Raw genomic sequence first — 288,358 nt, forward strand, 5'->3', positions numbered from 1 at the left:
GACTCCATTTACTCTTCCTTCGTCTTCCATCATGGTTGTGAGGCCTCCCCAGCCATGTGGAATTGTGAGTCAATTAAACCTCTTTCCTTTATAAGTTACCCAGTCTTGGGTACATCTTTATTAGCAGCAAGAGAACAGACTAATACACATTCTATCTTCCAAACGCTTAGATAAGCAACAGCAGTCTCCTCTTGATTTATTCATTTAACTCACATACAAATTTCTAAATCTCACTGCTTTATGCCCAGAACTTGAGTTTTAAAAAGTAATAACATTTTACTTATTCTTTAGAGTAAGTTCTTTCTTAAGTCCCCCAATTTTTCTCCACAGAGAGATCAAAACCAGCCTTGTTTAACAAAGGTAAGAGGTTTTGGGAAGGCTTTTCGATGGAGAGGTTGGCTCATTTCTCAAGTGGGGGCCTCCCAGAACAGTTGGGACATGAGCCCTGAGTCACCTGTGGCAGAGCACAGAAGGAAGAGGAGCTACCTAACTTGTATGTAAGAAGGCAGCTATGTTGTTGTTGTTGTTGTTATGGAGTTTCACTCTTGTCGCCCAGGCTGCAGTGCAATGTTGTGACCTCGGCTCACTGCAACCTCCACCTCCTGAGTTCAAGCAGTTCTCCTGCCTTAGCCTTCTGAGTAGCTGGGATTACAGGCACCCACCACCATGCCTGGCTACTTTTTTGTATTTTTAGTAGAGATGGGGTTTCACCATATTGACCAGGCTGGTCTTGAACTCCTGACCTCAGGTCATCCATCCACCTTGGCCTCCCAAAGTGCTGGGATTACAGGCGTGAGCCATGGCGCCCAGCTTTTTTCTTTTTAAAACACTATTTAAAGGTCAAGTGAACCTGTGGGAGCCACAGACACAAGGAGAATTTTCGCTCACTCAGAGGTTCTTCATTATGCATATCCATTGGGCGCTTGGGAGAAGAACTGGAGGCAGGGCCAGGGACCAGAAACAACATCCCTTGATAAGCAGGCCAGCTGCAGGTAAGGCATGAAACATCATCCAGAACCTCTTCCCTAAGGAAAAAGAAAAGTCACTTGTGGAAGTGCAGCTAACCCTGTTACCCCCAGGTAAAAAATGAAGACTCAGGTGGCCTGGGAATAAAACAAAAACAGACAAGCAAACAAAAACTAACCCTAGAGGAAGGGGAAAGAAATCGCCGGGGAGCAGATTATTAGATGTCTTCCACTGTTGGGAGTGGGGCAGGATCCAAGAGAAAGGCTCATCCTAACAACAGAATGTACAGGGCATGCCTAAAACCAGCCTAGTGGCACCAGGTAACAAGCAATCGCAATCGAATGAGAGAAACAGGGAGGGGGCAAGGAGAGAGCCTCTCAGATGTTCAAGTGCACAGGGAAGGCAAGAGGCATGGGTGGCATAGAGACATTGAGGAAGACTTTCAGGCAGCCAGCCCTCATCAAAGGTAATGCCAGAGGAATCTGAAGCTGGTGTTGTACTAAAGATAGCCACAGCAACAATATAAGCCAAATCCCGCCTGGGTTTCATTTGGACTTTCTACAACTGAGGGTTCATGTCAGTCCTCAATTCTTAAAAATATTGTGGCCTTTCTTCATTTGAATTCTAAACCTCTGATTGTTCTCTATGCTGCATTCTGGGTAATTTCTTGAAATGTGTCTTCCATTTTAGATATCCTTTCAGCTGGTTCTAATCTTCTGCTTAGTCTACTCAATGAGTTTTTAAGTTACAAATACACTTTTTTTAAAAATAGAAGTTCTATTTAATCTTTAAATCTGCCCTGTCATTTTATATTCTCTTCTCTTTGCTCACGTGTTTGGCACCTTTTATACCTTTAAACATATTAAATATACTCACTTTGTATACTGCATCTGATAAATCCAATGTCTGAAATCCTGTGGGTCTGATTCTCCAACCTGTTTGTTTCTGCTCTCAACCACAATGCTGTTTCTTTTATGCTTTTTCAGTGAACTCTTGTTTGATTTAATTCTGTGTGGAATAGGTCCCTGGTGATGGCGCATTCTTCTGTAAAGAATTTGTGTTTGTTTTAGCCAGATGATAGGAGGGCACCAATCTAATATCACCTAAAAATAAAATTTCAACTTGTACTTTTTTGAATTAAATAGGCAAAAGGAATTTTTATGAAAATCAGAAAATCCCCAAAAGGCTAAATTTAAGTGAAAAAACTCTCTGGGAATATGATTTTTTTTCTCTCTCTATCTATGGTTAAGTTTAAGTTAATGGTTTTCCTTGTTGACCTTCTTTGTGGTGGTGGTTATTGTTTTTGTTTTAATGAAAGGATTTTCCAAAGTATAAATGACTCTTTATCCTTTCTGACTTTGTTTACCCTCCCTAATTTGAATGGGCTCCTATAACAGGGTTAGTCACCAAGGCCACCAGAAATTAATCGATTTCTCCAGGATGGCCAGTGGTTTTGGATTCCTACTTTCACTTCATTTTCGCAAGTTGAAATCACTTATAAAAAATAAAGGAGCAAAGTGTCCTAGTAGTGTCTATTAGTTTCATCCTGGATTTGAATCCCAGGTCTGCTATTTTAGTTACTGTGCAATCTTGGGCAATCTATTTGCTTTTCTGAACTTGTTTGGTCACTTGTAAAACACGAATAATAATATTTATCCACATATCTGGCTCTCATGAAGACTCAAGATAATGAATATAAATTGCTTAGAACAAAGAAGAAACCTTGCCTGGCACTTAATCAGAGGCAGCTGTTACAAGTTATTAGTAGACTCTCTTGGCATAAATGTCCTGAAATCTTTAAAAACAAAATTGGTCATTTTCCATACAGGCCTTCTGCCCACTCAACCCAGAGTGGTAGTAACAGAGAAGAGACCTGGTTTGGAGGCAACTGGGCTGTTATAGTATGAGTGAATGTGGTGGTCAATGGGATCTCTGTTTCCCCATCTTCTGTTGTGTTGTTTGTGTCCCAATCAGGAACGATCCAGTGGCATAAATGACATATCTCAAATGTACAGGTGAAAAAATAAATAAATTGGATGGGGAAGATGTCAACTGAGAGTTGACTTCTATTATTAAGTGCTGTTGTACAGAATCTTGAAGAGTAATGAGGAATTAGCTCAGTGGTATTTGGGCAGGTTCTCCATCTGCTAGGGTGATGGCCTTAATGATTACATCCATAGCATCCAAAGGGTAAATCTAATTCACATGTTCCTGATCCACTTACACTAATGTAATTTCAACTTGGCCTGATAGACACCAACTGATATACAGACTGTCCTCTCTCCTTTTGGTTAATTTGGCCAGATGAAAATTAATGAGAACTTAATGTTCATTTGAAAATAATTAGGTCTATTGAATTTTACATGTGGCAAACCATCTTTATTTTTAAAGGATTTTAAGAGTTTGTCGACTGATGGTTATGTGACTACGGTCACTTTGGACTTTTTCATTTATTGTGTCCTGTATCAATCATTTAAAAGTCTTTCAAAGAAATAATATATTATGGCAGCATCATTTACTGAAGGCTCTCCTATATCTTATAGAATTTTTGTCTCTAAGACTTGGAAAGAATCCATGGTTTGTATTCCTTCTCATCTCTTGAAGGATGTTTATATCAAATTGAATTTATTTTGTTAGCAATTTTATCCCTTCCAATGTTCATTCAGCCTTCGACAAATATTATTGAACCCTACAATGAGTTCAGTTGGTTGGGTTCCCTGGGAAACAGATTGCGAATTATAGACTTGCTTGCAGGTTTATTGAGAAGGGCTGGTGGGTACAACATCTGCGAGTGAGGGAAATTGGACTTGGCAGAAGAAGTTAAACTGTGCTGCAGTTTTGACGAAGGCCTCATCTGGCCCTTCAGAGAGTTCTGGACCTGGGGATAGCCTTTCAGAGTTGTCCTGAGTTGAGGCAAGGGGCCTAGGCCTTTGTACCACTCTATTGACCAGTCACTGGGTTGCAACTGAAGAAGGAACAAAACATTGGGCAAAGAACTTTCTTTCACCAAGGGCAATTCCTAGGAAGGCAATCAGCTGTGAACCATTGGCAGCTGATGCTCCCAGCAGCTGGGGGAAAGCATGCCTCCATCCTGAAGGCAGGACCCGAGAAATGCACTGCAGCCTCTCCTAGCCCAGGGATACACCATTGAGCAAAATCTAACACAGTTTTCTGTTTCATGGAGCTTACAGTCTAGTGGATAGTCACAGTGAAAAAAAAAAAAGTTGTAAAATTATATATTGGCTATGGGTGATTGGGTTGCTGAAATCTGCTCCTGTAGACTATCCCTAGGGAGCTCAATGTTTCACAGCTATCAGGTATATTTTGTAAAGCTTCTGTGAGAATGTATAAGACAGGCAGGAGACTCAGATTATTTCCATTCTACAGAGAGGAAAACTAAGGCACTGCACAGGCAGAGACTTCCCTAAGCCATATTCCAATGCAAGGGTGGAAATGATAAAAACAGTTACAGGTTGTCAAGAATCCTCTCACTCTTAGGCCTCCTGTAAACATTACCAGATGATTTTCCATGTTGACTTTCTTTGTGGAGGTGTTTTTGGTCTTCTTTGTTATTTTGTTTTTTCTTTTAATATAGTTTATTCTTTTTCGGAGGATGAATAGCTCTTTAGGGTTCTGGCTTCATTTACTCTCCTTAATTTGAGTGGGCTCCTACAGGTAATACCTATCTGAAAGGTAAAGATGAACAAACTGAGATGCAGATGACCTTAATTGCCTATGGTCACAGCCATTAAATGACACAGTTTGGGACGAGCCTATCTGGTCTTTCCTTACCCTTTCATTACCCCATGCCCAGGCATTCTGATACATGGCCTGGAAGCTCGCATAGTGAAGTGAGGAGATAAAGTGGATTTCTGTGTTTCTCTATCTTCTATTGTGCATTCTGTGTCCCCATCAGAAACAGCATTGGCTTTCAAACAATTTGCAAGTAAATTCTCTGGATTTTAGAGAATAGTACATGGGACACAGTCAAAGATGAATTTAACCTCAGGGGAAGGCTGCTACAAAACCAGATGTCCTAGCTTACCAAATATAATGAAGTTGCACTAGGAAGTGGACAAGAGAGGGAAAAGTTTAGGAGCCCTTCTCTGGCTTAGCAGAATGAATGGTGCAAGGATCCAGCCCTCAGCTGGAAAGAAGAGCCTCTCATGGGAAGTGGGCACTGATATCTCGTGTTTGAGCATACCGCAGGGGAGATCATGAGGGAGGGGCTGTAAAGTAGTATAGAATAGGGGAAAGCATTAACTTCACAGCCAGTCAGACTGGTTATAAAGCTCAGTCTTGACATTCTGTAGGGTTTGCCTTGGGTACATCACTTCACCTCGCTGAGCCACAGCTTCCCAGTATGTAAAGCAGGGATATTCTGATCATCTTCACAGCAATATGGTGACAATTAAATAAGAATGTATGTTAAAATGCCAATAGCAGAGCAGGCACTGGGTAATTAGTAGCTCTACCTCTTAGCAAGGTATGAGCTTCCACTTTTGGTCTTCTTGCTGTAAAGAGGCTGGAACTCAGAAAATGTTCAGAAAACCAGTCTGCTTCCCTGGGGGTGAGTTGTGACCCAGGGCAGCCACAGCTGACACAAGCCAGACTTTTCCTTTATTGCTCTACAGAAAGGAACAGGGACATGGTTCTGGTTCACTGGCTGGGGACCGGCAGTTTCCACCAGGATAGCTTAGAAGAATGAGGCAGTGAGTACAGGAACTGCTAGAAGCGAGATTACCTCCCCAGTGCCATTTCCCTGGGGAGCCCTATGCCTCTCAGAAAGCTGTAACAAGCAAGAAGGTTTTGTAGAGTCCCATAGGTCCTGGGAAGGGGTGGGAGAGAAACAGCCTACTTCTCAAGGTCACTTGCAGGCTGTATGTCACCCACACCTATGAGCAGAGTGTGAAGGCAGCACCACCCTCTGAGATCACCTCCTTGTATTTTGCCTGATGAGCAGCAGGCTCTCGTGGGCAGAGATTTAGAAGAGTGGGAACTTCATATTCCGGAACAAATGGAGCCTACCTGGCACTGGGGCCTCGGCATTTATTATTCTTTGGGATCCTTTAGCTCTACTTTAATTTTCAATTAATATGGTGAACTGTTTTTCACTTGTCAGCAACCTTGACTAGGTGCCCTCTCTCTGCAGAGCACAAGCTGCATAGCACAGGGCTTGAGAGCTCTGACTTCAGTTCACATGATGAGGAATAGAAATCTGCTCCACTGCTTACTAATTGTATGACCTTTAACTCCTAGAATTTCAATCAGTAAAATGGGAATAACGTTAATACACACCAGATGCAAATGAGCGAAGGCACCGTGAGTTGCTATTCTAATTCCTTACACCTGTTCGATGTTCAATTAATGTCACTAATACAACGCAGTGGTTCTGTTAAGCAGTCAGTCCTTTGGTAGTAAGAGTTGTATGATCAACCTGGCCACAAGGAAAAGCAAAGGAAATATAGTAGAATGAAATGCACAGATTCCATGACTTAGAAGAAATATGGGATGAAGAATTTTGAAAAATGACCTTAAAGGCATTTATTCAGGACAGATGGTCATACTGTTTCTGATAAAAGTCAGTCTGCTCTAAGGGGGCCTCAGCTTTAGAACTGCATTTTAATGAGAAGGATTCTTAACTTAGTTATCATATGGCATAGGGGTGTTGGTGATAATTTCATTCATTCCACAAATATTTTTACTGCCTACCATGTGCAAAAGTTTTCAAAATAAAATAACTGACACATTCAGAGTAGTGTGGTACATATAATTTCTTGTCAACCGGATTGGAATTATTCGGAGTAAAACTGAAGAAGGCCAATTTAGCCTTTGTATTTTCTGCTTGCTCTTCTAGCATTCTCCTGCTCCAGGTACCTCCAGCCTCCTCCCACCTCCCACCACATCCCATCTCAGCTCATGTCCTTAGTTGTTTTCTAGGCTCTCCCCTCTTCTCGATGCAATCAAATCCTATCTTTCCTTGCCCATCGTGTCTTTGGTTTCCTCAATGCCCCAGATTCAGGTATATGTGTGAAATTGAACTGGGAGACCATATTTTATATTATATTCATGAGTTACCATCTCATTCAAGTGTTACACATTCCAGAAATATTTACTCCAGAAAGAGAGGTAGCTGGGGACTCAACACCTTGGCTCAAGGAACTGAATCTAATAGGATTTCAGTCTCTACAACAGGAAGATGAGAGGCATACAAATCTTTCTGCTTCCTCCTACTCTGACATTTTCCAAAAAAATGGGAAGAAGTAAAAGATCGTGCAGTGAGGACAGCGTGCCAGATACCGAACTGGACTTGGGAACTACATAAATAAATAAGACAGTCTAAGTAAATTTTTAAGTTAAAAAAAAGTAGGCAATTTGGAGAGCACTAAGATACCCAATACTTTTCAGTCCAAATGGAGATTTTAGCCATGTTATGATTGTGACATGATCTTGCCATTATCTGCGTATGTCGCAATTGCCTATGTTTGCTGCCTTTCACTTCCCACCTGACATGTCTCCTGTTTGACCTGTTGGAGCAATTTTTAAAATGCTCCAGTTCATTAAATAGATTTTTAAAAGGGAATCTATGACTGTATCAACACAGTGCTTCTGTTAAGTCATCAATGCTTTAGTTTGTTTTTCTAACATTCTGAAACAGTGGTCACATGGAGGTGGTGGAGGGGGTGTTTCTTAAGCCAAATTAGGCCAATGAGATTTCATTAGTAAATATTAGTTCTTACCAAAATGTGATAATTTTGTGTATATTCACAGTTGGAGCCAAATATTTTTTCCTGGGGAAATATCTTTGAAATCATAGTGCAAGTAGAAAGTTTAATTCATTAGGAAAATTCAGTTTTATTTAAAAATATACAAAAGGAACCCAAGGCTTATAATTTAGTCATTCGATTAAAACTTTATAGTACTATATGGATTAAAAGTCGGAAGATATCAGATCTTTCATTTTTAACTTGATATTCTCTGGAATATTGAATTTTAAATTGTTATATTTGAAGGAAAAGCAGTGCCCTTGTGTTTTACATCCTCTTGGTATTCATTCTTAGTATTCAAACTATCCAAAACACTATGCAACAATCCTTTAGAACACAGACCTGCACTCCGTGGATAAATTCAAGGTGTCCATAAAGTTTCTGAAAAGAAATGTTGAAAGTCAAATGTATGTACTTTCTTCTGGAAAGAAGGTTCACAGTTTTCATCAGATTCTCCAAGTTATCTATGATCTCCAAAATGTTAAGCCCAATTGTCTTGGAGATGAGCTAACCAGTCATCTCATTGTACCAATTGGGAAACTGCCCACCTGCTCCCAAACTTATATGGCTAAGCAACTTGCCTGACATCCTCCATGAGCGCAGCAGATCCTGGGCATGAACAGAAATCTGTGGACTTCCAGGAACATAAGAATTAGAACCATTCCCACCAACACCAATATCCCCTGGACCTTTCAGGCAAACAATAGATACTAAATTTAGTTTTTGAAAATATTCTTGGCTCGGCATGGTAGTTCACGCCTGTAATCCCAGCACTTTGGGAGACCAAGGCAGGTGGATCACGAAGTCAGGGGTTCAAGACCAGCCTGGTCAAGATGGTGAAACCCCATCTCTATTAAAAATACAAAAATTAGCCAGGCGTGGTGGTGGGCACCTATAATCCCAGCTACTCGGGAGATTGAGGCAGAGAATTGCTTGAACCCGAGAGGCAGAGTTTGCAGTGAGCCGAGATAGCGTCACTGCACTCCAGCCTGTGTGACAGCAAGACTCTTGGAAAAAAAAAAATCTTTTCACTTTAACTTATAAATTACCCTTTAACATTGAGGAGGAGCTGGGATTGTATCAGTGAGACACTGTATTTCTTAGGTTTGCCATCACCCAATTTGGCACTGATTTAGGACAGGGGCTGCATATGTGTTTGAATAAACACTCCCTCCCTCGTTGTCTCCCATACTTCATCCTGCATACAAACTTGATGCCTATAGCAAGGGTTTGGTCTCCTTTGATTAAGCCCTGGAGTTGAGGGCGGGGGGTGTTATCCGCTTTTGTTTCATGGAAAAGTACTCCCATATCTAGCCCCGATTCCTGAAACCTCATACCACAGTTCTCTTCCCAGGACTTTCAGGTGTGAGGGGTTTGCACAACAATGTCTTGGACAATAACAGAGAAGATAAAATTTCACAGATAAGGAGGAAGTGGTGTGCGTGGAAACTTGCAGTGGTTTAATTTCCATCCCCTTCTCCCCATGCCCAGTCTCTCAGTGGGATGCTTGTCTGCACGTATAACTATGAATTACAGAGCTCCCATAAAAATGTGAGTAATCACCCAGTTAATATTTACATACACAACATGTAAACTCCTTTGTCTTTAGCTGGGTGACAGTAAATAATGTTGAATCTGAAAGGTAAAAATCATCTGTCAGCAGCTGAGTGATCTTGATTCCTTTTTGTGGAAAACTTGGGAAAAATTGCCCAATTCATCCGTACATCAGTGCTTCTCAAGCAACTTGCTTAATATTAATAACTCTAGTAATTGATTCACACTTTTCTTTCTGGCACATAAATATTTTTCTCAATTATTTCCATCTCTTTTTCTCACTCGCAATCAATTTCCTGACCATCCATGTTAGAGTGACTGTTAAACATGGTTTACTTCTTGCTAGTTTTATTGTTGTTTAGGGGACATGATAACTGTCTTCCTAGTTATCACCTTAGTAGAAAAGCTTTCTGTTTTAATTTGTCATTTCAGTTCAGTTCAACAATGTCTTCTGAGCCTTTACTATGTAACCCCCACTGATTGTGAGGACCTTATCACTGAAACAGTCTTTGTCCTTAAGGAGCACATGAGCTTGTATAGATGTTTTATATATGCTACTAATTTTTACACATGGCAATATGATAATTTCATGTTGAAAAGAAATGCACTACAGACAGTGTGTTATGGCAGCACAGGGAGCAATTACAGAAAAAGCTTCAGACAGGAGGATGCTACTGAGTTGAGCTCTTATTGCCTAGCAGAGTTAATAGGCATCCTTTATTGACTGCTTGCTACCAAGCATTGTGCTCAGTCTTTCACATGCATTTTCTTATGTTATACAAGAATCCTGTGAGGCAGACAATGTTATTATTCCTACTTTACAGTTGGGCGAACACAGGCTTTGAGTTCAAATAACTTTAACTGCCAAAGGAGTTCTTGCTGACTCCACAGTCTCTCCCCTCGCCACTCCACCACACACCTACTCATTTGAGTAGATTTTTTAAACAGACAGAAGATGGAAAGCATTCCAGGCTGCACTTCTATGTTTACTGAATGAGGAGGGAATGTGGAGTCTGGTGGCAGGATTGTGGCAGGCTAGAAAAATAGCCTTGGAATGATTCTCAACTACCAAGAGGTTACTATGTGCCAAGCAGTGCCTGAATACTTCACAGACATGATTATCATTTAATCCTTATAATAATCTTGAGAACTGGATATTATTATCTCAATTTTTACAATTGTGGAGACTCAGAGAGTTTAACTGTACTTGCTTGAGACATCAAAGAATATTGAAGAGCAGGGATTTGATCTGTAGTCTGGCTAGGATCTTTAGGACCTCTCTAATCCATTACAGGGAAAGGAGCTTTCACAACCCTGATCAAGAACTTCCTGTCTTTAACTATTACTATACCTTCACTTCCTTTCTTTCTTAAGCCCAGGACCAGAAAGCAAATTAAAAATTCAATGCAATTCCCATCAAAATACCAAATACCATCATTCTTCACAGAACTTGAAAAAACAATCCTAAAATTCATATAGAACCAAAAAAGTACCTTCATAGCTGAAGCAACACTAACCAAAAACAGCAAATCTAGAGGCATCACATTACCCAACTTCAAACTATACTAGCAAAGACTATAGTCACCAAAACAGCATGGTACTGGTATAAAAACAGGCACACAGAATAGTGGAACAAAATAGAGAACGAGCAATAAAGCCAAATACTTACACCCAACTAGTATTTGACAAAGCAAACAAAAACATAAAGTGGGGAAAGGACACCCTATTCAACAACTGGTGCTGGGATAATTGGCAAGCCATATGTAGAGGAATGAAACTGGAGTCTCATGTCTCATCTTATACAAATATCAACTCAAGGTGGATCAAAGACTTACATCTAAGACCTGAAACCATAAAAATTCTAGAAGATAACAGTGGAAAAACCTTCTAGACAGTGACTTAGGCAAAAACTTCATGACTAAGAACCCAAAAGCAAATGCAACAAAAACAAAAATAAATAAATGGGACCTAATTAAGGAAATTAAAGAAAAAGCTTCTGTGCAGCAAAAGAAATAATCAGGAGAGTACACAGACAACCCACAGAGTGGGAGAAAAATTTTTGCAATCTATGCATCTGACAGAGGACTAATATCCAGAATCTAAAAAGAACTCAAACAAATCAGCAAGAAAAAAAATAGTAATCCATGTCCCCTAAGGACATGAATAGATAATTCTCAAAAGAGGATATATAAATGGCCAAGAAACATGAAAAACATGCTCAACATCACTAATGATCAGGGAAATGCAAGTGAAAACCACAATGCAATACCACCTTACTCCTCCAAGAATGGACATAATAAAAAAATTTAAAAAAAATAACTGTTGGCATGAGTATGGTGACAAAGGAACACTTTTACACTGCTGGTGGGCATGTAAACTAGTACAACCACTATGGAAAACAGTGTGAAGATTCCTTAAAGAACTAAAAATAGAGCTACCATTTGATCCAGCAATCCCACTACTGGGTATCACCCAGAGGAAAATAATTCATTACATGAAAAAGACACTTGCACACACATAGTTACAGCAGCACAATTTGCATTTGCAAAAAGTATGGAATCAGCCCAAATGCCCATCAGTCAATTAGTGGATAAAGAAAATGTGATACATATATATATACACACACACACACACACACACACACACACACACACACCATGGAATACCTCTCAGACATAAAAAGGAATGAAATAATGACATTTGCCGCAATCTAGATGGAGTTGGAGACCATTATTCTAAGTGAAGTAACTCAGGAATGGAAAACCAAACATCATATTTTCTCATTTATAAGTGAAAGCTAAGCTATGAGGAAGCAAAGGCATAAGAATGATACAACGGCCAGCCTGGCCAACATAGTGAAACCCCGTCTCTACTAAAAATACAAAAATTAGCCAGGTGTGGTGGCACGAACCTGTTGTCCAAGCTGCTCAGGAGGCTGAGGCAGGAGAATTGCTTGAACCTGGGATGCAGAGGTTACAGTGAACCAAGATCATGCCACTGCACTCCAACCTCGGCAACAGAGAAAGTCTCCAGCTCAAAAACAAAAAACAAAACAAACAAACAAACAAAAAACAAAAACAAACAAACAAACAAAAACTTTGGAGCTTTGGGGAGTCGAGGGAAGGGTGGGAGGGAGGTGAGGGATAAAAGACTACACACTGAATACAGCGTACACTGATTTGGTGATGGGTGTTGTGTGCACCAAAATCTCAGAAATCACCACTTAAAAAACATATCCATGTAACAAAACACCACCTCTTTTCCAAAAACTATAAAAATAATAAATAAATAAATAAAATAAAAATCTGGACACTGGCCAAAACAAAACAAATAATAATAATAACAATAAAAGATTTCTAGATCCCTGCCATCAAATTGCTTTCCTATTGTCAGCTGGAATATTAGCAGCTGGAGGGTAAACCGGCAATAAGGAAGAAGTGGGAGTAGACTAATTCTCACCATGACCCTTCAAGATGAGTAGTCTTTTCTACATTTCCACATTGTGCAAACAAAGGAACTCATACAAAGAAAGTGAATAACCTTAGCTAAAAATCAGATAGTAATTTAGAGGCAGAAGTGATTAATATATCATTGGATAATATTTATGGAGCTTACCAATATATAAGACACACTATATTCATATATTTACCCAAACAGCTATTTTCCAAAGCTATTTTTCTAGAGTTCCAGTCAAAATTTGTAGATGAGTCTCCTTCCTTACAGTTTCAATTTGGGGTTTTCTATTCCTTAAGAAGTTTTTGGAGCTTTGTATTGGGCTTGCCATAAATGGCAACAAATACTCCTTTGCCATTCTTTCATGAAATATCCTTGGAGCAACCCCATCAGAGGCTACTTTCACAGATCTGCATTATCTCTACCAAGGATGTAGAGGAGATTCCCATGATTCCAGGGCCCTGGGGAAATTGTGAGATGTACTTCCTTCTCCATCCCAGAAAAGTGAAATAGAGTGTTTCTCCGCTGGCCATAGGATAAATGCCCAAATATCTGTTGGGCGCTTAATTGCACTAGTAATTGATGGAGAAGCACTCCATAACACTCAGATGCACTCAGAAGAACCAACTGACAGTCATGCATGTCAAAGTGCTGCTTAGAGGTGAAGTGCTGTCACTAAACTATGTGGATGTCCTAATGCTGCTCAGGGTTTAAAATTCTGTAATAGCAACAGTGAATATTTATTGAGCATCTATAATGGGCTAGATACTCTGCTAGAAATGGGATTTAACAGTGAATAATATAACGTTTCCACCACCAGAGATCTTAAAATCTATTAAGTTGGTGCAAAAGTAATTGTGGTTTTTGTCATTACTTTCAACAGCAAAAACCGCAATGACTTTTTCACCAACCTAATAGAAAAAGCTTCTAGATTTGCATATGTTGAATCAGCCTTGCATCCCAGGGATGAAGCCCACTTGATCATGGTGGATAAGCCTTTTGATGTGCTGCTGAATTCAGTTTGCCAGTATTTTATTGAGGATTTTTGCATCGATGTTCATCAGGGATATTGGTCTAAAATTCTCTTTTTTTGTTGTGTCTCTGCCAGGCTTTGGTATCAGGATGATGCTGGCCTCATAAAATGAGTTTAGGAAGGATTCCCTCTTTTTCTGTTGATTGGAATAGTTTCAGAAGGAATGGTACCAGCTCCTCCTTGTACCTCTGGTACAATTTGGCTGTAAATCCATCTGGTCCTGGACTTTTTTTGATTGGTAGGCTATTGATTATTGCCTCAGTTTCAGAGCCTATTATTGGTCTATTCAGGGATTCAACTTCTTCCTGCTTTAGTCTTGGGAGGGTGTATGTGTCGAGGAATTTATCCATTTCTTCTAGATTTTCTAGTTTATTCGCGTAGAGGTGTTTATAGTATTCTCTGATGGTAGTTTGTATTTCTGTGGGATCGGTGGTGATATCCCCTTTATCATTTTTTCTTGTGGCTATTTGATTCTTCTCTCTTTTCTTCTTTATTAGTCCTGCTAGCGGTCTATCAATTTTGTTGATCTTTTCAAAAAACCAGCTCCTGGGCCGGGCGCGGTGGCTCACGCCTGTAATCCCAGCACTTTGGGAGGCCGAGGCGGGCGGATCACGAGGTCAGGAGATCGAGACCATCCTGGCTAACATGGTGAAACCCCGTCTCTACTAAAAATACAAAAAATTAGCCGGGCGTGGTAGCAGGCGCCTGTAGTCCCAGCTACTCGGGAGGCTGAGGCAGGAGAATGGCGTGAACCCGGGAGGCGGAGCTTGCAGTGAGCCGAGATCGCGCCACTGCACTCCAGCCTGGGCGACAGAGCGAGACTCCGTCTCAAAAAAAAAAAAAAAAAAAACCAGCTCCTGGATTCATTTATTTTTTGAAGGGTTTTTTGTGTCTCTATTTCCTTCAGTTCTGCTCTGATCTTAGTTATTTCTTGCCTTCTGCTAGCTTTTGAATGTGTATGCTCTTGCTTCTCTAGTTCTTTTAATTGTGATGTTAGGGGGTCAATTTTAGATCTTTCCTGCTTTCTCTTGTGAGCATTTAGTGCCATAAAGCATATAAACAGAACCAAAGACAAAAACCATATGATTATCTCAATAGATGCAGACAAGGTCTTTGACAAAATTCAACAACACTTCATGCTAAAAACTCTCAATAAATTAGGTATTGATGGGACGTATCTCAAAATAATAAGAGCTATCTGTGACAAACCCACAGCCAATATCATACTGAATGGGCAAAAACTGGAAGCATTCCCTTTGAAAACTGGCGCAAGACAGGGATGCCCTCTCTCACCACTCCTATTCAACATAGTGTTGGAAGTTCTGGCCAAGGCAATCAGGCAGGAGAAGGAAATAAAGCGTATTCAATTAGGAAAAGAGGAAGTCAAATTGTCCCCGTTTGTAGATGACATGATTGTATATCTAGAAAACCCCATCGTCTCAGCCCCAAATCTCCTTAAGCTGATAGGCAACTTCAGCGAAGTCTCAGGACACAAAATCAGTGGGCAAAAATCACAAGCATTCTTACACACCAATAACAGACAAACAGAGAGCCAAATCATGAGTGAACTCACATTCACAATTGCTTCAAAGAGAATAAAATACCTAGGAATCCAACTTACAAGGGATGTGAAGGACCTCTTCAAGGAGAACTACAAAGCACTGCTCAATGAAATAAAAGAGGATACAAACAAATGGAAGAACATTCCATGCTCATGGGTAGGAAGAATCAATATCATGAAAATGGCCATACTGCCCAAGGTAATTTATAGATTCAATGCCATCCCCATCAAGCTACCAATGACTTTCTTCACAGAATTGGAAAAAACTACTTTAAAGTTCATATGGAACCAAAAAAGAGCCCGCATTGCCAAGTCAATCCTAAGCCAAAAGAACAAAGCCAGAGGCATCACGCTACCTGACTTCAAACTATGCTACAAGGCTACAGTAACCAAAACAGCATGGTACTGGTACCAAAACAGAGATATAGACCAATCGAACAGAACAGAGCCCTCAGAAATAATGCTGCATATCTACAACTATCTGATCTTTGACAAACCTGACAAAAACAAGCAATGGGGAAAGGATTCCCTATTTAATAAATGGTGCTGGCAAAACTGGCTAGCCATATGTAGAAAGCTGAAACTGGATCCCTTCCTTACACCTTATACAAAAATTAATTCAAGATGGATTAAAGACTTAAACAGTAGACCTAAAACCATAAAAACCCTAGAAGAAAACCTAGGCAGTACCATTCAGGACATAGGCATGGGCAAGGACTTCATGTCTAAAACACCAAAAGCAATGGCAACAAAAGCCAAAATTGACAAATGGGATCTAATTAAACTAAAGAGCTTCTGCACAGCAAAAGAAACTACCATCAGAGTGAACAGGCAACCTACAGAATGGGAGAAAATTTTTGCAATCTACTCATCTGACAAAGGGCTAATATCCAGAATCTACAATGAACTCAAATTTACAAGAAAAAAAACAAAAAACCCCATCAAAAAGTGGGTGAAGGATATGAACAGACACTTCTCAAAAGAAGACATCTATGCAGCCAAAAGGCACATGAAAAAATGCTCATCATCACTGGCCATCAGAGAAATGCAAATCAAAAACACAATGAGATACCATTTCACACCAGTTAGAATGGCGATCATTAAAAAGTCAGGAAACAACAGGTGCTGGAGAGGATGTGGAGAAATAGGAACACTTTTACACTGTTGGTGGGACTGTAAACTAGTTCAACCATTGTGGAAGTCAGTGTGGCGATTCCTCAGGGATCTAGAACTAGAAATACTATTTGACCCAGCCATCCCATTACTGGGTATATACCCAAAGGATTATAAATCATGCTGCTATAAAGACACATTCACACGTATGTTTATGGCGGCACTATTCACAATAGCAAAGACTCGGAACCAACCCAAATGTCCAACAATGATAGACTGGATTAAGAAAATGTGGCACATATACACCATGGAGTACTATGCAGCCATAAAAAATGATGAGTTCATGTCCTTTGTAGGGATGTAGATGAAGCTGGAAACCATCATTCTCAGCAAACTATTGCAATGACAAAAAACCAAACACCGCATCTTCTCACTCATAGGTGGGAATTGAACAATGAGAACACATGGATGCAGAAAGGGGAACATCACACACTGGGGCCTGTTGTGGGGTGGGGGGAGGGGGGAGGTATAGCATTTGGAGATATACCTAATGTTAAATGACGAGTTACTGGTTTCAGCACACCGACATGGCACATGTATACATAAGTAACTAACCTGCACGTTGTGCACATGTACCCTAAAACTTAAAGAAAAAAAAAAGAAAAAGCTTCTAGAAAGCAAACAGTTAAGCACAGTAAAGTTTGGGAAGTGGTATAACACTCGAAACAGGAATGCCAGGAGGGGCACTGTGCAGCTGGGAGGGCCGTACGCGGCTTCCCAGGGGAGGTGCACCGAAGCTGAAGTCTGCAGGGTGAATTGGGGTGAGTCTGGTGAATGGAGAAGAGGACACAGAGTGTTCCATGCCATGTGAAGACCAGACAAAGGCCAGGAAGTAAGAATGATCATGGTGTTTTCAGGTACCTAGATGTAATTCATGTGACTGAATCATACCGTTCCTGGGAAGAAGCAGGGGCAGACTGTGAGAGGACAGCTCCTTTTCTTTCTCAGTAACTGATTCTGTCCCGTAACTAATAATTTAATAGTGATGTTGAGGTTTCAGAGACAGAGGTATTATCAATGCTAAAAAAAAGTATTCATCTTTTCAAGAACATATTTTAAATATAGAATCCGTGAATGTTAGAGTTGGAAAAGGCCTCTTATCTAACCCAATCCCTTGGTTTAACAAATGTGGAGACTGAAGCTCAGAGAGGTTTGATGACTTATCCAAGGTCCCCAGCAAGTTTTAATAAATGCTTTTGCTTGAATCAGTGCATAGACGTATTACATTCCTGGATGGGAAGAATGTGTATTGTCAAAAGAGTGCTTTTTTAGATCCAGGTATAGGATTCACATAACTCTAATTACAGTGGCAAAAGGATTATTTATAAACAATTCACCCAATCATTCCAGGAATCAGTGACACTTAAGTTTTCAAGTCATTCAGGGTAACTGTCTATTTCACAGTGCATTCTAAGCAGAAAGTAGAATGGAATAGAGATCAGCCATTTCCCCACATACACAAGGTACTTTCATAGGTTATAACTCACTTCTCATGAGTAAGAGTACATTTTAAGAACACACTTTCTGAGGAAATATTCTTGTCCTTAATACTGTTCATCAGTCTGACTGGTGGCCAGCAAGCTAACGTAAAGGTAAGCCTTTGACACCACAATGAAAGGAAACCTGCAAAGGCAACTGTCAGTTATCCCTGACTCAGAGCCTTCCATTCCAGCCCATGAAAACACTTCCTATGTTTTTCTTCTTCCTTCCAACTTCAATGATAATTAATGCTCCTATAATATCTTTTATCCAGGGAGCTCTAAGGGATTGACTAGCATTACAGTGTTGGTTCCTCTCTGATTAGCCATGGGAAAATGTCAGTTCTTGTTGTTCAGGAAAATTACTGCCCTTTCCAATTTAGGGCACTACACACCTTCTAAATCATCATTCTTAGGCCAGTGGAGGGAAGTGCCTATGTCAGAGGGGAGGCTGAAAGCTAAACATGGGAGGGACTTTGTCAGGGACCTAGCATATTGCTCAGATGGCAGTGTTTCAGGAGGCTCTGACTCTGGGACGATCGGTGCTATGGCAGTGCTGCGTGTTCCAGGAGCCTCACCCACCAGGCTGCTGTCTCTGGCGTGCTGCAGAGTACTTTAAGTATCATGATTTGAAATCATGAGCTGCCTATAAGCCACCTTTTGATGTTTCATGAATCTATTTCAGTTGCTAATGGTTGTGTGTGCGTGTGTTTACACATGTGTGTGTTTAGCTCCTAACTAACAAGACAGTAAGGAGACAAAAATTGTAGAGTCTGGGACACCTCCATTCAGAACTATGCAATATCACTTGTAGGGTGTCCAAGTAGTTAGAGACAATGATTGCTTCGATGGGAAAATTAGCATTTTATACTCTACTCTTTTAGGACTCATCCAGCATTGTAATAAGGGTCTAGCTTTAGAGCTAGACTCAGACTGCCTCACACTATAGGGAAAGATGAGATGGTGAATTTTAAAGTCAGAATTCTTGGGTACAAATCCCAGGTGCTCCACTATTTGGCAGTGTGACCTTGGCAATTAATTAACCTTTTCTTATCAAACAGTTTTCTCATGTCTAAATGTGTATAATCCTGTCTCAAAAGATAGTTGTGGGATTAATTGTGATAATGAATATAAAGAGCTTAGCATGGTGTCAGCACATCCCGTGCAGATGGTGGCTCTTATGTCATAGAGTGGTTGCTGCTGCTGCACTTGCTTACTGAGTTAAGCCAGGTACTTCTTTGCCTTTGTAAAAAGGAATGAATTTTTTTTCCTCTGTTTTCTCAGGATTTTTTTTTTAACTTATAAACTGAGACCTGGAAAAAAAAATATTTACTCTCTCAGGCCCTTTTCCACCTAATAATCCTTCCCCTAATATGTTGCTTTTGCATTTCTTTTTCTTCTGCTGATCTCATTAAAAGAAGATATTATATGATTATCAGATTGTTTCTAGAGGATTAGGGTTTGATGAAGAATTCTCATTAACATTTGGTATCAGAATGAAAACCTCCATAAGCCAGATAACAGTGCATATCATTTACCATTTATTAGGTGCCTGACACCTTTCAAGTGTTTTACATATGTTGATTTATTTAATTTCTCACAATTGTATGAGGTAGAAACTGCTAATTTTTCCATTTTTCAGAGGGAAAAACAGAGGCACAGAAACACTAATTAATTTGCTGAGGTTATGCCACCTCGTCTTCCCGGGGTCTACTAAATGTTGGAGTCTGTGGCGAGTACTAAATGTGAAGGAAGCTGTATTTGGGATCTGCAAATCCCAGTGAAGATGAGGTGAGGAAAGAGGGGATGTGTGAGGTGATATTCAGCAGATGTGGCCCCTGGGCACCTGGACTTCTCTAGAATGTTTGCAAGGAGAAAGTGTGCCTCAGAGCAGACTGTGGAAGGAAGAAAGGAAGGAGAGATGTTTCTTCACACATTTCCCTCCGTCTCTCATTCCCCTTCGCTTGAGATTCCCTCCTCTCCTCCCCAAGAGCTCCCTGCCCCTCACTGCCAGGGTTTGTCATGCAGTCCCTCAGCTTAGCAGCTGCTCAGGAAGCAGACACTGATGTTCCATCCAAGTTAAAATGTGGAGGGACAACCTGGTGCAAGTGGCGTCTGTCAGAGAGAAAAGGAAGGTGGTTTAGAGAAGCTGAGAAGGCCTGCCACGATTGCGTGGTATTCACTCAGGTGTAACTAGAAGGATGACTGTATCACCCCAATGATGGAACCCCCTTGAGCCCAGATGATTTAATTTCCTAGAGATACCATCACAAATACCACCAATCTGATGGTTTAAAATAAGAGAAATTTACTCTTACCATTCTGGAGGCCAGAAGTCAAAACTCAAGATGTCATCAAGACCATATTCCTTCCAAAGGCTCTAAGCAAGAATCCTTCCTTGACTCATCCTAGCTCCTGGTGGCTCCCAGCAATCCTTTGAGCCCCTTGGCTTGTAGATGCATCTCTCCAATCTCTGCCTCCATCTTGGTATCATCCCTTCCTCTGTGTCCCTCTATGTCCTCTCATCTTATAAGGACACCAGTCATTGGCCCATAGCCTCCCTCTAACTGCAGTATGACTTCATCTTGAGTTTTTAACTAATTACATCTGCAAAGATCTTTGCTCCAAACAAAGTCACATTCTCAGTTTTGGGATAGGCAGACATTTTGGGAGGACACTATGTAACCCACTACACCAGGTCTTAGATTATGTGCTGTTGGCTGTGGTAAAATAAACTGAGCCAGTACGCCCTTACCTGAGAGAGAACAAGGACCATTTAGTGCCTTTGTAAGGCATCAGGTCAAAATTCTTAAAATCAGAATATCTCAGGAAGTATTGATCATTGATAAAGTTACTTGATAGCTACTAAGGATTGTGGGTTATAATGCATTTTCTTTGGGATGGTCAACTGAGATGAGCTGTCTGATCTAGCCATACTGTTACAAAAAATATTACCTTGATGCAGAAGCCATCTAAGTAGGAATGGACACATCTATACACACACACACACACACACACACACACATAGGTAAATAGAGAGAAAAAGGGAGAATAAGTTTTACACGACACTACTTATGATACTATTATATTCATATAGCTGAAAAAAAACAAATTTCTTTGCATTTTGTGCATTTGGAGACTTTTCTTTTAGTTGAAGCTATGGGTTATTTTGGTATACAAAACATGACACTTTTTGCAGTTTTTCCTCTTCGTTTTTTGAATTACATTTTTTTCTCTAAAGCCATCTCATTTTGGATATTGCCACGTGATGTGCTTTTCATTATTATTTTTTCTGTAATATTACTACCCAGAAGGTCACATTATTTCAAGTCTTGCTTCAGTGACTCCTGAAAGCATTTTTTAGGATAAAGGGTACAAATTGAGAAAAGAGGAGCGGAGAGTGCCTTTACTTCATTGATGTGGGTCTATTTCAACTCATCTGTGCAAGACAACACTGATTCAATATCCGCAATCAATACACCAGGCCGAGTTGGGCTCTATGGACACAGTGGTGAATGCAAGGGCGTCTTTCCTGCTTTCAGACGGCTTGTCTGGCTTACCAAACAGCAGCTGCTCAGATATACTGGGGTCATCTGTCAATCAATGAAAAGTCAGAAAAACTGTACTTTCTTTTTTGTTGTTTTTGTTTTTAAGAGACTGGGTCTTGCTCTGTCACCTAGATTGGAATGCAGTGGTGCAATCATAGCTCACTGCAGCCTTGCACTCTTGCACTCTTGGGCCCAAGATATCCTCCTCCATCAGCCTCCCAAGTAGCTAGGACAAAAGCCATGCACCATGCCCAGCTAATTTTTTTTTTTTTTTTTTTTTTTGCAGACGGAGTCTCGCTCTGTTACCCAGACTGGAGTACAGCGGCCCAATCTTGGCTCACTGCAAGCTCCACCTCCCAGGTTCACGCCATTTTCCTGCCTCAGCCTCCTGAGTAGCTGGGACTACAGCCATCTGCCACCATGCCTGGCTAATTTTTTATGTTTTTAGTAGAGACGGGGTTTCACCGTGTTAGCCAGGATGGTCTCGATCTCCTGACCTCATGATCTGCCCGCCTTGGCCTCCCAAAGTGCTGGGATTACAGGTGTGAGCCACCACGCTCGGCCGCCCAGCTAATTTTTAATAAAAATTTTGTAGAGACAGGATCTTGCTCTGTTATCCAGTCTCCTGTTGAACTCCTGACCTCAAGAGATACTCCTGCCTCAGTCTCCCAAAGTGCTGGAACTACAAACATAAGCCACCATGCCTGGCCAAAAACTGTACTTTCTGAGCTACTTCCTGATCTAAATTTCATATCTTGGGAGGCATCGGATAAACAGAATTCACCTCTTGATCCTTAAGGTAGATCCTTATGAGGTCAAAAGACTGCATGTGACCTCACAGGTCATTTGGTCCAGTCTCCTGATTTCAGTGAACAGACATATGACAAATATTTATTGAATGTCTGCAATGCAGCAGACACAGTACTAATACCCTGAAGAAACAACCGTATGTAAAATCAGGCACAGGACTGGCCCTCTTGGAACTTATAGTCTAGTATGGGGAATCAGATGTTATCAAATAATTATACAAATACATAGAAAATTGTGATTGGAATAAGGGCTCTGAGGGGGTTTATGCAGTCCTGTGAGAGTGTGGGGAATTTTCTGATCTGATACAACCCTGAGAGGTTCTTCATTTTGAGAGCACAAGCTTTGTTTTATAACAGGCTTCAAAACAGATCTTCTCTACCAGCTGGGTAACCCTGGGCAATTTTCTCCCTAAGCATCATCACCCTCACTTGTAAAATCGAGAGGATGTGTCTTTCAAAGAGTATGGAGATGACATTCAATATAATGGATATAAAAGTTTGTACCACAGTTAGACCTACTGATGTAAGCATGCAGGTTGGCAAGATCTCACTTTCCTTTGCTCAGGAAGATCTCCAGGCCCAGGGACAACATGGCCTAGTGGGAAGCCTGACACACACATAAGGACAAATCAGAGGGATTCCCAGTTGATTTTCAGGAGAAGGTTTACCTTTGACTTCCTGAAGGGAAATGGTTACAGAGGTGTTTGGATGGAATGATATTAGAGTTAAGGGTAGAAAAATGGTGGAAGTGGTGCTGGCTTTGCATTGAAGAGGGAAGCACATGGATGCTTCCCAACATCACACAGCTGGGGAGGACTTTCTTCTCCCCATGAGCACCTAAGGACCACAAGAAACTGGAGACAGATGCCCAGTGCTGGAGACAGTCACATTGTTTCAGGATCTTCCTTGGATCAAATCCAGACAGTTGTTCTTTATATCAGTCAGTTCCTGGCAGGAAACAGGTCCATATTCAACAGTAGTGACTGGAGAGAATTAATGAAATAACTATGTACAGAGATGTGAGCAGGGTTAATTGTGAACATCCCAGGGCCAGCTACAGCTATAAACCACGGTAAGACCACCCCTGTAGTCTTAAAGCTGCAGGGTGAGGGAGTGAGGTTGCTGGAACCTAGCAGAAGCATTTACCTTGGAAAGGGGGCCAGCCAGCAAAAGCTAAGGCTGCATGGAGAGAAACCTGGCCACTGCCAACCAGGCCTTGGTGGCAGGGAGCCAGGGGAATTCATATTTTGACCCCTCTCCTGATCCTTCCATATTCTGCTGGTGCCTCTCATTGGCCAAGCCCAAGCAGGAACCAGAGGGCAAGAGAGCACCTTAAGGTGGCACATAAAGCCTCCTAGAACACAGTGCAGGAAAGAGAAAGATCTGAAAAGTAAATAGGGAATATTCAGTACATCCCCTTGCAAAATGACATCTGATTGTTTTTTGTACCAGCAGTACCAGGCTCTGTTCCAAGCACGGTACATTTACATGTATTGTCTCATTTAGTTTTCATGATAAATTAAAGTATGTGCATTTCTATTTGAGTGCATGTGCACGTGCATATACTCTGCAGAGCTTTAGCAACACAGCAAAGATGCCATAGCCCCGTTGGTGTCTTTTTCGGCTAAGCCAACCCACTGTTGTAGAGAGTTGAATTATTTTGGTAGTTGTTAATATTGCAGCATTTTAAAAAGCTGGGGTAGAAAATAGTACTCATTAGTGTGCAGCGTGCTCAGCTCCAGGCTGTTGACAGGCATGAGAAGAAGGCTGAGCTGCTGCCTTTCCTGCAGTTCTCAGTTCTGCTCTGTCACTGCCTGTGTGGGCGGTGTATGACAGGAGGCAAGTGGTGGGCTCCCTGAAAGCAGGATTAGGGTGCAAAGCCCTCAGCAGAGCCCACAGGCCACAGAGCCAGGGGAGTATTTCTACTGTAACCAACGACAGGGTAGTTGGCAGAGGAGCCCTGCCTGGTTCTGCCTCATACTTTGGAAGCTTACAAAATCATAAACATCCTTATGCACCTTAGCCTGTGGTTTTACACTTCGGGATGCATAAAAGTCATGTGGGAAAGCTCGTTAAAAAGGCAGATTCCGCCTGGGCGCAGTGGCTCATGCCTGTAATCCCAGCACTTTGGGAGGCCAAGGCGGGCAGATCATGAGGTCAAGAGATGAAGACCATCCTGGCCAACATGGTGAAACCTCATCTCTACTAAAAATGCAAAAATTAGCTGGGAACGGTGGCGCGCCTGGAGTCCCAGCTACTCGGGAGGCTGAGGCAGGAGAATTGCCTGAACTGGGAGGTGGAGGTTGCAGTGAGCCGAGATCACGCCACTGCACTCCAGCCTGGTGACAGAGCAAGACTCCCTCTAAAAAAAAAAAATGGCAGCTTCCAGGGCCCCACCTCCAGGATTCCACCGAAGCAAGGCTGTCAAAAACTCAGGAATCTTCCTCTAACATGCCTCCATGGCTGTGATGCAGGTGGTCTGTGGACCTCACATGTATCAATACTTTGGGGTGGGTGTGTGTTTTTAGAGCTGGGAGAGACAGTATGCTTCTTAGGTGACCAAGTCCATTATCTGAAGTTGATGTACCATGATTGGACAATGCTGAAAAGAGGTGCCAATCTGTAGCTTCAGGAATGGGAGCAAGAATGTGTGAATCTTGGTTAAAGAGCAAGCCGAGCTTGATCAGAGGAAGCAGCACACAGAAAACACACTGGAGGACGGCACCAGCAGAGATGTCCTGTATGGGAGGATGTTATTTTCAGGGAGGCTGCTCCTCCTGCTAAAGCCCTGCCCCCACCACCTGCCTTCAGGATGGTAGGAGGGAAAGGCTTGGACAAACTGTGTGAACTGGCAAAGTGCTCTAGAATTGGCCGCCTTGCTTCCCTAAAGGATGTGTCACCAAATCCCTCAATGCCGTGTCCTCCAAGAGAACAGGCAGGTCTCAAACTAGGGAACATTGGCTTATGCCCAAGCCCTGTCACCCAATATTTCTGTAACTTTGGCCATCACTGTACCTCTCAAAGCCTCTATTTCCAAACTGATAAAATGGAAATAAGAAAGCCAACTTTACTACCATCACCAATGCAAAGATGAACTGAGATCTGTTAAATCCCTGCACGTGGAAAAGAATAAATATTTATTGAGTGCTGGATTGTGCGGTTTATATACATTGTGCAAAATGCTACACAAATGAAAGGGGCTGTTATTTATTTTATAAACCTTAGGTTTACACACTTAAAAACCCAATTTCAAATTAGAAAATTTGGCTTAAAATGACATCACTTAAGTACTTTCTGATTAAATTGTTTTCTTTCTTTGCCCCCGTTTGTATCCAAATCTCTCCAATGAACCTCCTCCCGCGCTTTTTTTTAACCATGGTCTCTAGCAGGTCATGAGCTCAGAGGTTGTAACCAGTATCCTGATCTCTGTTCCTCCACTTATGAGCATATAATATATTTACTAAAGCAATATTTCCAGCACCTACACATACATCTCTGTGCTTCATTCATCCTCACAGACCCCAGAACACTAATTAGGCACTTGGGCCCTGAAGCTTCCTTCTGTGAGTGTCTCAGAGCTAACTTGGCTTAGCACCACCCCATCCCCATCCCCATCCCTACTCTCACCCCAAGACACAGTCCTGGTTCCCAAGCTCACAAGTTCCCAAGCTTCTTCTCCACCACGATAGCTCCTCCATCTGCCTACTGTTCCCAAGCCTCCTGAATTCTCTACCCTCACTCTGCCTTTAGTGCTCAGCCCTGTTATCCTGACACCTCTCCCTGCAAACTCACTCTCAGGAACCTCTGCGATTGACATTCATCCACATATTAATGGAACTCCAGAGAGTGGTGAAGCCATATTCCCCCAGCTTTACTCATTCCCAAACCCCTCCAGTCATCATCTGCACAAGAACACTCTTCTGCCCTGCGGAGTCCTGGGGCTGTTCATTACACTAATATGCATGATTGTTCCCTCAACTCCAGCTTCTAGTGTTACCCTGAGGTCAGACTAACAATGTACATTTGTTTCAAGCTTTACACTTGACAAAGTCTTTGCAAGACCACTATTTGATATGACTGTCACAATAATCTCGTGGTAAGTGGCTGGTGTTGTGATTATCCTCCATTTTACAGATGATAAAACAAAGGTTGTGGGTTTTGTCTGATTCAGTGGTTCTCAACCAGAGATGATTTTTCCCTCCAGGAGACATTTAGCAATGTCTGGAACATTTTTGATTGTCACAGTGGTGGAAGAGAAGATGCTACTGGCATCTAGTGGATAGAGGCCAGGGATGCTGTCCAACATCCTATAATACACAGGGCAGCCAGCCTCCACAACAAAAAACTATCTGACCCAAATCAGAAGGTCATTTTGATTACTTGCAGAACCAGAACTTTAACTTAGATATTTGGATTTTAGGAGTCTCTGCTCTTCTCACAACCATCTGCCACTGCTCTGAGGCCCTGCTGTGACCATTTGGCACTTGGGGTAGTATAGTTACTAACAAATTCAAGTCACCTTTCTGTACTAGCTGTGAAAATTGGGGTGAGCTACCAGTGATCTCTGAACCTAATTTTCTTAGAACTGCTGGAAGGTCAATTGGTCTATCATATGTAAAGCACATAGTACAGTATTTAGCACACAGTAGGTGCACCTTATTCTACTCCTCCCAATCTTCTCTATTTCCTCAACTTGGATTGTCACTCTTTCTCCTGCTGCTTCCAGTATGAGCATTTTTAACCTTATTGGTGGCCCTCAAGGCTAACCCCAAATGATATGACAGTGGGTTCCACAATTGATCTTAAAAAGCAATGGGTCATGCAAGGGTGGCAAGTTTACTGAAGGTGAGGACAGCCTGGGTGTACTGAGGCTATTGAATGCCTCTCTCAGCTAAACCGTGAAACTGGCACAGACTCATTTTGGAGGAAAGCCACGGATGGCTCAGCATACACTTGCTGGGAAGTTTGTGATAGTACTCTGGCCACCTAGAGCTGCAGCCAAGTCCTGATTATACACAGGAGTTAAAAGGGAAAAAAGACAGCAGGCAAAATGGAATCCTCCAATAACTCACAGTCAATATTTTGGGTTAAGCATCCATTCATCTGGGGCTACCAGCTTCACCCAGGCACTAGCATGAGCCTTGCCTTCTCCTGTCTGAGCAGCCCTCCTCGGGGCCAGCACGTCACATCTGGAATTCTCCAGTGGATCAGGTCTGCTCCAGGGTGACGTCTGTAAGACTACATCATTCCCTCCCAATATATAATAGCAGCTACCCCAATCCAGAAAGTGTAAAAGTAACTTAGGAATGAGTTGATTCTAGGGCCATTCTAGGGGCTCTCAATTAAAATTGGGCAAAGTATTATATTCAGAATCTCTCAAAAAGGGATTATATGTTTGAGAAAGCTGCCAGACAAGAGTGGATCCAGGTCACAAAAAGTGTCACCAGAGTGGCTATGAGTTCCTACAACTTTCAGAAGAACCCAGACTTAATAAGCATTGGTGAGGATGTGGAGAAGAAATTGGAGCTCTCATACACTGCTGGTAAGAATGTAAGATGGCACGATTGCTTTGGAAAACAGTTTGGCAGGTCATTAAAAGATTAAACAAAAATTACCGTATAACCCAGCAATTCCACTCCTGAGTATATACCTGAGAGAAATGAAAACATATGTCCACACATATACTTCTACATACATGTTTGTAGCAACACTGTTCATAATAGCCAAAAAGTGGAAACAACTCAAATGTCCATCAACTTATAAATGGATAAATAATATATGGTAGATGTATACTGTAGAGTATTATCTGGCATTATAAAGAAATGAACTAGTGATACATGCTGCAAAATGGATGAACCTTATGAACCACTAACATAAAACATGCTAAGTGAAAGAACCTATTCATGAAAGACCACATATTGAATGATTCTATTCATATGAAATATCCAGAACAGACAAATCCATAGAGACACAAAGTAGATTGATTGTTGCCTAGGGCTAAAGGATGAAGGGAAATGGAGAGCGACTACTGATGTGTTCAGGGTTTCTTGTTGGGTGGTTAAAATATTCTAAAATTGCTTGTGGTGGTGGTTGCATAAACTCTGTCAACATACTAATTTAAGGGATATATTGAATTATATACCTTAAGTGGTGAATTGTATGGTATGTTAATTATATCTCAATACAGCTGAAGAAGGAGGAGGATAAGGAGAGAGAAAAGAAGAATAAGAGAAAGAAGAAAAAGAAGAATGGAGGCTTTTGAATGCTCTTTGTCAGAATCTCCAAAATATCTCAAGTCCTTTATCTACTAGGAGGTAAGATAGCCCAGTGGTGAATTGTGTGGGCGCCAGAATCAAAATTAGTGAACTGAGTTATATAGGCTTCAGTATCACTACATAACTTCTTGAGAAGTGACACCTGGAATTTGGGTAGAGTGTTCGGCATTATCTGCTATACAGTAATTCTCACTTTAGTCAGTATCAGGTTACCTAAAGGGCTTGTTCAAACACACATTGCTGGGCTCTACTCCTACAGTGTCTGATTCAGTAGGTCTGAGAGGGGCCGGAGGATTTGCATTTCTAACAAGTTCCCAGGTGATGCTGATGCTGCTGGTTTTAGAGCAACACCCCAAAAACTACTTATTGAACATTTAGTTCTTTAAAGTCCCCAGGGTCTATTGAGTAGACTTTTCAAATAACAGCAGAAATGCGTAGCGCAAATTAGTTATATGTGTATGTTAATATACATACTTCATAAGTGCATTATTTGACAATTATTCCTAAATGTTATAATTAGTAACTGTAACTTTGATGAAATGATGGAAGGAATTGCAGAATGGGAATCAGAAGACATGGGGTCATATCCTTCCAGTTCTAGAAATTTGGCCCAAAATGTTCTCTCACCACAGTTTCCCCATCTGTGAGAAACTAATTCCAATAATGCCTCACTAACATATAAAGTTATGAGGAAGATAACATAGTAACCTAGTTGAAAACACATGGTCAACTGTAAATGCATTAATCTTATGTTCTCAATGTCTGCGTATGGAAATCATTCTCTATGCGGCCACCAGAATCTCTCTCAAAGGCATCAGCACTTTCTGGAATCTCCTGAGACACTGGATGAGTTAGGTTGCTTTCAGCTTTAAGTAACAGAAATCTATATTCAAACTGGACCATAGCATGAAGATATTTATTTTTGCACATTACAGGGAATCCAGCTGAGGTAGTTCTAGCTGTAGTTGAAAGAAATCTGCAGAGAATGGAGATCAGGCAGAGGCCCTGGAAATTGTTGGAAAACAAATGTATAATAAAGATGAGTGTTTATGATAATCTGCTTTGTCTCTTACAGCTCTTTAAGGTTTAAAATAGCTCATATCATGTCCAGAATGCAAGATACAACTCATGAGCATCAGGATGATAAACTGAAAAAATAAAAAAAAGAAAACCCTCTAGCATAGAGGTTCTCAACCCTGGCTTCTGGTGAGAAGCCTATAGGGAGGGTTTCAAAGGACGTCATTGTCGGGACCCTGCTCAGAAGCTTCTGATCTGATTGGTCCAGAAATTGCTTAGACTCTGGAGGTTTCCAAAAGCTTTCCAGGTAATCCTTAAATGCTGATAAGGTTGAGAATGATTGCTTCAGCATATCGTGAATCAGAGAGATCATTCTGAGCTAGGAAGAATTCCGATGCCAGCACTGGGCAGTTACTTACGGATGGAAGTGGTGGGAGAAGATGGCACTAAAAACAAAACTAAGCCTCACATAGCTGTTCAGCCCAGAGCCTCTCCCCCTAGCTTCAGTAACCATGATCATCAGAGAAAACTGCATGCCCAGCACACACACACACACACACACACACACAGAGTTACTTGTTGCTTTATTCTCATGTATGACTGTCTTTCCCTTTCAAGACTATCTTGGTGTTTGATCTAGACTGAATACCATCTGGTAAATGTGCCATAGGCTAGGCAGACGGTGAGATTAATAGTGTGATTTTTCTCTGGCTCCACATTCCTTTAGGAAAGTGACTCTTAGCAATTGATGTGAATAAGAATCACCTGGAAATTTTTTTTTTAAATATAAATACCTGAGCACCCCTTGTGAGGTTATGATTTAGCAGGCCTGGAGAAGAGCCAGAGTCTACATTTTAACAAACTTCACAGAGGCTGTAGATAGAATTGGTCTATGATCACAATTCTAAGAAACTTTAAGAACAACACTGACGAGAAATGGGAAATACTATGTGCTTAAGAGATGCCCAAAGGTTTCAAAAAATTTGAAAAGCCAAATCATCAACGGATGCATGGAATGGGTAATGAGCACATGAAAAGATGCTCAAAATCATGGATCATTAGAGAAATGAAAATCACAACCACACTGAAATATCACTACAAACCTATTTGAATAGCTAAATTTTTTTTAATGGCAATTTTCTGGTAGTGGTGGGCAATGGTATCACCACTTCGGAAATCAGCTAGGTAGTTTCTTGCTTTCTTTTTTTTTTTTTTTTTTTTTGAGATGGAGTCTCGCTCTGTAGCCCAGGCTGGAGTGCAGTGGCACAATCTCGGCTCACTGTAAGCTCCGCTTCCCGGGTTCATGCCATTCTCCTGTCTCAGCCTCCCGAGTAGCTGGGACTACAGGCGCCCGCCACTAAGCCCGGCTAATTTTTTGTATTTTTAGTAGAGACGGGGTTTCACCGTGTTAGCCAGGATGGTCTCGATCTCCTGACCTCGTGATCCACCCGCCTTGGCCTCCCAAAGTGCTGGGATTACAAGCATGAGCCACCACACCCGGCCTCAGTAGTTTCTTTTAAAGTTAAACATACATTACCTTGTGAACCAGCAATCTCACTCCTAGGTATTGACCCAAATGAAATAAAAATTTGTTCACACAAAAACCTATACATAGATGTTTATATCAACTTTATAATTACATTTATGTAATCATTATATAAAATATAATGAATATAAAATTCATTACATAAAAAGTAATGAATTTTCAAAAACTGGAAACAACCCAAATGTCTTTCAACTAGTAAATGTATAAACAATCTGTGGTACATCCATGCTATGGAATATTACTCAACAATAACAAGAAACAAAATACTAACACGTACAATGAGATGTTGAATTTTAAAATGGATGAATCTTAAAAGCATTATGCTAAGTGAAAGATGGACATGAAAGGCTACGTGTGGTATGATTCCGTTTACTTGACATTCTGGAAAAGGCAAAACTATAGAGACAGAAAGTAAATCAGTGGTTACCAAGGGCTGGGTGTTTGGGAAGATTTGACTGCAAAGGGATATAAGGGGATGTTTTGGATTGATGGAACTGTTCTAAGTCTTCATTAGGGTGCTGGCTATATTACTGTACATTATGTATTTTAAAAGGTGAATTAATTATATGTAAATTATAACTCAATGAAAAGAAAATTCAATGTGAGGGCAAAAATACTGAAGGATAAATAGGGGGTTTATTTAGATTAAACCCATTACATTTTTGAGAGCAGAGCACACTTTCTAGACTTGACTGGGTCCAATTTCAGCAGCATGGTAGAATGCTTAAGTGTAGAAATCATATCCAACTTATCTCCCCATGGGCCCATAGTACTTCCTTATGCAACTTATGAGTTCTCAGAGTAGCCCTGCAAACTGGTATACCCACGCTTATACTCAAGGGTTAAAAAGTGTTGGATTGACAACTTAAAAAAAAAACAGGCATTCAGGCTTACAGAAATCTTAGATGGCTCTGTTACTTCAGTCTATGATTTCGGTATTTTGAAATCACTGTCTGGGTATTTGTGTGGCCCGGAAGGCTAGTTTGGAGAACAAATACAGGGGTTTGCTAGTAGCGGGTAGGGTAGGACAGAAAGGGGTGAGGTGCTGAAAGGTGAGGGACAAATATGCTAGTAATCAGTGTTTTTCAAGTGAATATTTCTACAGGGTGGAGCAGCAGTTGGCTTTTATAATCTACATACAAAGTTGTTCTTTCTCCAGGAAGCTTCTTAGACTTACATGCTGCTGGTATATTCCTAGAATTCCACCTTAAAACAAGCTGAATGTCCTTATGGCTGACATCTCAGCATGGAAAAGTTTTGCTTAAGCAATGACACACTGCAGTTGGATCCTTCTCACCCACATCTGGAAGCCACATGTCAGCGGCAGCTATATAAAACGGTCAGACCAGCAATCTTAGAGTGACATTGTTTGCCAAAATCCCAGGCAGCATGGACCTCAGTCTTCTCTGGGTACTTCTGCCCCTAGTCACCATGGCCTGGGGCCAGTATGGCGATTATGGATACCCATACCAGCAGTATCATGACTACAGCGATGATGGGTGGGTGAATTTGAACCGGCAAGGCTTCAGCTACCAGTGTCCCCAGGGGCAGGTGATAGTGGCCGTGAGGAGCATCTTCAGCAAGAAGGAAGGTTCTGACAGACAATGGAACTACGCCTGCATGCCCACACCACAGAGCCTCGGGGAACCCACGGAGTGCTGGTGGGAGGAGATCAACAGGGCTGGCATGGAATGGTAAGGGCCAGTCCCTGCACTGCACTGGGGCTGGGAACATCTCTGCATATCCCTCCTCCTGGGGGCTGCTAGACTCTCAAGGAATATCAGTAACCAAAGCCTGGGCAAATCCCACCCCAAACCTCACCACTGCATGCTCTGGGTGGAGCAGGGCTGCTGCTGAGCAGATTACATGACAGGACAAAAACCTGGGATGGGGAGTGTCTGTGGGAGACAGACTCCTCTGTGGCTCTGTTCCTTCCAGAAGCTGTTCTACCTACTCTCAGTTTGGGCCAGGGGCTGGTGTAGGTCGGCGAGAAGCTTGCTTACCAGACTACCAAAAGATATGTACAGAAACTGAAAGTAAGAAACTTTATAGAAATTAAAACTTGCTATGCCATCGGAATGGCATTTTTCTTTTTTACAAATTTATTTTTACCATTTTACAAAAGTACTGGCCCACAGTAGTTTGGGAACAAGAAAAATAAACAATTGATCTCTCAGCACGGAGGGTTTGAGAACTATTGATTTAGAGCAAGTGAATGGAAAAGAGGGGACAAGGACATTTAGGCAAAAGAAAGTGGAATTAAATAGCTGTCTACTGCCTTGATTAAATGTGCTCTCTCAATTATGAGTACTGAGGTCCTTCTCTCTGCCTGAATTTAAAGTGGGTTTTATTGCTGGAAAATAGTTTACTAAAGGGTTTTGGAGAGAGGTGCTGTCTTCCCCTGACTGCATTCTGCCCTAAGCAGTGGCATGGAATTTTTTCGAGCTTGTACTTTTTTGTGGGGTGTGATTATCTCAGCTGGGTCTCAGCCCAGGTGCTTGGTCAGGAGCTCATCCTAGTAGGCACTGACTGCTAGGCTGATTATTTACAACAGCCTAGATGGAGCCAGCACTCTAGGAGGCTTGGAGGAGAGAACGGAGGAGGCAGTCCAGGGAGGAGGAAGCCCACCTGGAGGGCTGCTGCATGTGCTATCTGTAGAGCAACCCAGATGCGTGGCAACAAGTACTTAGTGTAGTGGGGATTGGAGGGGTCAAGCACAAAATCTGGCCAGGTGTGGTGGCTCACGCCTGTAATCCCAAACACTTTGGGAGGCTGGGGAGGGAGGATCACTTGAGATCAAGAGTTCGAGACCAGCCTAGGGAACACAGCCAGACCCTATCTCTACAGAAAAAAAAAAAAAATTAGCCCGGTGTAGTTGCATGCAGCCTGTGGTCCCAGCTACTCAGGAGGCTAAGGTAGGAGGATCACTTGAGCCCAGGGAGTCGAGGCTGCAGTGAGCCATGCTCGCACCACTGTATTCCCTCCTGGGTGGCAGAGCAAGACTCTGTCTCAAAAAAAAAAAAAAAAAAAGAAAAGAAAATAGAAAAAAGAAAAAGCATAGAACCCTGGGGGACACAACCAGTAGAGAGGTGATGATGGGAAATCCAAGAGGAAGAAACACCGATGGGTGGGGGAGTCAGGAAAGAGTGCGGGCCTTTAAGTAATAACAACAGCTACCATTTATTGAGTGCTTACCCTGAGCAGACTCCATGCTAAGTGCTTTATGTGGATCATCTCGTGTAATGCTCAAAACAAGGGTATATGCCATTTATAGGTAGACAAATTGCAGTCTAGAGATCCAGTATTTCCTCGGCTAGAAAGCTGGGGTTTGGATCCACAGAGTCTTTGCTTCAAAGAGCTTGTGCTTTGCCACAGTGATGGGCTCCTGAGAGGCTGCTGCCTCCACCCAGCGTGGGCTCCCACCCGACAGCTGACTCTGTCAGCAGAGCCAGTGCCACCGGACCAGACTCAGGGCAGTTCTTCCTCCTGGAGAGGGTGGGGACCTGCAAGACCACAGCAGAAGCCCAGCCCCAGAGGGATGATCCCTACTTGGTTACCAGGACTGTGGAGGGGCTCAGCCGGACTGTAGAAAGGGTGGGGAGAGGACTCACACAGGCAGCAGCAGGTGAGGGTGCCGGAGCTGTGGAGGCTGCTTGGACAGCCTTTGTGGGCCATTCTCATCCACCCCCACGGCCTCTGGTGAGCAGATTTAGTTATTCAAAACCCCTTCTGACAGATGCTGATTCAGAGACCAGGCTCACCTTGATTGTTGTCTCCATGACTCCTCACAGCCAGGCCCACTGCCTAATGTGGAGCATGGCAATGACCTAATTACAACTGTCCCTCCACTCCTCACCTCTCAGGAGCACCATCACATGGGTGCGACTCCTTTCTAACAGGCCTTTTTAGTGCCACAGTCAAGCAGCACTCAGCCATAGTTCCCCAAGCCGTAGAGGAAGAGCCCTAGGCTCTGAATCAGGAGGCCTGGGTCTGGATCCTGGTTCTAATGACTTGTGGTGTGACCTTGGCCCAGACGCTCAGCCCTCCAGTCTCCCGCCTCATTTGGAAAGTGAGCAGTCAGGCTGCATGATCTCTGAAGGCTCCACAGAACTGTGGCTCACCCCTGAAAACACTCTTGGCTTTTTCTTGCATTCTGTTGATCTTTGTGTTCATCCCTGCTAGAGAGAGAAGCCAAATGATGTTTAGTTTTAAACTTGCCAACTATGACTGGTTTGTCATGAACTCCCAAACTATTTGAAGAAAAGCAAAAGAGGAAGAAGGTGAAATAACATGATTTTATTTGGCCCATGGGAGTCAAGGGAAAAGCTGACAGGCGAGACACCTCTTCCACCTCCTCTTTCTCGGCATTTTTGGGTGTGCAGTGTCTAGTAATTTTGGTTTCCTTTCCTCCTTCCACCCTCTGTTGTCTCCTTCTCCCCCTCTACTAATCACAGGGTTGAAAACTCACAAACATGCAAAACAACTTCTTTACAATAAGATCCAGCTGCCCCAGGACTGACACGAATTACCCTGGAAGCACTTTTAAAAATGATTATGCCTTTGAGTTCAGCCTCCAGTCTCAGTGAAAAATCTGTAAGGAAAGCAATTGCTTATGGGCTGGGGAGCAATTACATCTTACGTTGGCTACAGGCTTAGTCTGTTCTCAGGGAACAGTTGTTGATGGTTTTGTGCAGGTGGGCTGCCTTGTATAACCAAATTAGCTTTCAGGTTTATTTTAAAAGAGGGGAGGAGTCTCGAATATAGGCTTGACAATAGCACATAGGATCTGCTAAAAAGAAAATCTTTCTAATCAAAGTGCCATCTTTAAAAGGTGTTGCCATCATAGCTGAGTGGTCTGTGGTGCTGCCATTGATCACAGTTTCTCTGTTGAAAACCACCTCTTCAAGTGTCGGCTTCTGAAGTTTGGATGATGGTCTCTGGCACTAACAACTGCCAGGAGGCCTTACCTGGGTCCCCATGAGTGGTATTTCACCATCCCAGGGCATGCCTAGGTTGTTCTCAGGGAATCTGCTCTAACTTGGGTCAGCACGGGCTGTAGGGCACTGGGTCCTGTGTGGAATAAGATGAAGGTGAAATTTTCTAGTGAGATTGAGCTACTGTGTAGCGGAAGGAGCCCTGGGCTTGGATGCAGGAAACCTGGATTCACAGCTCCTGCTTGTATCTGTGACATTTGGTATCTCATTCTGGCAAAAAAGAAAGAGAAGAAAGGAAGAAAGAAGAAAGAAAGAGAGAGAGAGAAGGAAGGGAGGGAGGGAGGAAGGAAGAATTGAAGGAAGGAAGGAAAGAAGGAAGGAAGGGAAAGAGAAAGGAAAGGAAAGGAAAGGAAGAAAAAGGAAGGTGTGACTCCCACCTCACAAGCTGCTACTTGTGTTACTGTGATACTTGTAGGACAAAGTATAAGAAAACTATAAAGCAAATTGAAGTCTAAAACAAATGCCTAGCACATCATGGGCAGGTAGTAAAAGTTTAGTGAATCTGAAATTGATGTGGCTGATGTTGGGCAAGCCAGCTTTCCACGGAGTCTGAGTTCAGAGGAAAAGTGTTCCATTTATTGGCATCTACTTTTTACCCTGGGCTTCAAAGAATCTCAAGGAGAAGTTTTGGAGTGGCAGTTTGTGTTAGAGCTGAGTTTATGAATTCAATGACAAGCCACAGACTGGAGAAGAAGAGAAAGGAATCTATGCAACAGGGCTATGGCAGCATCGAGGTGCATTTGAAGGTGGATAGGTTGGGTGGGAACTCCATTTTCCATGGTAGGACTATTTCCCTAATCTAAGCAAGATCAAGCCTCAGTGTAGTGCAGGGCAGTCATCCTGAGTCATGGTTCTGAGTATTGAGTACTCACAGGGCCCACTTCCTCGGGGATGCTTTCCAAGACCACCTCCTCTCCCCACACATCTGGCTGTCTCCACTCCCTCAGCCTGCTTTGTTTCCTACAATGCCCTTGTCACTACCTGATTGGCATTTGTTTCTTGTTTTGTCTCCCTCACTAAAATATAAGCTTCATGAACACAGGGGCTTTGTCTCATTCACCACTGTATCCCCAGTGCCTAGACGAGTGCTGGTACATAACAGGCCCTCAATACATATGCAGTGAAAGACCAAATCAGCAGTCCAAACCCCAGCCAGTGTCCCCACGGCCCTCCGCAAGGAGGCCTGCAGGTTTTCCCACAGGGAAACCATTTTGCTTATGTCTTTGATTCTCAATATTCCAGTGTCTATAGTAGGCGTTCCAACTGTATTGTTCACATCTCATTTTGATTTATTGCATTTACCAACATGCAGGATGGTGTTTCAAGATTTCTTAAGGATCTCTAAAACATGCACAGAGGATGGCTGACACACTTTGCTGCCGCAGAATGAAGTTTTTATCAGGTTTTCATTCTCTCAATAATCTTAAGGTCTCGATCAATTTCAAAAATTGAAAGTCAACTCTTTATTTCAAAAGCCATAAGGACTAAATGCTGCACAGTAACCTATCCTGGTTTGACATTTGTGGAAGAACTGATGAAATCAGTTTGGTGTTATACCAGGGTTAATTTCTTAGCATTTCTTAGCATTCCTAGACACTCTAGAGTTATGAAAATTAACATTAGAGGAACCTGGGTGAAGAGTATACATGAATTTTGTGTGCTGTCTTTACAAGCATTCTGTAAATCTGAAATTACTTCAAAATAAAATTTAAAAAAATAAATATAAGGATGCGGCACAAACATAGTACAACAGAATCGTGGAATCCCAGCACTGGAGGGGGTCTTCGGCACAATCTAGAGCAACCTCCTTACCTCACAGAATAGGAATAAAGGCCATGAGACTGAAGCAATTAAAAACTGAATAAAAACATTGCTGTCAGGTTAGGAACTGTCATCCTCTTTTTACAAAAGTAGATATAAATATTAGTAGAAGGGGAGAGATGGGTCATGGAGCAATTCTGTTTGGAATTAGGAGAGAAATCCATAACTTTACATAAGTATAGGTTCTATGGCCCTAACCCTGATCTACATGGTGATTTATGATTTATAGAGTATTCTTCATTTATATGTTCATTTGTTTATTCATTCACTACCAAATGCTTATTAGCACAAACTTTCCCAGGCCCCAGGAAGATGGAGATGAATAACATACAGTCTATGCCCATGAGTTATTCAAAAGCTAATATTGTTTGATCTTCACAACAGTATTGGAATCCAGGTGTTTCACACATGAGGAGGTTGCCCTTGCATGGCTAGCAGATGGCAGAGGGAGGACCTGAGCCAGCCAGCCTGATTCCACAGTGCTGTAGGTGATATGAAATGCTGATGTTATTTTTGTTCCCGGATAAAGCCATAGTGAGTGCTGACCTAAAAAAGATATCAAATCCACGTAAGGATGACTTCTGAGGGCAAGAAGGCTGAGTGTGGGAGAGTAGGGTTATGACAGATCTAGGATTCTTGCCAACTTTCCATCTAGGTCACTCTCCTAAGTGCTAGGAATCAATTGTCTGGGGGAACTTGAGCTCTGCAAAAATGGTTGTTGGCTGCTCTTGTAAGGATGGCAAAAGCTCCCTCCTCCCAGGAGGGGATTTGCTTCTGTCAGGGAACCTGCAGGACACAATCTTCTCAATCAATAAGAGATGTCTGCAGAGTTAAGATATCGTGTGTGTGTGTGTGTGTGTGTGTGTGTGTGTGTGTGTGTGTGTGTGTGTTTCTTTGAGGTATCTTGAAGTATTGAAAAGTTAATGAAGTTTAGGGTCAGAACAATTCTCAAAATGCAACCCCACTGACCCCACTACTACCTTTACTCAAGTCATCTCAACTCCGAAATACTCAGCTTTCACAACTAAAACACACCTCCCTAGAACTGTTGTTGTGAGAATTAAATAAGATAATATATGTACATTAACGTGTGTCCTTAGGGGAATTACTTACCTTCTCTAAACCTGAGTTTCCTTATACGTAAAATGGTGATCGTGGTGAGAAGCTCATTATTTGAACCCATTTTATAGGATTGTTTTGATAATTAAAATAATTAATGCACGCATAGTGCTAAGCACAATGCCTGCACATTGCAAGTCCTTGATAAAGGTTATTTATTATTACTTTATCATGACTACTCTGTGGAAACTGAGACTCATGGAGACAAGTATCACACAGTTGGTAAATTACAAAGCTGGAGTTGAAAACCAAATTGCTAGATTACAGAGCCTCTGAAATATATCATTTTGCTTTTGGAACATATAATTTAATCACAATCTATAAATATTATGTGTACATTATGAGTGTCTTGAATATTTATTACATTTTAATAGACACGGAGATAGCATTAGATCTCTTGGTTAAAAATATTATAATTGATATTCATAAACTCATGTCAAATTTACTGTGATGCTAACGTAGCTCATGCAATCCCTGTGTGACCTGGAATTGCTCTCAGGACATAAATGCATCTCACAAGATAATCTAGATCTTCTCAGAGGCCTTAGGGGAAGCCTCTCCTGCCTGTATTTTTCCAAAAAAAACTGAGGAATTTGTATTTTTGGAGGCATTCTCACACTGTCCTGTGCTAGGTCTTTCTATCCAGAGATGCTGTTCTGCAGGTCATTTCTGCTTCACTGTTAAAACCTTGTAGACAGACTAGCAGACTTAAAACCTGGACATGGAGAAGACAGCAGAACTCTTACCCAGATGCAGGCAGGAAGAGAGCAGAATGTGTGCAACTTAACACTATTTAAAGAGACTGTTCATATCCCCACCATGGTGGCAGGAGGATGAGCAGTAAACGGTGCAGTGTTCAAAAACTTTGCATTGTAGCCCCATGAGGCTACTCAGTGACAGTATGTGTTAGGTGAAATGTGTAATGGTGATATCAACATGTCACAAGGAAGGAAAGTTAGTATGATTTGGAATTGTCAAGAAAGGAAGGATCTTTGAAGGAGGAGAGGCTTGGTATTGTCTTTTGTGCTCTGATATGTGCTTTCTGAGGCTCCTCTCAGTGTCTAATTGGAGAAGTTCAATCCTGACAATTTCTAATGTAGGCTCCAATATTTACTGAAAGTGATGTTTCGCGACTAGGATGTAGCCTGTCTTTCTATCAGATTACAGGTACTTTTATCATCATGGTAGTAATAACTATGACTTCCCCTGCCTTTCAATTATATACATTGTGCCAGGTTCTACGCTACACTTGATACATAGCATCTCTTTAGTTTTTGTGTAATACTGTCAGGTTAAGAACTGTCATCCTAGTTTTACAGAAGTAGGTATAAATATCAGCAGAAGGGGAGAGATGGGTCGTGGAACAATTCTGTTTGGAATTAGCAGAGAAATCCAGAACTTTGAAGGCTTCTTTTACTGGGCAAACTTGCCCCCAACTGTGTTTGTCTCTGTCCCTTGTCACTTCACTGCTCCACCGTCCCCAACCACTCTCCTATTTCTCTGCTCCTCTGTCTTAGGTACCAGTCTACTTATTTCCAGTATCTGTATTATCATAGTGTCTGCTTATCAGTTACAGTGTCTGGTAATTCTGCCTGTCCAATGTCATAGTGTTTACTTATCAGTACCAGTCTTCTGAAGAGATTCCAGACCAAGTGCAGCATCAGGTATAGAGTAAGTTCTAATGAATATTTGTCAAAAGACTTAATGAACATTCTAAAATTCTGTGGGCCTTTTTATAAATGCCTGATAGCAACTCAAAGAATTATTCTGGGGAGAATAGAATTAACAAAAATCAAAGCTTTACTCTAAAAGAAAGAAACTCTTTTGGTACTATTTAAGACCTCATCCACCTTTGGGGCGGGGAAGAAATTTGGGAGTGTTAAGGATGCTGTGCCACATGGAGTGAGCCACTTGTCTAGATCATGGGCAAAACTTCTCATAGTCCATCTCTGCAGTGGGGTTGGAAACTGGCTAACAGCCCTTGAAACACCTGTGTGTCTGTGAAGCTGGGAAGAAAAAGACCAGCACAACCAGCCCATCTATTATCTATTTAATGAAATTTTGAGAGTTCTTGACCAAGATGGTGCTGCTTCCTTTTACCTTGTTCCTCACTTGACTCAACCCCACACCACACCACCTAAAGTCCAAACTTCTTAGCAAGTCCAACTTCTAAAATTGTATAGAGGGGTTCACCAACAAAACCAGACACTCACACACCTTGCAAATGCTCTGTAATTCTGCCTGTCCAATAGCTTTGGACTTGGTAAAGAATGCAGACAACAAGAAGAAGTCCTGTCCAGCACACCAATCAGAGCTGTGGGACCATCTCGAAGAGATTTATTGTATTCCTTGAGAGCTCATGAACATGAGCTTTGACCTCAAATGAATCTGAGTTTGGGTCCTGGCTCTTCCAGTTACTATCTTGGCCAAGAGTTTTGTAGGCATTATCACTGACTCCACACAGTGCCTTAGGTGAGGCTCCACAAAGCATGTAAAGGTCAGGGCTAGGACTAGAACTCATGTCTGCTGATTCCTCAACAAGGGCTCTTTCCCCTGCACCCCACTGCTTTTATGTTTTACTATTGCAGATACAGGAGAAAGTCTTCCGTTTTAGCTTTCAGGGTGATGGCCCTGAGATAAATCATTTTCAGAAAGTCCACTTTCTCAGAATAGGTTCACAAATGTGTTTTCAGAGGAGGAGTAATTACCTTGTGACTTTCCTTCTAGAAAGCTTCCAGTTTCAGGTGGAGCAGGGCTAACAATACTCCAGTTTCTGAAACTGAAATTGAACCTCAGCCTTCAAAGAGGTGGTAAGAAAAAGAAAGTATGTCTTCTCAGATGGGAAGGAGAGTCTTGTAAGTAAGGTACCAGTGCCCTCCTGCTCTAAGGAAATAGTCTTATTTCCTTAGAGCTGCGGTCATGTCATACAATTCACCAGGATATTAGCCATCGTATTGGTGACTGTTAGGAACTCCTCACTCACATCCATGAAGGGGCCTGAAACTCCCTCCAAGTAGTTTCCCTCCAAGCGGAATAGAGCATTGAGCCACTGCCCTGTTCTCCAGGCCATTCAGGAGCAACAACCAGGTGCTGTGAAGTGAGTCAGAGCATTAGTCATTTGACCGCTACCCATCTCTTTTTAAATTGCGTTTGAGTAACTTTAGCAATGCAATCCCTGCCAGTTCCCCCAGTCCTGTTCCATTTAGAAGTTGCCTCTCTTCTCACCTAGCTCTGTGTTTGTAATCCTGCAGCTATGGCCAGTGTTTAGGTGAGTCTTGTTAAATAAGGAGCTTTGTTAAAAGTGAAAATGAGAGGAATGGAGGAGAGGAATGCCCAAAGCTATATTTATTTTGCCCCCTCATCATGGAGCTGCAGGGAGAGAATGGAAGCAAGAAAAGGGATTGCTCACCCAAGATCCATGTAAACTACTTGGAGAGAGTTTCAGGGCCCTTAATGGAATTGAGTGATGAGCTCTTAAAAGTCAATTCTGCCTCCAATAATGGGACATAGTCGGGTCACTCATTCGGTCCCTCTTTCTTCTATTAAACATTTGCTGGACAACAATGTCAGACACTGCATGGAATACTACTTCCTGAGAGTGGTAAGGCATACTAAAGTACCTGTGCTCCAAAGTGGGTGGCTAAGACATCCAACCTCATTGAGCTTTGTTTTAGGGAAACAGCAGCTCAGGGAGGGCCTATGAATCCTCCAGTGTTTCACTAATTAGAGACAGGGGAGCCAAGGGACAGCTTTTACAAAGTAGACTCATAATTACTGTGTAGACTAAACATAAGTATAATGACACTAATAAGCAATTTATTAATCCCAGGAATTTTACATGCGTTGTCTTATTTGGTCTTCACGAAAACTTTAATACATATGTGCTGTTATTATGTCCATTTTACAGATGGGGAAACTGAGGCTATTAGAGGGCACGAAGCCCGCCCAGATGACACAGCTAAGAACAGTGGAGCCATCCAGCAGCATAGCCAATGCTCTTAGCCACTCTACTATCTGCTCCCCACAGTGTGAAAAGGTACCCCCACAAAGATCCGGCTCTGGAAGGAATGCTTTCACATACCAAACTCCTGAACAGGCTGACTCTACCAAAACGTGAAGGCAATCAAACCAAAGCCGGAGGAGGAGGGTTATGTTTGTTTATCTAACTTTCACTATATGTTCTCAGGCTCTGAGTCTGTAGGGTCCAAATAATCTTCACAGGGCAGAGTTATCTGAGGTGGTGTGTGAGAAAGTGACACACACTTCCCGTACAGGCACTGGGGCCAGCAGCCTGGCCAACAGCTGGCGGGGAATTTGTGGAACTTGGATTGCCTTCAGAACTGGTACTCCATGAAACAGTTCGGCTTATCTTCCTACATTTATTTTTACTTAGGGGAACTTACCCCCATGGGAGCTCTGTCCCCTATAGGGGTCTGAGTACAGAAGACAAGCCAAAACAATGGAACAACAACTCCGTGGAAACCACAGCCCAGCTCAGTTCTGAAAGGGCTTTGTTTTAGAGGAAGGCAGCATTTTAGTGATGGTAGGAGAACAGGTCACAGAGAGCACTAGCTTATGGCAACCTTCTCTTTTTGGACACATATGAGTTTTGCTTATGATTCTTAGAGCTTCATATTGAAATTACCTCTCACCTACTTTACTAAGAATTAGGATAGAATAGAACACCCTGGTAGATCAGCCCCTAAAGCTACCTTTCCACCATATCATGAGCCTAGTCCATTCCACTCATATAGCTTGCTGAAGTATGCCAGGCATTTACAAAGTGATTAGTATACTCCTGATGAGATGCGAGCAATGGTAGAATGAAGAAGGCTACATCAGTCATATGCAGAAAACTGAAACTGGACCCCTTCCTTACACCTTATACAAAAATTAACTCAAGATTAATTAAAGACTTAAAGGTAAAACCCAAAACCATAAAAATCCCAGAAGAAAACCTAGACAACACCATTCAGGACACAGGCATGGACAAAGACTTCATAATAAAAAACACCAAAAGCAATTGCAACAAAAGCTAAAATTGACAAATGGGATCTAATTGAACTAAAGAGCATCTGCATACCAAAAGGAACTATGATCAGAGTGAACAGGCAGCCTACTGAATGGGAGAATATTTTTGCAAACTACCCATCTGACAAAGGTCTAACATCCAGAATCTACAAGGAAATTAAACAAATTTACAAGAAAAGAAGAAACAATCCCATCAAAAAGTGGGCAAAGTATATGACCAGACACTTCTCAAAAGAAGACATTTATGTGGCCAACAAACATATGAAAAAAAGCTCAACCTCACTGATCATTAGAGAAATGCAAATCAAAACCACAATAAGATACCATCTCACGCCAGTCAAAATGGTGTTTATTAAAAAGCCAAGAACCAACAGATGCTGGCGAGGCTGTGGAGAAATAGGAATTCTTTTACATTGCTGGTCGGAATGTAAATTAGTTCAACCATTGTAGAAGGCAATGTGGTGATTCCTCAAGGATCTAGAACAAGAAATACCATTTGACCCAACAATCCCATTAATGGGTATATACCCAAAGGACTATAAATTATTCTACTGTAAAGACACATGCACAGGTATGTTTACTGCAGCACTATTTGCAATAACAAAGACATGGAACCAACCCAAATGCCCATCCGTGATAGACTGGATAAAGCAAATGTGGTACATATACACCATGGAATACTATGCAGCCACAAAAACAAATGAGATCATGTCCTTTGCAGGGACATGGATGAAGCTAGAAGCCATCATCCTCAGCAAACTAACACAGGAACAGAAAACCAAACAGTGAATGCTCTCACTCATAAGTGGAAGTTGAACAATGAGAACACATTGACACAGGGAGGGGAACAACACACACTGGGACCAGTCAGGGGGTAGAGTGTGAGGAGAGGGAGAGCATTGACAAATAGCTAATGCATGCGGGCCTTAAAACCTAGATGACAGGTTGATAGGTGCAGCATACCACAATGGCACACATATACCTATGTAATAAACCTGTACATTCTGCACTTGTATCCCGGAACTTAAAGTAAAATAAAAGAAAATTGTAAAACCTAGATACATATATAATAAACTACACAGTTGCACATACCAAAAAAAAAGGCTAGATCATCAAAGAGCCATAGGTCTCAATTTACACCTTAACCTGCCTTACTGAGCCCCTATAGCTGAGTTTTCTAGTCTGCCAGAACTTCTTACAAGTCCTGGGAACAGGGAATTCAAGCTAATTTACATGGTTGACCGAATACCGAGCCCATCTCTCAATTCTTCTCACAACATAATAGCAAAGTGATTGATACAGAACAGTAGTAGAGTATGAGATGTTTAATAAATGAATGAATAAATAAATAAATAAATGCATATTTGAATTACATACATTAGGTGAATAAATGAATAACAAGTAATAATAAATTTAAAAGGACAGATGATTTCTGACGACAGACAAGTAATATATTTAATATCTAATTTTGTTAGATCTGCAAGTTCATTTTCAGCAATGGAAAAGAATAAATGAAATCCAGTTGTTGATAATGTTACAATTTGTGTGTCAACAAGGCCTCTCTCACCAGTCAGCACACGGTACTTATTTTATGCATTATATTTTCTGGAAACTTATCTTCCCATAAAATACAAGGTTGCATTCCAGCAGCTGTCTGGCCATGCACATAGACAACTGCCTGCTCTGGCTCTGCCCACTCATAAGAGGGGATAGACCAATGGCTGGGATGGTGGGAAATGCAAAGAAGGAGAGGTAGCTGAAGAACTATTTTGGAAGGGTTTGAGAAAGAGCTCATTCTATAAAGTGGAAATCCACTGGATTTCATCAAAGGGCCATGGCTCACCATACCCATCTGGGCTTTGCATGCTGTGTGGGGGCAGAACAAATGATCATCCTTGTGCTCAATTTCCAGGGCTCTGCTGTTAAGCAGAAGAAATGTTTATTTGAAATTCGTCAATACATTGTGCTTCTCTTTGTCTTCTTTTTATTTTAAATTCCAGTAAAATGAATTATAATATCCTTTATTTTAAATGACACGAATAATACAATCTTGAATTTGTAAAATTCTAGATGTAAAATTCTAGATCCTGGATAAGTAGCAAGAACAGTGGAAATGCCCTGACTGTGTAGAGCTTATGGTCTTGTGGGTGGTGGAAAGATTCCTGGATAAGTAGCAAGAACAGTGGAAATCCACTGTGGTCAGGTAGAAAATAGTGTTCTCATCATCACAGCAAAAAGTGGGAAGCCTGAAGACGCCATAGGAATTGGGCCCAGGAATGGGAGAAAATCATACTAGAGATGGAACAAAGGAAGAAATGATTGTACTATTCTAAGTCAATGTTTAGTTCAAAAGGTGCTTTGAAGACCAGCAGCAGCACAGGTAGAATGAAAGAGCAAAAATTATTTCTTGTCTGTGGACTGGAGTGGAGCGGTTATATATTTGAAGAATTAGGACTAAGCAGCTAGGACAGGAAAGGGATCTTTAGAGGGGGTTTGAGGCATTCAGTTGGCCTGTTGCAACTCTGTAAGGACTGCCTCCACAGCCAGGATTCTTGGTGGCCACCAGGAATAGAATTCTGAGAAAAACATGCCATGGCTGTGTAGAGCTTATGGTCTTGTGGGTGGTAGAAAGATTCCTGGATAAGTAGCAAGAATCTGGGTTGTGGTCCCAGCTTTCCTACTGGGCTGCCCTGGGCACATTCACCATGCCCATCTGGGCTTTGCATGCTGTGCAGGGGCAGAACGAATGATCATCCTTGTGCTCAATTTCCAGGGCTCTTCTCTTAGGCAGAAGAAATGTTTATTTGAAATTCATCAATACGTTGTGCTTCTCTTTGTCTTCTTTTTATTTTAAATTCCAGTAAAGTGAATTATAATATCTTTTATTTTAAATGGCATGAATAATACAATCTCGAATTTGTAAAATTCTAGATGTAAAATTCTAGATCCACCCATTTATGCAGGCTTCCATCTAACAATATATATTGAAAGAGGTATGACAGGGGCAGTGTTCCCTAAATTTTGTCCAGTTAGAAAATTCTGAGTCACTTAAATTTTAATGGAGGGGCTGTATTATTTCTACAAATATAATAAAGACTATTATTTGCATAAAATGGAATAAATTGTTAGGAATCTAGGTCAGAGAAAGAGTGTGTAACTGTGGCAGTGGGGTCTTGGGAAGGGGTCTGTGTATGTGTCACTGTTCTTAGGTTCCTGGGGTTGTCTTCTCTTCAGGTACCAGACGTGCTCCAACAATGGGCTGGTGGCAGGATTCCAGAGCCGCTACTTCGAGTCAGTGCTGGATCGAGAGTGGCAGTTTTACTGTTGTCGCTACAGCAAGAGGTGCCCATATTCCTGCTGGTGAGTCTGGCAGCCGACCAAACCCTCATGACTCCTGGGGTGGGAGAGGAACCTAGGAAGTGCTCTGGCCCCTGTTTCTAGCTTCAGGTAAGCTTGAGGTTCACACACAAGCCTGGAAGGCAGCGCTGGCATATAGACAAGAATGAATGAATGACTTAGGAGGATGTTCCTGCCAAGAGGGATCTTTTGGGTTATCCAACCCCCCACATCCTTCTTTTGGCAGAAAAGGAAACAGAACCATAGAGCCGGCAGTGACTGGCCCAAAGTCACCCACCTACTCTGTGGGAATGCCAAGTCTTAAGCTTAGGCCTACTGACTCCCATCCCAGTGCTGTTCTCCTTCTCCCCAACTTCTGGTAACTTCTCATCATATCCAAGGCTGCAGGGCCTATTTGGGAACCTAGTTTCCTGCAGTCTTTCTCTGGGAGAAACCAATCCTCTCATGGGTCAGAGTCTAGTACATAGTTATAGACAAAAAAAATAAAAAATTTAAAAATTTAAAAATTTTAAAAAAAGATTGTGCTGTTTTCTGGATCCATGTGGAATTCCAGCCTCTGATATTTTGTTTCTTTCCCTATCCCTGGGCTGATGCCGAATATCTCCTGACCTAGCCTTCCAATTGACTAGGAGAATGTGTATATTGTCATTTGCCCTGATGACTTACACTGGGTGTTGATAACACAACTGGCCCAGGTCTTTTTTATCTGAAAACGAGCCAGGCATTTCTGCCTTGGGCAAGGGGATCCAGAAGTGTCAACATGTGAAGGTTGGCTCCCTCAAGTGATTGATCTCTCTACAGTTTGATGCTTGCAAGGACAGCTTCACAGGTCATGCTTATTCTCTGCAATCAGACAGCTTACTCCCCAGATGCCCAGTGGCACACCGTATCTCTAGGGATACAAAGCCCCAAAAGCTTAACGTTTTTCTTTTTAAAGTAAGGACCGATAGTAAATTCAGAGCTCAAAGTCACCTGTCACTGTATGATGGAGCAGAAACCTCCTCTAGTTCTTCAAAACCGCTTCCATAAAGCAGCTTTTACTCCTCTACAGTGGGTGAACAGGCCTGGCAAAGGATTATGATGCCACTGGGATAGGTCCTGAACCAAAGACCTAAAGATCTCTTGCAGTGGAGGAGGTAGAAGGAGCACCAGTTTGGGCAAAAAGAAACTTGAGTTTCAGTCTCTGTGCTGGCCTTTCCTCACTTCCCTCCATTCTTTCCCCTTTCCCCTTCTCCCCTCCCTCTCATAACTCTGCAGGCTCAAGCACATCACCTAAAATGATGACCACCTTTTTTGAGTCTCCAAGATCTTTAAGACTCTGATGAAAACTATAGACCTTGTCTTCAGGGGGGAAAATGCACTTAGCATGTTAATACAATAGTTTGCAGAGAATTTCGGGAGTCCTTAAACTCCCTGAAGGCCATTCATGAACACACTGCCAAGAACCCCTGGATCATAAGTTGAAATTCCAAGGACTAGAAGATCTTTCAGGTTGTGTTGAACCCTAAAAATGTCTTAATTCCAAAGGCACTTTTGGAAAAGATGATCCAGATGCCAGAACTGTTTTGAGAGGATGAAGGAAGTTCCAAAGACGAGTGTGCCCCAATGAAAGGGGAGAGTAGGTAGGAGCTTGGCCTCCACAAATCTCTCATTCCTGGTCTATTAACAGAATGGCACTTCCCACAAGGAAACCAGCCTCCCTTTGTTGCAAGGCATTAAAAGCCAGTTAAAATGTATGTAAATTACCTGAAAGAGCAAGCAAAACCTAATACTCAGTCAGTAAATTTATTTACTACATTAGTTTAACTTTCCCTGAATCAGACTCCAAAGGAACACATCAGGGCTGGGGTATGCTGGGTGGCCAAGAGGAGTGGGTTCAGGAGCAGGGGAAAGAGTGAGGAGGTGAGGAGGCAGCCCTGCACGGGCTGCACTGGGGAGGAAGGGGAACATGGACAGCCTAGGGGCAGCTGGAGGCCTGGATGTGGATGGCTCTGTCTCTCTGCCCTTCGTAGATGCCTCTGTCACAGCACTTTCTGCATTTTACCACCTGTGTACAGTTGCTCCTCTCTACCTGGACTTCCAGTGTCTGGAGGATATGGGGCCACTCACTGATCTTTGTATTTTCAATGCCCAGTATAGTGCTTGGAACATAGTGTCTTCTTAACAACTGTTGAACAAATATCCACATTAATAATTGTGGAGGGTGTATATAATGTGAAGTGGCCCAGAAAATATAATTCTCTTACATAAAATTTTTTGTTCTCTCCCCCATCCCTCCACTTCTGCCCAGAATATAAGCTCTACACAAGCAGAGATCTTTGTGCTGACATATGCCAAGCCCTATAAATAATGCCAGGCACATAGCATTTGTTTGGATGAACAAATCAGCCTACTTTTTGTTATGAGCATTAAATAAGATAATATATTTCTGGCCTTGCCACTGTCTATGATCACACAGAGCTGACCTGTCTTGAAACAGAGTCCCCTTCACCCTCCCAGATGCAGGAGAGACCCAGCCTCCTCACCAACTAACAGGACATTCAAAGGCAAACTCTGCCGAGGAACAACCTAGCAGGTGTCAGGTCATTGCAGGAAGCAGAACTTGAGAGCGGGGTTGGTTATGCAGAGGAACAAGACATGTGACCAGTTGGACAGTCTGTTGTTAGATGTACTAACTCATTCTTCCCCAGGCAGAGAGGAGTAAGCTGAGGCAGCAACATTCCTCATCACAGCAAGTCTCGAGCTCTCTGCAGAGATGAGTGGGAGAGCCTGCTGTGTCTGTGGCCATGCCATCATGGCTGGCTGGCCCCTGCCCAAACAGAACAACAACAGGTAGTGGGCTTGGGCCTCAAGGCTTTGGGTGACCAGGCAGGCAAGGAGCTAAGGCTCACTGGTTTTAGAAAATTTGTCAAGGCCGGGCGTGGTGGCTCCCACTTGTAATCCCAGCACTTTGGGAGGCCGAGGTGGGCAGATCACAAGGTCAGGAGATCGAGACCATGCTGGCTAACACGATGAAACCCCGTTCTCTACTAAAAATCCAAAAAAAAAAAAAAAAAAATTTAGCCGGGCTTGGTGGCAGGCACCTGCAGTCCCAGCTACTCAGGAGGCTGAGGCAGGAGAATGGCATGAACCCAGGAGGCGGAGCTCGCAGTGAGCCGAGATCGCGCCACTGCACTCCAGCCTGGGCAACAGAGCAAGACTCTGACTCAAAAAAAAAGAAGAAGAAAAAAAAAAAGCAAAGTTGTCAAACAGAAGAAATAGGGGGTGGATGAAGGTAAGTGTGAGAGAAAGGGGTAAACATCTAAATTTTCCTGGAATTCCCATATTCCATGGATCTGTGGGATCTGTGTTAACACTCTGAGCATTCCTTCTTGAAGCTTATCCTGTCTGTTTATTTGAATGCTGAGACCTGAAAAAGACAGGTCTTTGTGTTTCCAGTTCCACTGTTGTTTTAATGATGCCCCAGATTTCCAGTGGTCACCTGGAGACTTGTTCCAGGATACTTCTGCTTCCCCAAGAATGCTAGGTATAGTTCCTCTCACATACTTTAGAAATGACTTCTCAAGCTCCCTTAGATGCAATTCACCAGCTAAGATGCTAAAAATGTAATGATCATATAGACATATATGTAGCAACAAAGTCTCAATGTTAAAGATTGATAGATAAAGATAAGCAATTTTGAGTTGCCAGAGATATTCATGTCTCTGCTGACAAAGTTTACCCAAAGCCTTGATCTGCAGTGACTTTGCCACTCTGCACCCACCCCAACCCCCACACCCTTCACCCTTCCTTACCCCATCCTACCATCCAGACATGTTGCTGTTGGTCTGTGGAGCCAAAAGGTGGGGAAAGTACAGAGAATTAATCCAAAAGGCATGACAAGTCAACTTTGAAACAAGTCCCACTAAGGTGTGGTTCCACCTGGCTGGTTCTATTACTGAAGGCATGGTGTCAGAGCTGAGAGCTATCACGGTCACCAAATAAAATGGTGTTTTTTCAAAGAAAACACTGGAGAAGCAGCAGAACAAGATTCAAGTGTGCACCATGGTACACAGTGTATGACTCACTATCCCGCTGCTGTGTCTAGACATTTTAGTGGCATCTTTAAATTGCCTGAGTCATGATGTTGTATTATATGTCTTTCTAAATGCCTCCAGGGCATAAATTAGGTCTTATTTTTTCAACATCTCCAGGATATTACCCAGCACAAAATAGACTCTTAATAAATGTGTCAGATGAATAACTGAATGTTGCAAGCCCCTAGGAACAGTAACAATGGTGAAACCTGACATTGATGTGATGATGTTTTATAGTTGACAAAGACTTCTTTCATGTACATTATTTTATTTGATCCTTTTAACAGCCTTACAGAGTGAAGTGAGAACTCTTTTTCCTGCACCTTCCCACAGTGAAATGCTGATAACCCTCTTATCTGAAACCTTCCCTTACATGACTTTAATTAGCTTGAATTACCTCCCGGGGAACTGGACCCATGTGGGTGGGAACGACATTTTTCCCCTTCCCTCTTTGAAAGGCATTCTTCAGCACGCAGCCTGACACTGTATGAACTAGCTAAGTGAGTATCTAGCGCCTGCGTTTGTGAGCACTTAGGGATTCAGAAATATCATCACTCTGGGCTGGAAAAAACAAATCATCCAACCAACTCCCAAATGAGTATGGGATTTATTTGTTTGGTGGGAACCAAGGTGCTGCTCTCATTTCAGTTTGTGCGGTTTCTCTTTGGATATTACAGCCTCACTGGACTCTGGCAAGAAAGCAAATTCCTGATAGATGTGGACATGCCATTAGGAAATGGTCTCCACTGGATTGGATGAATACGTGAATTTTATAGATATTTATTTAGATACGAAAATTCTAATTCTTAGTCTAGTGGTCTGCAAACCACAAACACATGTCACTGAAGTTGTCACAACCCTTTAGACATTGTTTGTCATAATCTCTCTTCTCCAAACAGCTCAGCAGCTGCAGGCTGCACACCAGACTGTCTACTGTCCAGGCGGAGACTCTGTGTCCCAGGATCTGATGGTTGTGAATCATTTTCTTTTCCAAATGGCTCTTCTCCAGACCCATGGCCTTTCATTAGGTTCATTGGATAATATCTTTTGACCGTAAAATAATGCATCCATTTAGATAACCTTTACTTTTCTCTTCAACCCTGATATTCTGTCTCTCAGACTTTGCATTCTCCACTGCCTACTTCCCCACTCTCTGTGTGCAAGTCATAAGCCAGAGAGTGCTTTTTTAAATTCCTGTATAGCTCTAGTTAACAACATCAGTTGATTAGAACATTCTTATCTCTCCCACCCAAAAGCACCCAGTCAAAGCTAATCTTTAATTCCTAGCCTCTTTGTTCAGATGTTAATACAAGATAGGGAGTGTTTGCATGTTCACTCCTGTAATGCTGTTTTAGGGACATGAACAATCTCACAGGCCTCTGCATTGCTGTGCCTGTCATATGCCACCTGTGCCCAGACAGCCTCCTGCAATTCAGCTCCCAGAGGCCTGGTAAGAAGAGCAGCTTCCATTAGGTATATCCCCTAATGTTAGTTAACAGGTGCAGAACACCAACATGGCACATGTATACATATGTAACAAACCTGCACATTGTGCACATGTACCCTAGAACTTAAAGTAAAATAAAAAAATAAAAATGAAGAGCAGCTTCCATACTGGTCCTCTGTGCAAGCTGGAAGCTATTACTATAGAGATGGACATACTTAAGTTTTGAGGAAATTGGACTAGACGTCACAATTTAAAGGAACTTATATTGGGTTTAGATGCTCTGTGCCCTACTAAAACCATTGCCTTCCATTGCATGATGTACATAGCACTCATTGTGCAGACAGCAGCCTCTCTGAACTTGAGCAAAATCTATCATCCCTTTCATCTGCTGGAATGGTTTCCATAATTACTGTGCCATATTGAAAATGTAGACATGTACAATTGGCACTCCATATCTGGGGTTCCCTATCCAAGAATTCAACCAACTTTGAATCAAAAATATTCAGAAAAAAACAATAAAAATAAAAATAACAATACAACAATAAAAAATGATACAAATACAAAACCATATAGTATAATAACTACTCACATAGCATTTGCATTATCTTAGGTATTATACGTAACCTAGAGGTGACTTAAAGTAAACAGGAGGATATTCATAGGTTATGTGCAAATGCTACACCATTTTAGATCAAGGACTTGAGTTTCTGAAAATTTTGGTATCCATGGGGGTCCTGGAATCAATCCCCTGCAGATGCCACTGATGACTGTTGTATTAGTCCGTTCTCACACTGCTAATAAAGACATACCCGAGACTGGGTAACTTAACAAAGGAAACAGTTTAATTGACTCACAGTTCCACAGGGCTGGGGAGGCCTCAGGAAACTTACAACCATGGCAGAAGGAGAAGCAAACATGCCCTTCACATGATGGCAGGAAAAAATGCCAAGCAAAAGGGGGAAAAGCCCCTTACAAAACCATCAGATCTCGTGAGAACTCACTCACGATCATGAGAACAGCATGAGAGTGACTGTCCTCTTGATTAAATTACTTCCCACTGGGTCCCTTCCATGACATGTGGGGATTATGGAAACCACAATTCAAGGTGACATTTGGTTAGAGACACAGAGCCAAACCATATCGACTGTATTTGGTGCCTGCATTATAGGTGATACCTCTCTCCTTATGTTCAAACTTCAAAAGCAGAAATATCATAGATGTGTCTGGCTAAGTATTGGTTAACCCAAGGCCAGCTACTTGGAACAAAGTAAACCTCTCAGTTACAAACCAAATCTGACGCTTTATTCTATCTAGTCTGCTTCCCTCTACTATAATAGATTCTAGAGGCAATCATTCTTACTTCTATTTATTAATTCATTTAAGCAGTCAATGAATGTGAATGGATATGAAATAATAACAATTCATAAGCTTTGGGTGAGACCCTACTAATGATAATGATGATAATAATAATATTTATTTATTGACACTTACCACGTGTTCCTGTGTTACTGCATTTAATCCTCACACACAAAAATTATGATACTATCATACAGATGAGGGAACTGAGCTATAGAAGTTGTGGCTCCCTTCAAAGTTCCAAACTTGACTCAATCAGTCTATCTGCCTCCAAATCCCATGCTCTTTGCATAGTACTGAGCTGTCTCTAGATGAGGAATAAGACTTCTGCAGGTGAAATATTACATAATAGCACAGTAGGCATCTGGTAGAAAACAGAGAATAAAACTATTTTAATTGGAGGGGAGCTGTTGAAGGTCAAGTAGCCCCCACTGACATGCAGACCCAGGGTGACCACCACATAATGTGGCTAATGAAAATCAACACGAGTCAAAGTGAATGTGCTTACTGACTAGCCCTGGGCTTGGACAGTGAGTTAGAAACTCAGTTCCAAGAGAGCAATTTGGAAAGTGTTCAGGGACTTTCCTCTACTCATTTAAGCTACAGATATCCCTGGAACTGTTATTCCCTCGTGTTGTGATACATGTCTGAAATGTTTGAAATGTAAAGTCCCAAAATGCCATAAAAGGACAGACATGGACATTTGTTTTTATTTCACACACCTCAGAGCCCCTGGGTTCAGATTTTCTGTGCAGAGAAGGGCACTTGGGTGACTACCAGAGGTCCCGCTTGGCCAATCCCCAGCTCTTGTGGGAAGAAGCCTGGGGATTGTTCTCTGTGGCTGTTTTCCTTTACACATAACTCCATTTGGGGCTTATTTTTTCTGTCTTTACAAAACTAATTCAAAGGGGGTCTGATGTAGCTCCTAATAAAGACAAACTAAATTAATCTGAAATATGTTCATTCCGTATAGCTTACTTGGAAAAGCATTATGCAAGAGGATTGATCATGAACAGACTGGCTTTATTTAACAAACTTCTCAATGATTTGACTGTCAGAAAGGGACATCTTTTTAGCTGAATATATAAAACGTAAGCCAACCTCAACACACCAAATCCGCAAATGTTGAGTTTCTCCTCCAAACCCACCTCTGAACCAGATCATAAAAGCATATTTGATTCCATGCACCAGTGATCCCTCAAAGAGCTCACTATATTGGCCATCATGATGTTATACAGTATTCTATTATCTTGCTAAATATATAGTGCTGATGTATTAGTCCATTTTCATGTTGCTGATAAAGACATACCCGAGACTGGGCAATTTACAAAAGAAAGAGGTTTAATGGAGAACTCACAGTTCCACGTGGCTGAGGAAGCCTCACAATCATGGTGGAAGGCAAGGAGGAGCAAGCCACATCTTATGTGGATGGCAGCAGGCAGAAAGAGAGCTTGTGCAGGGAAACTCTCATTTTTAAAACCATCAGCTCTCATGTGACTTATTCACTAGTATGAGAACAACACAGGAAAGACCTGCCCCAAGGTTCAATTACCTCCCGCTGGATCCCTCTCACAACATCTGAGAATTCAAAATGAGATTTGGGTGAGACACAGCCAAACTGTATCAGCTGACATGTCACAGGACATTAGAATGGGATATTTAAAGTAAGATGCTAATTGAGTGGTGGAGAAATAGAAGAAAAACAGAATTCAACATTGAATGACCAACAGAAGCTTCTCTAAAATGTTGTTTGAGCATGAGCTGGGCTATAAAAGATCATTTGGAAGACATTCTAATTTTATTCTTATTTTTTAAAAAGCTGAAGTATGGCTTCCTCAGGTACCCATTCTGATCTGTTCATATGTAAATGCTGGGGGTTTTTTTCCAGTTTTTATGGTAGGGAGTCTGTGGAGTGTGCTTTTCTGGTGTCCCCACAAAGTGGGCCAAGGTTGGGGATATGATGTTTCCTGACCATGAGATGAAGCTGTATCTGTTCATGTGCACATCAATTGGAGGGAAAGTCCTGAAAGAGGAGCTTCCAGGTGACACCAAGTAATCCAGTTGTCCTAATTTCCCCAAGTGAAACAACTGTAACAAACACATCTCAGTGCTATGAAGTTTGACTTTCATAGAAGAAAAGTGTCTAGCTCCGAATAAGGTATCGTAGAGGTGGGTTTTCACAAAACCTTATGCTGAGTCACTTTATGTCAAGGAATAGATTGAAAATCTTTACTTTAACTATTAAAAACCTAATAAGTTCTCAACCAAACCTCTGACAATGAATAAAATTGGCCACTGTATATAACTAGATTGTATCTCTATTTCCCTTTCTAAAATGGATGTGAGAGCATATACCTGGACTCAGCTCTGCAATATGTCTGTTCTTGTGGCAACGGAGCCGAGACATCTATCAGCAGCAGCTCAGTCTATGATATTGTATCACAGCAAACATTCATTGAGTCCAGTTGGATCTGTTAATAATTTTAGAGCTTCAAGAATCTTAGATGAGAAAAATCCTATATCAATCTTAAAATTGTCTTCAGTTCGAACTGATTTCCCTCAGCTCATAAGTAAGATATTATTAATTTTTTTCCCATCAGCTTCAGCTGACACAAGAGTTGTGCAAGTGGCTTTATGTTATCAAGTTTTTTCTTAGCTTTGGAACAACTCTCTGTCTTTCATCTTGACAGCAGAAAAAGTGCTGTGAAGTGAGAAACTGTACCACAAGAGTCATTCATCTGAAAGTGCGCATGCACACACACACACACACACCACACACACACACCAGTAGTTTTGCTTTTTTTTGTTGTTGTTGCTGTTGTTGTTTGAGACGGAGTCTCGCTCTGTCGCCCAGGCTGGAGTGCAGTGGCGCGATCTCAGCTCACTGCAAGTTCCACCTCCCGGGTTCACGCCACTCTCCTGCACACCAGTAGTTTTTATTAAAAATTAAGTAATAGCTAAAATTGAATAAATCTATTCAAACTCTTTACTTTAGGGGAAAGGAGAAAATAAGGCTTCCCATAGAAATGTTTGAAAACTAGACTCATTTCAATAAAGGCATCTTCCTGACCTGCGCTCTTCTTCATCTTGCCAAGCTGAAGGTTTCTTTGATTGTTTTAATTGGTCTAGGAATGTATGGCAATGCTCAGTATGAAGTGTGTTTTTCCAAAAAACTGCTTAAAGTGACCTAGTAATTCACAAGGAATTCACAAGGAAGCTGCAACCACACCGAACTCTTCCCCGACCTACACTCGCAAAGCCCAGTGTCACAGCTTAGGAAACCCTGATCATTCTGCTTCCTTGTAGCCTCTTTTAATTTCCTGAAAAGTCCCTATGCCCTGTCTCAGTGTCTAGTTCTGAACGTTTAAATTCTTTTTTCTCTCTAAGGAGCTATTACTGGGCTTTCACTTATTAGGACACTTTGTGCGCGTGTGTGTGTGTGCGCGTGCGCATGCAGTGTCATCAAGCGCTAAATGCAGCCACATATATCTGGTTTGAAAATACAGAACACAGCATCCTGGGCCACATTGACTCAATAGTTCTTCCTATGGATGGTGTTTGGGAAGTTCACTTTCTACCAGTGATTTGGGTCATTTCTCCCTTGGTATTTTTATTTCATAAAGTAGGAGAGATTTCCATCGATATCCAACCTCCTTCCCTATCCTCCTTTACCCAGGTTTCTCTAGGACAGTCTAAACTCAATCCCATGGTGTTATAACAAAAACAAGACAAAATAACAACAACCAAAAGTCAAGCAAAACAAAACCTGTCTGGGACCAAGAAGAAAAAGTACCAATGGTCATGCACCTCACCTTCTCTAGGACATTCGAGAAATTCACTGGACATCAGTACCTCACGGAGAGGCTTCTCAGACAAACTGTCCAGTTAGACAGGGGGCTTACATCTGGTCACTACCAAAAATGAAGCAACAGAGAATCCTAATTAAAGAAAGCATTAAATAACATTTTCCTTCTTTGAAGCTTAAAACTTCTTGATGTTTTTAAAGGTAAGCTTTTCTTTCCCACTTTATTCTGTGATATTTATCCAAGTATCTGAAGACAGATCAGAGTGGTCAGTAAAAACTTTAAAAATAAAAATCTAGCCTCATAATTTCCAAATACTTTTGGCAATTGGATTTAGCTTAATGCAGTGTTGCTGTATGTAGATTCTGCCTTAGCAAAAAAAAAGAAAAAAAACACAACTTGGTAATTAATTTTTACACATTTTATCCAGAGATGCTTCAAAAGTTTTAGAAAATATTTTTTGTTCCCTGAAGTAAGGAAAACACACACCCCCCCCCCCACCCCCATGCAACCTCTTATTCTAATTTGCATTATTCATGTTCTCAACAAACCTCTCTTTCCTTGGGTTAACTTTAATACAGTCCTTGTTAGAATTCTCATGGATCATAAATCAGTGGGATCCAAGTAAGGCCCTATTAGTTCTACTTATAAGACATTTACCATGCTGGGCGCAGTGGCTCATGCATGTAATCCCAGCACTTTGGGAGGCTGAGGCGGGTGGATCACTTAAGGTCAGGAGTTCCAGACCAGCCTGGCCAACATGGTGAAACCCTGTCCCTATTAAAAATACAAAAATTAGCTGGGTGTGGTGGCACACACCTGTAATCCCAGCTACTTGGGACACTGAGGCAGGAGAATCACTTGAACCCAGGAGGCGGAAGTTGCAGTGAGCGGAGATTGCACCAGTGTGCAACAGCCTGGGTGACAGAGTGAGACTTGGTCTCAAAAAAAAAAAAAGACATTTACCTGAAAGATAAAGTCCTGCTTCTGGATCTCCTTAGAAGCACAAAATAAGTTTCTGGATTTGCAGGGCCTTATTTCCCTTCATGAACACATTAAGCAAAAACACAGGTACCTCACTTTGGGTTGGACTTGGCATCCTGATAGAGCATAATTACGTCTTAGGAAAAGTCAAATCAGAGAACAAGGGTTAGTGAATAATGGGTAAAAAAGGAATGATTATGAACCAAGAGAATGAGCTAACCATTGATCTTGCTCCATCTGTGCACTGAGATCCTCCTAGGAGCCCTTACAGTTTAGAAATCAATCTTTTCATGATTTAATGACAATCTTGGAGAAAGATCACCATCAGTCTGCGGAGGAGAAAATCTTTCTAGCATTAATAAACAGTGATCTGGTAAACCCAAATCAGATGAAATTATTGACACTCACAAACTAGTTATTTTCCAAGCTGCCCTGGGGTGTGGATAAAGACTTTGGAGGAACTATTTCATGGTAAAAGGACTGTTTGGGACCTGAAGGTTCCAGTGGCAAAGCCCTTATGAGAACTGGGGGATTCTAGACTTTATTCCAGGATGGACAACCATGGACCTACTCATATGAAGGCTCAGGATTTACTCAATATTGGAAGAGAAGGAAAGGAAAGGAGGAAGAGGAAGAAGAAACAAAATAGTTCTTAGTGACTCAACACCTACCATGTACTAGTATAGCACACTCATCACTCATTTTTATTAGTTCCAATGACACACCTATAAGGTAGACTTTATTCTTCTACAGATCAGAAAACAGATTCATTGACTTTCCCCAGGCCATATATTTATTCAGCTAATATTTATTATGTATGTGTTTTAGGTGCTGGATGAACAATGGTGGACAAGGCAAAAACTCTACCTTTGGGGAGCTTACATTTTAATTAAATAATTTTTGAACACTTTGTTGACTATAACTCACAATAAGAAACATTAAACTATCACAATATATACATCTTATAAACAAACACACATATATATTTGAAACAAAATGTTTACATACATAGACTCGTCCTTACTGCATGTGATGCATGCTTTGATATTTTCTTTTCTATTTTATGTCTCTTTTAAAGCCAATTAAATTGATTCTGTTATCAACTAATGAATCATAATCTAAAATTTGAAAACATTGTCTTAGTTGACTTGAATAGAATAGGAATAGTATTGATATTAATCAATATCAAGAATTCCAAAGTTATTTTGATAATTCCAAAGCCTGGGGAGGTATCTTCATCTTTTTCAGTGTACAGTTTAATGGCCTAGAAAAGGAAGATGAGAAGTGGGAGGAGAGCTGTCTGTTTCTTCACAGCCTGGAGTTGTTTGGTGGATGTCATTTAACTTCAGTCTGGATTTGCCAGGATGCTCAAACTCCATCTCTTCTTCATAGTGTGTCTTCTGTTTGCTCCCAGCAATAATAATGTGTTTCATTTTCCTCTAACCTTTGTTCTTCCTGCATAGGCTAACAACAGAATATCCAGGTCACTATGGTGAGGAAATGGACATGATTTCCTACAATTATGATTACTATATCCGAGGAGCAACAACCACTTTCTCTGCAGTGGAAAGGTGAGAAAGACAGCCCCTTCCCAATGGGCTAGGGTTAAAGGAGTTGGGACTAACTCCCTGCAAGGATTTTACCTGCAGGAATTTATAAACACACACACACACACACACACACACACACACGTAGAATACAAGTGCAAATTTCTTACATGCACATATATTTCTGCAGGAACTTTGACCTGAGGTTTTACTTATCTTAGTTTCCTACCTGGTCAAGGATTAACTGCAGTTTTGGCTGGAAAATGGGAGGCAGTGGGAAGTGAGCTGTTCTCATGAGCTCACCTCATGGAGCTGCTCACCTTGCAAGTGAGGGTGGATTCCAGCCTGCTCAAGAGCAGAGAGTCCTAAACTTGGTATCCCTTGATGGTCTAAGCTTTTCCCCTCACTCAATCTCAAAGAGCACTTTTCCTCATGAAACACCAAGAGGAGAAGGCAAATATGCTTAGAGGAGTGCCCATTGTCAAAATGGACCCCCTTCCACCCCGTGCCTCTATATCATCCCCACTTTGGGTTTTAGGAAAGAAGAGAGAAGAGAAAGAAAAGGGATTGGAGATAAGAAACACACAGAACCTACTGTCTTAGTCTGGGCTGCTATACCACATTACCTTAGACTGGGTAACTTACGAACAATAGAAATTTATTTTCACAGTTCTGGAAGCTGGAAAGTCCAAGATCAAGGTGCCAGCAGGTTCAGTGTCTGGTGAGGGGTTGCTCGCTGCTTCAGAGATGTTGCTTTATTACTGTGTCCTCACGCATGGTGGAAAGGGCAAGCCAGCTCCCTTCAACTTATTTTATATGGGCACTAATCCCATTCATGAGAGCAGAGCCCTCATGGCTTAATCACCCCCCTAAAGGCTCCTCCTCCTAATACTATCACATTGAGTATTAGGTTCCAATATATAAATTTTAAGGGGACACCAACATTCAGACCATAGCATCTACCAACCATATTTAGAAATGAAAGGAGTTAACAATCCCTCAGTAAACCTGCAAAAATTAATGAAAGAAGAGAATTTAAATGGCCTAAAGATAAAAACAGCACTAACACTTTTTTCATCACCTTTCTCTCACAATCAACTCCTTAATCCTATCTCAAATACATCAAAACGGTAAGAAGAAAACAAGAATTGTACTCCCTATTAATATAGAGAAATGTGTGGGTAAATTCAGTTGTTAATGATTGGTTTGGCCTACTTTTAGTCAGCTGATAATCACTTTACACAGAAATGAATTCCTGAAAAGTTACCAATAAATATTTTGCAAACCAAATAACACTTACATTAACTCATTAGATAGTATGCTATGATGAATTTGAGTGTGACACATCTTTGGTGTGTGTCTGTGTTTTCAAACAGAATTACATCTTAAATAAAGTGAACTTATTTAATATGACCTAGAATTTCTTTTTTTTTTTTTTTTTAAAGACATTAAGTAGCTCTGGAAAGGCACAATATATGTTGCGGGCTGATCAGCAAAAACCTTTATGTTTACCCATAGGCAAACCACTCAGTTTGCACACATTACTTATTTTTACTTTAGATACACTTTAAACTAGCTTAGTTACCAATTTTCTAGAAGCAGCAAATTAGAAAGGGAACCGAGTATATACTACTTAGAATGAAACTCATTCCACCAATGAGAATAAATAGCTGGATGACATGATAACAAATATGCTTAAGAAAAATAAAGAAAATGAAAGGCTCAAGAACTCAAAGAGCATGGGTTGTCATTTAGCAGGGCCATGCTCCCCAAAGTGCAAAACGAAATAACAGGGGTGCTCAATGCTCCAAATGATGACTTCAGCTCAACAAGAAAATTAGTTCTATGTTCCCTGTTTAAGAAAGCAGGAATTAATACAGTAAAGGAAGAGTGCCATCCAAGATTAGTATGAAATAAATATATCTGAGTAGTTAAAATGCTCAATTCAGTTTTCAGTAAATTCACTTTTTAGTAAATTTTTCGGTTATGTGGATTACCCAGAATCATGAAAAACTGAAATATTATGTCATTGCATTAATTTAAAATGAGTATCCTCCCCCCAAAATAAAATAAAATAAATATACTCATGCAACTTTGCTACTGTCATCAAAAATAAGTAGCTTAATGATCCACAACTTGGGTTTCTTCTCCTCTGCTGAAAGATGCTGAGGTCCCCAGCTTGGAGAACTATTGTCAGGGCAGGACTCCTTGTGCAAGAGCTTTCCCTCCACATGCAAATCATAGTGGTTTCCTCTTAGAATGCAGTTGTTCCATCTATGCGCTATTGACATCTAGGGCCAGATATTTCTTTGTTTCAGGGTCTGTCCTTTGCATTCTAGATGTTTAGTCTACCCACTAGATGCCATTAGCACCCCACCCCAACCAAAAGAAGTTGCAGACATTGCCAAGTATTCTCTTGGGGAGCAAATTTGCCTCCACTGTCCTGGTGTGAAATCAGAGACTGAACCTGGTGGAATCATTTGGTCTTCATAGGACCAAGTCTAAGTTTTGCTCAGCATCAATTAATAGCCTTTTAAAAGAGTAGTTTGAATGCCTGATCATAAGATCTTGTTTATCTGTGTTTGTTGCTACACAGATAAATAAGACCTGGCTGCAGTAATTACAGACATTTGGTAAACCCACAGGCCACCAATTTTCTAATTTCCTTCTAAAACAATCTATGACCTCTTTTGACAATTGCAGGAATCAAAATATCACCCAGGCCCTGGTATCACCCAGACCCTCAAGTTGATCACCCAGATTTGTGTTGAGGGACTCTATACCCAATTGTTCTAAACAAACGACCCGGAGCAACAGACTCAGAATTAGAAAGCCTGCCTTAGGCTGTTTGAGCAGAGTGAGCTCTGCTTCCTAGGACTAAGAGCAATCAGCCCCACTTTTCAGTTTAGAAGCTGGATGGAGGCCTTGTTAGTCATAGTGTTTAGGATAAATTGTTGAAAAGAGGGCTTGCAGATTGAAAAGGGAGATAGATAATTCTGAGTTTGTAAAGGACCCCACCAAGCTTTGGAATGATTTGCATAATTAAATATGGAAAAACTCTTCGTTTTTGCCCTTTATCAGGACTGTGCAAAGGGCATGGCAGCCACGTGTTCTTCTGGGCTTAAGATTACCTAGTTAGGCAGACGGTGTGGTTTAAGAGAAAGCCCAAGATTTGAGTACAATAAACTGCGAATCTGAAATTGTCACCTATTACTTGTATTACCTTAAAGCAAGTTAATTATTTCTCTGAGCCTGGTTTTTCACCTAAACAATGAATCGTTGTGAGGATTAAAAGAGAAAACACATAAAGCATCTGGTGCAATGCCAGATATATTAGAGGCTACAATTATCATTATCACTGTTCAACAGTATTAGACCACAGGAGCGTCATGCAATGTAGGCACTCAAAACATTTCTCTTAAATGGATGAATAAAGAACATAAATTCACCCTGAGCAAAGAACATTCCTTGAAACATATCCACACCACATTTTTCAAAATTTAGTAATGCTATGTACACTCTTCCCATCCCCAACCACTTAAACACATAGGCAATTCATAACAATTCTTGTGATGCCAGAATGGCAGCCATTTTCTTTTTTACTTTAAGGGACTTTTTCATTCCTCTGTAGCAGTGTTTTCTGAAGGGAAACACATGTATAGCACAGAGCCCAGTGCATGGTGAGCACTCAGCATATGTTAAGTGCTCAGAAAGAGTCAGTGGGAAAATGGACGGACTTTTTAAAACAAGATTTTTTTCTTTTTTTTGAGACAGGGTTTCACTCTGTCACCCAGGCTGGAGTGCAGTGGCACCATCTCGGTTCACTGCAGCTTCAACCTCCCGGACTCCAGCAATCCTCCCACCTCAGCCTCCCAAGTAGCTGGGACTACAGGCATGCACCACCACACCCAGCTAATTTTTTGTATTTTTTTGTGGAGTCAGGGTTTCCACATATTGACCAGACTGGTCTCAAACTCCTAGCCTCAAGCAATCCACCTGCCTCAGCCTCCCAAAATGCTAGTATTACAGGTGTGAGCTACCAAGCCCAGCCTAAAACAAGATTCTTTACAATGAAATGGAGATGATGTTAAATAAATGCTTTTATTCCAAGCTGTTAACCCACAGGTCCTTGAGGTACTTTCTGGAGGCAGCAGGGGTGAGCTGACCACCAGTGATGAACAGAGGCCTCCACACAGCCAGTGACCTAATTAGTCACCTTCAAGGGTGACCTGAACTCACAGATTTGTCGGTTCTTGGGAAACTGCATAAAGATGTCTTCTAAGAGCAAAGTGAGGTTAAGTGTCCCTTCAGTTCCCAGATCCTCCAAATGTTCTCTGCTGTTTCCCCAGCAGCGATTCTTCCTGCCATGTCCTTTCTCACTGACATTCATTTTCTGACTCTCCCTCCCACAGGGATCGCCAGTGGAAGTTCATAATGTGCCGGATGACTGAATACGACTGTGAATTTGCAAATGTTTAGATTTGCCACATACCAAATCTGGGTGAAAGGAAAGGGGCCAGGGGACAGGAGGGTGTCCACATATGTTAACATCAGTTGGATCTCCTATAGAAGTTTCTGCTGCTCTCTTTCCTTCTCCCTGAGCTGGTAACTGCAATGCCAACTTCCTGGGCCTTTCTGACTAGTATCACACTTCTAATAAAATCCACAATTAAACCAAGTTTCTCACTTTTCACATGTTCCATAGCAACTGCTTTATATGACTGATGATGGCTTCCTTGCACACCACATATACAGTGCGCATGCTTACAGCCGGGCTTCTGGAGCACCAGCTGCAGCTTGGCTACTGCTTTTTACTGCAGAATGAACTGCAAGTTCAGCATAGTGGAGGGGAGAGGCAGAACTGGAGGAGAGGTGCAGTAAAGGTTCTCTACAGCTAAGCCTGTTTGAATGATACGTAGGGTCCCCACCAAAAGCAGGCTTTCTGCCCTGAGGGACATCTTCCCACTCCCCTGCTCCACATGAGCCATGCATGCTTAGCAATCCAAGTGCAGAGCTCTTTGCTTCAGGAGTGAGGAGACTGGGAGGTGAAATGGGGAAATGGAAGGGTTTGGAGGCAGAGCTGAAAACAGGGTTGGAAGGATTTCCTGAATTAGAAGACAAACGTTAGCATACCCAGTAAGGAAAATGAGTGCAGGGGCCAGGGGAACCCATGAGGATCACTCTCAAATGAGATTAAAAACAAGGAAGCAGAGAATGGTCAGAGAATGGGATTCAGATTGGGAACTTGTGGGGATGAGAGTGACCAGGTTGAACTGGGAAGTGGAAAAAGGAGTTTGAGTCACTGGCACCTAGAAGCCTGCCCACGTTTCCTAGGAAGGCTGGCAGACACCCTGGAACCCTGGGGAGCTACTGGCAAGCTCTCCTGGATTGGGCCTGATTTTTTTGGTGGGAAAGGCTGCCCTGGGGATCAACTTTCCTTCTGTGTGTGGCTCAGGAGTTCTTCTGCAGAGATGGCGCTATCTTTCCTCCTCCTGTGATGTCCTGCTCCCAACCATTTGTACTCTTCATTACAAAAGAAATAAAAATATTAACGTTCACTATGCTGAAAATATTCAGGGTCAGTTTTTGCTCTCTACTCTTTCCCTTGCTGATTATTTATCCATTCATTCTGAAAATCCTGGTTAGCATTGTGGTTTGTGCCAAGCACCATGCAGACCCCAGGAATAAAATGATGACAATGACAGAGTGTGGTGGGGGAATCAGATATTTAAGACATAAAGTGCTAAATGCTTTACTTAAGATTAAACAAAGGAAGGAATCACATTTCTTGGCCTTTGAGTTCAGCCTAATCTTTTCTCAGCATCCTTCAACCTTCCTCATCCCAAGATGTCACATGAATTTTTAACCACAGGAAGTCCCTCTTTTCTTTATCCACAGCAGATTGCCTTTTTTTTTTTTTTCTGATCCATGCTGCTCTTCCCTCATCCTCTCTCCCAGTGGACCCAGAAGAAGAGCCAGCCAGGCAAAACCACAGGGATCGCGTACCCTGCCATACACCCCCTCTAGGTGGTCAAGAAGGTGACTCTCAGCCAGTGGTGATGGTATTTCCCACGGCAAGGTCCCAGCATTGTGATGAGGAAGGCAGGGCTAAGGATATCTTCTCCTGCCTTAACTCCTAAAACACTTTTTCATATTAGAGCTTTGCTTTATTTCCTCCATGTCATTGTTTCTGCCTCTCTGGCAATTTTAATTTATAATAAGACGTTTCGGTGTTATTTTTCACAAAGGGAGCCATTAATATTTTAGCAATTTCAGCCTGGTTCAGGATGCAAACCAGGAAATAGCCTTAGTTGGGTATGTGGAGCACAGCAGGAAAGGAGACAAGCAATGCTGATTGGCTGACTTGGCATCCATGAAGAAAACAAATGGCTGGTGAGAGGATGGGGAGCTGGGAGGGTGCAGGGAGCATGGCTGGGGGAGGAGAGGCTGCAGCTGGGAGTAGCCAGGAGACTGCAAGAGGACATAAGTCAAGAAAAAAAACTTCTTTAAAGAAATTCAATAAATAGTGCCTGTGCCAAGTGGAATAAAAGGAGTTTTTACTAAGAAGAAAACTATTATTTGCACGTAGATGGGCCAAGGACAATGACAGAAAAGACATTGTCAACTTGGTTTGAATCTGAATAATTATACTTTGTGTTATAGGTCTTTCAATAAGAACTAAGTGTCAGAGTGAATACTAAATCCCAGATCTGGTAACTGCAAGTTTTGTTCTCTGTTTTTTCATTACTCCAAACTTTCTACTAACTTGCTCCACAGTCTTGGATAAGTCACCTCTCCTTTCTAGGCCTACTGTTTAAAATGAGGACATTTATCTAGGTAACCATTGTGGTTTCTCGCAATTCTAAGAATCTCTGAACTCTATCAACTACTGAATTGTTTATAAAGGGATTTTCTAAGGCATTTTCTTCCAGGAAAGGAGCCTGGAACTAAAGATGATAACCTAGGGCCTACCGCTGGCTCTGACAGAGGGTGGCTGTGTAAGATTAGAGAAATCCCCAAGCCCCCTTCCCCTCATCTGCCCAGTACAGGTAGGAATTCCTTTCTAAACAACTTTACAAGATGCTGGCCACATACAACGAGATAATAGAAAGAGGAGATACATGATTCCTGCCTCACAAGGCCTTCAGCCTAATGGTGAGATGAGAAGATAGATGATGACAATAACTGCAAGAAAGTTTCCTGAGGAAGCCGAGTCTATGCTTGGCCCTGAAGGACAAGTAGGACTTCTGAGGTGAGTAGAAAAGACTGTAAGCTCTGGCGTCAGACTTCCTGGACACGAATCATGGTCCTGTCACTTCCCAGCTTTCTGACCTTGGCCACGTCACCTACCTTTCCTGAGACTCTATTTCCTTACCTGTAGAAATATAGTACTTACAACACAGGGTTACTGTAAGAATTAAATGAGATCACATAGTGTCTTGCACATAATAAGTACCCAATAAATGTAGTCAGAGAAGGAAAACAGTGTCAGTATATATTGGAAATAAAATTCCTTAGGTAAGCTGGATTTTAGTAAACGTCAATAATAGGAAACATTTATCAAGCAAACTTAAGTCCCACTTACATTTGCTCAGTAACTGAATCAATAAATTATCAAGTGTTTATTATATACCAACCATTTTACTAGGCACAGTTCCTGCATTCTGGAGAATTATAAACTAAAGGAGTTAGTCAAGCAAACAAACCGTGACAGTACAGTTTGATAAGTCAAGGGCAGGCGGCATTTCAATAGAAGGCGGTGAGAGGTCAGGATAGGAAAGGGGATGGTAGAATTTAAGGCAATGGAAATGATATTATGGAAGGCAAAAAATAAGGTATGCATTTCAGAAAGGTTCTTCAGGAAATACTGGCCTTACCAAGGGGGCCTGGGAGGTCCAACATACACTCATATTGCTCTAAAGAGAGATTGGTTTCTCACATCAGTACCATAAGGCATTCCACAATTTGGGCATGTTAGTTGTAACTTATTCTATCTATCTGGAACTCAGATGGCCTGGAGAAGTTCTCTCTCCATCCTGGCCCTTCATCCATATATATGTCTTCATGCTTGATTGCTTTAACCCAAACATGAAACTCAACACTTTTGTAAGTTCCTTCAGAAAAATTCATTCTCACAAAAGCATTAGTGCTCACAAATGCTTAAACAGACCTGGGATTTAGTCCCCACAAACTCAAAAACAACAACAACAACAACAGATTCTGCATATTTCTGTCTTTATAAATGTTCTTGTTCACCGGGAAATCAAGGATTTCCATCTCTCTAGCTGGTCCCCCAGCTAGCTCCAAGACTACTTGGTTCTTCTCTTATTAATCAGAGAAAATGTTTCTCAATATAGTCCATGACCAAACAGTTGTGCACATCATGGTGGCCAATAGAACAGAGATCACATAGTCAATAGCATCCACTCTCCTTTTAAAGTCTCAGTCAGTTTTAATTAAACCACTTCTGTTTAATCGAACCACATTATTAAGCAGTGCTATCTGAACCTGGTTACCATCCTGAGATCCAGAATTGGTGAGACTGGATAGGCAGAACCCTTGACAAAATGTTGCCTAGACATACTTGGGCATAGCATCCCTTTCCTACTAACTTGTTGAATCTCTGTTATTAAATGTATTCCTTTATAAAGCAAGAATTAAAAAACACACATACCTTAAAATTTATGGTAAGAAATAATAACATATTCATGCATATCTCAGATTTTCATATCCCACCCATATCTCAATTTTTCATAGAATGAAATATTTCTAAAAAGTCAAAACCAACCAAAAATCCCTATTAATTTTAAAACCTATTCATTAGATGACACTGCGTCTTGCTAAGCACTTGAATCTACCTTTGTGTGACCTTCTTCTTCCTCTCACACTAATGCAGGCCTATTTATCCATAAGAAGCCCAGTTATAAATGTGAATGAATGACTGTATCAGTGAAAACTGCTCGATAGAAATATTGCAAAATGCAAATTATGAATTTGCATTGTAGCATTTTTTTATTCCTTTGTTCTTCTATATACTTTTCTGCCTTCCCCAACTTATAAAAATAATTATCATTGATTGTATTTATAATCAAAAAAGAAAAGTAATTTTAATCTTATAAAACAAAAAACGTCACCGGCTTCCAGGCAGTTCAGTCCTAGGAGAATGTTTCAGCTGAAAGGTGACCATATGGTTACTTCATGGAAAGAAAGAGATTATGAAGCCAGGCCCTTTCATCTAACCGGCCGCCTAATGGGTTATAATTTAATATGCAGAATTACCTGCTCTTTCCAAGGTCTCTAACCATCCCCAGAGACAATGGAACAGATGTGCAGCCTGTCATAAGGCCAATGTGAAACTAACATTTACAGCAGAAGCTGGAAATCTTCTCCCCACGTCTTCCACTCATGGAAGTCCTACTTCAGGGCCAAGTATAAATTCAGCTTCCCCAGGAAACTTCCCTGAGCCTTCCAAGACTGGGGCTCTTCACTCCCTCAGCATTCTGTGTCTTTATCTTCATGTCCCTGAGGACAGGAGTCTCATTTCTCTTTGTTCATTGGTAAATTTCCCATGCCTAGCTAAGTGTTTCACACATAATGGGCATCCAAGACATGTATTTTTAAACTAATCTGGATTTCTGGTTGGTTTCAATAGATCGATCAACACTTTAAGCAACCAAAAACTGAAAAAACACTTTGAAAATTATGAAATTCTATTAACAGGCAAGGTATTATGATGGTACTGTGGTTCTGATGGAGGTTAATACCACTCTTACTCTCTTTATTCATCATTATTGGGTAATCATTCATTTAATCCCTTTAAGAGCTATTCACTAATGATAATTGAGTTGGAAAGTATAACATACGATCACAATGATCACTTACACATTCAGAAAGTGTATTTTACCATCCTGGGTAACATAACAATTTTGGTGTTTTTATGAACTGTGAACTGTATCAAAATCAACACGTGAGCAGCTAGCACAGTACTAGGCACTTGGCAGAAATGAGGGAAAGTCTCACTGAATAACTCCTTGGGAGACTGGGGGACCAAGAGGCAAAGGGGCTCAGGTTGGTAAAATAGTGTAAACCTGTGAAAATTTGGATGCTGTTTTTAAGTCTCATATAAGCATATGAGTTCTAGGGGTGGGGTGGGTGGGGATTTTTGTCTGATATATCCCCCGCACCTAGAATAGGGACTGACCCATGGTAGGAATTCAACAAATATTTAATGAAAAAATAAAAGTAGAGCCCTAAGACAGACCCTAATGCAGATTATGACTTCTTTAACGTAGACCTTATAGCCTTTTCTTTTTCTTGTTACTCCCACTGAAAGTGTACCTGTGGGATTACCTCGTGATTAGATGGACCAATGCAGTGAAGCTGGTTTCTCAGAATTAGGTAGCTTTCTTTTTATATGGCTGTCTAGCAGGCATTCGTAGACCCTGCTGGTGTCTGGAATCTGTCTTCTCTGTGTCTGGTAGATTTCAGCTGACCTGGGTGTCTCTGTGGGCCTCTTTTGTTGGCAGACTCAAAGGTGAACTCATTAGCCATTACCCCCTTGGAAATATGTTCTGGGAAATCAAACATGCTCTGAGTCACATCTGTCTGCCGCCTACCACAACAGTGTAGTATGCAGACTGGTTCTGCCAAATAGGCTTCTGGGAGGAAGAAATGGAAAATCTGTCATGGTATGAAACTGCACAGCTCAACTTGGAGAAGGACTTCAGTCCACAGAAATTCACAGAGTGAAGGCAGGCTCTTAGTTCTCTTCATGCATAGGTAAGCCTCGAGAAAATTCCCAGGTCCCTGCAGAGGAGGAGAAAAAATGGAAAGAGGTGGACAAGTGGATTGTGTTGGGCAGGGCGGCGACACTCAGTGCTTTCCAGAATGGCACTTTGGCTTGTTCTAAATGGATAATGTCACATGGCTATGCTTTTGTACACATAAGGTTGATCGCTACTTCAACAAGGTGCCATTAATCAGCTTCCTTGCTCCTGGTACAAACTGAAGAAAGCCAAGAAGCATAAAACACATGCCTTTCCTCAGAGAGATTTTTTGTTCTAGAGAGGGAGAAAAGAACAAAAAACTGGAAAGGTTAATGAATAAAAGAAGGCTGCTCACAATCCCACACCCAGTGAGTAATACACACAGAAAACCTTATGCTATTGCAGACAGCAAAGGATCACTATGAGCTGGAGAAACAGAAGGCATTAGGACAGGTAGAAGATGAAGAAGACTTATGCCAGCAGCAGAGACTGCCTGAGCAAACCTATGGAAGTGAGGAGGCTCCTCAAGAAGCCAAGAAAAACCTTGGGTCTCCTGAACCCAATTCTCAGGCTGGAGCCCAGTGAGGCAAATGAATTGCCCAAGGACACCTATGAGTAAATGATGGAGACACTTAGAATTCAACCCTCTGGGATCTGAGCTTGGTGATATCCTCTGTCAGGTCCCTGTCCAGTGAGTGGTTTAGTGAGGCGAAGAGAGAGGGAGAGAACATGCATTGCAGGCTCTTGCACTCTATGCTCAAACAGGCTTTCCCATTTGCTACTCGCAGATACCCTAGACTGGCATAGTTACTGCCATTTTATAGATAGGTTCAAAGGTCCCCAAAATAATAGGTGACTTGCCCAAGGTCACACAGCTAGTGGAAATGGATGTTGAACTGAAGTCTAGCTGTTTACAAAGCCCAGTCATCTCAGCTATGTCAACTTGGAGTCAAGGGTTTCCACTGGGAGTAAGGAGAGATAACTGCTTTAAACTCTGCTTTTTAAATAATGTTCAATTTGAAATAGTTGAATAATGTCCAATTTTAAAAAATGATTCAAAGATTTATTCCAGTATTTTAAACATTGCCTCTGGAGGGAGAGATGGCACTGTAAGGTGGTCAGGAGGATGTTGTTGGAAGTTAGAACACCAGATGAGTTGTCTGAAAATAATAATGTTGCTACTCGACTGTTTTATATTACTGTAAACATTACCCACTATAATAAAATCAGACACAGGTTCAACATCTCCTGTAGTAATAATAACTCTTGTCCGCCTTCTAAAATGACTCCTAAATAACAAACCCTCCAAAAACTCAATCTAACCCAAATAAACAGAATTGCTGTGACAACCGAGATCATAATTGTCTTTGTTTGATCCTTCAGCCTCCACAATTGTGCAGGCTCTCCACACCGAGTCATGGCCTTGTTTATCTTTGCTGTGTGTGCTCTGGGAAGCTTTCTGCCTAGAGAATTAGCACACTCAATAAGCATCACTGTTCTCTTCAGTTGATTAAACTCCAGCATACTCGGTCTGTTAGCAAAATGTGTTGGGCTGATATCACAGTTCTAGCTCACCTCACCTCATGTTGCTCTTTTTCAATGTTATCTTAGACTGTGCAGGTTTTCTGCATCATAAACCAAATTGATCACTGAGATCTGATAGTTATAACAGATTCTAGACACATAAATTATTTTTCATTAGCTTTAATTGCCTGTAAAGGAATTTGGACACTTAATCTAAGGAAGTGAAATAATGTGGGTCAGCTCTATTAGACAATGTAAAGCTCTCACTTATTAAGAAATAAAAAGTGTAGAAAGGTAAGCAAATTTCCAGTAGCTGCAACCTTAAGGTCCTTCCACAGGAAGCCAATCTCTATGGCCACCAACAGAGCTGTCTTTGATGTTACGTGCAGCTTCAGTTCACACTGGCTTCAGTGCCTTCAGAGCAGGTCTCTATCTCCTGAAGATCCAGGTCTTTGATTCTCCTATGGCTCTAAATATATGTACCAAATAATAAAGATGACTACAATTAATTATTTTTGTGCATACTCTGAGCCACGCTCTTTACTTAACCTTTATATGCACCTCATATGAATACTCAAGTAGATTTCCAAAGTGGCTATCATTATCCTTATTTTACAAAGGATAAGACTGACACAGAGGGATTGAATTCCTTTCTCAGGGACATAACAGTACACACTGAAGCAGAACTCAGACTCAGGCCTGGATGAGTCCAGAGCCTGTGCATTCCAGGATATTCTGTGCTCTCCTGAGACTCCAATATAGACTGTGCCATGCTGCCTCCTATAGGAGTAACAGCTGCTCCTGGCGTGTTTTCTCTCACCACCTAGGGCTCAGCCAGCATGAACACCACATCAACTTAACATCAAAGCTAACTTCAAACATTGAGTCTAGTAGGTCCTTTCCTGGTACACATGGTTCATGACTGTATCCCCAGTACCTCACAGAGTACCTAGTACATTGTTGATGCTCAGTCACAAATATATGTTTGTTATAAATAAATAAACCCAATAAATAATAAATAAATAAAATATAAATATATATACAACATATGAATGGAATAAACTCACTAAGTGAATATTTTTGGAGTGAATGAATGACTTAGTTGATTATTCTTGGTAGATGCTCTAAGTGGCAGTCCCTTCATTCACCTGTTCTTCCCCCAGACTCTTCATTCGTAGTCTTTCAATCCATATTCTTTCACTGTTGCTTTCATTCCCATATCCCCAAACATTTACACTATCTGTGACCTTAGAACTTATACCCCATGGCTCTAAAAAAATGAAAAAGTATGACCACACATATTCCATTTTTTCATAGACTCATGCCTGACCTCCTCACCTTAACTGAACCCTGGCTTTCCCTGCAGTCCTCTTGAGTGAGGGTCATGCATTCACATAGGCTCTGAGTCCTGTGGAATCTCTAGAATAATTTTCACCTCCTAAGTAATTCTTGAATTTGAGCCCTTTCATCTATTCTCCAACTGTCTCCTTTATTCAGATCCTTATCCTTGCTTTCCTGTCTCCTTTGGTCTATGCTTTTCTTTAGGAAGTCCATTTAATTGCTGGAGGGAGATTTTTCCAAAACATAAATCCAATAGGTTGTATCCCCACTTAAAATTTTTCCTAAACACTTTCCAAGCAAATCACATAGTCTTTCAGTGGCATAGCACCCTTCACACACACCGCCAGGTTCCTGTGCTCCAGATATGCAGAATTAGTCACGCACGTTTCCCTGAAGAGACCATGTGTCCCTATGCCTCCGTGCCTGTTCACATACAATTTCCCATGCTTGGATGCCTCTGTACCTGTACCTTCTTTCCCTGGAGGACTTTCAGTGGTGTGTTTCCTGGTTTCCAAGGTGAGTTAATAGTTCCTCACTGGTGCTGCCATATACCTGATTATACCTATGTCATAGCACTTGTCACATTTCTGCATTTTTTTCTATTTTCACAGTAACTAAATGTTCTCATTGTCTCTTCATACCCAGTGCCCAGCATATGGTAGGTGTTCATTAACTATTAACTATATAAATATTTAAAGAATGAAAGGAGAGTCTTCTGACACTAGGCAGTCTACAGTTCCATGGAAAAAAACCACAAGTAGAACTCATCATCTCTATTCCAGACTACTGCAATGGCTTTCTACCTAATGTAGCTGTCTTTGTTCTTGCTGTCCCCTTCAAATTCCACTTACACACAAATGCCAGAGTGATCTAACATGGAAATCTTTGACTCCAATGCTTACACTTGCCATGTTCCTCATAGTAGATGGGTTTAAACTCAACTTCTTAAAAAGGCATTAATGTCCTCCATGGAGTAGTGTCCTCTGTCTCTCATCTCCTCACTCCCTGCCTTCCTTGATCCCTCTCTGGCTGGTTAGGAGACAGGAAGGAAATACAGGAATCTTAAAATACTGTGTACAGAACACCATCACTGCCTTTGCCATAATGCTTTATGGTGACTTTATGAAAATTATGTTCCCATGGCCAGACAGTAAATTCCTTGAGGACAAGGATTGTATTATATTTCTCTCTAAATCCTTGGTAGACAGCACAGTTTCTGACCCATAGTAGGTGCTCATTTATGGGTATTGAATTAATAGTAACTAATGATAGGCAGAATAATGAGTTGGCACGAAAAATAGCCCAATGTGTTGCAAAGGAAAGCAAACTTTTGGACAAAGATCAGGTCTTCCAGCAGACAATAAGCTAAATGTATGCCAGAATGATATAAGACGTACATTTCTCATTAAAGTTCTTCAACTGAGAACAATATTTTGTGAAGATACTTTGGTTCAAATCAAAATCTTATCATAAAAGGTATGTTTAAAATAAAAATGCAAATTATCTTCATAAATTCAGCTAATTTCATAAAGCAAAAAGCTTCTAGTACACATTTTCAAAACTAATGATACATAACATTAACACGAGTGCATTTACTGGTAGAATACACAGCAGCTAATGACATTCCATTACATGTTCTCTCTCATTGGTAGCCACCACTGGATGTCTCCTATGATTAGGCAAAGATTCAGTCAATTGGTCAACAGTACGAAGTAAAATCATCTTGTGGGGACAGCACCATATTTGTTGCAATAGGGAATAATAAAATAACAGATTTCTGACACTTAAGCATTTCACAACTTATTTAGTGAAAATAAAGGGACACCCATGAGCAATAAGAGATAACCTATAAATACAAACTGCCTCCAGTCAAATGTGTTCTACACATGATTATTACTAATAAACACAAACACAATGAACAACTGTACAGTTCTTCCACAGGCCTGTGTGGTGGTACTACTGCCCCCATCTTACCATTGAGGGGATAGGCATCCAAACCTTGTGACCTGCCCAGGTTTACATTGCTATATGAAATAGAACTAAGACTTAAACTCAAGTCTTCTGACTCCTCAATCCAAGCTCTTTTCAGTACCATGCAAGAGGCAAATGTCAGATTTTCCAAAAAAGTATCCTTCGTCCTTCCAAGTTCCCGCCAAAATGAGATTTTATAGACTAGCTCTGTTAGGCAGATTTGGTTACATGTATTGGACTAGGCAATCTATAATGTGTCTTCCAATTTGAAAAGTACATAATCCTCTCTAGTATGTATTTATGGGCACCTTCAATTCAGCCATAACTCAGCCATTGTGACTGAACTGTTTCATCAGGCAACCAATCAGGGCAATGAAGAAACAAACAATATATCTGACTTATTTAACTGAACAACTTAAGCACAATGGTTAAACTGCTCAAGAGTGGAAAAAAAAAAAACAGTCTTAGCCAAGCTTAATATTACCTCATTCCTTCAGTGTTATATTTAACACACTGAATCCCTGTTTGTAAATGGCTCTATCCCCTCATAAAAATTGCATTTTGGCTACTAGAGTTTTTAATAAAATTTATTTTGATGACAAACATTTATTAGACTCTTCTGGCTTCCTTCATATCTCTGTACTCTTACATAATACCCTATAGTTTACTTTTTAAAATTTTTATTAAGTTACTGAATGCATTGTCTCTGCTATTATTTAAGCATCACATACATTAAATGTCTACAGAATTCTCCACTTTCCTATGAGACCATAAATGTGTCTTGAACTATTAATCTGAATCACTATTCAAAGAGAATCTTCCGGGGGTGTGGGGCGAAGATGACCAACTAGAAGGAGTGGTGATTGGAGGCTCCCATCGAAAATAACCAAAACAGTGTGTGAATCTAGCACCAGCAATCCAGGTATCCAAGTTCCATCATCAGGACTGACTAGGCAGCTGGCATGACCCACAGAGAGAAAGGAAGAACAATATGGTACAATGGCTCACCTGAGAGCCACATGGGGCATGGGAGCCCCCAACCCCCAGCCAAAGGAGACAGTGAGTGAGCATGCTACCCAGCCTGGGAAACTGTGCTTTTTCCATGGAACTGTGCAATCCATAGATCGGATAGGAAGTCCCCACTTGTGAGCCCACACCACTGGGGCCTAGGGTACTAACCAGGGAGCCATGTAGATTCTCAACAGCCACTCAGCTAGAATCTGCTTAAGCCTACAGAGTTCCCAGGGGGAGGGGCAGCTGCCTGTTGTCTAAGCTGTCTGAGCTCTTAGGGGAGAGGTGGCAGCCAACACTGGGACTGCTAGTTGCCTAACACACTAACCTCCCAAGGAAAACGAAGGGCAACAGCCATCTCTATAGCTCCAGGCTGCGCTTTTCCCCTGCTGGAGCCAGGGTGGCTAGGGGGCTTGGCCCAAGACTAATTCCCAAAGCCCAACACACTGGCTGTGGCAGACTGCAGCCAGAGTGTGCTGACTCTGACCCATCCCTCACTGGGTGGGGCCTCTCTGCAGGAACTCCAACAACTCCAGCCAGGGGCTCTGATCTCCCTGGGCTTGAACCCATAGGGGGAGGGGTGGCCATAGTCTCTACAGACCAGCAGACATAGCCTTTCCTCCTGTTAGTTCTGAGGAACCTGGGCAGCCCAGACAAGTGGGATTCCCCCAGCATGGCACATCCACCCCACCAAGGAATAGCCAAAGTGCTTCCTTAAATGGGTCCTACTCCCTATACCACCCAACTGGGTGAGACCCTCCAACAGGGGTTGTCAGACACCCTATACAGGAGCGTTTCTACTGGTATCAGGTTAGTACCCCTCGAGGTCAGAGATGCAAAAGGAAGGAGCAGGCATCCATCTTTGCTGTTCTCCAGCCTCCTTGAGTGACAGCTCCGGGCGCAGGAGCAAACCACGTGAATAGGGCCTGAAGTGAACCCCCAGCAAACCACAGCAGCCCTGCAGAAGAGGAACCTGAGCATTGAAAGAAAAACAAAAAAGTCTTCACAAAACCTCATCCAATGGTCAGCAGCCTCAAAGATCAAAACTGGACAAACTCATGAAGATGAGAAAGAATCAATGAAAAAATGCTGAAAACTCAAAAAGCCAGAGTCCATCTTCTCCAAATGTTAACAACAGTTCTCCAGCAAGGGCGCAGAACTGGATGGAGGATGAGATGGAAGAATTGACAGAAGCAGGTTTCAGAAGGTGGGTAACAACAAATTCTGCTGAACTAAAGGAGCATGTTCTAACCCAATGCAAAGAAGCTAAGAACCTTGATAAAAGGTTAGAGGAGCTGCTAAGTAGAATAACCAGTTTAGAGAGGGACATAAGTGACCAGATGGAGCTGAACTTTGTGAAGCATACACAAGTATCAATAGCCAAATCAATCAAGCAGAAGAAAGAATATCAGAGTTTGAAGACCATCTTGCTGAGATAAGGCAGGCAGACAAGATTAGAGAAAAAAGAATGAAAAAGAAAAAACAAAACTTCTCAGAAACATGGGACTATGTAAAACGACCAAACCTATGATTGATTTGAGTACCTGAAAGAGACGGGGAGAATGGAACCAAGCTGAAAAACACACTTCAGGATATTATGCAGGAAAACTTCTCCAACATAGCAAGACAGGTCAACATTCAAATTCAGGAAATAACAGAGGACACCACTAAGATACTCCATGAGAAGATCAACCTCAAGAAACATAATCATCAGATTCTCCAAGGTCGAAATGAAGGAAAAAATATCAAGGCATCCAGAGAGAAAGGCCAGGTTATCTATAAAGTGAAGCCCATCAGACTAACAATGGATCCCTCAGCAGAAACCCTACATGCCAGAAGAGACTTGGGACTGATATTCAACATTCTTAAAGACAAGAATCTTCAACCCAGACTTTCATATCCAGCCAAACAAAGCTTCATAAGTGAAGGAGAAATAAAATCCTTCTCAGACAAGCAAATATTGAGGGATTTCATCACCACCAGGCCTGCCTGGCAACAGCTCCTGAAAGAAGCACTAAATATGGAAAAACAAAAACAAAAACAAAAAAAACTGGTACCAGCCACTGTAAAAATACACCAAACTGTAAAGACCAAAGACACTATGAAGAAACTGCATCAACTACTGTGCAAAATAACCAGATAGCATCATGATGACAGGATCAAATTCACACATAATAAAATTAACCTTAAATGTAAATGGACTAAATGCCTCAATTAAAAACACAGACTGGCAAACTGGATAAAGAGTCAAGAGCCGCTGGTGTGCTGTATTCAGGAGACCCATCTCAGATGAAAAGACACACATAAGTTCACAATAAAAGGATGGAGGAAAATTTACCAAGCAAATGGAAAGCAAAAAAAGAGCAGGGGTTGCAATCCTAGTTTCTGACAAAACAGACTTTAAACCAGCAAAGATCAAAAAAGACAATGAAGGGCATTACATAATGGTAAAGGGATCAATGCAACAGGAAGAGCTAACTATTCTAAGTATATATGCACCCCATACAGGAGCACCCAGATTCATAAAACAAGTTCTTATAGACCTACAAGGAGACTTAGACTCCTACATAATAATAGTGGGAGACTTTAATACCCCACTGCCAATATTAGACAGATCAACAAGACAGAAAATTAACAAGGATATTCAGAACTTTAACTCAGCTCTGGATCAAGTGGACCTAATAGACATCAACAGAACTCTCCACCACAAATCAACAGAATATACATTCTTCTCAGCGCCACATGACACTTATCCTAAAAATCTACCACATAACTGGAAGTAGAACACTCCTCAGCAAATGCAAAAAAACTGAAATTTTTTGCATAAACAGTCTCTCGGACCACAGTGCAATCAAATTAGAATTCAGGATTAAGAAACTCACTCAAAACCACACGACTACGTAGAAGTTGAATGACTTGCTCCTGAATGACTCCTGGGTAAATAATGAAATTAAGGCAGAAATCAAGAAATTCTTTGAAACCAATGAGAGTAAAGAGATAACATACCAGAATATCTGGGAGACAGCTAAAGCAGTGTTAAGAGGGAAATTTATAGCACAAAAGTCCACATCAGAAAGTTAGAAAGATCTCAAATTGCCACCCTAACACCACAATTAAAGGAACTAGAGAAGCAAGAGCAAACAAATCCAAAAGCTCGCAGTAGACAAGAAATAACTAAGATCAGAGCAGAAATGAAGGAGATAGAGACATGAAAAACCCTTCAAAAAATCAATGAATCCAGAAGTGTGTTTTTTGAAAAAAAAAAAAACAAAATAGACCACTAGCTACACTAATAAAGAAGAAAAGAGAGAAAAATCAAATAGACACAATAAAAAATGATAAAGGGGATATCACCACTGACCCCACAGAAATACAAACTACCATCAGAGAATACTATAAACATCTCTATGCAAATAAACTAGAAAATCTACAAGAAATGGATAAATTCCTGGACACATACACTCTCTCAAGACTAAACCAGGAAGAAGTCAAATCCCTGAATAGACCAATAACACGTTCTGAAATTGAGGCAGTAGTTAACAGCCTACCAACAAAAAAAATCCCGGGACCAGACGGATTCACAGTCAAATACTAACAGAGGTACAAAGAGGAGCTGGTACTCTTTCTGAAACTATTCCAAACAATGAAAAGGGGACTCCTCCCTAACTCATTTTATGAGGCCAGCATCATCCTGATACCAAAACCTGGCAGAGACACAAAAAAGAAAAACCTCTGGCCAATATCCCTGATGAACATTGACACAAAAATCCCCAATAAAATACTGGAAAACCAAATGCAGCAGCACATCAAAAAGCTTATCCACCATGATCAAGTCAGCTTCACCCCTGGGATGCAAGGCTGGTTCAACATAGGCAAATCAATAAATGTAATCCATCATGTAAACAGAACCAATGACAAAAACCACATAATTATCTCAATAGATGCAGAAAAGGCCTTCGATAACATTCAACATCACTTCATGTCAAAAACTCTCCATAAGCTAGGTATTGATGGAACATATCCCAAAATAATAAGAGCTATTTATGACAAACCCACAGAATGGGCAAAACCAGAAGCATTCCCTTTGAAAACCAGCAAAAGACAAGGGTGTCCTCTCTAATCACTCCTATTCAACATAGTATTGGAAGCTCTGGCTGGGGCAATCAGGCAAGAGAAAGAAATAAAGGGTATTCAAATTGGAAGAGAGAAAGTCAAATTGTCTCTGTTTGCAGACAACATGATGCTATATTTAGAAAACCCCATCGTCTCAGCCCAAAAATTCCTTAAGCTGATAAGCAACTTCAGCAAAGTCTCAGGATACAAAATCAACGTGCAAAAATCACAAGCTTTTCTATGTGCCAGCAATAGACAAGCAGAAAGCCAAATCATGAATGAACTCCCATTCACAATTGCTACAAAGAGAATAAAATACCTAGGAACACATCTAACAAGGGACATGAAGGATCTCTTCAAGGAGAACTACAAACCAAGGAAATAAGAAAGGACACAAACAAACAGCAAAACATTTTATCCTCATGAATAGGAAGAATTAATATCATGAAAATGGCCTTACTGCCAAAAGTAATTTATAGGTTAAATGCTATTCCCATCAAACTACTATTGGCATTCTTTACAGAATTAGAAAAAAATACTTTAAATTTCATATGGAACCAAGAAAAAGCCAATATAGCAAAGACAATCCTAAGCGAAAAGAACAAAGCTGGAGGCATCGCGCTACCTGACTTCAAATTTTACTACAAGTCTACAGTAACCAAAACAGCATGGTGCTCATCCCAAAACAGACATATAGATCAATGGAACAGAACAGAGACCTCAGAAATAACACCACACATCTACAACCATCTACAAACATCTGATCTTTGACAAACCTGACAAAAACAAGCAATGGGGAAAGGATTCTCTATTTAATAAATGGTGCTGGGAAAACTGGCTAGCCATATGCAGAAAACTGAAACTGAACCCTTTCCTTACACCTTATACAAAAATTAACTCAAGATGAATTAAAGACTTCAATGTGAAACCCAAAATTATGAAAACCCTAGAATAAAACCTAGGCAATACCACTCAGGACATTGGCATAGACGAAAATGCCAAAAGCAATGTCAACAAAAGCCAAAATTGACAAATGGGATCTAATTAAACTAAAGAGCATCTGCATAGCAAAAGAAACTATCATCAGAGTGAACAGGCAACCTGCAGAATGGGAGAAAATTTTTGCAATCTACCATCTGACAAAGGTCTAATATCCAGAATCTACAAGGAACTTAAACAAATTTACAAGAAAAAACAAACAACCCCATCTGAACGGGGGCAAAGTATATGAAAAGACGCTTCTCAAAAGAAGACATTTACATGGCCAACAAACATATGAAAAAAAAGCTCAACATCACTGATCATTAGAGAAATGCAAATCAAAACCACAACAAGATAACATCTCACATGAGTTAGAATGGCGGTTATTAAAAAGTCAAGAACCAATAGATGCTGGTGAGGCTGTAGAGAAATAGGAATGCTTTTACACTGTTGGTGGGAATGTAAATTAGTTCAATCATTGTGGAAGACACTGTGACAATTCCTCAAGGATCTAAAACCCAAATACCATTTGACCCAGCAATCCCATTACTGAGTGTATACCCAAAGGAATATAAATCATTCTACTATAAAGACACATGCAGAGCTATGTTTATTGCAGCACTAATTGCAATAGCAAAGAGATGGAACCAACCCAAATGCCCATTAATGATAGACTGGATACAGAAAATGTGGTACATATACACCATGGAATACTATGCAGCCATAAAAAAGAATGAGATCATGTCCTTTGCAGGGACATGGATGAAGCTGGAAGGCATCATTCCCAGAAAACTAACACAGTAACAGAAAACCAAACACCACATGTTCTCACTCATAAGTGGGAATTGAACAATGAGAACACATGGACAAAGGGAGGGGAACAACACACATTTGGGCCTGTCATGGGGTTGGGGGAGAGGGGAGGGATGGCATCACGACAAATAGCTAATGCATATGGGGCCAAAACCTAGATGACTGGTTGATAGATGCAGCAAACCACCATGGCACAAGTATACCTATGTAACAAACCTGCACGTTCTGTGCATGTATCCTAGAACTTAAAGTAAAAAACAAAACAACAAAAAAAGATATTTTAATAAGAAAAAATATAATATTGGGGTTTTTTTAGTTGTAAAATAATTTACTAAAGGCACTATTGTTAAACATCAAACTAATAATTTGTTGCCAATAAGGTACATCGTTGTAAACATAACAAAAGTTTAAGAGATATATGGCTAATAAGCAAACAATACAATTTTAAGTGACAGCTTTCCTACTTACAAGATCATGTCCCTTCGAGCCATTACAAGGGCATACAGTGATGCCATTGCTCCCAACAGTTACCTGGGAAGGGAGCTTGGACCTCCAAATTGGTTTGAGATCATGACTGCCAAGATCTTTAAAAGCTCGAAAAGTCTTCACTCATAAAGGTCAATTCAAAAGCTCCTGGGTTTAGAAATCAAGATATTTTGCTTTATACTTCCACATCAAAAAGATATGGAGTCAACCCCAAAGACAGTATGTCCAGGCATGAACTGGCCAGCTCTGCTGGTAGCCACAGCATCAAAGAAAATGGAGAAATCAGTCAAATGTGGCTATTGAACATAAGCACTATAATAAACATAGCTCATATAGCTAAAACCTAGATTGTTTCCCCACAAGATAACATTCATTTATAGCTCTAATGCTGAAAGAGCAGCTTTTTCATGTAACAGATGATCTAGGTACAGAAGTCACAGGTTTCTCTTCCTAGGATAAAAAAGTTCAACAAAATACAAAATAAACAGCATCACAGAGGCAATAAAATCTCATTAACTGAAACATATACAAATTAAGGCTACCTTGATATATGAACGATTTAGAAATTATGATGGAACATTCCCATAAAATTATTTACATATAAGAATTCAAGCAATTTGTTAAAGAATCAGTAGTGGGCCTCAGTTCAAGCAAATTAATATTATCATCATTACATTCAACTTAATACACTTAGCCGCTATAACTAAAGTAACTGTAACCTCACTTCCTGAAATACCACTAGTAATGTTAAGAATCCAAACCTGTCAAAGGGCAAGGTATTACAGCATTTGCCTCATGAATGAAAAAGTCCAATAATTTCAACTTAATTTTCCTAACTAGAACAAGATCCAAACATGGGAAGTTTTTTTTTTCTTCTTTGCTTTTGCGGCTTTAATGCCCTTTTGTTTTTCTGAGCAAGCTGAATACATTCCCTGATAAACACCATCACTGGACAAAGGATCTAAACATTGAGATTTTTATTAAATCAATGTTTCAAGTTGGCACAATGTTCCTACTAAGTTTCAATTAGCACATCTTTCCAATGTCAGGGAAAAAAAAGACAAAGGCTACTATGTCCTATAAAGAATGGTGAAATATTCCTAAAGCTGTGAATTTATGAAGAAAAGGTGATTGTCCCTCAAAAAAGAGAATATTTGAAGAGCCTCTCGGAGATGTCTGAGGCAAATTTTCAGCTTTCATCCAACTCCCATATGGTCATTCTTTTTCCCCAAGGTGAATCCTGAGAAGCCAGGGACTGTGGCTTGCTTCCTCAAAGTACCATCAGTAGGAATAGCTTTGAAGGATCTCAACAAGACAGACCTCCTAATCGCAGGCCAGAGATGTTAGCCTCAGCTTTGCCCTCAGACCACATGCTAGCTCCACTCTGCATGTGCCAGCTGCCTTCTGCATTCTGCATTGACCTGACTTCCGTATCTGTGCACCTGGTGTAATTGCTAAATTCCTAGGCAAATATTTTTTTCTGAAGGATGACATTTTAATTTAAAATGCAAATAATCTGCTTCTAACCAAGATCACAAGCCTTAGGTAAATTTCATTCATCAGAGAAAATCAGGAAAGAAATTTCTTTATGATGAAGGCTCTGGCTTCCAGGGGCTAAGTGTGAAACCTCATGCCTTGGACCAGGTGTGTACAGTTATAGAGGAAGTTTTGTAGGAAAATATTTCGCCAACCAGGTTGGGAAAGCAGCAGCACAGCAGAGTTGGGGGGTGCGGGATACAGAGTCAGATTCCTGCCTCTCTTCCCCCTCTACAATGTTCAATCTGCACAGCTTTGGGCAAGTGACTCAGTCCTCACGAGGCAGAGATTTTGTCTGTAAAATGAAGATAATTATAATAATTCCTCTGTACCACACTGCATTCTTGTGAGCATCAGCTGAGACAGGATAAAACATACTCTGAACACCATATGCTGATTCATTATTAGTATCAATTCTACATTCTTACTTGCCATTTTAGGTTGCCTGAGTAAATCCTTCTTTTCAGCTCCCTAAATGCCTTCAACTTTGAATTAGGAAGGAGTTTGGAAGCTAGTACTCACTGAGCACCAGATGTGAGTGCTACACTCTGCTAGGGGCTACAAGGGTTAACAATAAATAAAAATATGTACAACATATGATGGTCCTGATCTTAAATAGCTCATAATCTAGTCATGGAGATAATACAGACACAAAAGAAACAAATACTGAAAAAAAATCAAGACAATGTCAATTTAAGGCTAATTAGGTAAGATCACTGCTGTATGGATTCACACATAACAGAGGTGAAAGATGGACAGTGCTGAGGTCTGGCATAGTAGGAGGCTAAGACTTTGTGAAAGAGGCACAGGAGCTTGGGTGTGATATGGGCATTCAGAGAGACGTAGCCAAAGGAAAACTCATCCCATAATTGAGCAACTCCTGAATTGAGGCCAGAAAAGAATGACACCACAATTGAAGAGGAACAAAAAAACAGAATCCAAAATGTAGGTCTTAGCACAAGGATCCCTATCTTCCTAGAAGAAGATGGAAATGTTGGCAAATATATAAGGAAACACTTTCACTGAAGTTGACCTCAAGGATAAATAAGAAACTATAACAGCCGGGCGCAGTGGCTCACGCCTATGATCCCAGCACTTTGGGAGGCCGAGGTGGGTGGATCACGAGGTCAGGAGATCGAGACTGGCTAACATGGCGAAACCCCGTCTCTACTAAAAATGCAAAAATAAATATAAAAAAATAAGCCAGGCGTGGTGGTGGGCACCTGTAGTCCCAGCCACTTGAGAGGCTGAGGCAGAAGAATGGCGTCAACCCAGGAGGCGGAGCTTGCAGTGAGCCAAGATCACGCCACTGCACTCCAGCCTGGGCAACAGAGCAAGACTCCATCTCAAGAAACAAAAAACAAAAAAAAGTAACTATAACGTACTCTGATTGACAAGCTTGGTGAAAAGAAGAGGTGGGCCCTTGGGGTGACACCAAATACGATGAAATACTCATGCATGTAATGCCATAAGACAAATTAGGAAAAAAAATCTTACTAAAGGATTACATTTCATATTTTCCAGCATCCATATCTTTTTTAAAATGAGTATTTTTTGAGTGTGTAACACATTCAAGTTACCATACTAATGTATAATTTAATACAGCCACCAAATGAACTAAGGATTTTTATATGCCCGTTTTACAGATGATAAAACTGAAGCTAGAGAGCAGTGGATTAACTTGCCTACATAAGTGGCAGAGTCAGGATTCCAAGTTCAATCACCTTAATAAATATTTCTTATATTTCTAGTTTTATGAGCTAATTGTTTATTCAGGTGTTGAAGCACTGCCAATATTTATGGGAGTAATAGCTAAAATCAGATATCAATCCATTCTGTAATTTTGTTTTCTCTGTGAATTGGGATGTAGCCACTATTATTCTACATTAGTGGTGGAACACTTTAGCACTAAACATTTTAGTTTTGGAGTGTGGAATATGCTCTCTAGGAGGTTGGTTTGAAGACCACTGCTAAGCAAATGAAAAACTTGGAAAAAGACAAAAGCAAAGATGCTTGCCTGGCACTGAGAACACTCCTGGCAGCAAATGAATTGACTCTCTAGCATTTCTACAATGCCAAGGGCTGGGATCCCAGACAGCACCAAGCAAAGGACTGCTGTGCTTTGTGAGATGTAGTCACCATCAAAGACAGCTGGGTGAAATATGGTTTTAACAATCCCATCTTTTTAAAAACATTACCCTAAATTCCAGCTGGTCACTCTGGATATTTTTCCCTCTGTTTCCCCCACCAAACTGAAAATCTTTCCATGACAAAGGAAAACCATCCTGCCTTCCCACAGCAGCCTCTTCTTCCCAAAAGTTGTGTACAGGCTCCATTAGCTTAAGCAGCTCTACAGTGAAGATGAGGGAGGCTGGAATACATGAGGCTTTGTAAATAAAGCCTTTTCTTTACATTTTCACCCAGACTCCACTTCTCATCCCTGGAGGTACTCAGGAATGTGTCCATAGGCCATGGCACAATTCAGTATGGCTAAAATATTATTGAGAAAATACATGCACTTTTTTGTTGTTATTTTGTTTTTATAAAAGTGTTTAAAACTTTGCAGAAACTTTTTGATTTTGCTAGTAAGCACCTTATAAATGAACAACACAGAAAATTGGGGAAATTCAGACAACAGGTCATTAAGACAGTCTTCTTCCCCCAAAACAAAATCAGTAGAGAAAAAGTGAATCTTTTAAATCCTAAAAGAAAGTTAGGTTGCTCGCAAGTCCTCATTTGGCTTTTTGTTTGTTTTTCTGCAAGTAAGGCCTTTCAGTCAGAGGCAGCCCTATGAAAATGGGCCTATTAGGCAAAAGTTAGCCCCTCACTCAACTAGATAGAAGGATTTAGTGCTCCAACACCTTTTGTAGATTGTGTACCTGCAGTAAAGGAGGAGACTAGTGGACAATGGTGAGTAATCATCACAAGTAAAAATAAGCAAAAATAGAGAAGGAAAGAGATTTTTTTAAATATGGTAAACATGTAAAACTGTGCTCCAAGTTAAAATGGCTGACCCAGTTGGTCACAAACCACACTCCATTCTGACACTGGCCCCTGAGTGGAGGGAAGGGATTTGGAACTCATCAGTAACAAAATAAGAGGAAGCTCATTTCTAGAGACAAGTGGTGAAGAGCTGTTGCTATAGACAAACCCCTGAGAAATAAAGCCTTCCTTAAAAGGCACAGGGAAGTTAAAGAACAAAGATAGTTTTTAGAGATCTGGCCAGAGCCTCTTACTCTCAGTGACACTTCAGAGGGAGAGACCTGGTTTTTCAGAATCTTTCTGTCTTTCTGTTGGCCTCAATTGGAGCACTTTATAGAGGGCTCTGGCTCAGAAGGACAAGCTATTTCCTTTTTATCCAAGGATCAGATCATTATTCACAGCCCACACTCATTTCTGCCTTGTTTTGAAGTAGCAACAATAATAAGCCTCTTTGTCTAGGTTGTCCAGATAATTACCTCCATTCTTCCTTTCTCTTGTGAAGCTCTATCAGTGCTTTTTACTTTTGCCTCTAAAATGAAGGGCCAGCTTAAAGTGTGCTGTGAGAGGTATGTAGTGAGGGAGGAGGGAAAAAGTGGAGAAGGAAAGATATTCCTCGGGAAAACCATTGCAGAATATTGGTGAGCAGAGATGGTCATGCCAAATTTAAAAACAGAAGTAAGGGATATCCCACAATGTGAATTCATCCACCAGGTAGTGGCATCAATCTTTTTGGGACCTCTTTATAACATAAGAAGACCAACCACCTCAGTTTGCCTGGGATTATCCCAGTGTTAGCACTGAAAGTTTTGTCTCTCTAGAACCCTTCCCTGGGATTCAGAAAGTCCCAATGGCAATGGGTATGGGAGGTTAGGGTAAAAGTACAAAACCCATACTGTGCCTCCAAAAAAAAATAGGGCTGGAAGTAACACTACTTTTTACATCAAATGAATGTGACACAGATTATCCACCCTCTGTAGTAGCTACTGCTGTTAATTTTTTTTCCCATGACCACTGATGTTGGCAACCATTATTTGCAGCTCACAATGCATAATGAATCATCCATTGTTGCATTGCTTCAAGTGGATTAACTTGTGCTTTTAATCTTGTGGATTAACTACAGTGCTTTGTACTGAGATAGTGCTAGTTTCATTTTTTTAATATTGTCTCTATTGTGACCATGTTTTCTAAGAATTCGCATAATGAAAATAAGAATAATTATAATAGCTACAGCAGCATGACTTGGACATCTCCAAAAAAGGAGGCTGGATGGCTGTGATATTTTAATAATAGAAGGAAGGACACATACAACTGGACTAGAGAAGTAAATAACCAAAACAGAGCTACTGCACAATCTGGAGAAAAGAACTTAGGGATGGGCATGATGAAGAGGCAATTATGATGAAAGCACTGACTTGGAGATTGAATCTCACAAGTCCAGGATGAACCAGGAAAGTATTAGGTCATAAGAAGTCTGTGTGGTTCTCATCTTGGGTGCTCTGTCTGGCTTTCTCCTTCTTGAATCACCCTCTCTGAGGGAAGCCAGCTACTATGTTGTGAGGACTCTCATTCTCAAGGTGACTGTAAAGAGGTACACATGACAAGAAACTGCCAGCAACCATGTGAGTGAGCTTGAAAGTGGATGCTCCCTCAGTTGAGCTCTGAAATGATTGCAGCCCTGACTGACAACTTGGCTGCTATATTGTAAGAGAGTCTGAATGAGAGGCACCCAGCTAAAGTTGTGCCAGAATCCCCACCCACAGAAACTATGTGATAGTACATGTTCATTGTTTTAAGCCACTAAGTTTGGGGTAATTGGTTACATTGCAGTAAACAACCAATACAATAGATGTCTTTCTCTAAGTCTTCCTGCCGCAACCCACACGCTTGCTGGCACTTGTATCCCATCCTTTCCCTCTTCCCTCTTGCCACACATAACATATGTGCCACTTGTCTGAGACTAATCATCCCACCAGTACTCCGAACCATCTCCTTCTGTCTTTTCTGGGACCTCACCCTACCGATTACTTATTCCTTCTGTCTTGAATTAGTGTCTTTCTCTCATTTCTATTGTCACAACTTTGAAAGGTTATTCAAAACTTTCCCATAATAAACCCATTCTCAACTGATATTTCCCTTTAGTGACTTCTCAACTGTATCTCTTCCTCTTCAAAGTTGAACTTTTAAAAATAATTATCTCCATTTCCTCAACTTCCAATTACAAACTCCATACCACCTTTATTTGAGAGAAATCAGTTTAGTCTTGCCCAAACTCCATAAACCTAACTCCAATGGCCTATTGTCCATCCTCTATTGGATGCCCTACATCTACCTCACATTCAAAATATTAAAAACTGAAATTATTCTCCTTCACAAATCGGGTATTTCTCTTGTTTCTATCTCAGGAATGGCCCTATTACTTACAGTGTCTGAAGCCTTGTTGTCATTCTCTCTTTCTGCCATCCTGTGCCCAATCACCAAGCTAAGCCCCATCCACCTCCTTACTATCTGATACCTCCATCGTGCCCAAGACTCCAGCCACATGGAGCTATTTACAGTCCCTTGAACAAACTCTCCATCTTCTCTTGGATCTGAGGGTTTTTTGGGTTTTTTTGTTTGTTTGTTTTGTTTTGTTTTGTTTGAGACGGAGTCTCGCTCTTTCGCCCAGGCTGGACTGCAGTGGCGCTATCTCGCTATCTCGGCTCGCTGCAAGCTCCGCCTCCCGGGTTCACCCCATTCTCCTGCCTCAGCCTCCTGAGTAGCTGGGACTACAGTCGCCCGCCACGGCGCCCAGAAAAACTTTTGTATTTTTAGCAGAGATGGGGTTTCACCGTGTTAGCCAGGATGGTCTCGATCTCCTGACCTCGTGATCCGCCCGCTTCGGCCTCCCAAAGTGCTGGGATTACAGGCGTGAGCCACCGCGCCCGGCCGGATCTGAGGTTTTGCACCTGCTCCTCTCTTCACTCTAACCCCTTCCTTAGCCAACGCCTGACATTCGAAGAGGCCTTCCCTAAGCAACCTAGACTGGGTTGGGTGCGCTGCTCTGCATTCGCATAGCTTCTTTAGTTATCCTTATCACAGAACTTATGACACGGTGTGGCAAGTATTTTGTTTTGCTTGCCTGGTATATTTTGGGAATGTATTTTATTCATTGCTATATTCTCAGCATCTAGGACCAGTGCCTTTCACAAAGAGCAGGCACATAATAAATGTTAATTTTTGTATTTAATACAAAATTAAATATAAGCGTGTACAAATAAGCAATATAAGGTTATGCTTTGGCTTCTTAGGGCTGCCCTAACAAATCACCACAAACTTAGTGGCTTAAAACAATAGAAATTCATTTCTCACAGTTCTGTAGGTCTGAAATCAATGTGTCAGCAGGGCCTTGTTTACCCTGAAGACCCTAAGCGAGCATCCGTCATTGATTTTTCCAGCGTCTGGTGGCTCTTGTCACTCCTTGGCTTATGGTTTTAAGGCCTAAGAATAGTCCTTTGTGGCTCACAGTTCTACACTCTGGGCCCACAGCTCCATCACCCCTGAGTCTTTACTTTTAGAAATAGGCCCTTTTCCTATTTCCTTAGCAGCTGCTCCACCATCATCAGCTTCTGGGTCCACAGTTCCAGCCCCTGCATCATTCTTTCTTTTCCTTGAATGGTAGTACATATTTGAAGCTGAGTAGCTATAGCAGTTCATTTCTTGCCTATAGAATTTTGGGAATCTAATCAATGTTTTTTAATTTTGTCTAGTCTTTGTCCCTTTCAGTCCAAGCTGGCAGTGTTTCTACTGATGTAACATTTCCAAAAACATCATGGGTCTCCCATGTATGTCAAGAGTATTCACTGCATTAGACAATAGAGTTCTCCAGTGATTCTTCTTGGATAAGTTCATTTTTATTCCTGGCTTCTTCTGAAATGGTTGATTGGACCCACGAGTGACATGGCTAATCTCTTCAATAATAAGTTGTCCAGCTATACCCTTGACCTTCTCTACAGAGCACGTTTTCTCAACAGTGAATTCTCTAATTTTAGCATCCTTTGTAATCTGGATAGATTGAGAATTTCCCAAACCATCAAATGCTTATTATTTTTGCTTATCATTTTCTTTTTTTTATTTTCCAATAAGTTTTTCAATTGCTTAACCATCTCTCCCTCAGTTTATATCTTTTCTGTTTCATCTTACTCTAAGCAGTAAAAAAAAAAAAAAAAAAAAAAAAAAAGCCTAAATATCCAACTTCATTGTTTACAAGTTCTGCTTTCCAACCAATAATATAACACAATTCAGGCAAGTTTTCTGCCAGTTTGTAAAAAAAAAAAAAAAAAAAAAAAAAAATTCTTTCCTTTAGTTCCTAATAATGTTTCTGGTTTTCTTCTGATACCTCCTTAGAAATGCCTTTATATTCCTACCAGTAGTCTCTTCAAAGCAATCTAGGCTTTTTCTTTCATGCTTCTCAAAATTCTCCCAGCCTCTACCCATTACCCAGTTCCAAAGCCGCTTTCTTGTTTGTACATATTTGTTACAGCAGCACCTCACTTCCCAGTACATGATGGGTACAGATTTCTTTTTGTACTGGGAAGTGAGGTGCTGCTTGCTTTTCTTTGCATAACCCAATCAGGGATCTACCAAAAAAAAAACACACAGATATTATATTGGATATATTGGATAGTGACAGAGAGAGAGATTTATATCAAGAAATTGGCTTATGTGGTCATAAGGACTGGCTAGTTCAAAATCTGTAGGGCAGCCCAGCAGGTAGGAAATCCACAGGAAAACTTTATTCTACTTCAGGGAAACCTTAGTTTTTCTTGTAAAGGCCTTCCACCTAATTGAATGAGACCCACCTGGATTATCAAGGAAAATCTTTAATTATTTTTGAAACAGAATTTCACTCTGTCACCCACACTGGAGTGCAATGGAGTGTTTTCAGCTGCAATCTCCACCTCCTGGGCTTAAGCGATTCTCGTGCCTCAGCATCCCGAGTAGCTGGGATTACAGGCATGCACCACCAAGCCCAGCTAATTTTTGTATTTTTAGTAGAAACTAGGTTTTGCCATGTTGACCAGCCTGGTCTCAAACTCCTGGCCTCAAGTGTTCCACCTGCCTCGGCCTCCCAAAGTGCTGGGATTACAGACATGAGCCACCATCCCTGGCCAAGGACAATCTTTACTTAAAGACAACTGATTGTAGATATTAACCACATCTTCAAAATGCCTTCATAAAAACACTTATTTTAATATTTAGCTAAATAACTTGGTACCATTACTGTATGTATCAGTGTTCTCCAGAGAAACCAAACTAATAGGATATATATATATATATATATATATATATATATATATATATATGAACATTTATTACAGGGGTTTGCTTATGCAGTTATAGAGGCTGAGAAGTTCCCTAATCTGCTGTCTACAAGCTGGAGAACTAGGAAAGTCAGTGGTGTCATTCAGCTCAAGTCTGAAAGTCTGAGAATTGGCAGGGGGATGATGTGTAAGCCCTAGTCTAAGTCCAAAAGCCCAAGAACTAGGTGTGCCAATGTCCAAGGGCAGATGAAAATGGATATCACAGCTCAAGCAGAGAGAGAAAATTTACTCTTCCTTCACCTTTTTGTTCTATTCAGGTACTCAAAAAAGAGGATAATGTTCACCCATATTGGTGAAGGCAATCTTCTTCACTTAGTCTACTGATTCAAATACTAATCTCTTCTGCAACATCTTGTACAGTCCTCTATATGACAACATAAAGATACTGACTCACAAAATTGATTTATTTGACTGTGAAATCTAATAGAAAAAAATACTTAACATTGAATCATGAATAAAGTGCACACTTTATGATTTTGTTTATAAAAGTATGTAGCAAACCCCTTTTAATGAGGAAGCTAATTCAAGCCAACTAAGCTTACAAAACTCAATTTATAAAACCAGGATATTGATGTGTTAATTTAAAATGAAACTATACTAAGTGAACTAGATGCTGGCATCCTCCTGACCATTCCTCTCTTTTTTTCTAGAAAAGCCTCAAGGAAACCAAATTTTTAAGAGGTTACTTGAGGTCTACTCTGGGTCCCAACAGAAGGAAAATATGGAACACAGGGCTCTAGGTAAGATACTTGCTATAGTATGTGAAGGACACATACTATATAAACAAGAAACAAACCATGATGAGTAATCCATGGAGATTTTGCAGTTGATTTTCACTATAACCTAGCCTAACTAGTAAAATGGCATTGCATATTTTACTTGTGATATTTAGGTATGTCTCACAGCAATTTTATTTAATTTTTCAAAGTTTTTGGCAAACACTTTACTGTTGCTTATCTCCAACAACAATGATCTATGAAGTCATAAATAAATAAATTCTATATATGTAGAATGAAGCTTCATGTTCATTAAGCTAAAAGATACTTACCCAGTTAACCCTAGCTCTGTATATATACCCTGAACTGCCACAAAAAAAAAACTGCCATTACTTCAAGCACTTCCATCTAATAATTTTTGCTAAATAATTTGAAAATTTCAGACAGAGCTTTATTTATCATATTCTTCTATCAAAGAACTAAGGAAGGACTGGTATTGTACCCAATAAGTGTTTTGTCTGTCTTTTTGTTGTTGTTGTTGTTGTTGTTGTTGTTGTTAGAGAACTCTATAAAGCGTTTACATTAGTTCCTCCTATTTTGTACATGACATAGTTCTCCTTCCCCTCTAGCCCTCAGGCTTGACCATCAACTCAGGCCCTCTAACATTACAGAAGGTATCCCATATCTGATCATATCAAGATTCAGCTTCCCATGATTACAGAAGGTATCCCATATCTGATCATATCAAGATTCAGCTTCCCATGAAGGAAAACTCCATGTGTGTGGAGATAAGAAAGATAACTTGAATTTCTTTTTCCCTTCCTCTTCCTCTGCTGGAAGTTCAGCAACACCATCTTGTTCTCTTCTGTCTCTTTTTGTGGAAGAAAAGAGAATGGGGAAGACACCTTGAAGGGAACTTTCCATGTCAAAGACTCTAACTTGCTGGGATTGAGTCACTCTTCAAGAACATACAAAGGCAGGATATGCAGACATTTTGGAAAAAGTACTTGAGAACTGTAGGTACCATAGACACATTATATCTCATTTTTAGAGACCAGAAATTCATAAGTCATAAATATAATCAAGATATACATTATCTTCAATGCATCATTTTCAATGTGATTATATTCAAAATCACAATTATATAAAGGAAATTGGCTGCTGCTTCTAGCTTCTGCTTTTCTTTGATAAGTTCCTTTGAGGACACTTACTTAGAAGCTCCAAAAATTAAGGCTATAAATAGCAATCAGTCACTGCAGAAGAGAGGACTACTCAGCTTAAGGCATTGGGAATGTTGCCACCACGTTACCAAGTCCTTCTCCTCAGTGTCTCTGGTTAGCACCTAGCCAATATTGGCAGCAGGCAAGAGGCACATCCCCTCCTTTGTCCTATTACCATCTTATGGCCTTTAAGAGATGTGTTGAGAGTTATTTAAAACATTTACAAGGGATTTATAGACTGAACACTGCTGTTTCATGAGTATAATGCAAATATAGTGTTAGAATGGGCCAAGGATCCAGAAAATCTTACAAGGCAACTTTACAATTATCTAGACTAGTCTCTTAGCCAAAGAGAAATCTGTTCCATGGTATCCCTGGCAAGAAATATGTGAAAGGAATGGGATCTTATACACAATATTTAATCACTGTGATGGCCATAATTTACTGAGTACCAGGAATCACCAGGGAATGTGTCCTCACCAAAATCCTATGAGGAAAGTAAGTTTAGTGTCTGTATTTTACAAATAAGTGCCTTGAGGATTAGAAACGCTAAGTAACTTACCAGATATCTCAGAATACTTGAAACTAACTCTGGCATTTTCCAAATTTCATGATCTCTAATTTATATTACTTCTAACAGGTAACCATTAAAGATTATGAGGTAGGGAGTGACATAATAAGCCTTTGAAGAAGATGGCTTTAATAGCACAGAAATAAGAGAGTTTATAGAAAGTTAGAGAAAGTCCTAATGTCAAAAAGGGAGAAGAAACAGAACTAAAGCATTATATCAAAGTCTAGATGAGAAATGAAATGGAAAAGAAGGTTTTTGAAGACCAGGCATGGTGGCTTACGCCTGTAATCCGAGTACTGTGGTGGCTCACGCCTGTAATCTCAGCACCTGGGAGGCCAAGACAGGTGGATTGCTTGAGCCCAGGAGTTCAAGACCAGCCTGGGCAAGATAGGGAGACCCTGTCTCTAAAAAAGAAAAAAAGAAAAAGAAAAGATTTTTCACAAAAATCTTAGGATTGCAGTTTAACAATACTTAACGGGAAATATAACTGAAACATATATAATTTATTTTGATAATTCTTAAGCCTTATTTCCCTTTAAACTCATTCCCCTACCTGATGTAAATAGAAATACCTGATATATTTCTCCATAAAGAAGATTCTGTGCTTCTTAGGGTAGGAACTGTATTTTATCATTCTTGCTCTTCATTGTGAAGTCAATGTCTGGCATATACCTGAGTGAGATAGACACTAAAATATAGTTGGTTGAGAAATGATTCAAAGAGTGGCCATTTAGTTCTCTATTGATCTTCAGTTGTCTTATTTTTAAAAAACTTAATTGACACATAATTATTGTACATATTTATGGGATAAAAAGTGATGTCTTCATACATGTATACCATGGGTAATGATCAAATTAGGGGAATTAGCATATCTATCACCTTAGACATTTCTATTTCTTTATGGTGAAAACATTCAAAATCCTCTCCTAGCTACTTTGAAATATACAATATATTATTGTTAGCTATTGCTACTCTACTGTGCAACAGGATGCCAGAACTAATTCCTCTTACGTAACTGTACTTTGTACCTGCTGAACAACCTCTCTTCATCCTCCCCACTCCCTCTTCCTCCCCAGCTTCTGGTAACCACGATTCTACTCTTTAGTTTTATGAGATCAACTTTTTAGATTCCACATGCAAGTGAGATTATGCAGTATTTGTCTTTTTGCACCTGGCTTATTTCACTTAACATTATGTTCTCCAGGCTAATCCATATTGCTGCAAATTATAGGATTTCATTCTTTTTTTATGGCTAAATATCATTCAACTGTGTAAATACACCACATTTTCTTTTTCCATTTATACAATGATGAACACTTAGCTCAATTTCCTGTCTTGGCTATTGCAAATAATGCTGCAATTAACATGGGAGTGCAGCTATCTCTTTGACATACAGGCATACCACAGAGATAGTGTGAATTCAGTTCCCAACTGCTACAATAAAGCAAATTTCACAATAAAGTGAGTCACATGGATTTTTTAATTCCGAGTGCATATAAAAGTTATGTTTATACTATAATGTAGTCTAACTGTGCAATTAAATTATGTCTTTTAAAAATGTATATACCTAATTGAAAAATACTTTATTACTAAAAAATGCAAACAGTCATCTTAGCCTTCAGCAAGTTGTCATCTTTTTGCTGGTGAAGCATCTTGCCTTAATGCTGATGGCTGCTGACTGATCAGGGTGGTGATTGCTGAAGTTTGAAATGGCTGTGGTAATTTCTTAAAATAAGACGCAATTAACTATGCCTCATCAGTTGACTCTTCCTTTCAAACAGAGTTCTATATAACATGTGATGCTGTTTGGTAGCATTTTACCTACAGTAGAACTTCTTTCAAAATTGGAGGCAATCCTCTCAAACTCTGTCACTGCTTTATCAACTAAGTTTATGGACTATTCTACATCTTATGTAGTCATTTCAACAATGTACACAGCATCTTCAGCAGGAATAGACTCCATCTCAAGAAACTACTTTACTTGCTCATCCATAAGAAGAAACTCCTAATCTGTTCAAGTCTTATAATGAGATTGCAGCAATTCACGAGATTGCAGCAATTCAGTCACATCTTCAGGCTCCACTTCTAGCTCTAGTTCTCTATTTCCACCACATCTGCAGTGACTTCCTCCACTGAGGTCCTGAACTCCTCAAAGTCATCCGAGGGTGGGAATCAACTTCTTCTAAACTCCTGTTAAAGTTGATCTTTTGACCTCCTCTCATTCATCACAAATGTTCATAATGGCATCTAGAACAGTGAATCCTTCCCAGAAAGTTTTCAATTTTCTTTGCCCAGGTCCATCAGAGGAATCGCTATTGATGGCAGCTGTAGCCTTATAAAATATATTTCTTAAATAAAATAAGACATGAGAGTTGAAATTACTCCTTCATCCATGGGCTGCAGAATGGATATTATATTAGCAGACATAAAAACAACATTAATCTTTTTGTACGTCTCCATCAGAGCTCTTGACTAGTTGTATTGTCTATGAGCAATAATATATTGAAAAGAATCTTTTTTTCTGAGCAGTAGGTCTCAACACTGGGCTTCGAATATTCAGTAAAACATGCTGAATACATGATATGCTGTCATCCAAGCTTTGTTGTTCCAGTTATAGAGCACAGACAGAGCACATTTACCATAATTCTTAAGGGCCCTTGAATTTTCAGAATGATAAATAAGCAGTGGCTTCAACTTAAAGTCACAAGTAGCATTAGCCCCTAACAGGAGTGCCCCTCTGTCCTTTGAAGCTTTGAAGCCAGGCATTGACTTCGTCTCTCTAGCTATGAAAGTCTTAGATAGCATCTTCTTGTAAAATAAGGATCCAGCATTTCATCTACAATGAAATTGTGTTGTTTAGTATAACCACCTTCATCAGTGATCTTAGCTAGATCTTCTGGATAACTTGCTGCAGCTTCTACATCAGCACTTGCTGCTTCATTTTGCCCTTTTATCTTATAGAGATGGCTGCTTTCCTTAAACCTCATGAATCAATCTCTGCTACATTCAAATTTTTTTCCTGCAGCTTTCTCACCTCTGTCCACCTTCATAGAATTGAAGTAAGTTAGGGCCTTGCTGTTGATTGCACTTTGGGTTAAGGGAATGTTGAGGCTCATTTAATCTTCTATCTGGGTCTCTAAAATTTTCTCCGTATCAGCAATAAGACTGTTTTGCTTTCTTATTATTCATATGTTCACTGGAGTAGCACTGTTAATTTCCTTCAAGAACCTTACCTGTTTATTCACAACTTGGCTAACTGTTTGATGCAAGAGGCCTAGCTTTTGGCCTATCTCAGCTTTCGATAATCATTCCTCACTAAGCTTAATCACTTCTAGCTGTCAATTTAAAATGAAAGACACATGCACTCTCCCAAGACTAAACCAGGAAGAAGTTGAATCTCTGAATAGACCAATAACAGGAGCTGAAACTGTGGCAATGATCAATAGCTTACCAACCAAAAAGAGTCCAGGACCAGATGGATTCACAGCCGAATTCTACCAGAGGTACAAGGAGGAACTGGTACCATTCCTTCTGAAACTATTCCAATCAATAGAAAAAGAGAGAATCCTCCCTAACTCATTTTATGAGGCCAGCATTATCCTGATACCAAAGCCGGGCAGAGACACCACCAAAAAAGAGAATTTTAGACCAATATCCTTGATGAATATTGATGCAAAAATCCTCAATAAAATGCTGGCAAACCGAATCCAGCAGCACATCAAAAAGCTTATCCACCATGATCAAGTGGGCTTCATCCCTGGGATGCAAGGCTGGCTCAATATACACAAATCAATAAATGTAATCCAGCATATAAACAGAACTAAAGACAAAAACCACATGATTATCTCAATAGATGCAGAAAAGGCCTTTGACAAAATTCAACAACCCTTCATGCTAAAAACTCTCAATAAATTAGGTATTGATGGGGCGTATCTCAAAATAATAAGAGCTATCTATGACAAACCCACAGCCAACATCATACTGAATGGGCAAAAACTGGAAGCATTCCCTTTGAAAACCAGCACAAGACAGGGATGCCCACTCTCACCACTCCTATTCAACATAGTGTTGGAAGTTCTGGCCAGGGCAATTAGGCAGGAGAAGGAAATAAAGGGTATTCAAGTAGGAAAAGAGGAAGTCAAATTGTCCCTGTTTGCAGACGACATGATTGTATATCTAGAAAACTCCACTGTCTCAGCCCAAAATCTCCTTAAGCTGATAAGAAACTTCAGCAAAGTCTCAGGATACAAAATCAATGTACAAAAATCACAAGCATTCTTATACACGAATAACAGACAAACAGAGAGCCAAATCATGAGTGAACCCCCATTCACAATTGCTTCAAAGAGAATAAAATACTTAGGAATCCAACTTACAAGGGACGTGAAGGACCTCTTCAAGGAGAACTACAAACCACTGCTCAGTGAAATTAAAGAGGATACAAACAAGTGGAAGAACATTCCATGCTCATGGGTAGGAAGAATCAATATCGTGAAAATGGCCATACTGCCCAAGGTAATTTATAGATTCCATGCCATCCCCATCAAGCTACCAATGACTTTCTTCACAGAATTGGAAAAAACTACTTTAAAGTTCATATGGAACCAAAAAAGGGCCCTCATTGCCAAGTCAATCCTAAGCCAAAAGAACAAAGCTGAAGGCACCACGCTACCTGACTTCAAACTATACTACAAGGCTACAGTAACCAAAACAGCATGGTACTGGTACCAAAACAGAGATATAGATGAATGGAACAGAACAGAGCCCTCAGAAATAATGCTGCGTATCTACAACTATCTGATCTTTGACAAACCTGAGAAAAACAAGAAATGGGGAAAGGATTCCCTATTTAACAAATGGTGCTGGCAAAACTGGCTAGCCATATGTAGAAAGCTGAAACTGGATCCCTTCCTTACACCTTATACAAAAATTAATTAAAGATGGATTAAAAACTTAAATGTTAGACCTAAAACCATAAAAACCCTAGAAGAAAACCTAGGCATTACCATTCAGGACATAGGCATGGGCAAGGACTTCATGTCTAAAACACCAAAAGCAATGGCAACAAAAGACAAAATTGACAAATGGGATCTAATTAAACTAAAGAGCTTCTGCACAGCAAAAGAAACTACCATCAGAGTGAACAGGCAACCTACAAAATGGGAGAAAATTTTTGCAATCTACTCATCTGACAAAGGGCTAATATCCAGAATCTACAATGAACTCAAACAAATTTACAAGAGAAAAACAAACAACCCCATCAAAAAGTAGGCAAAGGATATGAACAGACACTTCTCAAAAGAAGACATTTATGCAGCCAAAAGACACATGAAAAAATGTTCATTATCACTGGCCATCAGAGAAATGCAAATCAAAACCACAGTGAGATACCATCTCACACCAGTTAGAACGGCAATCATTAAAAAGTCAGGAAACAACAGGTGCTGGAGAGGATGTGGAGAAATAGGAACACTTTTACACTGTTGGTGGGACTGTAAACTAGTTGAACCATGGTGGAAGTCAGTATGGCGATTCCTCAGGGATCTAGAACTAGAAATACCATTTGACCCAACCATCCCATTACTGGGTATATACCCAAAGGACTATAAATCATACGTATGTTTATTGCGACACTATTCACAATAGCAAGACTTGGAACCAACCCAAATGTCCAACAATGATAGACTGGATTAAGAAAATGTGGCACATATACACCATGGAATACTATGCAGCCATAAAAAATGATGAGTTCATGTCCTTTGTAGGGACATGGATGAAACTGGAAATCATCATTCTCAGTAAACTATCGCAAGGACAAAAAAACCAAACACCACATATTCTCACTCATAGATGGGAATTGAACAATGAGAACACATGAACACAGGAAGGGGAACATCACATTCTGGGGACTGTTGTGGGGTGGGGGGAGGGGGGAGGGATAGCATTAGGAGATATACCTAATGCTAAATGACGAGTTAATGGGTGCAGCACACCAGCATGGCACATGTATACATATGTAACTAACCTGCACATTGTGCACATGTACCCTAAAACTTAAAGTATAATAGTAAAAAAAAAAAGAAAAGAAAGACACAAGACTCTTCCTTCCATTTGAACACTTAGAGATCATTGTAAGGTAAATAATTGGCCTAATTCTAATATTGTTCTGTCTCAGGGGATGAGGCCCGAGGAGTGGGGGACAGGCAGGGGAAGAGCTAATCAATGGAGCAGTCATAATACACACAACAATTAAGGATTAATTTAACTATCTTCTACAGAGATAGATCATGGCACCCCAAAATAATTGCAATGTAACATCAAAGACCACTGATCACAGATCACCATAACAGATAAAATAATAATGAAAAAGTTAGAAATATTATGAAAATGTGACTCAGAGACATAAAGTGAGCACATGCTCTTGGAAAAATGGCCCTGATAGACTTGCTTGATGCAGGATTGCCAGAGACCTTCAATTTGGAAAAAACACAGTATCTGGCCAGGTATGGTGGCTCACGCCTGTAATCCCAGCACTTTGGGAGGCCAAGGCAGGTGGATCACCTGAGGTCAGTAGTTCGAGACCAGCCTGGCCAACATGGTGAAATCCCGTCTCTACTAAAAATACAAAAATTAGCAGGGCATGGTGGCGGGTGCCTGTAATCCCAGCTACTCGGGAGGGTGAGGCAGGAGAATCACTTGAACCCAGGAGGCGGAGGTTGCAGTGAGGTGATATCACGCCACTGCACTCCAGCCTGGGTGACAGAGAGAGACTCCATCTCAAAAAATAAATAAATACAATAAAAACACACAGTATCTTTGAAGTGCAATACAGTGAAGCACAATAAAATGAAGTATGCCTGTACTAACTTCTTTTTCTTTGGATATACACTCCGCAGTGGGGTTGCTGGACCATATGATAGTTCTATTTTCAATTTTTTTTAGGAAACTTCACACGTTTTTTCATAATGGCAGCACTAATTTACATAACCAACACCAGTGTTTAAGAGTTCGCCTTTCTCCACATCCTCCCCAGAATTCGTTATTTTTTGTCATTTTGATAATAGGGACTTTAACTGGGGTAAGGTGATATCTCACTATGGTTTGATTTGCATTTTGCTGATGATCATGACATGGGATTTGCTTCAAGAAACCAAGCCTTACCCTAGTAAATACCACCATCGCTTACATTTTTAAAGAATATTTATTATATTTTAATCTCATAACTGCCAAAATGCTTTTATGAAATATGTATTTTTAAAAATTCATATTTGGGCCATTCTTTGTGGAGGGCAATAAACAACTGTAAAGATAAGAAGACACTGAAATTTCTCCATTCAAGCATGTGACAGTCTGAGGTCCCTCCAAGAGCCAGGGGACTTTACTCTGTTCTTTTAGAACACTTATTATCCCTCACCAGAGGCAACTGTCTCAAATGTATGTATCAAATGATAATAAGCAATAATAAATAGCTCAGTTCAGGGAAATTATTCACAAACTAGAAAACTATATTCAAGGAATATATTCTTTTGATACTGGGTCAGTATTGTCATCTTAGTTTTAAGAAAATAAATATGCAGGGCATGGTTTTTCCCCATGACACATGATGCCTGCCCTATGCATAGTGAACCAGCATGGTTAACTTCATTTATGAAGTACGGCCATTGTTTTTCATGATGTTAGCATCCACTGTTTGGAAACAGAGATTGGATAAATGCAAATTCTCAAGACAGAAGTCAGCTAAAGCTTTTGAAATCAATAATAAGTTATGATTCACTCAATTCATTTCTAAATAATAGTCTTAATGTCACCGATTGCTGTGATATTGTATAAACCCAGAAAGAAGAGTGGAAAATTATTCCTTGGCTATGACACAAAATATTACAGACCCCAGGATTCTTTATGGGAACTGATGGCTTTGGGAACTTAGTGCCCTAAGAAATAAATAAGTGACTCTCTAATTACCTTTCCACTGGTAGATCAACTATAGGAGACATTGTAAAACTATATTAGTTCAGCTAGAAAACATTTGACCTTATTCTCATGAATTGTTTATTCTGTTGTTCTCGTATTTTAAAGGAAATGTTTTCTTTTCTACAAGGATTCCAAACTAAGCTGCTAACTTGACCTGTTAAACTAACTAGCAAACTTAGTGATGGAGCAATACAAAAACCACCTGAACAGATAGTAAAGTATGATATTATGCAGGAATTGCCTCTCCAAAGCCCTTACCTCATTCATATGCATATAGAGGAAGTCATCACAGAAGCACAGGGTCATCGCACTTCCTACATCAGCACAGGGTCAGCACACTCCCCAATTCAGCACTAAGTCATCACACTCTCCACATCAGCACTAGGTCATCCCACTCCCCACATAAGCACAGGGTCAGCACACATCTTTATCCCTGAACCTGAACCTGAACCTGTGATTGCGACCTTATTATGGAAAAAACACCTTTGCAGATGAAATTAATTATGCATCTTTAAATGAGATCATCCCGGATTATCTGTGTGGCTCCTTAATCCAGACAAGTATTCTTAAAAGAGACATGCAGAAGGATACAGACACAGGCAACAGGGGAGAAGGATATGTGGATATGGAAGCAGATATTGAAGTTGTGCAGCCACAAGTCAAGGAACACTTGGAGGTACCTAGGCTGGAAAAGGCAAAAAAAAGGTTTTCCCCTAGAGGCTCTGGAGGAAGCACAGCCTTGATGATCCCTCATTGTCAGAACCATGAGAAAATAAATTTCTTTTGTTTCAAACCTCCAAATCTGTGATTATTTGTTATGTCAGCGCTGGGATATCCATACAGGACATAAAAGTTACTTTTTTATTTCATAGAGCTTTGCATGAAGATAAGTCACATCCAAACTTGATATAAATGCCGTCTGATATAGAGACTGCCTGGCATCATTCAGAGCCTCTAGAATTTCAGCTTCCTGACATGTCTAAGTAGAATGTTTGCTTTGTATCCCATGGGAGAGTACCTTGCCTGTGAGAGAGAGAATGGGCCAAATGTTTTGTGGTGAGAAGAGTGCACTGTGGTGATGGTCATTTGTGCTGTTTACCAAGTATTTCTTGTACTCCAATCTCCAGGTACATGGCAGGATTTCATTTCTTTTCTCCCTTATAGTTGAATTGAGCCATTTAAGTAGTGCTAGTAAATTAGTTGAGAGCAAAAGTGACATCTGCCATTTAACTGTAGGGCACTCCATAAAAATAGAGGCTTAATCTGTGTTGTTCATTGTTGTATTCTCAGCACCTGTAATGAAACGTGTGTTTAGTAAATATTCATTAATTGCCAATAAAGTCATTGGCGTTTACCGACATGTTCTTCATCAAATTCCTCCTTTTGACTAACATTTTAGTTTGGGGTAGAGAGTCGAAGTAACTGCGCAAAATTCAACTTTATAAAAATACAAGCACTAATTTGAGTTTTTCCATCTTCAATTGGTAATCACTGTGCCTGTCTTTATTTAAAATTTTGACTTTTTTCATTATAGATTTTTGCATTAATCTTGATTTTTAAAAATATAGCATTACAATTTTATTTACCTCAATTACTGAGATTTTTGGTGTTCCCTTAACTTTTGCACCCAAGGCAAGTGTCTCACTCACCTCACCCTCGTCCTACTCCTGGAATAGCTATAATTTACATATATTTTCACTTTGTTATAACGAAACCTCCAATATCCAATGAAGGTTGGAACCATGCAGGACAATATTAAAGTGAAAAGTGGTTATCTATTTATATTCCTAGCAAACCACTCATGAGTTATCCCATGCAATCTCAAAACAAGATCCATTCTTAAAAATAGGCAATGTATATAGATAACCTCCTGTCATTTCTCTCTGCTCCAGGATTGCTGGCTCCTGAGACATAATGTGGACTCTTTTAAAATGTGATGGGTAGCACTATAAACTGGTTTCCTCAAAATTTAGGATGCTTAAGAATTACCAAGAAGATGATTTAAAATGCAGAATATAGCCTACACCATCACTACTACCATCAAAACTCACACAATCACCCCTACCGCAGTCATAATTTCATCTATTTAGAACGAGATATAGGAATTTGCAGAAACCCAAGGGATTCTTATGCAGGTAGTCTAGCTATTATGAGTTGAGGAAGGTTGCAAGCTCCTTTCTGCTGCCATCTTAACAATTTATTAATGCTAATGGGAATAAATTGGCAGTCATGGTATTGAAAATGATTGGCAGCTGCTTATAATAGATAAACTCCAAAGTACCCGTGGTTTGACACAACATTAATTTATTTCTAAAGCACCAAAGTCCAATCATCAGTAGGAGAACGGATTGTGGGCTTACTCAAAGCACCCACTCAGGAACTGGTGCTGATGGAACCTCTTCCATCTTCAAAATATGGTTTCTAAGGTTGCTCCAAGAGCATATATCCAGGGAATGGACCATCAAGGAAAGAGAGTATGAAGGATTACATGGAAGCTTCAGGTAGGCCAGGCCTACAAATGACAGACTTTGCTCCCACCCACCTTCCATTAGACACATAGCCACACCCAGATTTAAAGGTGCTGGGAAATATAGCCCCCTGGTTGGGTAGCTGCTTCCCAGCAAAGACTGTTTGCTATGGAGAAGGGAGTCCAAATTATTGGTAGATAGCTAGTTGTATCTGTCAATGACACACATCTATACAGGAGAATAATGGCCAGGCTTTGGATACAATGAATGGGACAACATTGAGGCAAAGATAAGGACCCAAAGTGAAAAACTGGTCTCAGGGACGAACATCTACAAATTGTCCATTAAGCCAGGAATATCTTTATGGCTACAGGTTACAGCCAAGGCTATCACATTAGCTTTCTTTTAGGCCATGCTGAAATGTGGAATACTTTGCAATTGATATATGATTCATAGCATCTTCAATCTCATAGCTGGAAGGGAACTCAAAGTAAGATAGTTCCAGTGGTTACGGTGTTATTGTTACACAATTAATGAGTCATTTGAAGCCTATGGTATGCTGAAAAATGCCTCCCTGCAAAAGACACTATTAATGCTTCCCAATCCCTGGAATTGGCAAATGCTACCTTTGTCAGTGTGATTAAATTAAAAATCTTGAGATTGGAAGATGATCTTGGATCAGCCAAGTGGACCCCCAAATAAAATCACATGTCTTCCTATAAGAGAGAGGCAGATGGAGATTTTTCACACAGATACACAGAGAATGATGTGGCGTGAAGATGAAGCAGAGAGAGACTTGAAGATACTGGTCTTAAATATTTGAAGGATGCAGCCACAGCTAAGGAATGCCGGCAGCCACCAGAAGTTGGAAGAAGCAAAGAATAGAATCACCCCAGAGTCTCCAAAGGGAGCACAACCCTGCCAACATCTTTATTTCAGCACTGTGATGCTACTTTCAAACTTGTGTCCTCAAGAACTATGACAGAATAAATTTATGTTGTGTTAAGCTACTAAATTTGTGGTGATTTCTTATAGCGCCATAAAAAAAAATAAATACAAAGTCCAAGGAGGTTATGTGATGTGACTAAGGACTCACAGATAATAAAGAGTAGAAAGAAAATTAAAATGCCTCTTTTTGCAGGCCTCTTTTCACTACAACATTTACACTGCAGGGATTTTTATTAGATATTCAAGGGCTAGAGGTAGAAATGGGGATTCAAGGGGCTAGAAGATGAGCACGTTAGAAAAATTTATTCCAGTGTTTCCTAGCTTTCTGGCATAAACATTTGGTGGCTTTCAGGACCCCAACTTCACAGTAGGAGAGCAGCGTTTCTAGGGCACTGAACTGGCATCGACCTCCCCAGCCAAGAACATGAGTCAACTCACAGCAGTGAGCATTGCTGGCCAAGACTGCAGGATGAGCCAGCTCTTTGGGTCTTTTCTTTTTTTCTGCTCCAAGTTTGTAGGTGGATCAACAGATTTTTCAAGTGAAGAAAGATTCTGGAGTTTGGCAAGCAACATCTATAGATATTAATGGCCCTTTTAAGCTGAGGCTTAATTAATTGACCAAAATGATGAATGTGGCTAAGAGTTATGGTTTGTAGATCCAAGGCTCACTGAGCACACTCATATCAAGGTAATCTGCATCAAGTCATCAACTCTGCAGAAAGTTACCCTTGTTCCTTCCAATTCACAAGGATGGTAGCATACATTCCATTAAAAACTCAGAATCGAATAGGAGCCTTTTACTGGAATTCAGACCTTCCTATCCCCAGGGGAGTCTGAGAAAATAGGAAATCATCAGCTTGGCTCAAGAGTAACATGGTGCATACCAATGAGGGAACTGCTTGAATCTCTGAACTCCCAAATTGCCATGTGCCCCTTTACACAGGACTCAGCTATACCAAGTGACTGTCTGAAGATGAAAGAGTGCTGCAGTTGCTTTCAGAGTATCTGGCTTAAGTCCTGGATGTTCTAAAACTGGTTTAGAGGTCACTTTGAACCTCTCAACCTTCTTACCTGTGAAATGGTAAAATAAGAGCCTTTAAAGTTATTCCTGGCTCTAAAGTCTGGGACTCTGCATTCAAGTAATGAACAGAATCAGGACTGAGACACTTGGACAAATGCACACATCCATGCCCGAGACTATGTTTCTCTGGCCCGATAGGTATTAGGTAGACAGGGACTGGGTATTCTCACATGTGTGACTGGAGAATATTGACAGAGCATCCTCTACTTTGCAGATACTTGTAAGCTGTGTTTTAAATAAGTGTATATTTATCTGTTACTTCCCAGAGGAACTTGGATGAAGTGTGAATCATTAATCTATTATTTCAGATATGTCTATCTGCTCTGTTGGAAAACAGAAGAGAGATCAGTATTAAAGGAAAGCATGAGGGTCTACACAAATGTAAAGAACTATCTCCAAAAGACTTGTTTTCTTAAAAAGACAAAATTCTAAATTCTATACACACCACTCTAGATAGGATAAGGAAAATGCAGCTTGATATAGTAAAAACACATAAGCAAGCAAACAAAAGCATAGAATTAAAAGACAAATGAAAATTTGGATTCAAATTTCAAAACTATCACTTGATTAAGTCAGCAAATGAACCTTGGTTTGCTGACGGGCGGCCCAAAAGCCATTCAGAGGAAGTGGAGCTCCTCCACATGCTAGGAGTGACAATGAGCAAATTACATTCTCTCAGACAGTTTCTTCATTTCCAATATGAAGATAATAATAACTCCTTCATAGTGTTTTCAGGATTTAAAGACAATAATTAGTGTAATAAACTTTCTGTAATGCCAGGAATATCTAAGCTCTCAGTATCCCATAGCCAATGTTGCCAAACATTGAGAACACCATTAATGATGAATGTCAATGGAGAGGGTGTTTAAATGACCATTTCAAGTAGTTTAGCTAAAAAGGAATGAGGAATAAAAAGGAGATAAAGGGATACGTGGAGATAGACGATGTAGCAGGTACCTTTTTTTTCTTTTTTGTCTGACAGTTATTGTGTTTTTTATTCTTATTGTGATTAATGGAGAGAGGGCCCTAAAGGAGTCAGAATTCAATACGTTTAACAGGAAAAGGAACATTCTTCCACTGCAGTGGGTGGGCAGGAGGGAGGTAGAAGCAAGAGATGAAGATAACCTGAGCTTGTTGGGGCCGAGATTGCCCAAAGTTGGAGGTGTCCTGGCCTGAGGGCCACAGTGCACTGCATGATGTGAGGATTGAGGTTTTTGGGGGAGGAAGGGTATGAGCTGGATGCTCAAGGAGAGTCATAAATGTTTAAAAACAAGTCACAACCACCCCCTCACCCCACAATGAGTTTGTTCACTTTGTCTCAGGGAGTTCACCTGAGATACATAAAAAATTGCCAGGTAGAAATTCAAAACTCTAAATTTGTAGGCTCCAAATCTATAAAATTGTAAACTTTTTTCCAGCAGGTTTCAGCAGCTAAATTGAGGAATATAGAATGCGGGCCATCTGGGTACTTCAGGAATGGAGTTGTCTTGAGTGATTGGAGTGAAATAACAATAACAATATTATAATGCATAGACTCTGTGGACTACTATGAGGGGAGAAAGAGAGGGGACTAGGGGTTGAACTACCTGTTAGGTACTATGTTCGCTACCTGGGTGCAATATACCCATGTAACAAACCTGTACATGCACCCCGTATATCTAAAATAAAAGTTTAAATTGAAATAATAATAATATTGTAATGTGCCTACTCTGTGCCAGAAAGTAATTCTGGTTTGGTTAGAGTTTAGAACATACAAGTTTAGGCATTCATAAAATGAGAATAAGAGCATCAATGGCAGGATATTTTTTTCATCATTATTAATACTCTAATGCACAAAGGTGATTAAAAATGTAAGCACTGGATTTGCATAGGTTCGCATGGATTTAGAAATGGTACCTTTCACCATGACAACATGGTGAACCCCTGTCTCTACTAAAAATACAAAATTAGGCGTGGTGGCGCATGCTTGTAATCCCAGCTACTCAGGAGGCTGAGGCAGGAGAATCGCTTGAACCCAGGAGGTGGAGGTTGCAGTGAGCCGAGATCCCGCCACTGCACTCCAGCCTGGCAACAGAGCGAGACTTCGTCTCAAAATAATAACAACAACAACAACAGCAATAATAATAATAATAATAATAATAAAGAGAAGTACTTCTAATTTAGACAAGGTCAAACACTGGGGCAAGTCGAAGCAAGGGCTCTTCTTTTTTTTTCCCCATCCTATGAACTATTGAAGATCACTCAAAATCAACAGAGTGTGATGCCAGGAGTAGGATCTAGAGTCAGAAGAGCTGAGGCTAAGACCTGATTGACCATTGACTAGATGGTGATCTTAGACAAATTATTAAACCTCTCTCACTCTCCATTTCATTATTTGTAAATTGGGATAAGGATAAAATGACTCCACAATTTGCTGTAAGGATTAATATAGTTCTATACATGAAAGGGCTCTGTAATTAAGCTCAAAAATGCTGCCAAATCTTAGTTGTTGCTAAAAACACATTGTCTGTGTAAATGGTCTGTGTCATGCAGATCCCATACAAGATTCGAGTTGTTTTGTCTTCTGAACAGAATAAGATTTTTGTAGTTTTTAATGTGTTACCAATCTGGGTCATGTTTACATTTCACAAAATGAATAAATGTAATAATGGACTTCAGGTTTCCACAAAGGAGAGTAGGGCAAGGAGATTTAATAAGGAGCACAGGCTTTGGAGTTAGACCCAGTTCTAAATCCTGCTTCTGCTGTTTCTTAGCTGAATGACCTTGGAGAAGTTATTTAACTCTGAGTTTGGATACCGAGCCTGTAGAGGGAAGATTAATAATTCCTACCCTAGGGATTTGTTGAAAAGATAAAATGAGAAACTGTGTGTAAAAACATGTGGCTCCATGCCTAGCTCATAGGAGGAACTAAGAAATTGTGTTCACTTCCACTTTGCCATAATTTATTGTGGGCAGCATAACAACTGCCTCTTCTACTCTGTAGGAAAGAGAGCCCAAAAGAGAGTGTTGTTCAAGAAGCTTTGAGTTCAAATGGGATGAGAGAAGATTTAGAGGGAGAGATCAGAGCCTGGAGAGGGAGCGTCACTAGCATAGAGGGTAATGGTCAGCCAGAGATCCCAAGTGAGGATATGGAGTCTGAGGAACAGGCAGGACATGGACCTGTCTTTTGCAGATGTCTCCAAGGCTGTGGTTTTTGCAAGTGATTTTTCCACCTTATCCAGAGTGAGTTGGAAGAGCTCCCGATAACCTCCAAATTCAAAACGTATGGACTTACACCCATCTCTGGAGCCAGAAAGGAGGTTTTCAAACTTTAGGCCCAATTCAGGCATGAACTATCCCTAAATATGTGGGGTAGGAAAATGTTCATCAAGGCATAAGCACTGCAGGGAAAGTTAAAGGTTTTTGCACCAGAACTGGTATTCCAAATCTGCTCAGAGGATTGTTTTAATTCAGCTGGAGACTGCTGATGAGTGGTAGAATTAATTTCTAGTTGAGAGAACTCTCTTTGTTTCTCTATGCTCTTTCTTCCAAAAGGAGCTTAACTGTTCCTCCTGATTAATTTCTAACTGTACATACACTGAATAGAATTAAAAACAGGCAGGCAAGCCATAGAAAACATCGAATGAGCTACATCCTAAAATAACTGTCTTTGTTTCAAAGACAGAGTATGGGCTGCCTATGCCAATCTCATCTGAGTTCATAATAGGGAGAAGGACGCAATGAAATCTGAACTGGCCCCAGAGGCCATACAGCATTACCATTGCTGGTGGTGGGTCCATCGGCCCCTCTCATGACAGTGAGGGTGACACACTCACTCAGTTTTACTTACAAGAGCTCTGGAGCTTGATGTCCCTTCAGTGCTGCCCCAAATTGGGGCCAGATCAAGCTTTTATTCTTCCATATCTACCATTCACTGAATGCAGGCTGACCTGGGAAAGGAACTGTTACCTTGGGCAAGGGGGCCCTCTCCAGCTAGAGACAAGGCCCAGAGACAGACTCAAGTCAGAGTGGCTGGCTCCCAACCTTCCCAACAGTTGGGGAAACAAGGGCTTCGGTCCTTAAGCAGGGCAAGGAGGAATTAATTTGAGGGAAACACTACTGCACCCACTACACCTTCTTTCTACATTTTCTCCCATGGAAACCACTCAGGTTATTTCTTGTCTTTAAATTATATTCAACATTTCTCTCCTTTGTCTCAGGTGCCATATGGTGTTAATATTCTGGTTGATACAAATCATTTTAAACATACAACATTTTTGGCATTTTATGGACTAAAAATTAGTTGCAAATGGACTTTCCTACCTTTCTATCAGTTATGTGGAATTAACCAAAGTCTCTCTGAGCTATGTATAAATGTTACATTAGTTAACAATGAACAGTGCAGAAACATACACGCCTTCAGCAAAATAGCCATTCATTGGTGCTGAGCTGCACCAATCTCTTTCATATATTTTCTATCAAATTCCAGAGATAGAATGCAGTGGAAATTACTTAACACTGCTGAGACTCAATTTTCTTCATCTGTAAAATGGCTAAAACTTACCTACCTTCAAGAATTCCACAAAAAAAAGGAAGTACAAAAGAAGGCCCAGTAAATAAATGCCCACTATCAGTGTAAGGTGTTAATCATTGTAGCATTGACACCACCACCTTAATTCCACGTGTATCCAACAGAATTTTGAAACCCTAGTAACTTAAACCACAGTGACTTCCAGCATATAGTGACAACAGAGACCACTTAATGTTGAGAACTGTTTTTTGTGATTTGTTTGTTTGTTTGTTTGTTTTGTTTTTTTGAGTCAAAGTCTTGCTCTGTTGCCCAGGCTGGAGTGCAGTGGCATGATCTTGGCTCACTGCAACCTCCGCCTCCCAAGTTCAAGCGATTCTTGTGCCACAGCCTCCCAAGTAGCTGGGGGTACAGGCATGTCACCACGCCCACCTACTTTTCGTATTTTTTAGTAGAGAACAGGGTTTCACCATGTTGGCCAGGCAGATCTCGAACTCCTGACCTCAAGTGATCTACCCACCTCAGCCTCCTAAAGTGCTGGGATAACTTTATCCCACCTCACCCGGCCTCAATGTTGAGAACTTTCAACAACAGACTCACACTCATTCATGAAGCAACAACTTGTCTGAATTACTTCTCTTAAAAAAATAGTTGTTCAAATAAATGTCAGGTTGCTAGTAATAACCAAAAGCTGGATAAATATTGAATGCCTATTACCAAGTTTAAAGTGTTTGCTTACCTTTAGGGTTTTCTAAAAGCTGATCAATAAAAATAAACATTGGGTTTTGATGTGTGATCACAGGCAACATCAAGACAGAGATTCTCAGCCATTCACTGATCAACACTATACTGGAACACACAGTATGGAAATAGCACTAGTCAAAGGTGAAGGCCTCCTTGCAAACGAACATGGCAAGTACATTTTAGAAGCATCTGTAGCTAAGGGAGAGGGGGAGAGCAAGGAAGATGGAGCTCTAGGTCTTTCAAATGCTTTCTTTCTGCAAACCCACTTTTGAATGGCTACAAACAACCATGGAACATTTTTGCCACCTTTGTCCACCATTTCTGTTATGATTGTATTGTTTCTGTATATAACTTTCCTCTTTTTTCCATTTTCCAAGCTTAAGCCAATATCTTTAGCCCATCCTAACATTGGTGATTAACTAAGGAATACGGTAAAGGAAATAGGTGTTCTTAATTACTTGTTGAGTATTACTTGTTCTGGATAGGTAGATGAGTAGCTTATCTTCAAGGTCAGCTTTAGTCAAATTATCAATGTTAACAATTATAATGATTATCACTAATTTTATTAAGCATGTCTTCTGAGCCAGCTACTATTTGATGTATTATACATTCTGTATCTAATTTAACCTTTACAAAACCTTATGAGATTGGTCATATGATTCCTATTTACACAGGTAAAAATTAGGGCTCATTGAAGATAAGCATTTTGGCCAAGATCACAGAACTGGCAGGTAGTGAAGGCAGAATCAGGGCTGCCTGAGTCTAAAGCCTTTGCTCTTTATATGTTCTTCATTTGGCATTTATTTACTAATATATTGTGAGCACCTGTTGAGTACCACATACTTGGCTGGGCTGTAGGGACATCATCATGTGCAAAACAGAGTCCTAGCTTTCATGGATTATTTGATCAAGTAGGAATGCCAATAGGACAAATATATCTATATGTTAAAGGATATAAAGGGGGTGTGTGGAGTGTTATGGAAACTTATAACATGGGTATCTAACCTAGTTTGGGGAATCGATGAAAATGTGAAAGAAACATTTAATTTGAAGTCAGAAGAATGAGTAAGAGATAATCAGATGAAGGAGAACACAGGAATATTGGAGGGAAAGTGATAGCATGTTTGAAGGCCTAAGCCAAAAGACATAGCCCATTGGAAAAAATATCTGGCCCAACAAAACTGGAGCACAAACTGCTTTATTACGGGCAGTTGGGTGAGGGGGGATTTGCTACCAGGGGGCCACAGATGAAGAATGAGAGGTAGTCAAGGACCAAGTCATGATGTACACGTGGACCAACTGAATGGTATTGAACTTTTTAGTGATGTAGGGAAAACATCTAAAGGATTTAGGGACAAGATCAGATTTAGGCTTGGAGGAGGGCAAGAGTGGATATAGGGAGCCATGGTCTGCTTTAGATATTTTATAAAGGCACGGGTAAAAGAGAAGACATTTCTGTCAAAGGAATTGGAATCTAAAGAGGGGATGTAACAACTGGTAATGCTTGTTGAGAACTATGTGCCATTCATTCATTTTCAGATATTTATTGAGCACTTACTTTGTGCCTGGCACTGTTCCAGGTGCTGAGGAGGCACCAGTGACCAAAAATGCCCGTAGTCACGGAGCTTACATTTGAGCACCAGATACTAGGCACTTTAGAGATATTAATTAATTAACCCTCACCATAGCCCTATGACGTAGACTATCACATTATTTCACTTTACAAAGAAACTGAGGTGCAGAGTAGTTAAGAACTGTCCAAGGTTTGCCAGCAGGTCTGTCTGGCCCCATGAATCTTTTGGTGAGATAAATGCAAGGGAAAGGCAAGAGACCTCGAGTGAGGAAAGCCAAAAGCACAGCATCTAATGTGGCTTCAGCGGTGAGAGCAACTCAGGATCCTACAAAGGCTAAATCTACAAGCTTTAATTCCAGTCTTGTAAATGACCCTTTTGAAGCTTTATATGATCTTCTATTTTGTTTTGCAACAAAACCACCATTGCCCTTTAATTACAGTATTTCTGTTGGGTAAAGTCCATTCTCTGTTGCACATGGAAATTAGCTATACTCTCTAGAGACAGTACTCTCAATAGCCAGGTTCCATGGAGCAGGACGTGATGAATCAGTCTGAGATGTTCTGGCAGGGTGATAATGCCTGTAGGTGCTCTATTGATTTTACTCTCATCCTGCTTCTCCTTCTCCTCCCTGAGTGTTTAATAAAGGAAACTTTGCTTTGCTTCAGTCAAGAACCAGATCCCCTCCTTGCTCTTTCTGGACAATTATGCCTTCTTAGCTCCTTAGTTCTCAATGCAACTCAGGAACCCGGACCAGGATTTAAAGGCCATTTTAGCATTGGTTTCTGGAAGAATGTGCTACAAAACACTTCCCTTAAACTTATGGTATAGATGCTGGCAATGAATTTCAAAATCAGATGTATTTGTAGCCCATAAATAGGCAAAACATGGCCAAGGATGGTGTTTCTCCTCCATTCTTCCTGCCCCCTCCCTCCCTGATCTCCTGTCCAGCTGAAGTCGGTTGGCATGGTTTTGCTGACATTGTTCAGGCCCTTTAGCCATGTCTTCAGACACCTGTGAGAGGTTTTGTGATGGTTAATTTTATGGGTCAATTTGACTGGACTGTGGAATACCCAGATAATCAGATACTCTAATGAAATATTTTGGGGGGATGTCTGCGAGGGTGTTTGTGGAAGAGATTAGCATTTGGATCAGACTGAGTAAAGAAACACCACCATCACCAATGTGGGTGGGCATTGTCCAATCTCTTGAGGGCCCAGAAAAAACAAAAAAGTAGAAGAAGGGTGAATACCCCTCCCCCCACCCTCTTGATCTAGGACATTCATCCTCTCCTGCCCTCAGACATCAGAGGTACTAGTTCTCAGGCCTTCAGACTTCAGGATGTACACCATCAGCACCCCTCCCTCTCCCCATTCTCTGGCCTTCAGCCCCAGACTGGGACTTATGCCATCCATTCTCTTGGTTCTCAGGTCTTTGGACTCAGGCTAAATAACACCACCAACTTTCCTGGTTCTCCAGCTTGCAGATCACATTATGGGACTTCTCGGCTCCATATTGCCATAAGCCAATGCCCATAATAAATAGGCATTCTCTTCTTATCTATCTACCTACCTGTCTATTAACCTGTCCATCTATCTATCTATGTCTGTCTATCTATCTGCCCTATTTGTTCTGATACTCTGAAGAACCCTGACTAATCCCGGTTTTCAGAGAGAAGATAGGTAAAAACCACTTTCTATTTTGTATATGAGAAATTGAAAAGGGGTAAATACAAAGACAAGTACTTTCCCCATTACAGTCAAATTAGGCAAGAATTAATTTGCTTCTAATTTATTCCTGAACTAAGTGATAAGCTCCTCAAAGATGCTGTATTCTCTTCCACTGAAGGATATTTACACATGAGGTTCCCTGTGCTGGGAGCAATGCTCTTCTACAAATCCCACCCAAACTTCCCTTTACCAGCTAACTGCTATCCATCTACCAACTCTCAGCCCAAGATGTCCTCAGCCCAGGCTAGGTGGTATCCTCCATGTGTGCTTTCATGGGGTAAGGCTCTTTTCCACCATAACACTTGCCTCATTTTGTGTTTATGCCTTTGTTTGTGAGATTCTGTCATTAATCCAGTGTTTCCCACTAAGCCATAACAACAGACTGGTTTACCTACTCCTGATTCCCTGGCACAGTGCCTGATACATAGGACACACTCAAAAATATTTGTTTAATAAGTGAATGAAACCAAATTGCCAAAAGAGGAGTCTCTTTTCAAAAGAGGCCCTGAGTAGTAATAAGAAAAGGCATGAGCTATATAAATCAGGTACAAATGGAAGTCTGCAGTGAGGCCCTGAGGACAGAATGTAAGGATAGGCCTTGAAAGTGACCCAATCACACATTCCCATGATGTTCCCTTGTTTTAACAACCTTTAATATGGTATCCACCAATTCAAGAGGGTTATCAGGCTCTCTGCCATTCCACATATGCCTACAGAGGTAAAATTTATTCTACCAACCTCTGGGGTAAAGCAATTTGATTAGTTAACTTGGATCAACAGGTATTTATCATTGATTAGGTATTGAACAGTGATCTAAGTGTAAGGGATTATAGAGAAAGTATTAACGGAAATGTGGCCCCTGCTCTCAAGAAGCTCACATTACAGCATATGGGCTTTGAATCTAAGTCTGATTTATTTCTCTCTGGTTGGCTGAGGAGTTAGTGTCAATTCACTGGAAATATAAACTTGAAACTTCTGTTTCTTCCAATGATGGTCACCAACTGTGCTATGTTGTTCCTATCTAACTCAGTTAGGGGTCCCTTAACCACTTCATGGCTTAATTTCTTAATTTTTCTAAATATTGTGGTTTTAAGAACTGCCTCCATTTAGTATTTAAAGCTTAGTCCTGTTTATTTATAAATCTTTTCTTGGAATTGAATTTAAAGATTATCTCTTCCCTTCACAAACCTCAACGCTGGCTGGAAATGCCTGTGGCTCCAGTGGGTTGGCCAGACATCTTCCCTAACAGGGTGAGGTTGCTGCCCACTTGTGGGTTAACTGCACTAGCTCATTGTCTACAGGCCACGTCATGATGTGCGGTCACTGCAACTGACCCCACTGACAAGTCTTGCTCATGCACAGATCTCCTAAGCATTAGTGATCTGCCATGAGACTTGGCCTCCTTATCAATCTGACCTCCAGCTTTATGACCCAACCTTCTGATGGGCATACATATTTGCCTCAGTCCCACCCTGATATGGTTTGGCTCTATGTCCCCACTCAAATTTCATCTTGTAGCTCCCATAATTCCCACATGTTGTGGGAGGGATCCAGTGGGAGATAATTGAATCATAAGGACAGTTTCCCCCATACTGTTCTCGTGGTAGTGAATAAGTCTCACAAGATCTGAAGGTTTTATAAGGGGTTTCCACTTTTGCTTCTCTCTCATTCTGTCTTGCTACCACCATGTAAAAAGTGCCTTTTGCCTTCCACCTTGATTGTGAGGCCTCCCCAGCCATATGGAACTGTAAGTTCATTAAACTTATTTTTCTTCACAGTCTTGGGTATGTCTTTATAAGCAGCATGAAAATGGACTAATACACACCCCAAAGCCTATCAACATATTTAGGTTGCCCAATCTCATCTGTCTGCCACAGTGATGGCCAGGAGTATGAGCATGTGTAGTACATATCTCCATGCTTCCCTGGAACTGAGAACTTAAAGAGCCCATCTTGGCATCCTTCTTGGGCAGACTGTCCCACATACCATCTTTTTTCCAATGCTGTTTTCGTTATTCGTGTGGTACAAGCACAGGTCATAGAGTCAGCTTCAAAAGCAGAAACTAGCTGAAGAATGAAATGCCAATAATTTCCCTTCATGCCCAAATCCCCAATCTTTACAATCCTTGGACAGCCTTCTTCACTTGCCTGGGCTTCAGGGAGGGAAGTCTCTCCCATGGGCAGGAAGGACAGGGTTTCTCTTAATTCCTTCTGCATCCTAAGGTGACCTCCACTTCTCTGGGCCTATTATATTGGCAAAGGAGGGAACAGGGATTGGTAGGAGAGCCTCTCTAATAAGCCCATTTAGGAAGGGATTTGATAGGTCTTTTAACTTAGAATGCTGGACACTTACAGCCTTTTGTCTTCATCTTTGGGCTTTACCTCCCCTTTAGGAACTACAGGAAAAGCTGACTCAATGTCTAGTGACATATTCTGTAAAGGAATAGTAGACAAGGCATGTGGCTCTGAATGAAACAGGTCTGAATGAAACAGCTTATGTCCATTTCAAAGTTTTTATGTCCAGCCTTTCTTCATTCCCATCTGAATCAAGTATAAAATAAACTCCTTTTTTTTTTTTTCATAATTAATCCTTCCTGCCAACCTGACTCCTTCACCTAGGAAATGAATCTCCTTTCTCAGGATTCTTTACCTCACACTAAAGATACACCTAAATGTTCTCTGTGGCCATAAATGCTCATTAAAACTTTTCTGCTAAACTAGTTAAGTAAACTTTCTTTATCTTGCCTTCCTTTTACCCCAAATTCTCAAGTCCATCACTAACTTTCTTCACTTCTGCCTTCCTTTTACCCCAAATTCTCAACTCCATCACTAACTTTCTTCACTTCCAATTCTACTCACCACCCAATTCTTTTCAATTTCACCTTAGACTTTGTTACTATTCTGAAACTTTTCTCTCAAAGATTCTATGACATAACTACAAAAGTCATTTTTTCCTCATTCTGTAGGAAATTACTGAGAAAAATTGGCATAAATATAAAGGCTAGACAAGTGAAAGGTGGGATTGAGGTTGGGGATATGTAAACAAATATTCTGATGTAAGTAAAGACGGGAATGAGAGCAAACACAGGTCGGGAAGAAACCAGGAAGGTTCCAGAGAAGGTATCTGTATGGCCAGCTGGCCACAAACAATACTCATGGTCAGCAAGTATTTGTGTGTTGGGGCATCAAATTAGCTTATAGAACGAAGAGAAAAACATTTCTCTAAGCCCTCAAGTCCTGTGGTTTTTGTAACTTTGCCCCTGGAGCATATTTGTAAGAGCCAAAGCAAGATGAGAGCCCACTGCTCTGATGACTAATAATTGTCCCACATATTTACACATATAAAGAAAAAATCATATATCCTTGAATTTTTCCTTCTTATAGCAGTGGTTGCAAGAACTCCTTGACCAGTGTTTCCCAAAATCTGTTCCTTGATATATCCCTATTCAGCAACAGCCATGAGGATGAAGATTTATCTGCTGGAATCTCCAGTGTCTGGACCCGGCACAAAGTAAGTGCTCAGAAATACCTATTGTATGAATAAAGAAATGAATGAATGTTGCACATATAAATACATCTACCAACATTTCTTTGGTAAAGTTTGGAAAAAGCTTGGTTGAGCAAAATTCCATTGCTGAAGGACTGCTTTGAACCTTTACATTATGATACAATAGAGGGCATTTCTCAAATGCTTTTGTGCATGAGATCATGTTTCTCTACGTAGCTTCTGAATGTATACATTTGGAGAAAAATTCCCTAAATAATTGCTGGTAGTGCAGCGCTAGGGCCAATTCCTCCATCTCCAGTTTACCTGCCCTCTCCCTTCATGCAGTGCTCACTTGGATCTGCCAGCCTTTGTGATGTCCCATTCTTCATATGTAAACAAAACACAACACACACTGTAAGAACAAGGGAGTTTAAATTAACTGCCTATTTAACTGAACCACATCTCTTGGTTTTCCTCCAAATATCTATGTAAAAATGCAACCCACACAAGAGTACATGTAACGTTTTAGAAAGGGATATGGTGTTTACATTATTAGCATTTGTAATAGGTATTTGTGAGTATTGAAAATTGTATATGGCTGTTGTGAGAACTAAATCAGATTATATATGTTCTAGTACATTATACACCCTCAAAAATCAGGTGTTAAAGCCAAGTAGATCTGCAGGGCATAATGTTGGAAATTATGAATAGCATGAAAGAGAAGAGTTCTAAAAATATGCTGAATTATGGAAAATTATATATCAGTATTTGACAAGACTAGATTCAGCTGATATGACAAATTATGCCTAGATAAAGGTCAATGTAACATCATTACATCATTATTTGGTCAAATGTCAATGAGATAGAACACTCAATTTGCCTTTGTCAAAAGTTAAAGATGGACCACTTGATTTATCTTAAATGTTGGTTAGGAAGGCCAAAATAAAGATAGCGGTAATGACAACTTTCTGTGTAAAAATTTTTTCAATCATAAATAGTTGTGCCTTTGACTTTTCTTTAGTCACTTACATTAGTCAAAGGATCTAGGCATTAGAGACAAATGTGACACTTCCTTCAAGACCTACTAAACTTGTCTCATTTACTCAACAAATATTTAATTTATTCTACAAATATTTATTTTGAGCATTTACTAGACAAGACAATATGCTAGTTTTTCTGGAGGTACAAAGAAGAGTCAGACATGAGTTATTAAAGCTCTCAAGGGTCTTATAAACTAAGAGAATAGCAAAAGCAGGCATAGATTGACAAGATTACAAAGAAATTTATATGTGCCATAACTAATGTGCTGATAAAAAGTTATACAAACTCCTAGTGGAACACATTTTATTGTATTATAACTCTTAATTTACAATTCTGTCTCCCTTTGAAGATGGATTTTATCTTTTATATATCTGCAGAGACAGACATCGTAGGCTTTCAACAAATGTTTAATAAAAGAGTGAATGGTTGAACGAATGAAACTAAAGACTCTGAGATTTAGTTTTCAAAATAGTGCTACTATAGAATCATCTTTCATTTGCATATTTTTTAGGAAATAATTATTTTCTTGAAGCAAAGGACCATGTCATGTCTCATTGTAAATTCTATATAGAACCTGGTTGGCACAGTTAATGCAAAATAAATATTTTCTGAATAAAATGACTTAATTAATCAGAAAAGACACTAACAATGCATAACAGATAAACAATTCCAATGTTTTTGTTTAAACTCACAGACTTCTATGCAAAAAAGAATGCATTTTCATGTATATAAATTTACCTCAATAAACTTAAAAAATAGCTAATACTGTACTGCATACTTGAAATTTGCTAAGAGGTACATTGTAAATAATACTCTAGGAAGGAAGGAAGGAAGGAAGGGAGGAAGGGAAAGAAAGAAAAAGAGAGAGAAGGAAGGAAGGAAGGGTGGGTGGGAGGGAGGAAGGGAAAGAAAAAAGAGAAAAAGAAAGAAGGAAGGAAGGAAAGAAAGAGGAAAGAAAGAGAGAAAGAAAGAAAGAAAGAAAAAAGAAAGGAAGGAAGGAAGGAAGGAAGAAAAGAAAGAAAGAAAGAGAAAAAGAAAAGAAAGAAACTATGTGGGTGATGGATATGTTAATTAGCTTAGCTTGAATGTGGTGATCATTTCACAATGTATACATTTATCAAAACTTCAAGTTATATACCTTAAGTATATACAGTTTTATGTTAATTATGCCTCAATGAAGCTGGGGCAAAAAGAAAGTTCATTACGCCACAAAGCAAGAACTCTCGAGATAGGGTGACTGCAGAGTCAGCTGATTTAACAGCATTAGAATCCAATTTCTTTCTCTCTCTATGTGTCCTGCCATTTTGGATGGGTCGTTTTGCCCTCAGATTAGTTTTTCTCCTGGTTTCAAGATTCTACAGTAATTCCAGACGTGACATCATACAGACAAGAAAATGTTTAGAGGAAGAAGAAACCATTTTCTGTCCGTATCTTTATTAAAGCAAGTTAACTTTTCCTAGCAGCCCCCAACAGACTTTTCTTCATGGTTCAGTGGCCAGAATTATCATTTGCCCTGAACCAAAGACACTTAAAGTGAGTAGAACCACTTTGATTGGCTTGGAACATCATTGTCAACTCCCTCAACCTCCATCCCTGGGCTGGCCCGGGGACCTGCCTTCCCTAGACACATGGCTCTCCGGACGTGGTTGTTTATACTAACAAAACCAAGTCTGCCAGGAAGTAAGAGCGGAAGAAAAGAATGTTAAAGAGGCACCCAACAGTAATGCTACATGGAATGGATTTTCTAAATACTAAAAAATTAAAAGTGCATTTATGATGAGAATAGAGCCTTAGGTTCCAGGACAAATTCTCAAGAGAACTTGGATCCAAGTAAAGTAATTTTTGACACTTCCTCATCACCTCCCTCACAGATGACCCTCTCCTCCCTCACAAATACCAATCCCCCTCCCAATGTTTCACCTTCAAGCTAACCTCTAGTTGCCCGGGATTCCCAAGATGTCTCATTTAGACCTCCACTCCTGCAGCCAGACCTCACTCACATCTTCCAGCCATTACTTCTCCTCCTATCAAAAATTACCTAGAATCCCACTTATTTTTTAGAACACTATTCTCAGCACTCCAATAGCTTACCTCTTTTTATTTTCTCATTTTCTTTTAAATTGTTTGCAGGAAACCTGGTCATACTATGTGACCAAAGACATGTACATTTTGACAAGTTCCTATGGAGTAAAACTAGCCTCAATTCAGAAATACACTTTATCTCTGAGAATGGGTGTCTATGATCCTGAGACAGGTTGAAGGGGAAATATGAGGGAAGGGAAATTTTCCTAGAGGCCCTCACACAATCATCTCTTCCATCATGGTCTTTCTCTTTCCTGTGCTCTGAATAGTCTGTTCTTCTTGTATCGAGGGCAGATGACGTATTTATAACATTTCTGGCAGCTGGAAAGCTACGGAGGGAGGGTAAAGAAAGAGGAGTTGTGAGACGCAAAAGATATCATTGCCTTAAATGCTACCTCTAAAGCTGTTGGATGGCTTAGCTCCCCCTACAGGATGCCATGTAACATAGCAGCACACACTTAGAAGGTACCATTTTGTTAATCTCCTGGCCCTTCAGTTTCATCCTGTCTTGCTCTATCATAGGAGACTGCACAGTCATGGCCGACATCTTCAGCCTTCCTACACCAGAAACTTCTTCCTAGCCTTCCTAAACTTCTGCAAATAGACTCAAATATCAGGAAATCAAATGTTTTTCAAAATTAAGGAGATGAACTTCAAACATCCGGTAGTGGGAAGTTGAACTAAGAAACTGCTAATGTCTTCTTCCAATTCTAAAGTACTGTCAAAGTCAAATAAAGCATAGAGATGAATCTCTGAAATTAAGCCATTTCGTGGGGAGGAAACAATGGTAATTCAGGCCATACATGCAGACTGTCTTTAGTATGTCCCAAAAACAAAGAGGTTAGGGGTTTTATTTTTTAAAAAAGGAAACGTTACATATTGTCCTTTGAAAAATCTCACTGGCACTAGTAAGGTCTGGGAGAGTTGGCAGGATTTGGTTGGTGACTGAAGGCAGTAGGTAAAACACAAGGGGTTGTTTCAGCAGCTCTTAGATAAATCAGGTTACAGCAGGAAATTTCAGCAACTAGGCTTGCAGAGAATTACATTCTTAGATCAATGTCATGTGCTTGGAATGTTTTCTCCCCCTGGCTTCTCCACCCTGTTTTAGTAGGGTATAACAAGAATGCCCCAATTCATATGATTAGCTTTCACAATCGTTGTCCTTCTTGCCACAGTACAAGCTGTTCACATAGTAGGCTCTGGCCTCAGCTCATGTATGACCTATAAATAGCACCTGTGTCACTAGAGGGAAAAACTGCTGAATCAGGGACATGGGTTAGAAGGAGTGTATATCATCTTTTGTCTGAAATACTCCTAATTGATTTTTAAAGAAAAAATCTCCACAAGGGTGTGGGTGTGTTTGTGTGTGTGTGTATCTGTGCATGTCACACACAGCTTATCAGAAAGAAATCAAGAGCAGGAGTGAATGAGCAAGACAGAAGACAATGCTTATCTTCAGCCTTCCTACACCAGAAACTTCTTCCTAGCCTTCCTATGTTGTACTATATTGCACTTAGAGAAGTGCAGTTAGAGAAGACACAAGCAAAAAAGAGCAGAATTTCTTATTCCAGAAACCTCTATCATCACAATCAGACAAACTCTTCATAATTGGGCACCCCACAGAATTACACCATAGTGCCATCTAGCTCTCACTACCAAAGCTTGACATCCTATTCCCAGCTACGTTAAGAGGTTTAGGGTTAGTCACTGACCAGCAAAACTAAACTGATTGCCATTATTTGATAATGAAAATAAGCAAAATCCCCCAAAGAGGTTTATGTTTGGTAATAATTTATATTCAACTTATCTTATCAACATTCCAAACCAGTTTCTCAATATGAATATTAAGACTTAGATCTTTCTTGTTGAATATAGATTCAATGTTGCTCTGGGTTTTTATTAAACAAATTTCCACAAAGGTTGCACTGATTACTTCCTATCTTCTTTGGAAAGCTGTCAGCTGACAATGCTACCGGCTATAGATCTGATGTCAACAAATCACTGGTCTTGCAAATTTCCAGAGCATTTGCAAAAATCCCTAAAAAGAACAAATGGGAAAATTTCATTTTAATTCACTTATGCTGAATAGCAGGGTTGTTCATGTAGTATTTGTAGAGAGAAGGAGTGCTGGAGTCATGTAAAATAAAATAATAAACAGGTGTCACACCTGCAGAAGATCAAAGATTCTTATTGTAGGCATGATCTAGAAGAAAGTCTAAGAACTGTATTTTGTGGTGCTTCTGAGTTGTAAATTCTTTACTAAAGTATTCAATTATGGGAAATCGTGCCTGCTTCCCACTGCTGGTGCTGGCTGGGATGGAAATACTAAATGCCAAGAAGGAAAGTACATAATGGTTTTACTCTTTCTTCTAATAAACAGTATCATGGTGGAAAAAACTTGGCTTTTGGCCTTAGAGACTTGAATTCAAACATTGAAACAAAGCACTTTCTAAGTATTTGGGATAATTAACGTCCTTGAGCCTATCAGCATTATTGCAAAAAATAGTGGAGATAATATCTGTAAAATATCAAATATTGTATCTTTTTATAAATAGTCTTTATTTTGTGTAAATACTATTAAAACATCAAAGAGGAATATAATCATGTGCTGTCATCTTTACAGATGTCATTAGACAGTACATATTTGGATCTCTGGTAATCTTGTTATGATGTGAGTCAGTGATTTATGAGGGGCAAAATTTTCCTATCACATTACCTATTCTCTGCATCATCTGGCTTACAAAAATAGGAGCAGTGCATCTTTGAGCAGAAATAGATGCCTGAAATAGCTGTTAAACTGTTTGAGAGTCAGTACGAGGTAGATTAACCCAAAATAGAGCTATAGCAGAAAAGAGCCAAAAAGTGTGACTGTATTTAGCTATGGCGATGATGCTCATGTGTGGGATTTCTTCTGGCTCCAGGGGAGGGAATTTGTTAGGGAATAAGCAACATCTCTACTGTATCAAGAAGACTGAGTTTCCCCACACAGCCCTTCCATTTACTAGCTGTATGGATAGAAACAAATCTACATTTTCAGAGGCTAATTCCCTTATTTGCAAAATGAGAATTATATCTTTACTACCTCTCAAGGATTGTTGTAAAACCAAAAGAGATAAAGTATCTGAAAGTCTTTTGCAAATCATAAAGTGATAGGCAAATATCCTCCATCTGTTCACTTCTTTCCATCTCTACTGATATCACACTGATACAAGGCCCCAATAGCTCTCATCTCAGCCATGTAACAGTGTCAATCCTCCTTATCGAACCCCCTCTTTACACTTGGCCCTCACTGGGAACCATTCTCCAAATGACAGCCAAGATGACCATTTTAAAACATAAATCAAGAGACAGCCAAACACCATGTACCTCTTTCTAGAGGTATTCAACCACTTTATAAAACATTCTTGACAAATGAATCAAACCTGAACACGATCAGCCCTGTCCACTTCCCCATCATAACTGGTTCCTCACTCCTTTACTGACTGGGCTCCAGCCTCCTTGGCCTAACCCAAGGTCACTGAGATTTTTTTCTGATTTTTCTTCTAAAAGTTTTGCAGTTTTCACTCTTATGTTTATGTTTATGATGATCCATATCAAGTTAATTTTTATGCAAGATATGAGGTAAGATTTGAGGTCTTTTCTGCACATGGATATCAATTGTTTTCACTCATTTATTATAAAGATTATCCTTTCTCCATTGAATTGCTTTGGCACTTTTATCAAGAATTAATTGATGAACAATCATCAACTTTTTTATAACATTATTATTGCTCAGAATTTAATTTACTTTATGTCTCATGTTTAAAATAAACACATTTTAGTCTTAGATTTTTCTAATATTAAAAAAATTAGAAATGTTTCAATGCCATCATTTTTATATACTTACACTACAATACTCATATTTACTTATATCCTCTTCTACTCAAAGGCTATTGTAAAAGTGCAAATCCTTCCAAGCATTGTATGAAAAGGGAAAAAATACAGTGACACTATTGCTGTCATAGAACTAATCACAGAACCACAAATGAAAGTACATTGGTCAACTTAGGAAGTGATGGCTGTGTGCATTATAAATAATCTAAAAAAGATACAGAAGGTCACTTGGCCATATATATGTGGGTCTATTCCTGGACTCTCTTCTGTTCATTTCATCTATGTCTTTCATATGTGTGTATATACACATTATATACATATTACCATGGGACCTGACTCCATAAATGTCCAAAAAATTTTGAAAAAAACATGAAGTTTAGGGACTTAATATTAACAGATTTCAAGATTTACTACAAATTACAACCCTATCTTGATTACTGAAGCTTTCTAGTAAATCTTGAAATCTCATAATATTAAGATTATGATAATATTAAGATCTGATAATGTTACGATTCTATCCCATTGGCTGATTTTAATTCTCTGCAGAGCACTTAACAATTTTTTCATTCTTTATTATCTATCTTCTCTGAGTAGAATATAAGCTTCATGAGGGCAGAGGAATTATCTATTGTCTCTTTTTTCCCAATTTATCTCCAGCTCCTTGAATAATGCCCTTTACATAATATATTTTCAATAAATATTATTAAATAAATGAATTTATTAGTCTAAGGTGTTATTTTTGTCATGACAGTATTTGTTGTGCATTAAATCTCTCCTTTGCCACTGAGGAATTCTGATTGATCAGGTTTCTACAGTGCCTTCTTACATTAGAGAAGTTTTCAATGCCACCACCATTTCCTCTGTACCTAGAGATATTGAGAACAGCCAAAAAGTAATGGAAGAAGCATTGGCCTGAAATTTAAAAGATCAAAGTGTCCAATTCTGTTTTGCCACTAACTAGGAGTGTGACCTTGGAAAAGTCATTTAACGTCTCCAAATCTCTCTTTGTTTTCATCTGTAATTTGAGGGTGACAATTATATACATCATATATGTAGATTATTTCAATGAGATAATAAATGTGCATGGTACATTTCCTGTCATATAATAAGGGACCAATAGATGTTATTGCTATCACGTCATTATTTAGATGGTTAAAACTTATAGAAGCTTCTTTGGTGTTGTTTTGGGGTAGAATGAAAGCTAGGAAAAAATAAACAAAAGTAAATAAATAATGGAAACTTTTCTAGAGGTAGGAATTAGAAAATTATTAATAACTCTTTGTCTTGGCTTACCCTGGTATAACTTTGTATCACTTTCTAGTCTGAAATAAAACTACTTAGCTGACCCTCCCCTTGATACAACCATCTCTCTTCACCAACAAGCCTCCTTTCCAGAAAGTAAGCCCTTGATTTCACCAGCAAGTGTCTTTCATTCCCCAATGTCTTCTGCATTCTACCCAACCTGCCTCTCACACCATTACAGTGGGACCTGGCCCCATAAATGTCAAAGAGATATATCAAGCCAACAGTTCATTGAAGTACATCAGCCATAGTTCTTTAAAATCAGGCTATGTGAAGTTGGTGGCTTTCCTCATTAATGCCATTATTTTCTAGGAATAAAAGAAAATTGGGAAAGGGAGAAACAAAGACTACGGGAGCTGAGTGAGGGTGCAGCCTGCTCTATGTGTGTGTTTTTTTATGTGTGTGCATTTGAGTATGTGTGAGAGAAAGAGGAAGATAATAAAAATAATAAGGGAAGGCACTTACATCATCAGTGCCCTATAACTAGAAAGGACACCTGGATCATCTCTTTCTTGAGGGCTACATTAGGGACTCAAGTCTTTCTATGTCTGCTTAGAGTAGGGTTGTAACCCAAAGCAGCAGGATGGGATAGACATGATAACTGGCTAAATCTGTCTGTTTGTTGGCTACCTATTCGTTGGCCTCAGCTGGGGACCAGGCATCCATAGTACAGAGTAAGCTGGCCAGCTGAAAGGCGTTAAGTTACATGGGAACCAGAACAATCTTACCTAAGTTCAAAGACCTATATTGACCTCCACTAATTGAAAGACCTAAAAGGCAAATGAGAGTCTTTCCATATTATAGAAAAACTTCGGAACTGTTAGAAGGAATTACAACTCTCACTACTAAGCACTGAGTAGGGTGAGCTCAGGAGAGGCGAGTGGACTTACCTGAACTCCAGAGGAGAGCAGGAAATGTTTGAGAAGAGGTGTGTCTTGGTCCTTGGTATGCAAGTAGCCACTACAATCTCTGCCTGTGATCAGCCTTCCAGGAAGAACAGCGTGTGCTGCAGGGCAGGGGGCATGGTACACCCCACACCAGCACACAGAGGATGGCAGGACGCCACTGAGGATCACACTTTAAAATCTAGACAGACTAGAAAAGTGATTTTTTTCCTGACAGGGAAGGAATGTTTATTTCTAAGCTGACTCTGCTTCATTTACTTGCACTTGTCCAACACATTCTCAGCATCCCGAGGAAACAGGAAAGGGGCACCCAAGAAAAAAGATAGCACAGAAACTTTAAAAAAAAAAGAAAGTGTCCCCTCAGGCCACCTTCAGAGATAACTGAAAAGTAGCATCCTTAGAGGACAGATGCTAGGAGAGCACACAATGATTCAGAAATAATGCTTGCTAAAATTGACAACGAGACACCCCAGAAGAGCACCCCCAAGTTGTAGCACTCTAGTTTGCAAAGCAATTTTAACCATCAGAGCTCAAAGCACGTAGAAAACTTTCCCTGACTCCTTCCTAGCTCCTACAAAGTAGACGAAAGCAATTATTCCCAATGCACCAGAAGGAAATGTAAAGAAAGCAAGACAAAAGGAAGGATGCTTAGAATCCTTGAGGCTTCTCTCCCCAAGAAGAATCCTACCAACTCCATCCTGCAGGCGCTTGTCCTATTCCTGCTTAAACACACATGGAGACAAAAGTTTGCTACTTCAGGAAGCCTACTGGATTCTTGGCAATTCTCCTGATAGGATGGTTTCTTGTACTATGCCAATATCTGTCCCTTGCAACTTCCACAGTCCTGTTCTTTGGAGCAATATAAAATAACTCGACTCCTGCTCTTCTTCATCACAATCCTTCAGATGTGTGGATATGACTATTAGGCCTGCCACAATGCGTTGTCATGAAGTCTCTTTATTCTTCTCTTCTAATTAATCTTATGTGACTGGTCTTTTAACCTTCAACATCTCAATCACCTCCTCTATCTTGGGGTAGCTCAACACGGGGGCATCAGTCTGAGGTAGAAAGGGCCTTCCTGCATCTGACAAGCAACACATCTGAACCTCCTTCTGCGAGGTGAGGAGAAAGGAAGGTCAAACAATCTAAGAAAAGCTATCTCTATGTACTTAGAAAATAGAAAATGAAATGGTTTGACCTTTTCTGTGGCACTGTACAGAGCTAACCCAGACAGAAGCTGCCTTAGATTATTACAAACAGACAATTGGCATACAATTTAATACTCACCTTTCAAATTTAGAAGTAGATTTTTCTTGTCCCTCTTGCACCTGGTTATGGGGGGGATAAAAATATCCACCCACCCATTCCCTGCACACACACACTATCCTAATGCTTTGAAGAGCAGGCAACGGACATACTCCGTCTCTGAGGGCACCCAGCAACTGGCCCCAGAAAACACTCAGAAAAAGGAGCCAGTTTCCCTGGAAGATATCTGACACCCAGAGGGAACAATTGATCTGAAAGCTTTTCAGAGCTTCCAACAAAAGCAAGTGGGGCTTCCCCAAGAGAGAATAGGTTCCCACCTTGGCCCAGTTTTCTGAGTCCAGCTAAGAAGAAAGTATACTTAATTTAGCTAAGAAGCTAATTACTGTTAAATGACCTTTCTTAAGGTTGCTTCATGCAAGAAGTCCTCAAAAACCATAAAACAGGCAATTCCATATAACCAAGAAAACATTCATGGCTCCACCCACATTTATCATAATTTTTAATCTACTTCTCCAACACTCACTTTGACCATCTCTGTTGTTTTTCTATAAATCGGTTTAGAGGGGGTACGAATCTATTTTCAGCAAATACTTACTCCTCTTCTCCCCTCCTTCCCGTGCACTTCCCCCTCTTCAGTGCTTCTGTTCAGGTTTTGGGCAACTGAGCATTAGGTCTTGTGCTTTTCGTCATGGTGTCCCCCTTCTACATTTTGTCACGCTGTCTTCTACATTTGACCCATGACCTGTTATTTTATGTGGATTAGGGATAAAGGACCCAAATCAAAGAATGACAATGTAGTTACATCAACAAGCACCAAGAACAGGACTAGTAATAGACAGACTACTAAAGAAAAACTTCTTTAGCAAAGGTGTCCAAGTTGGTTGCTTAGAACTCTAAGTGCATTTTCCCATGGTCACCATGTTATGTACAGTATTGAGAGGGAATTGAAATAATGCAATTAGTGCCCTATTTTGAGTAACATAGGCCTCATGAACTGGTCTGAATAACTAACTAGTCATCATTTATAAAAATAGGTCATGGGAAGATACCCTCCTTCTCTTGTTCATCATTACCATTTCTCCTGGTTCCTCCAATAGCAGGCATAGAGGAGTTTTAATTGTTTTTGTGGGACAAAGGAATACATGAATAAATGCACTTATTTATTCATCAACTATTTATAAAACACCTACCATAGTTAGGTGCTATGTTAGGTGCTAAGGATCTAGATATAGTCCTTATCCTTAAGGAGCTCACAGTTCAGTGGGGGAAAGAGACAGGTAAACAAATAATTACAGCATCGTGTGATGGTGCATTAAATGGTGGTAAAAAGCATAAACATGGATAAGATCCCAAGTAAGAGTGAGTGGAGTGAGATAAATACAGAAGAAAAGACCCTATGGAATATAGCATTAAAGGGGCTGATGGGGAAAAAGGAGTCTTCCAAGAAAAATGGAAAGAAGGTGCAAGAGAAGACATAAGGGAGAATAGTGTCACAGAAGCCAAATAAGGAGAGCACTCCAAGGAGGGAGTGGTAATACCACCTCATCTACTTAGTCATCTAGTAGTGACTAAGTGACTATTTAGTCACTTCTTTTCATAATGAATATTGCCAACCCAGACCTCCCCCTTGAATTCAGAGACTCCACCTGCCCCTCCTACATCTCCACAAGGCCATCTGATAGGCTTCAGCTAGAATGACAATCAACAGGTAGAAAAAACATTTGGACAAGTATAAGGGAATAGATGTGTAAACCCTGACTCATAGCAGCTAAAACAAAAACCTCAGGCATGCAGGATATCAGAAAGGCTTCTTGGGAAGATGAGATACATTTGCTCAGGGAAGTTATAAATGATGAAAGGAGAGGAGAGACTGCAACTTGAGAAAGAACAGTGATAGGATTGAACCCTTGAATGTGTCTGTCCATTAACCAAGACTTGACCAGTCAAATGACACTTAAATTATTTAAGGGAAGGCTCCAAGTGGGCAAACATTTGAGTACTAGTCATCCAAAAATCTTCCCCTAAATTAGATAGACTTATACTCAGTTGAAAGATCATTTCACCAAACATGAAGACATCAGCTATCATAACAAGCTACTTAGGACAATTAAGAACCATTTTATTCCTCCTCAAACCACCTATTTTTATCTGTGAGGATAAAATCTAAAGAAGCTTTAAGAATCCCCCACTTCCCATGCACTGTTGCATGGGATAACCTGGAAACCAACAAAAACACCACTTAACCAGATGGTTCTTCCTACAGTGGGTCAGAGTCTACATTCTTTAATTGAGAAAATTAAGGTACAGGAGGTGCTGCTGACATTTCAAGCAGTAAGCATCCCACTTTTTTGTAAAGGCATTTAATAGGTAAAGAATTAAAAGAGGAGGAATCTCAACAGAACTTCCTCTCAGCAGATGTTCAGCAAATCCTTTCCAACATGAGGGACTCCAATGTTAACTTCTTTATTTGCTTTGGTTAAAAGAAGAACAGTTGCTTCTCAAGGATTCATATTAAAACATTTTATGTGATGCCAGGTGATGGAACACTCTGTCATAGACAAAATTTTATTTTGGACCAACAGTTTGCTGATTTAGTCTGTTTTCTTCTGAAAGAAAGAATCTATAAAATCTATCCATCCGAATCCCTGCTCCTGGCTGTATGAAGTGATAAACCTCTGAGGTTTCCTGGAAACTTGGCTAAAATTGCTGATTTCCTCTGGAACATCTCGGAAAATGGTGTGTGGAGTATTCAATCTCTCCTTCCTGGGTGTAATTCAGGAAGCTATGAATGACTCCTGGTTTGTTTGTCAAAGAGTTAGATTTTCCATGATGTTTAGACAGGTCCTGGCTATTGACACTAGATTGGCATTACTCCCAAAGGTCAGATTCTCTACCTGCCACTGTATGGCATTTCTCCATGGGAGTCAGATGCACTCAAATGTACTTTTCCACCAATCATTGAGTCTGCTCAGAGCACATCATGAGCTAAGCTAATGCTTTTGCCAGAATGTTCAACTTTTCACCCCACATCCGATATAGAAAACACTGAGGCATGGTATAAACCATAAAGAATGAGAATTTACTAGATAGGATTGCTAAGAACATCGGAAAATGAAGTAAAGGTTGGGGAATCCTTATTTGACAGCCTACTCAAAGTAAGGCATTGTAGAAGACACAAAACATTAAGACTTAAATTGCTTCCAGAGAAAAGACATTAAAGGTTCATATAAAAATGTAACAGCATAGGCAGAATTTTATGTTCTGAAAACTAACATCACTTCCTCAGCACATGCCACAGCTCCCCATGCGGTGTACCCCAATTTCTTCTTCAGCCCCAGAGACTGAGAACCAAGTCTTCTGCAGTCCCCCAGCTCAGACTAACAAAGAGGTACTGAGAGTTGTGGGTAACTGAATTTAACCTACTCTATGCCAGGCAACGTGCTAAGAATTAAGGTAGAAGATACACACGTGGTTTCTGCACTCAAGGGATTTGTTTGCAGTCTGATGAAGTAAATCTTATTATTCTATTTAGTGAAAATAAACCAAGACTCATCCAAATTACAATGTTTCTCTTGCATAATCCAAAAATCATTTGCATAAATATATCCTGAGATACTTTATTGAAATGCATATCTTCCCGAGCCCCATTTCAAACTTCTGATTCAGAATATCTGACAGACAGGACTGAAAACCTGTAATTTAACAAACTCCCTGAATGACTCTTATACCTATTAAGCTTTGAGAACCACTAATACATCAGATCGTGAGAGTAATCACCATACAGAAGTCCCATGCTGCCCCTTTTTTGACTGAAGAGTGGAAGGCAACTTAGAGTGTTTCACCATCAGTGCCTGAGTCAGTCAGAGGCATTATGCTAATGAGCCCACAGCTGAAAATAAAGAAGTTAGGAAAAGGGACACACAGCATTCAAGCCCTCCAAAAGGCATTGAGGAAGTCAAGAGATCTCACTTACTACCAGGCCAGGCCAGAAGTGACTCTCAACGTACAGCGCATTCCTAAATGGCACTGGGGAGAAGGGAAGCTTTGCAGCTCAGAGGACCCTTTGCAGGTCCTTCTGCATATACTGCTGAGGCCATTATCCTTTTCCTCTGATGTTGCTGATCTCTAGATCAAGAATAGGCAGGTGAAAGAACACGTGCCTTGGCACCTGTGCCCAGTGCCTGGAGAACTTGCTGGATCTGCTGCTCTGTTACCCTTTCTCTTTCCCTAGTGCACCCCCCAGAGCTGGTTCCAACCAAAATGTTAGCAAACACACACATGCAAACCAATGTTTTCACCCTCTGAAATAGTCATTTTATCTCCATATCAGTTTTCACATCTCTCCTGCCTTGCCCCCAACTTCTCTTCTCTTTACTGCTATCCATGAAGACTTTGGGATCAGAAGACCTGGATTTGAGTTTGCTCTCCCATTTGATAACTGAGTGACCTGGAGTCTTCCCTGCAACTCCATTGACTCTCCATTTCCTTGTGTGCAAAGTGGGCATGATAATAATCCTTGTAAGATTATTGTGAGGATCAGACAATGCACAGGATATGAGAATAGAGCTTCGTAAACCTACAAAGTGCAACATCTATTACACTGGAGAAGAAACTGTTATGCTGTGAAGGACACTGACTACATGATGGTGACACTGGTCACAGAGACTGGCCGAGGCTGGACACAGGCCCCAGGAGCCGCTGCTGTGGAATGACCACGAAAGTCTCCATCATAAGTGATGATGAATAAGCATCCACCAGTGGCTCTCATGGGCAATCTGGAATACATTCAAAGAGGTCAGCACTTAAAATGGGGAAAAGAAAACAAAATACTTGGAGGGAGAAAACAGCAAGGCAAAAGCTGAGCAGGCAGAATCTGTTAAAGAGAAAGAAGGTGGCAGGAGGGGGAATGACCGACGGTATCAAAGGCAGCACCACAGGGAAGCACGAGAGGGGAAATCAACAGACTCCTGCTGCTGGGTGGACTAGAAAACCAGGGTATTCAACCTGCACTAACCTAGATGGCCCAGTTCCTAAACAATCATCTCTCCTTTCCTTCATGACACTATGCAATGAAACTTCTATTCTCCTCAATTTATTGTGTAAATGTAAAACAAGCCTTGTCACTTGAGGAGTCACCAGAGGACCTCTGACTTCCAGCCTGAAAAAGTCTAACACTCCAAAGGTAAATTTTGTTCTTCAAAGTGACGATATTCTTCTGTTGGGCCCAGAGCCCTTGGACCATTTACTAATAGTAACGTTCTAAAAAAAAAAAAAAAAAAAAAAAAAAAAAAAAAAAAAAGACAAAACCTGAAATTAAAAAAAGATATGCCTAAATAGACTAAATATTTAAATATGATCACAGCTAGATTTGAAAAGTGATATTCATGCTGTGGAGAAGACACCAAGAAAATATTAGTAAGCTCTTTGTTTTGACTTTCAGATCTTCCTGAGGAAACTACATTTATCGCTGTCTCAGAACGATGTATAAAAACACATAAAACAAAATCTCCTAAGAAGGGATCCACAGATTGGCTTTAGGAAATGTATAAACTCCATAAAATTGTACAGAGAAGTTGTAATTTACATGCCTTTTTTGTCCATGAATTTCATCAAATTCACCAAAACATCTCACCACTGAGTTAGATGTTCCTAAACACCTTTTTTCTGGGACCCCTTTGACCTCTGAATTTATTTTACAAATTAAATTGTCTTTCATTGGTCATCCCCAAAGCTTGAGTTTCAATTCTAAATAATGTCACTCTTTTCTTGCCTTGTCCTCAAGCCACTATTTTTCTTTCTCTTTTAATGTGTCCCTCCTTTATTGTTCCCTTTAATTCTTTTTCTTCTTCTTCCTTTTCTAACTCCCTCTCTAATTTCCCTCTCTCTCCTATCCTTAATTAAGCCCACCAGTGACCTCCGTGTTTCTCTTCTCTCAAAGCTAAAGAAGGTGCCACTGCCCATTTAAAATTTTCCATCTAAGCTGGGCACGGTGGCTCACGCCTGTAATCCCAGCATTTTAGAAGGCCAAGGCGAGCGGATCACAAGGTCTAGAGATTGAGACCATCCTGGCCAACATGGTGAAAGCCCGTCTCTATTAAAAAATACAAAATTAGCTGGGCGTGGTGGCACGTGCGTGTAGTCCCAGCGACTCTGGAGGCTGAGGCAGGAGAATCACTTGAACCCGGGAGGCAGAGGCAGAGGTTGCAGTGAGCCGAGATTGCGCCACTACACTCCAGACTGGCGACAGAGTGAGACTGTCTCAAAAAAAATAAAATAAAATAAAACAACAAAAATAATCCATCTAAGTCTTAGTCCTTCTCTACCACACTCCATATTCTTTTACATTTATTCCTACCCTTTCCCTCCATCAAATGCCTGGAGGCCTGGAGTTACAGTGTGAATCATTGCAATATTAATAGCATTGTCCTTCATGAAGGAAGATGACATCACTAATCCACCATCACTGGGACATGTACCCTTGAACGATTTTCTCCACAGAAGGAGCAAGCGGGTATTGCTATCTTCCCACACCTCATACCCCTAAAAAAAATCTCAAGAATATTCTAAGCTGAGATTTGGGGTACAGCAAGTAGACCCAGAATAAAAAGAAACCAACTTTAAGGTCTCATGAGATTTTGATCTAGGCACAAAGAGTCTCAGGAGGGCCACACCTCAAACTAGGAATAACCAGAATCTTTCAACTGAAATTGATTTTGTTTATGCTGAGTTAGATTTGATTATGCATCTCTAATTTGAAAGAATCAGCTGCACGGTAATGATGAAGTTACCAGTTCGTGAGTACATAGTAGGTATATTACATCATCTCTAATTCTCTCAACTGTCCTTGGTAAAATGATATTCACAGAGATTAAGTAACTTGAAGAAGCCACATAGCTAGTAAGTGATAAACCCAGGATCTGAATCTACTTTTCTTTCCATTACACTACACCGACACATGTGTTACAACTTCAGTTCCTTTCTTCTTGGATGCTGATAAAATGAGCCCAGCTGGTGGCAGAGAAGAGCCCAGCAGCAGCTTAAGTGACTAAGAGGTCCTCCTCTGGCCGACCTTCCCTTTCACCGCCACTTTCCTACACCAAGTCTGAGATGCTTTCAGTAACTGGAGATCTGATGACTCATGCCTGTCCTCAGAGTTTTAAGTGATATTTTCGTAACATGCTATCTTATCCCTGGCAAGGAAGTAGGATCCATTTTTTGCCTGTCTTTACCGAACTCTTACCTGCTCTAATTACTTTGATCAGCTGGTGCAGGAAGTAATCGAGACAACCTAAGAACAGTTTGTTTCCTTTGTCATGCCTGGACGGTGATCTTTTCTTGATTGGAGTCAGGTATGACATACTTGTGCTCCAAGATCAAGTGAGACTAGTAAATGCTGGTCTTCTACTATGCTCTCGTTGCATTTTGTATATCCCCTCCTTCCTTGCAATGCTATGCCAATTGCTGAAATGGAATTTCAGAAGAGGTCTACTGACTTCGGAGACCATATGTTCAGTCACTACTCTATATTGTTCCCAAAATTCTGATAGGGAAAATTTGAAGAAAGAGGGGGAAGGAGTTTCTTCTAAATGTAGGTCAGTTTCCCTGCTTTGAAGATTAGAAAGAACTCTCAGTTAATTCTATAAATATTTGTTGGGTTCTTACTGCATCCTAGCCTCTCTGCTGAGTTGTAATAAGTCTATAGGTGTATTAAAAAAACAAACAAACAAAATATTAACTCTAGCTCAAGAGACAAACATACAAGGAAAAAGACTTTCAAAATTAACCGAGGGGGAAATTGATGCAACAGAAGGATGAACAAAGTGTAACAGAAGCCCAGAGGAAGAAACTAGGAGACTCTGGACAGGATTCTTTCACAGGCTGGTCCTGAAAAGGTGGAGAGGATTTCTGTACCTGGAGAAGAACAGGAAGGATTTTTCCTACGGAGGATTCACCAGAATTATTAATAATCATACCTAACATTGTTGAATGCATACTATATACCTGACACTGTTCAAGGTACATTCTATATATATTGATTTATTTAACTCTGATAGAAATCTCAAAAATTAGTATCACTTTCTCCATTTCACATATCAAAGAAGTAAGGTTCTTGAAGGTTAAGCAGTTTGGTTAAATGCCTGGGCTGGCTGAGGGGGTCTTTGGCTCAAAACCATGAACCTTGTTGCTACCTGATGTTATCTCCACATCACATTCGTGATGTGCTTCATAGATGTGGATGTCATCCTTGTACAGGAATCACATTAATCAATCTGTTAATTTTTGTTGTTTATTTAAATAAGATTTTCTTCATAGCCTAAAAAAAGACACAGAAACAAGAAGCAGCTCAGCACTAGCCAAGGCATAATAATAAAATAATAACAATTATTTATCAGTACTACTATGTTTTCTAGTATTTACTGAGCTTTACTCTGTCAAATAATGTTCCAAATACCTTTCAGGTATTAATATAAAACTACCCTATAATGTAATTTCTATTATAATTCCCAGCTCACAGAGATGAGGACATCAGTACATATACAGGTGACAGGTTATAGGTTGATCTCCTATCTCGTCTACTTTATGTGCTTTATTTTTGGGTGGGGGGAGACCATTTTATCTGAAGCCTATTTTGCTTGTCATAGCCAAACTTTACTCCTTTCCCAGATGCTTCCTTCCTTGACATTCTTTTTTTTCTTAAATGAAATCTCCAGATCTGTTTACCTCTGAATTGCGTCTATTAGTGTCCCTGGGCAAATGGATTTCATTGCAGTTCAAACCAGACTCTGCTGACTGAGGATTTCCAGGGTCCCTAAGTTCCTTCTGGTGTAAAGGGCAGTGGCTTGACTTGTATAGAATATCTGCCAGACTGGCTTAGAACACATTTGAATGCTTAAAATACCAGTGCAGTCAAAGGCCAGCCTGCCAGATGAATGCTGACTGGCAGGAAGAGCAGACATTCCAAAGAAAGTGCTGTCTGTCTTCAACCCCCAGCTCTCATCCAGGACTGAACTCAAAGCTTGGAGCAAACAGCCAAGAGCTTCAGGAGCTTTGTGTGCTGCAAGAAAAAATAAGGAAAAGAAGAGAGATGTTGGTGCACCCTTTCCTCTCTGAACTTCCACCCCAGCTAGAGAAAACACACAGCCAGGCTAACTGCTGTCACTTTCAACGCACAGCCACTAACCTCCCTGAGTCCTTTTGTGGTATCCTCTCATCCTATTATATATCTCTAATTCATTCAATCTCCCTCTCTTCTAGACAAGAATTTCACACCTTTTCCTCCCACTTCAAATCTACAATTCCTCATCTTATATTCGCAGCTTATAACAGAACATCCATGTGCTCCCATCCACCAGTCTACCTATATGCATTGTCTTAACTCTTGTTACGACGCATGAACTACTTGCTTCTAGCTGAAGTCAACCCCGATATTTGTGCTCTGAGTTCCATTCCCTTTTACCTTCTCAAAGATTTTGCTCCCTCCAATCTTTCATCTCTTTACTCCATAATGAATTCTCCTATCTGCATACAAACACACTGTTGTTTATCTCATTTTAAAACCCATCTCTCAAACCCATTTTTGCCTCCAACTATTGCCCTGTTTCTTAGCAATCATCGGAAGTTGTCTATACTTGGTGTCTTCCCTTCTGTTCTTTCCATTCTCTCTTGAACCCATTCCAATCAAACTTTCCCTCCTAGTACACCTTTAAAACTGCTCTTGCAAAAGTCTTCATGCCCTCTCCCCACCACCTACAACACATACACACATAGTCAAATCCAGGGCTTAATTACCATAGGCCATTGCACTTGACTCTGCAGCATTTGACACTCAGGATCATGGTTTCCTTCCTGAAGTACTTTTTTTCTGGAATATCTTTCTTTCTTGGCCTTCTACCTACTTCATTTGCTGCTCCTTCTCAATCTTCTTTGTCAGTTCCTACTTATATGCCTGCCATCTAAATGTGTACAGGACCAGGATCACAGGCTCTTTAGATGTTCAGCGTCTATACTCACTCTCTTGGTGATCTTCCCCCAGTCTTGTAGATTTAAACACCATGTCTATGATGACGATTCCCTAATTCATATGCCTAGCTTAACTCCTCCTCTGAACACCAGCCTTGTAAATACAATCGCTAGTCAATATCTCCACTTGGATTTTTAATAAGCATTTCAAGTTTATCATTCCAAAAAAATAAACTCTTTAACTTTCCATCCTGTCCTGTAACTTTTAGTTCCTCAGGCCAAAACCTTAAAGTAATCCTTGATTCCTCTTCTCCTGTTAACCCCCATAACAACATACTATGTCAGTTCTTCTCTGAAATTATCACCAGAATATGACCACATCTCACTACTTGGACTGCTATCACCTTGGCTCCAGCCACCATCATCTTTTTCCTGCATTTCTGCAAAGCTGCCTCACTAATCACCTTTCTTCCATCTTTGTTCACTTATAGCCTATTCTCTAGTAAGAAATCAAAGTAATTTTTTAAAATGTAAGTCAAATCATGTCACTCTCCTTCTCAAAAATCTCTGTACTTCTTTTGTCACTCAGAGTAAAATCCAAAGTCTTTACCATCTGCAGTGGAGCATTAAGATAATCTGTATGACAGCCCAACACTACAGAATAGCATTGACTGGCATTTTCCCATTTTTCTTTGTTCAGGTAAAAACCTTGGAATCACCTTTGTCTCGTCCCTTTGTCTCACACTCCATCTCTACTTCATCTGTTCTGTCAACTCTACCTTCAAAACATCCACCATATCTGACCACTTCTCATTATCCTCATTGCTACCATCTTAGTCCAAGCCACCATTGTATCTTATAAGCACTATTTTAATAACAATCTAGTAGGTCTCCACGCTTTCCTACTCGCACCTTTCAGAGTAACCCTGACAAAACATAAGCCACATCATGTCACCTCTCTGTTTATAACCCTCCAATGGCTGTCCAGATAATAAGGGTAGTTTCAGAGCATTAGTGGGAATGAAAATCTTATTGGCTGAAGAGTTAATTAGAGATGATAAAGCAGGGACAATGAGGATAAACTAGTCTTTTGAGAAATGTGGCTGTGAACAGAAGGGCAAAACAGGACAGTAGATGAAGGTGGCTTAGACCTGCCAGGGATTTTTTCCATAAGAGGGAACAGATGTGAGCATACTTCCATGTTAAGGGTAGTTACTAGAAAGAGAGATTGAAGATACAGTAGAGAGAGATATTGAATGGCCTCAGAGGAAGCAGAAGGAGATAAGAACTTGGAGGCTCAGTTGAAAAGGACAGCTTCAGACAGAAGGTGGGGTTTGCATTCTAATGAGACAGAAAAGGAGGAGAGGACTGATGCAGATAAGCTTGCAGGTAGTGGGGGTAAAAGCCAACGATGACGTGCAGACTCAACAGATTAGAAAGTTCCACTTTCAAAACTTTCACTTTCATTGACTAAGTTAATGCATTTTTAAATCAATATCAAATTCTTAGGAAACAAATACTATTACATTAAAACAGAATTCAATTCTTGATGGATTTTCTAACAAATAATATTCCATATTATGGCTGTGGAGCACATATTCTAATTTAATATCAGGGCTCCATTATATTAAGGGATATCAATGTTTTGGAGCTCAGAAAAGAGTTCCAGTGAGTTCATTTTATTAAAAACAGTAATGCCATTTGTTTGCATTGCTATTTTAAAAGGTTAATCAATAAAATAATTACTTAAAGTTATTTAATTACAAATAGAAGCTTAAGAATGCCTAAGTGATTCTCAAAAAGATTATACAGCAGTCAGTGAAAATCAGATGAGTGTGCTGATGACTTAGTTCCTCGCTCAGCTGAACAAGGCTAGCTACAATGGAGGCTTTCACTATTATACAGACTTACACTGATTCATTCTTAGCTGTATAGTATTCGCTTTATACCCTTAATTAACATATGCCCATAATTAGCCATCATGAAGACAGACAGCTTAAGCCATGTTACTATTGAAATATAACAAGTTAATAAAGAGAATAAAGAATTATAAGAAGTTGGCAGTTTTGCCCAAGGATGCTCTTCACCAGATACAGGTTGAATGCATCTACTCAAAAATCCTCTTGTAGTCCTGGTCTTGGCAAATGTTATGCTACCCATTCAGTCTTTAGATGCAGAAACCTTTGAATCTTTTTATCCCTTATTCTCTCTCAATCCCCATGACCAGTCAACCAATCAGTCGTGTCACCAAGACCTGCAGATACTTCCTCCTTAGGATCTCTTTAGAATCCCTGAACCTCTGCCAATCTCAGTTCAGGTCTTCAGCACTTTCTATCATCCCTCCCTAATACATAGCTTCCTGGGTCATCCTCCAACAGTCTGAAAACATACCACTCCCATTGCCCTGATTCCAGTTCTTGGAGAGCTCCCCAGTGCTTTCAGAGTAAAGCTCAAGCTCACAAGTAAGATTAACCCAGAAGGCTCTGAATGATGAGACTACTGCCTAACTGCTCTTCTTCCTCCTCATTTTACTCCATCTTTGTCCCATCTCAAACGTATTTATATTTCAAATAAGACAACAGTGAATGCCTTATAGTACAATGACATAACCAAATGCTATTTCTTTTACTGGAATCCCTTTCTCCTCCCTTGTCTAGCTAACTTCTATTTATTCTGCAAAGCAAAATTCTGAATTTGATATATGCTTTGAGGGGTTTCTTTTCATTTTTGTGTCAGTAGCAGAAATAGGTTTGCCCAAATATAATTCTACTCTTCTCTCTGATCACCCTCAATTCAACAGTTCATATGAAAAAACTGGAGAACTGGGCTGGGTGCAGTGGCTCACACCAGTAATCCCAGCACTTTGGGAGGCCAGGGCGGGTGGATTCCTTGAGCTCAGGAGTTTGAAACCAGCCTAGGCAACATAGTGAAACACTGTCTCTAAAACAAAAACACAAAAAAAATTAGCTGAGTGTGATGGCACATGCCTGTAATGCCAGCTACTCAAGAGTCTGAGGCAGGAGAATCACGTAAGCTCAGGAGGCAGAGGTTGCAGTGAGCCGAGATTGTGCCACTGCACTCCAGCCTGGACGACAGAGTGAGACTCTGTCTCAAAAAAAAGGTTGGGAGGACAATTAAATGCATCTTTGAAGACAGAACTATGATGCAAATAATTTGTCAGGGTAAAAGGATGATAAGGCTAGAGGTTGAATTATAGAATCACCTTAAAGGAGGATACACACTAGAAGAACTGAGTATTCTACTCTGATATAACATAACATGGATTTTTCTTCAGGCCTGCACTAAGCTATGTTTTTATCCATTCTTGAATTGCTTGAATAATTCAACATATTGGTTAACCAAAATTTGTTTTTTTTAAAAAAAAGTAGATGTTATTATACACACTTTTAAAAAATAATAATACCACAAAATATACAAGAGTCAAACAATAAGAAGCCTATTTTTTATTTGAAAATTCAGAAGGCACTATAAATCTCATAATCACCAGATTGTCGATACTCAGAAAACATATGTTAAACAGAATTCCCTGTATGATAGAATGACGCATGGGTACTGTATCTGTGTGTCACAAATTTTCTGGGGCAATTCTTCTGTCCTATTTCAAAAAGAAAATAAAAATCCTTGTTCAGACTATATCTATCTGTCCTTACTTATAGCAACTTTTAATTTATTTCTATTTCAGTTCATGGTACTTAGTTTTGGAGTTTAAGAATTGCAAGTCTTAACCCTCTGTTTTCTGGCACTGGCTTGTGGAGGAGAAATACAAGATACTTTTTTTTCCCCAACTTTCCAGTTGATTTCAAATTTTGCCTCCTCCACAGGGATTTCTGGGCAGTGGTATACTGGTAAAGGTGTGACCAGTTCTCTGGGTGTGTGGACAATGGAGGAAACCTGATTTATAGTGTTTGCCAATTTTCATGGTATAAATACTCTCACCATCCAATTTCAAACTACCAGTGGTTTAACAGCCACTTCACAATTGCTAAAGAAAAAAGTGTTCAGTGATACTTTTTAAATCACAGCGAGAAAGATTTTATTCAAGATCTTCACTATAGGTGGTAGGGACCAGTGCAACAGGGTCTTACAGTGAAGAGGGGAGATGAGGCTTAACTCGGAATATAGGGTGGGAAAATGGGATCAAGGTAGGAGCTATTAAATGAAAAATTATTGAGAGGAAACATCAGGGGTAAGGGGGATTCTGGCTAAGTCTACCTAACAACATGTTTACTGAAGATGGGCTAGAGTGATCTGACATTACTTCGGGGATGGTGAAGAATGAGGAATTTGATCAGATATGTAGGGTGGTAGATTGTTGCTAAACTAACTTAGCAGGGCTCTTTGCCAAGACTGGTTTTACAAGGGAAATACACAAATAGGCCTAGGAGAAGCTTCAGAAGCCTGACTAAAGTTTGGCCAAGCAAATAATCTTTGTCACAATATTGTTGTATATTTAACAATCAGTTCTTGAGAGTGGGCTCATGCCAGCGCCACCATCCTACTGCTTCCAGGTGACACTGGTCCACAGAGGCCTCCCGATTACTAACTTCCTGATACACTCCTGGGCTGCACCTGTCCCACAGCCATGCCCACCCAACACCTAACAATGACTGCCTTATACTCTGACAGTGTTGAAACTCATCTGATCTCTGTGGTCCTGGAAAACAGCAAAGATTCAGACTCTTCCCCTCTTTATATTCTCTGAAACCTCTACCCTTTTGTGTTTCCAAAACAGCTACTGCAAAAGACCACCCTGCCCTGCGATATCCTGAATATTCCAAGATAAGACCCTTCCTTATGATGCTTTTATTTATCTGCCTTTATAAAACCCTGTGTTTTCCTCTCTTTTCTTTGAGACAGTGCTTATTAATGAACATTCTCCCTATTTCAATAGCCTCAACTAAAACACCTCCTTAATTGTATAGTACATTTTCTTTCCCCACTCTCTGTTGTCAGTTCACTATTATCCTGAACCCTGCATGGATTCAGTCAACCACCTGTCTCTTGGGTTGCACCTTAGAAGCAGGAAAACCCAGCCTCTCCACACCAGCCCCAGTTGTGCTTTGATGCCACACCCCCAGTTGCGATACTCATTGTTGATTCTGTTGAAAGGGAGATCTCTGGGTGAGAGAGCATGAGCAGCTCAGGGCCTGAACTGAAATCCATGAACACAAGCCTTCTTGCCCATGTACTGGGATCTCTCCCTTACTTGGGTACAGTTCCATTGCCCTGCAATCATGGTGGTAGTTGTGGGGTGTGGTATAAATGAAGACCTGCTAGCTTTCTCCTCACCTAACATCCTCCTTCACCCATGAACATACACGCTCATCCCCTGAGAGAACATCTGAGCTTGCTACAGCTGGTCAGCCTGGCATCAGCTCTGCCTCAGAGCAGCCCCTCCACGGCCCTACCCAAGCCTTTTACACCTTGAGATCAACAACAGCTCTGGCCCCCCTCCATGGACATTGCGTCAGACCTAAGCTCCTTTCCAGAGTCTCTGGAGGACCCCAAAGAAGAGTCAAAACTCCCTCACTCTTGGGCCATGCTCTGGAGGAGGCACATTCTCCCATCCCTGGCCAAGGGCACATCCACAGTGTCACTGGGCTCCATGACTGGGCTTTTGAACCAGAAGACCAAAATTTGATTCTTGACTCTGTGCTTTGAAGCTGTGTGATTTTTGCTAAATCGTTTAATTTCTCTCAGGTTTTTTTCTATTAAAAAATTACTTTAAGATAACAACAATAATATTTCATGAGGTGACTATAAGGATTAAAGTAAACCTCAAAATGCTTTGTCAATGATAAAGTCCCATACGTTTTAGCTGCTCCTGTTGCTCGTGAATCAAAATAGGAGATGGCTTTAGAAGACCTTCCTGAGGAATCAGATCACTGTTTTCATACATTAAAAATATTTATTAAGCACTGACTATGTATCGGGGGCATGTGAGGTCAGTGCCCTCAGGGAGTTTGCGGTCTGTGACAGAAGATAGCGCGTTTCCGTTTCCAGGCGATTACAGCAGGGCCCTTGCCTCTCAACTGTGGACCTTGCCTGCAGCCTGGGAATCTCATGGGAGCTTGTTAGAAGTGCAGGATCTTACCCTGAACATACCAAACGGGAACCTGCATTTCAGCAACATCCTGGGTGATTTGTTTGCTGCTATTGAGAGTGGCAGAGAAAACAATGTGTGCAGCGGGTGCCTCCTAATTTCTTTGCAGGGTCTCAAGGCAAGCTCCCAACAGGAACGAACATCTAAGCAGGGGCCTTAAGACCCACAGCCGGCTGCCTGAATTTCAGCAGGGACAGACTGAGTGTAGCGGGGCTTGCTGTCCACTTTCTGAGTCCTCCCCCTCCCTCTCTTCTTCCCCCCTCCACTCACCCCCACTCCAGGCTTGGCATTCTCAGGCACTCCTCACACACCAGAGTGAGGAGAAAACCCCTCTGGCCCAGTGAATTCCTTCTTAGAATGGCTTCTACCCCTTGTGGAGAGCAAGCGAGTCTTTTGAAAGGATTTTTCTATAATGTGTCGCTTGGATGGAGGGATGATTGATGACTTGATGAATTGTACATTGAACTCTGACTTTTAGGCACTAAATATAAACTGTGCACATGCTGGAAGAGCTAAATTTAGCGGCGCTGACATAGGCGGGGAGGGAGGGGCCATAGGGGGCTCTCCCGGGACAGGCTGGAAGCAGCCAGAGTGATGCCCCAGCAGCTGCTGCAGCCCAGGGTTAATTTATGATCCTGTCAGGGAAAGAGGTGCACTGGAAATTTCATCCCAGGCTGATTTGTTCTTAGAGGGGTTTGTTGTGAGTCATTTTTCTGTTTCTCAAAAATAATAAAAACAGATGCAGATTGGGAAGATGTCTGCCTCCATCTGATTTGTTTTCTCCCATTTGGGCTATGGCACCGGGCTGTCCTCCTCAGGCTGGGCTCGGATCTCCCGGTGGTTATTTCTAATTCCGTCCCATGCTGCCCCAGATCTTCTTTGTTTAGTTAGATGAGAAGGCTCTAATTATTTAGATTGAAGGTCAGAATGAGAGTGGATCTCTAATGCTGCCAAACTGCAATGCTCCAAAGTGCCCTTTCTGGTTAAAAATCCTGATTGTCTGGTGTACTTTGGGGAAAGCTACTTAGCTGCTCATCTTTATTGAGGTTGGGGTGAAGGGAGGAAGAAACAAGACTCCTTGGCCTCCTGCATCTCTCCCAGCAGCGTGAGAAGAGAGCATTAGTGCAGCACTTAGGCTGTCCTGGCGGAAAGCAGACAGTGGAGACAGGGTGGCATCATTTCAGAACACAAAGTGGGTCTGCTGGTCCTCCATCCCCCACCATCACCCTGGCAGCCACTGTGGATAGGGAAGCCACAAGCAGCATCCATTTGCCATTTCCCCTTCATTATCAAGAAGTCATGTTTCCCTCCTGGGGTAAGATAGAGACAGCTCATCTACATTTTGATTGCTGTCTTTGGATAATGATAACTGGAAATAGGCTCTGAACTCCCTCTACAATCACTTTCCATTAATTAGACTTAATTATGTGGCCCAAGCAAGAAAGAGAGAGCTCCTTGCCAGTCCATGAATAAATCATACTTGATTTACTCCACTGTGTTTGCCCTCACTTCTCCCTGTTTCCCCCAAACTCAAAAGGAATAGAGGAGCACTGTGGTCAATTTGCCATATCACCCAGCATCTCAAACCAAGAGCCTCTGTGTCTGCCATCTCTCCCTTATCCTTCCTCCTCCCATTGGTGACTGAGAAACTGGCTGGTCTCAGCTCCAAAAAAAGGAGAAAAGAGAGCATTTGGCCCACTGATTATTTAAGTGTCCCCATCCGCATGAGTTTGGAGGTAACATTCAAAGTGATTGACACTTAGGGGGCTCTCAGGCCATGCTTTGGGGAACATAGCTGACTCTCTTCTGGAAAGTAAGGACATACTCAGCCTGAGTTCTTGGAGAAAACTTTCCAGGGAGTCCTAATCATGCTCATTCTAAGTATCTCCACTAGCCCATGATTATACCCAAAGTGATTTAAAAAGTCAGAGAAACTTTCTGCTACTTTATAAACATGTTAATATGTATATGGCTCAGGGACTTGTGATGGGCACTACTGGGAGCCCCAGAAAGAAGTCTGAAGAGAGAGCTACCCTGAACTGTGGCCCAGCAGCTTAGCATCCATCAACCCACTACCTGGAGTCTAGATCTCCCCACCTCTCTTGGGTTTCCTATTGCAGGCCCTGGAGACGTGTGGCATGAATTCTCTCTCAAGCCTGCAACGCCATTGGAAGAGGAGTTATCAGGCCATGGAGTCTCTCTGAGAAGTCAGTCAGCAAAAAGCAGCCTCTGGCACCAGCCATCACTTCAGTGGCCTCTACAGATATTTCACATCTTAGGGATGGTGGTCTTGAATCTAGGAATCCAAGGTGTGTGACAAGGTAACAACACGAATGCAGATTCTCCTTATGTTATAAAATCAACTGACAAGTATACTTTTCACAAATTAAACTCCCCTATCTAACTCCAAAGGTATTTTCTCTTTGATTTGCCTTGAATTATGAGGCTCTGGAGGCCCTTTCAGTAAGGGGATGAGCACTGGCTAGCAGACTCTCGGGGGTCATCTGATTCCACAGGGTGTGCACCTTTCACTGTTTTCATTCACTAGTTAATTTTACAACCCTGAAGGAATAGAATTTAAGTTTTAGAGAACTGAGAGTAAAGTAAATTATTCTTATCTAGAGAAATGCAAGTAGATTGGTAGAAATTTGATTGATTTTCATCCTGTAAAACAAGTTAATGCCAAACATTTGACTTTATAGCATTGTAGGCTATTAATCAGTTTTCTACCTTTTGCAGTTGTTTGTTTTTGTTTTTTTATTATTATACTTTAAGTTCTAGGGTACATGTGCACAACATGCAGGTTTGTTACATATGTATACATGTGCCATGTTGGTGTGCTGCACCCATTAACTCGTCATTTATCTTTTTAGCAAATTCATTTCAGCACTCCTGATTGTGTGTGTGTGTGTGTGTGTGTGTGTGTGTGTGTGTGTGTATTCTTCAAATTCTCCTTGAACTCATTTTAGCATCTTACTCATTCCCTAATTAATGGGTTAAGTAAAATTTTTGACATTTATTCATGTTACATTTGCATGTGAGTCATGATTTTACCTTTTTGAAAATTGTACTTTAGCATAACTTTTTGGCTTAATGTTAACAGTTATTATATCATATTAGTAATCACTCACTATATCAACTTAAGTTTCCATTTTTTTAAAGAAAAGTGGCAAAAAAGAAAAAAATCTGTTCATATTAGACTAAATTATGTGCCACAGAATGTTAGAACAGAAGGCTTTTCTGTGGTTTCCAACTCATGATAAATAAGGGAAGAAGATATTCAGAGATATTCATATGTATTTTCCAGATATTTTTATGTATGTTGTCTAATTTATATCTCACAGCATCCTTCTGATATAACTGATATTGATTCCATCATTATTAGAAGACACTTACTCTATACCAGCCACTATTTTAAGCTCTCTGCATGTATTGACATATTGCATTATTACAGTAACCTTATGAGATAGGTGCTATTATTATTCCCATATTTCAGATGAAGAAACTGACACACCAGGAAGTTAAGCAACTTACCCAAGATCACACAGTATTTAGTGGATTCTGGATTCAAGCCCAGACAGTTTAACCTCAGAGCCTGTGCTCCTTAACCACTTTTTATTTAATCTCTCTTTTACAGATGCAAAAACAGATGGCAAGTGGGGTTACTTGCCCCACATAACAAAGCATGTTAGTGGCAGTGCCAAGATTTACACCCAGGTCTGCCTGATTTTAAAGGCAAACTTTCTCTGTTAGATCAAAAAGAGAGTAACAGAAACTGAGATATACCTCCAGCCTTTGCCCTATTGAAAACCCCATCGGATTTAGAGATCAGAAAAAAAATAATCCATATACTGTTCCTGCAAAGCAGTAAATCAGCTCGAAAAAAAGAGATGTTAGGCATTTGAACCTATAGAAAACACACAAACACATAGCACTTTGCATCTTTCTCGAGGTATTCAGGTACCATGTTCGGCAGGATGCTTTATTCATCTGAGCTCTTGTCCTATTTCTTACCATTATCCTGCCAGCCCTAGAGGGAAGCAACATTCCCTGAAGGACCTAGCCCAGTTCCTTATGCAGAATAAGCTCAAATAAAGACTGTGGGATTGGGGCAGGCTGGTGTTCCGTGGAGGTGGCCACTCAGCTGAGATCCTGAGCATCCTCAAACATGATGACTCCAGCAGAGATATCTGCCCATCACTCCACTGAGACATCAAGGAAAGGTGTTATTTACTAGGTGCTGGGGTGGGCAGCTGTAGGCCATGGTTTAGGAAAGTCCAAGATGGGGAGGAGTCTGGCTGGGATTATAAAGAAGAAAGAACTTACAGGGCGGCGGGGGAGCAGGGGTGACGGTGGGGAGGAAGCAGTAGTTTCAGCAGACAGAAAAGGAGAAGCCCGTAAAGTGAAATTGTTCAGCTAATCAGTTACAGGGGCCTGCTGCTTTAATACCGCACCCCTCCACCGCAGTTCCAGGGCATCTGGCCTTTCCCTCTCCCCTCTGTCTCCTCAGCAACCTCCCACACATCATACCCCACCCATTGTCACAAACAAGCCCCAGTAGGGCAGTATTCACCACCATTCCCAGCCCTCCCCTCTGAACAGGGCCAAATTAGGGCTTTATGCCCCAGCGCCACCCCTAGAAGCTCCTAAGCTGCCCCCTCCTCCCCTGCTGCAGGCTCTCTGACTGGCTCTGCATTGCAGCCTGCAGTCGCTGCACCTCCATGTGCTGCGAACTCAGCCCAGCTCTCCAAGCTCTGATCTGCACTGCGGTGCCGCCCCCGCATGTCTTCCCATTCTCCACTCTGCGCTACTGCTTGCAGCTTACATAAGCCTCGTGCACACATGCAGTGAATTCATCTCTATCATTAAAACCCCGGGCGAGACAGTGAAAGCTGAAATGCTACTAGGTTGTCCTCCTCTCAGGAGCTGTCAAATAGTCATGCCCTGAAACGACAAATCCAGCACAACAAATACCCTGTGACAGGTCAGAAAGGCAGCCTGATCTAACCATGGACAGCGAACTCTTCTTCCTAAGAAAATAGGGACACTTGAGAAGGAGGCCTGTGAGTCAGTGCTTTGACCTCTCTGCTAGCACAGCGCCTCACCCAACCTGCTGCGACAATCGCCAGCCGGGTAAAGCCAGCCAAAATCATCAAATCTACTTTGCCAAGAGAAATGAAGGACATACTGGTTTGTGCTAAATCTTCTCAATTACCTCACTTCATAGACTGACCTTGTCAGTAATTGCTTCCCGCCTGGCTTTACTAGAATGTTCTACAGTGAAAATATTAAGAATTTTCCCTGGGGCCATGGGCTAGTCCCAGTTTCCTGCTGGCGAGAGTGAATGGCGCCAACATCTCCTCCTTTTGCCTCTGACCAGCCACAGCCACTCTCTTGCTTTCCTGAGAGCCTTTGAAGTCTCATCCCAGGAAGCTCAGGCCCTAAAATATCTGTACTTCACCTTCATGTGGATTCTCCTTGTCTTACAGAGCAAAGACCATCAAGCCCAGTTCACCAATCCATCTGCCTTTATTAGGTGGAATTGAGCCACAGAATATCTTTCTAGTGAGGACAAAGCATTTTATAGGGTCGGGTTCATCACCTGCAGAGGCAGGAAGAAGGAACTGCTTACAATCAACACAACATACCTAGGCTGGGAAAGCCAAAAAAGCCACATCACCCTCTGCCCAGGACTAACTCCTAAGATTCCTATTTGCTGTGATCAAGCTCCCAACCCCAGCAGGATCCAGTTCCCAAAAGCTAGTCTTAAATATAGGAACAGAAGGGGTATGGATTCAGGGAGGGGAACTAGTGAAGAAAATTAGGTCCATGGTAGGGTGATCAACCACCCCAGTTTTCCCTAGATTAAGGGGAGGACACAGACTTTCAGCCAGGAAAGTTCTGGGCAGACTGGGACAAGTTGGCACCGCAAAGCAAGGGTAGAGGTGGTAAAGCAATTTCTTCTTGGCAACTTAAGCTTTCAATTAAAAAGAAATATTTTTTTCTTCCCAAAGTATACAAGAGAGTATTTGCTCCTTGGAGATTGGTAAGGAAGAGGACAACTCCTCATGAACATTTTAGACACTTGATAAGCAGAACCTGATTGGGAATGTAAACAAGACAGCATTACGGGAAAAGGTGTCAAGAAATCTAATGGACTAATAATGTTCAGGACATTTAATCTTCAGCTATGTCTTGTTTATGCCAGTTAGAGTGGCATAAGTCATGAAAAATGACGCCATATCCGGGATGGCATCCCCACACTCCACTCCTGGCTGTCCCCATCCCCTGCCTGAAACTTAGAATAGTAACAGCTGCCTTCTACATGGCATTTACTGGGCATTGGACTTGGTCTCCTAGAAGCAGTCAGCTGCAACCTAATGGAAAGAGCCCTGATCTAGAAGTCCAGACACCTGAGTTCTATTTTCATTTTGGTACCCTCTGATTGTATGACCTTAGACAAACACCAACCTTCCCTAAGCTATAAAATGTGGAAAACAGTTCCTGCTCCTCTCCCTACTCCCATTGTTGTGAGGATTAAATAGGTAGAATGGGCTTCCAATGATTCTTAAAGTCTGAGGCCCTGAACAACAATTCCCAGGATGTCTTAAGTCCTGGTTTCCCATACTGATTCACGTTGTGCCCCAGTATTGGGAGTCACTGGATCCACTCTAGATACTTAATATTTTGGCTATGTTTTCCTTGTGCATCTTCATATTAATGAATAGAGCACCTTGAACTCTGAAGTTAAGTCTCTTTCCAGGCCTGTTTTGACACCCCAAACAATCATTCAGTCAGATATTCAGATGCCCAAAGTGGAGGTGAGGTGGAGGCCAATCTTAACCAGAGGCTAAATGTCTATAGTGACAGCTTGCTTAAGGGCAGCTGCAGATCAATGACCTCAGAATGATTTCCAAGACTTGAATTCCTAAGAGGATCAACACTTGAACTCTGAGCAGGGAGTCTAAGGACTTGGGTACCAATGTTGGCTCTGCAACTCACTAAGTTCTCGAAACAGCTTTATCATCATTAAAGCAGGGTCAGGGCAAGTAGGGGTCAAGTGGATTCAGGGAATACTAGATATTCTGCCACTTTGTGGGGATAAGAGAATTAAATCAGATACGGCAAACCTTTGTAAACTATAAATGGAATACTATTTGTCTTATTCCATTTAGTGTTTCTATAACAGAATACATGAGCTTAAGTAATTTATAGGGAAAAGAAGTTTATTAACTCACGGTTCTACAGGCTGTACAAGAAGCATGGTGTCAGCATCTGCTCGGCTCCTGGAAGGAGCTTTAGAGCTGCGTCATAACATGATGGAGAATGTCAAAGGGGAAGCAGACATCTGCAAACAGGCAAAACTCGAGGGAGCATCCTGGCCTTGTAAAAACCCACTCCTGTGGGAACATTCCCATGAGAACTAATCCATTCTGGCCAGAGGGAGAATCACTCACTACCATGAGAACAGCACCAAGTCATTCATGAGGGATTTTCCCCCATGATCCAAACACTTCCCACTAGGGCCCACTTGCCAACACCAGCACCTTGGGGATGAAATTTCAACGTGAGATTTCAAGGGGACCAACTCAAACCATAGCCCCATTTAAGTGTGAAAGAGTAAAGTAATTGTTTTTTTATTAAGGTAAAACACATACAATAAAATTTGTAATTTTAACCATTTTAGGTGAATAATTTAGTGGCATTAATTACATTCATCATGTTATGCAATCATCATCACAATCTTTCTCCACAGCTATTTAATCTCACCTAACAGAAACTCTGTACCCATTAAACTATAACTCCCTATTCCCCCTTCCTAGGCCGCTGGTAATCTCTAATCTATGTTCTTTTTATAAATTTGCCTATTCTAGATATTTCATATAAGTAGAATTATACTATATTTGTCCTATTGTGTCTGGCTTATTTCATTATGTATAATGTATTTAGGTTTCATCCATATTGTAGCATATATCAAAACTTCATTGTTTTCATGGTTGACCAATACTTTATTGTACATATGTACAGATTTGTTTATTGATTCATCTGTTGCCAGATCTTTGGGTTGTTTCCACCTCTGGCTATTGTGAGCAATGCTGCAATGAATATTGACATACAAGTATATGCTTGAGTTCTTGTTTTCAATTCTTTTTCAGAGTAGAATTTCTTGGTTATACTATAATTCTATGGTTAGCTCTTTGAGAAACCACCAAACTATAATATTTTCTATAAGGACTACATCATTTTACACTCCCACCAGCCATGTATGAGAATTCTAGTTTTTCCACATCCCCACCAATACTTGTTGTTTTCTGGTTTTGTTTTATTATAGCCATCCTAGTAGATGTGGTATATAGATTTTTTTAAAAGCACATTCTAGTAATACAATCCTCAGACAAAAGCCCTCAATCAATGTATGTATCTGAATTGGGTATCAACTATACACAAATTGCTTCATTTAGAAAATGCTTCTTGAGTAAGGCACACTGCATAGATGCATGGTTCAGGCAAAAAATGAGAAAGCTGGAAATAAAGATGGATGTAAAATTAAATAGAGAAACTTTTCCCCAACCAATTGGACAGCAGAAGGACCATTTGCCAAGTGGTTATGAGTGATAAGAAACACTTCTGGGATTCATTGCCCAAGATATACCTGTTATTTATTTAAGGTTGCTAGTCAATAAAGCTTATATCACCATCTTTATTCATCTCACCAGTAACTTATTAAATTATATTACCTTAATTTTTTGCTGTTGTGCATTTTATGAGATGTACAAGATACATATAGTACCATGGTGAAATCCTGCCTCTGTAAACTGCCCTGAGCCCACTGATGTATATCTCCATTAAAGTTCCCTGGAATGGCCAAACTAGGTTTTTTAATCTGAATAATGGAGGTTATATTCATTGTCTTCATTTCCCTCTTTCTCAGTTTCTTTGCTTCCTTGTGTTTTAGTACAGTTTCATCCTTCTTTTGTCAAGGAAAAGATATGAAACAAATCTTCAGGCTCACACTTACCAGCTGCATTTGAGTGTTTATTCTCAGATTAATTAATGGCCAGACAGAGAGGCTGGCTAGGAAAGAAAGTAAAGTATGAGAAACTTCAGCCACTTGAAGTCCAAAATGAATGTGAAGCATCTCTGAAACTATAATCTGTGTCAAAGGAAAATCAGACTATAATTAAAAGAAAGAAAGAAATAGGCCATTATCCACAACATTTTGTTTACCATGTAAAAGAGGAACACAGGCTTTCCAGGAAATAAGTAAATTGTGGGTAATTTAAGAACAGACATCATATCTTATATACCTCCAGGTGAGAGACTTCTGCTTGTCTCTTTAGATCTGTTCTTTACTTAACTCCTCTTATGTTTAGCTGGAAAACAATTACATAGAATAAAGACTGAATTTCCCATACTTTCTTGCAGCTGAACTTGCCTATATACTTGGGGTTATGCATACAGCTTCTAGAAAATGTCTTTTGAAGGAAGAAACCCATCTTTTTCTTCCCTTTTCTTCTTCTTGCTGGATGGAAAGTGGATGCAAACTTGAGAATTAAAAATGAAAAGAACCTGGGTTCCAGGGATCTCATACCAGCCTTGGCCTGGTTAACTACTGATTTTGTCCCTAGAGGACAGAGAAAAAAAAACCTATCTAGTTTAAGCCACTCTTATTTTGGCTTTTTGGTCACTTGCAGTTAAACCTACTCCTTAGCGATCTACCCCTTCAACCTCTGGAAGAATACCTTTCTATCAATCAACAGCTGCAATGATCACAGTTACAATGGACTAAACAGATATGTTGGGGCTGTTGCCGTTCTCACATTTTCGGAAGGCTCAGTGCTTTGGGTCTCAAGAATATAGCAGAGAGAATTTGGGCATGATTTATTTTAATATGGTGAGCAGAACATCCTGAGGGAAACACACACCCTTATATACATATACATGCACACACATATAAATATATATATGCATGCACATACACATAAATATAATGTCTCCATAGATCGATAAAATACCATTCAGTGGAGAGTGCAGTGACCAGGGTACAAATACAGGCACTGTCACTGGATGGTGGAAGCATAAATTGGTGTGATCTTTGGGGAAGAAATTTGCCAATATGTATCACAGCCTTCTCTAAGGAGAGAATGTGAACAAAGAGTGATGGCCAAAATTTTCATTGTAGCAGTAGATTATACAGAAAGTTTCGGAACCTAAGGGTTCAAACAATAAATGCATGTGTTGTGAAGTGTCAGAGCTGGCAGTTAACTGGAGTTTTTTTCCCATGAGTTGATTTTCATCAAGGAAAGAATTTCTCAGAGGTTGGGCATCAAGCGATAGAGAGGAGTAGATGGCAGACAATGAGACATCTGCCTCCGACCAGGCCCATAGGTCAGTCTAGCCACAAGGGAGAGAGAATCACCCTCAGACACTAAAGAAGCTGTTTCCATAAATGAGACACAGAGGCCTGAAAACTCTGTTTAGTACTCAGGGAAGAAGTTAGAAGACTTAGTGCAGAGCATTCTTCACTTGGTGAAGAATCTTGCTTGGGTTCAGCACAGACGGATGATGTGCCTTGGCAACCTGAGGGTCTGCAGCTTTGGGAAGATAAGGAGACCTAGCCTAGGGAGGCAAGCCAGCATCACCATGCCAGGTGCCAGCATCTGTGGTAGTGGGGAAGTGCTGCCCTCAAGCGGCTGTTTGGACCGTAAGCATCAGCAGGGGGCCAGGAGTGGAAGAGCAGAACATTTGTGAGCTCACCTGGGATATATCTTAACCACACATTCCAATTTCAGCTCTGCCTGGGTCATATGCCCACCTGCATATTCAGTTCTCCCTGGGAGAACTGAAATTTGGTGTGTGGCTAAAATACATATGCAGGTGGGCATGTGAGCCAGTGAAATGTGTAGCCACAAGCTAGGAAACAACCTAAATGCATAATGATAGAAAAAATCAGGTAAATTACGCTTTGTCTCATAACCTGTGAGCCTGATATTATCTGTGGATGTTCAGTATCTTTTCTGTCCTTCTAAGCTTTCCCCTTGTACAACACGGGCTGAAAGCATGGAAATCACGTTTCTCAAGTGCCTGTTTGAATATCATTGGGGTGGCACTTTGTGAAGTTTGCAAAGCAGAAGAAAAAGATGGGCCATTGCTTCTAGTAAAGATCTAGGCACGCGTCTGGGTATCAGCAAATGGCTGATGTGGGGCTTTGTCAGCAGCTCCCAGATGCTGCAAGAAGCTAAGTTGAGTAATAGTGATATCACCGCAATATTTGTGTTTCTAGATCTAGAGCCATACTGATCATTGTTTTCTTCCAATGGGAGGCATATATAAAGGTTGTATAAGCCTTATTCCCTACGTCAGATTCCTTTATAGTGAAAAAAACTTAGAGTGGTTTCCATTTTCAGAACCAAAACTTAACTGATACAGCACAGCCTGTTGGTTAAGGACCTGAACTCTGGTATGATTTAGACTTGGTTCAATCCCAAGATCTGTTTTAAGTGAGTGAAACCTTGAACAAATTCCCTCACCAAACTTCCCAGTTTCTTCATCTGCAAAATGGGTTCACGAACATGCCTACCTTGTAGGACTGTCACATGGTTTAAATTATATCATATATATTAGCATCCATAAATATTAGATATCATTATTGAATACTGCATAATAATTGCATTAAAATAGTATAATAGTAGATGGAAAGGGAAGAAAAAACTCCATGTACAGTATAATCTCAACTACATGAAATACACCAATGGAAAGATAGCAAAATGTTCTCTCTCTAGGGTTTACATATGATTCTATTTTCTTCTGTATTTTTTTGTATTTTTAAAATGATCTACAAGAAGTATTATATACTATTTTATAAAAGGAATAACATGTAATGCTATTAAAATAGCCTACAGTGAAGTTACATAAATATACATTCAAACCTCAGCATCACTCACAAATTCAATGCCTCATGCAAAGAAACACACTCAAATAATACTGTTTCCTTGGTATCTAATATTCATCATCTTTCTAAAGTTTTTTCCCTATCAGCCCAAGACCAAGTAAATATTGTGATAACTTCAGATCTGGGAACAGTAAACCCCCAGGTCAGGGAATTTGCAAACAGTGAATTCTGGAGGAAGCAAATATGTTTGTGGAATTATTCTGGGGAGACTGCTTCATTCTTACCACAAATGGGAAATGACTACTTCTACGGCAGCTGTGATATTCCATTCAGGAGAGGTTTGTTTCAGAGGTGTCATTGTTTGTTTTAGTTAGCCCTTATATAATTTTCATTAACTCTGACAGTCAGTTCTGCAAGACTTGGAAAGCCATACTTTCAGGTTTATGCCTTCTTTCGTCACAGCATAATTATTAATAGTGCCCCTTTTTGCTTTTGAAAATGTCTGGGTTTAGATAATTATACACATGTATGTGTACCCAATTCAAGACCTGCCCAAACAATAGCAAAGCTTAGGATTTTTAATAAAGGTCTGTATACAGCATAAAATTGCTCCTTAGCATAAAACTGCACCTTAGCATAAAATTGCTCCTCAGTTAACTACCCCTAAACAGCATGTGTTTTGTTTTTGGATGAGCTTCCTGGCTTGAGAAGTTGCAGCCCACTTCCAACCCACCTGAAAGCACCATACCTTATATATATATATATATTTTTTTTCTGCAACAAAAATACCTCTTGGGGCACTGTCCTCAAAAATGAATATTTTATCCAAGAAAATAATAGTTTCTTGAATATCTGTATTCATATTTATATCTATGTAGCATGCCCACCTGCTAAGAAATTCCAAGCACTGTAACCCCACAATCATGTCTATCTCTTCTCTGTATCACCAGAGACTCATACAGCAGCAATATGTAGAAAGTCAACAAACTTGGACTGAATTGAACCAAACTTGCTGTGAGTTACCAATAAAGTGATGATAGAGGAATCGTCTTTGGGCTTATCCATTAATCATATTCATAGATACCGTTTCCTGATTTATCTTGAGAATAAATGATCTGGTAGGAATTTTTATTTTTTAATTTCCTCCTTGTGATTTCATTGCACTTGTAATTGGGTCAGCATACAGCACAGCTATCATCCATCAAATGAGTCATTGGGCTGAAATAAACGAAAGATGGTTAATACAGAGACGTTGCCTTTGAGCTTGTTAACGTAGTGCAGAAGATAAAATATATGTGTGGCATGTTTTTTTACTTGTTGATGCTTGATCTGTATAACCTATAACATGAACCTTCATTCTTCTCCCATTACCTGTGGTTCCTTTCTTTGCCTCTCTACATGAGCATGTGGACTTTTCAGCTTCAAGATGGAGTACTAATTTATATGAGGAAGGCATATGGATACTCATTAGACTGTAAAGGTGATGAAGCCCATCCCTAAAATGCCCTGCAAGCATTCATGGAAAGCTCAACAACAAGACAGTTCCTTCATAACAAGTGCTAGGTGAGTGCTACAGGATCTTTTTATTTTTATTTTTATTTATTTATTATTTATTTATTTATTTATAGAGACAGAGTTTTGCTCTTTTGTCCAGGCTGGAGTGAAGTGGCATGATCTTGGCTCACTGCAACCTCTGCCTCCCAGGTTCAAGCAATTCTCTTGCCTCAGCCTCCCAAGTAGCTGGGATTACAGGCGCCCGCCACCAGGCCTGGCTAATTTTTGTATTTTTAGTAGAGAAGCATTTCACCATGTTGGCCAGGCTGGTCTTGAACTCCTGACCTCAGGCGATCCACCCCCCTCGGCCTCCCAAAGTGCTAGGATTACAGGCGTAAGCCTGGCCCAGTGCTACAGGATCTTAAAGGGAAAAGAGAAAAATGGGCTCCTGAGTTAAAAGGAGAGGACTCGTGGAGTATGTGAGGCATGAACTAGGTCTTGGATAATGAGATGAGCAAGAGGATTGCTCTTCTGGCCAGGACCACATACTATGCAGATGGATAGCAATTTCTGCTAGAGCTTTAAGCCCCTACCAGAAATTCTGGAACTCCTAATGGGGCACAAAAGCAGCAGGATAACTCCATAGCTTGGAAATAGAGGAAAGAGTCATGTGGACATGACTTAGGGATGTCCCAGTGATGACCCGTGTGGAACAGTGGATACCTGTGTGCACCAAGGTCGGGATGAGCTCTTGTCAGGAAGTGTCAGCTTTACTCACATCTCCTGAGACTTAGACTCAAGTCTAGGGCTAGAACGGCAGGAGGAAGAGGAGACTCCAAATTGAGTGAGACTACATTGTTCAATCTTAGCGAAATGGGCTTGAAAATAACATTAAGTAGAGATTTGGAAAACAAAGAAACTTGTTTCTTTTTTTATGTTTATTTATTTATTTATTTTTTGCACACTTTTGCTTGTTGACCGAAATATATATTTGCTATATATGACTCTCTGACGATCTCAAAAATTGGCGAATTCACCAGCTGTGTGTGCTGACTTGTGAAAGGAATAAGAGAGGCCCTTAGCTCCATGGTCCATTATCAGTACTGCTATGCATGTGACTTAGCTGCATAGTTTAACTTGCAAGACAGGGCAGGGCAGTAGGCTTCAAGTCACAGAGCAAGATCAGCCTGAATACTTTCCTTTTGTAAACGTGCACTGGATACAACTTTACCCAATCCAATTTGAGCTGCAAAATTGGACAGTAAATTTCAGAAGAGCAGCAGCTTTACCTGTCAGATTGTTAACTTACCATTTGCCTCAGCTCCTCCTGAACCAGATGAACAATTTCTCCTGTCATGCTTTTTACATTTCTGTTCCCAATCTAAGCATGAAAGAGGAGGTGTTAGAGCGGGTAAAATGAAAAAGGATAGTGGCACAGAAGGCATTCTAGAAATCAGCACGTATGAGCCCTTTATTCATATAACCCATTGTCATTGGGTATATAATCATACATAGTCAAAAATAAGTGCGTATTTTTTGTTTTTGAAGAAAGTTTGCCTTAATGCATTCTTTATTACAACAAATTTATGTGCCTGTCTTTCTTGTAAATCTCAAGTTTGTTAGCTAATTTCCTACATGAAGGGACCCTGCCATGTGGAAGGCAAAGGCCTGCCAGGAGAATGAAATAGCAGCAGAACTGACCTGCTCTCAAAAACAAATTGCAAACATCAGCCTGGAAAACAGGCAGACTGTGTCATCATAAATCCCCTTTTCTCAATTCTCTTGAAATAAAAGTTGGCCAACCCTGTTCAAAGCACCAATGAATCATTTTGCAGGCATCTCCTGGGTGGAGATAAAAATCTCTCTAAAATCAGAATTATTGAGTAGCATTTATGATTTGTCCCTTTCCCAGCATCTCAGGGTCGCAATGGAACCTACCAATCATAGCAACTGGCCACTTACTCAAGGGAAGTGAAGGCAAAGGGTTTCCGTTACATTGAGGCAGGACAGAAATTGAAAATGTCACCTCACATTTTTTTATTTCATTGTTTTTTCTTTTCCTTGTAGTGGTAGATGAAGTTGTAGATAAGGAAAGGGTCAGCCTCTGAAAGAAGCTTCTAGGATTGCTTCAAAGAAAAATCAGTAATGGAGACGTTTTATATTAGCTGTAGTACAATTTTATTTTGTCTTTTCACTTCTTCAATCAAATTAATCAATAATAGAATCTTAAATCTCTGGTTTTATAACACTTAATATTTTTAGAGGAAAGTATGAAATTACATATGATCCCAATTCAATTTTTAAGAAATCACAGAGGCATGAGGGGAAAGCAAAATAGAAATAGTAACAACTCCATGAAATCTGTGGATTATAAGATCATTGATTTTTTTTTTTTTTTACTATTGTGCATTCTCTAGGTTTACTATTATCATAATTTTACCTTTTACGTTTTGAGGGGGATAAATTTGTAAGTATTGGTGAGAAAAAAATGCTTGAAAACCATATGCTCTTTAATAAATATGGCCTACTGGGATACCCGGGACCGACTGGAAGTATGATCAATGAGAACTAAGACTGAAAGGAATCTGTGGTTTACATCAGACTGAGTAACTTGGGTCTAACCCAGTTGAGTCAAAAGTGATAGGAAATGGAATGTGCCTAGGTCTAGGTTCTACCCATTCCTTGTGAAGGTCCCTATGCTCATAATATGAATTTTTGCCTCAGCTTGTGCCTAGATGAGATTCTATTGTCTGAGCTGATGGAACAGAATCATAATGAGATGTTGGCAGGTGTTCCTTTATGGTGGAGGTGGCAACACCCCTCCCACTAAGCATCTACTTCCATCCCCTGATCCGCAACAGTGCCAGTGAGGCTGAGGGTGGGGTGGAGTCAGAAAAATTGAGAGAAAGAAGAAAAAACTTACACAGGATCCACAATTGGCACCGAGATATATGCAGAAATTGCTAAAGGATTCCCTTTGCTTTAGGGACTTGGTGGAAGAGGCTGTCACTGAAGTCAGGTTGGAGTGAGACATTGTAGGGCCGTGGGACAGAATCTGACATTTTTAAAAAGAACTCCATTATGATGAATAGACTCAGCAACAGGGTCTCAAAGTGGTAGGGGAGTCACAGTTTCTACATTCTTTATGACAAAGCTGTTTGGAAATTGCCTTAACTCAGCTGCCCTGATATAGACGCATGAGGCTAGGAGAAAAGGGACTATGGAATTTACTGAAAAATGATCCTCTCTTTAACATGTCAGGACCCAAGCAATTCTCTTGTGGGACCCTCCCAATTCCTAACAACTAGAAGGTGTGCACATTCTCTTTCTTATATCCAAAGAGCATCAGGAGTCCACCTCAATTGTCAAGGGTCTACACCATGTGATAGATTCAAGCAGAAAACCAGCACTCAGTTTGACACATACCTCGCAGAATATGGAGGAATAGAGATTCCACTAGCAATGAGGCCAGCTGGCTCCCACAGCAACAGAAGCCACAGAGAGATGCAAACAGGACTTTCAAGGGTAGGTGTAAAAGGTCACTGGAGAAGTTACAGAAATACCTGGGGAAAGGGGCTTAGCAAGAGGTTCAGGTGTGGCATTAATGCCTGGCAGTCCCAGCATTAACACTGCTAGGACAATATTATAACTAAAAGCTGATGATATCTGGGACACTAGGGAATATAACATCAGAAAATGGAGAATTCAAATTGTCTCTGTTTGCAGATGACATGATTGTATATTTAGAAAACCCCATCATCTCAGCCCAAAATCTCCTTAAGCTGATAAGCAATTTCAGCAGTCTCAGGATACAAAATCAATGTGCAAAAATCACAAGCATTCCTATACACCAATAATAAACAAACAGATGGCCAAATCATGAGTGAACTCCCATTCACAATTACTGCAAAGTGAATAAAATACCCAGGAATACAACTTACAAGGGATGTGAAGGACCTCTTCAAGAAGAACTACAAACCACTGCTCAAGGAAATGAGAGAGGACATAAACAAATGAAAAAACATTCCATGCTCATGGATAGGAAGAATCAATATCATGAAAATGGCCATACTGCCCGAGGTAATTTATAGATTCAGTGCTATCCCTATCAAGCTAGCATTGACTTTCTTCACAGAATTAGAAAAAAACTACTTTAAATTTCATATGGAACCAATCCTAAGCAAAAAGAACAAAGCTGGAGGCATCATGCTAACTGACTTCAAACTATACCACAAGGTTACAGTAACCAAAACAGCATGGTACTGGTACCAAAACAGATATATAGACCAGTGGAACAGAACAGAGGCCTCAGAAATAATGCCACACATCTACAACCACCTGATCTTTAAGAATCCTGACAAAGACAAGCAATGGGGAAAGGATTCCCTATTTAATAACGGTGTTGGGAAAACTCATCAGAGTGAACAGGCAACCTACAGAATGGGAGAAAATTTTTGCAATCTATCCATCTGACAAAGGTCTAATATTTAGAATCTACAAGGAACTTAAACAAATTTACAAGAAAAAAACAACTCCATCAAAAAGTGGGCAAAGGATATGAACAGACACTTCTCAAAAGAAAACATTTATGCAGCCAACAAACATGAAAAAAAGCTCATCATCACTGGTCATTAGAGAAATGCAAATCAAAACCACAATGAAATACCATCTCATGCCAGTTAGAATGGCAATCATTAAAAAGTTAGGTAAGAGGCCGGTCGCGGTGGCTTACACCTGTAATCCCAGCACTTTGGGAGGCCAAGGCAGGCAGATCACAAGGTCAGGAGTTCAAGACCAGCCTGCCCAGCATGGCAAAACCCTGTCTCTACTGAAAATACAAAAAATTAGCCGGGTGTGGTGGTAGGCGCCAGTAATCCCAGCTACTTGGCAGGCTGAGGCAGAAGAATGGCTTAAACCCGGGAGGTGGAGGTTGCAGTGAGCCAAGATCGCACCACTGCACTGCATCCTGGGTGACACAGCAAGACTCCATCTCAAACAACAACAATAAAATCAGGAAACAACAGATGCTGGAGAGGATGGGGAGAAATAGGAACACTTTTACACTGTTGGGAGTGTAAATTAGTTCAACCATTGTGGAAGACAGTGTGGCAATTCCTCAAGTATCTAGAACTAAAAATACTATTTGACCCAGCAATCCCATTACTGGATATATATCCAAAGGATTACAAATCATTCTACTATAAAGATACATGCACATGTATGTTTATTGCAGCACTATTCACAATAGCAAAGACCTGGAACCAACCCAAATGTCCATCAATTATAGACTGGATAAAGCAAATGTGGCGCATATACACCATGGAATACTATGCAGCCACAAAAAAAGGATGAGTTCACGTCCTTTGCAGGGACATGGATGAAGCTGGAAACCATCATTCTCAGCAAACTAACATAGGAATAGAAAACCAAACACTGCATGTGGTCACTCATAACTGGGAGTTGAACAATGAGACCACATGGACACAGGGAGGGGAACATCACACACAGGAGCCTGTTGGGGAGTAGGGACCTAGGGTAGGGATAGCATTAGGAGAAATACCTAATGTAGATGACAGGTGGATGGGTTCAGCAAACCACCATGGCACATGTATACCCATGTAACAAACCTGCACGTTCTGCACATGTATCCCATACCTTAAAGTATAATAATATTAAAAAAAGGAAATGGAGAATTCATGTACTAGTTTTTATTCCTCTGATAGTTGTAACTTTATAGCTAATAGCTTTACATAGAGAAAATATAAGTTCACAGCCACAGAAAGAGAACTTGAACCAGCCATCTCACCCCCAAAATGTGTAACTCTGAGGAAAAATGACATTTTTTTTAAATTACTTGGTGAATATTCTTGAAGATCTGTGCATGTGAGTGCGTGGGTGTGTGTATATGTGTAAGAATGTTTCGTGTCCCAGGACATATTTAGTGCCATTTAAAACAAACCAAAATATTAATATGCTTAAAAGTAGATTTAAAGTAATGCAAATGCCAAGCCACAACAGATTTTAGTTAAACTAAAGAATTAATTTAAAAAGTAAGAGATCCAGACCTCGAGAACCTCTGCTGCTGACTATGAAAGGGAGCTGCTTTGTACCAGGCACCTGGCAGAGTTTTTGCTTCCCATACTTCATATACAGCGAGTCTGAAAACAGATTAAGCATCCTCCTTGCATTTTATTGCTGTTTCCAAACCGCTATTTCTCCTTTGCCCTGACCTTCCCTACACAGAGACTTTGAAGATAAGATCTTGAGGTAACACTACCAGAAACCAGATTCCTCTCCTGTTGCAGCCCTCTCCAAAATCCAAACATCCTGGCCTTCATTATTTGAATATTTTAGCATGTGGTTCTCGTCTCTCCATCGTTACTTCTACTATAATTCTTGCTGATTTCACTATCCATGCAGACTATTTGTTTTTAAATATTGGTCTGATCTCTTCTTTCCACCCTATTTCAGACCCTATTTCAGTCCCAAATATGATCATGTTTACACCATCTCTTCTGCTAACCATCCCAGCCACTATTGTCTCTTGCATGGATTATTTTAATAGTCTAACTGGAATCTTTCATGACCATACATTGTCATCACCAATGCATGGCATTTCATGCATTACCTTGGTTCCTGGCCAGCACACCCTATCTTTGTATCTCCTTCCTTCTTGTATCTTAATCCCAACAATTCTTCAGCCCCACTAAGTCTCCAAATATTTTGACTTTACCACCTTTGCACTGACTGTCACTCCCTAACATCCTCACTCACCTCCTTTCCCAGCTTAGCATTACTAACTCCCTTGCATACACCAAAAATGCCCTTGCTCCTCTCCCTCCTTCAGTCTAACCACATTTCCCTAGTTCTGTAGCTCTGCCACTCTTCTAGATGTCAATTTCTTGCTTTCTTCTTTCTTTCCAAGCTAACAATGCATTTCTTTCCTTCTTTCCACTCTCAACTGATGACCCTGGAAACAGTAAGATCCATCAAAAGCAAGCCCCATCATGCTCCAACCACCAAACCTTCCAACCCACATGAAGCTCTCCTGATAAATTCCTCTACTTTTTCTACATTTGCAATGGATCAGCCATCCACTATCCTTTCTACAGGTTCTTTTTCACCGGTTTTGGTAAGGATGTAGAGAAACCTAAAACTTTACACGTTGTTTAAAAGTCAAGTAAAATGATACGTTCACTTTGGAAAACAGTTTTTCACTTTCTTAACAAGTTGAACACAGACTTACAGTAAGACCCAGCAATTGTAAGACCCAGCAATTCCACTGCTAGGTATCTACCCAAGAAGAATGAAAACATATGTCCTCACAAATACTTGTACATGAATATTCACAGCAGCATTATTCATATTAGCCATAAAGTAGGACTTTCCAAATGCCCATTTACTGGTAAATAGATGAACAAAATGTGGTATATTCATGTAATGGAATACTATTCAGGAACAAAGAAATAGACTACGGCTACATGGTACAACATAGATGGGTCTCAAAAATAGAATGCTAAGTGAAAATAGGCAAGACTCAAAAGACTACATATATCAATTCCATTTATAAGAAATGTCAAAGAAAAGCAAATCTATAGGGACAGAAAGGAGATTAGTAGCTGCCTGGGAGTGGGAGAAAGAATTAAATGCAAATGGGAATGAGGGACCTTTTTTGGAGTGATGGAAATGTTCTGAAACTGGCTTGTGGTGACAATCACACAGCTCTGTAACTGTGCTGAAAACATTAGTTGTACATTTAATGTGGATCAATTTTATGGTATATAAATTATAGCACAACAATGTTGTTGAAAATACAGACCGAAAAAGTCCCAAATAAGATCATTTTTACACCATCTCTTCTGCTAAACATCCCAGCCACTATCGTCTCTTGCCTGGATTATTTTAATAGTCTAACTGGAATCTCTGTTTCTAGCCTTGACTCCTTAGAATTTACTCTTTATACGGCTAGCAGAAAAACAAATTGCATCATGTCTTTGCTCAAACAGATCCAGTGGTTCCCCCAGATAAACTCAGAGTCCTTCCATGGCCAACAAAGCCCTGCAATGCTCCACGAGCTCACTGAGTCCCCTTATATGACTCTCCTCTCTGTCACCAGTCCTAGTCACACGGGTCTTCTTGCTGCTCTTCAGCACATCAATCATATTCCTGCCTCAGGACCTTTGCATACTCCTCCCCTCTACAACCAATATTCTTCCCTGAGATATCTTCATGGCCACTCTCTCACTTCATTCATGTTTCCTGCGTATTATCAGAGAAGACATCCCTGACCACATTCTATTTAAAGTAGAGCACTGCTCCTTCCTCCCTTTACCCCCACATCATCCCTATCCTATTACCTTGCTTTGTTTTTCTTTGTAGTATTCATCACCTCCTGGTACACTTTGATTGATGTGTGTGTGTGTGTGTGTGTTATGTGTGTGTTGTGCACTTGTGTGTAGTTCCCCATGACCACCCCATCTACAAAGAAGTTCCATGAAGACAGGGTCTTACCTCTTGTCTATTTGCTCATCGCTATATCTCATTTGATTCCTACAAGCACCATGTAAGTTAGGCCATCTTATTTACAGAGAAAGACAATGATGCTCAGGGAGAGTTAGCAGTTTATTAAAGGTCACTCTGCCAATGATTATCCAAGCTGGAATTTAAGACTATGATGTCTGACACCAATGCCATGGAGCCACACTCACTACACCAAGTCCTACACTGACTACACCAAGAGAGCATGCCAAGAAAAGCAGTTAAACCAAATCCCATTGAACAAAGTTTTGTTTATTCTCTTCCTCCGAAATCCTAGAAAATGGTCTTAATGATTTTGAATCCCTTGATTTTTTTTACATCAGCAAGATCTGTGTAGTACTAAAATAGGAAGTGCAGTTGCAATGCTGTCTTCCCCACACTTGTTCCATCCTGTAGAGAAGCCAACCCCGAAATAAATCTATAACCTGAAATACATTTCCTATAACCTGAAATAAACACATTTCAGAAAAATGAAAAATTCCAAGCACTTACATAAATCCAATTTAACATTAAGATTAGAAGTGTAGGAATATTTAAGATGGATGATACCAATTCATCACAATCTCTTTCTTCCTCCAGAGCATAATCTGTTACACCTCTTCATAGCAATCTGTGTGATTTATTTGTGTAATCAGTGGATAGCTACGCCTTTTTAAATTGTGTCTTTGCTCAAAAGCTGTACCCACAAAATATAATCAAGAAAAGTGTATAATCAAGAAAAGTCTAATGCCCATCTCAATGTCAAAAGACTCTGTTTTTACAGTTTCCTTTCTTCTATATCTTCTTTTATATTTTAGAAATCTTCCCAAGATACACAGGTACTTATGAACCCAGTTGCGACCCCAGGACTCTCTAAGCATATCAGTGCCAGAGAGAATGAAAGGAACAAGGAAAGGTGGTTCTCAGAGCAATTGACAGCATAATCCACCTCTCTAAAACACACTGGGAAAACTGTTACTAATTCCTATGATGTGCCTATCCTTTTCCTAAGTTCTGAATATACAGAGATGGTGCTGTACAAAAGACAATGCTGCTCCAAGAATCATACCAATTACTCAGAAAGACAAGCAGGTGTATCCTCCCTAGTCTCTTCTCCTGAGTTCCAGAAGCTGAGGAACAACAGGATGGAGCTGAGGCATCCATCACTAAAGTCATCACTATGGTTTCTATTGGAAGCAAGAATAAGTATCCTACAGCCAACCATCTCAACCCCAGGCAGGAGCTCAGCACAAACCTAACATGATGCTTAAAAAACAAATGCATCATGACGTAATCATGGCCGATGGGGGCGAAACTGATTCCATATTTCAGGCTTGCTGTTGTATACCAATCCAAAGCCGTCACCAAGGAGAAAGAAGCCTTTCTTTTCTTAATCTGCAGCTGTCTTTACAACTTTAAGTTATTTGCAGAAAATTTATACAGAATCTCTGTGGTTCCTCCTGCAAGACACTGTTACGAAGTGTCTTTAGTCAGAGTCTGCTGTGAAGGCTGTCCGGCAATGGTAGCAGGGCACAGAGTCCAAGCCTGGACATCACTCATGCATCCTTCTTCAACAAGAGGATAAGGGCAACACTACATTTGCACATAAAACACTGAATCACATTTATTTGATAGGAGCTGGAGTTAGAAATCATTCACCTCAAACTTATCCTTGTGGATAACCCCCAGTCTCTTCATGGGCTCTGGATTTGGCTGTGCTAACCAAGGGTGATTTGTCTCCTCATCATGACATTTTGACTTCTGTGACTATATTCAGGTCATCAGAGCTTTAAACACAGAATGTTTACTGGTGTCTTGAGAGAAAACACAGTGCAAAAGTCACTGTAGTTTTGCCTGTGGTTAGGAAAACCTACCCCATCGAATTTCAGAGAAAGCTAAGAATTTGACTGGAGGAAGAGATCACAAATCAATTAGAAAAGGTTTATCGATTGTCTCCACTGTTTGATGCAGCCAGGGATCTGTTTTACATAGAATGGACACTCAATAAGTGTTTGTGGGTGTGTTTTGTTTACATCTTTTCTAATTATAAAAATTAGAAAACTCAGTACAGAACATTTGAAACACACAAAAGAAAGAACTCTGGCTGAGTTTTTACCATGGCTCTGTGGTCTATAAACTTTGCAACCATTCCCGCCCTTCTTCCTACCTCATCCCGCCTGCCTTTGGCTATGAAGTTTTAGTGAATTAATGCAAGTAAAAATGTTTTTAAAAGGACATTTGTAAACAGGAGCATTTGATGTTGTTTCAGGGCATCAAAATAATGTGCCAGCAGAGTGTACCGGGATCTTTTCATTTTCATGCAACGTTTCTATCCTTGTTGACATTGCTTCTTAGCATTTGACAAGATAGATGGAAAAACACTTCATTGATTAGAAGGAAAAAAACTTCCAAGCACTTAATCTTTCATCTCTACCTATAATGCTTTTTATTCTTGGAATCACACAGGTGATCATGATTAATATTACATAAACTCCACAAAATTAATTTTTCAAAATGAATGTGACTAGAAATTGGCCATCTTCCTCCATTTCTAGCCACCCTAAATCTTCCACCTTTAAAATTTGGCTCTCTCAATTTTGTCAAATTTAACTCTCCTGTGTTCTTAATGAATTCCAGTCTTAAACATGATCCATCATGATTAAGAGAGGAAACTAAGCAATGAATTCCTTTCAACTTTTTTATTGACATATAACATATAAATCAAAAAAGTACACATATCATAAGTTAACAAATAGATGAATTTTCATGAACTGAACAGGCCTATATAAGCAGCACCCAGATCAAGAAACAAAATCTCAACTGCCGTAAGCAACTCACTTGTGAATTTAATGTTCCTCTCCAATGTCTTTTTTACTAAATGTTACAAATCTAATAGATGGAATGTAAACTTTTTAGTATATTCACATTCAATTATGTAAATATAAGTTCTAATTCAAGCACACAGAGCACAGTTCCTTTGACACATATCAAAGGATTGTTGATCTCAATGAGGTGTAGCCCATCTAATCATTAGATTCCTCTGCTGTTGTCAACTGAAATATTCAAATAATTCTCATTCCTCAAGACCCAAGACAACTTCTTACAAACATGCCACAACATCTGAATGATGTAGTGAATGAATAAGTTAGGGAATTCCAGTCGAGGGAGAAAAATAATTACAAAAATGGTGAAAACAATCATTACACTACACTAATAACCAGTTTGCCTATTCTGTTTGTAATAAAAAACATACACTAGGGCCTGTATTTATTCAGCCCAGGTTAAAGTTAATGGTGTGGATTTATAAACAACCATGTTTCCCTCTCTACCCATTTAATGTGGACATGTTTCAAGGCCTGACAGTACAGCTCTTTCTTAAAGGTGCCCTGAGGTACAAAACGAACCTTCTTCCCAAAGTATAAGCTGCCCTGGTGGTGTCATTAAGGATAAGGAAGACCGTTTGCTCTGGGTTTCTCTGCTCATGCCTATGTGTCTTGGGCCTGCAGCCCACTGGCAAAAGGCCTGCTTGTCTGTAACATGGATCCCCTGAGGCACCCAGAATGCTCAGCCTCAGCCGAGCAGCTCCAGCAATTTGTCTGGATGTCCATGATTTGCCGTGATTTGCATTTCCTACTGGGGTGGGCACAGGTATGTGATTCAGTGATGAGACCAACCACAGAAAATGATTCTAAATGAACTAGATTAATTCAGCTATGAGATAAATTTCTCAAATACTACTTACATCTCAATGGAACTCAAGTTTTCTCCTAAATAATTTTAACTCTTCAAAATGCCTACAAGAGAACTTCAGCCTCAAGGACCCTTTCCTAAGTCACCTTTTCATTCATCTGTCGCCGCTCCTCCGTTCTTGTTTGAACCTAGTTGTCATCTTAACTCTCCTGGTCATACTCCCTGCCCACTTGGTGCATATTTGCTGAGTGTTTTCATTATGCCCAGTGTCAGCATACAGTCATGAATAGAGCAAAAGTGAGCCGTGCTTTCATGGAGTTTACAGTCTAATAGAAACAGCAAATTGATCAAATAATTAACAAAAATATCTTGGTCTCTTCCACCTTCACACCTTTTTGCCTACATTACCTCTCACATTTGCTTTGGCTTTTAAATTAACTCACCCTCCATGGCCCAGTCAAAATCTCTTTATCCGTGACACAAACCTTCACTGACCAACCCAGTCAGCCCACAGGCTTTCTCTGAGCCCCATATGCTATGGACCATACCAGAGTCACTGAATGATCTAAGGGCAGGCCTGCATGAGCCAGCTTACAGCACAATGCAGACATCAATAACTGATCATAGCACTCCCTGCCGAGCCAGGAAATAATGTCAAGGTCTCATTCAACACAGAAAGTCCACAGCCACTACCAATTAATTGGAGTTGATATTATGAAAGAAATGTACTGTCATCCTCAGTCCATTCCATTTACTAGGCAGTTATCAGTGAACTCTGACTTTCACTGTCATCATATCCTCATGCATAGGTATACCTCTACAACTACAATGTAATACATAAGTTGCAGGGACTGGATCTTATGTTCCTTTTACTAGTTCTAATTCAGCAACTGTGTGTTGAGCACAGACCATGGGAAAGCCCTCTTGTAGATGCTAAAGGAAATATAGAGATTAATAAGACATAGTTCCTGCTCCAAGAACTCCTGATCTTTTTTTGAGGGATGAGAAGTTTACAAATATCTACAATTCAGGGAAGAAAAAAATGAATGCCAAAAGAAAGGCCTTGAGGTTTGGAAAAGCTATAAAATTAGATCTGGTTCAAAGGACAAGGAAGATTTCTTGGAGAAAGTAGCATCTGAGATGGATGCTGATGATGGCAGAAGGAAGAAAGAGGAGGCAGAGTGTTGCTCTCCAGGCGCAAAGAAGAGCCTAAGCAAAGCCACTGGAAGAGGAAAGTTAGGATCCATCAAGTATTCTGGTTTGGCCCCAAGAATACTTAGTACGGCATCTTATTCAGAGTAGGTACTTGATATGGTTTGGCTGTGTCCCCACCCAAATCTCATCTTGAATTGTAGTTCCCATAATCTCCACATGTCAGAGGAAAGACCCAGTGGGAGGCAAATTAATCATGGGGGAGTTTACTCTCATGCTGTTCTTGTGATAGTGAGTGAGTTCTCACGAGATCTGAGGATTTTATAAAGGGCTTTTCCCCCTTTTGTTAGGCACTTCTCCTTGCTGCAGCCATGTGAAGAAGGACATGTTTGCTTCCCCTTCTGCCATGATTGTAAATTTCCTGAGGCCTACCCAGCCGTGCTTAACTGTGAGTCAATTAAACCTCGTTCCTTTATAAATTACCCATTCTCGGGTATGTCTTTATTAGCAGCATGAGAACGGACTAATACAGTACTCAATGAGTGCTAGTAGGTAGACACTTTAGGTGGCACTGGTAAATTAACAATCTACAGGGGCCAAAGAGTCTGTGAGCACCTCATATGCACACACACAAGCACACATGCAAACTCCAAAACAACAGACATTTCCAAAAGTGGGACTCCAGTCTCTAGCAACTTACAGAGACACCAGAAGTGAGGGGACCTAAGCAAATTCCTCTGTTTGATTGTGTTGATGCTGTTAATGAATTGTAGCATTATTCTTTCAGGATAATGGATCTAAGCACATTTTTGGTCTCTAACAATGCTTTAAGAATGTGTGTTCAATAGCTGATCCTGGGATATTAATAAACAGTACATGGATAGGGGCTCTGTGCTCAGATTAACCTTAGGAAACGCTAAGATAGGTGATATTTAATGGTTATATATTCCACAGTACTTCTTAGAGATTTTGACATGCTATGTCAAAGAGGAGTGGGATGTTTTGATCATTTCCTAAATACATTTGACCGTAGAGTCTTTTTTTTAGTGGAGGCTCTCATGGAATAAGTATTACATAGACCACTCTATGATTTATGTGTTATATGCAATCATAGAAAATATTTTTAAAAAGCCTTGCCTAAATGATGAAGACAGATCTCAACCAGTAAATTGTCAGCTACCAGGAACTCTTGAAGATGCTTGATATATCTATTCCCTTTTCCATCCATCCTCCATTTTACCGCATCCTACTCCACTGACTAAGGTTAACAAAAGCTGACATTTACTGAGCCTGTACTATGTGCCAAGCTCTATTTTAAGTGCTAGAACCCTCACAATAAGCCCCCAAGTTTGGCACTAGTAGTATTATTATTCCAATTATATAAGTGAGGCAGCCTGAGGCACTGAGAAATTAAGGAATTTCCCCACAGCCACCTGTATGGTATGTGGTGGAGCCAGTGTACAATCCAGGCAGAGCTAAGGCTCCTAGCAACCACACAAGTTTCTTCCCCAGAGAGAGCAAGAGAGAGAGAGAGAGATCAGATGATGGCCCCTCCATCTTTCATCCACTGCCTATGATGGGTTTAGTTCTCCAATATTCTACTCTCTCATCTACCTCCCCACCCACCCAACCTTCAACCTTCCATCCAGTCTTCAGAGAAAGGGAAGTCACTCTTCCTTCATACAACACCTGGTGACTCCAAGTAAGATAACCTCTGTCTGGCCATGCGGTCTTTTGTTTCCTTATTCTACACGGTGGAACTTCTTTCAAATATTTCATTCAGCAGTTCCACCTTGATGAGACAAATCACAAGTTTTGGAAAGAAGCAGATTATAAATCCAGTCTTAACAATTACTCTAGGCAGCACAGTGTGACAGAAAGTCAACATACATCACTTGTATTTGGTTGAAATGTCTTTTGATGAGGAGGAACTTTCTCTTAGCTGAGAATCCTCTAATTTTCCTTCCTAGCCTCCAGAATAATAGCTCCAGGTTATTCCTCTAGCCTTCTTCCACCCTCAGCAGTCTGTTCAAATGTTTACTACTTCTTCCCCTAAAAAGAAAAAAAAAGTCCCTTTGGCTTCTTCCTCACCTTCCCTCATCAAACTCCACCTTTCCGTCATGCTTGTGTGTCCCTCATCTCCACTCTAAACCTCTTTCACCTCATTTCTCTTTTTCTCCCATTACAGATTCATCTCTGCTCCTTTCTGCCTCCCACTGCCATGTGACAAATCCCTTTTAAAATAGCTCTGGTGACTCACCCGGCAGATACTGTATTCCATTTATATGTACCTTTTTTATTCCCCAAGGGGCATGAAGAGTTTCACAGAAATTCAGGCTTATTTTTGCCTCGGTCTTGTAAAAGAATTGTCTGTAAGAAGGGAATAAAAATATAGTTTGGGCTTTTGTCGGAATAACGTGAGTATTAAGGCTGATAACCAGGTTTTCACTTTTCCAGAATTTTTCTTCTCCTCACCTCCCTCTCCTTGGTGTTTGTTATTTCCTTCAGGATTTATTAGTAGCCTCACCAGAAGTTAGACTTTAGCCTTACCAAGCAGTTGTGCTGTTTCTGAACCAGTCACCCATGCTGGAACCCTCAGAGCTGGTTCCAGGCCTCTAGCTGGTTCATGCCCATTGCCCAGTGGGTAACCAGGCCAGTCCAGCACTATCTTGGGGTCCTCACCTCTATTTCCACTGCCACGACCTGACTCAGGCCAACATCTCCTCCAACCTGCACCAAGACAATGATTGCCTAATGGCCCCCACTGCCCTCAACCATTTTCTTCCAAATTGTTATTCTCCATCCCTCATCTGAGCATGCTGCAACCTGGGTCCCTCTGTCTAAGATCCTATCCATTGTCATGGTACTCAGGCCTTCTCAGTCCGGCCTCAAGCTACCTTTCCTCTATAAACCTCTATAAACCTGAGCTCTATAATCCACCCATCCTGGAAACAAGCAGCTCCCCCACACATGCCTCAGTTTCCCTGCATCTGTGCTTTCATTCATTTGGCCCTTCTGGCAGGAGTGCCTACCGTGGCCTTTTCCTGGCAAGCTCTTTCTCAGGTTCAAAGGCACCTCTTCGGCGAAGCTTTTCCTAACTTCCCCAGGGTGGACTTAAACACACAGAAGACTGTATTCCTATAGCTTTTTTTTTTTTTTTTTTTTTTTGAGACGGAGTCTCGCTCTGTCGCCCAGGCTGGAGTGCAGTGGCGCGATCTCGGCTCACTGCAAGCTCCGCCTCCCGGGTTCACGCCATTCTCCTGCCTCAGCCTCCCGAGTAGCTGGGACTACAGGCGCCCGCTACCACGCCCGGCTAATTTTTTGTATTTTTAGTAGAGACGGGGTTTCACCGTGTTAGCCAGGATGGTCTCGATCTCCTGACCTTGTGATCCGCCCGCCTCGGCCTCCCAAAGTGCTGGGATTACAGGCGTGAGCCACCGCGCCCGGCCTCCTATAGCTTTTTAAGATAACTGTTAGTGGACAGATATGTATAAGGTAGTACTTATCACAAAAATGTATTGGAAGGCTATGATGTCCCAGGCACAAGTACATAGACATCAAATTCACAGTCCTTAACCTACTTCTAAGTAAGACAGAAAATAAAGTCAAATAAAATGGTATTTCAGGATGATATAAGCAGTAATAGAGATGAGCCCAGGGGCTGAGCAGGTACATGGGGGTGATGGGGCTCATCTAGACTGGTGACATCAGAAAGGTCTCCAAGGGAAGTCAAGCCCTGAGCTGGGCCATTTGGAGCATCCAAATGGGAATGGCTTTGATGACTGTCATGAGCATCAGGACAGCAGGCTAGATCCTGTTCCCATGTGCTCTGCAGGTGCTCAGCAAATATTCAGGACATTGAATACATTAGAAAAGGCTTGGTCTGTGGATCTCTGAAACTCCACTGATACAACCCGGCCTCCTTCTTCCTCTGGGTGGTTGGCTCCAATTGTGTTCTCACTGATCCAACTTTAGCTTAGCCAAAGAATAATGAAAGTAATAAGGTGATTTCCAAGAATGCTATTTTCTCTTATCCAAGCCCTGGCTCTCTATAGCCAAGGAAATTGGTGAAAGGAGTCACTGGCCCAAGGTGTTTGGCATGCACAGCTGAGCTGCAGCGTGAGTCACACAGTCATGCATAACTAATGTGCTCCCTGGCTAAGCAGTAAAGGCCCATGAAGTAAAGGTAAAAGGTGTTGCACCATGCCAGGCCAAGTTCAGAAGTCACGAGGTCCAGAGCCCCCTCCCAGTTGGCTTCCTGACTCCTATCTTGTTCTCTACGCTCCATCTTCCACCTGGCAGCTGATGTCATTTCCCACAGCCTTTAAAACGAAGTACATGCTCTTTGGTCTGGCAGACAAGGCCCTTCATGGTATCTGCTCTGCCTCCCTGACCTCACCTTTTGCACCCACTTCCTAACCCCCGCACTGTCCCTCGGTCATATTGAACTACTTGCCTTTCCTTAATTCATCAGGATTCCTCTTACCTGCAGGCCTTTGCCTGTGATGCTTGTTCTCTTTGCCTAGAATGCACTGAAACCTTCAGCATAACTCTAAATCATCTTTCCGGTCTCTAGTTAGAGGATATTTTCAAGGGGAAGCTCATCTTTACCCTCCATTCATGCTAAGATCTGGATAGGTTTGCTCCTGTGTGTCCAAAGCTCACACCCTCTGCTTTCTCCATCATCCCACATATTACACTGCATTGAAATCGTTTGCTTACTTGTGTGTCTCCCCAGTGTAAACCCCCAGAAGATAAACACCTGAAGGTTTCACCATTGCATTCCAGTGCCCAGCCAAGCATCTGGAATCCATTAGGCATGCAATAACAATGTATTGGTGGAGTGAGTTCCTGGGGAAGGGAAGCAAGAAAGATTTTCCCAGAATGTAAGCTCTAAGAAAGCAGTGACTTTGTCCTGTTCACTCTGCTGTGTCTTCAGTTTCTGGCATATAATAAACTCTCAGTAAACATTTACTGAACTAATGAATGAATGAAGTCTGTAGGTTAAATAAGGATAACCCCTGAATCATCTCTTTACATATGGTTTGGCCCGAAGGGAATTGTCTTCTGAAGTGAGAAAGACAGCATGACACAGTTGTCAACACCCTGAATCTTGCATGAGTTCAGATCTAAACTCTACCCCTCACAGACCAAGGGACCTTCAGAAAGTTAACTAACCCTTTTATGCCTCCGTTGTCTTGTCTTTAATTGAGCTCTGTTATGTGATTAAGTGAGCTCATATTTGTAAAGCAAGAAAATAGCTATGGTTATATATTTTAACAACTATTTATTATTTAAAAGATAGAACAGCCATAAAATGAAAAGTCAAGCACTGCCCATATCCTTCCACACATCCTATTATTATTATCCCAAATAAATCCTTAGGGTCTGGGAGACATTTGGCAGACAAACCATTCCATTCATCTTTTGTGACTTTGTTATTTTTCAGCCTTCATAAAGCAGGATGTCTGTTCTTATTAAGGGATTGCTTTCTCTAAGACCACCTCTGAAGTTTATTTTAGACAAATATCAATGAACATGGATAGGTGACCACACCGTTTGCTAGGAGGCAACTTTTTAGTAGTTTCCACTCTGATTCACTAGTTGTATGACTAGAAGTGAGCAGATTTGAACAAGTTGCCTTCATCTACCCTCTGAAAATTCATGATATTGTTAAATGCCCCCAAAAGAATAAACAACAGCCAATATTTTTCACTTAAAACTATCAAGGCAAGGTCAGGTCTTCCTATTCAGAGTCTGATAGAAGAGAATGTATACATCGTCAGCTACTTGGATAGTAAAACCCTAAGCATGAAACAAATCAGCAATTTAATTAGCATACAAAACAGCATGAATCTGGGGTGTTGAGTTACCAGATGATCATTTAATTAAAAGTTTACTGCAAATTGTGATCACATGAGGAAATATTGCATGGGTCAGCATTTGGAGCATTAAAAGCTTATTCGCAGTAAAGCATAACATGCATGATAACTAGCGTAATGGCAAATACAGAAATCCTAATAAGGTAGTGAGATTATTGTCCAATTCAAAGGGTATTGATTTTTACTTGAATAAAGTTTCTTTATACCAAAATTCTAATTTTTGCTAATGGGACAAAAAAGGGACAAGTTGTGTCATTTTATTCCTTTAATAGGACACCAAACTAAAACACAAAGAGGTGAAAAAAATTGAGTGAAGCAAATTTTTGAATAGTGGACCCTCAGAATGGGAACCCAGTGAAGACTGGATTATTTTCTCCCTTATTCTATAAACAGAATTCTATTATAGAGACAAGTTGAAATACATCTCAAATTGTTGCCATTGTCACAGCTGTAACTTGTGACTGATGTGTAAAGAACCATTACAAGCTGGACTCTAAGAGTGATCGATATAGCTTTCACCTCTGATAGACACTAGCCAGAATCTCTTCCATTATGGTTACCATCAAAGAGAGGTACAAGGTCAGAAATCAAACAACAATGATACACTACCTTTCCCTAAATATAATGAATAGACTAGGGAACTATTCTTAATAATAAATAATTTATTAATTAGAACATATAAGTGAATACAGAAGACATTTAAAAGTAAAAATACAAAGGAATAATTTTATTCATGCAGTGCTTTCATAAAAGGTGAGTATAAACTCAGTCCATGAGCGTGTAAAGTGAAATGAGCTGGCTGGCTGGAGAGGGACAGGGTGCCAGAGACTACTAGCCAGTCAGGGTCACAGCTGTATTGGTCGATTGCTGGGTTCCTGTTGGCTTGGTCTGGATCATGTTATTTCTGGTGTTGGATTTCCTGTCCATGCTCCTGACCACGTCTCTCACCCACGTGGCTTGTGGATCAGCACAGACTTTTAGGCCACGTTTGGTAATAAAACTGTAACGCAAGGAAAAGACAGATGAAGTTAGCCACATTCTCAAAGCCTCAGGGTCAGGAGTTAAGATCAGGGCAGACATGAAGAGATCTTGTGCAGAAATTACTGCAAGAAATAGTCTTTCAGAGCCATGAGATCATAAATGAGCACCCTTCTTCTGCCATCTATTTTAACATAAAGGAGTAATATCTGCAAGTAGTATCCAGCCCCTTTGTTCACAATAATTCACAGGCTCCTTTTCTCATCCATGTCACCAAATGTTGTAACAAAAAGACATTTGAGGCCAAATAGTTCCATTATTACATATCCTCTTCCTTTTCAAATTTAAAAATATTCATCTTATTTATTAAATAAAAAGTGATTTTTACATTTTCATTTTTTAGAATAAAGCTTGCAATTACGTGTTGGGAAGAGTTATTACTTCTAAAAATGAGATTCTGGTAGAAGAAACGGACCATGTAGGTTGTACATTGACTCATTTTCTTGAAATATGGCAACTGATAAAAGTATGGGACTCTGCCTAACTCAACCCTAAGATCTTCCAACTCCAGTGAGGCTTGCAGGAAACCCTGACATGGGCCAGTCATCTCTAAACCCAGATCTCAGAGTTGTGCACAGTATTCAACAGACTCTTCCACTAAGCCAAATAGAGGAAGACTTCTTTCTTTGGCAGCCCAATTTCTGCAATAATCGCTATTCGGTTGGGCCGCAGAAAGACATGATTGATAAGGAAAACTAAATAGGTTTTCATTTAAGTTGAGGTGTTCCTCCATGCTGACCTACTTTTCCTGAGGACGGCAGCATTTCTATACACTGTATTTCTATACCTCTAGATACCCACCCAGCCCAACTTCTGAGGAGGCAAACTCACATTACTGCTCTCAAGGAGCCTTCCGTGATGGTGTAGGTCTTGATTCTGCTAACTGGCAGTCGCTGGGTAGTGAGGCTCACACAGGTCCTCTTATCTGAGACTTCACTCCCTACACCTGGTGAGGAAAAAAAACAACAGACAATTAAAAATAAAGCAATTATCCAGATCACAGGAACAATCATCTGTTAAATTACTCTGAGAATGTTGTAAGAATATAAGGCCATTTGCTTTTTGGGGGAAGAGATGACTGATAGGCATCCCGAATCTCTTGCCCGTCACAGATTCTTAGTAAATATTTGACTAATTTAAAAACTCAATCAATAGAATTGTTTCAGGAATTTCATGCTGAGGGAAAATAACAAGATGTTATCCTGTCTCTGTGTATATTTTCACTTAGACATTTGGGACGGCTAGCAAATGCCCCAGTGACACACATTCATTCATTTATACAATGGTGCCTGTTGTGTCCCACATGTTTTACTAAGCAGACATTACTCCTGTTTTCATAGAGCATATCTTCTCATGAGGGAGCCAGGCAACAGACAGGCAAACAGAAAAGATCATTTCAAATAGTGCAACATGTTACAGTACCATAAGTGAGATGACAGAGTAATGCGTGAAGAGTACTCTAGGCAAGGCAACATTCAGTGAGGGAAGGAAGCATGCTTTTGACAGACTAAATAAAGGTGTTCTCCTTTTTAAATGGTCAAATGTCTCTCTCTGTCAGCTGCCTAAGATGCTGAAAGGAAAGAAGGCCAAAGGAAGGAAAGTGGCCCCAGACCCTGCCGTCGTGAGGAAGCAGGAGGCTAAGAAAGTGATGAAACCGCTGTGTGAGAAAAGCCCTAAGAGTTTTCTTAGGCAGGCATTGGACAGGACATCCAGCCCAAAAGGGACCTCCACTGCTTTGTGAAATGGCCCTGCTATATCTGGTTCCAGCTGCAAAGAGCTATCCTCTATAAGCAGCTGAAAGTGCCTTCTGCCATTAATCAGTTCACCCAGGCCTTAGACCCCCAAACAGCTACTCAGCCACTTAAGCTGATCCACAAGTACTGACCAGAGACAAAGCAAGAGAAGAAGCAGAGACTGTTGGCCCAGGCTGAGAAGAAAGCTGCTAGCAAAGGGGTTGTCCCCACTAGGAAATCACCTGTTCTTTGAGCAGGGGTTAACACTATCACCACCTTGCTGGAAAACAAGAAGGCTCAGCTGGTATTGCACATGGTGTGGACCCCATCAAGCTGGTTAACTTTCTGTCTGTCCTGTGTCCTAAAATGGGGGGTCCCTTAATGCATTATCAAGGGGTAAGAAGGCAAGACTGGGACATCCAGTCCACAGGAAGCACCACTGTGGCCTTCACACAGGTTAACCAGGAAGACAAAGGAGCTTTGGCTAAGCTGGTGAAGCTATCAGGACCAATTACAATGACGGATATGATGAGATCTGCAATGTCCTGAGTCCAAAATCTGTGGCTCACATTGCCAAGCTGGAAATAGCAAAAGCAGAGGAACTTGCCACTAAACTGGGTTAAATGTACACTGTTGAGTTTTCTGTACATAAAAATAATAAAAACTCTCCAAAAAATTAATAAATGGTAAAAGGTAAGATATATATAAAAGGAAGTCAGCCCTAAAATATGCATCCCCAATAGTAATGGCCCAAAGGAATTAAACTATTAAGTTTAGAGAATCATCTTACATTGCAAAAGGAAAAATAACTTGGGAGAATTAATACTGTTAAGGGTTGGGTGAAATCTAATCCAAGTTTCTAAGTGCTGATTTTCTCCTTAGCTGTAGACACTGGTCTTTGCTTCCCAGAGAAATAGGCAGCTAAAAAGCATCTAAAGTAACCACTGATAATGGCCAACATTGGTCTGTAGTGTTGCTAATATCAGAAGGCATTTTTTAAAGCAAGGGACTAAACAAAGAGTGTTCACTGTGTGCTTTTCTTCATCATTTCTTCACTCTCAATGCCAGTTTGCACATTGCTACCCTCTACCTTTGCCAATTTATTTTTTAGTGGTGAATTGTTTCTGTAGCCAATGAAAGAGGAAAAATCTGGGTTTTTTCTCTGTTTCTCTCATATTTAAGAAACAATATTTCTCTCTGTGAAGTATCTGAAGTGGACTCCTAAGACTCAGGGAATCCTGTTATACTTGAAACCACAAAGCCTTTTCCTTATTGTCAGCAATGTTTGAGTGTCTGTGTTATTTGTTAAAATATCACCTTCACTCAGGTTGCAAAATTGAGTCAAAGCAGAGACTGTTTTCCCTCATTTTTGTATGTAAGAAGCTAAGCACCAGTGGGACTTATAGAGCTCCTTCAACTAGAAAACTTGGGAATTTGAGACCAGTGTCTGCAGTTCTTCTCAGCCTCCAACAGAGCTCCTTTCCCCTACTCAGATCTGAGTCTCCCTCAAATGGTATGCCCATTGTCTCAGCAAAATGCCAGCCAGGTAGCAACATGTGGCCTAATGTAGTAATCAAACTTTTTTGTTTCATCAGTATTTTTTTGTTTTATACACAATTTCAAGGACTTCCAGACTTAGCCACCTTTATTCATGGAACCCCTTGGGGACCCATTATTAAATTATAATATCATAGTCTAAGTAATAAGTCTACCAATTAGAACACAAATAAGTCGACAGATTCACTCCAGTCATAGGAAAAAGTAATCCTTAAGAAATACCTACTGAATGCTCAGGTAAGGGCTCGGTATATCTGAATCTTACCTGGATGTGTCCTGCAGTTTTATTGAACTGTGTATAAGGTGCTGATCTATTTGGTAGTAGTTATTATTGTATGTTCTCTTACAAATACAGAAAATTTCTCATAAATAGTAATAGTCATGGCATTACTAACAGAGTCCCCCACGTACTTGAAGGTAATATTGATTTTCTGGACATGAAGGTTTGAACTTCCAGTCATTTGGGGCTTAGTTTTGTATTGAAAACACTGATTTGCTCCAGAACATACATCCTCTGGTGCATCCCCACGTATTAACTGAACTCTCTAAGATTTTGATAATTTATCAAACTATATATTAAATGGGCAAAACCTACAAATGCATTTATAATCATCACCTCTAATCCATAGCTAACATTAATCAAAAAATTACTGCTTGTAAGGAAATCTGATGTTATTAAATAAACCATAATATTTATTTAATCTTAATCTCAGGTGATCATGTCTCTTATTCTATTCAGTTTATACATAAATAAGCACAGGCCCTGAGTGGTTAAGAAATTTTCCTGAAATTACCCAATTAGGAGAAGTAGGAGCCCAGATACTAATCAAATTATCCCTGTTTTGGAAGTTTAGGAAGCCCTCTGCAGTCAAAATCGTCACTCCTTTCTTGCACATGGGAAGTTTAAGGCTCCCCTGGGGAAAGCAATTTAGTCCAGTCAGAACCTGAGTCAAACCCAAAATGTGTGCCCACCTGCCTTGCCTCCCTGTTCTTTATCTCACAGACAGCTTCTCCACTTACCTTCCACAATGTATGCAGTGAGACAGCAGATGCCAAGGAGGGCCAGGATGAGAAGTCTCATGGCTGAGGTCCTGCTGAGCTGTGCAAGGAGAGTGAGGATCAGGCTCTTTGAGGACCTCTTTTATGCCTCCAATGGTCAGTGCACTTCCTGTGGTGAGAGGGGGCTTTCGAGGTGGGTGTAGGATCATGGAAAGTCTTTGCAATACTCATGCTTTTATTTTTCTTAAAAAAAAATGTCCTTTTCCCTATTCATACTAACCTAACACCTTGTGGCCTTTACCCCTTTGTCTGTGGTTAATGTGTCAATTAAACCAAATGCATGCATAAAAGAAAACGTGGTTGTGTCGTCTCCTGCCACCAGCCTGAATTCAGATCTTCCGCCGTAGACATGCCTGAAGGCTGTTCACTGCTATGGCCCAGCATGGAAACTGTAAAGGAAATGAGGTGGGGTGGTCACTGTGTTCCATCCCACCTCATGTGACATCCAGTGTGACATGGGGCTTCCACAACCATGGATCATGAGTCCCTGATGCCACCCTTTGACTGTCTCAGGAGGGGAAGAGAGGCTGCTGCCACACTGAGCTTCTCGATCCTTTGCTTTCTTTTTTCTCATTTTTCTCCTCCACCTTTATTCAAGTCACCCACCTTTCTTCACCCCAATCTCCCCAGATACCCAAGAAACAATTAAATAACTGTTTAAGCATGTCTACATGCATATGTTTGCTTTAATACAACTTAACATACACATTTATAAAAGTTTTTGAAAAGCTGTGCTGTACCAACTTATTTCAAATTAGAAAAGAAATAAAATTATAATCTTACCATCTGAAAGTTTTCATTTTCAATATTTTTCCAGTGAATCTGTATTGGCATACATGTGTTCTCATAATTGTGGTAATTTTAAATGCTGTTTTAACACCAATTTAAATATCTTCCCTTTTTTTAGCGTTCATATTTCTACTTCAAGTAAATATAAACACATACACATTAAACCATTTTCTTATAACTTATTATAAAGATCAGAACTATAAGGTCAATTTCATTAATATACACTGAATTACTTCCCTTTAATAACCAGGAGTAGGATTACTGGGTAAAATGATATGATCATCTTTACAGCTCTTATTATATATTGCCATATAGTCTCCCCAAAATATAATTTTAGTTTGCAATGCTCCCAGTAGGATTTAAACATACTGATTGCAATGGAACTTTTCTGCCACTGAGTTTGTTGTATGGTGGTTGTTCTTTATTTTATATAGGTATCTATAAAATGTATTTATTAAATACATGTGTAGTTAAAGGTCCATTGCTATGAGGAATATGAAAATAAATTCCTATGTTTTCATAAAAAGTATAGGTTAACCTCTAACAGACTTCCCACTAATCGCATTTGATTTTTCACCCAGACTTCATTCTAAACTTCAAACTGGCTCTTTAATGATCTCTACCTTACTACACAATCACTCCTTGAACACTGGACACATCTTCTATTAAACTGCTTCTCCTCATATTAGTCCTTAGCATGGAGCAATGTATTCTCTTCCATCTAATTTCCAAATTCTGATATATAGGGATCATGTTAGACTCATTGCTATCCACCTACATGTCATTCTCAACCAAACTGGACTAAGTATACCTTCTAAGTAGTTCTTTGAGATGTGTCCTCCTTTCTTCCCACACTGCTCAAATCGTAGGCCAATTGCAGTGGACTAACTGGTTTCCCAGTCCAGGGCCTCCTCTCAGTCTGTTCTCTGCAGCTTTGCCAGGGTAATCACTGTAAAGCCTCAATCTAATCATGCCATTTCCCTACTGAGAACCTCTTTACTAATTCCAATGCCTACAGGATGTATTTCTAATCTTTCATTGTGATATATAAGAATGGTCAAGATCTAGTACTGCTTTCCTTTCAGACTCACCTTCCACCATTCACTCACACACTCCCAAACCTTAACAAACACATACATGTGCAGCCAACCCAATGGGCCAGCCTCTTTTATGCTCCTCACATGTTTCCTTTAACTGGAACACCCATGACAGCTCCCTACATAGTTACTTGTAAACTCCTCCTCTCTGTATAAGTTTTCCTGAATTTTTTTGATAAAATTAAGTTGTGCCACCCCTTTATGCTCTCTTAGAACTTTGTTCTGTTCTCATGGCTATTCTGCAACTAATCTCATTGTGTTCTCCTACTCAATTACATTCTTGCATCTCCCACTAGATGGCAGGCTCTTTGAGAGTAGGAGATTCCCTTGCTATCTCTGCATCCCCGGCACTTGCAGAAAGCCTGGTATGTAATAATTGCTCAACAATTAGTTTTTAAGTAAATCAACTTTTTTAAAACGCCAAAATTACAATGATTGTGCATTAAGTGAAAGATGACCATCTAAAAACATAAAGCCATGCTTCATGACATTGGGCTAAGCAAATAAAGGAAACAAATGCAAAAACAGACAAATAGAATTACGTCTAACTAAAAAGCTTCTGCACAGCAAAGGAAATAATCAACAGAGGTAGAAGACAACTTATGAAATGGGAGAAAATATTTACAAACTATACATCTGATAAGGAATTAATATGCAAAGTATATAAAGAACTCAAGCAATCATTAGCAAGAAAACAACACAATTTAAACATGGGTAAAAGACTTGAATAGACATTTCTCAAAATAAAACACACAAATAGCAATCAGGTACATGAAAAAATGTCCAACATCATTAATCATCAGGGAAATGTAAATTTTTTTAAAAAACATAATGAGGTATCACCCTACACCTGTTAGGATGGCTGTGATAGAAAAGACAAACGATAGCAAGTGTTGTCAAGGATATGGAAAAGAGGGAACTCTTGCACACTGTTGGCAGGAATGTAAATTAGTATAGACAGTATGGAAAACAGTAGAGTTTCCTCAAGAAATTACAAATAGAACTACCATATGATCCAGCAATCACACTACTGGGTATATATTCAAAGGAAATGAAATCACTGTATCAAAGAGATATGTGCACTCCCATGTTTATTGCAACATTATTCATAATAGCCAAGATATCAAATCAACCTAAATAGATAAAGAAAATGTGGTACATATACATAATGGAGTACTAGTCAGCCAAAAAAAAGGGAGGAAATCCTGTCATTTGCCAAAACGTGGATGAACCTGGAAAACATTATTTTAAGTGAAATAAGCCAGGCGCAGAAAGACAGATACTGCATGATCCCACTCAAATGTGGAATCTAAACAAGTTGATTCCATAGAAATACAAAGTAGAATGGTGGTTACCAGGGGTTGGGGCGGTTGAGAAGCGTGGGGTGGGGTTGGGGATATGTTGGTCAAAGAATACAAAATTTTAGTTAGATAGAAGGAATAATTTCAAGAGATCTATTATACAACGTGGTGACTGTAATTAAAAATATATTGTATTCTTGAAAAATGCTAGAGTGAATGTATTCTCCTCACAAAAAATGTTAGCTATGTGAGGTAATGCATATATTGATTAGTTAGGTTTAGTCATTCAACAATGTATATATACTTTGAAACATCATCTTTTACACAATAAATACATACAATTTTACCTGTCAATTTTTTAAAATAAAATAAATAATAAAAAGAAGTAAAAAATAAACGTGTGAACTCAGGAGATTGTGCCTGAGGCTTTCTCATGCTTTCAATGAAATCGACAATTTGACTAGTGGCTGAATTTTTATTTAGCGTACTGACATGGAATTTGTTAAACTCTCAGAATGAATTGTTCACTTTCAGTTTGTCAAAGCATGCACTAGAATGTCATTTGGGGAAGATTTAAATAACAGACAAGAAAGTAGAAACCTAGTGCAAAGTGGGCATGACTTGCTAATGGGTGGACATTGGTTGACAACAATCAGTTGAGGCATACTTGTCATAATGAATATTTTTATCTTTGACTCTTCTCTTTCTCATAGATATTACACCCAATCAGCAAATACTGCAGGCTTTCTGTCTTCAAATAGAACCTAAACACTTCTCACTACCCGCAAACCACCCTATGCTAAGCCACCATCACCTCTCACTTGGATTAGTCGAGTCATGCAATAGCCTCCTAACTGTTCTTTCTGCTTCCATCTTTGCCTTAATTGACCACATCGACCAAGGTGACCATTAGAAAATGTCATTTCTTTCCTCAAAATCCTTCGATGGCTCTCCGTTCTTAGGAGATAAATTCAAAGTCTTTGCAAGGGCTTACAAGTGCCTATGCCCTGTGCTCTTCTCTCCCATTCACTCTCTGACATCCTCCCCTGCTGTTCTCTACCCCTCTTACATCAACACAACACGCGGCCACCTTGTTTCTCAGACATGTCAATTTTGCTCCTGACTCCAAGCCTTTGCATTTACTGTTTCCTCTGCCTGATACTCTCTTCCCTCAGATGTCAGCATGACTGATACCCTCACCTCCTTCAATTATTCACTCAAATGCTGCTCATTGTGGCTTTTCCTGATCACCCAATTTAAAACTTTGTACACATGCCCATTCTGGTATCATTTGGTCTATTTTTGCTGTTCTATTCTCATTCAGAACTCCCAACACCTTCAAACATAGCAACAATTTACTTGCTGATTTTTTTTGTCTGTCTTTTTCCAGGAATTCCTTATCTTTTTCACTGCTGTTTCTTCAGAATCCTGTACAATGCCTGGCATAAAGGAGCTGCTTAATTTATATATCCAGAATAAATACAAGTATATCTGGTGTGTACGTGCAGGAGTGTATAAGCAAGCATATGCATGTGCAAACATCAACATTTATGCCTGCAAACTCTAGTGCTCTGGAATATTGACACCGCTCATGCATGTGTGACCACACAGTGGAATGGGAAAATCCATTTTTGAAGGAAAGCATTCATTGTTGAGGGAAGAAGACAGAAGCATGAGGGGTACAAGTAAAGGAAACTCAACGTTTTCTCTTTCTTATGACTTTCTGGTCTGAATATCTTAATTCATCTGAAAAGTTATTTTGCATTTCATCATACATAGTATGCAATCCATATAAAGATTTCTTCTTCTATTAAACATGTTTGCATAATTTTCCAATTTTTCTATTAGGTAATTTTTCTTTTTCTTATTGGTATGTAATGAATCTTTATATATTCATCTTACTAATTATTTGTCATAGGTGTTGCAATATTTTCTCAGCTTATAGTATGTCTTTCACTACATTTATGATGTATTTGATGAACAAAAATATATAGTTTTAAGATAGTTTATCACTATTTTATTTTATGGTTAATGCTTTTTGTGCCTTAATAAATTCTTCTTTTCTCCAAAGTCAGAAAGAGATTTACCTCTATTTTCTACTAAAAATTTTAAAGTCTTGCATTTGACATTTAAATTTTCAATTTTTCTGGTGTTCATTTCTATATGGACTATGAGAAAGGGATCCAAAGGCTTTTTTTCTTTATACATCCAACATTTCTAGCTCCGGTTTTTGAATAATTCTACCTTTGCCTACACTACTTTTCATATATGAAGCCCCCACATATATATGCATCCATTTCAGAGTCTATATTCTGCTCCACTGGTCCATCTGTCCATCCTTCACTAACACCGTTCTACCTTCATTACCTAAGTAATTACTTATAACTTAACTTTAGTTTTTAGTAAGGCAAGCCCTCTTCTTCTTTTTCTTCAGAAGTATCTTGCCTTAAGCTCACTAGTAATTATTCAAACAAAAGTCAAGACCGCAGTGTGACCCCATTTTCTTCCCATTCAAAATGGTCAAAATTAAGAACTCTGATACTAGTACTTTGCAAGGATGTGAAGCAGCATATATTACTCATGACTTTGGAAATTGGTATAACACTTTGAAAAGCAGTTTGGCATTGTCATGTAAAGCTGAGCATTTGCATACCATGAAGTTCCAGAAATCCTGCTCCTAGATATATACTTAGAGAATTTCAGAGGAAAGGAGCATTAAACATAAATTACTTGGAATGTTCAAGTGCCTAAGTTGTAGGTAGGTTAATAGTGGCATATTATACAAAGTAATTAACTGAGTAGAAAAAGGTCACCTGTAGACTAATGAAGATAATGTGTAATTGCATCATTCAGATTAGAATAACAACAAAATCAATGTAGATATTCCTAATCGGTTGTCTGTCTTGAACGCTCTCCTCCAGAAAGTGACACAGGAATTTACGCTGCTTCCACCTCTGAATAATACCATCTCCTAAAGCCTGGGAGTCCTTTTCTTCCAGCTGCAGGATGAAGAATGAGAGAGAGCATGGCACACCTCCTCTTATCTAGAAGTGACATGTATTCTTTGGTCTCACATGACGGGTGAGAACCAGTTATCTGGTCCATCTAAGAAGCAAGGACAGAGTGGGAGAATAGAGAATGGAGTTCCATCTGGGAAGTGTAATCTGGATCAGTGCTTGAAACAAAGAGCAGATGAGGTCTAGCACGACCTGTCATAGCAATAAGATTATGATTAATCTGATGGTGCGCCTGAGGTTCAAGTTTCTAAAGGATAAAAATAAAGCAAGATTACTCTGATTATTATTTTCTTTGAAACGTGCCCACAGTACATCTCTTGAATTGTACATCTTTTTTCCCTAAATTAAAATAGGGTTCTTGTATTTTCTCTTAGAAAAACAGTATGATTACTGTAAATAAAATCCAGACACTCTAGAAAAGTTTTTGTTTTTGTTTTGAGATGGAGTCTCGCTCTGTCCCCCAGGCTGGAGTGCAGTGGAGCGATCTCAGCTCACTGCAAGCTCCGCCTCCCGGGTTCATGCCATTCTCCTGACTCAGCCTCTGGAGTATCTGGGACTACAGGCGCCCGCCACCACGCCCCGCTAATTTTTTGTATTTTTAGTAGAGGCGGGGTTTCACCGTGTTAGCCAGGATGGTCTTGATCTCCTGACCTCGTGATCTGCCCGTCTCGGCCTCCCAAAGTGCTGGGATTACAGGCGTGAGCCACCGCGCCCGTCCAGAAAAGGTTTTTAAGAAAGTACAATTCACCCAAAGTCCACTACCCAGAGAAAACCACTTAACCATAATAGATGGGCCTTCTTCCAAACAGCTCTCTAGGTAAATATGCCTGTGTATATCATTTCACAATCTTTCTACAGCATTCAATGGCTGGAGATTTATTGTACATTTGGAATGTGTGAAGCTTTATGCTAAGTACAAAAGGGCATTAACCCATTTATTTAATCCTTAAAGCAATATAATGAAATAAGTAGAATTATTCTCTACATTTTATAGATGAGAAAATTGAAACTTAAAGAGCTTAAGAAATTCACTAAAAATCACAAAGCTTGGTGATGATAAAGATTCAAATTCCAGTCTACCAGACTCCAAGCCCAAGCTACTACACAGTGCCCTATACTGTCAGATATTTTGATACACCACTAATACCCTCTTGATGGGTGCTTAAATTATTTCCCTTTTTATTCAACCATGGACTACACAGCAATAAGAATATACATTTCTTTGAACTTTGTATATTTGCTTATACATCTCTTTAGCATAAGCTCCCTCCAGGAAGCTTCCTGAAGACAGTCTCTTACTTTTGTACCTACTGCTTTCTTTAAAAGGTATACAAAGGTTAAATGTATGAAAATTAAGCTGGCTGGAAGATTGATACCATATCAGATAGCTCTCAATTGCTTGTCCACTGCAACATAAGTGCTATAGTAGCTTGATCAATTATTTGAAATGGAATTTGACTCTGATGATTCTGGAGTGAATAAGGCATATACTCCTCATTCTCAGGCATTAATATTGGACTTTGGTTAATACATTGATGATAGACTGTCACTCTGCAAAACAGAGAAGGCACCTAAGGAAATGCACAGTGAAGCTAAGTTCTGAAGGAAGAACAGTGGGAGGGATGAATCTACCAGCATTTCCCAAAGTGTTTTATACCAAACATTTGTTCTGCCATCTGGGGAGAGAGGTCCATTTCTAATAAACTTGAGAAATATGGGGCATTACTAGTTCATAGAGCATATCACTATGTTAAAGCCTCTGAGAAGTCCTACAGTAAAATTTGGCTAATCCAACATTTCCCAAATATTTTTGACTATAGAACCATTTGTCATGGAAGACTTTAACCAACTGGAGATATATTTCACCCTAGGGAGGGTGATACTAAAAGGGTCTTGTCTTGGAGGTGAGGTTTAAACACTAGGGTCTTCCCCTAGTGTTTAAGTCTTAAGCAAGAGACGTTGGAGATATTTTGATGGTGAATTCAATACAGGCAGAGACAGAGAACTTGATACTAAACAGAAATCCAGTTCGATTATATGGTTTTTAGTGGAATTCCAAAGCCTGGGGAAAAATTTTGGCTCTGTGGTACTTTTATTCATGATTACTATTCTGCTTCTGCTTATTTTCCAATACCAGGGAATGTGTAATTGGACCTCTTCTTTTTCTCACAGTTTAAAAAACTCATCTAGCCCTGGTCTTACTCGATAACCACTTAAAATAATAACTGATGCTATTTACTCCAGAAATTGCTAATAATGAATGACCTAACTTTTACATAATTTCTTTTTATTTTTATATGAGATACTATGCAAAGAGAATTAATAGTTTTCTCCAAAAAAATCAAGAATTGTATAGAAAAACAATTAAATAGGTATTTTATTGCCATGGACTTCAAGTAATGGGTCAAATCTGTAAAATTATATTTAATAACTTGAGTCACTGCATTTGTTTAAATTAGTGAATTCAAATGAAATGTGCTAGATAGGTATTACTAGGTTGTTGCAAAAGTAATTGCAGTTTTTGCCACTGGTAATTAATTCTAATGGCAAAAACTGCAATTACGTTTGCATCAACCTATATCTATACCTGACAAATATTATGTATAATAACTTCATATTAATAGCACAGCACAAGAATCAACACACTGTATCTGCCTTCTGTTTTTGTAAATAAAGTTTTATTAGAACATGGCAATGCCTATTTGCTTACATATTGGCTATGGTTGTTTGTACACTGCAACAGCAAAGTGGATTTGTTGCATGGTCATCAAAGCTTAAAATATTTGCCATCTGGCCCTTCACAGAAAATGTTTGCTGACCTCTGGGTCAGACCCTGATTCATATTTATTAAAATGTTGTGTTCAATGGGATATCAACCATGTAAAGTAAGTAGAGATGAAAAAAAAACTAAAGTACACCAAAACATTAACAATGAAAAATTCCACCAGGAAGTTACCAAGTTCATGGCCAAGCTGGGAAAGTGAGAATAGCTTCTCATATTTCATGCCCTTGTATCATTTATTAGCTATTTTATTTACTTATTTCTTTTTAGTGAAAGTATGTGGTATTAGCATGCAGTACTTTCTCATCAGGAGGGTTTATAGTGTCCTTCATTTTTTAATAAAAGATACACAGCCACCAAAAATCTCAAAAAAATTTCTAAAAATATCTGTGGTTATCAAAAGGTTAAAAACCACTGCCCTGCACTATATAGCATATATTACTCAGGGCCAGGAACCCACAAGCCCAACAGAGGAAGTGTTGCAAGTTGACCACTACTCAGAAATTGCTTATAAATAGTTTTGGTTACATTGCTCATTGATAACAGATCAATGGTGAATCTAAACAGAACAGGTGATTGAGTCAAAGTAACCAACTCTCCAAGGAAGGTTAGGTTGGGAAGAAAAAAGACACCAGTCTCTATGACGGCAAACCAACCACTCTTTCAGGGAGCTAAAACTAGTAAGCAGAAGAGTATTTTTTCAGACGACTGCCACTTGTGCCATAAAGTGTACTAGAAACAAAACCCTCTGTGGTACAGAATTCAAAGCATTTATGGATTTCCTAAGTTGGATATTGGCCAGACTAAATCTGCCTACCAAAGATAGATGTACCAGCCAGAAACTGAAGTCCAGCGTCAGTGGTCAAAAGCCATCCTAAGGAGTCTTTCCTTGAGAAGCCACCTATGGTAGTGGGGACCATGAACTGTAAAATCAGATTAACCAGGATCTTTGTGGGCTCAAGGGATCCACTCACCTCAGTCTCCCAAAGTGCTGGTATTACAGGCATGAGCCACCACATCTGGCCTATTTTATTATTATGAATAACAATGAATGATTTTTATGGAATCAGCCAGGTCTATTATTCTCTGTTCTCCCATACTTGGCCTCCTCCCTATATCTGAAATATCAGGAGGAAGAAGCATGCACATCACTGCACATGATTGATATCAAGCTGGAAGACATTTTCATCTTCCCAATGAAAAGATCAGTCACACATACAAAACCTTTTTATGGTAGAATAAGAGGGCATGGAGTGCTATGCATTACCTAATTTTCAGATTAACTAAAATTATTTTTTATTTTAACCTTTATTGAAAATATTCCAATTTTTTTTCTGGTAGAGCAGAATAGAAAAATAAATTCTTGATGACAGAGGCTTACTTAGTTTTAGTGCCTCAGCCAGTAATCTATTGCACAGAACCTAGAAGAATTCTTAAAGTACAAGCATTACCTTAAAGGGTATATGATATTGAATTGAATCTGAATGGAGCTTCAGAGTTGATTCTGGAAGCAAATTAATCAAGTATTGCCTTAATCAGAAGTCTGCTCTCGTTGCTTCGTATAAAATAGCAGCTCCTCCCCATTCCCATAGTTTCTTGCAACCTGCTTTATTGTAATTTATAGCTCTTATCATCACCACTTGACATTTTTATATACTGTGTATTGTGGTTTTCCCCCTACAGAATACAATATCCGTGAGAATTGAGACTCTGTTGTATTACTGAACCCTCAGCGCTTATAATGTAGGAACTCAAGAAATATTTATTGATTGAATAAATAAATATAAACTAATTGTCTTGTCATTGTCTTCTTTCCTACAAGAACTAAAAGCAGAAGCTCTGCTCAATTTAACTTGGAGCTAGCTACTTTATACTGATATTATCCTAGTATGGCAAATAATACAAGGAAAAAAGATCAAAAGATATAGTGGCTAGAATAGACCTGAGAAATTATGCAGTCTTTTTATGAAGGGAAAACAAATTAGAGTGATGGGCAATGCCACAGAACAAACTTCTGTTCCAGCACATCCCTTAGCAAGGCTCAGTGAGAGTCAGAAGACCACTACAAACAAAAATAAAATATGCTGTATATCAGGGAGAAAGATTAATACATTTCTTTGCTTGCTTTTCCATCTATGCAAGACATAGCTCATTCTGGAAAAGGGTGAAGTGAAGGATTCATGTGGTGAATTCAGGCTTGCACCCGAGTCCTCCCTCCCTCCTCCTCAGTGGCTCCTCTTCTGCTGATCCTCTCTGCACCTCAGTGCATTTGGCCAGTACAGACCTTAAAGTAAGATAAATTATAACCCTCAGCGCCACCTGAGAAATCCACACAATTCAATCACATCTACTTCCTGCTATTCTGTAAATGGCATTACTTGAGCAACGTTTTAAAAATTCGAAATGTTAATCAGCATCTTCCTTTAAAGAATTGTGTTGAATACTCACAATTTCATCATATGGTATTTTAATATCTTTAATAATAAGCCATAGATGTAAAGCTGTATTCATACCAACTTCTCTCTAATACCTGGAAAAATTTTATATTCTCCTTAGCTGCTTAGGCTTTTACAACTCACCTTTCCCTTCTCTTTATTATTTGTGTGTGTGTGTGATCCTTAATTGTTTTTGTCTGTTTTATTGTGGTAAGAACACTTAACATGAGACCAATCCTCTTAAATTTTGAAGGGCAAAATACAGTATTGTTAACTATATCTAGGCACAATGTTTTATGGCAGGTCTCTAGAACTTACTCATGATACATACTTGATACTTTTTTAAAAACTTTTTTATTTCCATAAGTTTTGGAGGAACAGGAGGTATTTGGTTACATTAGTAAGTTCTTTGGTGGTTATTTGTGAGATTTTGGTGAGCCCATCACCCAAGCAGTATACACTGAACCCAATTTGCAGTCTTTTACTCCTCACCCAGCTCCTAGCCTTCCCCTGAGCCCCCAAAGACCATTGTATCATTCTTATGCCTTTGAATCTTCATAGCTTAGCTCCCATTTTTGGTGAGAACGTATGATGCTTGGTTTTCCATTCCTGGGTTAGTTCACTTGGAATAATAGTCTCCAGTTCCATCCAGGTTGCTGCAAATGCCATTAATTCATTCCTTTTTATGGCTGAGTAGTATTCCATTGTACATACATATCACAATTTCTTTATCTACTTGTTGATTGATGAGCATTTGGGCTGGTTCCATATTCGTATAATGATTTCTTTTCCTCTGGGTGGACACCAAGTAGTGGGATTGCTGGATCAAATGGTAGTTCTACTTTTAGTTCTTTAAGGAATCCCCACACTGTTTTCCACAGTGGATGTACTAGTTTACATTCCCACCAGCAGTGTAGAAGTGTTCTCTTTTTAATACATCCATGCCAACATCTATTCTTATTTGATTTTTTGGTTATGGCCTTTCTTTCAGGAGTAAGGTGGTATCGCATTGTTTTCATTTGCATTTCCCTGATTATTAGTGATGTTGAGCATTTTTCATTATGTTTCTTGGCCATTTGTATATCTTCTTTTGAGAACTGCCTATTCATGTCCTTAGCCCACTCTTTGATGGGATTTTTTTTTTCTCGCTAATTCGTTTGAGTTCTTTGTAGATTCTAGATGTTGGTCCTTTGTTAGATATATAGATTGTGAAGATTTTCTCCCACTCCATGGGTTGTCTGTTTACTCTGCTGTTTCTTTTGCTGTGCAGAAGTTCTTTAGTTTAATTAAGTCCCGCCTATTTATCACTGTTCTGTTGCATTTGCTTTTGTGTTCTTTGCCATGAAGTCTTTGCCTAAGCCAATGTCTAGAAGCATTTTTCCGATGTTATCTGCTAGAATTTTTATAGTTTCAGGTCTTAGATTTAAGTCCTTGATCCATCTTGAGTTGATTTTGTATAAGGTGAGAGATGAGGTTCCACTTTCATTCTCCTACATGTGGCTTGCCAATTATCCCAGCACCATTTGTTAAATAGGGTGTCCTGATGATATGATTGTATACTTAGAAAACCCTAAAGACTCCTCCAAAAAGCTCCTAGAACTGATAAATGAATTCAGCCAAGTTTCAGGATACAAAATTAATGTACACAAATCAGTAGCTCTGCTACACACCAACAGCAACCAAGTTGAGAATCAAATCAAAAACTCAACCCCTTTTACAATACCTGCAAAAATAAAATAAAATACTTAAGAACATACCTAATCGAGATGAAAGACCTCTACAAGGAAAACTACAAAACACTGCTGAAAGAAATCATAGATGACACAAACAAATGGAAACACATCCCATGCTCATGGATGTGTAGAATCAATATTGTGAAAATGACCATACTGCCAAAAGCAATCTACAAATTCAATGCAATTTCCATAAAAATACCACCATAATTTTTCACAGAACTAGAAAAAAACAATCCTAAAATTCACATGGAACCAAAAAAGAGCCCGCATAGCCAAAACAAGACTAAACAAAAAGAACAAATCTGGAGGCATCACATTACCTGACTTCAAACTAGCCCATAGTCACCAAAACAGCATGGTACTGGTATAAAAATAGGCACATAGACCAATGGAACAGAATAGAAAACCCAGAAATAAACCCAAATACTTACAACCAACTGATCTAAGCAAACAAAAACATAGCTGAAACTTTATACCTGTTGAACAATGACTCTTCTTTCCTCTCCTGCTAAGACCCTGGCAACCACCATTCTACTCTCTGTTTCCGTGAGTTTGACCATTTTAGATACTTCCTGTTGGTGGAGTCATGCAGCATTTGTCCTTCTGTGTCCGCTTATTTTACTTAGCACAGTGTGCTCTAAGTTCATCTATATTGCTGCTTATGTTAAGATTTCATTCTTTTTTAAGTCTGGATAATATTCTATTGTACATAAATGCTACATTTTCTTCATTCATCTATCAATGGACATTTAGGTTGCTCTCTATCTTGCCTATTGTAAATAATGCTGCAATGAACATGGGAATCCAAGTATCTCTTCAAAATCCTGATTTCAATTCTTTTGGATACATACCCAAATGTGGGATTACTGAATCATGTGGTATTTCTATTTTTAATTTAAATTTTTAAATTTTTAATTTTTTGAGGAATCTTGTATTGTTTTCCATAACAGCTACACAATTTTACATTTTAACCAACAGTGTACAAGGGTTCCAATTTCTTCACATCCTCGTCAGCACTCGCTATCTATTTTTTCTTGATCATAGACATCCTAACAGGTGTGACATGATACCTCACTGTGGTTTTTATTTGAATTTCCCCAATGTTAATAATATTGATTGTCTTATTATACATCTATTAGTAATTTGTATAGCTTCCTTTGAGAAATGTCTATTCAAGTCCTTTGCCCACTTTTAATAGCATGGGTTGGGATTTTTGGTTTTTCAAATTTCTTTTAATTTTGCTATTTATAGGACTTCCTCTTCTCTTTATGATCATGATTATTTTTACTTTGAGTCTCAACCAGAGTCTATAGTGATGACAGTTGCCACAACTGCATTGACCTCTACTCTCTCAGAGCCTGCCCTTTTTTATGTTCTTTTTCCTTCTCCTTTCTTTTTGTCTTTTATATTGTTCCCGCTGTAGAAATTTCCTTAATCTTTCTATCCTTATTTCCTATTAGAATCGCCGAGTCCATTAATGTCTGAGTTTATTGTAAAAGCCGAAGGTGAAATCATCCTTCAACTGATATAATTAGTTAATAATCCTAACGTTTAACAAAGTCTTTGAATATTTCTCCAGCATCTGTGTTTTTTTCAGAAACAGACAGCCAAAATAATCTTGTTAAAGGCAATTGCCTTTGTATAACAGACATGAAAGAAGTTTAATAAATACGTAAACTTTACTTATTTTGTGCTTAAAGTGTTAGTGGGGGAAAATGCTAACTCTTTTAATAAACAGTTCCTAGAAGTAAATGTATCAAAAGCAGTTGGAAAAATTTATAGGTGTACTTAAGGCATTTCTGCAAGGATCCCCACTCCCACCCCCAGAAAAAGTGAACATATAGAAATCAAAGAAAGCAAATAGCAAAATAGAGAAGACCTTAATTCCCTTCCAATGGAAAAAAAAGTTAATTAATCATTAGGCTTTTGTGCCTGTAATGGAATTAGTTATTGAAAAATATTAATGTAAAGTTTTTTTTTTCTCTTTCTACATTAGTGTGTATGGTGGACATTTGCCACAATAGTGACTGTCTGGCTTCCGACGTGTATGGAAGTTGCCATATAATAGCCCTTTTCATCAACGTAGAATCCAGAACTCCATTTTCAACTTACCCTTGGCATATGATGTAGACTGAACCAATTAAACCACCTCTACAAGCTTGGATTTGGAAGAGATCAAAGAGAAAGAAGACTCCACATGAAATTCATTTTTGGGGAAAGCTATATGGTTGTTGACAAGAGTCGTGGAGTTTGTTTACTTGTTTGGTTTTTAACTAATAGACTTTATCTTTAAGAGCAGTTTAGGTCCACAGCAAAATTGAGCAAAAGTACAGAGATTTCCCATATACCCATTCAGCTCATATACACTCATAGCCTTACTCACTATCAGCATCCCTTACCAGAGTGGTGCATTTCTTACAACTGATTAAATGACATTGACACATTATTGTAACTCAAAGCCCCTAGTTTACATTAGGGCTCACTCTTGGGTTTTGACAAATGTATAATGACATGTATTACCCTCTTAGTATTGATACAGAATGGTTTCACTACCCTAAAAATCACCTGCACCTCACCTACTCCTCCTCCCTCTCTCCCACCAAGCCTCCAGTAACCACTGATCTTTTTACTGCCTCCATAGTTTTGCCTATTCTGATTGCTTCTTTCACTTAGTAATATACCTTTAAGGTTCTTCCATGTTTTTTCATGGCTTGTTTCTTTTTGGCATTGAAAAATATTCAGTTGTGTGAATATACCACAGTTTATATATTTACCTATTGAAGAACATCTTGGTTGCTTCCAAATTTTGGCAATTATGAACAAAGCTGCTATAAATGTATGTATGTAGGTTTTTGTGTGGAGACAAGTTTTTCTGTGGACATAACTCTTTTGGGTAAATACCAAGGAACACAATTTATGAATCATATGACAAGACCATATTTAGCTTTATGAGAAACTGCCAGACTGTCTTCCAAAGTGGCTGTGCCATTTTACATCCCCAGTAACAATGAATGAAAGTTCATGTTGTTCTACATCCTCATCAGCTTTTAGTGTTGTCAGTGTTTTAGATGTTATCCATTCTAATAGGTGTGGAGTGGTGGTTATTTTAATTTGCAATTCCCTAATGATATATAATGTAGACTATCTTTTCATATGCTTATTTGTCATGTGTATATCTTCTTTGGTTAGGTGTCTATTCAGATTTTTTACCCTGGTTGTTTAATCAGGTTGTTTGTTTTCTTATCGCTGAGCTTTAAGAGTTCCTTCTATATTTGGGGTAACAAGTCCTTTTTCAGATACGTCTTTTGAAAATATTTCTCCCACTCTGTAGCTTACTTCTCATTCTCTTGACAGTGTCTTTCATAGAACAAAAATATTTAATTTTAATGAAGTCCAATGTATCAACTTTTTTTCATGTATACAGTGCATTTGGTGACATATCTAAAGAACCATCTCCAAACCCAAACACATCTAGATTTTTTCCTATGTTATCTTCTAGGTGTTTAATAGTTTCGTATTTTACATTTAGGCCTATGATGCAATTTGAGTTCATTTTTGTAAGAGGTAAAAGATCTGTTTCTAAATTTATTTTATGTTGATGTCTTGTTTCAGAACCATTTGTTGAAAAGACTATTGAATTGCCTTTACTTCTTTGTCAAAGACCAATTGACCATATTTGTGTAGGTCAATTTCTGAGCTCTCTGTTTTGTTCGACCAATCTATTTGTCTGTTGTTTCACCAATACCACACTGTCTTGATTGCTGTAGTCACTGAGTTTTCAGAAGTCACCATAGCAGGGGTCCTAGTGAGTAGGACCCATGCAGTATCTAAAATTCAAGCTTGTGCCTCTGATGAGTGCTGTGAGGATACACCTGTAGACAAAATATGATTTGAGAATTATTCCTGATTAAAGCCTCTTTCATTGTTTGCAACTAAAAACTCAGACCGAAAGAATGATCTCTATAGACAGCATAGATATGGTTCTGATAGGAAGTTGCCAAATATATTAAGTTCTTTATTACTCCTCTTGAAGCATTATGGAAATGAGAAAATAAATGGTAACTAAAGTCAAAAGAGCTAGGTCTAAGTCTTGGCTTTGCCAATGGCTAACTCTATAATGCTAGCAGTCAACCAGCTTTCCCAAATCTATATTTATTCTTCTGAAAATGGGGATAATTTCTGTCTCACTGTGTTATTTTGTAAAAGTAAGTGATATTAATCAAAAGAATTTAACAGATTATAGTGGGTTCTCAATTAATGCTTTTTACAGTTGCTCTCTGCTAAACATGGGTTGATGTTTTTATTCCAAAGTGCCTAAAAGACAAGGTAAGGCTCTCTATCTAATTGGATGTACCAGCTTAAGAACAATGGTTAACAATAGGGAAAATAATTAAATATTTTCAGGCAACACAGGGGTTTTAAGCATGAGTGAGCCAAATTTTTGAATAGTAGCAGCTCTATGACTTAAAAATAATAATTGTGTAATAGTATCATATCCAAACAAAAGAAGAAATTAGTATATCTTGTGGCCAAAGTGGATCCATAGAAGCTATATGTTTGAACTACATGTTGTTGAATTTCTTTCATCTGTTTCAGTTACTTGCAGATAGTTTCACTGAGGAAGTGGTATTACTAGAAACAAAGACAATTATTGGTCTATTTATTTCTGTGAAAAATAATTTTACTTTTTCCTCATTATATAAGCAATTTAATGATTATTAATTACATAAAAATATTTGAAAAACAGATAATCAAAAATGAAGTTGAAATCATCTATAATTCTACTGTACAGAGATCATTATTGCCAGCATTTTGGTATTTACCTTTCCAGAATACTTCCTACCCATTTAGTTACAGATGGATAGATGTCAAATATAAGAATGAACTATATATACTGTTACTTAGCCTATTTTCTTTTTACATGAAAACATGAGCATATTCCAGGTCTGAAAATTGAACTATATCATTTTTAATGGCCACAAAGAATTCTCTTAAAAGCATGTAACAAAGTTTATTTAGCTATACACCTATTGATAAACAGGTAATTTCCACAGTGGAAAGAAGGTATGAAAAAGACTACGAAGAATATCCTTTCCCCTATATCTTTTTGCACTTCTCCAATCATTTATTTAGACAAATTCCAAGAAGTACGACTTCTGGGTTAAATAAATGGTATCTATTTGTTTTCATGAATGAGTATCATTATATAAACAGAATACATCTCAATAAAAAGGACTAAAAACAAGTCTGGGTTTGCTTTGTATAAAGTAGCACAAAATCATGGTAGAAATGACCCTACTAACAGCACTGGTACTGTTGCTGAAGACCGGCTTACCCTAAGAGAACAGCAGGGATGCTGTAGACAGAGTATGTGGAAGACAAATTATACCACTGCTGTTTTTTTTACCAGTTTCCATTCTCTCTCTCTCTTTCTCTCTTTCTCTCTCTCTCTCTTTCTCTCTTTCTCTCTGTCATGTATGCACACATACACACATACACACACACACACACACACACACACCACACTACCCTTAATGCATGGTCTTGCTGGTATGTACTGTGCTGAATGTTAGCTACATCACATTAAGGGAAGCCACAGTGAGTCTACGTGGTTTATTGAAAGTAACCAAAACTGCAGTGAAATTTCATCACCAATGGTGATGAATGCTTTCAAAACCATTAGTCCTTACACTCCGACCGCCATCAGACATTCCTCAGAGGCTAATCTTAGTCACATGTACCAAACTTTCTCCAGCCACTGCTTGTCCTCGGTAACATCAGTGATCAGGTAAGCCAGGTTCCTTGTCTTAGTTTATCTGCTCCCTCACATGTTTCCATAAGTTCTGGTGCTAGGCTATGCAAGTAGAAGTTCAAAATGTCTGTTCAGTTTAAAGGTTTGCCTTTCAAAGGGGAAATTGGGAAAGACAAACAGGGAAAGAATTAGGGATACACCCTCATCTGGCATGCAGAAGATAAACATGGGGATTTAATGATTTGCTTTCACTATAAAGCCCTATACTTAAACTCTTTAAAACTGTAGCAGGCTTAAAATATAAAAGAAAATATTTTTACCATTTTTACTGTTCATTGCCAATAATTGCTATGGAAAATACCATGCACTTAGAATCACCGTGGGAAATTACAAGGACAGAATTTCCTTTCCAAAGGCCCACGAAGAAGGATTTTTTTCGGTATCCCATAAAAGGCTATATTTTTTATCTGAACATAGACTAAAGTTTTATGATAAGAAAATTTCTACAGACAGGTTTATGCCCAAGGAGATAATATGCATGCACAATCACAGAACTCAAACATGATTGGATTATTCCTGATAGCTCAAAGCAATGGTTGAAAAACCTGAAAGTGTTTGGACCAAGGCAAAGAGCACCCCAGGAAGGCAGACTGCTCTTCAACTACTGGAAAGTGATTACTTGTCATTTATATGATCTACCAGATCAGTCTAGAATGAATGTGAGAAAACTACAGAGAAGAATGATCTAGCCAACAGACTAATCCCCTTTAGTAACTTCTCGCACTAGGTGTTACATGGAAGCTAATGACTTTCAGGAGAGGCCATGATGTGCAGCCATTTACCCAAGCAGTTAAAATCAGAAATTCTATGAAAGTTGTAGAACCAGATATGCAGTTTCAGACCTCAGAACACTCAATGTAAACTCTTTTAATTTAATGTGATTTTGTTTATGTGTGGAATATCTATCTCTAAGAGTAATCTGCTGTGGTTTAGAGCCCTGGCTCTGGAACCAAACTGCCATGTTCATTTCCATTTGATCACTTAGTGTGTGACCTCCAGCAAGCTACTTAATGCATTTAACCTCTCTGTGCCTCAGCTTCCTTATATATATAAAATGGAAATAATAAGAAACCAGATGAGGCTGCTGCAAAAATCAAATTAGTTAGCACATGCAAAATACTTAGAAGAGTTCCTGGCATGTATTAAGCACTCAATATTTATTGGTTCATGTTATCAATATAGTGTTAATATTATGCAAAATCTTACGTATGTGAGAATGAAAGTTCTTAAAAGAATACTTTAGAGTAATGTTACTTGAGGAAAATTAGTAACTTAATTCAGTAAAGGGAGAACAAAACAATTTCTTTTGCTTAAATAACTGGACACCTGAATGGGAGTTTTTCCTGATTTACCAGGAAACTTAAACTTTTCATCTTTTGCGTTTGAGGTTTGGTTTCTGAAAACAAAATCCTAGCCAGGAAGAGTCTGTTCCTATATGATTTGTTTCTATTTGAAGAGGGAATGTGGAAGTGGAGTGTGGGACAGGAACCAGATCTGCAAAGCATATTTTTGTACCAAAATTGTATTGAATTCCTTTGAGGTCTCCTCCAACCAGGGTCTCCAGATAAAATACTGGATACCCTGGATTATCAAAAGGAAGCTCATAAATGCCATGGGCAGAGATGCACCCAGGCCCAGAGAACAATCTGAATGCAGGGTTGGAGCCTTTCAGAGACCCCAGGGGGCCTCACTCTCCATCTCACATTCCCTCACGGCAGGATAGCTTTCTTTACCTCACAACAGAACATATGGGGCATCATGGCCACCCTGGTTTCCATGTTCTCTGTTCAAAGTCCCAGCCAGACTGAAACTGGAATCTCTCAAGCCCCACTCAGCATTCCCAGGGCACAGGGGTAAACATTTGTATAGGATGGTAGAAGCGGTAGTTTTCAGAAAATTGGAAGGAGAACCAAGCAGACAAACAATAGGTGTCCGATAAAAGTAACTTTTCAAAGACCAAACAAACGCACAAGCAAAAATGAAAACAAAGCAAGGAGGACCAAGAGGGCACATTCTGAAACTCAAATTGAGATCATCAGATTCAGCAAGTAACAGACAGCCACTGTTAAAGCAAACTCCCCCTTTCCTTCCGTCAATAAAATTGAGGCAATCTGGAGATTTGTTTATTCCAGAAAGAATCAAAAGTGACAATACCTTTTCTATAATGTTTTGAAGGGTGAGGGCAAGGAAGGGTGCAGGGGCAGAGTGGAGGTGGCCTCAAAAGCTTTAACCCTAAACCCAAGCTCTGATTTGCAGATACTTAACCCTAAATGTTAATCCATGATTCCATCAAACTAGGCGAAATGGAAATAATTACTACATTTCTCACTTTGCTTAGAACTTCTAGTACTACTGGCTAAGTTTCATTGCTTCTTCCTCATTTATTGAGTCACTTCTAAGACACTGCTTTGTCATACTTCAGGGTCTTCTCACACGCTGTTTCCCCTGCCTGAATCACCCTTCCCCCAAGTCAAACCGTGGTTAGGATGGTCTACTCCATCTGTCAGTGCAGTTGCCCTGCCCGTGGGTAATAAATGAGACTATTACTCAGTACCCAAGCCAGCAGCCCTTGAAGAAGTTGCCCCCTAGCCAAGTTAGGTCTTAATCATGACTTAAAATAGCTTGTCCCTAGCACTAAATGGCATCTACAAAGCAGTTAGACATTTTCTTATGCTGCAAGCTCCTTGTTGCTATTTACAGGAGATAATTGAGCATTCCTGCTTCTTCTTTGACCCCTTAGAAAAAAAATACAAAAAGAAAATTATCTCCTCTCTGCTCCCCTGAGCTAACAAGCACCTAGTTACCTTCTGGGGAATAATCCCATCTCCCCTCTTTCCTTTATTCAATGATGTAATCATCATTTTTTAATGACCACTGGATGCCAGGGATTATGCCAGTGGCAGGCTCAGAGGTATAGAAGACAATTCATTCCCATACTCAAAGATCTCCCAAGCTAAGTTTCCAGATGTTCAATGTCTTTTTCCCCTGCTTACATTCAGACACAAGAGGCAAGAGGCAATGTGTCTTTTCCAGAGCTCCCTCGTCACCCTCATTGCTTCCTCACTCTGGCCAGCCAAAGATCAAAATGATTTTAGGGGGTGGTGGGACCTGGCCCAGACTGAATCTTCCTCTGCTTGATGCCTGGCAGCAGAAAGGTTGGTGATTTCTCTGCTGTCAGTCAGGACAGAATGTCTGTGGTAGACCACCCTGAAGCTGAGGGTGGGAGCAGGCAGTGGAGCAGGTGAGAAATAATTTCTATTTTGAGAGCACTGAGGGGAGGAGAGCTAAAGACAGAGGAGGAAGTCTCTGACCTGCCTCTTGGCCCCCAAGTTTCTCACCCTTTGCTGCTTTCTGACTTAAAATCTTACTCATTAAACTTTCCATGGGTGACTCTAAGGTTCTGAGCTGGAGATTCCCCTGGGTGTAGGACCACCAGTGCACCCACCTAACCAGCAGCCTGGAGAGGGGCCCATCTGCTTGGGATAGGCCATGAGAGAGAAATTGGTGGTCTGAGTGAGCTACTGTAAGAGTGGAAAAGCTGACCTTTGCTCCATTTGCCACCACATAAGGCTCACATTTTGACTCTGTCTTCATGAAACTTCCCCATCTGAGGCAGGGTTCCAGCATTTTAATTCAGTGTGTGCTCTGTGTACTGTATTCTGTGGGGTACATGTGGAAAAAGCAAACTATTGCCTCTGACACCCACATACTCACAATAGCTGCTGTTTCACATAGCCTTTGTGTAACACTGCTGTGGACACATGTCATAGCTCCATTCTACGAGAGAGGGTTCTTGTCACATTCTTGGTGTCAGGCTAGCTAAGACTTAAACTCTATCAAGTCCAAAGGTCAGGAGGGACATAAGAGCCAAACTGAGAGTTGAGGTCATGCGTCTGAATATTCACTGTATGCTGAGTTTCATCTTTTATATCATAGGCTGTGTAGGCAATTAAAATTGCTTTGCCACAAAAAAATTCGCCAGGCATGGTGCTGTGTGCCTATAATTCCTGTTACTTGGGAAGCTAAGGCACAAGAATCACTTGAACCTGGGAGGCGGAGGTTGCAATGAGCCAAGATCACGCCACTGCACTCCAGCCTGGGTGACAGAGTGAGACTCCATCTCAAAAAATAAGAATAAATAATAAAAAATAAAATAAAATTGATTTGCCAATCATTGCTTCATATTTGACAACATTCACTCATATTTCATTCATTCATCCAAAAGATGCCTTATTGAGCATCTAACAATCCCATACCCAGTGACAGCACTGGGGACAGAGGGTGAGTCAAGAAAGCAGCTACAACATAAAGTAATAATGCAGTATTTGAAAAAAGCAAAGAGTTTTGTGGGACCACAGAGAAGGGGCATCTCTCCCAGTGGGTAAGGGCAGGATGGAAGAGAAGGAATTACAGAGGATTGGTGACTCAGATCAGTCTTAAAGGATGAGTAGAGATTAGCCAGATAAAGGAGGAAGAAAGGGTGCCTCAGTATTCCTGGCAAAGGCAAAGTCTAATGAGGTTGAGAGGATGAAGAAATCAAGTGCCTGGATAATAATGGGGCAAGCTGATTTGGTGTGAGCTCTAAGATAGCAAAGGTAGGAAGAAGCCAGACAGCAAAGGACTTCGCCTTGTAAACCAACACATGTGGATTTTAACCTCAATGTGTCTGGGGGACCTGAAGTCTGCTGGGGAGATTAAGCAGAGTAGTAATGAATTTAAACAGTAGGTAAGAGAACTAGATGAGGCTGTTAGCCATTCAACTAAAATTAGAGCTCCAATCCGGCCTGTCTCCCTTTAGGGTCAGGCACATAATAGACTCTTGAAGAGGAATTGTTGATCTGTTATTTTCTATTTCAAGGCTCTGCTTCTTCTTTGGACACTCATGAAGCATGGACATTCTGTCATCCTACCAGGTACCTAAGAGGATGTCAAAAAAGAGCTCAGACTTCTGTGTTGTTTTCTGCATTTCTCCATTGGCCTCAGAGGACCTCTCCAAAATAATGAAGAGGGTGTTTTGAAGGATATGAAATCTTGAACTCTGGCCAAAAACACCAATACTTCAATGAGTAGATGCCAGTAAAGTGAATTGTTGTTAGACTCTCACCCAGCTGACAGAATTACTAATATAGGAGCATCAGATACTCCAAAGAGAGTTATTCAAGGAATCAGAAATAAAGTCTTAGCTGCACCACTGACCCACTGCATCATCTCAGACAAGTCACTTAAATGAGGACTCAATTTCCCCTCTAAAAAATGGAAGAGATCATATAAATCCTGCCTACCAAATATGATTTCAAAATGAAATAAGACATGAGAAAATGCTTTGTATGCAGTAAAATATTGTAAAGGGTAAATTGTTATTGTTGTTAGTGGCTCTGCAAGTATGTAGAGTCAGTTAAGGCTTCTCTTGCAAGTTAAAATAATATGCCTCTGTTCTAATCTTCCCTTACAAGTACACTACTTTCTCTACCCACCCAGCAGGCAATAATGGGCAGCAATATCTGTAATGTTTGCAAAAGCATATGTGGTAAAATTTATGTTAATACCAGAAAAATTATTATTTCTAATGAAGTTGTTTTTCTTGTGGTGAAAGTATGCATAGACTGAAGTTTCATACAGCTTTCAACAACTGGGAGGGGTGTGTGTTTTTGTTTCTATTTAAGGAGGAAAAAACTGAGGCCCAGAGATTTAGTGATTGCACGGGGTCATTACACAGTTGGTAAATAAGAGAGCTGTTTGTTTCCAAATATCTCCATTCCAGTAACAATTCAGCAAATACCCAGTTCTAAGAACAAAATGGGTACCCAATAAGTGACTGATTAAAATACGGTACGGTTAGGTAACACTAATGCTGTCATTTGTCAATATTTGAAAATTCTGGTGACTAAAGATTACAACAGTGCTGTGGCTAAGAATGATAAAAATTATTCCACTCGAAAGGATGAAAGAATTCTTTTTAAATGTATGTTTAGAAGGAACAATGGTAGGATAGGGTTCTAAGAAATCATTTATCTTTGTCTACATTTAGTTTAATTCATTTATGAAACAAATATTTATTGAGGTCTACAACATGTCAGCCATTATTTCTAAGAACCAGGGCTAAAAGAGTGAACAAAACAATCTAAATCTTTGAATTCATGGAGCAAACATTCTGATGGAAAGAAAAGTTAATCCACAGGATTATATAAGTAAAATTTATTATACTTATGCAAGTATATTATAAACCAGGATATTATTACATATTAAGGAGAAAAAAAAAGGATGGAGGGGGAGGATGAGATATTGGGGAGGGGGTAATTGAGATTTTAGATAGGGTAGCTGGAAAACAGGCATCACTGAGAAGATGACTTTAGAGAAAAGCACTAGAGAGAATGGGGGAGTTAGCCACACAGCTATCTAGAGGAGGAGCACTCCAGGAATGCAAAGGAAACAGCAAGTTCAAAGGCCTTGAGGCAAAAATGTGCCAGATGTATTCAAGAAATAGTCAAGATGTCCAAAGTAGGTGGTTTGAGAAATCAAAGGAGAGGAGGGGTAAAAAATGAAGTCAGAGAGATGACGGGGAGCAAGGCCATTCTAGCTCTTATAGATTGTTGATAAGACTTTGGCTTTTGCTCTGAGTGAGAAATGAAGACATTGGGAAAATGTGTGAGGAGGTGTAATACAATCTGACCTATGCTTCAACGAGTTTATCTGGCTGCTGTGCTAATAGTAGATTGCAGAGGGCTAAGATAGACACAGGAATACAACTTAGGAGGGTATTACCTCCTATTGAACCAGAGAGCTCAATAGGAAGGCTCAAACGCTGGTTTATTTTGAAGGTAGAACTGACATGATTTGCTGACAATCTGGGTATAGAATGTTAGACAATGAGGAGAGACCAAGGCTAGGATGAGATCAAGGCTTGGATGAGAACAAGGCTTTTGATGTGAGCACCTGGAAGAAAGGTGTTGCTATTTTTTTTTTTTAATTATACTTTAAGTTCTAGGGTACATGTGCACAATGTGCAGGTTTGTTATATATGTATACACGTGCCATGTTGGTGTGCTGCACCCATTAACTCGTCCTTTATATTAGGTATATCTACTAATGCTATCCCTCCCTCCTACCCCCACCACACGACAGGCCCTGGTGTGTGATGTTCCCCACCCTGTGTCCAAGTGTTCTCATTGTTCAATTCCCACCTATGAGTGAGAACACGCGGTGTTTGGTTTTCTGTCCTTGCGATAGTTTGCTGAGAATGATGGTTTCCACCTTCATCCATGTCCCTACAAAGGACATGAACTCATCATTTTTTATGGCTGCATAGTATTCCCTGGTGTATATGTGCCACATTTTCTTAATCCAGTCTATTATTGATGGACATTTGGGTTGGCTCCAAGTCTTTGCTATTGTGAATAGTGCCGCAATAAACATACGTGTGAATGTGTCTTTTAGCAGCATGATTTATAATCCTTTGGGTATATATGCAGTAACAGGATGGCTGGGTCAAATGGTATTTCTAGTTCTAGATCCTTGAGAAATCGCCACACTGTCTTCCACAATGGTTGAACTAGTTTACAGTCCCAACAACAGTGTAAAAGTGTTCTTATTTCTCCACATCCTCTCCAGCACCTGTTGTTTCCTGACTTTTTAATGATCGCCATTCTAACTGGTGTGAGATGGTATCTCATTGTGGTTTTCATTTGCATTTCTCTGATGGCCAGTGATGATGAGCATTTTTTCGTGTGTCTGTTGGCTGCATAAATGTCTTCTTTTGAGAAGTGTCTGTTCATCTCCTTTGCCCACTTTTTGATGGGGCTGCTTGATTTTTTCTTGTAAATTTAAGTTCTTTGTAGATTCTGGATATTAGCCCTTTGTTAGATGGGTAGATTGTAAAAATTTTCTCCCATTCTGTAGGATGCCTGTTCACTCTGATGGTTCTTTTGCTGTGCAGAAACTCTTTAGTTTAATTACATCCCATTTGTCTATTTTGGCTTTTGTTGTCATTGCTTTTGGTGTTTTAGTCATGAAGTCTTTGCCCATGCCTATGTCCTGAATGGTATTGCCTAGGTTTTCTTCTAGGGTTTTTATGGTTTTAGGTCTAACATTTAAGTCTTTAATCCAACTTGAATTAATTTTTGTATAAGGTGGAAGGAAGGGATCCAGCTTCAGCTTTCTACATATGGCTAGCCAGTTTTCCCAGCACCATTTATTAAATAAGGAATCCTTTCCCCATTTCTTGTTTTTGTCAGGTTTGTCAAAGATCAGATGGTTGTAGATGTGTGGTATTATTTCTGAGGGTTCTGTTCTGTTCCACCGGTCTATATCTCTGTTTTGGTACCAGTGCCATGCTGTTTTGGTTACTGTAGCCTTGTAGTATAGTTTGAAGTCAGGTAGTGTGATGCCTCCAACTTTGTTCTTTTGGCTTAGGATTGTCTTGGCAATGTGGGCTGTTTTTTGGTTCCATATGAACTTTAAAGTAGTTTTTTCCAATTTTGTGAAGAAAGTCATTGGTAGCTTGATGGGGATGGCATTGAATCTATAAATTACCTTGGGCAGTATGGCCTTTTTCATGATATTGATTCTTCCTATCCATGAGCATGGAATGGTCTTCCATTTGTTTGTGTCCTCTTTTATTTCGTTGAGCAGTGGTTTGCAGTTCTCCTGGAAGAGGTCCTTCACGTCCCTTGTAAGTTGGATTCCTAGGTATTTTATTCTCTTTGAAGCAATTGTGAATGAGAGTTCACTCATGATTTGGTTTTCTGTTTGTCTGTTATTGGTGTAGAGGAATGCTTGTGATTTTTTGCACATTGATTTTGTATCCTGAGACATTGCTGAAATTGCTTATCAACTTAAGGAGATTTTAGGCTGAGACAATGGGGTTTTCTAGATGTACAAGCATGTCATCTGCAAACAGGGACAATTTGACTTCCTCTTTTCCTAATTGAATACCCTTTATTTCTTTCTCCAGCCTGATTGCCCGGACCAGAACTTCCAACACTATGTTGAATAGGAGTGGTGAGAGAGGGCATCCCTGTCTTGTGCCAGTTTTCAAAGGGAATGCTTCCAGTTTTTACCCATTCAGGATGATATCGGCTACGGGTTTGTCATAAATAGCTCTGATTATTTTGAGATACATCCCATCAATACCTAGTTTATTGAGAGTTTTTAGCATGAAGTGCTGTTGAATTTTGTTGAAGGTCTTTTCTGCCTCTATTGAGATAATCATATGGTTTTTTTCTTTGGTTCTGTTTATATGCTGGATTACTTTTATTGATTTGCATGTGTTGAACCAGGCTTGCATCCCAGAGATGAAACCAATTTTATTGTGATAGATAAGCTTTTTGATGTGCTGCTAGATTCAGTTTGCCAGTATTTTGTTGAGGATTTTTGCATCGATGTTCATCAGTGATATTGGTCTAAAATTCTCTTTTTTGTGTGTGTCTGTGCCAGGCTTTGGTATCAGGATGATGCTGGCCTCATAAAATGAGTTAGGAAGGATTCCCTCTTTTTCTATTGATTGGAATAGTTTCAGAAGGAATGGTACCAGCTCCTCCTTCTACCTCTGGTAGAATTCGGCTGTGAATCCCTCTGGTCCTGGACTTTTTTGGATTAGTAGGCTATTGATTATTGCCTCAATTTCAGAGCCTATTATTGGTCTATTCAGGGATTCAACTTCTTCCTGGTTTACTCTTGGGAGGGTGTATGTGTCCAGGAATTTATCCATTTCTTCTAGATTTTCTAGTTTATTTGCACAGAGGTGTTTATATTATTACCTGATGGTAGTTTGTATTTCTGTGGGATCAGTGGTGATATCCCCTTTATCATTTTTTATTGCATCTATTTGATTCTTCTCTCTTTTCTTCTTTATTGGTCTTGCTAGCAGTCTATCAGTTTTGTTGATCTTTTCAAAAAAACAGCTCCTGGATTCGTTGATTTTTGAAGGGTTTTTTATGTCTCTATCTCCTTCAGTTCTGCTCTGATCTTCTTATTTCTTGCCTTCTGATAGCATTTGAACGTGTTTGCTCTTGCTTCTCTAGTTCTTTTAATTGTGATGTTAGGGGGTCAATTTTAGATCTTTCCTGCTTTCTCTTGTGGGCATTTAGTGCTATCAATTTCCCTATACACACTTTTTTAAATGTGTCCCAGAGATTCTGGTATGTTGTTTCTTTGTTCTCATTGGTTTCAAAGAACATCTTTATTTCTGCCTTCATTTCGTTATGTACCCAGTAGGCATTCAGGAGCAGGTTGTTCAGTTTCCATGCAGTTGAGCGGTTTTGAGTGAGTTTCTTAATCCTGAGTTCTAGTTTGACTGCACTGTGGTCTGAGAGACAGTTTGTTATAATTTCTGTTCTTTTACATTTGCTGAGGAGTGCTTTACTTCCAACTATGTGGTCAATTTTGGAATAAGTGCAATGTGGTGCTGAGAGGAATGTATATTCTGTTGATTTAGGGTGGAGAGTTCTGTAGATATCTATTAGGTCCACTTGGTGCAGAGCTGAGTTCAATTCCTGGATATCCTTATTAACTTTCTGTCTTGTTGATCTGTCTAATGTTGACAGTGGGGTGTTAAAGTCTCCCATTATTATTGTGTGGGAGTCTAAATCTCCTTGTAGGTCTCTGAGGACTTGCTTTTTGAATCTGGGTGCTCCTGGATTGGGTGCATATATATTTAGGATAGTTAGCTCTTCTTGCTGAATTGAACCCTTTACCATTATGTAATGGCCTTCTTTGTCTCTTTTGATCCTTGTGGGTTTAAAGTCTGTTTTATCAGAGACTAGGATTGCAACCCCTGCTTTTTTTTTGTTTTCCATTTGCTTGTTAGATCTTCCTCCATCCTTTATTTTGATCCTATGTGTGTCTCTGCACGTGAGATGGGTCTCCTGAATACAGCACACTGATAGGTCTTGACTCTTTATCCAATTTGCCAGTCTGTGTCTTTTAATTGGAGCATTATGCCATTTACATTTAAGGTTAATATTGTTATGTGTGAATTTGATACTGTCATTATGATGTTAGCTGGTTATTTTGCTTGATAGTTGATGCAGTTTCTTCCTAGCCTCGGTGGTCTTTATAACTTGGCACGTTTTTACACTCTTTTGCCCATTTTTAAATTGTGTTGTTTTCTTGCTAATGTGTTCCTTGAGTTCTTCATATATTTTGCATATTAATTCCTTATCAGATGTATAGTTTGTAAATATTTTCTCCCATTTCATAAGCAGTCTTCTACCTCTGTTGATTATTTCCTTTGCTGTGCAGAAGCTGTTTAGTTAGATGTAGTTCTATATGTCTGTTTTTGCCTTTGTTTCCTTTATTTGCTTAGACCAATGTCATGAAGCATGGCTTTATGTTTTTAGATGGTCATCTTTCACTTAATGCACAATCATTGTAGTTTTGGCGTTTTAAAAATAATTCATTTATTTAAAAACTAATTGTAGAGCAATTATTACATAACAGGCTTTCTGCAAGTGCCAGGGATCCAGAGGTAACAAGGGAATCTCCTACTCTCAAAGAGCCTGCCATCTAGTGGGAGACGCAGGAATGTAATTGAGTAGGAGAACACAATGAGATTAGTTGCAGAATAGCCACGAGGCCAGAACAAAGTTCTAAGAGAGCATAAAGGGGTGGCACAACTTAATTTTATCAAAAAAATTCAGGAAAACTTATACAGAGAGGAGGAGTTTACAAGTAACTATGTAGGGAGCTGTCATGGGTATTCCAGTTAAAGGAAACATGTGAGGAGCATAAAAGAGGCTGGCCCATTGGGTTGGCTGCACATGTATGTGTTTGTTAAGGTTTGGGAGTGTGTGAGTGAATGGTGGAAGGTGAGTCTGAAAGGAAAGCAGTACTAGATCTTGAGCATTCTTATATATCACAATGAAAGATTTGAAATACATCCTGTAGGCATTGGAAGTTAACAAAGAGGTTCTCAGTAGGGAAACGACATGATTAGATTGAGGCTTTACAGTGATTACCCTGGCAAAGCTGCAGAGAACAGACTGAGAGGAGGCCCTGGACTGGGAAACCAGTTAGTCCACTGCAACTGGCCTAACATTTGAGCAGTGTGGGAAGAAAGGAGGACACATCTCAAAGAACTACTTAGAAGGTATACTTAGTCCAGTTTGGTTGAGAATGACATGTAGGTGGATAGCAATGAGTCTAACATGATCCCTATATATCAGTATTTGGAAATTAGATGGAAGAGAACACATTGCTCCATGCTAAGGACTAATATGAGGAGAAGCAGTTTGAATAGAAGATGTGTCCAGTGTTCAAGGAGTGATTGTGTAGTAAGGTAGAGATCATTAAAGAGCCAATTCATAGATTAGAATGAAGTCTGGGTGAAAAATGAAATGCGATTAGTGGGAAGTCTCTTAGAGGTTAACATATACTTTTTATGAAAACATGGGAATTTATTTTCATATTCCTAATAGCAAAGGACCTTTAACTACACATATATTTAATAAATACATTTTATAGATACCTATGTTAAATAAAGAACAACCACCACACAACAAACTCAGTGGCAGAAAAGTTCCAGCGCAATCAGTATATTTAAATTCTACTGGGAGTATTGCAAATCAAAATTACATTTTGGGAGACTATATGGCAATATATAATAAGAGCTGTAAAGATGATCATATCATTTTGCCCAGTAATCCTACTCCTGGTTATTAAAGGGAAGTAATTCAGTGTATATTAATGAAATCGACCTGATAATTCTGATCTTTATAATAAGTTATAAGAAAATGGTTTAATGTGTATGTGTATATATTTACTCGAAGTAGAAATATGAACGCTAAAAAATGGGAAGATATTTAAATTGGTGTTAAAACAGCATTTAAAATTACCACAATTATGAGAACACATGTATGCCAATACAGAGTCACTGGAAAAATATTGAAAATGAAAACTGTCAGATGGTAAGACTATAATTTTATTTCTTTTTTATTTGAAATAAATTGGTACAGCATAGCTTTTCAAAAGCTTCTATAAATGTGTGTGTTAAGTTGTAATAAAGCAAACATATGCATGTAGACATGCTTAAACAGTTATTTAATTGTTTCTTGGGTACCTGGGGAGATTGGGGTGAAGAAAGGTGGGTGACTTGAATAAAGGTGGAGGAGAAAAATGAGAAAAAAGAAAGCAAAGGATCGAGAAGCTCAGTGTGGCAGCAGCCTCTCTTCCCCTCCTGAAAGAGTCAAAGGGTGGCATCAGGGACTCATGATCCATGTTTGTGGAAGCCCCATGTCACACTGGATGTCACATGAGGTGGGATGGAACACAGTGACCACGCCACCTCATTTCCTTTACAGTTTCCATGCTGGGCCATGACAGTGAACAGCCTTCAGGCATGTCTACGGCGGAAGATCTGAATTCAGGCTGGTGGCAGGAGACGACACAACCACGTTTTCTTTTATGCATGCATTTGGTTTAATTGACACATTAACCACAGACAAAGGGGTAAAGGCCACAAGGTGTTAGGTTAGTATGAACAGGGAAAAGGACATTTTTTTTTAAGAAAAATAAAAGCATCAGTATTGCAAAGACTTTCCATGATCCTACACCCACCTCGAAAGCCCCCTCTCACCACAGGAAGTGCACTGACCATTGGAGGCATAAAAGAGGTCCTCAAAGAGCCTGATCCTCACTCTCCTTGCACAGCTCAGCAGGACCTCAGCCATGAGATTTCTCATCCTGGCCCTCCTTGGCATCTGCTGTCTCACTGCATACATTGTGGAAGGTAAGTGGAGAAGCTGTCTGTGAGATAAAGAACAGGGAGGCAAGGCAGGTGGGCACACATTTTGGGTTTGACTCAGGTTTTGACTGGACTAAACTGCTGTCTCCAGGGGAGCCTTAAACTTCCCATGTGCAAGAAAGGAATGATGATTTTGACTGTAGAGGGCTTCGTAAACTTCCAAAACAGGGAGAATTTGATTAGTATCTGAGCTCCTACTTTTCCTAATTGGGTAATTTCAGGTAAATTCCTTAACCACTCAGAGCCTGTGCTTATTTATGTATAAACTGAATAGAATAAGAGACATGATCACCTGAGATTAAGATTAAATAAATATTATGGTTTATTTAATAACATCAGATTTCCTTACAAACAGTAATTTTTTTATTAATGTTAGCTATGGATTAGAGGTGATGATTATAAATGCATTTGTAGGTTTTGCCCATTTAATATATAGTTTGATAAATTATCAAAATCTTAGAGAGTTCAGTTACAATGTGGGGATGCACCAGAGGATGTATGTTCTGGAGCAAATCAATGTTTTCAATACAAAACCTGTGTGAAAGCGACAGTAGTGCTTGCTGTGGACTGGATGTCCCAGTCTTGCCTTCCTTCCCCTTGATAATGCAATAAGGGACCCCCATTTTAGGACACAGGACAGGCAGAAAGATAACCAGTTTGATGGGGTCCACACCATGTGCAATCACTACCAGCTGAGACTTCTTGTTTTCCAGCAAGGTGGTGATGATGTTAACCCCTGCTCAAAGAACAGGTGATTTCCTAGTGGGGACAACCCTTTTGCTAGCAGCTTTCTTCTCAGCCTGGGCCAACAGTCTCTGCTTCTTCTCTTGCTTTGTCTCTGGTCAGTACCTATGGATCAGCTTAAGTGGCTGAGTAGCTGTTTGGGGGTCTAAGGCCTGGGTGAACTGGTTAATGGCAGAAGGCACTTTTAGCTGCTTATAGAGGATAGCTCTTTGCAGCTGGAACCAGATATAGCAGGGCCATTTCACAAAGCAGTGGAGGTCCCTTTTGGGCTGGATGTCCTGTCCAGTGCCTGCCTAAGAAAACTCTTAGGCCTTTTCTCACACAGCAGTTTCATCACTTTCTTAGCCTCCTGCTTCCTCACGACAGCAGGGACTGGGGCCACCTTCTTTCCTTTGGCCTTCTTTCTTTTCAGCGTCTTAGGCAGCTGACAGAGAGAGAAATTTGACCATTTAAAAAGGGGAACACCTTTATTTAGTCTGTCAAAAGCATGCTTCCTTCCCTCACTGAATGTTGCCTTGCCTAGAGTACTCTTCACGCATTACTCTGTCATCTCACTTATGGTACTGTAACATGTTACACTATTTGAAATGATCTTTTCTGTTTACCTGTCTGCTGCCTGGCTCCCTCCTGAGAAGATATGCTCTATGAAAACAGGGATAATGTCTGTCTTAATAAAACATGTGGGACACAACAGGCACCATTGTATAAATGAATGAATGCGTGTCACTGGGGCATTTGCTAGCCGTCCCAAATGTCTAAGTGAAAATATACACAGAGACAGGATAACATCTTGTTATTTTCTCTCAGCATGAAATTCCTGAAACAATTCTATTGATTGAGTTTTTAAATTAGTCAAATATTTACTAAGAATCAATGATGGGCAAGAGATTCATGATGCCTATCAGTCATCTCTTCCCCCAAAAAGCAAATGGCCTTATATTCTTACAACATTCTCAGAGTAATTTAACAGATGATTGTTCCTGTGATCTGGATAATTGCTTTATTTTTAATTGTCTGGTGTTTTTTTTCCCTCACCAGGTGTAGGGACTGAAGTCTCAAATAAGAGGACCTGTGTGAGCCTCACTACCCAGCGACTGCCAGTTAGCAGAATCAAGACCTACACCATCACGGAAGGCTCCTTGAGAGCAATAATGTGAGTCTGCCTCCTCAGATGTTGGGCTGGGTGGGTATCTAGAGGTATAGAAATACACTCTATAGAAATGCTGCCATCCTCAGGAAAAGTAGGTCAGCATGGAGGAACACCTCAACTTAAACGAAAACCTCTTTAGTTTTCCTTATCAACCATGTCTTTCTGCAGCCCAACCGAAGAGCGATTATTGCAAAAATTAGGCTGCCAAAGAAAGAATAGAAGTCCTCCTCTATTTAGCTTAGTGGAAGAGTCTGTTGAATACTGTGCACAGCTCTGAGGTCTGGGTTTGAGATGGCTGGCCCATGTCAGGGTTTCCCTGCAAGCCTCACTGGAGTTGGAGGATCTTAGGGTTGACTTAGGCAGAGTCCCATACTTTATCAGTTGCCATATTTCAAGAAAATGAGTCAATGTACAACCTACATGGTCCCTTTCTTCTGCTAGAATCTCATTTTTAGAAGTAATAACTCTTCCCAACACGTAATTGCAAGCTTTGCTCTAAAGAATGAAAATGTAAAAATCACCTTTTCTTTAAAAAATAAGATGAGTATTTTCAAATTTGAAAAGGAAGAGGTTATGTAATAATGGAACTAGATGGCCTCAAATGTCTTTTTGTTACAACATTTGGTGACATAGATGAGAAAAGGAGCCTGTGAATTATGGTGAACAAAGGGGCTGGATACTACTTGCAGATATTACTCCTTTATGTTAAAATAGATGGCAGAAGAAGGGTGCTCATTTATGATCTCATGGCTCTGAAAGACTATTTCTTGCAGTAATTTCTGCACAAGATCTCTTCATGTCTGCCCTGATCTTAACTCCTGACCCTGAGGCTTTGAGAATGTGGCTAACTTCATCTGTCTTTTCCTTGCGTTACAGTTTTATTACCAAACGTGGCCTAAAAGTCTGTGCTGATCCACAAGCCACGTGGGTGAGAGACGTGGTCAGGAGCATGGACAGGAAATCCAACACCAGAAATAACATGATCCAGACCAAGCCAACAGGAACCCAGCAATCGACCAATACAGCTGTGACCCTGACTGGCTAGTAGTCTCTGGCACCCTGTCCCTCTCCAGCCAGCCAGCTCATTTCACTTTACACGCTCGTGGACTGAGTTTATACTCACCTTTTATGAAAGCACTGCATGAATAAAATTATTCCTTTGTATTTTTACTTTTAAATGTCTTCTGTATTCACTTATATGTTCTAATTAATAAATTATTTATTATTAAGAATAGTTCCCTAGTCTATTCATTATATTTAGGGAAAGGTAGTGTATCATTGTTGTTTGATTTCTGACCTTGTACCTCTCTTTGATGGTAACCATAATGGAAGAGATTCTGGCTAGTGTCTATCAGAGGTGAAAGCTATATCGATCACTCTTAGAGTCCAGCTTGTAATGGTTCTTTACACATCAGTCACAAGTTACAGCTGTGACAATGGCAACAATTTGAGATCTACTTCAACTTGTCTCTATAATAGAATTCTATTTATAGAATAAGGGAGAACATAATCCAGTCTGCATAAATATCTTCTTTTGAGAAGTGCCTGTTCATATCATTTGCCAAATTTTGATGGGGTTGTTTGATTTTTTCTTGTAAATTTGTTTAAGTTCTTTGTAGATTCTGGATATTAGCCCTTTGTCAGATGGGTAGATTGTAAAAATGTTCTCCCATTCTGTAGGTTGCCTGTTCACTCTGATGGTAGTTTATTTTGGTGTGCAGAAGCTCTTTAGTTTAATTAGATCCCATTTGTCTATTTTGGCTTTTGTTGCCATTGCTTTTGGTGTTTTAGTCATGAAGTCCTTGCGCCCACGCCTATGTCCTGAATGGTATTGCCTAGGTTTTTCTTCTAGGGTTTTTATGGTTTTACATCTAACATTTAATTCTTTAATCCACCTTGAATTAATTTTTGTATAAGGTGTAAAGAATTGATCCAGCCTCAGTTTCTACATATGGCTAGCCAGTTTTCCCAGCACAATTTATTAAATAGGGAATCCTTTCCCCACTTCTTGTTTTTTTCAGGTTTGTCAAAGATGATACGGTTGTAGATGTGTGGTATTATTTCTGAGGGCTCTGTTCTGTTCCATTAGTCTATATCTCTGTTTTGGTACCAGTGCCATCCTGTTTTGGTTACTGTAGCCTTGTAGTATAGTTTGAAGTCATGTAGCTTCAACTACCTGATGCCTCCAGCTTTGTTATTTTGGCTTAGGATTGTCTTGGCAATGCAGACTCTTTTTTGTCAGATCTGAAGGAGATAGAGACACAAATAACCCTTCAAAATAAATCAATGAATTCAGGAGCTGGTTTTTTGAAAAGATCAACAAAATTGATAGACTGCTAGCAAGACTTAATAAAGAAGAAAAGAGAGAAGAATCAAATAGATGCAATAAAAAATGATAAAAGGGATATCATCACTGATACCACAGAAATACAAACTACTATCAGGTAATACTATAAACACCTCTATGCAAATAAACTAGAAAATCTAGAAGAAATGGATAAATTCCTGGACACATACACCCTCCCAAGACTAAACCAGGAAGAAGTTGCATCCCTGAATAGACCAATAACAGGCTCTGAAATGGAGGCAATAATTAATAGCCTACCAACCAAAAAAAGTCCAGGACCAGACAGATTCACAGCCGAATTCTACCAGAGGTACAAAGAGGAGCTGGTACCACTCCTTCTGAAACTATTCCAATCAATAGAAAAGGAGGGAATCCTTCCTAACTCATTTTATGAGGCCAGCATCATCCTGATACCAAAGCCTGGCACAGACACAACAAAAAAGAGAATTTTAGACCAATATCCCTGATGAACATCGATGCAAAAATCCTCAATAAAATACTGGCAAACCGAATCCAGCAGCACATCAAAAAGCTTATCCACCACGATCAAGTGGGCTTCATCCCTGGGATGCAAGGCTGGTTCAACATATGCAAATCAATAAAAGTAGTCCATCATATAAAGAGAACCAAAGAAAAAAACCACATTTTTATCTCAATAGATAAGGCCTTTGACAAAATTCAACAGCCCTTCATGCTAAAAACTCTCAATAAACTAGGTATTGATGCAACATATCTCAAAATAATGAGAGCTATTTATGACAAACCCACAGCCAATATCATCCTGAATGGGCAAAAACTGGAAGCATTCCCTTTGAAAACTGGCACAAGACAGGGATGCCCTCTCTCACCACTCCTATTCAACATAGTGTTGGAAGTTCTGGCCAGGGCAATCAGGCTGGAGAAAGAAATAAAGGATATTCAATTAGGAAAAGAGGAAGTCAAATTGTCCCTGTTTGCAGAAGACATGCTTGTATATCTAGAAAACCCCATCATCTCAGCCCAAAATCTCCTTAAGCTGATAAGCAACTTCAGCAAAGTCTCAGGATACAAAATCAATGGGCAAAAATCACAAGCATTCCTCTACACCAATAACAGACTAACAGAGAACCAAATCATGAGTGAACTCCCATTCACAATTGCTTCAAAGAGAATAAAATACCTAGGAATCCAACTTACAAGGGATGTGAAGGACCTCTTCAAGGGGAACTACAAACTGCTGCTCAACAAAATAAAAGAGGACACAAACAAATGGAAGACCATTCCATGCTTATGGATAGGAAGAATCAATATCATGAAAAAGGCCATACTGCCCAAGGTAATTTATAGATTCAATGCCATCCCCATCAAGCTACCAATGACTTCCTTCACAAAACTGGAAAAAACTACTTTAAAGTTCATATGGAACCAAAAAAACAGCCCACATTGCCAAGACAATCCTAAGCCAAAAGAGCAAAGCTAAATGCTCCAATTAAAAGACACAGACTGGCAAATTGGATAAAGAGTCAAGACCCATCAGTGTGCTGTATTCAGGAGACCCATCTCACATGCAGAGACACACATAGGATCAAAATAAAGGGATGGAGGAAGATCTACCAAGCAAATGGAAAACAAAAAAAAGCAGGGGTTGCAATCCTAGTCTCTGATAAAACAGACTTTAAACCAACAAAGATCAAAAGAGACAAAGAAGGCTATTACATAATGGTAAAGGGATCAATTCAACAAGAAGAGCCAACTATCCTAAATATATATGCCCCCAATCCAGGAGCACCCAGATTCATAAAGCAAGTCCTTAGAGATCTACAAAGAGACTTAGACTCCCACACAATAATAATGGGAGACTTTAACATCCCACTATTCGATGCAATTCCAGTTAAAATTTCTATAGAGTCTAATGTCAACATTAGACAGATCAACGAGACAGAAAGTTAATAAGGATATCCAGGAATTGAACTCAGCTCTGCACCAAGTGGACCTAATAGACATCTACAGAACTCTCCACCCCAAATCAACAGAATATACATTCCTCTCAGCACCACGTCTCACTTATTCTAAAATTGACCACATAGTTGGAAGTAAAGCACTCCTCAGCAAATGTAAAAGAATAGAAATTATAACAAACTGTCTCTCAGACCACAGTGCAGTCAAACTAGAACTCAGGATTAAGAAACTCACTCAAAACTGCTCGACTACATGGAAACTGAACAACCTGCTCCTGAATGACTACTGGGTACATATCGAAATGAAGGCAGAAATAAAGATGTTCTTTGAAACCAATGAGAATGAAGACACAACATACCAGAATCTCTGGGACACATTTAAAGCAGTGTGTAGAGGGAAATTTATAATACTAAATGCCACAAGAGAAAGCAGGAAAGATCTAAAATTGACCCCCTAACTGCACAATTAAAAGAACTAGAGAAGCAAGAGCAAACACATTCAAAAGCTAGCAGAATGTGTTGTTATTAACTGAGGTGGGAAAATGCAGTAGTTGCTGGTTTTCTGGAGAATATTGGGGCTCTGTTTTGGTCATGTTAAGTTTAGGTGCTTAGTAGACATCCATATGAAAATGTCAAGTAGTCAGATAGCTAGGTCGGGAATCCAGAGGACGTGTCTAAGCTGGCAATAATAATTTTGGAGTCATTAGCTTATATGTGGCACTTAAAGCCTTGATAATGGGCAAAGCATGTAGGTAGAGTTGATCAAAATATAAAATGTTCAAGGACTGAGCCTTGGACACAGATTGGGAAGATGAGGAGGAACCAGCAAGGAAAACTGGGAAGAAGTCAGAAAGATATGAGGAAACCCAATCTTGTGTGGTATCCTGGAAATCAAGGCAGGAGGGTGTTTGCAGGAATAGAGTGAGCAACTTTGCCAAATGCTGTAAATAAGTCAGAAATTAGAACTTAAAAATAGTTGGATTTAACAGCATGGCTGTCACAGAATGACTATAAGGGAAAAAGCGTCAGTGGATTGGTAAGAGCAGAAACTTTTGAAGAAGGGTTGAGAAGGCCTGGGAGAAGAATTAATGACAACTCTTTAAAGAGAATAATTTTAGACTACAGTTGTCTCATAAGCATCACTATAGAGGCTTGGAGAGAAAAAGAAGCTTGCAGAGAAAAAGAACTATAGCTGAAGTGGAAGTGGAGTCAAGAGAGGGTGTTTTGTTTGTTTATTTTGATTTTTACATGAGAGAAAAAATAACAAGTTTGTACACTAATGGGAATGATTCAGTGGAAAGTTTAACACTTAGTATAATATCCAGTGTATCAACTATATATATATTTGCTATTTTCTCAATAATTTGAATTCATAAATGCATGCCCCTAGAAACTGGTTATGTACTCCTGATTCTTTACATTTTCAATTTCATTATTTCCACTAGGCACTAATCGTATTAGCAATTTGATCTGCAGTTAAACTGTTTTCTGGTATGGATAAGAGAAAGAAATAATAAATAATACATTGTTAGAGCCCATCATAATTATACATTTTTGATAAAAATATGATTTCATTAAGAGTTTTATAAACAGCCATTTGACACAAATTACCTGCCCTTACATTGTAACAGCTTTACAAAATAACTGTTGATTTCAAAATTAAAATGAAACCTCCCCAGGCATAGACTGAATCTTCCTCTTCTTTCAACTACTACTGATTAGTAATTTATTTAACCCTGGATGTTTATTCAAAGTTCCAGTGGCAGTAAAGTTGATTTATCCTAAAAGTCTGATATCTGTGGACCCTGATCCCCCCTAATGGGAGTGGTACATCAACTTTTTATGTAATTCAAGAAGTAGCTCCTGCACTGGCAGTCCCTTTCACTGACTTCAGTATTATCACTTGCTCTTGGTGTTACCTTAACAGTTCCTTCAAGAGAATGTCTGCGACATTGTGGTTTCCTGCCCAACTGCAGCTTAACTTTATAATAAAACACCCTTCAACCCTTCCTTCCTGTTGCTTCTGCCCTTGCCCCAAGCCAAGGGTAGTGAAAACTCTGCTAAGTAATAACTATAGGATTTCTCTCTTAGCCTCTTGGCCTCTACTTTCATTCTGGATATTATAACTTAGGCCACAAAATCATTCACAATTCCCATTGCAAAGCTTTTTATCTCTTTTCTATTAAAAACTTAATATTGTATAAGCTTCTCTCCTACCAGATGCCTCAATTTTACTCTTTTGTAGTCTGTTTTAGTTTTTTGCTTATTGAGATTAACCTCACACATTTGATTTTTTTAACTGTTATGCATTTTGAAGAGAACAAGGAATAGCTTTAGACTGCAGTTGCCTCAGAAAGCTCATTTAATGTTTGATAGGGCAAATATTTCTTCTCTGTTTTTTTATTGACAGGTACAGTCACACGCCCTTGTGTTAGAGCATAACAAGTATAGCTTAAAATTGCTTATAATAGTCACTAACATTTGCTGAGCACTTATTCCATCTCCAGCACTCTGCTAAACGTTTGGCACACATTATCTTACTTGATTCTGTATTTTGCTACTGACAAAACTAAGAATTTGGGAAGGTTAAAGCATTTGTCCAGGGTTACACAGCTACTAAATAGTTGATTAGGGATTTGAATACAACTGATCTGACTCCAGTAGCCACCTACTTAACCACTCAGGAGAGAGTTTGCTTGCAGGATGATGTATAAGGGCAAAACTTGTCCAGCCAAGTCTCAAGGGCAGAGGAGAGAGATCTCTCCTAAAGAAAAGAAAGCCTTGGTAGCAAGGAGTTATAATACACTGGAAGTGTAACAGTCCCTTGAAGTTCCATTATTTATCTTAAAATTTGTGATGATTTTGCATTCTGCTTCATAATATATTTATATTGCTTTAATATAAAAGAAATATTTGGCTTTATTAAAGGACAAAAAAGATGCAAATATTTACGAACCAGATGACAAACATTGTAAGGATATCAGTTTTCCCCAAATCAATCTACTATTCAATGCAATTCCAGTTAAAATTTCCACAGAGTTTTTGGGCAAAACTTTCTAATACAATTTTTAAATTTATATGACACAAAGACATTCACAGATAGCTAAAACAAGTTAGGAAAAGAAAAACCAAGAGTAAGCATTTCCCCTATCAAATATTAAGACATGAGATAAAGCTGTGATGATAAAAAACACAGTAGTGTTAATTTAGAGATTAACAACGAGAACAATAGAAAGCTCAGAATCATGTTTATAAATTATGCATCTACATACACACACATACGTATGTGTGTATGTATGTGTATATATAAACTATGATCAGATGAGAATAAGGTGTATTATTCACAATATATTGCTGGAAGCTTTTGCTTATTTTACAGAGAAAAATAAAATAAGTTTCCTACCTCACACCATGTAGAAAAATAGGCTTCTGATACATTAAATGCAAGAAGGAAGAAAAGAAGGGAAGGGGGAAAGGAGAAAGAAGGAAAGAGGAAGGAAAGGAAGGCAGAAGGGGAAAGAATGAAGGAGGGAAGGAAAGAAGGAAGGAAGGAAGGGAAACAAGGAAGACATAGGAGAATATCTTTATTACACCTGGGTGAGGGAAAGATTCCATAACTATATTCCCAAAGAATAACTCACAAAGAAAAATAATCTGATATATTTTCTTATTGCAAAATTACAGATAAACACAGAGTTGCTGTCTATCTCATTGGCTTATTCATTTTCTTCACAGTGTTTATCGCTTTACGATACTGACTAGTTTACTCATTTGATTTGGGGTCTTGTGCTCATTTAAAGGTATGCTTCAGGAGGGCAGGCACTTTGCCTATTGTGTTTACCACTGTAGACACAGCACCAGAACTGTGTCTGGCATAATATGTGGGCAATAAATGGGTCCTTTGTACATTGTCTTAAGGATTTTTTAAATATTCCTGAATTTTATAGATCCCACCGCTCTCTGGGATTCCCTTTCCTTACCATTTTGCAGGTTCTACTGAAACTTCCTCTAACATAACTCATAAAGGGTATCTACAAAACTGCTTATTAGAGAAATTTCAGGTTCTACCATGCCTGAAACTCTGATTGAATCCCTATAGGCAACAGTAGGACTATTATGACAATGTCTCTTGAATGCGTCATGTAGGGTTGATCCTTTTAGAGAGACAATACCTTTAGGATATAACTAAAACCAAAGAATTGAAAATAGAGGAAAGCATATTTCAGCATAACTCTATAAATTATTTTATCCCATTGCAATTGTCCAGAAAGGAAGCGGGTTGACTTGAGAAGCAGTAAATTATGCATCACTGAATGTGTTTGGGCAGAGTCTGGAGGACCACCTACCAGAAGAAGAGAGAAAAGGTGAGAAGAAATGTTCTCCAAGGTTCCTTCCATCCTCGAGCTCTAAAATCCTTAACCAGTTTTTTCTTATACCCACCTCCTCTCCACAGGACTCTTCCCTTCCCCCCATCAGGAATATTGAAGCAGCATGATGCCAAAAGCAGTTATAAACACTATAAATAATTATTACTCTCAACACTTGATGAGTGACACCAAGAATTAAAGGAAGCTTGCACCGTCAAGCAAGCACATTGCAGGGTATTTATTTTTGGCTCTGGAATACAAAGACACATAGTCAGAGACACACGTTCATCTTCCATTCTTAGTGTCCCATGCCCGCCCCCACTGAGGGAGAAGCTCAGGTGAACATCATGCAAATACTCCATGGTGTGGGCTGAAATTCATAGACAGAAGGGTCAGCACGGAATAAGGCATGCAGCCTCCCATCTCTTGAAATTCTGTGGAGATGCTTGGTCATGCACAACTGAACACATTAAGAGTTTTGCTCTAGTTTTTCTCTGTCTACAAGAGAGGTCCTACTCCCTGTTGCTCTTCTTTTTTAAAAAATAAGGATCCCATGAGAGTGGCCTTAGAAGTAGGAGGCAAAAGTTCTGAGAATGGGTACCAGATGCTCAGGAGTTGCATTCCCATACTGACAGCACCTAGGGATCTTGTGGGAAGCTGAGGCTGCACCTGGGGCCTCTCCACCTGGCAGGAGTCCCCCAACCCCATCCCTCTACTCCGCACCTCCCACCTACCCTCCCAACCCTGGCTCGGGAGCTCATTGCCAGGAATCCCCAAGAGGGCCTCAGGACCCTGTGATAGACAATCCCACTCATCTCCCCACCCTGCTCTCTGCCTCCCCACCCCAGTCAGCTCTCTGACTTACGCTATAGAGCCTAGTGATGCTTACACTATAGAACTCTCTGGCACTATGGGCACTTGCACATCCCTTACCTTATTTGATCCTCCTAAGAGCCTTGTAAGGGAAAACAGCAGGTATGATCATGTCCATTGTATTCATGAACAGACTGAGATGCAGACAGGATAAAGTGACTGGCCTAAGTCATCCAACTATGTGGCAAAGCCAGGACTTGAGGTAGGCCATCAGAACCCACATATCATGCATTCACCTTCAAAATATATACCTCATCAGGTTGCCAGACAATGATGCCATCCATGTCAGACAGAGCAACTGTAAAAGGAATGGTTATCCATGCCTCATTAGCTCTGGAAAGAAGGGCAGCATGCCAGAATTCTCTGAAACCTGAAGAAGTAAGAACACGCTCCCACCAGAGAGCAATTCCCACCAGAACAGCTTGCCTTGAGATGTGTCACCTTCACACGTAAGCACTGCCTAAGACCAATTATTGGCCAACTGGGGAAATAACACACAACAGGTGCAGAGTAAGACTGAGATAATTAGATTACCCCCTCCGCTTTCCCTAGATTACAGGGTAATGAGTATATCAGAAGAGAAAGTGATTTTTCTCAATCTTTGCTGGTGGATTACATGTGAAAGTACAATCACAGCAACCACAGTTCCTGCACCTAACTCAGAAGTGGGACAGGATATAGAGGCATCAGAGAGAAGAGAGAATGACTACTTAAGTGGAGCTCTTCAGAGGTGACACAGGTGAAATATGCCCTGGTTGCCCAATATTCTCCTTGCTTCACAAGGAGAAGGTAAGATTAGCCATCCAGTTTTAGTGGCAGAGCCTGAGATGCCTGTGTTTGAATTAGGAAACTGTCTTGATATTACTTGACTTGTATCAATGGCCTGGGGCCTGCACTCATTCTGCCACTAACTGGCTGTGTGGTGATAAATATAGTCAAATCAAAAGGACACTGGATTAGGAGTTAGGAGACCTGGGTGACTGTGACCCCTGGAAAAGTTGCTTCTCCTCTCAGGGCACTGATTTCTTCATCTATGAAATGAGGGAGTTAAACATAATGATCTCCAACTTTCCGTTAAGTTCTGAAATTCAAAGTCATTTTCTACACATGGAAAATTAGATGGCTAAACTTGTTTTCTAAAAAATCCTTTTTGGTCTTAACATTTTAAAGTTTCATAAATATATTTTCTCAGTCATTTCTTTCTTGGGATAAACATGTGGTCCCTAGTATTCCAAATGATACCTCTGCAGTAAACATATGCTCTGCGGATTGTACTGAATTAGGAAACTGTTGTGGTCAGTAGGGCCACCCACTAGTTCATATGCCATCTTCATGCAAATTATAAAAAGGCATCCCCTCTGGCCAGACAACTTGGAAAAGTGTGTCTTTCTGTGCAGAAGTAGTCACACAGAGGGCTAAAAGAGCAGTGCTTAGGCTGAATTTCAGCTTCCTCCTGCCTCCTCAGCTGGATACCCTTATACAATGTACAAACTGCTCAACTAAACACAGCAGCCCTAATAGAGTATAAAATACTGAAGACTTCTGTTTCAAGCCATACTCAAACTTTCTGAGGAAAATGATGAAAAGTTATAGCTGGCAGCATTCTATGTTCTCTGAGCTGGGCATAGACTGTGCTGAGGACTGAATGGTTGCAATGCTGATTTTACTATTGATGCCCTAAAGGATGAACAGAGCACCATCAATCATCACTCTGGCAAAAAGAAAAATCAGAATGCAATCTCCAATGGTCCATGATTAAAACATTAATCTGATTAACCTACAGAAGAAATAAGTTACTCCATACACTAAGCTTCCTTTCAAATAGATTTTAAGCTCCTTGGAACAGTGGTTTCTTGTTCACTTTTATACCTCCAGAATAGACTACAGTGCCAGGCATGATATAGGTGTTCAATAAACAACTACTGACTGAACTCACCATATGAAGTTGATTGATTCAAATACCCCAAGAATGGATATTTGTGTCACACAAATGAAACATGATGAAGTTAAAGTAGAATTAGGAAAAGTCAGCCTAGAGCACTGGTTCTCAAACTTTTTTAAAAAAAAATCACCGGATGATCCTGACACGTCTCCCTACTCTGCACCCCCCTCCTCCACCACTTGAGAACCCTTAAAGGGTTAAGATTTTCTACACACCAATTCTGAAGGTCTTCCTTGCAGCTTACACAAACCTAAACAGAGTACAGAGGAATGATTCTTCTCAATCTTGAGGGGCAAGTTCCCTTGTTAGATTTATGCCCCATCCCCCGACCCCCCACCACTCCGATTGAGGACTTTGATGACAACATGTACAGCAATAAGGCCCTTTGGGGATTTGTATTGTCACCAATGGTTATTTATTGGTTCATGTCATCAGTTGAGGAAAAAGTAAATTTGATAATAGTGTCTTTCTTTACATATTTTTTTAAAACACAGGAAATGTTTTCAATTTGAAGAAAAATACAGAGAATAAAATAGCAAATATCAATGTACTTTCTACTCAGAATTAACAAATGACACCGTGCCTTATTTGCTTCAGATATTTTGTAAAGTAATACAAGATCTACATCCTTTAGGATCTACACCCCCCATCCTATTTCCTGTCCTCCCTGGGCAGAGGCAAGCACTATCCAGCAGTTGATGGATGTTTTTATTGTTTGTGTTTTATGTTTTGCTCCTAATGGCATGGTATCAGAATTCTTATTTCCCCTGTCCTCCCAAAACTTGATATTGCTAGTCTTATGTTTTTGCTAATCTGATCATTGTGAAATAGTGTCTCATTGTTTTCACTTGCATTTCTCTATTTACTAGGAAGTTTGAGCATTTTTCATATATTTGGGTTGGCCATTCAAACTTCCTTTTCAGTGAATGGTCCTTTCGTATGTTTTGTCCATTTTCCCACTAAGTTGTTAGATTTTTCTTATTGATGTTTAATAATTCTTTAATATTCTGGATACAAATCCTATCGATTTTTTTTTTTTTTTTTTTGAGACAGAGTCTCACTCTATTGCCCAGGCTGGAGTGCAGTGACTCGATCTCAGCTCACTGCAACCTCTGCCTTCTGGGTTCAAACAATTCTCCTGCCTCAGCCTCCTGAGTAGCTGGGACTACAGGCACGTGCCACCACCCCCAGCTAATTTTTGTATTTTTAGTAGAGACAGGGTTTCACCATGTTGTTCAGGCTTGTCTCAAACTTCCGACCTCAGATTATCCTCCCACCTCAGTCTTTCAAAGTGCTGGGATTACAGGCATAAGCCACCAAGCCCGGCCTATTTTCTTAGTTATATGGAAGTAATGGAGAAGTTTTAAATTGAAGTTTTCAAACTATTTGATGTTTTTCTTTGTCATTTATCATTGTGTAACATAAAAGTTAAAAAAAGTATTATATTTTGATTGAAAGGTTTTTCATATTTAGCCACTTTATCTGGAATTTTTTTTGAAGTATAGTATGAGGTAAGGATCTATTTTTATATTTTTCAGTATGGAAAGGTAGTTTTCTCTATACATTTATAGCTAATCCAGTATTTTTCAGACTCTATATTTGTAATATATTAATGGGGCTTTTTTTAAATTAGTGGATTCTAACTACCATTTTTTAAAAAACTAAATTATATAGAAAATATTAGACTACATTTCATATAGTAAAGGTAAACAGTGTTTACAGAACACATACACACATATGCTTTGGTTGAGTACTGAAACATAAAATAAAATATATTTTTTTCTGTGGATTATGACTGAAAACGTTTAGAGTACACTAAAAAAAGTCAATTATTTCTCCCATTTATTTGTTACACCATTTCTATGATATATCATGGTCTTATATGTGATTAGGTTTGCTTCTGACCTATCTATTCAATTCCGTGGACTTTATTTAATATAGTGCTAATATCATGGTATTTTATTTGTATGGCCTGTTAACATCTTCTTCATGTTATCCTTTAAACTAGTCTTGATTTCTTGACTATCTTTCCATGTGAATTTTAGATACTCTTTGCCTAAATAAAACAAAACTTTTATATTTTGATTAAAGCTGTTTTGAATATATTCATTAGTTTGAGGAGAATAGACGTATTTATAATATTAAATCTTGGTCTAACTTTCCTTGATTTGGGTTTATTTTTACATCATCCAATATTTTCTGTGTGGGTTTTGGTCACGTTTAGGTATATATTTAACGAACACTTATATGTACCAAGCCACTATTCTAAGCACTTCATAAATCATTAATTCATTTAAGACTCACAACAATCTTATGAAATATAACAATTATTTTCCCCCATTCTATTGTCATGTTACAAATAAGGAAACTTAAGCACAGAGAGGTTAACTAATTTTCTTAAGGTCACACATCTGGAAAGTACAACAATCAGAATTTGAATCCAGGCAACTCAGTCCCAGAGTTCTTGTGCTCATCCAATACGGCATGCCGTCTCTCCAAACATTTTGTCAGATTTATTTCTAAGTACCTCATTGCTTTAATGAAAACAATAGCCAAATTGATTGGGGTGTTTATCTCTGTGGTCAATTTTTATAATAATTCTATAAATAAATATTTCTTATGTGTTGAGTGTAAATTTTAATATATGAGATCAAGGTTGTTACTTGCACTGATATATCTTATACATGTATTTCTTTGCAATGTTTTATCTGCGTGATCTGGAAAAGATGTGTTGAAATTCCTTACTATGATTCTGGATTTGTCAATTTCTCCATATAATGCTCGTGTGTGTGTGTGTGTGTGTGTGTGTGTGCACGTGCATACCAATTTTATTAGATGCATATGGGTTCACAGCTGTTACATGTTTAGACACTTTTCCCACCACTTTTCATGCAGTAAAATCACTTTGTATACCTTTAACTATTTCTTTCCTCAAATTCAGTTTTGTTTGATAGTCAAAATACAGTGATGTTTTAAAATGTGGACTTTGAAGACAAATGGCGTGGCTTGGATTCCAGCTTGGCACTTGCCAACTACATGACCTTAGCACTAACCACAGTGCCTGGCTCTAGAAATGTTGGTTGTTGCTAGACTGCTATTGTTTTCTAGACTTTTATTTGCTAGGTTACTGGCACATCTTTTCCAATCTTTGTCTTTCAACTTATTTTTATCATTACGTTTTTAAAAGTGTGTTTGTAAGTAGCAAATAGCTGAATTTTTAATCTACTCTTTTAATAGATAGGGTTACTCCGTTTATATTGTGATTATTGACAAACATTTTTTATATCAAGAGCTGACAAATTATGGCCCATGGGAAAAATGTAGCCCAGCATGTGCTGTTGTATATATTTTAGTGAAACATAGCCACTCTCAGCCATCTAGGATGGTTGCTTTTATCCTTCAACCAGTAAAGCTGAATCGTTGCAATAAGGATATTACCTGCAAAGCCAAAATAATTTATTATTTGGCCTTTCACAAAAAAGCTTGCTGACCCCAGATTTATACCATCTTACTTTTTCTTTTAGACATGATTTCTTCTATTTTTTCCCCCTTGTCCCATATTCATTGGGTGAATCAAGTCATATTTACTGTCTTAGTTTCCCTCCACTAATTTAAAGGTTATACATTCTATTTCTAGTCTTTTAGTGGTCATTCTTACGTTTTAACATGAATATTTTTGTTTTTAAAATTACTTTATTGAGATGTAACATACAATAACTTGCACATAAAGTGTACAATTTGATACGTTTTGACATATATATATATATACCCATGAAGTTAAAATCAAGAAAATAAACATATCCATCACTCCCAAAAGTTTCCTCATGCATAACCCTCCTTCTCATCCTTCCCTGCCCCCACGTCCCCGAACTACAAATGATTTGCTTTCTGCAAGTATAGATTAGTTTGCATTTCCTAGAGTTTAGTATAAATTGACTCATACATTATACACTCTTGTTTCTGACTTTTTTCACTCAGGTGTTTTTTTTGTTTGTTTGTTTGTTTGTTTGTTTTGAGACGGAGTCTCGCTCTGTCGCCCAGGCTGGAGTGCAGCGGCGCGATCTCGGCTCACTGCAAGCTCCACCTCCCAGGTTCACGCCATTCTCCTGCCTCAGCCTCCCGAGTAGCTGGGACTACAGGTGCCCGCCACCACGCCTAGCTAATTTTTTTTTTTTTTTTTTTTTTTTTTTTTTGTATTTTTAGTAGAGACGGGGTTTCACCATGTTAGCCAGGATGGTCTCGATCTCCTGACCTCGTGATCCGCCCACCTTGGCCTCCCAAATTGCTGGGATTACAGGTGTGAGCCACCAAACTGGGCCCACTTGATATTATTATGAGCATGGAATTGTTGCATGTATTTGTAGTTCATTTCTTTTTTTTTTATTTTAGTATATATTGCCATAACAACAAATAAGAACATTTTCACCCAACCACAATAATACTGTTACCCATAACAAAATTAATAGTAATTTCTTAACATTATTGAATACAAAAGTCTTTATTCAAATTCCCCTATTAGTAATCAAAATGTTTCTGCAGGTTGTTTTCCTTTTTTTTTTTTTATTTTTTAAATTTTATTCTAAGTTCTGGGATACATGTGCTGAACGTGAAGGTTTGTTACATAGTATACATGTGCCATGGTTTGCTGCACCTATCAACATGTCATCTAGGTTTTAAGTTACGCATGCATTAGGTGTTTGTCCTAATGCTCTCGGTCTCCTTTACCCCCACTTCCCGACAGACCCTGGTGTGTGATGTTCCCCTCCCTGTGTCCATGTTTTCTCATTGTTAGTTCATTTCTTTTTATTGCTTAGTAATATTCTGTTGTATGGATAAACCACAATTATTTAACCACTCATCTGTTGATGGAAATCTGTGTATTTTCCACTTTGAGACTATTAAAAATAAAGCTGCTATAAATATACAGGTATTTATATTGACATATTTTCTTTTTCTCTTGGGCAAAAACCTAGAAGTGGAATCACTGAATTATATTGTGGGTGCATGTTTAACTTTTTAAAAATTGTCTGTTTTCCAAAGTGGTACCATTTATATTACCACCATCAGTGTGTCGGAGTTCCAGTTTTTCTACATTCCCGTCAAGACTTGATGTGGTCAGTCTTTTTAATTTTAGCCACTTATTAGGTAGGTAGTGGTATTTCATTGTGGTATCAATTTGCATTTTCTTAATAGCTACTGATCACACCCCTTTTCATGTGCTTATTTGTCATCCTTATGTCTTCCTTAGTGAAGTAGCTGTTTAAATCTTTTACCCATTGAGGGAGAGAGACACTTGTTTTGTTTATTTGTTTTATTCAACAAGCATATTGGCTTAAGAAAATCTACATATTAGTGAATCCTCTATAGTCCTCCCTGCTAAGACAAGAATTTTAGAACTTTTACTTCTAGTCTTAAAAGTTCCATCTTCTGTGCCATCACAGTATAATATTTTAGTTCTACCTAGTTTTTAACCATTTGTCTTAAAAATAATTAATCCCTTTTGTACATCTATACTTAATTTGGAATTACCTGCATAACACCAGTTTTTTAGCCTCAGTTGTTCCTCACATCCCAATCCCTCCTTCTGGTTTAATTTTTTTTCTCCAGGAGTAATATTTATTAGTTCTTTCACTGAAGTAACTAGGAAATTAAGTTTTTGTATCTCTGAAAATGTCACTATTTGCCTCACATTTGTATGCTTATGTAACCGTGTGACTCCAGGTTGACATAAATGTTTTATTCTCATTTTGAAGACATCTTTTTATAATATTGATATAGTTTGGATGTTTGTACCTGCCCAAATCTCAGTTGAATTGTAATCCCCAATGCTAAAGGTGGGCCTGGTGGGAGATGTGTGGATCATGGGGGAAGATCCCTCATGGCTTGGTGCTGTCTTCATGATAGTGAATTCTGGTGAGATCTCATTGTTTAAATGTGTGTGGCACCTCTCCCCACAAACACTCTCTCACAAACTCTCTCTCTCTCTCTCTCTCTCTCTCTCCATTCTTGCCACATTATGTGCCTGCTCCCCCTTTGCCTTCTGCCATGATTGGAAGCTTCCTGAGGCCCCCCTTAGAAGCAGATGCCACTGTGCTTCCTGAACAGCCTGCCAATTAGATCTCTTTTCTTATAAATTTCCCAGCCTCAGTTATTTCTTTATAGTACTTCAAGAATTACCTAATATAGATATCAACTAGTGTTTATTGTTTTTATAAAAAATCGTTGCTTGTGAAATTTTTTGTTATTTTCTAAGAAATGTATATTTTCTTTCTAGTAGCTTTTAAGAATTTTCCCTCTGTCTTTGATGTTTTCCACTTCTACTACAATATGTCTGGGTGTAGAAATTTTTAAATTCATTCTGCTTGGAACTGAATGCATTTCTTCAATCTGAAAACTCATCTCTCATCAGTTTTGTTAAATTCTCAGCCATCATCACTGATATTTCTTCTCCTTTATTGCATCTAGTCTCTCTGTCTGGAGCTCCTATTAGAAATATGTTGGACCTTCTCATTCTATCTTCCATCTTTCTTAACCTCTCTTCCACATTTTCCACATTTTCCTTACCTGTTCTGTATTCTAACTAATTTCTTCAGAGCTAAATTCCTATTTGCCTATTTTCTTTTCAAATATGTCTAGTTAATGTTTAATCTGTCTGTTGAGGTTTCTTTAAATTATCATTCTCAATATGTTGTTTAGCTCTTTCTAAATTTTTTCTTTATATCCTTTACTTCATTTTTTTTTATTTTTTTTATTTTTTTATTTTTTTATTTTTTTTTTAGACAGGGTCTTGCTCTGCCATTCAGGCTGGAACGCATTGGTGCAATCTTGGCTCACTGCAACCTCCACCTCGCAGGCTCAAGTGATTCTCCTGCTTCAGCCTTCTGAGTAGCTGGGACTACAGGGCACACCACCATGCCCAGCTAATTTTTTGTATTTTTAGTAGAGACAAGGTTTCACCATGTTGGCCAGGCTGGTCTCAAACTCCTGACCTCAGGTGATCTGCCCGCCTCGACCTCCCAAAGTGCTGGGATTACAGGCATGAGTCACCACGCCCAGCCCATTTACTTTAATATTTTAACTGTTGTTATTTTAAAAATAACTCCCTGCAGACTTCTCTATTTTCTATGTTCTGTATTTCCTCGCATTTTGTTTTCTCATTTACTGTGTTTGTCATCTCTTCCTCTCTCTCTCTCTCTCTCTCTCTCTCTGTTTCTCTCTCCCTGTTGGTCATGGGGTTCTATCTATATTGTGTACTTTATGTAAGTAAGTGAACTTTCTGACTTATGCTTTCTTCTGAAGGAGCACCCTCTCTTGCTGTCTGTGGTAAAAAGGTCCTCATGGAACAGTGTCACATTGGCCTTTGCTGGTATCCCACTAGTTTCACTATTTTTTGATTTGTGGAGATTTTTTGTTGTTGTTACTGTTGGTTTCTTTGCTTACAGTTTCAACACCATACAGGTAGTATAAATTAGGCTTGTATACCTTCTCCCAACAGAGGTTTAACGTTTTGATTTTTCTTAGGTCACGCTTTTTCAATACACTTCCCAAAATATGTGACCCACTGGCACGCTTGTTCCAGACTGTCAAACAGATATTTTCCAGTCTATTTTGTGGATGGGGCATTTGCCCTGCCTGGCTTTGTTCAAAGAGGTCATTTTCAACTTCTCACTTTATAGGAGGCTGAGACCTCCTGCTGTCTCTCCACCCATGAAAATCACAGCCCTCACCCCACTTGTAAGGTCTACACCTGCTTCTCTGGGTGCTATGCCCTATTCAGCTCCAGCTCCTGCACACTGTTCAGTCTTTAAGTTCACTCTCAATTCTAGCACCTCCAGATTTCCTTTCCCTAGTTTTGAATCCAGAAATTAATTACTTCACATTGTATTGTATTATCTTATATTTTACTCAGCACTTCAATGTACTTGAAATGGAGGGGATCTGTATACATCAGTTTCATTTGCTGTATTGACTGGAAGTGATCTACACATTCGTTCTTAAATTTAATGTATACATAAATCCTTAACTTTATTATTTTATTTTTGTTATTTAAAAATAGTCTTATAAAATGGATAGAATTAATGTTAGTCCATGTCTACAAAATAACTATGTGAATATTGCTTATGATGTGGGTCCTCTCTCTGATTACCAGATTAGAGTCACCTGCTCTTTCAAGTTATTAATAGATGAGTTTTATTTTTTTCATACTTTGTTTCTTATGAAATCTCTTCAGAATCTAAGAATTTAAAGATCCAGATTCAGAGTATTTGTTAATTCCAAACATTTTCTCAAGGTTAGAGTTAGCTTATGGCACATATAAAATGTGATTCAATTTATATAATATTCAAAATTAAATTTGCACATAGACTTCTCTCATAAGTAGAGAGTGCCTTGATTTGTTGAAGGCCACTGGTTCTGGTTTCAAGAGACAAGACCTTGGCTTGTGTATAGATTCACTGCTACACACATACTTACAAGGTTTTCTGTGGTCAAGGAACTCCTTGAGTCCTGGAGTCTGAAAGGATTAAACACCCAGTATTTGTCTAGCACATATAAGCACTGACAATGCAAATTGTCCAGAGTTTCAGTACAACAGTCAGCAAGCAAAAAGAGTTGGCAGAAAAGGGAGATGGGCCTAATCAAGCTGCTGTGAAGTAGCTAAATTGTATTGCACCAGATAAGAGGCTTTACAGTTCTTTATGATAACCAAATCACCTTCCTCCTGCAACCTCATGGTCATAACCTGTCTCTCTGACCTCCAGGTTTAGGTTAAAGCCTCAAATTCCACAGCCTTTGTAAAGTCAAACTCTGGTTTCTGCAACTCTCTAGTTTCTGCAAATTCCTCCCTAGTTTCTGCAAATTCTAGTTTCTGCAAGCTCTCTAGTTTCTGCAAATTCTTAGAGACTCCTCCTTTCTTGTCATATTTCCTGCCTCCATCTCCTACCTCTAAATATACTGTTTCTGTTTCAACTCCATATCTGTGCTGACAAGACACACTCAGCTCCTCAGATTTCTGCAAATATATATATATCTCATTCCCATCAAGAACTTGGAAGATAGTAACTTTTCTGATTTTCAGGGAAGTAGGGGATGAAAGGATGGTATCACATCATATAGCCCACAGTCTTCCATCAAGTCACTCTTGGTCCCTTTTTTCTCTCTTAGCACCCCTCCTTTTCAAAGCAAAATGCATTGTACTCTTTATCTCACCCTTACAATTAGAAGAGCAAGTGTTATTGCTTGCACATGCCCTGGAATCTCACAATTCAACTCATGCAATTTATCAAAGTATTTCTTCCAAACAAATAAATATAGCATCTTCTCTAAAAGGAATCAGTCTGAATATTTTTCTTCACCTCATTGTACCCATATTTGGGATTGATACTGGGACAGAGTCTAAGTGCACATTGGAAGAGTTCTCAATGGAGAGTGATGAACTCAACCACGTGCACTCAGCCTCATGTAAATTTGCTTTTACTTCCATCTACTTCCCCTTTTCAGGTATTAGCATGAAAGAGAGGACCAAAAAAAGGGAGATTTTTCCATGTCATTTGGTATGGTAAGTTAGGAAGCAGAATATTTTGTGACGGAACATGTTTCTTTTAGGCAAATATGCTGAACTTGAGCAATGTGGTTTTCAGCCCTCCTGAACATGAAGCGAGGAGGCATCCTGCATCATTCATCCAGCCCCCTTAAATTAAAGTCCTCCCCATAGAAAGTCTTAAAAAGTCACAGAAGAGAATGAGGGGGAGGCAGGAAAGAACGTAGTGACATTTGCAAGGGGCGCAAGGGCTGGGACAATTATAGATTAAAATAGAAGAGCTGAGTTGGGTGAGAGGAAAACCCACCACAGTGACAGTAGAGCATTATTGTTCTTTTCCCCCATGATGACATATACTAACATATATAAGTACCCGTTCACTTGGTCACACCCACAACTGACTGCAGAGAAAGCCACAGAGTCTTTAACTGTCGCTCCCCCCTGCCTACTAAAGGATGGATCTCAGCAGTGAGAAAAGAGTAGGAGGAGCTGTGACCTGGGCCCCCTGCTCCCAGGCAAGCTTGTGAGGCATGTGAAGGGGAGGAACTGCACGAGAGGGTAGGTGCAGGAGGGCAGGGGGCACCTGCGGGGTCTCACACAGGTGAGGTTTATTTCTGTCTCTAAAGGCTCGGCTCATCCTGTACCCTTTCCAAGGATATTCATGTCTCCCAGCCCCAAGGCCTGGTGTGTAATCACCAAACCTATTTTGTCCAAGAAGCAGAGAATAAAAATGAGCAGCCACAGGAAGTTGCACCTTTAAAGTGTATTCCTGCATCTACACTTTCAGTCTGAAAGTTTTGAATTCATTTCACAGATCAGCTGAGATATTACATGTATTGAGACAATGAGCTGATGAGAAAAATAAACCTGAAGAGTAAAGAGAATGATTTAAAAGAAAGGAAAATTCCCTAATCCTAGAAATTACTGAAGACCGTTTTCTTTTTCTCTAGTACCCTTTCCATTCATTATGTCTTCTGTGATTTTCAAAACAACTCTGTAAGATAAAGAGTCCTTGAAAAAAAGGGAGAGGTGGCACATTCACTTTTGGCTGTATGGCCAGTGACAGATTAAAATACTTTTCTACTTAAAAATAAAGTGTCAGGAGTATACAATTCTACCGAGTTAGATGGAGAGAGGAGAAGGACAGGTCGTACCCTAGAAGATAGGTAGAGATTAACACTTGGTTTAAAGGCAGGTAATTAAGACAGTGTGCTATCAGGAGGGAATAGGCAAACTGACCCATGGAGCAGAGAAAGAGTGTGGACACAGACCCACTTAATCTATAACTGGCCAGGCATTGTAGATCAGTGGAGAAAGAACAGACAATTAAATAAGTGCTTCTGGATCTAGTGTTCAACCACACAGAGGGAAATGAAATAAGGTCCCTATCTCACAACAATGAAGACTTAAATGTGGGGAAAAAAAATAAAAGACTTGTAGAAGAAAATATGGAAGATCTTTATGACTAACAAACACACAAAAACTAAAACCCTAAAGAAAAAGATTGATAAATTTAATGACATTTAAATTAACAACTTCTGCTCATGTAAAGATGTATAAACAAGGCAAAATACAAGACACCATTAGGAAGAAATATTTGCTACACATATGAGAAAAAAAAATTTATATCCAGAAAAAAATACTTCCTATAATTAATTTTTTTAAAAAAAAGACCAAAAAAATCTTGAAAATGGGCAAAACCTATGAACAGGTGTTTCATAGAAGAGGAAACACAAAGAACCCATAAATTAAATGAAAACGTGCTTAACTTTAACCTCATTAGTAATTAGAAGAATAAAACTAAATGAAATGCCAAGTCTCTCCTTCCAGATTACTAAAAATAAGAAAGTAAAACAATAACAAGTGTTGACAAATATGTAGAGGAAAGGAGAATTCTCATTCCCTGCTTCTAGGTTTATAAATTTGTATAAATACTTTGGAAAGCAGTTTGGCACAACCTCGGGAAAGCTAAACATGCACATATCCAGTGACTCAGAATTTTTCTCCCAGGTTTATACCTAGAGAAGCTCTTGAACATGTGTTCTAGGAGATATATTAAGAATGCTCATAATGAACATAAACTCTTTATATAATATTCATAATAAAAAGGAAAAATAATACATTTTTCACTTCCATCAAAGGGAGATCAATTTTTTGGAACTAAATTACTGTTATTTGCAAATGTTTTTCTCAATACCAATAAAACTAATACCAATGCTTTTCATAGCTGTATGTGATCTGTATCCAAATAGGCCTATTAAAGGCTAAACTCTTTTCACATTAATCATCATAATGACCCTAGAGGACTGAGAACTGTTGGATTATAAATGGAAAAAATGCGGCCCAAACAGTAAAATTTGTTCATAAGTTTAAGAAGAATTAGAAGTAGCTCTGAGAAAAAAAAAAAAAAAAAACCAACACCCCAGACTTCTTTGGAATGAAAGTAGAGCTCCCCACTGATGTCAGTGGTAATTTTCTCATCAGTGAAGCCTCAACACCACTTGCATTTGACCACAAATAAGAATCATTTCCTTCTGATTTTTAAAAACTCCTTCCTCAAGCCAGGAACGCATACGTAGATGGCTCAACATGAGTGTGTGTATGCTGTTTTACTCCTACATTGGATGGATACACAAGTTGCTTTCTGAGCCCAATGTGTCCTCAAGAACAGGTAAATCTCCTTCCACCAAGATGAAAACTTTTCCAGTAGGAAGGCGTTAGCAGCACCAAGTGAGAAAAAGACAGAATCAGACATATCCAGGTTGATTCTTCACCTCTCTGAGTCTTACATATTTCCACAAATGAAGTGGAGCTAACAGAGGAAGGGGAAAGAAGTACCTAGAATATGCCATGCACAGTGCCAGGCACATGATAGGGACTCGGCAAGACCTAGCTCTCTCCCATCAGGCTCTTACCTCCACCTGTGACTGGACCATTCCACTCACTGAAAGAGAGTCTGGCCCATCCAACATCCGACTCTGCCCACAATTCTAAACCCAGATGGGAGCCCAGCCAAGGAGGATATACCAAAAACTCATGAAGCTTAAGCTTCAGGCTTTTTCTTGCAGTGGCCCATTTAATGGGCCAAGAGTTTTTGCTGAGAGTTGTAGAATATTCTATATGGAGATGGGAAGGCACATTACAAGTAGAAAGCATTTCTAGAGAAGACCCCTGGTAAATTGCCTGGAAAACTGCCTCAGAGGGGAGACGCCCCCATAATCTATTGTGATTTATTTTCTCATTCTACATAGATACCTACCTTCACATATTTTTTAAAAGAATATTTATAGCAGCCTTTGTAATAGCAACCACTGAATATAACCCATATGTCCATCAGAAGTAGAATAGATTAATAAATTGTGGTATGTCCACACAATGGAATATTGTGCAAAAAGAATAAACTCCAGATGCATGGATTGATTTGAAAAAAATCTCAATTAATATTATAAGAAATGTACATCAGCAAAATATATCCAGTATAATTCCACTTATGTAAAGCTCAAAATATGCAAAATATCAACAACATATTGTGTAGAAATATGTATGTAATTGCACTATAAATCAAAGCAAAAGAGTGATTAACACAAAATTCAGAAAGGTGGTTATCGCAGGGGTGAGGGATAGTAAGACTGGGGAGACACTCACGAGAACATTTTACTTATTGTAGTCTCTTTGTTAACCTACATGGTGGCTACAAACACAGTTGTTCATTTTGTTATTATTTAAATTGTACTCTTATTGTTAAGATTTTTTTCTAATGATTGGTGACAAAGATGAGACTCTACAATTTACAAGCTAGTTCCCAAGCTGGCTAACGACAGCACAATGCTGCCTATTCTCACTATTACTCTGTCAAATCCTTCTCACCCCAAAATATAAATTTTTAATGGATGACCCTTTTAAACTTGGGTCCCAGCTTAGATAGCTATTCAAAGGAGGAGGGAAATGAGCACATGCATGTTCAGGATATCTTTACCTGAGATTCTCATGAGTTTAGTCTCCATATTTCCATCACGAGAGTCAGACGGCAAAGAAGAATAGGAACAGAAATTTTAAATTTGACTCCATGGATCTTAAGAGTTAATTTGATTTTTGACTTTCAGATTTTTTGAATAGTGGACCTATGTTATGTTTGGTCAACCCTTCCTCTGCAATAAATTAAAACTTCATAAAATACTTTTAGCACTCTCACAAGCATTGAGACTTAAACTATTATCTCTAATAATTAAAAGAAGAATGTTGTCACCTTCTTTGCACAAAGAAGAGAAGAAGTTTAATGAAAGATTAAAATAAAGCCTCACAAAATAAGATTAATAATAGTTACTTGTGTACTCTGTATTACTCAGAGATCTACTGAATTAAATATTATTATGTTAACAACCCCCTATTCATTATATAATGGCAACCCAGTGTTAACAACTACTAACCCCAACAAGCTTGTTTGAATGAGTAAAGATAATATTGCTACCAAGAATTTTGAACCTGTGTTTTCTTAGGTCATGGGCTACCAACTCAGCCAGCTGACTTCCAAATGAACAGTGTTAGCCTTAATAGATTCAGGAGAGAATGTGTGGACCTATCAAAATCTTTACCACACTTGTAAAAACTCAAAGAAAACATCTTATCTCAGTGAATTTAGAATGCCATCACTTTCCAAATATATAATAAGTTGTTGTTTCTGATGGTAAAACAAAATATATGTGTGATGAAAATTTTGGAAAAGGTAGAAAAAAATAAAGACTATTTAAATTTCCTGTATTTCTACCATCTAGAAATTACCACTATTCATGTTTTGGAGCATTTTCTTCCATGGTTTTTCTTCCCAAGGACACATTCATATGTTTACATATTTGAGACTCTACAGTTACTTTTCTTTTTTCATTTTTGTGTTAGCATCATATTATAAGCACTTGCCATTATTTATTGATCATTCCTATGGTTATATAATATTCTCCATATGGGTATAATATAATTTAAATAAAATTCTCTGTTTGGGGACATTTTGGTTGTCACCTTTTTATATCAAAAAGACCTTTTAGTTCCTCCAGTGATTAATGCACTTTACTACAATGCAATCTATCAGTGTAGCAAAATGGCACTTGTACCCCATGAATATATACAAATAACATAAGTAAGTGTGTCAAATTATTCTCAAAAAAGCTGGAAAACAAACAGCCTCTGGAGTTTTGGGTTTTTTTTCATATCTTATGTGTATCTCTTGTGGTACACAATGGATACCAACTTTTAAGTTTTTGAAAAATGTGTCATTGATCTCATTTTTAAGGCTAGAAATCTATTTGTACATTCTTTAACAAATATTTATCATGTGCCTATTACATGCCACGAACTGTTTTAGGTGCTAGGGATAAAGCATAGAACAAAATAAAGTCCCTGTCTTCATGAGCTTATCTTATAGCAGAAGAGACAAAAAGAATATGTCATGGGGTGTTAACTATAACAGAGAAAAATTAAGAGGGATAAGGGGAAACAGAGAGTGTTTGTGAGGAGGTAATGGTGGTAGTGGTCTTACTGTATAGAAAGAGGGCTGTCTGGAAAGGTGATAAGCTGAAATTTGAACAGACATGATGAAGTGAGACACAGGGAAACCCAGAAGAGAATTTCAGAAGAGGGAACCGCAAATGCAAAGATACTGAGATGGAATAGGAATATTCTTGGTGTGCTTGAAGAACAAAGAGGCTGATGTGGCTGGAGTTGAGAAGGTGAGTAGTAGAGGGCAGAGAGGTAGATGACCAGGCCAGGTCAGGGAGAGCCTCAAGAATCATCCTGGCTGTTGTGTAACCAACAGACTCTAGGTGCAGTGAGGGGCAAGGTGGAGGCAGAAAGACCAGTTAGCAGGTGACTAAATAAAGTAGGTAAAAATGACAGTAGCCTGGACTACAGGAATATTGGAGAAGATGGAAAAAAATAATGCTATTGTGGATATATTTTGAATTTAAAGATGTCATATTTGCTAATGAATTATATGGGGCTGTGAGAGAAAGAGAGGAGGCAAAGATGGTTCCAGGACTTGGGCCCGAGGAAGTGAAAAAAAAAGGAGTTGTCATTTACTGAGATATAAGTGGCCATATAATAATCTGTTGACTAAATCAGAACACTTTTCAGAGTGAAGAAAGAAGCTCTTGATAATTAAAACGTGACAGGACAACATGCGTAAAGCCAGAACTGATCCGAATAGAGTAAGACAAATCACCACCCTAATCACTGGTGACCTTGACAAAAGCAGGTGGGATTTCTGTTTTGTTTTGGTTTTTCAGTGATGAAAGAAAAGAAACTTTAAAAAAAAGGAAAAAGAAACTTGACTGTAATGTGTTCAAAAGAAAAGGTAAGAAAAGGAAGTGGAGACAGCTAGTACTGATAACCCTTTTGAGGAGTTCAGCTTATGGCTCAAAAGGGGAGCAGAGAAATGGGCTAATAGATCAAGGAACATATACATTCAAGACAGATTTAATTTTAGATGGGACAACATCGCATATTTACATGCTGATTGGAAAATCCAGGGGTGGGAGAGATGCCAGAGAGCAGAAACAAAGCTGGAGTGATGCCCTTGATGGGTAGGAGGACATGGGATCCAGGGCCCTGGAGGAAGGTTTGGCTTGGGTAGGAACAGAGATGTTTCATTCGTTGGAGGAAAAGTAGATTGAGAGAAGTGGGGACGGAAGCAGGTGGAAGTTCTCTTCTGATTGTTTGTATTCTCTTGATGACTCTAGGAAGCCAAGTCAAAGATCCAGCCAAATAGAAAGCAGACTTCTTTATCACGGACTCAGAACAAGACAACCTGAGTCATTGTTTCCACTCCGACTTTTTTGACTCCTTTGGGACAAGTGCCCCCATCTCCCCATAACACCAACAGAGTCACTGGCAATGAGGTTCACCTGCCCATCACACCAGGGACAGAGAGGTGGCGGGGAGAAGACTCCCCCTGCAGTCCCTCCCATCAGGGCATGGTAGGACAGTGGAAGGCATTGGGGTAGAATGTGCAGTGGCCACTGAAGACAAACTTTGTGGAAGCAGGATCATTTATCTGCCACAAAAAGAGAAGAAACAATAAGGAGTGGTATCCTTGATGAGGCAAGAAGGGGATGGACACAGTGCTCTAGACGGAGACTTCTTTATTCAGAAGAGAATTCTCTGGCGCACTGTGCTATGCCCTGGAGATTCTGAGTGAGACACAGGCCCTGGCCTTCAGGAGACCACAGGCAGTGAGGGAAATAGAAAGCAAGGAGGCAGTAAATTGATTTTTGTTTGTTTGTTTGTTTGTTTTGTAAATGGATAGGATTTGGTTACATGGTGTGCTGGAAGTGCCCTGCACAAACATCAGGGTTCTGAGGCAAATAAATCTGTATCCAGCCCTCCGTCGCATCAGGGAGTGGACGCCACAATGCTCTCCACTCTCCCTGTACATTACGAACATCAAATTGGCTTCCATGCTGCGCACGCTGCGGTCAGTCTCTCTCTAAACTCTCATATGCACGACAGGAAGTGGCAGATTCCCCCAAGTACACTTCTTTGTGACTTTGAAGTCCCTTAGCATTTGGCAGCACTTTTATTTTTAACATAAGTAAGTGCAGCACCGTCTGCTTGCAACAGCTATCACAAAACGCATCTATTTTTGACTGAAGCCAGACCCATCTCAGCAGTCCAGCCTGTCAAAGCCAGTACTCCACCTCAGGCTCAGTGGACACTGCTGGCATGCAAAACGTCATGGGCTTTCTATGACACCTCAAAGCCCGAGGCAGCACAAGAACCTTGGAGGGTGCTGGGAGCCCTTATCCGGTGCCTTAACTCCCGTGTCGGTGATCTTTAGTTTCTTCTTTGACATTTAACCTTTCATGACACTTGCCCTCCCTCCATCCCTCCCTTTCAGGTTTCCCCACAAACCTTTTGGACATAGGAAATGACTGCTAAATGATGCTGAAACATCAAATGGCCTGTGTGCACTTTAGTAAAATGCCAGTCCATCAGGTGACACCAGCAAACAGCACAGGAGCCTTCAGATGGATCATTGGAACTGAATCCCAGAAATCTGCGACTCTGTCAATGCAGTATCTGACAGTAGGCAATATTTAACAGAAGTAACAGCCGGAAGACAGGTTGAACCTGAGGATGAGTAACGTGAGGTTTAGCAGGTGTCTAAGATATGGTGGCAAGATTTCTCACACTTTTCTAAGTTTCTTAAACTAGACCAGAAAAATTCCCTGAAAACAAACAATGCCACAGTTTCCCACGGCAGGTGTAGAAGTGGAGTAATATCAAAAACTTGCTAACCTAATAGGCTATTTCCATTTCTTAGTAATGTCTCTGATGATCAACCATCTTAAAACTTTCCATGACTCATCCTGAGCTCTGGACCCATGGGGTAGTTAAAAGAGTGGACAGCCTACCTGAGTTCACATCTTGGATCCACCATTTGCTGGCTTTGTAACTCTCCGCAAATGTCCTCACCTCTCTGTGCCTCCCTTTCCTCATCTGTAGAATGGAGTGAAAGCAGAATGTCCTCTACACGGGGGTTGAAAGGTCACACAAGGTAACCTGTATGCCCTGGGCTTGGTGCTGGGGCAGCACAAGATACATGTTCAGTAATATGATTATCACTAATAAGTACTAACGTTTATTTCACGTTATTTACCTCAAACTCAGTGTGCTCAAAACTCACCTTGGGTTTGCCATTAGCCCCAATAAATCCACAACCTAGTGAATTGGCTTTACTTGGAATTATGTTTAAGTATTCTCTCATGAAATAAAAATCCTTTAAGTTAATAGAGTTCCTTATATCAGCAGAATGATGACACAGAGTTATTATTAGGAAGGAGAGCCTTCTCCACATCCTTAAAATTACACTAAGTCTTTAATGTAGTAGAAAAGAGCTGCCCTGCCTTTCAACTCTGTACACACCAGTTCCAACCCTGCTGTTAGCGTCTCACTGTGATGCTTTCCCTGAGTCCCAGCAACAGCCTCCAAAACTATTTCTAAAGACTTGAGAAGACCATAATGAAGAGCTCAGGCTTTGGATCATTTAAGACACAGGATTAAATCCTAGATTTCCTGGTCAGTAGCACAGCAAATTTAAATTTCCTAATCTCCTAAGGCTCAATTTCCTCTACTAGAGACAATTCCAGAATCCACTTCATAGGATGCTATAGGAATGCTGTGAAGTAGACATGAGCAAAGGCCTGCTCCCAGCTAATCCCTCTAACATTAACAAGCCCTGAGCCTGTGGACAGGGTAACTTCCTCTCTCTAGGTCTGTTTCTGCATCTATAAAATAAAGGACTTGGATTAAATGATCTAAATTTCCTCTAGCCCTAATGAACTCGATGCTTTGATTCCCAGATCCTAGAATGTTCAACATCTGTGATTTTTCTAATATTGTTCCCTCCTTCTTGAATGCCTTGTCTCCATTCCTTCCGTCAATTTCTGATTGTCAATCTTCTCTCACAGTATAAGACAACAAAAAAGAATTCTCAATCTTCAAGATCTGTTTCAAAAAGAATGAGAAATTGGTGTACTAGGGAAAAACTTAACACCACCACTCTGGGCAAATCTCAGACCACCTCTGATCCTTGATTTCCACTCTGTGAAAAAGAAATAATAATGTCCACCCTGCATTCCCCACAGTCTCATTGTGAGGATTCATTGATTATTTCATTCACAGTCTTTGCAACTGGTAATTATAAACAGGGCATTACTAGTTGCCGTCTTCTCTGTGAGCCCCTTTGCTCCTCTCTGATGGCTGGTTCTGTGCTTTGCCTTGTGTTGTTGTGTGTGTGACTCTACCACAGCCCTGCAAGCCATGCAGTGAAGAAGGTCTGTCACCGACTTCTCATGCCATCTCCTCAAAGTAGTCACCTCAGAGCTGGCACACAGTTGGTGCTCAGTGAACATTTTTTTGTGTGTATTCATGCATTCAACAAAAAATTATTAAACCATGCTGGGTTTTGAAATGCAATGATAAATGAGACACAAACACTTTCTGCATTTGTGAAACATAATGGTCTAGAGGGTGAAAGACATTAAACAGATGAATGTAGAATCGATTAATTATACCAGTAAGTGCTAATAAGGAAAATTACAGCTGTTAATAGTGTGGATATGTCTGTGATACTTAATTTAATGTGAGGCATCAGGGAAAGTCCCTTGAAGAAGTAACAGTGAGGCTGGGATCCAAATAATCATATGACTTTGTGTTCATCAGAACTAAAGTCTAGAGCGAAAGTCAATACATTTAACTCTCCCCCTATAGGGTTCTCCAGGTCAGATGAGTATATTCAGCTGGTTACGTCAGTCAATCCCACATGTGTGGTTCCTCCATGATCTTGCCGTGCATCAGACATCTTCAACAAATAATAACAAGTCATCATGTGCTCTCACCCAGCTCAAACTACATCACCCAGCCCAGCTTCCTCCTCTCTTCCCACCACCCAGCACCACTGCGAAGAGATGGAAAGTCACCTTCCTCCCCAGCAAATCATCCCTTACCCCCAGATAACACTCCTCCTTCAGTTCCGCCAGCCCAGATCTCTGTCCTCCCATTTCCTCGGCCTCAGCCCCCACACTTCACACATCACCTTCTTGACAGTGAGTTTGGACTTTCACCCCATTCGCTTTTTAGCCACCCACAACATGCCTCAGTCCTGTTCTCAACCCTATGCAGACGCCTCATGAAAGAAGTGTCCTTTCATTCCATTGCAGTGGTTTCTCCCTCTGGGCTCTATCAGGGGTTGTGTATTTCCTGAGCACTCCCACCCCAGTTCTGTCTCATTACAGATTTTGGAAATGTGTCTCTTTCTTCGTCAGCAAGATGGAAGGCAGACCTGGGAACCAGGACTCAGCAGGCCATGTAAGGTCACACAGCAGGCCCTGTCATCCAGCCCAGCTCTCTCACAAACTCTGCAGAGATGGTGCAGCCCTCTGACGTTCAGGAGCAGCTCTGAAAGGAGTTGTGGCATTTACCTTTCTTCTGACCACAATAACACCCGAGATGTGGACTTTCCCTGCAGTGACTTGACTCCACTACACACTGCTTATGGGGACATTGGGCTATTTTAAGCATTCAAGTCAGCCTATTCTGGGTTCTGAGCAATGTAAAACAAATGAGATTGCCCTTCAAAGACCAAAAAAAAGCTTGGGGCTAAGTATCACATAGCAGAAATGAGCATTTAAATTATACTCACCCAACACAATATGTTCCTGATTAGATCAGATATAAAGTAGGAATGAAAATATGATGAAAACTTCAATATTGGGCAGAATATAATGATTCACAGCACTAATACATGATCACAAAAATGTAGTGGATTCTAAACAAGTTTCTACTAATTGGTGACTTAAAAGGAAGTTTCTATGGAAAAAAATCCCATTCAAGAGCACTTCTCTGAGGAAGAGAGACCTAGGAAAATGGCAATTGGCTGACTTGAGAGTCTTCAGACATACATCTATCCACCTGAGACTATGGGCACACACATCTTCAAATGGCTTTGCTAGCATAGAGCCCAGAGGAAGATTCCAGAGTAAGGGGTCAGTGTGGGCTCTCTCTCAGTGACTCAAAGAAGAAAGCAAAGGGTAAGTGACTACTGAGCCCCAGTCTTGGGAATAAAGATAGAAGGCAGAATTCCAGAAGGGCCACCAGTTAACACATCAGAGAGGAGTAAGCAATCATTGACTAAGAATTTAGTGAGATTCCTGAAGTAACTCACTCCAGTGATAAAGGTACATGGTCTGTACAAGGTAATCAGTTTCTTGAAAGGATAAAACAAAATGGCCTGGAGATGAAACAGACTGAAGCATGTACAGCTTGACTGACCACTGTTTCACAGCTGAGACATAAACATAGATCAGAAATTAGCTCTGCCCTAAGACTCCTCTCAATGCTACATATGTAGCATGTGCAAGAAGGTATTATGTGAACATCTGGCATCAGAATCTCCTTAGAGATTGAGCCATCTTTAGGGAATCACTGGGGAGGAAGGTGAAACCCCAAGTATATGAGTAGATCGAGTAAACAAGCCAAAAAATAAGCAGGAAGGAGAGGAAGAGGATGGCCAAGTAACAGAGTAGACTGTCTAAAAGTCCTTTATTAACAAAAGTATTTCATAATAAATTTGAAATTTTTAAGTTGCTTGATTGCTTGAAGTAAATGCCACACTTCTTTGCCTTTTCTTCCAACCTTCAGTCCTTTGGTAAAGTCTGCTAGACCCGCAACAAAAATGACACGTGTGTGTGTGTGTGTGTATGTGTGTGTGTGTAATCAAACACCAGGGCTGAGTTTCCTAGCCACACTGACCAGTGCAGAACAACAATTATACACACACACACACACACACACACACAAAATGGTCTAGAAGCTAAACTATTCAATGGCCACAGAGGCTCAGAACTAACAATAATTATGAAACATAAGCCCCTTTGTGAAACTGCAGAAATCTAAGAAAAGGCATTGAGCTTCCAAGTAAGATGATTTTCAGTTGAGTCAAATCTGAACCTTAAAAGGCAAATAATCATAGCAAACATCTGGGTTGCATATATGAGCACGCTGAGAAGCCATCTATTCTTATGCTCTGGGAGCAACCACTGGCCAATTTCTTTAGGGCAGCCACCTGAAAACTCTTTTGTATCTCTTAAGATTTAAGGAGCAAACAATAACTATGATATCTTCATGGGAAGTGTTTTCCCATCCAGCATTACAAGAAGACTGTATCCCCTCAGACCCTTTAGCCCCATGATCCCCAAAGCCAATGTACACAGTGCTGTTTGAGTCTTCTATGGGTGCCTATAAGGGATCACGTAAGAGCTCTAGTGACACGGGAACCTGTTACAAATCAGCCCTAATATCCTCACAGTCCACTTTGTCCCTTCTGGTGCTACCCATCTGTGACAGTGCCAGGGTGGCCTAGTTGTCATACTTCCTTCTTGGAGGAAACGTAGACAAGATTTCCTGGAGTTACCTGGGGAGGGAATTCAGGGTGGCACAAATCTGTGTCACCTGCATAGCTTTCCTCTCCCGTAACCTCTATGCCCTAAAATTAAAGCCAGCAATTGCTAGTTCCTTCACCACATATCCAAGTGTGGCCACGACTTCTTTGTGAGGGAGGGAGAAAGAGGATGGCCAAGTATCAGAGCAGACCAACAGTAACAGAGCAGCCATTTGACCCCAAGAGTGGAGGACTTTTTAGCCACAAATGAGTCTAAGGCCTCATGGTCTGTATGTCTGTTCCAACCTACTCATATGCTGTCTTATTTCTGTTTTATAAGAAGTTGTTATTGCATATAGACTAATTTTCACATAGACAATTACTCATCAACTAATTCATCTCCACTGACTAATTGCCAGAGTCTTTATAATAAAGATTCAGTATTACTAATGCAGCAGAGCAGATTGCCCAAGAGCACAGCTTTGGAGTCTAATTAGATGTCTGAATTCACTTTTTAATATTTTGGCCTCCCCAAGAACTAGGAAACAAGAGAGACTAGGCAGCAGTAATAAGAACCACCCAGGCCTCTGGCGTCTCTGTCTGGAATAAGTTGCCAACATTTAACTGTCTGCCTGGGAAGCCTGTTGCTGTAAGGCCACCTGCTCAGGCAAGAATGTGGAAGTCCAAGCTGATAGAGCCCTGACTTCACCTGTTCGGTTTGCTGAAACAAATGTGAGTGATCAAAGGCAAGAATGGCAACAACTCAGGCCTTCCAACTACTGGCCAATATGACAAGCCTTCATCTGGACCTGAGTCCGGACTCAGCCTCTTCCCTGAGCCAGAGATATTCAGTATAAACAAAGAATCACAGGGCTTTGCAGCTAGAAAGGATCATAGAGTTAATCTCATGCAATCCTTTTGTTCTGCAGATTAGGAAACTGAGGTGAAGCCCTGTTGGGTGAAGAGTTCAAGATTATAGTCTAATAAAGACAGAAACAGAACTAATACCTTGCTGGGTCTTTCTATTCAAGTCTAATGATGGTCATTCCATAACATCACACTGCAGCAAACTAGCAAAGCAGGGAAAGCTCTCCAAAATCCCAATTAGCATATTTAACAACAACAAAAAATGTATTTCAAATGAATCTTCCTCAGGAAAGAAGAGAATGCTTTTGGTTGTCACTATTATCTCTGGTAGGAATAACCAGCTAGCGATTATGAGCACTTTTCCAATGTGCCAGGTATTGTACTGGGCACTTTATCAGCACTATTTCATTTACTCTTCCTAATAATCTAATTACATAGGTACCATTATCACCCACATTGTGCTGAAAAGAAATTTGAGACACAAAATATTATTTGTCCACATTCGCACAGCTACACAAGTGTAAGAGACGATTCAAACCCAGATCATCCACTTCATGACCCATTACTAAGTCACTCTGCTATACTGACAATAGACCAACAAAAACCATAGCAAAAACTTAACCAAGATGTAAAACGATGGCTTGTGAGCCTTTTCTTTATTCATGATTTGCTTGGTTTCCTGGGACGTTCAACATCTAAAATTTCAGCCCTCTAAACTGGGTCGGAGTCACTGTGCAAAGGAGTTCTGCAATCCTGTCAAGCATCCAGCTCAAGACTCGGGTGAGGTTTAGGAGACTGTAGAGTCTTGAAACCTCTGTCCCAGTGTGCTTCCGGGCTACTTCTGTTTGGGATTCAGGGCACACCAAGGAGCAGGATGAAGTTAGCATCTTCTCCCCTCCCACTCTCCCTCCTATATTCTGCCACTGGGAGCTTTAAGGACAAAGATATGAGCAATCCTAACTGCTCTCTTACAGTACACAGGAGAGATCAGAAAGAAAAAGGGGGAGAAACACCAACCAGACCTTTGTAAGACTTGATGATGGGATGGGGTCAGAGATATAGAGGAAATGTTGGTGTGTACATTGCTTGGTTTAAAGTGCATTAGTTTACTTTAGTGTCTGATAAAGATATAATTATCAAAATGTCATGTATCTACTGGGGCATCTAGGGAGATCTGTTTCAGTCAATAAGATGCTAGTTCTTGTAGGGGTCCATTTTTAGATCTGCCTTATGTCTCAGAAGAAGTAATTACTTTGTGACCCACATGTATTTAGTAATGCCAGAGCTATCTCCAAAAGCAGAGAAAGTCTGTAAGTACACAATTAGAAAGATGAAAAGGCTCAAACTACGGAGATCAGCTTCTTTCCAGAAACAAAATTTGTTTGGAGCAGGAAGAAGAGGAAGGAGAGAGAGTGAAGGCAATGGGCTCATGAAGCTGGAGTAGGGGTGGGGACACAATACCCTTAGAAGAGATGTGAGACTCCAGTAGCTAACTTCACTGATAATTCAGTATTGCCTAGGATTTTCCCATGGTACAGGACAGATAGAGGACTTTGGGTTGGCAGAGGTGGGAGTTAGTGGGAGGGAAAGTGGATGTACACTGTAAGTAACATGGTGTTATTTTCATTTTGGGCACCAAAAAAATAAAACATTTTCATTCCCTGCTTTCTGCCAGGCTCTTCCCTTGCTCAGTGTCATTTAGCCTTCATGCCAGCCTTGGGAGAGAGGTCCTTTAAGAGCTGCCTTGAATGATTTTTACAGAATGTACCAGCCAAGGGAGCAAGTAAACGCTAAAAATCCAACTCACACCCAGGTTGCCACACGAAGGGTCCACAGGCCACTGGAGATTCCCTTTTCTAATTCACACAAAGATGCTATTTGGGCTATCAGCAGCAGCTCTGGACATTATCGCCCCATTTTGCAAGACTCAGAGATGGTGAACCACTTGCCCATGGTCAGAGCAGTAAGTAAATTGAAAAATGAGTATTCCAAGCCCAGTCTGTCTAGTCCCAACTTCACTTTTTGTTTCACTCTGCTAGACTAACTTGGTATTTACAGAGCGGGGAAAGGTCAAGGGAATCCCTCAGGACCAATGAAATGAACAATCTCAATGTAAGGGTCTAATGAGGAATCTGTGAGATAGATAGTAGAAAGTTCTGGAACCATAGTAATATATAAAAAGGCAGAAAGGAAGGCAGGCAGTCACATTCAATTCAACAGTCATTTATTAGACATCAGCCAAGTTCCAGGCAAGGATCTAGGCACTCAACAAAGAAAGAAATAAGGTAACAACCACAGTTCCCATGAAGGTCACTGTTAATACTTAGAGAGAGTAAGGTGAAAAACTGAAAATCAAGCAGAACTAAGGGGAATTAATTAAAGAGACTGGCCATTATTTGTGTTGCAAAGGACAAGAAAACTCTACAGAGCCAGCATGGAACTTGAACTTGACCTTGAGGCTTAAGAAAAGTCCATTGGCAGGAGTTCCTTAAGTAGTAAAACCTGTAGAGGTAAACTTACAGCCAAAGGCCTTGTAACCTCCAGTCACGGTGCTGAGCAGTACAGTCTAAGCCAGGGTGGAAATGACTGTGCCCTGCTTTGGTCTCTACTGTGCTTCCTAGAGGCAAACACCCATGTCACAGGTCTCCTGCCCACAATCTCTCTGCAAAGGCTGAAGGTGTCACAGAAGAGAAAGAAAAATGGTCCTGAAAGAGTAAAAGAGACTTTTATACTGTGACTTAACATATCTGGATTTTCCAGATACTGCAGCTCACTTTCCTGAAAGTCTTAGTTTTGAAGAAAAAAAACCAAGCCACTCTTTCCCTACAGTGACTTGGGCATAGCTGTGGTGGGGCAATAAGGAGCCAGAGCCAGCTTGCAGCTGGGTGACGTCTCAAAAGGTCATTTCTGCAAAGGCAACCCAACTGCACTCCCAAAGCTGAGCATGGGTCTTGAAGAGCATGAATCAACACCTTCTCTAGGTCCTTCCATGCCCCTGTCCTAGGGAGAAGAGGAAAACAGAAGTGGGTGGAGAGTATATTACTCAATACATTTCCTCATTCTGTCTTTGTGGCATCATATTGAAGAAGGGTTTGTTTACCCTGTTTAAAGGATAATGAACTGAGGCTTGGGCAGCTTCTACAACATGACTGAGGTCACATATGTCTTAAGGAAAAAAGCCAGCAACTTAACCCAACTTTCAAAGCTGAAATTCTTTTTATTTAATCAAGGCAGTTTAGTGAGGTGGTAAAGAGTACAGACTTGGGCATCTGGTTACCAGGGTTTGAAGCTCTCAGATCTGCTACAAACTAGCTGGAGACTCTGGGAAGTTCATTAAACGTCTCTTTGCTTCAGCTTTCTCACACTTACAATGATAGTAATAGTAGTGAGGATGGTGTGTGTTAATAGGCATAATGCTCATAGAATTATATCTGGCACATAGGAATGATTGTTCAACCAAGATGATGTTTCCATGTAGGAGAAGTAAAAAGGCATTCTGAAAGCTGGGAAAGGAAGAAGGGAGTAGGAAAGACTGGAGGGGGAGGGGTATTAGGAAAGAGAGGAGAAGGGAGAAGGAAGCAACATTGGAAAAATCATCATTTTGTATTTTAGCCATGCCCGGGACCTTCAACCTTACTTATACTTCCTTCCCCACTATAAGAAACAGGCCACAGCCACAATCAGCCTTTAAGGCTGATGAAAGCTTGTCAATAGATGAAAGATAGACAGACAGACACATAAATAGATTAGATGAATAGATTGGATACACAGATGGTAAACGTATAGATAGATAGCTTGCCAATAACAAATGCTATTATCATAAGTGGAAATTACAGAAAAAAAGGACACTAAAATTGAGGACTTGTGACTCCTTTGATCCACTCATCCTCGTGGTTCAACAAAGAGGGTAGCTCTGGCTTGTGCCTCACCTTCAAAGTCTGCAGAACTGTTTGTACCTGTCATACAATGGACCTCCTGATCAGAGGGCTGCCAACCCCACACTCACAGCATCAATGGGCCACAGCCCAGAGGAGGAGGATCTCTTACTAACCACCAGGAACAGTGATCATGGTTCCCAAAGGAACATTTAGCTCAGATCCAGCTACTCAAAAAAGTTTGAAAGATATAATGACAATTATGATGTGAAATTGGCCTCCCTGTAGGGAATCTATCACGGTGATAGAGGCTGAGACTTGGGGTCAGACCTCCAGGATTGGTATTCTGGCTCCATTATTATTGAGCCTTGTGACACTGAACAAGTCACTTTGCCTTCCTCAGTGCCATCTGAAAATGAGGGTAATAATTTCTTTCCCACTGTTATATAATAGAGAATATGCCTGGTCTTTTTCCCAGGTTTCTGGAAAAATGTGTTCTATGCCCCTTGAATTTCCCAAGGGACAAGTGTGTCTTTGTTACTTATGGTGGGACCCTGGACCACACCTTAGTTTACACCAGGGAGACAACTTAGGATGGGGGCTGGTCATGCCAGAAAGGCCAACCGTGTGATTACAAGGTTAAGGGTTTGAACCAAATGTTAACAATACAAACTCCTGACCCCTGGAGAGGGGAGGGAACTGGAGCTTGAACTTAATTACGCGGCCAGTGAGTTAACCAATCACACCTACCTAATGAAACCTCAATAAAAACTCGAAACAGTGAGGTTCAGGGGAGCTTCCTGCTTGGGGAATACACATCACCGTACCTAGAGATATGCATCCTGACAACAGGGTAGGGGTTAATGGAAGCTCTACATTTGGAATCTTGCCAGACCTCACCCTGTTAGTCTCTTCACTTAGCAGGTCCTCAATGGTATCCTTTATAATTATAACTGTAATTATAACACTTCCATGAGTTCTGCGAGTCATTCTAGCAAATATCAGACCAGAGAAGATGATGGAAATCTCCAAATTCATAGCCAGTTCATCATAGCAGGTGGCCTGGGGAACCCCTGAATTTGTGTCTGTCATCTAAAATGAGGGTAGTCTTGTGGGGGACTGCATCCTTAAGTTGTGGAGTCTGCATTAACTTCAGGTGATTAATGTCATCATTATATTGGAGTTAGGCATACCTCATTTTATTGAGCTTCACTTTATTGCACTTCACTGATATTGCATTTTTTACAAATTGAAGGTTTGTGGTAAGCCAATGTTGAGCAAGTCTGTCAGCATCATTTTTCCAACAGGATGTACTCACTTCATGTCTCTGTGTCATATTTTGGTAATTCTCACAATATTTCAAACTTTTTCATTATTATTCTATCTGCTATGACTATCTCTGATCAGTGATCTTTGATATTACTATTATAATTGTTTTGGGCCATGCCCATATGAGAGAGCAAACTTAATAAACGTTGTATGTGTTCTGACTGCTCCAACTGACCATTCCCTCATCTCTTTCTCTCTCCTTAAGCCTCCCTATTCCCTGAGACACAACAATTTTTAAATTATGCCAATTAATAATCCTGCAATGTCTTCTAAGTGTTCAAGTGAAAGGAATGTTTGCACATCTCTCACTTTAAATAAAAAGCTAGAAATAATTAAGTTTAGTGATGAAGGCATGTCAAAAGCTGAGATATGCTGAAAGCTAGGCCTTTTGTGCCAGACAGTTAACCAAGTTGTAAATGCAAAGAAAAAGTTATTGAAGGAAATGAAAAGTACTACACCAGTGAACACATGAATGATAAAAAAGCCAAACAGACTTATTGCTAATGCAGAGAAAGTTCGAGTGGTCTGGATAGAAGATTAAATCAGCCACAACATTTCCTTAAGCCAAAGCCTAATCCAGAGCAAGACCCTAACTCTCTTCAAATTTATGAAGGCTGACAGAGGTGAGGAAGCTGCAAAAGAATCATCTGAAGCTAACAGAAGGTGGTTTATAATTTTTAAGGAACAAAGCTATCTCCATAACATAAAAGTGCAAGGTGAAGCAGTGAGTGCTGGTGTAGAAGCTGCAGCAAGTTATCCAAAAAATCTAGCTAAAATAATTGATGAAGGTGGATACACTAAATAACAAATTTTCAATGTAAATGAAACAGTCTTCTATTGGAAGCAGATGCCATCTAAGACTTTTGTAGCTAGAGAGGAGAAGTCAATATCTGGCTTCAAAGCTTCAAAGGACAGGCAGACTCTCTTGTTAGGGGTTAATGCAGCTGGAGACTGTATGTGGAAACCAATGCTCACTTACCATTCTGAAAATCTCAGCGCCCTTAAAAATCATACTAAATTTACTCTGCCTGTGCTCTATAAATGAAACAACACAGCCTAATGACAGCACATCTGTTTACAGCATAGTTTACTGAATATTTTAAGCCCACTGTCGAACCCTACTGCACATTAAAAAAAATTCCTTTCAAAATATTACTGATCATTGACAATGCACGTAGTCACCCAGCACACGTAGCCTATCGCTGATAGAGATATACAGAGATTCATGTTGTTTTCATGCCTGCTAGCACATTCATTCTTCAGCCCATGAATTAAGGAATCAATTCAACTTTCAAGTCTTGTTATTTGAGAAACACATTTTTCGAAGCTCTAGCTGGCGTAGATAGTGATTCCTCTGATGGAGCTGGGCAAAGTTATTTGAAAACTTTCTGGAAATGATTCACTATTCTAGATGCCATTAAGAACATTTGTAATTTATGGGAGGAGGTGAAAATATCAACATTCATGGGAGTTCAGAAGAAGTTGATTCCAACCCTCATGGATGACTTGAGGTGTTTAAGACATCAGTAAAGGAAGTAACTGCGGAACTAGAACTAGAAGTAGAACCTGAAGATGTAACTGAATTGCTGCAATTCCTTGATAAAACTTGGATGGATGAGGCATTTCTTCTTACAAATGAGCAAGGAAAGTTTCTTGATATGGAATCTACCCCTGGTGAAGATGCTGTGAACATTGTTGAAATGACAACAAAATATTTAGACTATTCTATAAACTTAGTTGATAAAGTGACAGCAGGGTTTGAGAGAATTGTCTCCAATTTTGAAAGACGTTCTACTGTTGGTAAAATGCTATCAAACAGCATCACATGCTACAGAAAAATCTTTCATGAAAGGAATTGTCAATCAATGTGACAAACTTCTTCACTGTTGTCTTATTTTAAGAAATTGCCACAGGCATCACAACCTTCAGCCACCACCACCCTGATCAGTCAGCAGCCATGAACACTGAGGCAAGACACTTCACCAGCAAAAAGATTACAACTTGCTGAAAGATCAGATGATCATCAGTTTCCTTAAGCAATAAAATCTTTTTTAATTAAGGTATGTACACTATCTTTTGGACATAATGCTATTGCACACTTAATAGGCTAACGTATAACATAAACACAACTTTTATATGCACTGGGAAACCAAAACCATTCTGTGACTCATTTCATAGCAATATTTGCTTTACTGGGGAGGTCTGGAACCGAAACTGCAATATCTCCAAGCTATGCCTGTTTATATACCTACAAAGGCTGTTTTAGAAATAAAATGTAATCACATATTTTTAAAAGACCATAAATAATGAAGGGTTAAATAAATATTATGTAATTAAAAAGCTATGGTATTGATGAAAAATCAACAGTAAAATTTCTTTAAGGATTTTTTTTCAGCAATGCAGATAGATGCTGTTGTTTCAGCAATACTGTCTTGCTTTAACCTCTTTATGACTAATTTATTATTTCAACAAAATTTAATGGAAACAGGCTTCTGTGCTAGCATATAAGATTCTGTACTAGATATCGAACTAGTGGAGGGAAGTAAGATGAATACCAAGTTGAAACAGAAACCATAATGACCCCCAAGAAACATACAAAGCAGCAGAAGAGGTAAGAAAATGAATTCAAAAGCAAAGCAGAAAGGGTGTACAACAAGAGAGGCATGGTTAAACTAAAAAGGAGGGGATTATTTCTGAAGGAATCAAAGAAAACTTGCATGGGAAATGACATTTGAAGCAGGCCTTAAGAGATGCATTGAATATAAAGAGGGAGGGAAAGGAGAAAGGACATTCCACGCTGATGGAAGAATGAACAAAGGCACACGGGCAGACAGCATATATGGAAGTGAGTGATATCACAGCAGGGCAGAAAGATAAACTGGATCCAGGCTGTAGAGGGCCTTGAATGTTTAGTGAAAGAGTTTATACTATCCTATAGGCAAAGGGGAACTGTGAACTACTTCGCATGCTCTAACATGGCAATTTTATATATATACTTTTACTTTTTTCTATTGAAGGCAATTTTGTTGAAAATATTGAGAAGCACTGACCATCTCTCTCATTTTAGAGATGACCAAACAAGGACCTGGAGTTTATGTGATAGCCTAAATTCACACAGACAAATAGTGGTCAAACCAGAGAGAGGGCAGGCTTACAAACTTCTAGCCTGGTAGCATTCCCACAAATACATGATCTCTCACTTAAAGCAACCATTTTTAATTCAAATCAATAATAATTTAATACCCTGCCCTTCAGACTGAAGAAGATGCCTCTATCTTCTCTTCTGGGAGATATTTATTCCAGAAGCAACAGCACAGGGAGCAATAGCACAAAAGCATGAAGGCCCTGAGGAAGCTTGAGGGTGCTGCCCATGGGAGAGGGCCCAGTGTATCTAGCTACATGCACATTGTAAGTTATTGGCATAAAACCAGCTACCAAGCCCACAATATTGGCCTTATTAACACCAGCCAGCTGGAGAGTTAGATGATGCCTGCAAGAAGATGCAGTGCCTGCACAATATCAACTAAAAATAGCAACAGGACTGTTCAATGGAAAACATAAGTATTTTCCCGAAACAGCTGGATCATGTGACAAGTGAAATCAAACACCACATTCATCTGAAGACAAAGAAAGAAAGCTTGAGCAGTTTGCTAAGAGAAACTCAAGTGAACCCACTCCCTGTTTAATGTTGTACCTCTACTGGCTTTTATCTTCTGACAGTCTCTTTACAACACTTGACTAAAGTCATCAATCCTACAGCACTGGAAAATTCCTCGAGAGTCTTTGATTTCTCTCAGCCTGTGAAGGACATTAAGAGGTCAAAAGACCCCAGAGTTTACTTTCTTCACCAACCCCCGGTTTACCAGCTTAAGACTCACAGACAAAAAGGGAATGCTGCTCTGGTTTCACTGAGGTGCTAGATTTGATGGTTTCTGGGTTTTATGAACTATGAAAATGACATGAGTTTTTTAAGTTCAACAAATACATGCAAATTTAGTATTTATCCATAACTGTATGAAAATACAGGAAAGATCCAGTCTTAGAACCCATTTTAAAGTACAGTGGCATGGCCCCAGAATACAAAGAATCACTGAGTTGCCCACCTCATCCTAGGAAAAATAGTGTGCTGGCCTGTGTGCTGAGTCTTGCACCCTTGTGGGGCTGGAGAGTATCCTTCTGAAGGGTATCAATTCTGCCCCCTTGCTCTCAGCTGACATGAGCCCTTCCACCTTTCCCTCTGAACCACTATTTGTTTTGTAGGTTGTTGCCCTTAGATCCTCTCTAAACCTATATGGACAGATTATCCAATGTATATTGCTGAGGTTATAGGTAACTATTTAACTGGTGGTTTCAACCAGGTATCTTTTGCTGCCTCATCTCAAGTCCTGCTTAAGCAGCCTAGACAGCAAGTTCAGAATGTTCCCTTATCCCTGCTTGTCTAGAATTTCTCACTCATTCTTAAAAGATGAGTAAGTGTCCATCATAATTCCATTTTCTTGAGAGTTTCTTATCAGAATTGTCCACTTTTTTGTTTATTACTCCCTGGGCATATACTCTGTACATCATTCCTTTCTTTATTCAACAAGCATTTATTGTGCCACCTACTATTGCAGACACTAGTGATCTAACAATTACCAAATAAAGCCTCTACCTTTATACAACCTAAATTGAGTGAAGGAGAAAAGCAACTAACAAATTTGAGAACACACACATAAAAATATAAATGGTCAACTAGTGATAAATTCTATGGAGAAAAAATAAAACAGGGTAAGGAAACAGAGAGTATGTCTTGGTATTACTTGATTTCGAGTGGTCAATGGTAGCCTCTCTAAGGGGGTGACATTGAGCTGTAGCCAAATGAAGTAAGAAAGCAAGCCTTCTGTTGTTAGGTGTATTTCTCTCTGTAGGACTTGTATCTCCAAGTAGACTGTAAGCAGTTTGAAATAAGACCTGAATCCTTTATTTTAATATAATAACCCTAGCACATGCACTGGGTATCTAGCTAACTGCCCATTGTAAGTATTCAAAAAATATGTATGTGTTTGAAAAATTGTATTATATATCAGATAATGCAATTAATATTATGCCCGCCAAACTTCAATAACACAGAATCTTCAATACTGTATTCTTCTAGTGAAACAGATAGACATGATGAAGATGAAATGCCAAGACGCTCTTGTCTAATTACCTGCCTGCAAACCTAAGCAAGGTTAGTTGAAGACAACATGTGTCTTGGGAGCAGGCTCTGAGACAACCAGTGGATGTGGGGAAGGGAAGCACCATATTAGGAATTACTGTTTCACCCCAGCAAAATGGAAATTCAAATTATTTTGATGAAGAAGGACTTAGAGAAACAGATAAAGAAGCAATATGCTCACAATTGTGTAGCTAGTTAGTAGATGAACAGGAACAGTACCTAGATGTCTAACCCCCATCTCAACAGAGTGTCCTTGCTCTAACAGGGAATAGTATTTCTGACAAAAACCCTTGCCTGAAAGGGAGAGACTAAAAGAAATGTTCTCCAGATTTAGTTATATCAGCAGTATCAGCTGGATATAAAACCTTATGGCTGCTGACAATACTCCCTTGCCAGTTCAGTCTTTCTCTCTAAAAGGAACGTTGTCAGTGTCTTTAGGAGACGGCCCTCCAGCACCTGTCTGGTGCCTATAGCCATAAGGCACTCACCTTTTCCCAGAGATGCAGGCTAATTTCAATGTTGGAAAACTTTTCTGATTGGAAAATTTAGGAAGTTAAGCTAAGCAATTTTCTTAATTGAATACATAGGCATACACCATGGTGAAATCATATTCTTTTATAATAGATATTGAATAGAAAGAAGAATTTACATTCAATACATGGCCGATAAAACTTTGATTGAAAACATATCACTTGGAAATGTTACATAAATGATGTAATCTGAACTCATTGTTTCTCTGATGCCTCTGAAACTACCTTTCTCAGGAACATAAACTAAAAGGTTGAATTTAATTTTGCCTTACCCAAAGCACTAAATATGAATTCTGTTTTCAAAAAGATATATCCAAAAGGAATAAATATAGACTTTTAAAGGTAATATGTGTGTCACTTTTCATTCTTCTCAAGCAAATTATTAAAATGTGAACATTTGGAGTTAAAAGACACAATGAGTGAAGAAAATTGTCACCGACAGAGCATATGGTATTTGGTGTAAAATTATGCAGAAGCCAGAGAGAGCTATGAACCATGTTTCTCTTTCCCATGTCCACGGAAATGCCAAAGTACACTGGAGCCATCGAGGATGTTGACTTTTTCCCGTAAATGTTTAACTTCTTCTGGAAACCACAGAAACCTAAGTGATTTAGAGTGTGACTTTCATGAACAGAAATAGTCTCCATAATCTAATCTCCAAAATGCACTAAACCAGGAGAAGATCCACCTGGTAAGTAAAAAGTCTGAATGAAAAAATATGTTGTTGGCCAGGCGCGGTGGCTCACACCTGTAAGCCCAGCACTTTGGGAGGCTGAGGCAGGCAGATCATGAGGTCAGGAGATAGAGACCATCCTGGCTAACACGGTGAAACCCTGACTCTACTAAAAGTAACCAAAAATTAGCCAGGCGTGGTGGCGGGCACCTGTAGTCCCAGCTACTCAGGAGGCTGAGGCAGGAAAATGGCATGAACCCAGGAGGCGGAGGTTGCAGTGAGCCAAAATCATGCCACTGCACTCCAGCCTGGGTGACAGAGCGAGACTCCGTCCCAAAAAAAAAAAAAAAAAAAAAAGAGAAAGAAAAAATATGTTGTTAAAGAAATACAGTTTCACTATTTTCACATACACCTAAAATAATATATGAGGTTGAAAACATGTAATCTATTAGTCCTTAGAGAAATTGCTTTAATAAATAGAGATGATTTGCAATTAGCAAATTGTTATCAGTATAACAAGAGTTTGAGAATATATTTTTCTCTTAAAATATATCATTATTCCAAATTTTGTTTCCCCTCCTAATTTTTTAAATTATGCAATAAGTTTTAAAAATTTATGACTCCTGCTGAAAAGGCCTGAAATTTATTAATAATATATGAATGCTACATAAGATTATGAATTTATTTAGAAGATAACAAATTGCACAAATGTGTAATAACTGCTCTTTTCTCCCCACCAAAAAATGGTTTTCTAATTAGTATAGACCCCTTCATTTAATTAAAAATACAAGTTCTCATTTTTAGCCAAAGACATACTTAAAAATACTTGGAGATACACTTAAATATATTAGTATAATCATCACTACATTTTAAAATCTCTTCTTCTTATTCTTCATATCTACACTGGAAGATAAAAAGTAGGAGTAGGCAAACTAGTTGACTTCATTCCGTCGAGACAGGTGGTCAAATGGAGAACATTCCAGCCCATTAAATTAGATCTAGGAGAGAAAACCATTAGCATAAAAAATATCTGAAACCACCTACTCTAGTAGTGTTAAAAATAGTTAATAACATGTTTCCTTTAATTATTTAGGATATTTTTGAACTCATCAAAATAATTTAATACCATGGGAATTTCAACACTTACAGCTCCAAAACTAAATTTTCCACAATCACTGGCCAAGGGATTCCTATGACTTTCCTACACTAAATATAGAAATAAAATCTATATTCCCATTTAGCTTATTTTTCAATTTGTCATTTGTAATAAATTTTAAAACCACTCTAAATTCCACTTAATTTTTTATGAGTAGCATTTAGTGCCTGAAAGCATTGTCTTAGATATTTATATAGCTGACCTGACCTATATTCTACCATAGCTTATCAAGAATATTCTCCCAAACAGCCATCTTGAGTGTTGTTTTAGACTTTTCTGCTTCCACAGGTATCATAATGACAGTTCATTTTCAGGATAATTTTGTTGTCAAAGGAATGGAAGAATATTAAGGAGAACAAATCCTCATCTCTCCAAAGACCCTTCATCCTTCATTTCACAATAGTCTTTATTGGTAAGCACATAATAGAAATAACTGGGAATTTGAAAGATGAATGAGGATAATAAAAAAAGGTGTGTTTGGAGAGTGAATCTGGAAATCCGTTGGGTTAAATAGAAAAGAAGCATACAAGTATATGGTTCCTCCATTGTGGTGAGTTTAAGGTCTTAAATCATGTGATTTAAGCCCAAAAATAGTGTTGTTAATGTTGTTTGGTTTTTGTTTTTTAAAAGGAGAAAAAGGTAGAGGCAAGCCTTCCTTAAAGGGAAATCCAGGCACTGAAATGGAAGAGAACAAGTAGCATCAGTCAGTATTCCATGAAGAAAATAGCAAGCACTCTAGGTATTCAAGAAGACGGAATATAATGAAAGGTTTGCATAGTCACTCGACTGACTGGAGGGGCACCATGTGCACTGGTGTTCCACAAATGACTCTCAGGGTACTGAACAGATTCTCTAGGGTAACTGTGACCTTTAGGCCATGGAAATGCTGCATTCAGGAACTCATCCCAATGGCTGCGATTCAGGAATCGGGATGTCAGGCTCTTGAAGCTACCCCAGCAATGGCCCCTCAGACCCTCAAAGCTAGCAAATAAGTCTTGGTGATTCCTGCGGCTGCTTCCTCTGAGCACTCTCTCCGAGAAGGTTGAGCACCAGAATGATGCTGCAAACAAACTTCAAGATATATTGAAGGGGGTGATAATTGATACACACAGACCAGGTTGGAGGCTTTTGCAGTGGTCCATAGGACAGATGATGGCATCTTAGTGTTGGTGATAGAGATATAAATAAGACACAGGTTCTCATCTCTAATGAGATTTTGGAGGCAAAAACTATAGGATTATTTTGGTAGTAAAAATCAAGAACTGCTGCCCTTGCAAATGGCCACTGTGACTCAGAACTGACAACTGAGGTATCTTCTGCACCTAAGAACTCCAAACAAGAACCTGGAAACTTGAGGCCAGTGTGTCTTCCTTCCACATCTGGCAAGCTGGAGAAAATGTGAGGGCAGCTTTATCAAACTCTTAAATGAAAACAATCCATTAAAGTCAAGATACATAGATTCACATCTACTTTTTCTCCTACTCACTCCGGGACATTCTCTGGTCCACTGTCTAAACTAGCCTCCCTTGCCCACCTCTCATCCTCTTCCTAATCCTTACCCCCTCACCCTACTCTATTTCTCTCCTTAACACGTATCACTATCTAGTATTACATATTTGTGTGTTTTTCTCTGTTCTTATTTTCTGCCCCACTTCTAAAAGGTAAGCTCCATGAGGGTAAGGATTTTCTTTTTCATAAGGAATCCTAGTACCTAGAACAGGTGTAGCAGTAACAGAAGGTCACAACAAGAGAGTCTGTATAAGAGTGGAGAAATAGAGGAGCCCTCTTGAGCTGAGCACCCATCCAGCGCTCTGCATCAGGCACACACTAGGCCCTGTACAAGCACCATTCCCCCATCCAACAATACCGTAAGCCTGCAAGGTGTTCCTGCCACCCTTAGAAAGATGAGGGAGGTAAGGTGCTCAGCATTACAAAGCTAATAAATGTTCAAGTGAGTTTACAATTCAGGTTTCGCTGTCTGCAATGTTCATGACCTTTCCACTAAGCATTATAAACTGTAAAGGGCTACTCAAATATATGAATTACCTATTATTATTATTATTATTCCATGCTTAAATTCTACAAAAGCTATTTGAAAGGATAGTTATAAGAATTAAGTAGAGCCTACAAAGCCACTTGATTTAAAGCCTCAATGACTTTCAAAATTGTACCACTAAAGATATTTTTAACAAATGGATACAGGATAGGAGGCCATGTGTAAGGAACTAGCCTTGGAAATGGGAGGCAAATACTAGGGATACACAAATGTTTCTGAGGTGGCAGAACTGCAAAGTGCTTATCTTTGGGAGATCTGTGCCAGGGAACGTAGGGAACGTGCTAGTCAAACTTTTTATACATGCTAAGAGGGAGTACACGATGAAATTTCCTAGTAGCAAGTAACACTAAGTACTCCTCATTGCAAAATGTCAAATCAGTCAACAGAAACTGCAGAGCATTCTTTTCTGTCTATGTAAAGAAGCAGAAAAACAGGCAATAGGAACATAAATCAAACTGTATTGACAGATTAATAGGTCCAATCCAAAAAAGGCCTCTACAGCTTAGGCAAACAGATTCTAGACATTTTTTAAGTTCAAGCAACTGAGGACAAAGTTCCACCAAACTGCTGGGCATTGCTGGAGAGATTAATATACACATCAGAGTAATCATAGGCTTTATAAAAATGACCAGGCAGCCACACCAGAAACTTTCACTCTTGTGAAAAACAAGAGAGGTCCAGAAAGCTGAACTCTAAATAAAGTGTAGAGCTGGAATCAGAGGAAAGCATGACAATACAATGACCCTTCAAACCAAAAAAAAAAAAAAAAGGAAAAACTAAAAGACTATCTTAAAAATTGTTAAAATTATAAACACAGCATAATCTTCAAGTCTGAAAAAACATTACATGGACTGCCCTGAACTCCTGTTTTGCAAATCCCAGTGGTGCTGTGCTGCAGAAAGCCTCAATTAAAATGTAAAAATTTAGCAGTCTTTCCTTCCTTCATTCGACAGTTATTGAGCACATGCCATGATCAGGGCACTGTTCTTGGCAAAAGGGATATATAGTAAATGAAAACACAAACTCTTACCCTCCCAGAGCTTATATTCTAGTAGGGAGAAACAGATAATAGGAAATAAACCTATAAGAAAATTGTGCATTATGTTCTAAGTTGACAAGGGATGTGGGCAGTGCGGGGAGCGTTGGGTGTCGAGGGAAGTCGTGATATTAAATAGAGTGGACACTGAAAAGGTGATATTTGGGCAAAAACTTGAAGAAGGTCAGGGTATAGCCACGGAGATATCTGAAGAAAAGATTTCCAGGTACAGTAAAGATTCCAAGTACAGTAAAAAGTCAGATAAAAAGCTTTGAGGTAGGTGTATAACCTTGTGCTTGAGGAATCTACTCCAGGGTGAGGTGGGGAACAGAGTAACATAAAATCAGAGAAGTACCACGAGGGTCGGCGGGAGTGGGGAGGGGAGGTGTGGGGAGATAACTCAGGGCTTTGTATAATAGATGACTGTAAAAACATTTGCTTTCAGTCAGAAAGGTTTGGCAATAGAGAACCGATGTATTTTAACACATGTGGTCCAGTCTGCATTTATTGGTGGCTAATAGCATTTCTTCAAATAGGTGTTTGCTCTGAAATCTTATACCTTCTGAATTATCTCTCATCTCAGGCATATTAGATTAATTGTAGCAGAGCAAGAAGCAATTGTTTGTTATATTCCATTTCAAATTATTTCACTTCTGGTTAATAATCAAATTTCCCAAATTATATTCATTATTGCTTCAACATTCTACATATGTGATGAGGGGATGTTAATTTATTACTATTGGGACATTTATTCCAGCAATGTCTTGGAACTACAGTAAACTTCCATTAGCTGAATCTTTTGAGAGTATGACCTCTTAGCTAATGGAGCTTTCTGATGAACTGAGAGATGGCCAAAACACTTTTTAAAACTTCTCTGCTATGTAACATGAGCAGAGATATAGACAAATGTTCTGCCAGAATAGAAAGAGGATGAGGACAAGAAAGAGAAAGAAAAGGAGAAAGAGGGACAGGAAAGAATGTTGAGTTGAGGGATATTTTCCATGCTCAAATAAATTTGAGAAGCATGTTTAAATTGCAGAACTTCTTCAACATGCTTCTCTAATACATTAATGGGCACTGTGCATCTCCAGCAAAAAAAGTATTCAACATTTCCTGAACTTATATAGCCAAGAATATTGTTTCCTCAATACCCCTCATATTATAGATTATTATATTTTGTAGGGTAAACTGTAAGAAATGCTATTCTATGGTATTTCTTGAAATAGTGGATTTCTCTAGGTCCCATTGCCTTCATACATGTTTTATTGCACTGTAATTATATGCTTGCAGGAGGCCTCTCCTATTAAACCCTATTCTGTTTGAGGATTATTATCCATCGCCATTGTATTTTGAAGAACCTGTCAAAGAGGAGGTAATCAATAAATGTTTGCTTGACACACAGCAGGTGTGTTATGAATATTTGTTGAACTAATGAATAAACACTTTGCACATGACAACATATATATATATTAGAGACAGGGTCTTGCTCTGTCACCTAGACCCCAGGCTGAAGTTCAACGCACAATTCTAGCCCACTGCAGCCTCAAACTCCTGGGCTCGAATGATCTTCCCACCTCAGCCTCCCAAGTAGCTAGTACTACAGGTGTGTGCTACCACACCCAGCCAACCTGATAATTTTTTGTAGCTATAAGGTCTCATTATGTTGCCCAGGCTAGTCTCGAACTCTTGGCTTCAAGTGATCCTCCTGCCTCAGCCTCCAAAGTCCTTGGATTACAGGTGTGAGCCACTGCACCCAGCCTATCAAATACATTTCAATGAGGGCCTCCTGTGGGCCTTGGTTTCCTCTTCTGTGAAGGAGAGTGGTTTGTCTAGTAGTCTCTAAGGTTCCTTGAAGCCCTAATCTTCTTGATTCTGTGACTTCACAGTGGTTCAGGACTATCATGCCAAATAGCTTCATCCTACAGAATTACAAGAGGACTTTTGAAGACTATTGAGGAGGACTAATAATAAGAAGAATTAGTCTTCCACAGTTAAAGAACTTGCCCTAGAAATGTCTCCTCAAAATAAATATGTGATATCAATTTGTTCTTTTGCCTCTTCTTCTCAGAAATCAAACATAGAAGTATTCTAGAGGCTGGGTGTGGTGGCTCACGCCTGTAATCCCAGCACTTTGGGAGGCCGAGGCGGGTGGATCACAAGGTCAGGAGATCGACACCATCCTGGCTAACACGGTGAAACCTCGTCTCTACTAGAAATACCAAAAAAAAAAAAATTAGCCGGGAGTGGTGGCGGGCGCCTGTAGTCCCAGCTACTGAGGAGGCTGAGGCAGGAGAATGGCGTGAACGCGGGAGGCAGAGCTTGTAGGGAGCCGAGATCGCGCCACTGCACTCCAGCCTGGGTGACAGAGCAAGACTCCATCTCAAAAAAAAAAAAAAGAAGTATTCTAGGTTACCAAGGGTTATGCTTTCTTTCACGTTAAGACGTCAGTTTTTGCTGTGAAATGAACTCCATTTTGGTGACAAGGGTCTGGAGGTTTTCTCATAATGATTTTAGGTTTCTATCCTAATAAGAGGGCTGTGGAAATCATTGAGAAGGGTGCCTGATGTTTAATTATTTACAATGATTTTCTACTAGGAATGATCAACTGAATAACTTCTCTGGGCTTTTTTTTTAGTAAAATATTTCTCTCCAAGCCACTAGAAGAATTTCATATATTTTGTCAATCTTATCGTTATATCACTTAGTGAGGATTCTTTTTAGTTCTTAAAACAAAACAACAACATAACTTCTGAGGATGAAAAAAATGCCCATCCAATTTAATCCCAATTGTGCAATAGATATAATTTGCAAAAGAGAAAATAATAGTATGAATATTTTGTATCCAGGCAACACACCCCCAAGAGGTCTCATGATTTATAAGATTTCCTGTTACTGCCTTCAATAGAACATCTCCTCTAAAGTAGCCAGGGTACTTGATGAACATCCTCTTCCTTACTCATATCCCCTAAGGAAAGAAATGGGTTGAACACATCATTGCTCTAATTTCACAAAGGTAGAGAAAGTAGCAGAAGGAAAGTGACTTTTTCGAGGTTACCCAAGGTTCCACTGTGTTAGTGGTTTGGAAGGAAAGAGAGGTCTGGCTTCCAGCCAGCCTGGAAATCTGTGCTCTCCAATTCATCATTGTATTCAAACTACAAGAGAACAAGCAATTTAATATTTGGTGTCACCAATGCATTAGCCCTGCAAGAGCTGGTACAGCAGCATTAATATGCAAACAGCTAAATATAAAGTATCTTTTCTTACCAAGCAGAGTGCTTCCAACCCCTTAGGAAAACCTGAATCTACTGTACATAAAAAGTGAATAAAATAGCAAAGTATAGCAGGTTAATCATTGATATATTTTCATTAAAATATGAGGGAGAAAATGTAGCTATATTCCACTCTTAGGAATAACCCTTAGAGTTTAGGAAGATGCAAGAAGAGAACAAATGTTTCTATAGACATTGTGCTAGTACAGTTGCTCCAAAAACTCTCTCTCCACAAGGATTTAAGGTTCTAGGGCAAATGCCAGATACATGACTGAAAGGTGATCCCACAATACCTCAGCAATTAACCCTGCATTATTTTCTTCTCTCTTATACTGAAAGCATTATTAGAAATCAAGCATGTAGCTCTCTCTGGAAGTCAGGGAGCTAGAGAGTAGAAATGGGTACTGTGGTATACTAAAATTCGTTGAAACCATGAGCATCTAGAGACCATTCCCTATATACAGAGAGGACTGAAGTCCAGCGCTCTGTTTTCCCCAGTATTCTTTGTAGACTTTGTTGCCTCCATTCTGCACAACGTAAGAAACCATTAGGAGAAAACCTCCCCTTGAACTCTCTGGAATAGGTCCTCTTTGTTCTTATTACCCAGGTATTAAAAGTAGAAGAAGAGAAACTGAGAGTATCCACCTAGATAAGAGCAAAGTGGGATAATCTTAGTATTATTCTTTTTTTTTTTCTTCTTCTACTACACTTTAAGTTCTGGAATACATGTGCAGAATGTGCAGCTTTGTTACATAGGTATACACGTGCCATGGTGGTTTGCTGCATCTATCAACCCATCATCTAGGTTTTAAGCCCCGCATGCATTAGGTATTTCTCCTAATGTTCTCCCTCCCCTAGCTCCCCACCCCCTAACAGGCCCTGGTGTGTGATGTTCCCCACTCTGTGTTCATGTGTTCTCATTGTTCAACTCCCACTTATGAGTGAGAACATGTGGTGTTTGGTTTTCTGTTCCTGTGTTACTTTGCTGAGAATGATGGTTTCCAGCTTCATCCATGTCCCTGCAAAGGACATGAACTCATTCTTTTTTATGGCTGCATACTATTCCATGGTGTATATGTGCCACATTTTCCTTATCCTGTCTATCATTGATGGGCATTTGGGTTGGTTCCAAGTCTTTACTATTGTAAATAGTGCTACAATACACATACATGTGCATGTGCCTTTATAGTAGAATAATTTATAATCTTTTGGGTATAAACCCAGTAATGGGATTGCTGGGTCAAATGGAATTTCTGGTTCTAGACCATTGAGGAATTGCCACACTGTCTTCCACAATGGTTAAGCTAATTTACACTCCCACCAACAGTGTAAAAGTGTTCTTATTTATCCACATCCTCTCCAGCATCTGTTGTTTCCTGACTTTTTAATGATCCCCATTCTAACTGGCTTGAGATGATATCTCACTGTGGTTTTGATTTGCATTTCTCTAATGACCAGTGATGATGAGCTTTTCTTCATATGTTTTTTGGCCACATAAATGTCTTTTTTTGAGAAGTGTCTGTTCATATTTTTGCCCACTTTTGGATAGGGTTGTTTTTTTCTTGTAAATTTGTTTAAGTTCCTTGCAGATCCTGGATATTAGCCCTTTGTCAGATGGATAGATTGCAAAAATTTTCTCCCATTCTGCAGGTTGCCTGTTCACTCTAATGACAGTTTGTTTTGCTGTGCAGAAGCTCTATGGTTGAATTAGATCCCATTTGTCAATGTTGGCTTTTGCTGTAATTGCTTTTGGCCTTTTAGTCATGAAGTCTTTGCCCATGCCTATGTCCTGAATGGTATTGCATAGGTTTCTTTCTAGGGTTTTTATGGCATTTTACATTTAAGTCTTTAACCTATCGTGAGTTAATTTTTGTATAAGGTGTAAGGAAGGGGTCCAATTTCTGCTTTCTGCATGTGGCTAGCCAGTTTTCCCAGTACCATTTATTAAATAGGGAATCCTTTCCCCATTGATTGTTTTTGTCAGGTTTGTCGAAGATCAGATGGCTGTAGATGTGTGGTTTTATTTCTGAGGCCACAGTTCTGTTCCATTGGTCTATATCTCTGTTTTGGTACCAGTATCATGCTGTTTTGGTTACTCTTGCCTTGTAGTATAGTTTGAAATCAGGTAGCTTGGTGACTCCAGCTTCCTTTTTTATTTATTTATTTTTTTTGGATAAGGATTGTCTTGGCTATAAGGGCTCTCTTTTTGGTTCCATATGAAATTTAAAGTAGTTTTTTTCTAATTCTGTGAAGAAAAGATAGGGTTTTTGTGTGGGCATCATTTTTGTTGATGTTGGTGTTATTGCTTTTGTTTCTTAGTTTTTCTTCTAACAGGCCCTTCTTCTTCAGGTCTGCTGGAGTTTGCTGGAGGTCCACTCCAGACCCTGTTTGCCTGCGTATCACCGGCAGAGGCTGCAGAGCAGCAAAGATTGCTGCCTGCTCCTTCCTCTGGAAGCTTCATCCCAAAGGGGCACCCGCCTGATGCCAGCCAGAGCTCTCCTGTATGAGGTATCTCCCAATCAGGAGGCACGGGGATCAGAGATCCACTTTAGGAGGCAGTCTGTCCCTTAGCAGAGCTTGAGTGCTGTGCTGGGAGATCCACTGCTCTCTTCAGAGCCAGCAGACAGGAACTTTCAAGTCTGCTGAAGCTGTGCCCACAGCTCCCCCCCACCCCGCCCCCCACCACCCCCACCCCACCAACCCAAGTACACTGTCCCAGGGAGATGGGAGTTTTATCTACAAGGCCATGACTGGGGCTGCTGCCTTTCTTTCAGAGATGCCCTGCCCAGTGAGGAGGAATCTAGAGAAGCAGTCTGGCCATAGCTTTGCTGCACTGCGGTGAGTTCCACCCAGTACAAACTTCCTGGCAGCTTCCTTAACACTGGGAGGGGAAAACCACCTACTCAAGCCTCAGTAATCTTTTGTATTATTCTTAAGAACAATTTAAAAAACTACTACTCATATTTGTTTAGTGCTTTTCCATTTATACAACATTTTCCATCCATTTTCTTGTTTGGTACTTACAACAATCCTGTGAGATAAGTAAGATGAGTATTCTTTTCTAACTTTTAATTAAGAAAAATTTCCAACCAATAGAAAAGTAGACAGAATGGTGTACTTCATCTCCTGAAACTTACAATATGAACAAATCACTATTCATCTATGTCTTTTTTAAAAACTGAAGTATCTTAGTAAATTGCAAGCAACATGTCATTTTCCCTTATTATACCTAAAAAATTAATAATTATCTAATATCATCTCGTCTATAATTCATAATCAAATATCCACCAACAGTAACATGAATGTTACTTTCTCATTTTACAGATGTTACCTTTTTGACATAACCAAGTAAACCAACAGGCTTGAAGACACACCGATCATAAAAATGAATCTAAGAACCCAGGTGTAATCTTCTGATTTCTAGGTCCCAGCGCTTCTCATTTTTAAGCAGAGTTTCATAGAAATACTCTATTCAAACAAACAAACAAACAAAAAAAACAGAAAAGCCACAGACCTCTGTAACATTTAAGCAGGGGTGTCCTCTTAGTAAATTGTAAAATACATGTGTGAAATCTGTTTCCAACAAGCTCTTATGTTATTTTTAGTGGCCCTTCTCATCACCTGTGGTGTTTTGTTTTGCCCTCCCTCAACCCATTTCTATTGCCCCCATCCATACTTTAGCCAACACCATTCTCTGATATGCTGGGTTGCCTGAGTGTCTCACCATGTCTACCTAGCCCATGTGTCTCTCTGTCCCCATCCACAGGGGTAACACCATCTTGCAGAGAGCAAACACTCTAAGAAGGCCTGATGGACTCATCTGCCTGAAAGTGGCCATAATGACTGGCACCATAACCCATTCTGAGTGTCCATGGAGTAATATAGAGATGATAGTAGTTTGCCTCATGGAATCTTAAGAAATAACATTGATTTCATGATTCTTGCAGCATTATGAGTATTGGCAAGGTGTCCCTGCATAGGTTAAAGGTGTGCATTCAATTTATGCAATCCCTCCCCACCCACCCAGAAATTTTCTCTTCCATTTAAATTTTTTACAATCCTCTTTAAGTTTCAACCCCTCCTGTCATGACAACTATTACACACATATTCAAGTGAACTCAGCTGCCACTCATGCTTCACTTCTAGTATAGAAATGTTTACATTTTCTTCCTCGGGGTTCTTGGCATCTTTTGACAGTACCTGCCAATGACCACTGAACATTTTTCAGATGGATGTGGGTATGCTCCAAATCATGACATCAAAGGTATTTCTTGGATCTACTGAATGATTTAGCCTAAGTGAATCAGACAAATATGGAAATTATGTAAATCTTACGTGTCACCCAGGGGAAAGAATGTGAAACATTTTAAGGCAAAAACAAGTTCTGGTTATTATCAGGCAACCTTGGAAATGTGAGATGACAAAACAATGTAATGTTGCCCAACTCTGGAGAACAAGGAAGGAGAAAAATTAATCAGAACAGATCTCACTTCTCATTCCAGACTCAAGCTGCTTAGACAGGAATCCAAATTAGTGTGCCCCCACTCCAGCTCCAAATAAAGCACTTTACACAAAAATAATTAAAAACTCTGTATATGACACCTTCCTTCCAGGGTTTGCATATCAACATAAAAGCATTAGAGAAAATTCCCAGATGCTACAATTCCAGACATAAAAAATAGTCCAAAAGGCCTTTCTTTGCATCCCTGAAACCATACCACAGTTATATCAGCCACACTTCTTAATTGGGAACAACAGAATCCACTGTATCCACTCTATATAGTTTAGAGGGAAAATGGTGGTGGGGAGGTTTTTAAAAGATACATTTGCCCTCAGAATTATTGAACTAGCTGGAAAAACAGATTAGAACTGAAGCTTTCAGGAATAATGCCCAAAATCACACATAACTAATTCAATGGGGAAACAACATATAAATCCCTGGAACTATACTATTCTGTAGCCACTCCTCCCACCAGTACCAATTCCATTTTGATCTTGTGACTAGGGTAAAAGTTGGATGTCTTTACAGATCCAGAGTCAGTTGCTGTCTCATATTTGAATTAAAGTTTCATGTTTATGTCTGATTGGCAGAGCCTAGGCCTATCCTAAGCTCTTTGAAACATTAACTCATTTAAGCCTCAAAACAACCCTAAAAGGTTGGTACTATGAATACCCCTTTTTATAGCTGAAGGAACTGAGGCACATAAAATTATGTAACTAGTCTGAGATCACATGAACCATCAGTGGCAAAGTTGAAATTTGAATTAAGATGGTCTGGCTCCAAAGCTCAAGATTTCTTAACACTTTTTTTGTTCTCTTTTGTTGAAAATATTATATTCATATGTTTGCATCCTAGCTGCAAGGAGGTGAGACATTGGTTCACTTACTCAAATCTAAAAATGTTATTCAAAGATGACAGGTAAGCGTAAATATGACAGATGTCTACCACAAATTTATAGAATAGGTAGGGCCATTCCTTTACATTTTTGTATCCCCTTAAAATTGTGGAATGTAGGTACATTTCTGTGTATATTTACTATCCACAGTGGTGGTCTCTAAAGACAGCTCCACATTGCTCCACCCACAGCCCTCAGTGCACAAATGTTGCTCCTCCCATAAAAAGGAGGAGGCTTATTTCTCCACCTCTCTTGAATCTGGGCTGACCTTGTGACCTTTAGGACATTCAGTGAAATGCAGCAGAATGAAGCTATGCCTGGCCTTTAAGAGGCTGGCAGCTTCTGCTTTTGCACTGGGGAAACCAGTTGCCATGTAAGAAATCCATCTACCCTCAGCCTGCCATGCAGTAGGGAAGCCCAAGCTAGCCACATGGAGAGACCACATGGAGAAGAATACAGTCACAGATGGAGACAATTAAATCCCTACACATGTGTTACCCATAGAACTATCCCAGCCAGCTCCTCATCCTTCAGACCATCCTGACCAAGGCTCCAGACATCCTTACACTGCTTTGTCCAAATTCATGACCCACATAATAATGAGCAAGCAAAATGGTAGGTGTCTTAAAATGCCAGATTCCAGGGTAGTTACACAGCAACAGATAACTTAGACACAAATTAACACTATATTCTCACCTAATTAATAATAAAAATTTTGCATCTCATTAAATTTCCTTTTATAGCAATAGTGAGCAAACTTTTTCTTAAAGGGCTACATAGTGTTTTAAGTTTTGCAGGCTACAAAGCAAAATTGAGGCTATTATGTAAGCTCTTAGATAACCATTTAAAACGTCAAATCATTCCTAGCTCAAGGGCCATAAAAAAATCAGGCAGCTCACCAGATTGGCCCATGAGCCGCAGTTCACTGATTTCTGCTCTACAGCCTCGCTTTTGATATTTGCTTTGTACCTCCTGATAGGAACTCCCTATAACTCATTTAATCAAGACCCTATTCTTGAGCATTTAGTTTGTTTGTAGTTTTCTCACTATCTCAAAAACTGTCATATTAAACCTTGTGGTTATTTCCTTAAGGGGTGGTTTAAAGAAAACTGTTTGTATTTCACGTTGCTATTTGAGTGTGAGCAGAATGAGTCCTTCCTCCTCAATCAGGGATAATCTTTTTCTCTTTTGGCTCCCTTAGAACTCCATAGTTCTGAGTCAGACTATCACTGAAGCCCAAATCATTGCTTCCCTAAAAGAGATTAGCAATCCCAGGCCCCAGGGAGAACACAAGTGCCCCCTTCTCACTTCCTCCCTTTCCCTCTCATCAAGAGGTGGCCAACACTAAGCTTTGGCTCCAAGCTTGACAAGCTTCCAGCTAGGAGGTGTCCCACCCTTCTGCAGGAGAGCCAGCCTCTGGCTTCCCCCAGCTCCCTCTCCTGGCACTTGATTCTTTCCCTTCAATTCTCAGCCTGCAACAGGCCCCACAGCGGAGCACAGCAGGACAGAGGACAGGATGAGCCCTGCTGATGTGGAGTCCCAGACAAGGTCGCCTATTGGAACAGGCTCTGCGTAAGCCTGCATGCTCTAATCCTGTAACCCAACTATCTAGTGGAAATCCATTGCTGTTGACACTGTCCTTCAGATATTTTTAAACTGTGATAACTACACTTACATGGAGTACATGAAAAACAGAAGTTTGGCAGCTTTGCTGCTGCCCCACAGGCTGCTTCCCATCTCCTCTCCCCAAATGCCCCATTTCCTGCTTCCCCAGCCAGATCCTATGCATTCCTTAGGACACAGTTCTCACATCTTGCCTTTGAAAAGCCCAGCCTCACCTTTCCTCATTCATTCAGCTCTTTGGTCCAGCAGGTCTTAGAGTTTGCACACCACTTTCTCCACATCTTGTTATATTCTGGCTTGTCATATCCACTATTGTTCCACAGAAGTCAGCATTGTCAACGCAGCTAGATTGCCTTCTCAATGAGAGCATGAAATGTGATTTTACATCTATGGCCCTTAAAGCAACTACTGGCAGTGCTGGGCACACAGCAAGGAGCTCATTAATTATGTTGATCGATCAGAGGTCATTTTAGGATTCAACTTAGGAAAATTCCAAACTACCCACTCAGAAGTGCCCAGTCCATATTGAGAATTCTGCAACTAGCGGTTTGCTTGTTTCTTCTTCAACTTTTATTTTAAGCTCAGGGGTACATGCGCAGGATGTGCAGGTTTGTTACATAGGTAAACGTGTGCCATGTCCCATCACCTATGTATTAAGCCCAGAATCCATTAGTTATTCTTCCTGGTGCTCTCCCTCCCCCCACTCTCCCCGACAGGCCCCAGAGTGTAGTTCCCACCCATGTGTCCATGTGTTCTCATTCTTCAGCTCCCACTTATAAGTGAGAACATGCAGTGTTTGGATTTTGGTTCCTGCATTAGTTTGCTGAGGATAATGGCTTCCAACTCCATCCATGTCCCTGCAAAGGACATGATCTCATTCCTTTTTATGACTGCATAGCATTCCATAGTGTATATGTACCACATTTTCTTTATTTAGTGTATCATTGATGGGCATTTGGGTTGATTCCATGTCTTTGCTATTGTGAATAGTGCTGCAATGAACATATACGTGCACGTATCTTTATAACAGAATGATTTATATTCCTTTGGGTATATACCCCTGTAATGGGATTGCTGGGTCAAATGGTATTTCTGCCTCTAGGTCTTTGAAGAATCGCCACACTGCCTTCCACAGTGGTTGACCTAATTTACACTCCCACTAACAGTGTAAACATGTTCCTTTTTCTCCACAACCTCACTGGCATCTGTTGTTTTTTGACTTTTTATTAACAGCCTTTCTGACTGGCATGAGATGGTATCTTACTGAGGTTTTGATTTGCATTTCTCTAATGATCAGTGATGTTGAGCTTTTTCTCATATGTTTCTTGGATGCATGTATGTCTTCTTTTGATAAGTGTCTGCTCATGTCTTTTGTCCACTTTTTAATAGGATTGTTTGTTTTTCTCTCATAAATTTGCTTAAGTTCCTTATAGACTCTGTATATTGACCTTTGTCAGATGGATAGATTGCAAAAATTTTCTCCCATTCTGTAAGGTTGTCTGTTCACTCTGTTGATAGTTTGTTTTGCTGTGCAGAAGCTCTTTGGTTTAATTAGATCCCATTTGTCAATTTTTGCTTTTGTTGCAATTGCTTTTGACATCTTCATCATGAAATCTTTGCCCATGCCTATGTCCTGAATGGTATTGCCTGGATTTTCTTCTAGGGTTTTTATAGTTAGGGGGTTTATATTTAAGTTTTTAATCCATCTTGAGTTAATTTTTGTATGTTGTGTAAGAAACGGGTCTAGTTTCAATTTTCTGCATATGGCTAGCCAGTTCTCCCAGCACCATTTATTAAATAAGGAATCCTTTCCCCATCGCTTGTTTTTGTCAGGTTTGTCAAAGATCAGATGGTTATAGGTATGTGGTGTTATTTCTGAGTTCTCTATTCTGTTCCATTGGTCTGTGTGCCTGTTCTTGTACAAGTACCATGCTTTTTGATTACTGTAGCCTGGTAGTATAGTTTGAAGTTGGGTAGTGTGATGCCTTGAGCTTTGTTCTTTTTCCATAGGATGTTCTTGGCTGTTCAGGCATTTTTTGTTTCCATATGAATTTCAAAATAGTTTATTATGTGTTGTAATTCTGTGAAGAATGTCAACCATAGTTTAATGGGAGGTTTAACATTGAATCTATACATTACTTTGGGCAGTATGGCCATTTTCACAATATTGATTCTTCCTTTCGATGAGCATGGAATGGAACGTTTTTCCATTTATTTGTGTCCTCTCTGATTTCTTGGAGCAGTGGTTTGTAGTTCTCCTTGAAGAGGTCCTTCATTTCCCTTGTTAAGTGTATTCCTAGGTATTTTATTCTTTTTGTAGCAATTGTGAATGGGAGTTCATTCATGATTTGACTCTCTGCTTGCCTGTTGTTGGTGTGTTTTGTTTGTTTGTTTTTAGAGACAGAGTCTCATTAAGTTACCCAGGTCAGCCTCCAACTCCTGGGCTCAAGTGCCTCAGCCTTTCAAAGAGCTGAGACTACAGGCATTGCCATCACACCCAGCTTGGACACTGGTTTTTGCTAGCCCTGGAGTCAAATGAAAGAGCCAGTGAAATAGGAAACAATTAGGAAACAAAGACCTGAAATCTTATCTGGTTCTCTCACTTAAGACATGTGAATTTTAACCTCATCTGTAAATATGGGAGAATATAATACCTTATAATTCTATAAAGCTTTTTATGAGACTCAAATAAAAGCAGCATGCTTTGTATATATTACTTACTCAACCTGCAACCACATCTGAAAGGTGAGCACTGTTGTCCCCATTTTACAGATAGAATGATAGACACCTCAAAGTGAAGAAACCTATCAAATGTCATAAACTTAGCAAGTAAGAATTTTAACTCAAGTGTCTCTGATGAAAAGAAGGAAAAAAAGAGGGACACTGAGAAAAATAAATGTTTTACCTTCTCAACAGTTGATAATTTTAGTGTCTGTCCTAAATAAGCTCATTTGTATCATCTTCATTTTTGAAAGAGGGAAAAAAACTAAAAAGAAAACAAACAGAGTACAAAAATGACATAAGGGAGTGAGGAAATAGATGGGGATGCCAAGAGTTAGGAAATTAGTTCAGTCTAGCAAACTTTACTAAATACTTCCTCTAGGCCAGGAACTGAGAATTATGCAGGGCAAACTATAGGAAGATGGTCTCTCCCTGTGAAGGTGGCAGAAGAGATTCACATAGAGAGGCTTGTGGGGAGAGGGGAAAAGGCTGAGAGAAGAAGAGAGGAGACAGTTTTGCACTCAATCTAGGAGGAGATGAGAGAAAATGAGGTTGCAAATATAAGTAAGGCTACATCTTGGAGGTCTCACTATGTCAAACGCAATAGACAACAGAGTGCTTCAAACAGAGGAGCTACGTATTCAGATATAAATGTAAATGTGTTTGCTTATTCATTCATATATTCATTAATTTATTTAGAATACCTGTACATGGTGGAGAGGACTTCTTCACAAATTGACTAGAAAACATATTTGGATGTAGAGACTGTAATCACTTCCCATACCCTCACCACCACCCTGGTTCTTGCCAACACTGTCTCTCTCCTGGGCTACTGCAATTGATGCAGGGCAGATTCTTTGCTCATCTAGGAAGGAATTCAAGAGCAAGCCTGAGGTAGAAGAAAACAGCTTTACTTGGTCAGCCAGGCAGTGTTACAGCTTCGAGACAGCTCCTGCAGAGCAGGGATACCCCATAAAAAGTGTGTGAGAGTAGCAGCTCAGGGGAAGGTCTGCATTTGTATTTATACCCCTTTTTAATGATATGCTAATTAATGGGTGAGTTATCCAGAATTAGCTAGAAAATGGGTGGTAACTTCCAGGTGTTGCCATGGCAAGGGGTGGTAACTTCTAGAGTGTTGCCATGGCAATCAATGGTAAACTGTCATGGCACTGGTGGGTGTGTTTTATGGAGAGGTGCTTTCGGTGCCTCCTCCTTGTTTCAGCCAGTCTTCAATCTGGTCTGGAGTCAAGTCCCTGCCTCCTACCTTACAATCGTCTCCTATCAGTCCTTGCCCCTCATAATCTAGTTGCAAAATAATAGCCTTTCAAAAATGTAAGTCAGAGTATGACAGTCCTTGGCTCAAAACTCTCCAGTGGCCCCACTCAGAGTCAAAGCCAAAGTTCTGACAGTAGTCTTCAAAGTTCCACACAATCTGCCAGCCCATCCCTATCCCTTCCGCTATCTATCTGACTTCCTTTCCTACTACTCACGCCCTGGCTTGTTCTGCTCCCTTCATAATAACCTCCTTGTTCTTCCTCAACTACGAGCTTCCTCTCACTGCAAGCATGATCCTGCCTGGGACGTTTGCACATCCTCTTAGCACTGCCTGGATCCCTCTTCTCTCACATGCATCTGCATGTTTACTCCCTCACCTCCTTCAGGTCTTCCCTCAAATATTACCTTCCCAGAGCACCTTCCTTTACCACCCTATTTAAGATTGCAACACACCACCCCGTTTCCCTGAACTCCCCACACTGCTTGTCTGCTTTATTTTGGCCACTTCATTTATCGCTGTCTGATATTTTTTATTGTTTTTGGTGTTCCCCCATTGCTGCTCTAAGGGTGAATATAAGAGCATGGATATTTTATCTGTTTTGTTCATTGTATCCATAATGCTTAGAATGTCCTTGGCACACATTAGGTGTTGAAATATTTATGGAATGAATGAAGGGGAAAGAGTGCTAACGCCCCCCCCCACCCCCCCACCCCCGAATCCACTTTTCCTTCTTTCTGGGCACATGGTCACTTATCTAGCAACTACATTTCCAACCTCTCTTGCAGGTAGATGTAGCTGACTAATGGACTATAAGGAGAAGTTATGTGGACCTTGAAATCAAATCAGCAGCAGCATAAAACAGACCAGGAAAACCATGCAGGCCCCCGGGAGCTCATGTTCTCATACACAACTTCAAATGTGACCAAGGGGGATAAATAGACAAAGAAGAACCTCCTTTCTGCAGTCAAAGCTAGGAGACAAGAAGGACAATGGATTTACTTTTTTTTTCTTTCTTTCTTTCTTTCTCTTTATTTTTCTTTTTTAGACAGTCTCGCTCTGTTGCCCTCGCTCTGTTGCTGAAGTACAGTGACAGAATCTTGGCTCGCTGTAAGTTTTGCCTTCTGGGTTCAAGCAATTCTGGTGCTTGAGCCTCCCAAGTACCTCCCAAGTAGCTGGGATTACAGGCGCCTGTTGCCAAGCCCGGTTAATTTTTCTATTTTTAATATAGACGGGGTTACACCATGTTGGCCAGGCTGGTCTCAAACTCTCAACCTCAAGTGATCCACCTGCCTTGGCCTCCCAAAGTGCTGGGATTACAGGCATAAGCCATCACACCCATCGGCTATGGATTTACTTATCCATATTTCTCCCCACCAATTTGAAATGCCATCTCTTTATGAATAATGTCCATGTATTTCTGGGTTAATTTCTAGACTTTTTTTTTTGCTCCATTGGTTTGCTTTTGTTTTCATGTTTTATTATCTGCTATGGCTAAGTGCTCCCATACCCTTCTGTATTAGTCTGTTCTCACACTGCTATAAAGAACTACCTGAGACTGGCTAATCTATGAGAAAAGAGGTTTAATTGACTCACAGTTCCACAGGCTGTGCAAGAAGTATGGCTGGGAAGCCTCGGGAAACTTACAATCATGGCAGAAGGGGAAAGGGAAGTAAGCACATCTTACTATGATGGAGCAGGGGCCTGTGGGGATAAGGGCCACATGCTTTTAAACCATCAGATCTCATGAGAACTCACTCACTATCACAAGAACTGCAAGGGGGAAATCTGCCTCCATGATCCAATCACCTCCTAACAGGTCATGCCCCCAACATTAAAAATTGCAATTCAACATGAGATTTGGGTTAGGACACAAAGCCAACCCATATAACTTCACCCCTGGTTCCTCCAAAATCTCATATCTTTCTCACTTTTCAAAACACAATCATGCCTTTCCAACAGTCCCTCAAAGCCTTAACTCATTTCAGCATTAACTCAAAAGTCCAAGTCCAAAGTCTCATCTGAGACAAGGCAAGTCCCTTCCACCTATGAGCCTGTAGAATTAAAATCAAGTCAGTTACTTCCAAGATACAACGGTGGTAGAGTCATTGGGTAAATGTTCCCATTCCAAAAGGGAGAAATTGGCCAAAACAAAGGGGCTACAGGCCCCATGCAAGTTCAGAATCCAGCAAGGTAGTTATTAAATCTCCAAGCTCAGAAATACTCTTTTGACTTCATGTCTCACATCTAGAGCATGCTGATGCAAAGGGTGGGCTCCCACAGCCTTGAGCAGCTCTTCCCCTGTGGCTCTACAGGTTATAGCCCCTGCAGCTGCTTTCATGGGTTGGCATTGAGTGTGTGTAGTTTTTCCAGGCATACGGTGCAAGCTGTCAGTGGATCTACTATTCTGGCATCTGGAGGACAGTGGCCCTCTCCTCACAGCTCCACCAGGTAGTGCCCCAGTGGGACTCTGGGGGCTCCAACCCTACAGTTTTCCTCGGCACTGCCCTAGTAGCAGTTCTCCATGAGGGCTCTGCCCTTGCAGCAGACTTCTGCCCAGACATCCAGGAGTTTCCATACATCCTCTGAAATCTAATCAGGGGTTTCCAAGCCTTAACTCTAGCCTGCTGTACACCCACAGGCCCAATACCATGTGGAAGTCAGTGAGGCTTTCTCATATGTTGCACCCCTTGAAGCAAGGGCCCAAGCTGCACTTTGGCCCCTTTTAGCCACAGCTGGAGCTAGAGCGGCTGGGACACAGGGCACCATGTCCTGAGGCTGCACAGAGCAGCCGGGCCCTAAGCCTGGCCCACAAAACAATTTCTCCCTCCTAGGCCTCCAGGCCTGTGATGAGAGGGACTACTGCAAAGGTCTCTGAAATGCCCTGGAGAGATTTTCCCCATTGTCTTGGCTATTAACACTGGGCTCCTCTTTACTTATGCAAATGTCTGCAGCCAGCTTGAATTTACCCATGGAAAATAGGTTTCTCTTTTCTATTGCATGGTCAAGCTGCAAATTTCACAAACTTTTATGCTCTGCTTCTCTTTTAAATGTAAGTTCCAACTTCAGATCATCTCTTTGTTCTTGTATATGAGCACATGCTTTTAGAAATAGCTAGATCACCCCTTGAGTGCTCTGTTGCTTAGACATTTCTTCTGCCAGATACCCTAAATCATCTCTCTTAAGTTCAAAGTTCCACAGATATCTAGAGCAGGGGTACAATGCCACCAGTCTCTTTGCTAAAGCATAGCAAGAATGACCTTTACTCCAGTTCCCAGTAAGTTCCTTATCTCCACCTGAAACCTCCTCAGCCTGGACTTCATTGTCCATATCACTATCAGCATTTTGATCAAAACCATTCAACAAGTCTCTAGGAAGTTCCAAACTTTCCCTCATCTTCCTGTCTTCTTCTGAGCCCTCCAAACTGTTCCAACCTCTGCCCATTACTCAGTTCCAAAGTCACTTCCACATTTTCAGGTATCTTTATAGCAATGCCCCACTCCCAGTACCAATTTTCTGTATTAGTTCGTTCTTGCACTGTCATAAAGAACTACCTGACACTGGGTAATTGATGAAGAACAAAGATTTAATTGACTTGCAGTTTTTCAGGCTATACAGGAAGCATGGCTGGGAGGTCTCAGGAA

At 39.9% G+C, this 288,358-nt stretch overlaps 3 protein-coding genes, 1 long non-coding RNA gene and 2 pseudogenes across 4 annotated transcripts in view; 3 read left to right on the top strand and 3 right to left on the bottom strand.

Annotated features, from left to right (window-relative positions):
* Nucleotides 1-28,534: 28,534 nt before the first annotated feature.
* DPT (dermatopontin) lies at nt 28,535-66,273 on the top strand. Its single transcript, XM_001135049.7, has 6 exons — nt 28,535-28,656; nt 29,693-29,941; nt 32,340-32,874; nt 47,380-47,505; nt 60,632-60,739; nt 65,128-66,273. Exons 3-6 carry the CDS (start codon nt 32,570-32,572, stop codon nt 65,192-65,194), a joined length of 606 nt encoding a protein of 201 aa, XP_001135049.1. The 5' UTR covers nt 28,535-28,656; nt 29,693-29,941; nt 32,340-32,569; the 3' UTR covers nt 65,195-66,273.
* On the bottom strand, nt 59,930-131,239 carry LOC107969194 (uncharacterized). The gene is made up of 3 exons (XR_001710863.3): nt 131,103-131,239; nt 71,066-71,521; nt 59,930-60,632 (listed from the first exon to the last, which is right to left on the bottom strand). It is a non-coding gene; the product is annotated as an uncharacterized LOC107969194 (long non-coding RNA).
* A 48,536-nt stretch (nt 131,240-179,775) lies between these two features.
* The window catches only part of LOC469572 (lymphotactin), a 207,105-nt gene continuing 98,522 nt past the window's right edge, over nt 179,776-288,358 (bottom strand). Inside the window, exons 2-4 of the mRNA XM_016931984.4 lie at nt 185,142-185,220; nt 181,663-181,777; nt 179,776-180,793 (exon numbers count right to left, since the gene is read on the bottom strand). Of these exons, the coding sequence (XP_016787473.1) occupies nt 180,625-180,793; nt 181,663-181,777; nt 185,142-185,220 (363 nt within the window). The 3' untranslated portion in view covers nt 179,776-180,624. The remainder of the gene's footprint in view (nt 180,794-181,662; nt 181,778-185,141; nt 185,221-288,358) is intronic.
* LOC134810111 (large ribosomal subunit protein eL8-like) lies at nt 182,399-183,194 on the top strand (annotated as a pseudogene).
* LOC112204135 (lymphotactin) lies at nt 217,327-220,951 on the top strand. Its single transcript, XM_024349974.3, has 3 exons — nt 217,327-217,872; nt 219,670-219,784; nt 220,658-220,951. Exons 1-3 carry the CDS (start codon nt 217,812-217,814, stop codon nt 220,824-220,826), a joined length of 345 nt encoding a protein of 114 aa, XP_024205742.1. The 5' UTR covers nt 217,327-217,811; the 3' UTR covers nt 220,827-220,951.
* On the bottom strand, nt 218,287-219,524 carry LOC134807864 (large ribosomal subunit protein eL8-like; annotated as a pseudogene).

Source organism: Pan troglodytes, chromosome 1 (assembly GCF_028858775.2).
Source record: "Pan troglodytes isolate AG18354 chromosome 1, NHGRI_mPanTro3-v2.0_pri, whole genome shotgun sequence".
Lineage (NCBI taxonomy): Eukaryota > Metazoa > Chordata > Mammalia > Primates > Hominidae > Pan > Pan troglodytes.

Coding starts and splice junctions, on each gene's coding strand:
- DPT (XM_001135049.7), top strand. CDS start 32,570: ATGGACCTCAGTCTTCTCTGGGTACTTCTGCCCCTAGTCACCATGGCC. Junction 32,875..47,379: donor AACAGGGCTGGCATGGAATG/GTAAGGGCCAGT, acceptor TCTTCTCTTCAG/GTACCAGACGTGCTCCAACA. Junction 60,740..65,127: donor ACTTTCTCTGCAGTGGAAAG/GTGAGAAAGACA, acceptor TCCCTCCCACAG/GGATCGCCAGTGGAAGTTCA.
- LOC112204135 (XM_024349974.3), top strand. CDS start 217,812: ATGAGATTTCTCATCCTGGCCCTCCTTGGCATCTGCTGTCTCACTGCA. Junction 217,873..219,669: donor CACTGCATACATTGTGGAAG/GTAAGTGGAGAA, acceptor TTCCCTCACCAG/GTGTAGGGACTGAAGTCTCA. Junction 219,785..220,657: donor GGCTCCTTGAGAGCAATAAT/GTGAGTCTGCCT, acceptor CTTGCGTTACAG/TTTTATTACCAAACGTGGCC.